Raw genomic sequence first — 219,980 nt, 5'->3', positions numbered from 1 at the left:
TGCTTTGTGATATAAAAGATGGAAAAATCTGCAAGTCAAACAAGTTCTTCAAAGAAAATCCAGGGTGTCTTAAGCTGATTCTGTACCAGGATGCATTTGAAATCGTAAATCCTCTTGGCTCAGCAAAGAAAAAACACAAACTTGTTGCAGTCTACTTTTCTGTTGCTAACTTACCTGTTCATGTAAGGTCCAACACTGATCACATGTCCCTTATCTTACTATGTGGTGAGAATGATTTAAAACACTTTGGACCTGGTAAGATCTTTTCAGAGTTGTTACAGGATTTAAAAGATTTAGAAGGAAATTGGATCACTGTTGGTGGTGAAACAGTCAAAGGGGCTTTGTATTGTGTTGCTGGTGACAATTTGGGATCACACAGTATTGGAGGGTTTACAGAAAACTTCAGTCGATCTCAGTACTTTTGCAGATACTGTGAAATTACTCGACGTGAGTTTCATGATGACCCACATGTTTGCAGTCCACAGCGCAACCCAGACAATTACGAGGCAGCTCTTGGACACCTACAAGCAGAAGGCATCAGAGACGTCAAAGGAATTAAGGTAAATTCCGTTTTCAATAATTTGGAATCCTTTCATGTATGTCAGCCGGGTCTTCCACCTTGCTTGGGCCACGACTTATTTGAGGGTATCGTATCCTATGATGTTGCACTCTTCTTGAAGTATTTCATAAAAACAAAAAATGGTTTACATACTCAATTTTGAATCGGCGAATCAAACAATTTAAATATAAAGGATCTGATGCCCTCACTAAACCATGCAGTGTCAACCCCGTTGCATGCAAACTCTCTGGTCAGGCTGTGCAAAATTGGAATTTTTTGAGGTTGTTGCCTGTGCTGATTGGTGATAAGGTGCAAGATCCAGATGATGATGTGTGGCAGTTAACGCTACAGCTTAAAGATGTTGTGGATTTGGTCTGTGCTCAGAAGATTTCCGTGCCACAGGTTGCTTATCTTGAAATCACAATCCAAGACTATTTGGATTCAAGAAAGGGCTTGTTTCCTGAGAATCACCTAAAGCCAAAACATCATTACTTGCGGCATTATCCCGCACTAATTCTAAAATTTGGCCCACTTATCAGACTATGGACAATGCGGTTTGAAAGCAAGCATGCCTATTTCAAAAGGTGCGCAAGGCATTTGAAAAACTTTAAAAACATCTGTCTTACTTTATCTGAAAGACATCAAATGTTTTAGGCATATCTATTGGCTGGACTAGGATGCAGTCAGTTGTTACATGTGAAAAACAGTTGTACTTTTGTCCCCAGCCTTTACAGTGATGCAATTAAGCATGCTGTTACAGATTTTGGCTTTTCTGAAAATGACACATGTGTCTCCACAGACATCCAGTATAAGGGCACATCATATAAGAAGGGAGATTTCCTCATTACAAAAAATGATGAGTCCATGGAGTTTGGAGAGCTTGTTGTCATTTTAATCCAACATGATGCAACTGTTTATTTTGTGTTGGACATGCACACATCTGAGTATAACAATGAATATCACATGTACTCTGTAACAAAACTGACTGCACAGTTGCTGTGCCTTAACATCACTAATTTGGTAGATTTTTATCCCTTAAAGTCGTACATCATCAATGGGCACCGAGTCATTCCATTAAAGCATAGTATATTGTCACAGTGAATTTCCACACACACTGTACTGTAGATAAAATGTCTATCTACAGCATGCTATCAGACACACTGCGTCAACCAGTAAGCCATGACTTGTTATAGGTATAATGGCCGGTACTTATGTGTATAGTTTATAGGTGAACATTTATATAGTTAATATGCTTGCTAGAAATGTGAGCTAAATGTATGATTGGTTTTTTTTTATTTTCCCTATAATGAAGAAATGGCTTTTCTACACGATTCCATCCGTGAGGTCCTGCCTGACCTATTTGATGTGGCAAAAGACATGTTAGTGGAAACACTGTTAGCACAGGGGGTAGAGACATACTCTGACTTGCAGTATGTAACAGAGGCAGATTTATTGTCAGCGCTAAGACCCATTCAAGCACGGAAAGCTGTGGCTGCATGGAAGGTAAAATGTAAGTATGATGCAGCCAGCCATAAAAGGAAATAACATTGATCTGAAATGTGTATGTCCCTAATAATCTTTTGTGTATTTGTGTGTATTTTAAAGGCCAGGATACTACCCAGGATAGCAACAGTTCATTCAGCATCCAGGAAGGTGCTTCATCTCTTCCCTCAGTCTCACCAGGACCTTCTTCATCCTCTCAGTCTCTCTCACCAATATCAACCTCTTGCAGTGCCTCTCACAGCCCAGATGTTGACTGGGCAGATACTTTTGACATTCCATGGAAGAAGTTTCCAGAAGAATTGATCCAGTCCTTAGAGAGAGGGAAGCGTCCAAGTCCACAGAAGAGGAGGGAGATGGTGAGGATTGTGGTACGGGAAATGATGCAGAAGTCACCAGACATAAGTAAAAGGCACAGCACTATTGTGGCCAAAAAATAGTGGCTACATATCCCAAATCACTGCAGGATGTAATTGAAGGGGACATAATTGGGTCAGGGTACCATTCCCTCGTAAAACAGCTCCAAAATAGAATTGAAAATGCAAAACGCTCCACAACACCAAAAAGAAGAAAAAGAAAACTGCACGCAGAGTCTGACACGGATGAAATGCCTGCTGAAAAAAGAGCTCCAATCCAGGAGACCTATGGTTGCATCAAATGGGAAATGAAGTTCATGCCCCTTGGGGAGACTGCAGAGAGCCAACAGCAGAGCAGAGACAAACTGAAAAGCCTGTCTAAACAAAATGCCCCAAACCAGGATGTGGTTAAACAGCTCACCAGGTCGACATTCTACACCCAACGCAAAGAGGTCAACAACGGGAAAGAAATCAAATACTTATTGGAAGACTGGCCATTTTTGTTTGATGAGATAGGCATGGCTGTTCACTTTGAAGAGCTCACTGGAGTTAGTCTGAAAGAGACATTTGTTAGGAATTTGGACCTAAAGGGGGAACGACTCTTAAATTACTTGGAAACAGTTGCTGTGAACAAGTCAAAGAGGCTAGTCCAATCTTTTACAAACATTCAGCTGATGAGGAGAGAGCACACAGGGCCCTCAGGCGATGTGTTGGAGATGGTGTTGCTCCTGTTGTCTTACTTCGACGAGAAGGAAGACGTGATGTTCACATACGTGGAAGACACATGCCTGGCGGAGGAGGTGCAGATGGACCAAGTTCCCTTGACACCAACCATTGTTGTCTGTGGTAAGTTGACCATGTGTTCTCTCACACAGGCATACACATGCCAAACTGTGTCTTTGAAACTGTTAGAGTGTATCTGTGTATTTTATCATATTATTATCCTCCTATATGTGTACGTGCAACCCTTAACAACTAACCCATGGCCCAGAAAGGGTTGCAGACAAGATGTCCTCACAGGGGCCTACCAGATTGTGACGCAGGAATAAGAGACCTTGAGAAAGGAAACAGATTCTGTCAACATAGCAGGGGGCCCACCTTGAGATATGTAATGCTTTGTATTAACCCTGTTTCACGGAGGCCTCACACAGCATTGACTAGTTAAAGACAAGACCCATGTAACCCCTCCCCTACCCTATAAATAAAGAAGCCAAGGGACTGTCCGGTGTGACACTCAACAGAGGCGCAGATACTGTCTGTTGCACCTGAAGTGGGCACCCTTGCGCAAGTAAAACAGAAAGACGTGTGCTGTCTCGATTATTCCTGGGTCCTATAAGTGGAAGTGTGTGAGTGGTAAGCTGCGGCGCTTCCTCACACAGGAGATTGTAGGAGTGAAAGCTACGGCGCTTTCTCCAACATAACTAGATTGTAGGAGTGAAAGCTACGGCGCTTTCTCCTAACATAAATTGGTCCTTCGAGCCGGATCCGGAGAGAGATACCAGAGGGCGCCGACCAGTCCGCCGACGAACGACACCGAAAGCTGTCGACAGTCTCGCTCATAGGGAGTGAGTGAAAGACCTGCGACGTGAATTCGCCACAGGCCGGTGGTTAGAACCGTTCCCTGACGGCTGGGCTGGCGCCTGACGGGTCCCCGGACAAGAACTAGAACCACTTCGTCATAAAGGAAGGACCAGGTGAGAAGCACGACGCTGCAGCAGGGAAAGCGGGTGTGAGTGAGAGGGCATTAGTGGCCCCATACACCCGACCTAGGTGCAACAACATACTGGTGACCAAGGGAAAAAGGACGGGTTTCATCCCTGAAAACTGACACCGCTGTCTCTTTAGAGGACAGTAGAAGGCCGTGCCAGTGTCCTCCCGAGGTCTCATGCCAGGGACTTGCACTTAGGGGTTATTATTTTTTGTATATACAATAATGGGACAGAGTCAAAGCAAGGTAGAATTGGCGGGTGATGAGAAATTCATGGAAAAATATAAGGAGGGGGCAGGAATAATAAGCAACCAAAAGTGGCGAAAAAAGCATGGGTTTTCAGGAACTCTGAATACAGAGGGTATTCTGAAATTACAAACAGAACTGAAATTAGAAATGATGTCGAGCCGCTGTACGGGCAAAGATAGAGTGCAGAAAAGGCGAGAATATGTCTTATCTAACGCATGGTTAGAACAAAGCAAACTTCGAGATATGGCCAGGAAAAAGAAACAGGAAAAGAAAAAGGAGACGCTGCAAGCGGCCCTTGTTAACGTAGACGAGGAAACACCGCCATCTGCTCCCCCGCAGACACCAGCGGACGGCCCACCAGTACTACAGCAACCCCCACTATATCATAACATGCCAGACCTCCCACTTCCTGCTGTGCGGGGAGCTGAAGGAGGGAGTGCAAGGCCACACCAAACGAGAGCGACAGACCCGCATTTACGAATGCGAATAAATCCCGAGAATAAAAAAAAAACACAATGGCACCGATCGGAATCCGAAGATGAATCCGAATTGCTTGCTCCCATGGTAGAGGTTGCAAATCCCCGTACAGCCCCAGGTGAAGAGGGCCAGGCCCCACCAGCCACAATATTAGTCCACTTCATAAAGACTCACAGAATCTGTTTGGGTTTACGTATAAAGGGAAGAAATACACGTATACCCGGCTACCACAAGGGTTTTCCGAGAGCCCTCATGTATACACTATGGCGCTACGCCATTCTATGCAAACGTGCCCAGTGCCAGCGCACAGTCAGATCCTGCTATACGTGGATGACATTCTGATAGCAGCAGACTCAAAGGAACATTGCAGACAGACGACCTTGGCAGTGCTCCAACATTTGTACAAAACGGGACACAAGGCCTCAAAGGAGAAATTACAATACTGTCAGGAAAGAGTGAAATACGTAGGCCATTATCTTACCGGGGATGGGAAAGCACTTTTAGATACTCGTAAACAAGCCATTAAAACAGCTCCTAAACCAGTAACAAAGAAACAGATGATGTCTTTCCTCGGGTTGTGTAATTATTGTAGGGAATGGCTACCAGACTACGCAGCGTTAGCACAACCCTTACAGGAGTTAATATATGGGAAAGACATGACCCTTAAAAACCATATACAATGGACCCCCGAAGGAGAAGCGGCGTTCAGCAGACTGAAACACATGTTACAGACGGATGTAGTGCTGGCCTTACCAAATTACGACCTACCATTCACACTGTGTGTAGATGCACAAGACGGGTATATGAAAGCCGTGCTTACCCAACCCTTCGGGTCGAAACACAGACCGTTAGCGTTTTACTCCAAACGGTTAGACGTTGTGGCCGCAGGATTCCTAAATTGCTTACAAGCCTGCGCGGTAGCTGCTGAGGCAGTAAAAATATCAGCAGAATTAGTGTTATGCCACCCTTTGACCTTAAAAGTGCCACATGCGGTATCTCACATATTATTGCAAACACCATTACCGTTCTTGACACATACTAGACATTTAACCTTGGTATCACTCCTGCTTTCGCAACCAAATATAACCCTACAGAGATGCGGTCCACTGAACCCCAGTACACTTCTCCCCTTAGAAACAGATGGACAAGCACATTCCTGCAAAACTGAAATACAGGAACAGACAAAACCTCGCGCTGACATTGCACTAACTCCAATTCCAAGCGCCATAACCTTATTTGTCGATGGCTCTGCAGCCAAAGACAGATACGGGAAAAATAAGGTTGGATACGCAGTTGTGACTAAAGACAAAGTAATAGAGGCAGGAGCCTTACCATCCACATGCTCAGCCCAAGCAGCAGAATTATATGCTGTAATCAGAGCCTGTGAAATACATGAAGGACAGGAGATTACAGTATATACGGACAGTCAATACGTGTTTTCTGCAGTACACCACTATGCAGCAGTATGGAAAAATAGAGGATTTAAAAGCTCCCAAGGAACAACCTTGACACACACAGCACTTCTACTTCGATTGTTAGACGTTGTACAAAAACCAAAGACACTCGCGTTATGTAAATGCAAAGCACACCAGACTGATAATTCAGAGGAAACGAAAGGCAATGCGTTTGCTGACCAAGCCGCAAAGGCAGCAGCCCAGCAAACGCCAGAAAAAACAGAGAAGGGGTTATTCCTTATAGAACAAGATGTACTATATGATGCACAACAACAAGCTCCTACGTCAGAGAAAGACAAGTGGATTCCGCGAGGAGCCACACAAGAGAAAGACCTATTCAAGTTAGACGGAAAACCTATCTTACCCCGCAGCCTGTATAAAACCGCCGCGGTTGTGAGTCATGGGGTAACCCATGTCTCAACAGGAGGGATGGTACATATAATACAACAACATTTTTACACTATAAATTTTTCCAATTTTGCAAAAAACTACTGTAGAGCATGCCTTATATGTTGTAAACATAATGCGCAGGGCAATCTAAGACCCAAACGAGGCCAATTCCCTAACCCTACACAACTGTTTCAGGCAATACCTATGGACTTTGTGGAATTAACATGGTCACAGGGAGTGAAATACTGCCTAGTGATAATAGACACTTTTTCAAAGTGGGTGGAGATATACCCAGTAAAACATTGCGATGCAATCACAGTTGCCAAATGCCTGGTGTCCCACTGCTCATTCTGCCCTTACCAGACGCCTCATTCGCGGAGTAACAGTGGAAGTCCGCTACAAAGGCACGAAGAAACAATAGGTTTTCGTTGTCTCAACCCGGTGAAGAAAACAGCTGAACTGTACTCCTTTAGGATGGCTCTGGTAGGGTGTCCATGGTGGGCTAAGGGAATATTGGGAAGTCTTTTCTGTCTTATGGTAATGTTGATTCTATGGCTGGTACCAGACACTGAGGTGCAGGAGAAGAAAAGGTGGACTCCGGACGGAGTGCACCTCACTAGCATAAAAGGAGACGAAACCCATCCATTCCTACGGAACTATTGGTATCGATATGTATATGATGTGGTATCCAATAAGAATTTGACTAACTGCTACAAAGGCAAATGGTGATACAGAATCGCATGGCGCTAGATCTCCTCACTGCAGCGCAAGGAGGAGTGTGCGTGCTGTTGAACCAAACCTGTTGTACATACATTCCTGACAATGTGCATTCACCCAACATGACTAAGACAATGCAAAGGCTGAAGGACTTGCAAATTGCTATGACCACCGACACAAGGACGCAGAACGACTATTGGATGTCCTGGTTCACTACCGGGGCTTGGTGGTCCATATTACTCAAATTGAGTATACCATTTTTTGCATTCTTTGTGATGTTCTTCTGTTGTTGTATCACAGTGATACCTTGTTTTCGTATAATGATTAATTCTGCCCTGAGCTCTGCTTTCCGAGCCCAGGAGAATATGTTTTTGTCCCTCACCCAAAACATGGAAACAGATGCAGATGAAGAGGAGCAGGGGTGGATGCATGACGCACCATGACGGACGGGCCGAAATCCTCACCGGCATGGCCCAGTCCCGAAGTTTAGAGATGCTACACCCTTGTCTCTTTTTATATCACAGCAAATGTATAATTAACATGATAAACAGGAGGGACTGTTAGAGTGTATCTGTGTATTTTATCATATTATTATCCTCCTATATGTGTACGTGCAACCCTTAACAACTAACCCATGGCCCAGAAAGGGTTGCAGACAAGATGTCCTCACAGGGGCCTACCAGATTGTGACGCAGGAATAAGAGACCTTGAGAAAGGAAACAGATTCTGTCAACATAGCAGGGGGCCCACCTTGAGATATGTAATGCTTTGTATTAACCCTGTTTCACGGAGGCCTCACACAGCATTGACTAGTTAAAGACAAGACCCATGTAACCCCTCCCCTACCCTATAAATAAAGAAGCCAAGGGACTGTCCGGTGTGACACTCAACAGAGGCGCAGATACTGTCTGTTGCACCTGAAGTGGGCACCCTTGCGCAAGTAAAACAGAAAGAAGTGTGTGTATATATATATATAGACACACATACACACACACACGCCCGGCTCGTCCGATCCTCGTGTGTGCCACGCCCCCTGATTATGATTCCCTGATCTTGCCCAGCTGTGTCCGATTATATTCGCCCAGTCCTGTCTATTTCAGTCCATGTCTTGCCTTAGTTCATTGTCCGTCATTGATGTTACTGATGTTTGTTGATGTCAGTGCCTGCGTTTTACCCCCTTTGGTCCTGCCCGTCAATAAATCCCCGTTTTTCCCCGTATTCCGCCTGCCTGCCTGCTTCCTGCCCGTGCGATCACCCGCTTCACCCAGCGATCGCAACCACCGATCGTGACATATATATACACACATATACAAACTTTTGTATAATGAACAAAAACGTGTTTATTCGCCAGAATTTTACAACTGACGTTCTACTGTAACAGAGTGGAGGTCGCGTGTTTCCTGTGGAGCTCCACTTTACGTCGTAAAGATTAGCCCCACTTTGCGTTCTTAAAGATCACGTGTTTCCTGTGGAGATGACATATTTCCTGTGGACCTCCACTCTACAGTCATCTGCAGCTGGACCCTCTTATGGGACGTTATGTCACTCAACTCAGAATTTCCGAGTTCCGAGTGAAAAACGAACCCATCAATAGCAGGAAAAGCTAATGGGGTCCTGCAGGTTATAGCCATCCAGACTTTTCCTGAACAAATTAGGCAAAGTCATGGTCCAGCAAAAAATCAGACGGAGCTAACTGAATATGAGGACACACTATTATAAACATTTTTTAAATGGATAATATAATTTAAAGTACTTAGATATTACATTTCATATTCTATTCAATGCTTCAGTTAATTTGACATTAACATTCATCCACTTTGTAGCACTTTTTAATATTTTTTTGGGAAGTTAAACATTGTAATGTCCTGCTGAGGACAGGTCAGATTGCATGTACTTTCTTAGTACAGAACTTGTATTTCAACAAATTGCGATATCTTTTCTAATATATTATATCAATTTCATAAGTATGCACAAGTGTGACAGATTTTACTTTTGCAGTGTTTTTATTATTAATATATATTTTTTCAATTTTAACATAAAGAAGACTTTTTTATGTGAGACATGTTTTGTCCCTTACCTAAGGAATCATATTCCCCCTCGGCTAAAGCGGTATCTCTCGAAAAGAATTTCCTTCAGGAGCAATAAAGGATCTTGCTAATCGCGCAAAACCCTCTCTATATGAAGTTCCCTTATTATTATTTGTGCGCCGATTGCAATTGGTCGTTCATCCATGAGTGGCGAGGCCATGATTGAACGGATTTCCATGCACGGAGACTGATTAAGTGTGTGAGCTAATCCTTGTTTACATAGAACATTTGAGGATTTGAATGTGCTGCTATGACAATACACCCAGCAAGAGTTTCGAAAAACCAACAGATCCAGGATCATGCCAAATCGTCAGCAATTACATCCGGCTAAACGAGTAATCCACGTACGAAAAAATACCCCCCAAAGCAAATTATTGTTTGTTTGTTTTTAAATGTGGTACCAATTTGCATATGTTCTAGTGTTAAATTGTGTTTCTATAGTCCACCTGAAACAATTTATAATTTTGTGTGACTGACGTATTGCGTTCATGACGTGTAGGAACTGTTTTTCAATGTCCGCTGTGAAGTACGGACACATTAAAGTGCGCACAGGAAATTTGTCGCAGTAAAATCGTCCATTACGCTCCCGCTAAATAGTTTTGTTTTTGATTGTCTAAGTTGTTTTAATGTTAAGGTACTGAATAACTGATGTAGAGTTTTTCCACTTTACTTTCCGCAAGTAAGTTGCCGTTATGGATATACTGCAGGTTATGTTTTGGAGCTTTGTGGCTAGCTGTTCAGTTAAATGAAAGGTAGTTATACGTGTTGCTAGCATGTTGTGAGGTACTTTAATTTAAACTCAAATTGAAAATGAAGTTTGTGTAAATAATTGCCAATGGTACTATTTCTATATCATATTTATAGTTTCACAATATTTGCTTTCTTTTAGAAACACTGACGTGCAAATATGGATAAAGGTACCCACGTGAAAACGACATCCGCGCCGTCTGTGTCTCAGATCAACGCAGAGCATGTCACTCAGGTATACACAGGGTTGGGAGGGTTACTTTAGAAATGTATTCCGGAGTTATGTCATTTTTTTTTGCTGCCTTGTCAAAATTTTAGCGTAACAGAAGTTTTCATTTATATCTGTCGGTTTTTGCTACTTTGCGAACAAAAAAAATCTACCCATAGATTTGAATGGACATTACGCTATTAAAATAAGTCCTATACTTTGAATCCTCTTGCAACTCAGCACTGATTTGTATCAGTCTCTTCATTAATGTCATGGCTGTTTATGTTTCCGTGCCTGGGTACAGTTATATGTAAGTACATATTGGATTTTATTATTTCTACCCCACAGAAGACAATCCACAGATATGTACAATGATCCTCAAATATTTCACTATGCATTTTTTTAAATTGTGTTGTGTAAAATATACGCTTATAACTATTGGTGCTGTGTATACCCAGTGGTAGGTAGATTACTTTTCTGAGGTTAACTGGTACAGCTTCCAAATTACAAGACTAGAAATGTAATCTGTTTTTATCCCGTCATGTTTTCCGTTTCATGTTTTCATGCAGCAGCTAGCCAGAAGCAAACAGGTTACCGCATGGCAAAGTAGGGCTATCAAAGTAAATTAATTAATTTTTTTCACGTCATGTATTTCAAAAAAAAAAAAAACTTCAATGAACACTGTAAGTGAAATACCTCTTTATTGTAAGTTGATCGCTAAAACCATCATCACACAAAGCAGTTTCCACAGTATTTAATACATGGGGAAGCCCTAAGTCCAACGTCTTGATCTTGACTTTGCTAACGATGCTGTGTTCTTTGCTGAGTCAATGGAGGCTCTGATCAGGGACCTCAAGAGACTGAGTGAGGAGTCTGAGTGTCATTGATTGTGAGTGTCCCTGACACTTGCAATCCTTGTGTCCCAGGCCTTTAATGACTTCTTGGGCACAGTCATCAGTAGTATGTCTGTCTGCGTGGAGAATGTTGACCTTGTCGAGAGGCTCACTTGCCTCAGCAATGACATTCGTGTCTGTAATGGTGACTCTTCCTATGAAGTCAGCAGACGGATTGTGAGAGCATGGGGGGTCATGAGGTTGCTGGAAAGTGTGTGTATCATTTTATTACAGATAAAATGCAAAAACTACTACAACCAGAGAAGTATGAACCAGATGAAGACACCAAACAGTACAGACAAGTGAGACAGACATGTATGAGTGAGTCCACAATGTGCTACTAAGTCAATTAAATTTTTTTCCTTCTGCAGTTGGCTAATAAATACTGGGCACCCCATGTGACTGAAAAATTACCTTTCGAGCTGAAGGTAGGTTTATTATTTTGTGGCTTCAGTTTAGCAGAACTTCTCTCTGCTCCATCTAAATGCTTTTTTTTTTCCTCAGGTGATAGAAAATATTTATCTGACTGAAATTCTGAAGTCCAAGTGAGTATACAAAAAAGATCAAGTGCATATATATTTCATAGTATGAAAAAAAATAAATTTGTAATATGCAGTTTATAGCGATACTGAAATGTTTAGTACTTTTTAACTTTAGATTTTACTTGTTGCAGAATGGAAATGATTTTTTTTTTATGTATAATTTAGATTTGCAATCAGAAAAATCATGCTACTGGAATTTAGGTAAGTGTGTGGACCTAAATTGAATATTTTCACTTATCTGACAATGGATTACATTTTTAGTTTTGTCATTTGGAATCTGTACGAGTTAACTTCAGAAAAGTAATCTACCCACTACTGGTTATACATAGCACCACTGCTTATACATGCTTATAACTATTGGTGTTGTGTATAACCAGTGGTGGGTATATTGTTTTTCTGAAGTTAAATCGTACAGATTCCAAATTACAAGACTAAAAATGTAATCTGTTGTATGACTTAAAATGTGTACTCTGCTATGATTACATTTTGATTGCATCTCTACATTTAACAGAGCTAATTGTTATTGGTTTTGCAGTGGGGCTGTGTGATATCAACTTAACTAATAAATTGAGAAATATCGATATACTGTCAATTAGGATCATTGCTTGATAGCACACATCATAGAAGCAAAGGCAATTCCAAACAATCATATGGTAGTCTTAAGAACGGACAGTTTATGCCAGAAAATCCCACAACAAGCTTGATTAACTTAGCGGAGCATACCACATGCTACGGTTTTGGATATGAGAATCATTCCCTCAGAGGAAACTTCGTGTCGGTGTATTAAGTGATAGCTTAGCATCTACAATACCTTTTAAATAAGCTATGACCTGCACATAAAATATTCTGTAATCTTTGTTATATCTTTCTATACTTTTAAAAATGTATTTGGTTATCCTTCTACCTTGTTTATTGCACAGTTTGGAGTAACGGAAATTTGATTTCACTGTTGCTCTACTTCTATATTAATGTATGTTGCAAATAAAAATAATGAATCTTAAAGTATATAGTATACTGTGAATGAACACGGTAGAAAAACAGTGGTGTTGTGGTGCTTTGGCAATTTAAAATTCAACATGCAACAGACCTGCTGTGTAATGTAAATTCTTTTGCCAACTAAAACTGCGAAGACTGCAAAATTGTTTAAACATCATCTAGTAGAACCCCCAGCTCCACTTTCAATCTGAAAAAAGATGGCACCAACACCCCCTTGCAGTTCCTTTGGTCTCCATTTATGCTGCAGAAAATTTAGGTCCTAATTCAAATAGTAATAAATACAATACAAATATTTAAACATTAATATGAATAATTGACATTAAAACATACACAAATAAATGCAAGTAATCATCTAATTGATGGGGAAAGATTCTGCAAATTGTCATATACAGCTTTGGAAAAAATTAAGCGACCACAGTTTCATTTCTCAGTTTATGGATGTGTGTCTGTGGGGAGAAAATATATTTTTTTGCAAACTTCATCATTGTTCTTCTCTGTTTTTCATTAATAAAGGGCTTCTTCCTTGCTTTATGGGACTTCAGTCCTGCTTCTAGGAGCCTGATATAAACTGTTCTAGTGGTGCACTTTGCACCTGGACTTAATGTTTCCCATTCTTTTGAAGGTTACCATTTATAAAAAACTGTTAAATAAATTGATGGTCATCTTTTGCATTAGAAAGTTGCTTCTGCCCTCTTCCTGGCTGGTTTTTGGTCATTCCCAATGTTTCCTACTTCAACTTGTTCTTGTGTACTGCTGTCTTAGAAACTTTGAGCCTGGAAGCAATCTACCCCACAGTGTAGCATTCTGCCAGCAAAACCAAGGTTAAACCTAGATTTAATAATGCAGATTTTGGGAAAAAAATATATCGAATGGTCTCCAGAGCTATAAGTGGAATGTGCAGTAAATTTATAAGCATACTTTTGGACGTAAATATCACAACAAGGATTCATGCATTTAACTACTGCATTTCCAGGTGGTCCATTCAGTACTTCAAGAAATTAATTTTTACATGGAGGTTAACGGAAGTTGTGTGTGTGTGTGTGTGGGATGACTACACCTTATGTGGCCTAGACTGTCTGAGGAATACAATGATGATGTTTCCGACAGTACAAAATCTAGTTACTTGGTTTTTGTAATTAAATTACATGTAATCTGTCACTACACAACACTGTGTATAATGTGTTTTGTCTCTGTTTTAGTCAGTACCTGGAAAACTACCTGTGGGTGAATTACAACCCTGATGTATCCAGTAATGCCTATCTCATGTCCATATGCTGCATTGTGAATGAAAAATTCCGGGAAAATGTTCCTGCATGGGAGGTAGGGAATTCTCTTGATGTAACAAGACATTATAACAAAAGTTTTTCTTTCCCATGAGTAACACCTGTGATTTAGAAAGAATGCATACATCTAGCTGTGTATCTGCCAAGGGCATTTTAACATGATGTCCAAAGTCAGATTTTGGCAGGTCTTTTTCTTGAATCCAAGTCAAATTATGCTGGAATTATTGAATTTTGTGCATCGTTTCATATAATCAGATACTACAAATGAACAATTATGAATTTGATTATTTCGCATTTATTTATGTCATAAATAAAATACATTACTCATGAACTAAACCAAAATTATAGACCCCCCCATCCTGTACATTGTCCTCAATCTTACAACACAGCTTCAAAATAAGTACTATTACTTGTGGGCAGTGAAAGTCCTTTCTGTTTCATTGGAGAGGGAATTATGCTTGTAGATTAGCTGTGCAACAAAGAGACAAGGCCTGGTTTCCAAAGCAAGTTATAAAGCTATTTCAGCTGGAATCAAGTGTTGATTGAACAGAAATGTGAGACTCTGATCAATATACTCCTGCTGTTCTGTCATTTCATACAGAATATCTCCACCAATGACACGCTGTGGCTGTATAATGCAAAACATTAGACATTATTTGTGATTGTCATTAGACATTACAGACAAAACATTATTTGTGTCCTTGTAATTACTCCATCATCATGAGTAAATTATGTTCATTTTCTTGAGATACTGACATTGTTTCTATTTATTAAATAATTTAGCAGCATGGCTGCTAGCTTTTATGCAGTTCAGTTTACATTGAAGAAGTAAAGAGATCTTGGGGAAATGTATTCCATTATCATGAGAAAATGGTATTTTATGTTTTTTCTCCACTTTCATAACTTTGTGTTTGTGTGTGTGTGTGCGCGCGCGCTTGCACGGACATGCACACGAGTGCATGTATATAAATCGTCTATCTCTCTGACATGTAAGTCTTTTTATTCCCCCACCCACTGGTTAACCCATCCCCACCACTTGTTTGTCCAGGTTTTTAAGAGGAAACCCCAGCACTTCCCATATTTCTTCAATCGGGTGTTGGAAGTTTTAGTGACTGAAGACAAACCCGGTTTATCCTTACAAGAGCAGACAGTGTTGTTGCTCTTCCTTGACCACTGTTTCAACAGCCTGGTATGTATATCTGCTTTGGGTAGGGATAATGTGATGTCAAAATGCACTTTACAAATAAAATTGAAAATTGAAATGCTTTTAGGGATTGTTTTGGATGCTTCTGGTGGAAATTTAATGTATTATGGTGTTTTATTAGATGTTTTAGAACAGGGGTGCCCAGTACGTCGGTCGCAATCTACTGGTTGATCGCAAAGGTAGAGTGGGTAGATTGCATGGCATAAAAAAATAGATAATGGATTACGCGTTCAACCACGACTGCTGCTGCCAAACTACAGAAAATGACTGAGTCGCCTCCAATGTATTTCTACTAAACTTAAGAAAGGATATAAAAATGAATGGGGGAGCTGGACCAAGTAAGAAGCCAAAAACCTACCACTTCCATATGGAATGGAAGGTGGAGTTTCTTTTTCACAATGTCATATTCGAAGTGCGTTTGCATCATCTGTCAGTCTGCTATTGCTATTCCGAAGAAGGGAAATGTGGAGCTATTCATAAAAACTACGACATTAACATCCCTCTGAAAAGCAAGCCGAGAAAGGTGAAGGAACTAAAATCACAATTCAATTAAATTATTTATCCCAAAGGGAAATTAATAATAATAATAAGAATAATGATATAAAATAATACTAATAAAGAATACTTGGCATATCTATAAATAAGTATATGTTTTGCATTTTTATAGTAGGGAGATCATTTTGACCTGGTCACTTATAAGTGGGTCGCAAACTGAAAAAAATGTGGGCACCCCTGTTTTAGAACATAAGGATGTTACATCATTGGTCATCCCTTGTAAAGCTGAACTTGGGGGTGCCATGTATGTAAAAATGTTTTAATAGTATATTCAATATGCCGGACAGGTCCGATTGAAAATGTATGGTGGAAATAAAAAAAAAAAAATTTATAATAAATTGTTCCATGACAAGTATCCTTCCTGCAAAGATGATCAGTCAGCTGCTATTCAAGAAAGTTGGAACCAGCTTGATGTACAATATTGTTTCAATGCAGAATGCAGGCCAGCATAAAAAAGCCAGAGGAGGAGCAACATTTACTAATTGTGATTGTTTTCAGTTGATGATTCCATAATTTATTTTTCTCAACACTGAGCGATTCCATAATTTTATCTTTATGCATAATATATCACTATATTTTGTCTGTTGTGTTTCCCCCCTTATACTCTGTGTGTGGTGTGCGCACTGTTATATTAATTTGTTAAGGTGTGTGTGTGTGTGTGTGTGTGTACACAGTAACACTGTTTTACCTCAAGTTTTTCTTCTCTTTGCTCTTTCTTTGAGTAGGAAGTAGACCTGATTAGAGAACAAGTACAGAAGCTTGTCTGCCTGCCTATGTGGACCTGCCTGATTCCAGTGAGTAATCTGTCTGATCTATGCTAGAGTGTACAAATGTTCTGTTGGGATTACATGCAACCAGGCACACTGCTTTATATTTACTCCAAGACAACCTTAAGCATGTCTTGATAGCATTTAAAATAAAAACTTATTAAAAACAATTATTTACAGTTGGGAGAAAAAGTGTGTGAACCGTGTGAAATTATCTGGATTTCTGCATAAATGGTTCCAAAAATGTCATCTGATGTTCCTAATAATGGTATAATATAGGCAGTCTTCTTTTACAAATACTTCTAAAATTGAAAAAGCATATGAGCCTCTTGAATATTGACCTTGAAAAGATAATTGGAATCAGATATTGTGATCAGTTTCTTTGAGTTCACCTACATGGCTAGCTTTTAAAAAATGAACCACATGCACATAAATTGTTTGCTCTTCACAAAAGAATTCTGTATGAATGCATTAGATTTAATAAAAAAAAAAAAGAGAGATTTCAGAGGAGCTCAGAAGAGTTATAGATGATCGGGACCATTTCTGGTCTAACAAAAGAATATTTGGTAACACCTTCCTTGGGGTGGGGTGGGGACACAAGTAACTAATGCTAAGTTCACGCTACGTAACTTTCAAAGTTAGATTGTCATACTATTCACACTACACAACTTTTTTGGTTTATACCCAACATGGTTGATCAGAGAGAGGGGGTTACACATTATAAGATATTTCACCATGAGGGATCCTCAAACAGTCTGTCTGGTCTCCAAACTACGCGAGAAGTGATATGGGAAAATGACAATTGTACAATTTAGTGTCAGTCCACAGCAGCTTGTTAAAACAGCCTTAATCAAATGACTGCATATGATCTACATTTACAAATGCGTGACAAATTAACCACTGTATACGCAGAACTTTAAGGAAATGCTTAAATACCATGGGCCGTTAGTGACACATTCACAAACATAACTGTAACGGTAAACTTTTAATGAATACCTCTTCCTTGAACACTAAGAACTGTTACAAAAAATGTATCTTTTTATACCTTTTTAAACACCACCCCCGGTTTTCCTTTCACCCATGTCTTGCGCTCTCCTTGGCTGTAGCTCATTGCCACATTCATTGCCAGTTGCAATACTTCACACTACAGGATTTGGAGTCGCCGATTGGTCCATCCTGCAATGCACCGATTTGCCTCCAGTCTGGGGCTTTGAACTAATTAGCACTTAGTTTCTGTTTGTTTAATGCATCAAGTAAGACTGGACTGCTACTTTATTTGTGCCCTTCAAGTATAGTGTTACCGGATAACTGAAGATTGGTAGAGTGATGGATAAAATACATTTGTGCAGATTATTTACAGATGGTAGAAATTCAATACCAACGCTTTGCTTGAAATGTTGTGGTTTGATTTGAGGCCTGTATCACAAAGCATGTTTTCTTGCTTAGCAAGATAACTTGTCATATCTAAAGTATTCTGGGCTAAATGTAAGAGAACAGAACGTCCATTTAAACTGGGGGTGCCTTAAATCTGACCTGTTGTCTGGCTAAACGAGAAATTATACTTTGTGATACAGGCTTTGAATTGGGCCATTTAAGCAAGACCTCCTAAAAATACATGAACTAAAACAATCATTTATAATGAAATGGGCTGAAGTATTTTATAACCACTGGCATGCAGAAACTTAGTGTCCTCTGCCTCTCTATACTGATGACTATGGGGAAAGTCTCTCTTCACTTACCCCACCTTGCACTCCATGACTGACAAACACACATGTGCAACGGTGCCCACAGAGCTGGAGGGTTAAGGGCCTTACTCAAGGGCCCACAAATGTGACTTATTCTGGCTGGGCTGGAAACTGCAACCTTCCAATTAATTACAGGCACAGAGGCTTATCCGTCTGAGCCACACGCTGCGCCCAGAAACTCTTGGCAACATTCAAAATATTTAACTAAAGTCTATACTCGAACAAATTCATAGACTTTTTGTAACCATGTTTGGTTATTGTAGTAGCCAATGTTTTGAATAACACTGAAATCATGGAACATATCAGTGGTTTAACTTTGTACATTGGCTTATCCTTTCTTTTGCAAATATGATGGAAGCAGCAACATTGCGACACAAAATATATAAATAAAGGCAGTGCAGTTCAGCAGTAAAATATGAATGTATTTTGTGAATAATTTTGTTTTAAGAGGGCACGTTTGCCCCTGTCCTTTTTGTTAAATGTAGTTTCCCCTCTCACCCCTGTGCTGTGCACGCCAATGTTCATAATGCCTAGGGGGGGGGGGTCTGATAACAGATATGAAAAGCATTTGGTTCATGTGATTATGAAAGTATGTGGTTTTTCATTTTCTAATAACTGTAAATGATGATCCTTTTACATGTGGAAGATCTGAGATGTTCTGAATTATATTAAAATTTGCTTGTGAACTTCACAGGCCAGACTGCAGAAAGAACTGAAGGTGCCAAAGCTGAAAAAATTCTGGGCTTTAATAAAGAAGAATTATGATAAAATGGATGACAAAGCCTTTGAAGAGTAAGCAATCCAGTCTTTCTGCGTCATCTTTGCATAATTATTACTGAGCGAATTCCGCCTGATTTTGCTGGTGCTAATTTTACGATTTCTTTTCAGGGCTGATAAACAGCGAACATTTCTTTCCCGACTCATTAAAAAATTCCTTGGGGTTTTGACATCTGTCTCACCATCAGGTAATGGTATTCCCTAGAATTTGGGGAATGCATATGGTTTTGGCACTGGTCTGCATTCACCACCACTGTAGATGGTTTGATATGTAAGCTGATAGCTGAAAAGCCATTTTATTAATCTTTTTCAGACTTTGCTGAGGTATTGTGTGGGTGTAGGACTGGAATTAAATATGAATTAAATTCAATTGAGGCTGATCACCTCATAATTGAAGCAGAGCCACTAGTTTCAGCAAAGGGAAGGGTGAAAGCAAACGATATTTGACCTTGTGAAGTCAAAGTATTTGATGGTTCTTATGCTTTACTAAAACATATGGATGAAGATCTACGTCTGGTTTATCTCAAATGAACAGCTGTAGAAGACACTTGGTTTTTTAACACAATAAATCGAATATAATTATGATTTTAAAAGCATGTCGCAGGTGGTCTTAAACCTTCGAAAGCAGTAGTTAACACACTTTTTTTTTTTTTACACCACACACTGCCTTGGAGTGTTTTTCACTGTGTGAGGATTAGGTTAGGTAGTTGGATTTCCTTTCTCTCTCCCTACTAGTGTTTGCCGCTTGTTGCGTTATGTGGTCATAGGCATCGGTGTGTTGCCACAAGGATGAGTACAAGTACATGAGCACTGTATCAGACCCGGTACTGGTATCAAAATTGTGCATTCCTAATAGAAGCTTATGCTTTGGAAAAATTCTTGTCTTATCTTGACTTTTTTTTCCTTTTTTTTAAGAATAAGGCAAGTGATTTTACCTTGTTTCCACTTTCCATTTCAGGAGAAGTTTCGATGGAGAAAGTTCACTACTGCGAGAGGTTCCTTGAGTTAATGATTGACCTTGAGGTGGGAATGTAACAATAGTATACGTATTAAGGAGTTCACTTTTGTATTGTACAAAACTAAAGTGACAAAAACAAGTTTGATGGCAGTCAGTAGTAGGGGACATTACTTCCCCTTGTCCCTAGTGGTATACCTGCCTTTCAGGGCTGGACTGGAATTAAAAATTGATCCTAGACTTTTGCCTGAACTGACCCACCACAGTGAATTATTTGAACCAATAGATTTCATCTGGCTGTAAATGACATTAGCATGGAATTGTAAATCTTTGTGTGATAGTTGTAAATATAAAGTTATTAATCATTTATTTAATTTACATTTTTGAGAAAAATGCCATGTGCAAAATTATTTATGCCCCTTGAAATTGAACTGTATTTTGAGAAAATGCAAGCTTCTATACCATTCCATGGTCTTGGTAATTACTGCCATTCTCTAGAGCATTCTAATCAAATATAAAAAGAGCACAGCTGATGCAGTAGTTCTCTAGTCAGTTACTAGTCAACTGCAAGTCATGTCTCAAACCAAAAACCTTAGTAAGGTCTTGTGGATGGTCACTAGATGGGGAAAGGCTATAAAGCCATATCCAAGTGTTTTTTAATTCTATTGGCCACAATGCAAAGGATAATGAAAAAGTACAAGGAGTTCAACACAGAAAAATCTTAAAGGGCATAGTAGAAGGCCAGAAATGACCCCTCCATTGTGATGGCAAGGAAGCCTTCCAAACTTCAAAGACCTCAAACTCTTTGCTAAAGAGAAGTAGTCCAAAATCCCAGTTGAGACATGCAGAAGGCTTGTTAGTAATTATAATAACTGTTTGATTTCTGTGATGGCAAATATAGGCTTTGCTATTGATTATTGAGAGAGTATGAATAATTTTGGGCAAGGCGTTTTTCATAAAAAGATTTTTTCATTTATATCTCTAGCACAATGTCTTACCATGTTTTGTCACATGCTTCTGTCACTTCCAGCTAGAAGAAACCTATTAAAAATGAAGATTTACTGTAAATCAATATTTGATATGACTATGAATAATCTTCAGCTTAACTGTATATTTGTGATACATTTTGCCAGTTGGGAGGAGGATGCCTGCTATCCCAGAAGCCCATCTAGCTGTTACCTTTAGAAGTATAGGACATTGCGAGACTAATATATCACTAATCGTAATATAAATAATGCTTTTGGCCAGACTATTCAGAACTGTATCCTATGTTTGAAAATGTTACCTATGTAATGTATGCAGTGCCGTTCTTTAATCCATTTAATTCTAGTAATTTTGATGTTTTGGCTGCCTCCTAGCAGATATTATGCTTAATGGTATGCTTTTATGTGTGATGTGCTGCTAGGCTCAGCTTCCAACCCGCCGATGGTTCAATGCCGTGCTGGATAACTCCCATTTGGTGGTCAGGTGTCAGCTCTCAGGTCTTACCCACAGAGAAAATGAAGGGCATCTTTTCTGCCAGGTGAAGTGATGTTGGCTGCCATGGATTTCACACGATTTTACTAAATTAAATCTTAAATATATCATCTTTGTGCCTAAAAACTGATCTTTTAGCAATTACTCTTTTTATTTAATCTTTAATGGGTCTTATTGCCACTTTCACAAAAATTATTATATGGATGAAAATCTTCACCTTCAAATCTACCCATGAGACAGATTTCCCCCAAATTGAAGTGGCAGTGATAGGCGTACAGATGGCATCTTGTATGTACAATGCATCTGAAAGGAGGATTGATCTATTTATTTGTTTGTTCATTTAAACTTCTCAGAAACATTGTGCATGACAGTAGTTTTCAAACTATGGGACACGATGGTTTTCTTAATTTTCTAAAATTACACACATAGACTACACTCACTGAAATTTGTGGGTGGATTAAATCATCTGACTCTAATCAGCCCTACTCCTAATCAAAATATGAAAAAACAGTCACAGTTATGGTGAACCTGATTACATTCAGACAAATTGTACAATAAAGAGGTAGGGAAGTTGTGTAGAGTAGGCTTGAGCGGTGTTACAGTAATATTTCAGATTTACTCTGATTTTCGTGCTGTAGAATTTATCATGGGTAATGAATTTTTTTTAGATGTGTAAAAAAAATATGACTCGACATGGACATTAGGACATACGTCCAGAAACAGTTAGCTATCTAATTGGTAGGGGGAAACTTGTGGAAATTGGCATGTGAGTGAAATGTGCAGTAAATGAATAGCCGTGGTTCAAAGTTATGTCTCACAACTACAACTCAGAGCATTGGGGTAAAAACACTGACTTTCACGTATCCAGTTGATCCATCTTGTAATTCTAGAAATTGCAGTTGTGGGGGGTGGGGGTGACGGGGCTGTCCAGGGAATACATTGTTGTTAATGCTACAGTATCTTTTCTAGTTGCTTGGTATGTTTTGAGCTGTGTAATGGGAAGCACGTTTTCCCTTGGGTCACATCAGTTTAAAAATGGTCATATTTAACAGCAAGGTATAGAAATAAGCTTTTTGCCGATCCTGACAAATCAGAGATCGAGGCTTATCACTAGCTAGTTGATTTTGAAGAACACGCTTATTTGAAACCAGAACAAAACAGCCTAGTTTTGGTGTTACTGATTCTAGCAGAATATCCAGTCTGATAAAGCTGCAAACAGCAGTAGTCCTTGCTGATAGCTCTGTGTGGGTGATGTGAGTTGTGCTAATGTTTAATGTGAATCTTTGTGTATTCAGCTCTTGGATATGCTGAAATTCTACACCGGATTTGAAATAAATGATCAAACAGGGAATGCTCTCACAGAGAAAGAGATGACAAATCTACACTATGACCAAATCACATCTCTGCAGGTTAGTTATGCTGTGATAATGCTGATTGCTCTTTATTTAGCTGTTTGCATGTTATTGTGAATGAGGGCTGAGAGAGTGAATGCAGGTTTAACACCATGCTTCTTTGTGTTTCAGAGAGCAGCATTTGCACATTTCCCTGAGCTTCAGGACTTTGCTTTATCCAACGTGGCAGCAGTGGATACCCGCGAGTCCCTCATAAAGCACTTTGGTCCTCTCAGGTATTTCTCATAAATAATACCACATGTTATTACTGACATTAATGTGCCATAACATTCTGGGGGAAATCAGGGGCAGCCCTTTTTAAATTCTGGAATCTTTAAGCCTTCATACAAAACAGGAAGATGTATTCAGGCTCCCTATTTTTAATTGATTTACAAAAGCTAAAAATAGAAAGCATTGTGGTAATGCAGTAATGAGTGAGTCAAAATCACTTTTTAAAGCCGACAGCATTGTGTAGCTGTGGAATGTTGCTGATTTTCAAGCCGAGAATATTGTGCAGCTGTGGAATGTCGCTGATTTTTAAGCCCAGAGTATTGTGCAGCTGTGGAATGTGGCTGATTTTTAAGCCCAGAGTATTGTGCAGCTGTGGAATGTGGCTGATTTTTAAGCCCAGAGTATTGTGCAGCTGTGGAATGTGGCTGATTTTTAAGCCCAGAGTATTGTGCAGCTGTGGAATGTGGCTGATTTTTAAGCCCAGAGTATTGTGCAGCTGTGGAATGTGGCTGATTTTTAAGCCCAGAGTGTTGTGCAGCTGTGGAATGTGGCTGATTTTTAAGCCCAGAGTGTTGTGCAGCTGTGGAATGTGGCTGATTTTTTAAGCCGAGAGCATTGTGCAGCTTTTTATGAATTGCAAATGTGGTCAACGGGTATATTGTGTGATTTGAAAAGCTGAAGGTGTGAACCCAGTCTGCCACAGAGTGCAATGCCCCTTGACGTGTGCGTGTGTGTGTTTGTGTGCACGCGCGCAGTTATTTTTTAGTGTATACGATGACATCCTTAAGTAACAAGAGTATCAAAGCCTGCAGGCTTTTGGATCTGGCCACAGTTCTGCCATACATTTGGTTTCAGAATTCTGCTCATGCACATGACGTTAGCATGAACACACTATTTTTAATTGGCTTTTCATTTTGAGAGGTGCCACAGTGGCGCAGCGATTAGCACTTTCCCTAACATCTCTGGGACCAGGGTTTCCAGTGTTGTGGGGTTTTCTCCAGGTTTTCCAATTTTTTCCCACAGTCCAAAAACATGTTATAGTTAATTAGAGTTGCCAAATTCCCCATAGGTATACATGCCCTGTAATAGGTTGGCACCCCATCTTGGGTTATTCATGGCCTTGCGTCCAGGTTCAGGACAGACTCCAGACCCCCGCAACCCTTGATAGGACAAGTGGGTACAATGAATGAATGGATAGATTTTCATTGTAAGAAATGTCAATTTCGGATGTTTTTCCTTCCTGCAGTCCCAATACACTTCATCAGGTGGCAGCCTACCTCTGTCTCTTACCAGAATTGTCAGAAGGACAGAATACTACCAATGAAAGCGAGTTCCTCTTTGAAATGCTGGTGAGTTATGGCTGAAGAGCATCTTTTATAGCACAAAAGCTGGACAAAAGCTGCTCTGTGGGACAGACCCAGGTCAAAGATTACGTACACGTTTATGAAGTTAAGCACGTAAAATGCTCTGGTTCTATTGATTTCAGTATGTATTTTCAAATAGAAGAAATAGATTAAAAATTTAACCAGTCCCAATTTGTGAACCTGGAATTTTTATTGTGTGATAGAAAGCTTAGTCAAAATGATTATACCAGGTCTAGTATTTCTCCCTATTTCTTTCTGTACGTTTGATGTTAAACGTACAAGCGTTTGTACAAGCCTGCAAACTCCACACAGAACTCCACCGAACTCAAGGCCTTTTTGTTCTTAGGCAGCAGCGCTAACCACTGCGCCGATCTTAAGTAGTTGGCTTTAAATGAGTGTATTCCTCAAAGTAAAAATTGTATGATAGTATTGTATGATGTGACCTTTATTATTTCTTTTATGGCTGATGTATTTGTTCTCTAAAAAACACACATGTGCCACCAAGCATTTCACTGACAGGCAATAATCGCTAGTTAGTCAATGTCATATATTGACAATGAGTTACTCATCTGATATTGTCAATTTTTATATTCTGTCACGTTCAAAGCCGGACGGAACGGCGATCGTGCGTGCAGGCGGGCAAGGACAGGCAGACAAGCAGAAATCGGGGCAAAGTACGGGGTTTAATCTGGGACACGGAGCTACGAACATCGGACACTGACTGACATCAATGACAGACAAGGAAAACTGGGGAGACCAGGACTTAAATACACAGGACTGACTGAACGTAAACGGACACAGCTGGGTACGATCCGGGAAACACACGTGGGTAAGCAGGGGGCGTGGCACACATGAGGAGCCAACAAGCAGGTCATGATAGAACCCCCCCCCCCCCCCCCAAAGGCGCACTTCACCGGGCGCGCCAGGGAGGAGGCGACAGACGGGACACGGGAACCGGGTCCCGGAGCAAAAAAAACAGAACCATTAACGAAGGACAGGGAACAAGACAGAAGAACAAAACAGAGCCAGGGACAAGACGAAGGACAAGACCTGACAAAGAACGGGAAAAGCGGAAAGACACACAAGAAAGGGCGGAACAGGCGGAACAAAAGGAGCGGGAGTGACGGGAGGGAACGGCGGGAAACCAGGAGCGGAGCGGGGCAGAACAAAGGGACCAGGAATAGAGGACAGCGGGACAGAGGCAGGAGGAGGAACAAACACAGGCGGGACCGGGGCAGGAAAGAAGGGAGAGAAGGAGGTGGAACAAAGGGGAGCCCGAGGGAGCCCCAGCAGGTGATGCGAGGCGGCTGGAGGGGCCGCAGACGGCCGGGAGGCCGGAGCCGGAGGGGACCTCGGAGGGGCAGAGGAGGCAGGGCGAGGGACCCGCGGAGGGGCCAGGGAGGGAGCAGGAGGGAGCACCGGGGAAGGGGACGAGGGAGCTGAAAGGGGCCTGGGCGAAGGCAAGGCGAGGGGGGGAGCTGCCGCAGGCGGCGACGTCCTCCAACGAGCCGAAGGTGGGGACCCCGCAGGCGACCGAGGAGCCGCCGTCGGGGAGCCCCCCGGCGACTGACCAGGTACCGGAGGGGGGAGCGAGGCAGGGCGACGAGGCCCTGGAGGGGGACCCGCAGGCGACAGCCGATCCGGAGGGCCAGCACTGCGGACGCCAACCGAGCCCCAGCGCAGGCGAGGCAGGGCGAGCCAGGGGGCAGGGCGGGCGGGACCCCAGCCCTGCGTCTGTGCCCCCTCCCCTTGTGGGACACAGACCTGCCGACTCCTGGTCGGGGTCGACGTCGCCGGGGTGAGGACAGAGGAGTCACTAGTGCGGTCCCCGAGGGGTCCCATTCAAGCTCCTCCACCTCCGAAGAGGGAGGAGCCAAGATGGAGTCTTCCGGGACCACCTCGGGGACTAGGGCGAAAGGAACCGGAGCTGCTGCAGGCGGAGGGGGCGCCTCTGGAGCTGCTGCGCGGGGGCGCCTCTGGAGCTGCTGCGCGGGGGCGCCTCTGGAGCTGCTGCGCAGGCGGATGGGGCGCCTCTGGAGCTGCTGCGCAGGCGGATGGGGCGCCTCTGGAGCTGCTGCGCAGGCGGAGGGGGCGGCTGCGCAGGCGGCTGCTCGGGAGCGGGGTCCGCGGGCGGCGGTGGCTTCCCTCGCAGCCGGGACGAGCGCGCACGCTCCCAGGGTTATCGTCGGGGCGACCGCTGGCAACTTCGTCCGTCTTTTCTTCCGCTGAGTTCTAGTGGCGGCGGGAGGCTGCGCCGTCTCCGTTGGGACGGACGACGGGGACACAGCTTCTGTGCCTTGCGGTACAGCTAGCCCAAGTCTCCGTTCCATGAGACGCTGGGCTAGCTGCTGGAGGCAAGCACGTACCTCCTCCAGGAGGTGCTCGCTCTCCGGTGGAGGCCTCTCCATCAGGAGATCAGCGCTGCGACTGGCGAACTCCAATGCCACAGGGTCCTCCTGGACCTCTGGCTGGTTCAACCAGTAATAGGTTTCTTGCAGCAGACCGAGATTTTGCTCCTTGGTCTGCTGCCGTGCCTCCTTGTTTCGGTCTGTCATTCTGTCACGTTCAAAGCCGGACGGAACGGCGATCGTGCGTGCAGGCGGGCAAAGACAGGCAGACGAGCAGAAATCGGGGCAAAGTACGGGATTTAATCTGGGACATGGAGCTACGAACATCGGACACTGACTTACATCAATGACAGACAAGGAAAACTGGGGAGACCAGGACTTAAATACACAGGACTGATTGAACGTAAACGGACACAGCTGGGTACGATCCGGGAAACACACGTGGGTAAGCAGGGGGCGTGGCACACATGAGGAGCCGACGAGCAGGTCATGACATATTCAATAATATTTTTATATCTCCCAGCCCTAATTTGTTCACTCAGTTTTGGTACTTGTTCATAGGTATCTCGTCATGAGAGAAGAATCTCGCAGATTGAGCAGCTGAACCAAATGCCCCTTTATCCAACTGAGAAGATAATTTGGGATGAGAACATTGTCCCTACAGAATATTATTCAGGAGAAGGTACTTTTGAAGACATTTAGAAAGAATATATTTATGTTCCTGCCATATCAAAAATTATTGCAATATTTATATTTCGTTTTACAGGTTTATGTGCTGTAATGTTTGAGAAATTCAAGTTCCAGCAATCAGTAGTGTACGTATTCAATAGCTTGAGTATATTTGTGACTTTCAGGTTGTTTAGCATTGCCAAAACTGAACCTGCAGTTCCTTACTCTACATGACTACCTGCTCAGAAACTTCAATTTGTTTCGGTTGGAGTCTACCTATGAAATCAGGCAAGACATTGAGGATGTGGTGTCTCGGATGAAGCCATGGTGAGCTATGCACATTTTTTTTCAGTGGTCCTTCTGCTTTTCCATGAAAAGCTTGACAAACACAAAATTAAACTGTCCAGCAGCCTTATTTTATTTCATTTATTGTGAAAAAAATGTTAATTCACAGAAAAATATAGGCCTGTACGTATTTATCAAACCTGGTGTTTGTGCATTGCCCCTTGGAAATGTCTGAAATATCTTCTAAATGCATACGTACACAAGCCTGAGATCCTGCCCAGTTTGATTACTAGTGACAATTACAGATATTTTCAGTTCATTGGAAGTGATGGCGATGTAGTATTTGAAGTGGTAAATTCAGTTCTCCAAGGCAAATACTTGGTCTTTGACAAATAAACAAATCAACAGAAATAATAAAATAAATGGAGTCAATAAAATATGTATATCCCAGTTCACATTGTCAGATTTACCACCTTTCTGGCATTTTTTTGTGCATGCGTAATTAACAAGGCCCCATGTGTTCACTACTACTTGATGACATTTTCCTTCTAGGCAATCAGAGTATGGAGGTGTCGTTTTTGGCGGTTGGGCTAGAATGGCACAGACTATTCTGTGCTTCTCTATTGTGGAAGTGGCCAAGCCCAACATTGGGGAGAACTGGCCTGCCCGTGTTCGAGCCGACATCACGATCAACCTCAATGTGCGAAATGAAATCAAAGCAGAATGGGAAGGTACGTTTCTTATATCTGATACATTCCTTTTGTTACTGACTAATGACATCTCTGTGTTCTTTACTGAGCAGATACATCTCTGTATTTTTACAAGTAAAATGTAAAGCTCATATTTTTTTATTAACCCATCATACTTTAATGGGTTTTCTCATGAGTATATCCTTTTCGGCTAATGAGTAATTTGCATGTCTTAAAGTTTTGCATTTCTCTAAATTGCTACTACTGTTCAGGATTGCGGAAACACGACGTTTGCTTCCTCATCACGGTGCGGCCAAACCTCCTGTATGGCACACGTTTTGACCGCCGGCAGTCGTTGGCTGAGCAGGCGGGGCTGGTGTATGTGAGGGGCTGCGAGGTGCAGGGCATGCTGGATGACAAGGGCCGCGTCATCGAGGACGGTGAGCAGAGAATAGAGAAGGCAGCTATTTGTGCTTTTCACATGTTATACTTTAATTTCAGGAATGCTGTCGACTTCACCGTATTGGGATACCTATAGGGCAGAGCGTAACTTTTGGTTAGATTGCTGTTGTATAAAGGAACGTGGTTAAAACGAGTTCCTACTTAAAATTTTGATTCCTTATTGGGGGAGAATGATTAGCTAATACTATGATGCTAATACGTTTTAGCTATAGTGCTAAAATGATGTGCTTTTTCCAATATTGAGGTCCTGAACCAAAACCTAAGCTGAAAGGCGACACCAGGACATTTCGTGTTTGGCTGGACCCAAATCAGTATCAGCAGGACATGACAAACAGCATTCAGACAGGGGCAGAAGACCCCTATGAGACCTTCAACATCATCATGAGAAGGAAGCCGAAGGAAAACAACTTCAAGGTTTGTGGCAGTGATGCTGCTCAGCTGCGTTCCTGAGTTTTTCCTAGCCCAGGGTTCCCCAATTCCAGTCCTGGAGGGTCAGTCTACGGCACAGTTTGCAGATTCCCCTGCTCAAACACACCTACTAAACCTGGTAAAAAGCTGATTAAGATGTGTTTGAGCAAGGATATCTGCAAACTATGTTGCAGACTGGCCCTCCAGGACCAGAATTGGGGAACCCTGCTGTAAGCCATCAGAATGTACAGAAGTAGTATATATACCTTGGTTAAGTATTGTAGTCTGTAGATATTTTTTAGACATCTCTAACTTGTATGATTTCTCTTCGGCATACATTTATTTCACATCCTGAATGAATCAATCCAATTTAAGATCTTCCTCCTGTCCCCATACATTCAGGCTGTCTTGGAAACCATTCGCAACTTGATGAACACTGAGTGTGTTGTCCCAGAATGGTTGCACGACATCATCCTGGGATATGGGAACCCAGACAGCGCCCACTACTCCAGAATGCCCAACCAAATCTCCACACTGGATTTTAATGACACGTTTCTGTCCATCGACCACCTGAAGGATTCCTTTCCGGGTCACAAAGTGAAGGTCACTGTTGATGACCCTGCCCTTCAGATACCCCCTTTCAGGTCAGTTTAAACTGTGTACGTATACATGTTTTTATTTAATATAGGTATCATTGGGTTATTGCTTAACTATAATCCAGTTAATTGGGGGAATCAGAATACCTTTATCCTGGAAGAAACTGGTTGTAGTTATAGACTGTTTGTGTGAAGATACACAAAGGGCAAAAGTAAAAATACACAATGCTGTGTACAACACTTGTATATAAAACTAATTTAAAGTGATTAAGTTACTGTGTGAAAATGGTGCTGAGATAGATTTGCAAAGATAGATATTTATAGAAATTGGCAATATAGCAAGTACTCAAAGTGGTTTACTGTTTGTACAGTCTGATTACTGGTTTTACAATCTGATGACTATCAGAAGGGATTGTACTACCAAACCAGATGGTATTGGAGGTACTGGAGAAGTTAAAAAACATGATCCTCACAATATTTCCTGGCTTGTCCAAGTGAAAGAAGGCATGGTGAAATAGGTATATGATGGTATTGTCCACACATCCACTAACTACCCGAATATAAAAACTCCCTCGGACCTCATGGTTAAAGAGGCCATCACTTCCTCAACAAGATATTTAAAAATAAAAACTAACCCAAGCCAAAAATAAGCAGGTAAAACATAGCAAAGGCAGCAAACTCAGGGCAGCCGTAACAAGCGGCTGTTAGGCTCGTGCCTATGCAAAAAAAAAAAAAATGCAGAGAATTAAGAAGTTAATACTAAACAGTTATGCTACACAAATAATGTTGGCTGTTTAGTATATTACTCATTTCAACAATATATATCAAAAAGTTCTACCACCTAATCACTTAATTACTGTGTAATTTAGTCATTTGGGTAATATTTCAATACATGCAAGGAGTAATTCTTATTTGTGTAAATCTGGTTTAGGGTTGATAGGCTCCGGACCCCCCGCGACCCAATAGGATAAGCGGTTTGGAAAATGGATGGATGGATGGATGGTTTAGGGTTGACATTCAGCCTCTACTCTGTGTGTGAAGATTGCATATGTTTTGCAGGTTTCTTCCTGCAGTTCATAGTTGCTTAGACTGACTAAATTGCTCATATGTGTGATGCATGTGGCTATGTGCGCAGTGCTGGCTATCCTGTCCTATACATGACCTATATTTTTTAGTTGACAAAAATTGTATTTATGTGATATAATTAAGTTTATTGATATGAATATAGGTTTTCATGGTTTCAATTAAGCGGGACGTATGATGTTATTGATGCACTCTATAATTAAGTGAGGTGAATAATGCTGTGACAAACAGGAGACGTGAAGTAAATGTATGTGTCCACTAAAGCTGGGCGGTATGACCAAAAAATTATATCACGATATTTTTCAAAGTTATCGGTTTCATGGTATACAACGGTATTTATTTATTTTTTCTTCAAAGTATAACTGGGTGTTTAGCATGTTTTACAGGATTTTACAGGATACATTTTTGTGTTACGTTTTTGCATTGTTCCCACATTAACCATGTTATTTTATTATTAGCCATTGTGCCTATCTGCTACTTTAATGATAACATACGGCTAACATATTTGTTGGCTAACTACTTATAAACGACTAATGTTAAGGTGTGCACCGGCCAAGTTAACATTTTTGATAAGTGTTCAATAGTTCAGTGTTGCTGGAGCATGAGCTCGAGAAATTTCTCATAAAGACCAGGATGTCGGTCTTTTAAGATGCTTTGCCAAGTTTGTGCAGTGCAATCGTTCCAGTGTAAGTGCACACTGAAGGAATTACTTGACTTTGTAAGCATCAAATGTCGTGGCTACATATGATGATAATTGGTGGCTAGGATATGTTGAAGAAACTATGCCTAGCACTGGAGAATTGAGACTGAGCTTTTTACATCCTTATGGACCACCTCCATCCTATTCATTGCCATGCCATCCTGATAGACTTGTTATGGATCATCAGGATGTGCTTTTAGTAGTTTAACCTGTGACAGCAACAGGGCGGACATACTCAATTTCAAGCAAAGACACAATAGCTGCATCAAAGACTCTGATGGACTATAAATTGAGAGTACAGTCAACTCCAGTTTTTGCAACCCCAGTGTCTCATTTTCAACTTCAGCGTCCGTTTCTGATCTTTCGCTGGGCATTTTTTGCGGTGCAACAGTGGAAAAAGGTACCCCCTTTAACAGTTTCCAGCCGCGCCACTTTCCGAATGTTCTGTAGGCTATTTAAACCGGTATTGCAGTATAAGAAAAACTCATATCATAACAATAATAAAAAACAGTTTTCGGTATGAACCAGTATACCGCCCAGCACTAGTATCCGCAATGTTAATCTGCATAACACAAGCAGAAGACTTGTCCCTTCTCATGCAGAACATTTGAATAATGTTGAAAGTATGTTCCACATAAAGACTGCCTGTACACCACTTAATTCAGAATCAAGTTCCCAGTGAAGGACTTGAAAGGGAGAAAGCGGAAGGCTGAGGAGGAAGGTGTAGAGGAGGCTGGCGATGATGACACACTACTGGTGGAGCCTCACGTCATTCCCAACCGGGGGCCCTACCCCTATAACCAGCCGAGGAGGTGAACAAGTCTCTTCTTTCTGATAGTTACTATTCATGAATTATGGAATGTGTGGCCCTGTAAGGTAAGATACTGTCCTTGTGATTGGAAGGTTGCTGGTTAAAATCCTATGATCGGCATCGTGACGTCACTGTTGGGCCCTTAAGCAGGGCCCTTAACCCCAGTTACTGCAGGATCTGACCCTGCTTTCTCATTTGTTCATTGCTTTGGATAAAAGCATCTGCTAAATAATAAATGTGCTTTACATATCCTCAAAATTTCAGTTCCATGACAGCACCACAGCAACTATGGTGTTTACTTTTTAGGTGTGTGAAGTAACTAAAAACCTCATAGTTCTTTGAGTAAATAATGCTAAAACATCTGCTGACGTCCATGTTACCCTTTTTTTTTGTCAACAGAAACACCATCCGCTTCACACCCACACAGATTGAAGCAGTACGGGCAGGCATGCAGCCTGGCCTCACAATGGTGAGTGCTTCATGATTTGACACATCTTATTGGTCTGTTATACTAACGTGCCTTCAGAGGATTCATCAGCTGAACCTCTTTTCCAGGTTGTGGGCCCTCCAGGTACAGGGAAAACTGATGTGGCTGTGCAGATAATCTCCAACCTTTATCACAACTTCCCTGAGCAGAGAACTCTGATCGTGACACACTCTAATCAGGTACCTACATGAAGATTAAGGAGAAAGCAAATCATTCTGTGATGCATGCACATTAGTCAGACACTGCTGGTGGCACTGTGGGTCATTGTGGCCTCACATTATAGGAATTCTGACTCTGCTCCTTGTCAATGCATTTTTTGTTTTCATTTCATTTGTGCCATTTCCTCCCATAGTCCGTAGCTTGTGAATATGTGAATTGGCCATAGTACGTGTCTCATTTTCATTTACAGCATTTAGCAGATGCTCTTTTCCAGACCGACTTACAACCAGTGACCCAGTGTCTCTCCCCTTGCCTTTCACCCTGTTTTCTCACTTAGGGATGCCAGGTTTCAAACTGTGTTCCTACCATAAGTACTTTATGTTAGTCTTTTTGGATAAAAGTGCCAGTTTAATATAAATGAGTTAAATGCACATTGTGCACACAAAAAAAATAAAAGGGAACAAATTTATGCAAATTTTCTTATAAGTGGAATGTACATAAATTAATACATAAATTAATGCATGTAGTCCTACATTTCTCAACAAAAACACATTTATTAACTTTCACCTTTCCTGGTAATTTATCCAGAACTTCTTGATATTGTACAAGTTGGTGAGTGTTAGACAAGCAAGGCTTAGGTAGCTGGACTAAATGACAGAACTGTCGGTTGAATACAATTCTGCCATTTTGAACAACACCAAAATTAGTTTGGCATTAATTTATGGTTAATTATCATGATTTCTGGTGGATACAAAAATGGCGCCAAATAGTTAAAACCAAAATTTGATCTCTACTGGTTCCATTTTTAAATAAACTTCTATTTTTGTCATTGACGTACGCACTCAGTTCTGTGGGGTAGTTTTGTAGTTTTTATCAGCTGTCATTGTCTGCCGCTGTGGCATCTGTTCATAAGAGATGTTATCATGACTTTTCATCCTTTGGCTGCTGGACTTTTCAGTTCCTGATGGAATGTGGGCATTGTTGGAGTTTCCATTCAGCAAAATGTGCTTCACCTTCATCTTGCTGCTTGAACAAACTGCACTGGGTCTATCAGTCTCTTTCTATGCTGATTCGTACTTCTCCACACAAGTGGAACACTTGCATATTCACACAGCGCATGTGGACACGAAAATGTTCATAGTTCTCTAGTGAAACCTTGTACTTTGCATGTGCACAATTTGTCGTATTTATAATAATAGAATTTAATAATATTATTATTGCTATTCATAATAACATAGATTATAATAATATCATATTATAATTATATGATTATATATTGAATATTTTATATTATTGATTTTAATGATAATGTCATGCAAATAGTCTGTAGTGTTTGCCTGTCAGCTTGATTGTTAGGAGATAATTAACCCTCTGGAATCAAAGTCAAAGTAAACTTTATTGTCATCTCTGCTATATACTGTACAGGTACATTGAGAGACGAGATGACGTGGCTCCAGTTTTTTTTCCAGTGCAGACGAGAGAAAGACACGTAACAAATAGGCACGTGGTAAACAAAGTAAATAAATATAAGGTATACAAAAATATGCTATACTTGGAGATAGAGGTAGAGGAGGTTACAATAGTTGTATATGGAAAATGTGCAAATAAGTGGCAGAAGTGCAAAAATGCATGTAGCAGAGTTTGTGCGGCAGATGTGCAGGAGTCAATTTGTTCGCAGTCTGGGTGTGTGTGGGGGGGTAAGTGTGTTCAGGAGTCTAATGGCTAGTGGGAAAAAGCTATCCCGCAGCCTGGAAGATCGAGTCCTGATGCTGCGATAGTGTCTGCCAGATGGGAGGAGTTTGAAGAGTCCGTGTAAAGGATGAGAGGAGTCAAGCACAATGCAGGAGGCCCTCCTGATGCAGTGCTTGTTGAAGATGTCTTGCAGCGATGGGAGAGACGCACCGGTGTTTCCAGCTGCTTTGACGATCTTTTGAAGGCGTCGGTTATCGGAAACCGTGCTGTTTCCAAACCAGACGGAGATGCAGCTGGTCAGGACGCTCTCATGGCGCCCCTGTAGAACACGATGAGGGTGGGAGGTGGCAGGTTGGCTCACTTAAGCCGTCTCAGGAAGTGGAGACGTTGCTGGGCCTTTTTTGGTGATGGAGGTGGTGTTGGTGGTCCAGGTGAGATCGTCTGAGAAGTGAACTCCCAGGAACTTGGTGTTTTTTACCATCTCAACCGTGGAACCGTGGATGCTGAGTGGCGAGTGGCTGGGGCAAGTTCTCCTGAAGTCGACAACCATTTCCTTGGTTTTGTCCACATTCAGCGACAGGTTGTTCTCACTGCACCACGTGGACAGCTGCTGAACCTCGTCTCTGTACGCCGACTCATCGTTGTTGCTGATGAGCCCCACCACCGTCGTGTCGTCTGCGAATTTGATGATGTGGTTTGAGCTGTGCAGGGCGGTGCAGTCATGGGTCAGTGTGAAAAGAAGTGGACTGAGAACGCAGCCCTGAGGAGCACCTGTGCTCAGTCTGATGGTGCTGGAAACGCTGTTGCCGATTCGGACAGACTGAGGCCTCTCTGAGAGAATCCAGAATCCAGTTGCAGAGTGAGGTGCTCAGTCCCAATCCGCTCAGTTTCACACACAGTCTTTGTGGAATGATGGTGTTGAAGGCTGAATTAAAGTCTATGAACAGTAGTCGCACGTAAGAGTCTTTATTGTCCAGATGAGAGAGGGAAAGGTGAAGTGCGGTGGATATGGCGTCCTCGGTTGACCTATTTGTGCGATAGGCAAACTGTAGCGGGTCCAGTGATCGGAGGAGGTTGCTTTTCACCTGCGACATGACGAGTCTTTCGAAGCACTTCATGGCAATGGGTGTCAGAGCGATGGGACGGTAGTCATTCAGGCAGGAGACTGAAGACTTCTTTGCCACTGGGATGCTGGTGGTGGATTTGAAGCATGCTGGGACGATCATCTGGCTCAGTGATGTGTTGAAGATGTCTGAGAAGACCTCAGCCAGCTGATCAGCGCAGTCTCTGAGCACGCGAGCAGGAATGTTGTCTGGACCAGCAGCCTTCCGTGGGTTGACTTTGGCAAAGGTTCTCCTCACGTCGGATGCAGGCAGAGAGATGATCTTGTCAGTGATGGGAGGCGTGGCTTTCGAAGTGTGTGTTGTTCAGTGCGTCGAATCATGCATAGAACTTGTTCAGCTCCTCAGGAAGTGTGGCATCTCCCTCACAGCTGCTTGGTGCTGGCTTGAATTGAGAGACAGCCTGGATGCCTTGCCATAAACTGCGAGAGTCTTTTGTGTCCCTGAAGTGGTTGTGGATCTTTAGTGTGTGTGCTCGCTTTGCCTGTCGGATGGAGCGAGAGAGGTTTGCTTTCGCTGTTTTAAGAGCAACTTTGTTCCCAGACCTGAAAGCAGCGTCTCTCTCTCTTAGCCGTGCACGCACCTGTGCTGTGAACCAGGGTTTCTCGTTGGCTCTGGTGGTCATGTTCTTAAGGACAGTAACATCCTCTATGCACTTGCTGATGTAGCAGGTCCCAGATTCTGCAAACTCGTCCAAAACCATTGAGCGTCGCTGCCTCATTAAAAACATCCCAGTCCGTGCACTCAAAGCAGTCCTGGATTGCTGAGACAGCTCCACTGGGCCAGACTCTGATGGTTTTTTTGGAAGGTCTTGTGTGTTTTAGCAGAGATGAGTATGTGGGCAGGAGCATCACCGTCGTGTGGTCAGAAGAGCCGATGTGTGGGCGCGCTGCTGCTTTGTAGGCACCACGCATGTTGGTGTAAACTTTGTCCAGGCAGTTCTCCCCCCTCGTAGCAAAGTCTACATGTTGTTGGAATTTGGGGAAAACTAACTTCAGGTGGTTGAAGTCGCCAGCGATGATGAGAAAGCCGTCCGGGTGCACAGTCTGGAGTTTATTAACAGCCTCATACAGTTCGGCTAGCGCCTGGTTAGCATTCACGCTAGGTGGCCGGTACACGGCTATAACTAGCACCACGGAGAATTCTCTCGGCAGGTAGAACGGGTGGCACTTTATCACCAAAAACTCTATCTGTGGTGAGCAGTGGCGAGTCAATTCAGCAGAGTTCGTGCACCAGAGTTTGTTAATGTAGACGCACACACTGCCTCCGCGGCTCTTACTGGACAATGAGGCTTCTCTATCGGCCCGATAGCATGCTAACTCCTTTAGCTGGATAGCGGAGTCCGCGATGCCCGCATTCAGCCACGTTTCCGTGAAAATAAAGACGCAGCAGTTCTTTATCTCACGTTGCAACAACAGCATCGTCGGCAATGCCGTGTATCATTCCCATGTATTTCAGTTCATAACTCGCTGAAATATTGTTGTAGAAACATGAAAAAATGCTGACTAAATCCATAATCTATTTTCTTTTCAAAACAGCAATTGTGGGTAGTATTAAAGTTTTTATAATTAGGTTAAATCGGCAAAAAAGTAAACCATGTCACCTTTCTTTGTTTTACCTGCATCTAGGGCGTGTAGTGCTGCCCTCACCTGAAGATCACTATTCGCATTCTAAATAGTCACATTTCCGCGTATTCAAATCGTATTCGCATGGTAATTAGATGAACAGCGCAGCGGTGAAACGCGATCTAGATATATCCCTATCAGTGCCATAAAAGGGGGGGAGATGTGGCCAGATGTGAATGGCTCATGCATACTCATGAAAGTTGCTACATATTCGATGAAAGGAGCCCAGAAATAATGACATGATTTTAGATTTTTCTCATTTATCATTTAACTGAATGTTGCAACTATACCGTTTAGTCATCTTCATGTAGCCAAGACTTTGGTGATCAGATATCTGGGATTAAAACAAACTGCCAGCATTGCTTACTATGTACTTTTATAATATTTCTGCAAGTATTCCAACTGCATTTTGCAATGTCTATACTTTGATGTCAAATTACAAACTTCACATAAATCTGACACAACAAATATACAAGAAATCATTTCTTTGCCATGAATTAAGTTTATGATATTGAATGAAATGTGTGACCATGCTCCAGTCAGTGAAAGTGTGTTCCCTACCCCTAGACACCAGAGGGTTAAATAACCCCCTACTTAGGTTAATTTAATATTAGTGAGGGGTCACACGCGCTTACTCGTGTATAACTGCTATCTGCTGTCTAAAGGCCCTGAACCAGCTGTTTGAGAAGATCATGGCACTCGATATTGATGAGCGACACCTCCTCCGTCTGGGCCATGGTGAGGAAGAGCTGGAAACAGAGAAAGACTTCAGCAGGTGAGAGAGGAAGAGCCTTTCTCTCATACCCTTTAGCTCTTTCAGTAAATAAAGTTAAAACACCTACCGACATGCATGTTGGTCTTTTAGATTTGTAATGCAATGCAATTTTGTGGGTCTGTCTTTTTAATTTGACAGCTTTTGTTTACAAATCATTTGCAGTTTGTAAAGACTGCACACTTTAAAACAGCTGAAACTAGATTTAGTGCTACGGGAAATAACAGCATTGTATTCCCTAACAGCCCTGTCATTTGGTCCAGCTGTCTAGTCTGTACTTGTCTCACACTCACTAATATTGGTTCAAAACCAGACAGCATTTTGATTTTTGATGTGAAGCGATTGCACAATATATGGGGCAGGAGCCAACTGTAATCCATACACTTAACTGCATGACCACACTGACATGTTTAGTATATTTTTATAGTTCTCTTTACAGTATTAGGATTAGTCAAACTAAAGCAGGATTTTAGTATAGCATCAACAGTGCTCCTGTAGCTCAACCAATGCAGCTCAAAGGCTAACAAAGAACTTGTAGATCTCAGGGAACACACAAATTGTAGCCCGTGCCTCTACTGTAAGTCTTTATTGATAAAAGTACCTTTTAAATGTCAATGATTTCAATGTACATTGTCCTCAAAAAAATCTGTGGCCACTCCAGGGTTCTGTATATATCATTAATGTATCTGTTACAGTTCTTACTATAATATCTTGGAGAATGATGGTCATGCTGCTAATCAGGAATACATAAAATATGAATATTTAGACATATAAAAACTGTGTGTGACATTTTGATATGGACATTAAAACATACATAAAGAAATGCAAATAACCACCTAATTTGGTGGGGAAAGTTTCTGCAAATTGTCATAAGTGGAATGTACATAAATGATTGCATGTAGAGCTATTTCTCTAAACAAAAACACATTTATTAACTTTCACATTTCCTGGTAATCCATCCAGTACTTCTTGAAAGCGTACAAGTTGGTGAGTGTGGGACTAGTAGGGCTTGGATAGCCAGAGTAAATGACAGCTGTCGGTGGAATACCATGCTGCCATTTCCAACAGCACCAAATTTAGTTTGCCATTAATTTGCGATTAATTACTTCAATTTCTGGTGGATGCAAAAATGGTGTCAATAAATAGCTAAAGTTCAGATTTGAGCTCTACTGACTGCATATTTTTATAAACATCTAATAAACGTATGAGGTGACCCTTCTGTACAAAATTTCATATTACTGAATAGTCTACAAGTCACGAACTTGAACATTTAAGTTGTTTGGGCTATTTACAATATAGCAGTTACATGTCTCTTACCAGTTGAAATGGTATTGTTCATGCTGATGATCCTTAAATGGAGCTTGGGATTTAGTGGCTGTAATTTTGACCTATCATGCTGTCTGATTCATGTGCAGATACGGGAGGGTGAATTACGTTCTGTCACGGCGATTGGAGCTGCTCCAGGAAGTGGCCAGGCTGCAGGAAAGTCTGGGTGTGTCAGGGGATGTCTCCTATACCTGTGAGACCGCAGGACACTTTTACCTGTACCAGGTGAGACCTCTGGTTTGCATGCCTAGTGACTGACATTATTATTGCACAGATGTATTTGTAACTGAGGGATTCACATATTCTTGCTTTTGGCATTTTTTACATTACATTTGGTATACATTACCTTAATAGCTATTCAGTATGTGACTGTGAGTTGTTCAGGACTGTACCAAGATTCTGCTTGGTACAAAAATGTCAAACACCTGAGAACAAGTTGCTAATCAAGATTGTTATCATTTGCTAATTAAATTATCATCTGCTAGTGTGTCTCTGAAGTCATATCCTGTGAAAGCTGAAAGGCAATAGACCTAGAGAAGGAGATAGGATGCTACAATCTCACTGGTCAAGCTAGACTAATCCAGAGCAGACTAAAGTATATGGTAAAATATGCAAGCGAGTCAGTGTTAGTTTAGGAATGTCAAGTTAATGTCTTCATCGTAGTTCCCAAGACCAAGCATAGCACACTTCATGCACACTACTTTCCTTGCACAGTAATATGGTCTCTATCTTGAGCTGAAGTACCCTCCTTGTCTGCAGTCTTTGTATTTATTCTCTACATATGTTATATATAGCTTGGGCATGGCTCTGGATCTGCAGGGCAGTGAAATGTGCAGCTTGTCTAAACAGAATGAATGACAGAATTTCAGTGTTATCCACATTTCATGAAATTGCAAGCAATCAAAATCAAACACTGTCCCACATGGGTCAGCTCTTTACTATTCCCAGACTCATATGTGACATCACACTTTCAGGTCACTAACAATGCACATTAATATAAATTATTGTTCAACTACTTGGAAAGCTCTCTTTAGGTTATACAACATGAGCTATTTGCTAATTATATATTTTTTTATACGACTGGTAATTACTTTAGCTGAGTGTGTCCGTTTTCCCAGGTGATTTCTCGCTGGGAGGAGTACATTAGCAAAGTAAGGCCCAAACATGGCCAGCAGGTCCACGTGCAGGAAGTGGCCTCACACTTCCCCTTCCACAAGTACTTCAGCAACGCACCCCAACCAGTGTTCAAGGGTCAGACCTACGAGGAAAACATGGACATTGCAGAGGGCTGCTTTCGACACGTCAAAAAGATCTTTACCCAGCTGGAGGCAAGTCCAAGCATCACATGCTAGTTTAAAACATCACCTGAGGTGATGCAGATGAGAACATGATGGTGTGTTTTTCCTGTCTGGTAGACAGGTATGCATGTAAAGTCAATGGGGGACAGATATTTTATCATATGATGATAAAAGGCAAGAGCAAGCTACTTCAAGCTGCCATGACGCTGCTGATAATACAACTGTTTATTTCATTAATCAAATAGAAAGTGCATGTTTAAACGAAGCACAAATAAATTCACTGCATGTACTTCAAATCAGTAGTTATTAACTTGTGATTGTAATAGTTACTGGTGTTTTGTCCAGGAATTCCGGGCCTTTGAGCTGCTCCGCAGTGGCCTGGACCGATCTAAGTACCTTCTGGTAAAAGAAGCCAAGATCATTGCTATGACCTGTACTCACGCCGCCCTGAAACGCCATGATCTGGTGGAGCTGGGCTTTAAGGTTGGTGCCCCATTTATAAGAACTGGCTCTGTGCCTCCTAAACTGACTGTCACATTCTGACAGTCTGCCTTTGATGGGCACAGGATGGTAACGTGATCATGTGTTCATTTTATCTTTCATTTGAATTGTAGTATGACAACATCTTGATGGAAGAAGCTGCTCAGATCCTTGAAATTGAAACCTTCATCCCTCTCTTGCTGCAGGTAAGTCACACATCAGCTTTCACTGCAGCTTCCTGTAACCTTGAGTGCTGAATGATCTTTTATTGTTATCCCATCACCACTATAAAATGCTGTAAGAGCCGTTTTTCACTGATAGATTAGATTGTTGCTTCAGTTGGAAATGGCTATATAGTGTTAGCGTGTTATGCGTGTTTAGTACAGGCATATAACACAGGAGTGTTACAAAACAGTGTTAATTGAATGTTTTGATTTCTCTTATTGTAATGTATCTAATTGTAGTTGCATAAAACTTGTGATTTAACATTGATTCAAGCTGTGTACTCAATTCATTTGACCAACAAAACTCAAAACAACAAAGTAAATGAGCATAGCTTCCAAAGTTACCTCTAATAGCTTTAGTATTTCTGACTCACTGGTCAGCTTCAGAATCCCACTCTTTTCAAAATATTTTCCCTCATTAGAACCCAGAAGATGGTTTCAGCAGGCTGAAACGTTGGATCATGATTGGGGATCATCACCAGCTTCCCCCAGTAATTAAGAACATGGCCTTTCAGAAGTATTCCAACATGGAGCAGTCACTATTTACCCGCTTTGTGCGTCTCGGTGTCCCCACAGTGGACCTGGATGCACAGGGCAGGGCTCGAGCTAGGTGAGAAGAAATTCTGTGCTATTGTTTTTATTTATACAGCTATCCTTTTTGCTGTGTATTTATATAGTACATTTAACTTCCCCAGTCTGTGTAACCTGTACAACTGGCGTTACAAGAAACTGGGAAACCTGCCCCACGTTCAGCTTCAGCCTGAGTTTTGTGCTCCGAATCCTGGCCTGACCTTCGATTTCCAGCTCATCGATGTGGAGGACTTCAATGGTGTGGGTGAAACGGAACCGAATCCCTACTTCTACCAGGTAAAATGCTCAGCTCTGGGTTCATACAAAGTCACACTGTGTAGTGTGTTTATGGGACCTGAAAGTTCTTCCAGAAAGAGCCTGTGTCTGAAAACTGATATTGTAAGCTGCTTACTGTAATTTCCAAGCCTTTTATAATTGATATAGCACATTCAGAATCAGAATCCAGTTTATCTGCCAAGTCTATTTCCGCATACAGGGAATTTCTCTGGTTTTCAGTGGCTCTCATACGTACAGTTGATACATATGCGATTGACAAGACAAAACAATGGTCAGGCACAATCTGGTTGTTGTACAGTATGGATGTGTTGAGGATAAATATATAAGAAGTACAAAAGTGCATGCCAATACAGTGAGTTATTTACAGGTCCTAGGAAATGGTAGATCCCGAAAATGAAAAAGTTTCCATTAGGGATGGGCCAGTCCACATTTTTTCAGTTCCAATCTCATTCTGATACACATCTGCCAATACAGATTTCTTTACATGAGATCTTTTTACTTTAGTATTTTTATATAATAAATATTAATTATATAAATTATTGTATTATATATATATATATATATATATATATATATATATATATATATATATTTATGCTTTACTCGTTTAAAAAATATTCATATATAAATACAATTTTTAAAATGCTTGCCAAAAAAGCTTTAATTAGGCTAATAGTAACATACATAACATACTGTTCCAACTTGTTTTTAGTTTTTAGGAGGCATTTACAGTTCTATTTGAATTTCTTCCAGGCGAGGATATGCAAGTGGCGAATGCTTAAAATCCCCCACAATTTTTCTCCCACTGGCAACAATGTCACTTACATGAGGGGCTGCAATCGCAATGAAGTGTATCACAAGCTGTAGCGAGTTTGCAAAACAGCCCAAGCTAGCGACTCCTAAATCATCCACTGCTTTTTTCTTATTCCTCGTGTTGTGTTGCATAATTGCATGTAGGATTTTCCACTAAATGCTACTTCCATCTCTCAAAACATTTTTATTTTTGTTTTTACAAAGATTGCAAATTGCTGTGCTACTAGTTGTCGTTTCAAGCATAAAATACTTCCAGATTGTTATCCTCTTATCTGATGTTCTTGTACTCCTCCTGCTGCAAAGGGTATACGTATGATGTCACAGCTGGTGGAAGTCACTGCACTCACACCCACTGAGTGGCAAAAAACAGCGGCAGCATTAGTGTTCAGCCTGAATGCTACAAAAACATATCTAAAATGGGAAAGAGTTGTTGTGCGATTGATTATATAAGTCCATTTAACAAGAAATAGGAACGATCTCTTTAACTGCCAAAAAGTAAATAGGTATTGGACATGGATTGGTCACGTATGGCTGTCTTATCTGGATCAGTGCTGATCAGTACAGTTTTTCAGATAGGATGGTGAGATGCTGTCTGGGCTTGGTCCTTTCCTGATCTTTTGTCTTTGGAAGAGCTGCTGCACATCCACTTCACAGATCTTCAGTGCCGGTTGGGAGGGAAGCAGGGTGGGCGACAGGCAGTTGTTAATTGTGTATTGCAGTGGTTTAGGGGTGTGAACCTCAGCTTATTAAACCTGTAGCAAAACATTCAAGTAGTCAGCCATCTAGTGGTTCTCTGCAGTATAACTCATGTCTTAACACAGAAGTATAAATCAGCCTTAAGTCTATGCTGTGACCTATGCAAATGTCCTACACTGTTGTGAGCATTTATAGGGTACTTGTGTGCAGGCGTGTCTGTCTCTCAGCAATTACACCACCAAAACACTAGGTGTTACATGGTTTTGGAAGTTGTATTTGTCTTCCCACCCTGCAATACATTCAAATGTTGAATCACTCAATTGGAAAAAAAAGACAAAGTATCCATTTGTTCTGTCCTGCTCATATTTGTGCTACTCCAAACTCCCTGTAGACAAATTTGTAATGTCAAGCTGCTACAAAGTAACTTTTTATGCATTTTCTAGTGAGGGACAAAATGACACCTCGTGAACCATTTGCTGTATTTTTTCACCCCACTTGATGGTGCTCTTGGTTTGTTTTGGGGCATGATTTTTTTTTCCAACAGATAGCACCATCTAGTGGGGTCAAATAGCAAATAGCTCATGAAGCATCTTTTTGTCATTAGCATTTTTCTTTCTAAAATTAGTGTCTGTACTGTTTTTTTTTTTTTTTTTTTTTTTTACTTTCTTTAACCTTGTAAAGTACAAAAACTTAATGGAGGTGAGTAAAACTGGTGCTGTCATCCTGATTGTTTAGTAGATTTGCTACGATGCCTAGGATGGGCTATATAAAAATAACACTTCAGTTTCAATCAGCTATACAAGTACACCTGGAATGTGCTTTCTTCACTCCCATAAAAACAAATGCTACTAAGTGGACCAATCACAGTTCTTGTTGTCTCACAATTCTTGTGGACTTGTAGTTACATTTCTGAGGAGGTGCAGGTCAGATTATGGCATAAGCTATGGTGTAGAGTCCATGGCCATGGTACGTATTCACCGCAGAAGTATAAATTAGCGATTACAGGCCTTTCCACACTTCACACTGAAGCAAAGTTATTGGCCTCCCTTTTCCTTGCTTGCCTGAACTAGGCTTTGTTCCCACTTCTTTAGGCCACTTCCATAGTCTGCCGGAGCTGTCTGTGTTTTGCCATAAACCACGGTTTGTCATTGAATTTCAACCTGGTTCTGGTGGGAAAACACAGATCCTTGCAGAACTTGACATAAGATTTTGCTGTTAGTGAGCTTATCCAGGTCAGCAGCTCCTGCTTTACAAACACTCCAATCAGTGCAGTCAAATCAAGCCTGTAGCTTCAGCTTTGCCCCGTTGGTCCATCATCTAACACTGCTAACTACAGGCTTAGAAAATTTAGTTTCTGTCTATTGGTCTGAAAAAGATGAATTAAAGAGTGGTTAGAGAGCCGCAAAGCTACACAGGAATCGGCTTCACCACGCTTTTTCCGATAGCATTGGTATGCAATCTCCTCTGTACCTCCTCCCTGAGCGTAGCTAACTACAATTAGCAATGCTACTAACTTTACTTTTTTCAGTAGCTTATTAGTAGCCCAGCTACTTTTTAAAATGCTCTAGCTTTTCCAATAACTTTTTTTTTAAATAGTGATATAGCATGGCGAAATGCTATATCGGTAAAAATACTACAATATTTTTTAAGTCGTTGTTGACTATGCAACTTATGACTGATCAACTAATACGACTTTTCTGAGACTGCAAATATGTAGCCATGACTGCGTTGCGTCTGGCAGCACGAATATTCCCCCGTGTGACTTTCACAGTTTCCTTCTCAACTGCCAGCAGCGCAAACATCAAAACAAGATGATCATTCTTTCATCTCAAGCTCAAGCTACTGTGTGCAGCATTCACAATATGGTATACAGTCATATCCGTTTGTGTCTTAGGAGCTTAAATGGTGATTAAAAAGGTCTCTCATGCTTCTATCTAAAACCAAACACAAATTACAGCAATATTAATTATTTACATTATAGTAAGCCCTCATCCATGTGTGATTCGTGAATTCAAAGAAAATTTCATTGGAACCGAACTTATTTGCATCTGCGAAGTCCTCGAAAAACCCTACAGCAGTGTTTGTTTAATTTTCGTAGTAATTTATAAGTTTTCATGCTTTTATTTAGTTAATGAAGATTCTACTGTTTTTGGGGAAAGTTCAAGACTTATAAATCAGTAAAAAAAAATCCCTTAAAAAAACGTGGATTCTTATGACTTTTCTGTGGTAACACAAGTTTGTTGCGCATCCTCTGATTTCCAGGCTTTAAGCACGTCTCTGAGCCCCAGCACAATCGTTTCTCTGGTATGATCATCTGGCACATAGCCTGTCTGAAGACAGATGCTTTTCATTTCCCAGTTCTCAATAAAATGGACCGTTAGGCTAATGTACAGTTGCATGGTACGACTAGTCCACAGATCGGATGTGGTGGAAAAGTGTTCTGCGTTCTTAAGCTGATTCAAAATGTTTTCCTTCACCTCGTTATACAGTTTGAGCAGCATTTCTTTTGCAAAGTATTTCCGACTAGGAAGAACATATTTTGGGTCACTCGTCCTCAGTAATTCCTTAAATCCATTTTTTTCGACAGTAGCAACAGTAACCATGTCTTTTGCTATGTGGTATGTTATGGTAGCTGTTATTACCTTCCATTTAAGGTTTGTCTTTTCATACGGTATGCAACGAGAGAATGATGCTGTCAGTGTGGTCTGTTTTGCAGCAGAAGTGGGCTTCGCTGCGTTTTCAGAAGATGCATGGCGAAGTTTAATACATTCTTCATACTTTGTAATGTGATTTGTTTTCAGATGATTGAATAGGTTTGACATGTTGCCACTCTTCCTACTTTCTTGCAAAGTTTGCATAAAACAGTTTTTTGTTCGGTGTCATTCGGTCTGAAGCCAACAAGCCACAAGACGTTACTGTGGTTAAGCTAAGCAGGAGACAGGGTCACAATGAGGCAACGTTTAGGTTGTGCCCATTCCACAGAAATTACGTACTACAAACGGCGTTTGGTGGAACCAATTAAGTTAACATATCACGATAGTTTAGTTTTTAATCGACGCATTAAAAATATCTTTCATATCGTGGCACTCAATATATTGCCCAGCCTATTCTTAAGTCAATTTTTGTTTTTTTTAATGTCCTTGTGATTAATACTACAATAACAATCTGCATAATTTTTCTGTCTTTACAAAGACTTTCACCTACCAGGTGTTTCTGATTGGTGTTTACTTGAATACTCTGGGGATGGATATTAAAGGGATGAAAAATACTTCATGGCAAACAATATTTTAGACACTTCGATTTAGGGCTGCAGCTATAGATTATTTTAATAATCGAGTATTCTGTCGATTTTATTCCATCGATTTAATCGAGTAATCAGATAAAAATACTCTCGTCTTATTAAAGAGCAATAGTAACTATTCAAAAAAGAAAAAATATACATGTCTCTTAAAATGAACAACTCATGGGTTTCCTTTTTAGGAACATTTTTAATGATACAAGAACTGACAAAAGAACTAAACTCTTTTAGTGCATTTATGTACATATTTGTTTTTTTTTGTTTTTTTAAAGAAAACACTTTCTTAAATGCAAAAATAAATAAAATAATGTCAAATAAAATTTCTGAAAAAGAGAGGAAATAATAATTCAATGTCTCACTTTTACTGGCCCAAGGCTGTTGGGGGAAGGGAGGTGGGTAATTTTTATATTATTATATTTATATTTTTATTATTATTATTATTATTATTATTATTATGTAATATTATTCATATTAATCTAAAACTGCAAAATAATATTACTAAAATGACACAATGTTTGACCAAATATTGTGTCAAACTAAGCTAACAGTTTATCTGCATACAAACAGCTTCTATTTTAGCTTGTATAGCTTTACTGTAACCTTGCTGCTGTGGAAGATAAATGGTGGTGGATGGGAGCAACTGAAAACATCGCTTTTCTTTACCTTTCAGCTTGTTGAACAGCTGGTTTGATTAAGTACTCTCTTCAGCTCTTTACCCGTAAAGGTTTAGTAGCAATTACAAGCATTGCTGCTGTTTTCCTTCACTCCACCTGAGTTCACCATCTCTTTAATGGAACCGTCTCTTTGCTCTTTGTGTATAAACAGGCTCCAGCTCCATGATAATTAAACTACGACAGCATCATTTTCACTGCTGTTGTGTTATCGGTGTTTTCGTTGGACAAATAGGGCCTGCTTGGGCTGAATCTTGTTATACTTTTTTTTTATTCACACTTATGCTCATAAATACGTTTCTATCGCAGGTCTATGTTTAGCCGCAGAGGTGAGTGACACGCTCGCGCTCACCTTGTACTGGTTCCGCTCTGTGGACTGGATGCATAGAATAGTCTTTCTGTCGAGATGTTGAATCATTGACGTTGTGCTATGGTGGTAAGCTAATTCGGTTTTATAATGGACATACTGTACGGTATTTTCACTTTTCTTTTATTTGAAATGGTCCCAAACTTTAGACATTTTTCATCTTTTTCTCTGACTTTCCTCGCTATTTTCCCTGTCTTCCTCCATTACGCCATCAAATCAAACCTGCTCCACGTAATGCAGCGTAAGCACACTGTGTGATAGTAATAATCCTCCGAGTGAAACACGGTGATCACTAAGCAGTACATAGTCATGCGGATTACATGAAGCATTGAAGTAAAGAATTTGCATCGAGGGTTTTTTGTAATCGAGTTATTCGATGAATCGTTGCAGCCCTACTTCCATTAAAATGCATAGATACACTTTGGTTCTCGGACAGATTATCAAAATCTGTCTTGTGTTATAACCCTTCTAATTTTCTCTTGGTTTACACCAAAAATACTTTATTGCGATCTGACCTTACATTGTTAAAAAATAGCTTTTGATATTACTTTTAAACATTGTTTCACATTTTTAATTTGCTTTGAGCATCCTACAGCACAAATATTAAGTATTACTGGATGAAATGGCTTTGTTGAAATAGGCTACTTTTTTCTCTGTACCTTGTAGTGTAGCTAAGTACTATATTGAAACAGTAGCTTGGCTGTAGCTTAGCTACTTTAAATTATAAGTAGCATGTAGCTTTTATGCTGTTTAAAAGTAGCTTCCTCAACACTGGAAATCAATGTATGTGGGATGTCTGAGTAAAAGATCATCTTCGTGAATGTTTTCTGTGTAAAGGAGAACGTATTTGTCATGAAGCATAGCACAGGTTTGTGTTACAGATGTTTTTAATGTCATTTTCATGTTTTTATTCAATTATTTAGAATGAAGTAGGTAATGCAGTTGTATTTTAACAGTATAATTCTATATGACAACTATGAGAACCCACACACTAAATGTAGTAAGGAGAAATTAAAAAAGAATTAGGGTGGCTAATTAATAGCACTGCTGTATTGTGGTTAATAGAAAATTTACAAAAGGTTGTTATTAAGGAAAGCAAATTGTTATGCTGAAAGTACCTTTTACATACTTTTGTTGCTCTTTGTTCTCCTGGGATTCAGAATCTAGCTGAGGCGGAGTATGCTGTGGCCCTCTTCATGTATATGCGCCTCCTGGGGTATCCCGCAGAGAAGATCAGCATACTAACCACCTACAATGGGCAGAAGCACCTCATCAGGGATGTGGTGAACCAGCGCTGTGCCAGCAACCCCTTCTTTGGCCATCCCAGTAAAGTATGGGGGCAACCATTTTGTTACTAAATTGTATTATAGGAGTAGGATTAGGATTAGAATTTGGTTAACTTGGATAATCTATACATTTAAACTGGGACAGTGTAAATGCATTGTGGGAAAATGTAGCATTAACACATTAGGCATGAATTTATATCCATATCAGTTTCTAAGTGTACTTAATATTTTCTTTCGGCATCAACCAAGACTCAACATGTGAGATATACAAAAATGCCTACTTATATCAAATAAATGCCAGAACGCTGTGGAAAAAATGTTTTTGCTATACAAGAATGATGATGCGAAAATATATTTTTCTGTGTAGGTGACAACAGTTGACAGATTCCAGGGTCAGCAAAATGATTACATCATCCTCTCACTGGTTCGCACCAAGGCTGTGGGACACTTGAGGTAAGCAGACACCCCTATCTCAAAGGTTACAGAAGTACAACAGAAGAGAGTAATATAAATGTTACATAAATATTACTGTTTTGTCGTCTGCACAAACTCTAAATTCTAACGCAACTAATTTTGCTGAATATCCAATGAACATTTCACTGACTGGCTATTGGGCTACTACAGATATAATTTGATAAATGGGGAGGCTAGCAGACAAAAATCAATATAAGCTTTACTGCAGAATATTCTGAAAATAATCTATCACCCCCGCAGTTTTAGAATTACTGACTTGTACAGTGTTCCTGAGAAAATGAAACTGAATTTCTGAGCTCGAAATAGCAATTTGAGAGTAAAAAAACGGAGAATTGTGCACATTATAGGATTATGTGAGCTCAAATTAGTATTTTGTGAGACAATAAAACATCCTTGCATAGACGTTTAATACATCTTCCGTACCAATTTTTTTAAAGAATCTGTCTGTGCACCTGTTCATGGTTCTGTCCATACCAGGGTTCCCCTAATTCCAGTCCTGGACGACCGGAATCCAACACAGTTTGCAGATTTCCCTGCTCAAACATCTTAATCAGCTAATTATAAGGTTTAGTAGGTGTTTGGAGAAAGATATATGCAAGTTGTGTTGGATTCTGGCCCTCCAGATCCGCAGTTTGGGAACCCTGGTCTATACCATCTGCTACAGTAGTTACTTTTTTGTCACAATTAACCTTGATCATAATGCAAATGGGGGGCGGCATGGTGGTGCAGTGGTTAGCACTGTTGCCTCACACCTCTGGGTCCCAGGTTCGAGTCTCCGCCTGGGTTACATGTGTGTGGAGCTTGCATGTTCCCCCCCCCCCATGTCGTTGTGGGGTTTCCTCCGGGTACTCCGGTTTCCCCCCACAGTCCAAAAACATGCTGAGGCTAATTGGAGTTGCTAAATTGCCCGTGTGTGTTTGTGTGTGTGTGTGTGTGTGTGCCCTGCGATGGGCTGGCCCCCCATCCTAGGTTGTTCCCTGCCTCGTGCCCATTGCTTCCGGGATAGGCTCCGGACCCCCCGCGACCCAGTAGGATAAGGGGTTTGGAAAATGGATGGAAGGATGGATAATGCAAATAAGAAATACACTATAAATATTTAATCATTTAAAAATTAATTATATAAATGATTATTATATTAAGATTTGAACATTAAGACGTTCAGTAAATAAACAGGTGTAGTTTTAGAATTACACAGCTAGTACTCAGCATTTAGGTAGAAATACATTTATTGGATTTCACATTTCCAGTTTATCCAACCAAGTCTTATAGAAATTCACAGGTGAGTGTGAGATGAGTATGGATTGGATGGGTCGAGCAGGTGATGGGGATGTCCTTGTAGTACAATGTTGTTGTTGTTTAGAGATCCCCAATTTGTCTCAAACTCTATATTTCTGTTTATCTCCTCCAGAGATGTTCGGCGCTTGATAGTGGCCATGTCCAGAGCTAGACTTGGCCTTTACATCTTTGCACGAGTGTCCCTATTCCACAACTGCTTTGAACTGACTCCTGTCTTCAGCCAGCTAACTGCTCGCCCTCTGCAGCTTCACATCCGGCCCCAGGAGTACTACACAGAAGTAGTTCAGGTTTGAGACCAACTCTAAACACTCGAGTAAAGCTGACACATCACACCACTTTTATTTGCTTTGGTAAATTTAATTATAGGCTTTTTTGGATACTGTTTTTTCTTGTATGTTTGTTCCTTTGTGTGTTTAAATTTCTCTTTCAAGAAATCTTCATGCATTTTCCATAAAATCCTATAAGCACCCTGATTTTTATAAATCAAATTCACATTTATATTTACCAGCAGCAGACATATGGAAGTAAATTAATGACAAAAGTCGTTGATGAAAAAAAACACGTTGAATTACACTTATCAAATAAAAAAGCATTGCATTAGGCCACTTTAAAAAAAATAATTGGTTCTCATCCCCGCCCGACCCGCCGAAATGCCTCCGACCCGAATTTTTTTAAATTTTTTATTTCATAAAAATCGGATGGAAAATGCCCAAGAATGACGAAATCTGAATTACCCGCGCATTCCACATCGACGATTGATCCACATTGTGTAATCCTAGTCTTGGAATGGTTTCATGAACCTAAATTTGTCTCTACCTGAGATGGGCTGGTGCAAAGATTTAAATCTGGGGAAGTGATGTGGTACATGTTCTTAAGTACTTGTTTGTAGAGTTGCATTTCCTTGTTCAACCATTCAGGTTCCTGTATTTTGTAAATTCCTTATGTTTTAACATGTTTTAATACACTTTCTTTCTAGATATATATTTTTAAATCTTGGTTGTTCATTTAGAATGGGAATGACAAACAGAATATTGGTTTCAAATAGTATTTTTATATTCACGAATGAAACATCAGCATAAAGTATCCAAATCCATAGTTGGGAAGGCATTTATGAGATACACATGGATCAAGGAATTTACATTATTGTATTTTCTTACATTTAATATATTTGAAACGCAACAAACTGGAAGAACTGAGGAGGCGTACTAAGTAGGTCTGCTCTCTTCGGTATGTATTTTCAAATATGTATTTTCTTACATATTTGTAAGTCCAAACAGTCAATCAAAATTTGTAAAAAATAAAAAATAAATAAATCCTTCCCGCCCGACCTACCCCCTCCAAAAAAAAAAGGACGAGAACCAATTTTTTTTTTTTAAGTGGCCTTATAGATGCTTTGAATTTTTGGGGACTGTAATTTAATATGTGTATACATTTAAACATTGAACATTTCAACTGAAAACATTTCAATTGTAATTTCACTGCTTAAATATTCAGTACAAAAATATCCGGCTTCCAAAATTCAGTTCCAAAACATACGCATTTTAAAGTGCATGTTTATAATTCAACCACATGGATTCAGTTAATTTAATTTCGCCTCAAAATAATTTTTGAAAAGAAATTCAGTATTCCATAAATATTCCATGTGTTTTATTCACATCTTTATTATTCAAGCAGTAATATTCAGTCGTCTTATTTGCGCTTTACAATATTCAGTCCCGTTATTTTCGCTGTTTCAAATATGCTGCCAGAATTTCAGTGGTTTAAAATGCGGTCCGAAATTCAACCCTTTACATCCGGGACCAGCAAGATGACTAATAGACTGCAGATTGTTTGTCTAACTGCTGTCCAAAATGGAGCAAGCGGGAAATACAAGTATTGATTGACTTGGCAGCAGATTTTTGTTGATTGTGTTATTTATGTTTCTTGTCGTTTACTAGTTAATCCGATAACTTATTGCGCCCCCAAGTAATAGGTTTTTATGTAAGTAATTCGCTAGCTGCATTAATTATCACCAAACTTATCTTGCTTAACGTAAGATGCCTGCGGGCACCTACAAGGTCCGCTAGCTTGCAAGCTGGCCAGCTACTGTAGGTAGTTGGGATGGGATAGTACTCGACTTGGAGACTAACAGGTCCGCGATGACACCAGAAGGGACCTTAAAAGGACTTTTTGAAAGTATGATATGCTTAATTAATTAAGGAAAATACGGTGAAGATGAAATGGCATCTGACTGGGCTGGGCCGTGAAATACCGCGTCGTGTTTTTATGAACATTCATATCGTCATCAGTGTATAGTTGTCAGGATTCGCGGGTGCGGACGGGTAGGCAGGCAGGGAAGAATTAAATAGGTAGCTGAAAGTCGGGGAAAACTGGGGATTTATTAAGGGGGAGACCAGGACATCGGAACGCTACTAACATCAATGACAGACAAAAGGCAGGGCAAGACGTGGACTGATATAGAACAAAGACAGGGCAAATCAACAGGATACAGTTGGGCATGGTTAGGGAAGCACACGTGGATAATCAGGGGGGCGTGGCACACACGAGGATCGGACGAGCCGGGCATGACAATAATGTCGTGCTAAACATTTGTTTTCTTACGTAATTAATAGTTATAATGCATTATTTATACAAATTCCATCAAGGTATGAATCAGTTGCTGGCGCCCATATCAAACCAGTCACACGCGCCATACCTATTAGTAATAAAATTTGGTCATCAATCAGAAAACCTCGAAACCACCTGTCATATTTTATTGTTTTCTACATATGGATTTCATAATATGGGCATGGTGAAAATCTCTGAAAATATTGTGATATTTTTTATGGCATATGCCCAGCCCTACTCAAACCTATTCACTTGAACTAATAGGGAGGCAGTCAAAGTAAAAACCTAGCAACAAAACATACTGTAATGTTTCCGTTATGGAAATAAGGAGGCAAGTAGCTGAAAACTAACTTTATTTGGCTGATATGGCCACAGCCACACCGTACAAACTTTTATATTTCAAAGAACAAGTCGAAGAACAGTCCTGCCTACACCCATTCCTTGCTTAACCTTCCCCGAACCCCTTCACCTTCCCGTCAGCCCCTCTCCCGCCTCCTCTCATCCCTCCCACACACTCCCCTGGATGGGCGCACGCCCACAGAAAATATCCCTCCCAGCAACATGTGTAACACTATTCCTAAACACACTACAATACTTTCGGTGGTTTTTGTGTTACGCTATATAAAAACAAAATTTATTTTTGTATGATTTAAAATTTTAATTTTGTATGATAGAACCTGAACTAGCATTGCAGTAATGCAAACCTTTTAAAGTTTTATTAGTTTGAAGCTGTGAATAGCCTGTTTCTTTAGCTGTATATAGTAAATGATGGTGATATGATCATACGTGGTTGTCCCATTCGTCCTTGCTCTTGCTGAACAGTCACAGTGGATATCTCCCTGAATGTCAGGTTTCGTTGGATTAGTTGAAGCCTGTGTTATGCGGGGTGGTTACTATGCTGGAAATTGCATTCCTGCGAGCAGACAAAGTCCAAGTACAAACGAACAAATGTATTTTTGTATAGCGCATTATCACAACATTACATCGTCTCAAAGCGGTTTACAGCATCCCCACCCAAAGCCCCCAGTGAGTAAGCCATAGGCGACAGTGGCAAGGAAAAACTCCCTAGAAGGAAGAAACCTTGGGAAGGACCAGACTCAAAGGGGAAGTCCAACCTCCAGGGGCCGGCAGGGAGAGATTGGAGAGATGGCTAAGTGCCGAGTCATACTGTCCAAATCATAAAATTTGAGACACAACCGGGGAGCAGGGGGAAGATGACAAGCCAGTGCCGACACTCCCTCCAATCGCCGGGCAACCAGAAGTAAGGCAGTGGGTCATACATGGAAGATGACACAGGCAGTGTCATCCAGCCCAGTCAGATGCCGTTTCATCTTCACCGTATTTTCCTTAATTAATTAAGCATATCATACTTTCAAAAAGTCCTTTTAAGGTCCCTTCTGGTGTCATCGCAGACATCGTGGACCTGTTAGTCTCCAAGTCGAGTACTATCCCATCCCAACTACCTACAGTAGCTGGCCAGCTTGCAAGCTAGCGGACCTTGTAGGTGCCCGCAGGCATCTTACGTTAAGCAAGATAAGTTTGGTGATAATTAATGCAGCTAGCGAATTACTTACGTAACTTATTGTGCCCCCAAGTAATAGGTTTTTATCGGATTGACTAGTAAACGACAAGAAACATAAATAACACAATCAACAAAAATCTGCTGCCAAGTCAATCAGTACTTTATTACTGTATTTCCCGCTTGCTCCATTTTGGACAGCAGTTAGACAAACTCTATCTGCAGTCTATTAGTCATCCTGCTGGTCCCGGATGTAAAGGGTTGAATTTCGGACCATTTTGTCTATCAGCGCGGTCAAGAGTTTAGGCAAGAATGAGAGGAGGGAGACTAGCTGATAATGAAGAATCAAGAGGTTTTTTTAAGCAAATGTGTTACTTAAGGCTGCTAGGATAAGCAGGGTATGAGCCAATCATAAGGGATGAGTTAATCAAGTGGGCCTGGTGGAGATTGGATGTGATACGTTTCCAGGGCACAAGTGGTGGGCCGACAGCTGAGTAGGTCAGAAACAACATAGCTGTCATCTAGTCAGCTTTGTCTTCTATAAGTTTAATTATTATTTAGATTGAGCTACAGTGAGGGAAGCAGGAAGTGTGTTGCAATGTTTCCTCTGACAGATGTGATAATGAGTAGTCTTTGTTCTCCACAGGACAGGACTCGCTCCCCATACTCGGATCAGGTCATCAAGAATATGCCAGAGATGGCCAGTCTGGTGTACAACATGTACATGAGCATGATTCAGAAAACACAAACCAGACAGGTAAGTCAGGTGGGTTTTGTGCTACCATCTATAGAAAGGTAAACACTGACAAGAAATGGCACCCCCACTCCCCAGCCCGTGTTACAAAATACAGAAAAAGTTACGAAGGGAGGGATTCACAGTAGTTTAAAAAGTGCAAAACACAAGATAGGGCAGGATAAAGGAATGTGGACTCCAGTCTATATGCATAGACCTTGAATGTGTATAACAAATGGTAATAAATACGTAGAGTTTTCGGTTCTCCCATTAGATGTGCACGTCAAAAAAGCTATTAAAAAGTTACATGCATTTGAGTCACACACTTATCACACACTTTATATCAACACAGTCATGCCCACTGCACTTAACCCAAAAAAGAAGGTGCGGCCATGCAAAGTTAAAGCCTCAATGATTTTTGCCAGCAAACAAAATAATATATACATTTCATTTTGCAATATTGTGTTTGGTCATATGGCGCATGACTTAATATAGCCCTCCAGAGCTAATAGCGAAAAATGCTATTAAAAGCACCAAAGTGTGGCAGAATTTGTGTAAAGCCTGATTTATGCATCTGATTTATACTTATGACACTTGATGATCAGCCCTTCTCTTATAAATTTGTAGGATGTATACAATTATAAAATATGGTGCTCTTGGACTACTGTTGTATGCCAGAGTTGGTGTTTTCTTACCAAAACATAAATGCAATTATTTGGGTGGAGTGTCCCTTGAAACTTAAATAGAAATCCCCAAACAATCGGTATTTGTGTCAGTTTTCAAAATCAGCTATTAGTATTGGCCAGAAACTTCATAATTTGAATTGTCAATTTTGTCTCTAGGATAGTTAATCTGTTTTGTTATCATGTAACAAACAAAATTATTTAAACAAATCCAGAGCAGAGTTACAGAGATGAGGGGGAAAAATGACAAAACGAACAATTGAGCAAAAATCGTACACTTTGTTTATTGTGGCTTACATGCAATAATTTTATAAGTAATTTTATCTAAAAATAATCAAATCGGAGAGACTGATATTTTAATATACCTAAAATGTTAAGGTAATTTCAGTTGCTCTTCACAAAAAACAAATATTGTATTTCATTGTAACATTTGTCTTCAAAAGATTAAGGTCAGTGAGAGTGCCGCATATTTCAATATTTTTCTAGTGGATGAATTAAACTTGTGATGTACAGATTATTCATTTACAACAAATACAATACTATTATAAATACATGAACCACATGTACATATTGCAGGTACTGAACAGCCGAATCAATACACTGATCACATGGTCAGAATTAAACAATGTAAAATATTCCTTCTGCCATATTGCTGAGTATTCAAGAAGGACAATTTTAATCAATGCTTTTAAATAATCATTTAATCAAATCTGAATAATCGTGATCACTCTAATATAATCCATAGTGATTATATTAATTACATATACACAAAGAACACTAAAGATACCATTTAAGGCATTTAGTCTTATTTGATTTCAGTAGGGGTTTCTGTTTTAAATAGCTACATTTATAATAGCTACAGTTAGTTTCGGGTCTAAGTCCTGATTCTGTTCTTGATGCCGTATTTGTGCAATGTCACAATATTTTATTTATTTTAGTATTTTATATGTTGCAGTCATCTCCATTTTCCTACAGTCTAATATCAGTGCAAGCTTGAAGTTAGGGTATATAAAATTTAAAATATAAAATTGGTAGGTTAAGTTTTCCTGGTTTCTTTGCTTACTTTGTGTGTGTTAACAAATGATTATGGGACACAACATGCACTGGCTGTCTTCAGCAGGTGGATGACCATCTTTTAGCTGCACCTTTCCAAGCACAACTGACAGCTGATGCAAAGAGCAAGCTGGAGCAGGTGGTGCAAGAGCCCAGTACAGAGGAGGCTGATGTGGAGGACCATATGGAGCAGGAAGAGGCAAAACAAGAACACCCCAAAATGCCTGAGCACCCAGGAAGAGACAGTGACAGTGAAGACAGCGGCGCAGAAGACGATGCATAATGTACCCTAAAGCATCAGCACCATTCCCTAGCGTTATTAGACATTCTAGAGAAATGCTTTTGCCTGGTCATGTATTTGAGTAATATACTCCTTTTGTACTTTGTTTTGCAAAACAACTTTGATAACTGGCATTGAAAAAAACTGTTTACTATGATTAGCTGGGAATTTTTTGGATAGTTTTTTAAATAAGCTTTTTAATGAGTACATGGAATATATATTTAGTAGTATACTGGCACACTGCATACCCTCAGCCTTCTGGATTTATTTTCAATGAATTCATTCACAGCCTATGTCCCACAAGCATCACTCTGTTAGGGATGTTCCTGTTAATACTTATACATACATCACAATGCAGAGACATTATGCAAGTTCTGGTTATTAATAGCAGTTCTGCTCATTACTGTAGACCTGGTATTTAAAGTTAATATTAGCTCAAATTCTTGTCATTGCAAAGCATGGTACACATTAGGGCTACACGCCATCACATCACGATGTAATCATGATTCTTTGGCGCATGTGCAATAGTAATCTGTATAAATTGTGCATATCCTTATGCTTATCAAATTTGGTTAGCGGAGCACGCCACATGCTACTGTTTTGGTAAATTATGGAAGCAATTTATAAGCACTGAAATGGTGAAGAAAGGGACAGCTCAGCAACAACATCTTTTAAAAGAATGAGAAAAGAATGAGATACCATGGATAAACAAGGTAAAAAGGCATCGGGATGTGGAGGTGGTACTTGCAGTCAGACACATTTATTAAATAGAAAGATACACTGAATTTATACAGATTACTAACTGTTGGGCATTATAACCTCTCATTCATGTTCTAGATTTACTACTAATCTGTTTACTGAATTTTGGAATTAAGTTAACGTCTATATAGTATCAAAATGCTGGTGTCTGGACAAATGTTTCAGCCATTACCTAAAGCCCTGGTGATTATTGGATATGCACAATCAAATCACGGTGTGATACCGTGCCCGCCTACTACCCATTATAAGAATGTTCTGCATTCAGCTATATTCAACAAGGGAGATTTTCAGTTCAAAGTGCTAGGAAAAAAACATATTGTGCATTTAATTAGCTTATACTTTTGTTCAAAGCAAAGGGAGAAGGCATTTTGGTCAGAGAGCAAAGCCATCCAATCTTGCAACAGGTGAGGAGAATACATAATTACTCATAGACCTGCTGGGGATATCGACCACACAGTTTCTGAAACAGTATACGTAACTACCTTTGATATAGGAACTGAAAGATGCCCACCTGATTCCAGCTCAAAGGATCCAGAAATCTTCACTGTACATCCAAAGGTTCTCAACATTAATTTTGTATTTGCAGGAAGTCAGAGAGGGCTTTGGCCGACTTACAGTGATTCTATATAGGATTAGCTGTTGAAACAAGGGCAAACAATACTAGGCATGTACTAAAGTCAAACATTTAAAGGTCACCTAAAACAACACCAAAAACTCTTTCATTAACATATGTTGTTCTTCCAGATTTTCTTACTACTTTTTTTTTTTTTTTTTGGGGGGGGGGGGGGGGGTGTTAATATTACTTAATTTATCACTTCATAGGAAGTGAAGTTTGCATCCAAAGATGTTGGTCTTGTTTAGTCTTGAAATTGATCATTGGCGCAGAGATATGGAGAAGTTACAAAGCATATGAAAAAGATGCTGCAAGGGCACATTTAGTTTCTTGAACATATTCACTACACAAAGTATTGGGACACCTGGCTACAGGAACTTTCATGACATTCCATTCTAAATCCATAGGCATGATGAATGGGAATTTTTGCCCAGTCATACAGGACAGCATTTGTGAGGTCAGGCACTGACGTTAGACGTGAAGGCCTGACTTGCAGTCTCCATTTTAGTTCATCCCAAAGGTGATCAGCAGGGTTGAGGTCAAGGCTCTGTGCAGAGTTGTCAGGTTGTTCCACAGCAAACACACCCAACCATGTCTTTATGGACCTTGCTTTGTGCATTGAGACACAGTCATGCTGAAACAGAAAAGTGCTTTCCCCAAACAAAATTGGAAGCATAGAATTGTCCAAATTGTTTTGGTATGATGAAGCATTTAGAGTGTCTTTAACTGGAACTAAGGGACCTAGCCCAAACCCTGAAAAACAACCCCATACCATTATCCCTTCTCCTCCTATCTTTACAGTTGGCACAATGCAATCAGGCAGCATTCTCCTGGCATCTACCAAACCCAGACTTGTCTCTCTGACTGCCTGACAGGGAAGCATGCTTTATACCACTCTATGCAACACTTGGCATTGCATTTAGTGATGTGAGGCTTGCATGGAGTTACGCAGTTATGGAAGCCCACTCCATGAAGCTCCAGGTGCACAGTTTTGTGCTGGGGTTAATGCTACATGAAAAATATGCAACTATGCAGTTATTGAGTCAACAAGGCATTGGCAACTTTTACACCCAATGCACCTCAGCAACCCTGTTACTTTACATGGTCTGCCACTTCATGACTGAGTTTCTCTTGTTCCAAAATGCTTCCGCTTACATATGTGGATATTGTTTTTTATTATGTAAAGCACTTTGTGTTGCATTGTGTTGGTAGGAATATTCAGCACAGGTAGGTGAAACTACCTGCTTGGCATCTCTGTCTGGCGCACCTCCGACAGTGCCCTTCTGCTGGCTGCAGGGTTGGCAGCTGGGAGCCACCCTTGACCGATGTTTCGCTCCTTTAATCCCGGAACATCTCTGGGTGGTATAGCGATAGGGATGTTGCCACCCCCTGCAGCTGGTCCTAAGATCCCTGCTTCCCCCATTGCTTGTCCTTCCTTCGAGGAAGCTCCCCTGCTCTGCCTCCTCGGCAATACCTCTGATGGCTCTCTTCAGAAGGGTACCTCTGATGCCCAGGGACTAGAAGACACGCTGAACTGATGTTCCTATATAGCCTCTGCAACCAATCTCCAGTGAAAATGTGAATGCCCTCCACCCGGCCTGTGAGCATGCAGCTGCCAGCTCTGCAAATTTATCCTTCTTCCTCTCAAAGGCAGCCTCCATTCCCACGGAATGGTCAACTCGACCATGATGACAGGCTATATCAGGTCGTAGAGAGCTTGGGGTGATCTCCTGAGGGAACCTGAGCAGCTGGTTAAAGTCAGCCGTTAAGTTCCACTCAGCTCAGGTGTCGAGAGACCACGCAGTATGAGGATAGGACAGGTCCTGGTCTTTTATAACAAAGTGAATCAATCTCTGAGATGGTACTGGACTGGTCCTGTTTGAGTGCTATATTAATAAAGTCTGATTGATTGATTGATTGATTGATTGATTGACTGATCTGGTAGGGAAGAAATTTCACAAACTGAAACTGGGTATGACCTGAATTCAACGAGGTGAGTCCCAATACTCTTATCCATATGGTGCATGTAATGACAGAATCTCGTATACCCAAATGCGGATAACTGGGGTTTTATTCAGGGAAAGAGCAAACATTAAATCAACATTAGTCTTGGAGTTGGAGTTGCATGCTGGGGGTGTGAATACAGGGATGGACCAAAGAAAATGGGAGAGGCACAGCTGTAACTGGGAAAGAAGGGCAGGTAAGGGCTGGCCATAAGACACAGAAAATAGCACTCAGTAGTAACATGAAATGAGCAATATTGGGCACTTATAAAGAGACCTGCACAGGTGTTACTCATTGAAGCAGCTAATTACACTACACAAGCTTATGGAATGTCACAATATACAATTATACTATGTGTGTGTGTAATGGAGAGCAATTAACCATGTTTAACAATTCATAATATGAGTTCAGTCACGGGGCAAGATAAAGTCAGTTATTCATATACTCAAACTTTAGTGAAAGAGCCAAAAGTTGATAATACTTTGATTTGTATTTACTGTTCTTGTTGGATATATATAGTGTACATACTGTAAATTAGTGAATATTTTGTTCAGGTTTTTTGTTTTTGTGTGTGTGATGTAGTGAAAAATAAAAAGCATAGTCCTGTTTTGAACCAATATGGGATGTGATTTATATTGTATTTTCTGACTGCACAATCCTTAAATATTTCATGAGCATGTTCAACTAAGGTATATTTTACTATTGTGTCAACAGCTCTCCTATAGTTCTAAATCAGATAGCTAAATGGTTCTCAAATTTTTCTGTCATGCCCCCCATAAACCCACCCTACCTGTACAATTTTTTGGATCAGTCAAATATATATATTTCCTTGTTTTACTTAATTTGTTTCACTGTCTGGAAGAAATAAAACCCCCCAAAGACATTGTTTGCTATTGCTTCCACTTGAAAAACATATTTTTTTCTCAATTAAAATTTTTTCAGCTATTTCATTTTTGTAATGAAATTAGCTGCATTTATTAAATTTGCATACATTGATTGGGAGAAAATAATGTGCAAGTGCTGAAGTCTGAAACTCTATAGTTTGAGGTGAGACTCTTTGTTCTATAGAACTTGCCATATCCAATGAGACTGGAAATGCAGGCATTTATTAGGACGTGGTTTGTGTCTGAATGTGCACTTATCGGTGATTCTGATATGTTCATAAACATGCCTGAATTATTGTTTATTCAGTCCTCATATATAAGCTTTTTCACCTGTGGCAAAGGACCAGTGTTCTCAAAATGTTTTATATTACTAGTTACAATGGTAAATGGACTTACATAGTGCTCTTCTACTCCTACAAGTACTCAAAGTGCTTTACATTTCATGCCTCCCATTCACCCATTCATACATTGGTGGTGGAGGCTGCCATGCAAGGCGCCAACCTGCACACCAAGAGCAATTGGGGGTTCAGTGTCTTGCTCAAGGATACAAGTTCCCAGCTCCTGAGATTTTGGATGCCAGGGGCAACTTTTCCAATCCATCACAAAACTTTCAGTTTAATCTACTATTATTATATTATTAATAATTATATTATTATTATTATATTTGACTTATAATTATATTAATAATAAAAATATTACTAGATGAAGCTGAATGTTTTCAACAAACTAGAAAAATTGCCCCTGGTATCCAAAATTGCAAAACCTGGGAACTTGACAGGTGTTTACACCAATCAACCCTTTACACAATTTTTACGCAAAATTCATGAAGTGTGACAATATTGTCATTATGCAGTTTGTAATGTTTAGTTTACAAAATATATCCTTTGGGTGATTACATGTATATGGCTGTGAAGAAGAGAGTCATGTTTATAAATTTTGTCATTCTTCTTTTTTACATCTTTATTTTAAATAATCTTCAGGTATCAACCCCTAAACACATACAAGAAAATTACAATTTCCCTCCATTTTTGGAACTGTCATAGAATAGTTCACAGATTATGGACTATGCTACAAGATTCACATGCAACTTCTGAAAATATGTAGTTAATCCAAAAAAAAAAAAACTGTAGCCATCAGAATAAAAGACAATTTTTCCAGTTAAGACTTGTAATTTCAGAATATGGAATAAAAGAACAAGAAAATGCTGAATAAAATAAAGTACCTGTTAAATAAATCATTAATAAGCCTCACACAAGTGCAATTCTTTTAAGTAACAACAGCATGACAATCTTCACCATGTCCCCCTGTATTTCAATAATAAAAATATATACAACCATTAATATAAATGCTCTGACTCTTCCACATTTTTACGTCGGAGCATCTGAAAATAATGCTTGTACAATTAATTCGGATCCCAGTTACCATCTTCCACAGTCCTCAAGAGAATGAGCTATCTGTTTTTAAATGTCTATGCATTTAAAAGTGTCACTAAATGAATCACTGAATTGATAGACATGTAAGAGTTTTCCTTTAACAGTTTTACTTTTCATCCGAAAGCCATTTTTATGATTTTTTTTTTTAAAAAAGGTTAAAATTGCCATAGCACAAATGTATCCCAAAGTCTCAAGAAACAACAGAGTATACAAAATGGGGCCTGTTCAAATTATCTGGGGGCTGAGCTTAAATGAATATCCAGTGTCAATATCTACTCAAACAGCCCATCTGAAGTGTTTCATGGGGTGTCCATTTGGTAATTTAACGACTGAATCATATCTTGCACTGTTTCTCCATAATTTATATGGGGTCCATTTTGGATCATGAAAAACATGAAAAATATACATAACCGGTACAAATATTTAATTTTAAAAAACTATGACTATGTACTGGCATAATTAAGGAAAATACTGTAAAGTCATTGTATGTAAATTTCCTTGAGGCATTTTGACATTAATACCCAAAAATTTAGAATAAGGCAAAAAATTTGTTGATGTAAAATTTGTTACCTTTATTTCTCCAAGATAATTTCAGATTAATATTAAATATATTCATTAATTCCAAGATATAAATATACTCTAAATAATTACCAATAACCAAAGTGTGATAAACCACATATAGTAACCCAAATTCCTGGTTTTGCCTTTTCCTTCTTACACATGTGTGTCAATGACCGGTCTTCACAGTTCAAGCCGGACAGCAGAGTCTTCAGCTGCTTTCATTCAAAGAAGCGATACTGCATATACGTCTCATCTGAGGCATGATAGCCAAATTTTTTATAAAATGCCACATTATTAGGGGCACACTCCAGTGTTATTTTGTAACAATCCAATTTTTTGCTTAGAAGTGTAAGAGTTGACACTAATCTGCAATCAGAGAGAAAATAATAATGATCATTATACGATTTGTTGTCACATAAAAAATGTTATTTAAAGAAAATTATAATGCCATTAAGTGGACAGCTTGTAGAGGGACTCACAGCTTCCCTAGCTGCTTTCCTCGGCACATGTCACTCACAACCACTTCCTCCACTCTACCTCTCTGTGAAAGGATTACTGATATGAGCACAAAACAAATTCCAAAAGTAGAATATAGCAGCTGAGAAACTTATCGTACCTTGGCACACGAATGAATGAATTTGTGTTCCGTGATGAGTGTTGCTGTTGCAACAATTTGCCCAAGATTTCTGTCCTCCACCACAATGACATAATAATCACCAGTTTTCCTCATGTGGTCAAAATTCTCTAAAGGATGAGGGGGAAAAAAACAACATTTTCAGTCATTTACAACTCACTCAACATGTATTCTATAATAAAGAACTGTTATTTCAGTCTCTAAATATAAGGCATGCCTTAATCACATTAAAAAGTGCCACTTACTGATAAATTGTTCTGGTGTGACATCGCCTGCTAAAGTGAGCTGAGATAAAAGTTTGTAGTATCCTATATAGATATTAAAACAGTAACATGTTCAATTATTGCACAATTAGTTATAATACAACAAAACCGAGCAACACAGAATCACAACTAAACCCATACCTGCCAACACCCTGGTGATCTCCTGTACTTCAAGGCCATCTCCCAGTGGGAGAAACTGCCATAATTTGTATGGCCCTCAAACTGTTATATGAATAATCATCATACATGGATCCATACGTTTTTATGTTTGTGTGACATTACCAAAGTTGCCAGATTGTCCATGAAACACAATTTACACACACAATTCACACTACATACAATTTCAGTTGTATGACCCAATGTCATATAATGTTACATACAATTTCATCTATCATCGCAACCTGGCAACCCACCACATTTAAGAGCTGTGTGCAGCTGCTCTTTGCCCAGGCTGGAAGGACACTTGAATGCTGAATGAATTAACTGGTGTCAAAATGTCAGCGCAGTGTGGCAAAAAAAAGAAAACTGCAAATTTAAACAGAGTTGGAATGAACAGACACCATTCATATCTGGCATTCACATAGATAGTGGCCATGCCTTTTGTATAGTCTGGAGGACTGATTTTAATATAGGGCACAGTGGGAAAATGATGTCAGCCAACATATCAGTTCCCAATAGCACAAACGTGCTGCTGAGGCACAGATGGGCACATTGACAATATTATGCTTCATTATCAAGGGACTCTGGATTACTGTGATGAGTCGAACATCCAGAAAGACAAATATTTTGTGATACTGGAAAAGGCGTACGACAAAAAGTCTTGTGGTTGTCACCAAGTTCGGATGACAATCTGATGTTTTGCAATCACAGTGTTAAACTGCAATGATTCTGATAAGCTGATGTTGATGTTTCGTCATAACATAAACTGAAGTAAAAACAGAAATCTGATTACTTACTTACTTAAACCTTATTTACTTACTTATGAATAAATTTTAAAAAGCAATTCAAAACTCCCATATTTTGAAACTTAAATGTTGGCAGGTATGCCTCAACCAAACATTAAATGAAGATTGGACATATTTAGTCATGCAGCTAAAGTGTGGGAGTTTGCACCTCGGTTGAAGTCTGCAGTGTGAAGAGGACGGAGAATGAGACCCTCTCCAGGCTGGGCTGGGGAAATGGGAGGAGAGAATAGGACAGTGTTGCTACTCCAATCCAGTTCCTGGAGCAGAGTGGGGTCAAAAAGCGGAGTCTCATCCAGTAACATTCCACAGCCCCTGTAGAATATAATCATAGGAAATTTACTTTATTTAGGAACTGTTCTTTAAGTTGTTCTACAAAATTTAAATGGTTACTAAAACCTTTGATAAAAACTGATATCTTTTCAGGGCATTCGTAAATCACGGCAAACTAATTTTTGCCAATTCCATAGAATCTAACAATATACAAATCTATACATTTTTTCAGCTCTGTAATAATAATACTATAAGATAATATGATAAATAGCATAGTTGCAACATTTTGTTTAACAGTACGGGGTTTAAATCGGCGGCCCCAAGATGATTCAATTTGACTGAAGGAATGATTTGATGCATTGGAAATCTTTGATTTCTATCTAAATTAAAACCTTTAACTTCACTGGGGAAAAAAAACAAATTACCAAGGAAACAATTACACTCAATTAATGTTACATACAATTAACTTCAAATTTTATTGGTGGCAATAAAATTCTGTTTGAAGTCCCCCTGACTAAATTTATCATGGGGGGGATTTAATTGAATCACTTTGCGATAGTCACCATTCTTCGCTCTCAACTGTGTGTGTCTATATGTGAAAAGGAGAGCAATTAATTTAACAAGTAGAATGTTTAACAACTCAGAATGTGATTTCAGCCATCAGGCAAGATCAAGTCACTTGTTCACCAATATCCCTTGAAGTTTTGGTGAAGGAATTGGTATAAATTAGGGCTGCAGCTACAGATTACTTGATTATTAAAATAATCTGTCTATTATTCCATCGATGAATCTAGTAATTGGATAAAAATACTCTCGTCTTATTAAAGAGCAATAGTAACTATTCCTGTGATGGGCTGGCCCCCCATCCTGGGTTGTTCCCTGCCTCGTGCCCATTGATTCCGGGATAGGCTCCGAACCCCCCGCGACCCAGTAGGATAAGCGGTTTGGAAAATGTATGGATGGATGGATAGTAACTATTCAAAAAAGAAAAAATATACAGGTCTCTTAAAATGAACAACTCATGGGTTCCCTTTTTAGGAACATTTCTAATGATTGAATTCCACACAAGACCTAACAAAAGAACTAAACCCTTTTAGTCCATTTATGTACATATTTGTTTTTTTAAAGAAAACACTTTCTTAAATGCAAAAATAAATAAAATAATGTCAAAATTTCTGAAAAAGAGAGGAAATAATAATTCAATGTCTCACTTTTACTGGCCCAAGGCTGTTGGGGGAGGGGTGGGGTAATTTTTATATTATTATGTTTATATTATTTATATTATTATTATGTGATATTATTCATATTAATCTAAAACTGCAAAATAATATTACTAAAATGACACAATGTTTGACCAAATACTGTGTCAAACTAAGCTAAACAGTTTATCTGCATACAAACAGCTTCTATTTTAACTTGTATAGCTTTACTGTAACCTTGCTGCTGTGGAAGACAAATGGTGGTGGATGGGAGCAACTGAAAACATCACTTTTCTTTACCTTTCAGCTTGTTGAACAGCTGGTTTGATTAAGTACTCTCTCCAGCTCTTTACCCGTAAAGGTTTAGTAGCGATTACAAGCATTGCTGTTGTTTTCCTTCACTCCACCTGAGTTCACCATCTCTTTAATGGAACCGTCTCTTTGCTCTTTGTGTATAAACAGGCTCCAGCTCCATGATAATTAAACTACGACAGCATCATTTTCACTGCTGTTGTGTTATCGGTGTTTTCGTTGAGGACAAATAGGGTCTGCTTGGGCTGAATCTTGTTATACTTTTTTTTTTATTCACACATATGCCCATAAATATGTTTCCATCATAAACATAGCTCAGGAGACAGCAGTATCAAAGTTGGGGACACCAAGAGACCAAACAAGCTGTACTGAAAGGCAAGCTCTGTGCTGAGGAACGGCATTGATCCCTTGGAGGAAGTGGTGGACAAACAATGAGGAACAAGCTGTTGTCCATAATGAATATGTCTCCAAATTCTTACATGTAACAGTTGTGGCACAGAGGAGCACTTTCAGTGACAGAATACATGCTCTGAAATGCAACAAGGAACACTTTTCCAGATCCTTCATTCATGCTGCCATGAGGGCATACAGCTCTGCTAAGCCAGCAAGCCAGTCAACCACCTGCCTGCAGACTAACATTATTCACATTCCCTTCTGGTCATTCATTCATATATTTGTACTACATATTTTGCACTGCTTGACCTGCATTTACTTGAACTGCAACCACTATAAAGCATTTTTAAAAATAAAGTTTGTAACAGGAATAGATACAAATGCAAAAAGGTATAATGTGCAAAGTAAGAGTATTTCTATTTTATTTTCTAATTTGTTTTAAGCATACCACTGTCTAATTTTTGTCCTTTTCTATTTGCTGCTGTAATACCCAAATTTCTATCCAGTCATTAATAAAATTATCCATCCATCAAGTTTAAGGGAATCTATTTTCCCCACATGGTTGATATCGGTTTTATATAACTTATAATACATTCTCAATTATTTAATTTATATGTTTTACATAGGTTTCCTATGATTAAAGAATAAAAACCATTCAGAGACAAACATCCAAAAATACAGAAAACCAGTATGGGGGCAAATACGTTTTTTCATGACATAATATTTGGAGATATTTCATCAAATTCATTAAAGATCAAATGGATAATGAATCAGTATATAGAAATATATTCATAATCGCAGGGGGGGAAATGGAGTTACAGACACTTCATTTTGTGACTAAGATCTGTACTAAACCTACGGAAAAGACAATAAAACTATACCTACAGCTAAATTAGAAAACAGTTGGACATGGAATATTGGCGTACGTAAACAACAGAAAATAATTCTTGACAGGTAATGCCCACTACTGAAAACTCCAAATCAGATTTATTAACTTATAATTCAAAGGATTGGAAGCATGGCAAATGTATTTATATTTATATCAAATCAATTATCATGTACAATAAACATAGAGCTACGGATTTCCGCAGAAAATATGCGACAGCGTATATATCAACCATCTAAAAGGAAGAGCTGTAGCTCCGGTTTATTTTTACTTTAGACCACATTCAAAAACTTACCCTTCCAAAGACACGTCATCAGACTATCTCAGTACACAAACAAAAGTGGTGACGTCATATTACTGACGGTCGCTTACTTTTAATTTCATTTTAATCCGTATAATAAAACAAAGCTGAGTTGACCACAAGTGATTATTTATTTACAATAGTCACAAACGTTTTCCGATTCAATTTTTTGCCATACGTGATTGAATTAAAACGTACTTGAGGCGTATCGATTACAGTGAAACACTGAATATGCAAATGTTAACAATTTTTGCTACGTACCAAATTAGTTAGAAAAGTTATAAAATCTCTTATTTCCCGCTTTTTATTTCTGACTGGGGTTTGTAGGCTAGCTACATTACTACAGCTATCTAGCTAACTTCACGTTAAACACCACTCTGTACTGCCACTGGCCGACAAGTTAGCTCGTTAGCCACGTAATATATTTATTACATTGAAAAATGTCTTTCACGGATAATTCTGTTTTAGAACTCCAGCAAAAGGGAGATATTTCAGTCACGATAAAGTATATGAACCGTAGTGGGGCTACACAGTACTGGCTCTTGAGTAAAACACGCCACGAACACAGCCAGTAACGACCTTAAACTCAATTTTTTGTAAATACTTACGGTGACATCAAGAAGAAGAAACCTGGACAGCAAGGGACTTATGAGGCTATACACTTTTCAACCTGTATATGATTAACAGGATGCTTCTTGACCACAATCAGCCGGAAACGCCTCCGCCAGCCCCCTCTGTATACGCCGTGATATGACGTGACCAAGGGAGCGGGGCAAAAACGTCACGCGTCGACGTGAATTAAATAAGGAAATATATACCGGGGTTAGAAACACATATATATGAGCGGTTATAAAATGAAGGATTTTGCATATATAATATATATGCCCTGTTTTAATCTTGAGGCAAAAGATATTTTCTAATGAACACCTATAGACTGCTGCAAAGCTGGCGGAACAATTTGAGGGGAATTCCAGGGCACGCACTCAATCTGAGACAGTAATTCGCAGGTGTTGCACCGAAATCCCCCCCCCCCACTAAATTTTAACTACATTTTTAATATGACCGAGTAAATTTTTACTGAAAATAGTGAAAGAATCACTAATTAAATTGCGAAGTATAATCAAATTATTAATAACAATCATGTTAACATTAATCGTTAATTATTTTAACTATATTTTTCCATTCATCCATTCATTTTCCAAACTGCTTATCCTGCTGGGTCGCAGGGGGTCTTGAGCCTATCCTGGAAGCAATGGGCACGAGGCAGGGAACAACCCAGGATGGGGGGCAGCCCATCACAGAGCACATTCACACACCATTCACACACACATGTACTCCTAGGGGCAATTTAGCAATTCTAATCTGCCTCAGCATGTCTTTGGACTGTGGGGGGAAACCAGAGTACATGGAGGAAACCCCACGAGGACATGGGGAGAACATGCAAACTCCACATGTTTGATTTGAACCTGAGTTCCAGAGGTGCGAGGCAGCAGTGCTAACCACTGCACCACCATGCCACCCCTAACTATATATTTAACTGAGGTTGGTTTCCTCTGGGTACTCCGGTTTCCCCCCACAGTCCAAAAACATGCTGAGGCTAATTGGAGTTGCCAAATTGCTCGTAGGTGTGCATGTGTGAGTGAATGGTGTGTGAGTGTGCCCTGCGATGGGCTGGCCCCCCATCTTGGGTTGTTCCCTGCCTCATGCCCATTGCTTCCAGGATAGGCTCCGCAACACAGTAGGATAAGCAGTTTGGACAATGGATGGATATATATTATATACTCACCAGCCACTTTATTAGGCACACCTGTCCAACTGCTCGTTGACGTAAATTACTGATCAGCCAATCACATGGTGCATTTAGGCATGTTGACTTGGTCAAGACGAACCGCTGCAGTTCAAACCGAGCTTCAGAATGGGGAAGAAAGGTGATTTAAGTGACTTTGAACGTGGCAAACTTGTTGGTGCCAGACGGGCTGGTCTGAGTATTGCAGAAACTGCTGAACTTCTGGGATTGTCACGCACTTGTCACGCAATTGGTCCGAAAAAAGGAAAACATCCAGTGAGTGGCAGTTCTGTGGGCGAAAATGCCTTGTTGATGCCAGAGATCAGAGGAGAATGGCCAGAGTGGTTCAAGCTGATAGAAAGGCAACAGTAACTCAAATAACCACTCGTTACAACCAAGGTATGCAGAAGAGCATCTCCAAACGCACAACACGTCGAACCTTGAGGCACATGGGCTACAGCAGCAGAAGACCACACCGGGTGCCACTCCTGTCAGCAAAGAACAAGAAACTGAGGCTACAATTCGCACAGGCTCACCGAAATTGGACAATAGGAGATTGGAAAAATGTTGCCTGGTCTGATGAGTCTCGATTTCTGCTGCGACATTCGGATGGTAGGGTCAGAATTTGGCGTCAACAACATGAAAGCATGGATCCATCCTGCCTTGTATCAACGGTTCAGGCTGGTGGTGGTGGTGTAATGGTGTGGGGGACATTTTCTTGGCATACTTTGGGCTCTTTAGTACTAATTGATCATCGTTGCAACGCCGCAGCCTACCTGAGTATTGTTACTGACCATGTCCATCTCTTTATGACCACAGTGTACCCATCTTCTGATGGCTACTTCCAGCAGGATAATGCACCATGTCATAAAGCTCGAATCATCTCAGACTGGTTTCTTGAACATGACAATGAGTTCACTGTACTCAAATGGCCTCCACAGTCACCAGATCTCAATCCAATAGAGCACCTTTGGAAGATGGTGGAATGGGAGATTCGCATCATGGATGTGCAGCCAACAAATCTGCAGCAACTGCGTGATGCTATCATGTCAATATGGACCAATATCTCTGAGGAATGTTTCCAGTACCTTGTTGAATCTATGCCATGAAGGATTAAGGCATATCTGAAGGCAAAAGGGGGTCCAACCCGGTACTAGCAAGGTGTACCTAATAAAGTGGCCAGTGAGTGTATATATGTGTGTGACGTTTTGTGTGTGTAGATTTCCAGAAGGCCTTTTATGTTGTCAAACAGCTCTTGCTTAAGCTCAAAGCTGCAGGGATTTTATGAACTGTAGCATTTTGGATCGAAAACTGGTTAACTGACAGGAAGCAGCAAGTAGTTATTAGAGGCACAATGTCACAGTGGGCATGCGTTCATAGTCTGGTACCACAGGGTTCAATTTTAGCATCACTATTGTTCCTAATTTACATTAATGATATTGACACCAATACATACAGTAAACTGGTTAAATTTGCAGACGACACCAAGGTGGGTGGTGTAGCAGATACTGATCTTGCAGCGGAGAGGCTACAACAGGATCTGGATTTAATTAGCTACTGGGCTGATACCAGATGAAATTGAACATGGATAAATGTAATCCATTGCAAACCATGCAGGGAGCAGAAATATAAAGTACAGATATTTTATAGGTTCCACTGAAATAAAGGTAGCTGATTACGAGAAAGATCTCAGTGTGTATGTTGATGTTTTCATGCAGAGCCCTGAGTGGGACCATATTTTTTAATCCCGCCCCCTGCTGTCTATCTCTGTCATTCCTGTCCAATCCCGCAGATCCATTGACGGATATACTGTATGATGAAATAAGTTTATATGCATTAAATGCTTTATTCCAATAGAACAAGAACTGAATAAATAAACCAAATTCAACAAAAATCTCTCAACTTTTTATCTCTAATAAATGCTAACTGAGCCCAAAAACTAATTAGATGTGCAAATATCTGCACAGTTATTAAAAAAAACAATGGTTCGCATTGTTGCCTCCCACCTCTGGGACCTGGGTTCGAGTCTCCGCCTGGGTCACATGTGTACGGAGTTTGCATGTTCTCCCCATGTCGTCGTGGGGTTTCCTCTGGGTACTTTGGTTTCCCCCCACAGTCCAAAAACATGCTGAGGCTAATTGGACTTGCTAAATTGCCCATAGGAATGTGTGTGTGAGTGTGCCCTGCGATGGGCTGGCCCCCTATCCTGGGTTGTTTCCTGCCTCGTGCCCATTGCTTCCAGGATAGGCTCTGGAACCCCCGCGACCCAGTAGGATAAGTGGTTTGGAAAACGGATGGATGGATTATTATAAACAAACAAGAGCAGCTTAAAAACAGTTGAGAACCCTGAACCTTATTTCAAAGAAATACATTTAAACTACCTGAACATCACAATCTAATACAATAGCTCAGAACAAACACGAACACAAAATAAATTACATCAGTTACAGACCCGCTGTCTCTTTTCAACCGCCTGCTCCCGCCTGAGGCAACCTTAAAACCGCCCGCTCCTGCGAGAATTCCGTTGGGTCCCAATGCAGGGCTTTACTTCCATGTCCCACTCTCGCCAGTGTGGGGAAGCAATTAAAAAAGGTCTATAGAATGTTGGGTTACATTGCTAGGTGTGTGGCGCTTAAGACAAGGGAAGTGATGCTACGATTATATAATTCCTTGGTAAGACTCCACCTAGAATATTGTGTGCAGGTTTGGTCACCATACCTTAAGAAGGACATTGCTGCCTTGGAAAAGGTGCAACATAGGGCTACGAGAATGATTCCTGGTCTCGAGCAAAGGAGACTAAGGGGGGACATGATCCAGGTATATAAGATTCTAACCGGGCTGGATGCTGTTCAGCCAAATGGCTATTTCAATATTAGTTTAAATATTAGAACTCGTGGCCATAAGTGGAAATTATTTTAAAATGAATTTGAGGAAGCACTCTTTTACACAGCGTGTAGTTAGAGTATGGAATAGTCTTCCTGCTAGTGTAGTGCAAGCTAAATCCAGAACTAGATAAGATTTTAACAACTTTGAGCTATTATAGTTAAGTTCTCCTCAAATGTGCTTGATGAGTCGAATGGCCTCCTCTCATTTGTAAATTTCTTATGTTCTTGTGTATATATATATATATATATATATATATATATATATATGTGTGTGTGTGTGTGTGTGTGTACACACACATATGATGAAAACACTATTACAGATCTAGTTGCCTGAAAGTACACTCAAAGAGAGCGTATGAACCTATGATGTTTTAAGGAGCCATAGAACAGGAGTGTGGATACCGGTGGCCAGGTATTATCCCTCGCTCAACTTTTACTATTGCTGAGGTTTATTTAATTCCCTCTGAAGTTGGTACATTTTACTCTGCAAACTACTAGACAGTTCAGTTGCAACTTCAAGTTAAGCCATTCATCTTCTGTACCCGCTTGTCCCATTCAGGGTCATAGTGGGCCTGGAGACTATCCCAAAGGTTATAGGCACAAGGTCCACGATGAGGTGCCAACCCTTCACAGGCAATACTGACCGATGGGCAATTTGGTAACACCTTAGCATATTTTTGGCCTGTGGCGGGGCACTGGAGTACCCAATGAAAACTCCATTACATCACAGGTAGAACATGCAAACTCCATACACAGAGCCTTGGCATAGATTTCAATCCTAGTGTCAAAGGTGTGAGGTGTGTTGACATTGGCAAGATAATTTGCTGTGAATAAACCGCTGGACAAGAAACCAACTTCAACCTCATAGAAAACGTTAGGTTGCTTGTCACAATACTGTTTTTCAAAGGTACTGTGAGTTACTGCGTCCTGTTTCTCTAATTCGGCTCGTGTGGAAGTTTTTTTTTTACATCGACTGTTTTGGTGTCAAGTACGTTAAGACGTGAGACAACTTCTGGCTTTGAATACAGGAAGTTGAACGTCCAGTTTGCTTAGTGAGCAATGACTGAATCATTAGTTAGCGTACGTGCAATCAGCAACGCCTGTCTCTGACTTTCAGGATCAGTTCACTTCATATACAGAACCTAGACAACTAACAGAAAAGATCGATTTTGGGCACTGTTACATAGGAGACGTCTTCAATAGAGGCTTCCTTTAGTGTTTTGCCAAACCTAACGACTAAAGCAAAACACCGCGACAATGGGCTTTGTTTTTAAAGTGTTTGTTGTGTTAAATTTGCTTCCGTTTCTCAGTTGCGAGTTTCAGGCTGGTAATTCGTGCAAACTCAACGATGTTTGTCGTGTAAGTAACAATTATATTACGCATCAATTAGCTTACAGTGTCTAATATTAACAATTGTTGTTTTTAAAGCATCACTGCTACATTTATTTACGTTATTTAAAATGATGGTAAGTTTTTTTTTTTAAATAAAAGGTCCAAAATTCGGTCCTGAATAGTATGTCTGATTTGTGCAGATGACAGATTACCTGGACGACTGTTTGTGTGACACGAAGACTATAGATTCATTCAACAACGACAAACTTTTTCCTGTACTACATCAGTTACTACAGACTGATTACTTCAGGTTTTATAAGGTAATCTCGCGCTTCTTTGCCTCTTTAACGTCTTTAAATGGAAAAGGTTCCGCTTTTTAAAGAATCATTATTTGGGTCCAGGTGAATCTGAATAAACCTTGCCCGTTTTGGGCAGAGAAGAACCGCTGTGGGATGAGGAACTGTGCCGTGAAACCATGTAAGCCTGTGAGTATTATATCTGAATATATGTTGTAATACACTGCATGTACTCTCATATGCTTAGGCTATATTAATGGATTCTAAGAATATATCTAGTACCTAAATGTTCTGATAGGTGGTGGACATTATGATAGTTTAAGCAAGATATATGCATTATTACTATACTGGCATGTTTTACTTTAAAATGTTACTTTTTTGGAGTAGAAGCAGTTGAGCACATCTTGGTTTGATCATTAAGGAAAAATTATGTAAATATTAAAAATAGTTTTTTCATTATCTAGCTTGGGCAGAACTGGACTGGCCATGTGGCATACTGGGCATTGTCATAGTGGGTCAAAGGGTATTTGGGCCGGCAAAATTCATTGTAGTGGAGCCCTGCCTGGAAAAAAAAATCATTGTGGAGGACCCCAAAATCCTGTTTTTTTTTTTTAATCGTAGTTCTACTCTATGCATGGGTCATACACATATCACCTAAATATTGGTAAAAAAAAAGTGATGAATGCATAGAACATAAATATATGACATACTAAAGACATAAACATCCAGTCATAGGTACAGTATAAGACAAAAAATACAGTTAAGGGCCTGATTAGGTGGGAAAGATTGTGCCAGTGGGTAATGCAATTGAATAAGTATAGATAAAATAGATTTTCACATCAATGTTATGGGTCCAGTGCACATAGAGGGACTGTCAGTCCATTTTACAAGGCTAGGCTGAGGCTGGAAGGAACCAGAGTATTATATCTGAATATATATTGTAATACATTGCACAGTATGTACTCTCATTTGCTATGGATATATTAATGGATTCTAAGAATATATCTAGTACCCACAAGTTCTTATAGATAATGGAATATGTGGTGTTTAGTTTTGGCCTTTTTCAGATTTTGTAGAGGCATTGCATGGAAGATGGAAGTGATTAAATTTGAGACAGATTGCCCCAAAACTGAAGCAGCACCACATAATGATAAGAAAACAAAGAGCAGTTTGGAGACTTCATCTCATTAAGACAGGGCTGCCCAGCCATACCACATCTACCACAACGCAAAGCTTAAGTGCAGCCCTAAGTTAACACACCCAGAATAACTGGCTCTTCAGTAGCATTTCAGTATTACACCCAACTATGCTGAAGCCATTGGAAGATACACATTCTTTACATTTAGGCTTAGGTAACACAGTCCTCTTTGTCCTTAAAATATCTTTTTTAGAACGCTGGAACTGTTTAAATGTAAATTTCAGGATGTCAGTTTTGGCAAATATACACCTATTTCAAAATGCATTGATATTTTGTCATTACCAGCATGTGAGCTTTTCAGTATCAAGAAACCAAAATATGTTGTTACTAGCTAAGATTACAGTGTAATGTAGTTCATCCATCCGTCCGTCCATCCATCCATACCTAGGGATTTAATGGTGTTCTAACTTTTTACAGAATGAAGTGCCAGAATGGATCAGAGAAAACCCACAGGTAACTAGAATTTGTGCTATCAGAAATGACAGCATTGTACTCCCTGGACAGTCGACATTAATCAGCTTGCACAGTTTCTAGAAGTACTGGATGAATTAGCTGAAAAGCCATCCATTTTCCAAACCGCTTATCCTACTGGGTCGCGGGGGGTCCGGAGCCTATCCCGGAAGCAATGGGCATGAAGCAGGGAACAACCCAGGATTGGGGGCCAACCCATCGCAGGGCACACTCACACATGCACACCTATGGGCAATTTAGCAAGTCCAATTAGCCTGTTTTTGGACTGTGGGGGGAAACCGGGGGACCCGGAGGAAACCCCACGCCGACACGAGGAGAACATGCAAACTCCACACACATGTGACCCAGGTGCGATTCGAACATGGGACCCAGAGGTGTGAGGCAGCAGTGCTAACCACTGCACCACCATGCCACCCCCTTAGCTGAAAATGTGAAAAGTTAATTAAAATTTCTAGAAGTAATGGATGAATCACCTGGAAACAAGGACTCATTGAGCATTCGGGTAAAAACATGTTTATTAGCTTCCACATTACCTGGTGAACCATGTAGTGGTTCTAGAAATTGTACAGATTGGTGAGTGTGGGTCGAGTATTGTTTAGATGGGTGGAAAAGGTGACAGTTGCTTTGGGAATTGTTGTTCTGACAGCCCTCCCTTCTAGTTTGTGTATGTTCTAATGTTAAATTGTGTTTGTGTGTTTTCTGAGCAAATATGCACATAGTACCCATAAAAACAGCTTCAAGCATTTTATTTGACTAAAACTTTTGCATAGTAGATGACAAATATTTCTCTATTTTAGCACTCCGATGAAGCAAATGATGGCCTACACAAATGTGAAGATGATGAAAAACTTGGAGATGTGGACAGTTCAATTAGGTATCTTTTAAATGTGACTCAAGTATCATTGTATTTCTCAGACTTCAGGGAATACATGTGGTTCTGGGACGGGTCGTGGCAGATGCTGTAGACACTTTGCTTGTTAAGACAATACGAGTAATTCAAATGGATAGATAGATACTTTATTAATCCTGAAGGAAATTTTGGAAAAGATAACAATTTGAAAGTGGAAAAAAAACATATAGATCAGAAGTAGAGCTTGATAGATATTTTTCAAACGTTTCAGAGACATTGTATGGGTGATGAACTGGAAATAATTAAAATTTGAGACCAATGGCCCCAAAATTGAAACTGCACCAAATAATGAAAAAATGGCAGTTTTGACACTTATCCCATTAAGACTATAACTCAGAAACTATCTGATGCACTATCTGTGTCTGCGGAGCAGCATCTGGCTGGGTGCGGGTTTGGCTAAGTTTGTGGGGGAATTTAATCGTGTCATTTCGCAGTAATCCACTCCAGTCTAGTCAGTGGTGGCACATGCATGAACAGGCACTGCTCTGGTGTACCTAATTATACTAAAACAACTAATACAAAGTTCTCCATGGTCACTGGATAAATAGGCTGATCCTCCAATCAGACGTAAAATTTTATATATTCTTTGTTGCTTTGTGGACAAATTGTACACTCTAAGTGAAGGAGCCAAGAGTTAAAAATACCTTTTTTGTAAATACTGTTCATGCTGATTGTAGATAATCTTGTGTATGTACTGTAAATATCAACGTTCATTTCTTTGTTCAGTTACTTTAACTGTGCAATTAATTGTTTTGGAAAATGTGAGGATTAAGTTTATACCATCGCGCATATTGATCCTCATATTGACACATAAAAGGCTATGCCCCATGTGAAACCAGTAAGGGACATGATTGTGGTATTTTCTGAGGTTGCAATCATGAACTCTGTTTCCTATTTCGTGGACTAACAACACAAAGCTCAGTTAAATGTAAATGAGTGACATGTATATTGTGAACATGAAAAAAATGTCCATGGCCCTTCCAGGTTTCTGTATAAGGGTGGGGGTGGTGTGGGGTGGGGGTGGTGTGCTGATAATCAATTTTTAGTCATTATGGAGAATGATCGATTGACAGGTAAAAACATGTCACAGATTATCTAAAAGGAGTGGTTTGGTCTTACAGTAAGCCCAAGCCAGGTAATGCAATTATAACTGATGTTTACAGTTTAAAAATAATAGCTCTGTGAGTGTGTGTGTGTGTGTGTGTGTGTGTGTATGCATGCATGCGTGAGTGTGTGTGTGGGCATGTATATATTTTACACTGTGGCGACCAAATGTCCACATAATGTAATTAAAATCTGTTATCTGATTTTGGTGACATTTGTGGTGTCACGTTATATCGTCATATCCTTAGGCATACTGTGTTTGTTACAGTTCTTACTATTATGTCATGGAAAATGTTGGCCGTAGTCAAAGGCTTAAATTTACATTTAATTAATTAATTAATCAATCAATGCTATTGCTATATTGTTTGTTGTTGCTTTTCGTTTTTCATTCTTTTAACATGAGCTGATAATTTTGAGGGCTAACAACTAACTTGCATCTCTCCTAAATGTCCGCTCGCCAACACAATAGCAGTGTAAAACCAGTGAAGGTGCATTCCTTTGCTCGCATCCATGCACACATGCAGAAACATCCATAAATTGAAAAGAAGCAGTCGCCTTCAAAATAGTAGCAACACAATTGTATTGCGTGAATGATACATACACTTATGTCTGATTCTTACTTTCCCATTGACCTCACTTGGGTACAACCAAAGGGCCGGATGTGGCCCAGCAGCCGCACAATGCCCAGATCTGGTATTAACGATAGGGACATATCTATATCAATACTGTGGGAGTGCCATGTGTGTTTAGGGGGACATGGGGTCCCTGGCTGATTTAGCCCCTAGTTTTGCCATAGTGCAAATGAGAAAGAAATATCTAAATATCAATATTTAGCCCTAAGTAATATTTAAGACATGGACATTAAGATATACATAATGATTGTGATAATGAGCACCACACCGAAATATCACTTTTTTGTAAAATGGCTTTATTTTGCAGCGAGAAGACTCGCCAGGCTATATTGGAGTGGAAAAGATATGATGACAAGGAAGACTATTTTTGCATGTTGGATGGTGATATGTCATTTCCTTTAAAGAATAAGTAACATAGCCAAGCAGTGTTCTGTAATCACCCATTAGCTGGCATGGTATCCAACTTAAAAACAACAATGAACTGCCTGGATTTAATTAACACAAAGTAACAAATTCAAATGCTAGTTATATTTAAAGTAATTTAAGCAATTCTGTTTTTATCTATCCCTGGTGTTCATAGACGAGGATTTACCTGATTCACAATATGTGGATTTGCTGTTAAACCCTGAACGTTTCACTGGATACAAAGGTGCAAAGGCATGGAAGATCTGGAATAGCATCTATGAGGAAAATTGCTTCAAGTAGGAATGATTTCATTACTGTTGTTTCAATAGTTGGTATCTTAGTTATGTCCTCAAACTCAAGGTCTTGTATAAATTCTTTCAGACCCTATACTGTGAAACGGCCATTAAGTCCAATGACAGCATACGCAAGTAAGTAGTAAAGTGCCTCCTTTTAAATTAGCCTATTGTCTGGAGTTTTGATGAAAGGCCAGTGTTATGATGAGTTACTTTATGCCAAATGGTAATGGAGATACATTAATTGCATAACAAAACTCACAACAATATACTAGTGTAACATTTTAATGCCCTGATATGTTTTAGGATTATTCTAATGTGGAATTATAGTATTGAACACAATGAGCAAAATTTCATATGTATATTTAACTGCATTTTCACGTCTGTTTTAGGAGAAAATGATGGTAAGTGTGATTTTGAAACCGTTTTTACAATTTTGAATTTGAATTGCCTATTTTACTGTTATTAACTGTACATTTTCTGCTTTTCAGGAAAAGAGTTTTATAGGTGGCTTGAAGGTAAAAGGAAACCTGATAAAATCTGCAATGTTAATGACCCGTCACTTGCATGTTTCTCAGATTAGGTTGGATAATGTTTTGTATTAACATTGTATAATTGTATAAAATTGTATAACACTAATTTGATTAATGACTAAGGAATGCCTTAATGTTGTTAAGTGCTTTGAAATTCTGCCCTTGAGTTAAGTACTTCAAAGACAGAATTTTAATGACAATGAAATGTCACAGAAAATAAACATTGCAAAACATTTTCTCTCTGCAGAAGAGGCATCTGCTAATTTACTAAATACTAAATAAATGTATATTTTGCAGGATTGTGTGTGGAGAAGAGAGCATTTTACCGCCTCATCTCAGGCCTTCACACCAGTATCAATGTCCACTTATGTGCCAGATACTTGTTGGCTGGTGAATATAAATATAAACCTTATAAAGAATTTGATTTCTAAATATCTTTTTATGCCCCCTTAATTGTATATTTGCCTTAATTATCTATCTGTCTATCTGTCTTTTAGATAACTGGTTTGAGAAGAAGTGGGGCCACAATCTTTCAGAATTTCAGCAACGATTTGATGAAGATTTAACCAAAGGAGAGGGCCCAAAACGCCTGCGCAATCTCTATTTCATCTATCTAATTGAATTGCGAGCCTTGTCTAAAGTCCTGCCGTTCTTTGAACAGCCTTCTGTCCAGTTGTACACTGGCCAACTTGAACAAGATAAACAAATCAAAAAAATGCTGCTTGAGCTGCTTAGACTTGCTAAGTAAGTATGCAGAAGAGATGCAAGTACATCATTTTACCATTTTACCTAACCTTTTTTGAGCGCTTTTACATTTTGCATAATGTCATTTTGTGTCCCATTTCAGTGTCTCTCCCTAAGTCTGCGGGTTATAAGATTAGGCATTATGTGCAGGCATTAGTGTGAAGAGGATGCTCTGAAAGTGAGAGATGAGAAACAAAACAGATTAAAACCAGCCCTGTAAACCTAGAAAACAAGACCCCAGACCAATCTGAACATTATGCCACTGCAGAACACAAAGGACCTAGGGCCAAGAGACTGCTGGGATTGCTGCATTGCGAGGGAGTGGTGTAGACGCTGTGTGCGCTTGAGTTGTGCGCCTGTTGAAGCGGTTGACTGGAATTATTTGAAAGTATATTTGAGTTTTTGTGATAGTACGGTTACGTGGGTGGTTGTTGTCTCACTTTTTACTTTTATTTTTTTTTCTCGGCCTGCGTGAGAACTTGTCTGTCCTTGTGTTATCCGCCAGTGTTATCAATAGCTGTGGGTGTCGCACGAGCGGCGTTTCTGTTCGCGTACCTTCATTAAAATACCCGCGAGATAAAATTATCTAATGTCAGTAACATTAACTCGGAAAAGGACAGTTGCTCCTGAGTTTGCTCGGTCGCCAGTCGAGGCCGGGAGGACATTTTCCATGTTTTTCCGACTCTGGCAGTAGACTGCTTTTAGAGGGTTTTTTGTGTTTTTTCGGCCTCCCTACAGCAACTTTGCTTTAATTCAGTTAAACGTGGTTCAGTAGGTAGGTAATTTTTTATTTGGTTATTTTAAAAGTTAATTTCTAAGGCTGTTATCTCTGACCCTATAGGATACGTTAAAAAGTTCCGTATTAACGCAAGTCTTTAGTGTTTTATTGTACTTGGCATTTTATTATATTAACTATACGTTAATTAAATCAAGTCAAAGTTAAATACGTTATATAAATATACTGGGCTGAGAGTAAAGGTCATAGTGAGTTAGGTAATTATGGGGCCAGCTCAGTGTTGTGTTTGCAAGATGTTTGCCCTTCTGGATGTTTGCGTCCAGTCGGACTTCATCTGCGAGTGATGTAAGTTAGTGGACTCACTCATGGTCAAGTGTTGAATGATGAACAGGTAGGTTGAGAGCTGGGTGAATGTAGATCATAGATGTAGAACAGGGCGTACATAGTTCACAGAGGCGGCATCACCTGAAGTGACAGTGTCTAACCGCTTTCAGGTGCTTCCAGCTTTAGAGCTGGAAGAGACTGGGGAGGCAGGTGGGCTCTTGGGCACCAAGGAGCCGCCTACCCCCAGGAGAAGGGAGGTTGTGGTGGTAGGGCATTCAATTATTAGAGGTGTAGATAGTTATGTGTGCACCCATGATAGAGGGTCCCGTATGGTGTCTTACCTGCCTGGTGCCCAGGTAGGGGACCTTCCGAATCGTGTGGACAGGCTTTTGGCCCCAGCTGGGGTGGATCCAGTGGTCATGGTGCATGTTGGCACCAGCGACATAGGAAAGGGCAGGAGGGCTGTTCTGCAGGATCGCTTATAAGCGGATAAGTTTAGAAGCAGAACATCCACAGTGGTATTCTCTGGAATGCTTCCTGTGCCACGTGCAAGCCAGGCTAAGTTAACTGAGATAAGGAGATTAAATGCGTGGCTAAAATGGTGGTGTAGGAAATGGGGGTTTCGTAGAGACCGGATAGGCAAGAAGGGAGGTGGTGTTGCCGTATACGTAAAAGAAAATTTGCAGACAAGGGAGCTCACTGATAAAAATAAAAGTACAGAAACTGTATGAATAAAACTAGATACTAAACACGTAAATAGCCTAATTGTCAGGGTTTGTTATAGAGCATCTAATGTAGCTGCAGAGGAAAGGAGAATGTTGTATGACGATATCAGGATTATGAGTAACAAAAATGACGTGGTGGTTATGGGTGATTTTAATTTCCTTGGGATTCAGTGGGACACTGTCTCTGGCTCTTCCGTAAATGAACGTCAGATGGTAGAATTAGTGCGGGATTGTTTTTTCTCGGTTTGTTAATATCCCTACCAGGGGAGTAGCCCTTCTTGGTCTTATTTTCTATAATAACCAGGATAGGATTGGAAAATTAGAAGTTTTAGAACCATTGGACGGTAGTGATCATAGCATGGTTAAATTCAAGGTTAATTTTAGTGTCTGAAGAGGAAAGTCCAAAACAAAAGTGTACATTGTTAGGAAGACTACCTTTAATGGAATGAGATTGAAACTAGAAACTGTAAACTTGAGGGAGTTAAAACGGTTGAAGACGCATGGGAATTTTTTAAAAGCACATTGTTGCAAGTGCAAGAGGACTTCATACAGTATCTCACAAAAGTGAGTACACCCCTCACATTTTTGTAAATATTTTATTATATCTTTTCAAGGGACAACGCTGAAGATATGAAACTCTGATAGAATGTAAAGTAATCAGTGTACAGCTTGTATAATGGTGTAAAGTTGATGTCCCCTCAAAATAACTCAACACACTCAATTAATGTCTGAACTGCTGGCAACAAAAGTGAGTACACCCCTAAATGAAAATGCCCAAATTGTGCCCAGTGTCAATATTTTGTGTGGCCACCATTATTTTCCAGCACTGCCTTAACTCTCTTGGGCATGGAGTTCACTAGAGCTTCACCGGTTGCCACGGGAATCCTCTTCCACTCCTCCTTGATCACGTCACAAAGCTGGTGGATGTTAGACACCTTGCGCTTCTCCACCTTCCGTTTGAGGATGCCCCACAGATGCTCAATAGGGTTTAGGTCTGGAGACATGCTTGGCCAGTCCAGCATCTTTACCCTCAGTTTCTTCAGCAAGGCAGTGGTTGTCTTGGAAGTGTGTTTGGGGTCATTATCATGTTGGAATACTGCTCTATGGCCCAGTTTCCGAAGGCAGGGGATCATGCTCTTCAGTATGACACAGTACATGTTGGCATTCATGGTTCCCTCAATGAACTGTAGTTCCCCAGTGCCGGCAGCACTCATGCAGCCCCAAACCATGACACTCCCACCACCATGCTTGACTGTAGGCAAGACACATCTGTCTTTGTACTCCTCACCTGGTCGCCGCCACACACGCTTGACGCCATCTGAACCAAATAAGTTTATCTTGGTCTCATCAGACCACAGGATGTGGTTCCAGTATTCTATGTCCTTAGTCTGCTTGTCTTCAGCAAACTGTTTGCGGGCTTTCTTGTGCACCATCTTTAGATGAGGCTTTCTTCTGGGACGACAGCCATGCAGACCAATTCGATGCAGTGTGCGGCGTATGGTTTGAGCACTGACAGGCTGGCTCCCCATCCCTTCAACCTCTGCAGCAATGCTGGCAGCACTCACACGTCCATTTTCAAAAGCCAACCTCTGGACATGACGCTGAGCACTTGCACTCAACTTCTTTGGTCTACCATGGCGGGGCCTGTTCTGAGCGGAACCTGTCCTTTTAAACCGCTGTATGGTCTTAGCCACCGTGTTGCAGCTAAGTTTCAGGGTTTTAGCAGTCTTCTTATAGCCTAGGCTATCTTTGTATAGAGCAATAAGTCTTTCTTTCAGATCCTTAGAGAATTCTTTGCCATGAGGTGCCATGTTAAACGTCTAGTGACCAGTGTGAGAGCGATAACACCAAATTTAACACACCTGCTCCCCAAGGACACCTGAGACCTTGTAACACTAACAAGTGACATGACAACGGGAAGGGAAAAGGGCTAATTGGGCACAATTTGGGCATTTTCATTTAGGGGTGTACTCACTTTTGTTGCCAGCAGTTTAGACATTAATGGCTGTGTGTTGAGTTATTTTGAGGGGACATCAACTTTACACCATTATACAAGCTGTACTGATTACTTTACATTCTATCAGAGTTTCATATCTTTAGTGTTGTCCCTTGAAAAGATATAATAAAATATTTACAAAAATGTAAGGGGTGTACTCACTTTTGTGAGATACTGTACCTGTTTCCAGCAAAACTAAATCTAGGAAACTATAACCAAGGTGGTTTACTAAGGAAATTAAGAATAAACTCAGGAGGAAAAGGGCTCTCTTCCACAAATGGAAATGAACTAATGATTTAAAAAACTAAGCAGGAGTATCTAAGTCTACAGGTTGAGTTAAAAAAACAACAACATTAGACTCTAAGAGAAATGTCGAAAGAAAAATAGCATTGGAGGCTAAGGATGACTAAAAGTTTCTTCCAATATTTTAACTCTAAAAACTGAAATCACTGATTTGTAGGATAGTAAGGGCCTTATAATTGAAAATGAAATTGATATAGTAAATGAGTTTAATGATTATTTTACACAGGTGTTCACAGTAGAGAGCATGAGTAACTTACCACCATTTAGTACAAATACAGCGTTGTCTATGACCAGTATATGTATAACTGAGGCTGAGGTGGTACTAAGCCTAGCTAAGCTCAAACTAAATAAATTGCAGGGCTCTGATGGCATCTTACCTATAGTTTTAAAACAGATGAGGGATATTCTTAGCCAGCCTTTAACTTTACTATTCCAGAAATCGTTATCAGTGGGTGTGGAACCTTCTGATTGGAAGCATGCTAATATAATGTCCATATTCAAAAAAGGGGATAGAAGTAACCCAGCAAACTATAGGCCAATCAGTTTAACTAGCATTACTGGAAAAATAATGGAAGGTATAATCCAAGTGAAAATGGTAGATTACCTGGATGCAAATAACATTCTGAGGGATAGCCAACATGGATTTAGGAGAGGTAGATCCTGTTTAACGACTTTACTTGAGTTGTCTGAGGAAGCTACAAGAGAAATTGATCATAAAAAGGCCTACGATGTGATCTACTTAGATTCCTGAAGGCCTTTGATGTTATCTCCCACAAACGGCTGCAGGGATTTTAGGAACTGTAGCAGCTTGGATTGAAAACTGGTTAACTGACAGGAAGCAGCGAGTAGTTATTAGAGGCGCAATGTCACAGTGGGCTTGCGTTCATAGTGGGGTACCACAGGGTTCAATTTTAGGACCACTATTGTTCCTAATTTACATTAATGATATTGACACCAATACATACGGTAAACTGGTTAAATTCGCCAACAACACCAAGGTGGGTGGCAGATAAAATTGAACATAGATAAATGTAAGGTAATCCATGCAGGGAACAGAAATATAAGGTACAGATATTTTATGGGTTCCACTGAAATAAAGGTAGCTGATTACGAAAAAGATCTTGGAGTGTACGTTGATGCTTCCATGTCCCACTCTCGCCAGTGTGGGGAAGCAAGAAAAAAGGCCAATAGAATGTTGGGTTACATCTCTAGGTGTGTGGAGCTTAAGACAAGGGAAGTGATGCTACGATTATATAATGCCTTGGTAAGACCCCACGTAGAATATTGTGTGTAGGCTTGGTCACCATACCTTAAGAAGGACATTGCTGCCTTGGAAAAGGTTCAACGTAGGGCTACGAGAATGATTCCTGGTCTTAGAGAAATGTCTTATGAGGAGAGGTTAGCTGAGCTGAATCTGTTTAGCCTTGAGCAAAGGAGATTAAGGGTGGACATGATTCAGGTATATAAGATTCTAACAGGGCTGGATGCTGTTCAGCCAAATGGCTATTTCAATATTAGTTTAAATACTAGAACTCGTGGCCATAAGTGGAAATTATTTTAAAACAAATTTGAGGAAGCACTCTTTTACACAGCATATAGTTAGAGTATGGAATAGTCTTCTTGTTAGTCTAATGCAAGCTAAAACCCTGGGTTCCTTTAAATCAGAGCTAGATAAGATTTTAGCAACTCTGAGCTATTAAAGTTCTCCCTAAACGAGCTTTATGGGCAGAATGGCCTCCTCTCGTTGGTAAATTTCTTATATTCTTAACAAAACTGAAACAATGAGCACAGCTCACTGCTTAAGGAGAATTCAGTGGCCAATTCACCTAACCAACTTATTACACTGTTAATACAAAGTAGAATCCTCCTCTTTTTGAAACAATGCCACGAGAACATGATTTCAGTTTTTCATTTTGAAAAAGAAGAGGAATTAAAGCACGGGGGGGGGGCTTGAAATGAGGTGTGACAAGAGACACAGGAGTCAGACTATCCAGAATGCTGTATGTCTGGATAAATTCATTGGAGAACCGATGCAAACTGCAGTCTTATGGATTTCTTCGGAACTTTAGTTTTTTAAGAAATCTTCCTAATTTATTAAGTGCAATATCATGTAAGCCAAAGATTCACATACTGAAGGCAGGCTGAAGATAGTAGGCTTGTATCAGACAAACTCATTTTATTTTATTTCTTATATGTAGTTGTGAAACTAAACACAGTGTTAGTCATTTTAAATGATAAAATCTTTATTCAAAAATTATTTTTAAATCTTTTGTACATCACATCCTCTCACTATGTCACTATTGCATGTGTGTTCATTGTAATGTCATGATATAGATCACACCCCACCAGGGCAGATTCAGTTCCCCCCAATGTCAAACTCCTTTTGGTGTCACTGATTGAAGGTGCCCTGTTATACAATTGCAATTCTATAGTCTCATGCCTGGAAATATCTGGTTTGCTGTGTTGATGTTAAATCTTTTAAGGAAGTCATTTAAGTAGTTAATTACGGGGGGTGGCATGTGGTTCACACCTCCAGGGGTGGGGGTCAAATCACACCTTATCCTTGTGACCAGGGCAAGCAGTGAGAAGATGGATGTTGGCACCAATACCAGCAAAACGAATGCAGAATTTTAAAACCAGCAGCTTTGCTATACAGAAAAGCAGTGTTCGATGCAGTTAGGAACACTGACTCTCTAAACTCTGTAGGTCCTTTCCATTGCATTTTGATGAGGGGGCACTATTTACCGGTGATAAGGATGAAGCTGCCCAGCTAAAGGTAAGGGCATGATATTACATTTGGTCAATGCAACATACTTCAATTTTGTGTTGAACTAATCATGTCAAGGCTCATTTTTTTTCTCAGGAAGATTTTAAGAGGAAGTTTCGGAACATAACCAGGATCATGGACTGTGTGGACTGCTTAAAGTGCAGGCTGTGGGGGAAGCTGCAGGTAGTTACCCAGCCCAATGACTCAGCTTAGCTTAGCTAGCCAGAAGTATTCTAAAATTAAAGTTTTTCTACAAATGCATTTCATGTTTCATACATTTTTTGTAACTTTACACAGTGTTAAGCTATTACTGTTCAATGAATAAATGTTTAGATTAAAATATTTTTATTTCATACCTTTCATGCTTTTTTTTAATGATAAATGAAAATTAAAGAAGAGACTGTTGAGAGTACTTATTGCAGTATAATTTAGAGGTCTTGGTTTCTAAATGTGATTTTTCAGCTTAGATCTATTTCTGATTCATATGTACTAAAGACCTGATATTTTATTTATATAGTGGTGTGACAGTGAAATAACTTTTTTTTTCTACAGACACAAGGGCTTGGTACCGCACTAAAGATTCTCTTCTCTGAGCACCAAATAGAGGCTTTGCCAAAACCAGACAGCTCAAAGACAAATTTTCAGCTAACTCGCCATGAAATCATTTCGCTCTTTAATGCTTTTGGAAGGTAAGTTTTCTCTATGTATGGTTGTAAGAAAGAAGGAGAGGGACTATAAGACTAATACTACTAGAATGAAACAATGGAAGTAAATGATTCTCACTACAAAATAATGCAGGGCCTACCAACACCTTCAGTTATACACCAATACAATGAAAGGGTGTGAATATGACACTATTTCCGAAAATTTTGTGTGACAAATCAGGCACAGTTTATCTTATGTTGCAGTTCTGTTTTAACTTGTATAGTTTTGTAGAATATATTTCTAACCACTATTGGCTTCAATAACAATTATACTGAAATTCATGTGAATGCTAGTAAAACAGTAGTATAGGGGTACTTTTCTGTTTTCATTTTTCATTGGAAAATTGATTACGTTTTGCATATTGCATCTTCTCCATAAGAGAGACAAACACACGTATATGCAGGTAAAAGTACGTTTTGGGGTCAGTATGTTGGAAATACAGGGTCAGACAGCATTCAGCAGATGGGGTTAAGGGCTTTGCTATTATGTTAATTCATTGTTTAATGGTTTATTCTGGGTTATTCTTTTTCAGGATCTCTACCAGCATCAGAGAACTTGAGAATTTCAGGTCAATTTTAAGGAACATCTCTTTAAATAAAGCCATCACTTTTTCAACTGAAGGCATAGAATAGAATCTGCAGTCCCCATGAAGAAAGCTTCATATTGTATATGAATACTTTATACTAAACTGGTGCCAGCATCTGAAGAAATACAAAATGATAGACTGAGAAATAAATTTATATGGTATTTAAAGTATTGGTATGAGCTTCTATAATCATGTTGACTTTCCTCATTTTCTCTTCTTGGAGTAGTGGGTAGCATAGTGATCAGTGCCACTATTAATAAAAATATAAAACCTCAAGAATAAAGTAATAACTTTCAAGAATAAAGTTGTAATTTGTGAAAATAAAGTCATAATAATTCAAGAGTAAAGTTACAAGATAGAAATCACAATTTTTTGGAAATAAAGTCAAAGGCGGCATTCCAAAATAAAATCACTGCTTTCGTGTGTCGCTTTCACACCGTACAATAGAACTGGTACCTCTATGCTACATACGCAAGGGAGATGTGAGAAATTGGTAGATTAAACTTCACACGGAATTTGAAATTAATAATAATAATCAATACTTTATTGATCCCCGTAGGGAAATTGTCTTTACGCCTCCCACAACTTGCTCTTTTTCATAGAGTAAGTTGTCTGCGAAGGGCTGCCACCCATAGCGGTGCCCAGGGAGCTGGGGGTTAAGGGCCTCGCTCAAGGACCCAAAGGCTTAGGCTGGGTTTATGTCACCACCCCAAAACAATGGAGGATGAACAAGTGGTTTTGTTAATTATTTGTTCATTATTGGTGGGGGGGTTGGAAATGGGATACAGCCTTTCATTTATATTTTGCTTAAGATTCAAGTTCTAGAGGTTTATATGTCACACGCACAGTTGTACACAAACAACATGTAGAATCTAACCCCTGGTCACTCCGAGCAGCTGTGCATGATAAAATATAGAGGAAAAAATTATATAATAATATATGAAATGTTCAGCTATACATAATCTATACATAAGTGATAGGTAAGAGGTATTTAGCTGTGCAATATAAGTGCAATGTGCAAGAGGCCTGACGTATGTGCCAAAAATTTGGATAGTGTGATGCAGTACCTCGAGGCATTGAGTATTGTCCTGGTTTAGGAGCCTTATGACCTGGGGGGGAAAAGCTCCTCTTTGACCTTTCAGTCCTGGTCATAAGCCTGCGGAAGCGTTTGCCTGAATTCAACAGGCAAAACAGAGTTATTGAGGTGGGAGGGATCTTTAAAGATTTTTGTTGTTCTGGTCCTACAGCGGCTGTCTGGTGCAGTGCTCAGCTGCGGTAACCACCCTCTGCAGGGCTTTCCGGTCCTGGACAGAGCAGTTCCTGAACCACGATGTGATGCTCATGGTCAGGATGCTCTCTATGGCAGCCAAGTAGAAGGCCTTAAGGACAGTAGGAGAGACCTTAAACCTCCTCAGCTGCCTCAGATGGTAGAGCTGCTGCCTCGCCTTGCTGACCAGAGTGTGTGTGTGTGTGGACCACATGAGGTCCTCCTGTAGGTGGAAGCTGAGGTATTTGAAGGTGCTCACCCTCTTCACTGTAGCACCATTGTTGTGGACAGGTGTGTAAGAGCCGATAAAAGATAAGAAGAGTGCACAGCCTGATCGGAGTGATCAGGAAGGCATCTGACCATTTTGAGGACACTCATACAACCCAAGACGTTTATGTCATGCCTGGCTCGTATGCTCCTCGTGTGTGCCATGCCCCCTGATTACCCACGTGTGCTTCCCTGATCGTCCCCAGCTGTCTTCGATTATTTTGATCAGTCTTGTGTATTTAAGTCCTAATCTTGCTTGTAACCCTTGTCCGTCATTGTGGTTCTGATGTTCGTCGATGTCTGATGTCTCCGAGCCCCGTATCACTAATAAATCCCCGGTTTCCCCGATTCCGCCTGCCTTGCTTGCTTCCTGCCTGTTGCCTGCCCGTGCGATCACCCATTCACCGGCACCGATCGTGACAGTTTATATTTCATTTTTAAATATGACTGGCAGCTCAATCTTTCAGTTTCACAGAATTAAGAATGGTGTAACGTATTCCATTAGTAAGCGGTGGCTAATGTCACTGCTGGCACTGGCAATATTAGACAAATACGAATGTCACAGCTACTATTAATATAAATAAAAATATAAAATTTCAAGAAAAAAATAGGAATTTTCAATATTAAAGTTGTAATCTGCGACAACAAAGTCAGAATAAATCAAGAATAACAGGTAAGTTAGGTAATAGTTAGGTAAGATACTTTTTTAGAATAAAGCCAAAGGCCTCATTCGATGACAGAATTAAGCAGGAATATCTAAGTCTACAGGCTGAGTTCATCCATCCATCCATTTTCCAAACCGCTTATCCTATTGGGTCGCGGGGGGTCCGGAGCCTATCCCGGAAGCAATGGACACGAGGCTGGGAACAACCCAGGATGGGGGGCCAGCCCATCGCAGGGCACACTCACACACCATTCACTCTCACATGCATTCCTATGGGCAATTTAGCAAGTCCAATTAGCCTCAGCATGTTTTTGGACTGTGGGGGGAAACCGGAGTACCCGGAGGAAACCCCACGACGACATGGGGAGAACATGCAAACTCCACACACATGTGACCCAGGCGGAGATTCGAACCTGGGTCCCAGAGGTGTGAGGCAACAGTGCTAACCACTGCACCACCATGCCGCCCCCTACAGGCTGAGTTAAAAAATGATATTAGACGAGCTAAAAGAAATGTCGAAAGGATGGTTGCATTGGAAGCTAAGGATGACGTTAAAAGTTTCTTCCAGTATTTTAACTCTAAAAGAGCTCTAAAACCTGAAATTACTAATCTGCAGGATAGTAAGGGTCTTATAATAGTAAACGACATTGATATAGTAAATGAGTTCAATGATAGTTTTGCACGGGTATTCACTGTTGAGGACCTTAGTAATTTACCAGTTATTACCTATCCAGCATTGTCTATAGCTAATAATGATTTATTCTCTAGGTGAGTGGAGGCTTTCCCCGTCTAATGAAGGAAGTAGTCCAAGATGGGGTATGCCAGCATTTTTGACAAGTGATAACAGATAATGTGAGATCTCCATATTTTTATTTGGCTACTCTGAAAAGGGGATTGGTCTTGACAAAAGTCAAAATCACATCAGTATGACATCTGTGTGAGGTGAAGTACATGTGAGATGGATTTGAAGAAAATTGATTCAGCCTAGCTGATGGGGGGCCACCACCCCATCAGCATCGGTGGTGAGAAGGTTGAGGTGGTTCAGAGCTTTCGATCCCTTGGGGTTCAGATCAGCTGTGACCTGTCATGGACCAGAAACACTTCAACCATAACCAAAAAAGGACTTCAGAAGCTCCACTTCCTGTGGAGCCTGAAGAAAGCACAACTTCCACAGTAGCTCCTGGTGAACTTCTACAGGTGCACCATAGAGTCAGTGATCACATGCTGCATCACTGCGTGGTACTCTGGATGCACCTCAGAGAACAGGAAGACCCTGCAGCGCATCATCAGGACAGCCCAGCGGATCACTGGCACCCAGCTTCCATCACTGGAAGAAATCCATCACACCCGGTGCAGCCGCAGAGCTGGAAAAATAATCAAGGACCTTTCCCACCCTGGACACACTCTTTACACCTCTGCTACAAAACCCTCTACGCATGCACAACCCGGCTGAGGAACAGTTTTTACCCCACATACATCACACTTCGGAACTGTCAACACTGATCTTGTACATTCTTAAGCAATACCCCATATGTGCAATTTCCATATTTATGTGCGTTTAGACCACTTGAAAGTTCTACCTCTGTTAACTTACTTACCAGCACCTTATTGTGTGTATATATTTAGTTACATACTTACATATTATCTTGTACACACACACACACACATATACATGTATGTATGTATGTGTGTGTATATATATATATATATATATGAGTGTCTGTACATACTCCCCCATTCTATTTATGCTATTTAATTGTAAATATACAGTGCATCTGCCGGCATGCTCCAAACTAAAGCTCATTGTAGTTGTATATTCTCCAGTAACTTTTCATAGTAAACTATGATGCGCATATGGCTGTACTTTTATTTTGAAAAAGTCTTTTCCGCTAGTTATGGTCGTGCCTCTGGGGGTTTGTCGTGTACTGGGCGTGTCATGTAGTGGTCGCACGACCCAGCTACATCTATTTGTTGCGCCTAGTGCAAGTGTTCACGGGTATCTCGTTCCTCAAATAAACCAAGTGCAGCAAGCTTGACGTGCACTTTATCCACACTTTGGCAAAAGTCGCATGGAAGCTGTCGTTGTCCAAGTGTATAGACCACAATGCACAGCATCAGTGACGACAAACGTTTACATCGAACACGAGGAAGACTGCTGGCTTATCAGAGACCAACATGCCTCTAAAGAAGTGTGAAAGGTTGTATAATGAATGTTTACTTATTCATAGAATACAGTGAAGAACAACCCCAAACACAATCAAAAGATATTACTACGTAGATGTAGCATACCTCTTGTTGATTTTAAGAAATCCCCGCGTACTTTGCGACATACGTCAAAATACGTCACCACAGAGTCTGCAGCGGTACCGGAAGTTAACGTTTTAGGCATGAAAAATGAAGTGTTTAATAACCATGGTTATGAAGGCGTTGTAATATGGTTGTAATTGGGCTAGTACGGAGTCCTTTTTAAATTCCTTGAGCAGTGGTATGTTGAATGGGTAGCTTTAGTGCATAGCTACGGAAATGTTTTACGAAAGGAACTGAATTGATAAGATACATGTTAAACATTTGGCAAGAACTCGAAACCTTCCATTAAAATATTCAGAGGTTAGCAGTCGGCTGTGTATCGGAGAACTTGAGGTGCTGTGCAAATGGGATATCACTGATAAACTATAATACTACAATACTAATCATTTGTAGTATGGCGTGGTACGTGTGTTTGGTTTTATCTTTGGGGCTGCACCTAAAGCCTTGCACTACAGTAAATGCTTCAAAATTGAAAGAGCTCACGAGAGAGAGTTTCCTGCGTATAATGCAATCAGGGAAGACATCCTTCGTTTACTTTGGTAACCATGGTAAGTAATCCAAACCGTTTTAATTTTGATTTTATTGAACTGCATTTTTATGTTCAGTACTGCTGGAGGGGTGAAATTAAGAAATATTAAATTAAAATTATTAAAAGAAATGTATACTTGAATATGTGAACAAAGATATATATATATATATATATATATATATATATATATATGCCTTCTAGTTTTTTTTAATGGCTCTTGATTTGATTTGAATGAAAATAGTTTCAAATTTAATTATTTAGTAAATAATAATTAAATAATCTTATTGGAATATTATCTCTGTTTGTTTTTCCCAGGGGGGGGGGATATATATTCAATTCAATTCATTTTAATTATATATATATTTAATTGAATCTTATTTTTACAATATTACATTGTCTCAAAGTGCTTTTATTGTCCCTGCTCAATGCCCCCAGTGAGCAAGCCAGAGATGACAGTGGCAAGGAAAAACTCCCTAGTAGGACGAAACATTTGGGGGGAACTAGACTGGCTTGGGGGGGGGGGGGGGGACTTTTAGGGCCAGATGAGGAAATCCAGAATATTGGTTTGGAACTAAGTGCCATTATCGCTAAACACATTTTCTCATCAATAAAATAACTCAAAAACTATTTAATCAGTATTTTTCAAACTTTTAGGAGTTTAGGACTTTAAGGAATTGGAAGTGATCAAATTCTGAAACAGCACCACATAGTGATGGACACTTGATCTTCTTAGCCCAGTAACTCAAAAATTAAGCACATTATATCAGTAGAAATTTAGCATGGATGGGGTTTTAATAAATATTTTTTGGAGAGGTTAAGAGAGTGTGTAGGGTAGGCTTGGGCAATATTACAGTAATGTTTATGTGCAACTACAATTATCGTAAAGTTTATCATGACGGAATTCAGTCATGTCATTTAGGCCTTGTCCTAATCAGCATATACAACAACAGGTGCAATGAGTGTGTAGGGTAGGCTTGAGCAGATTTACAGTAATATTATTGGTATACTGTGGGATTTTTTGGTCAAAATCCCCCATGCATGAAGATACAAAGTATTAGATGCAACCCAAGCCTACTGTAGGACTACAGATTGTGGTAGGAGGATCTATGAAGAATACTGATTATATGAGGGAGATGGGGTGAGGGGGCTGCCCGGGGAATGAATAACTGTCATTTTTTTTGTCAACGTCATTGCCTTACAGTAATTATATGTTTATTTCCAAAGCTAAAATGCTAATGCCTTTTTTGCTAGTGTTTAATTTTCAAAGTTGGAATCTGGTACATAGTACCTATTTTATGTATACCCTGCTCTTGTGGAGCAGCTGGTTTGCCAGCTAACTGCAACTTGTGTGTGTGCGTGTAGCGCAAAGGAGAAAGTAAAAAGAATATAAATATTTAGACATATAAAGAATATAAGTAATATGAACTAAGTTTTTAGATATGGACATTAAGACATACAGAAACAAATAGTTATCTGGCTTATTAGTGGGGGGGATTCAATTTATGCTATTTAATTGTAAATATTCTATCTGCTAGCATCATCTATATTATACATATACACACATACATATACTGAACAAAAATATAAACGCAACACTCTTGTTTCTGCTCCCATTTTTCATGAGATGGACTTAAAGACCTACAATTCATTCCAGATACACAATATTACCATTTCTCTCAAACATTTCTCATAAATCAGTCTAAATGTGTGATAGTGAGCACTTCTGCTTTGCTGAGATAATCCATCCCACCTCACAGGTGTGCCACATCAAGATGCTGATCTGACATCATGGGTAGTGCACAGGTGTACCTTATACTGCCCACAATAAAAGGCCACCCTGGAATGTGCAGTTTTTTGCTTTATTGGGGGTCTGGGGACTCAGAACCGGTCAGTATCTGGTGTGACCACCATTTGCCTCATGCAATGCAACACATCTTCTTCGCATAGAGTTTATCAGATTGTCAATTGTGGCCTGTGGAATGTTGGTCCACTCCTCTTCAATGGCTGTGCGAAGTTGTTGGATATTAGTGGGAACTGGTACACGCTGTCGTATACGCCGGTCAAGCACATCCCAAACATGCTCAACGGGTGACATGTCCGGTGAGTATGCTGGCCATGCAAGAACTGGGACATTTTCAGCTTCCAAGAACTGTGTACAGATCCTTGCAACATGGGGCCGTGCATTATCTGTCTGAGTGGCTGGTCTCAGACGATCTTGGAGGTGAACCTGCTGGATGTGGAGGTCCTGGGCTGGTGTGGTTACACGTGGTCTGCGGTTGTGAGGCCGGTTGGATGTACTGCCATATTCTCTGAAACGCCTTTGGAGACGGCTTATGGTTGAGAAATGAACATTCAATGCACGAGCAACAGATCTGGTTGACATTCCTGCTGTCCGCATGCCAATTGCACGCTCCCTCAATGCTTGTGGCATCTGTGGCATTTTGCTGTGAGACAAAACTGCACATTCCAGGGTGGCCTTTTATTGTGGGCAGTATAAGGTACACCTGTGCACTACCCATGATGTCAGATCAGCATCTTGATGTGGCACACCTGTGAGGTGGGATGGATTATCTCAGCAAAGCAGAAGTGCTCACTATCACACATTTAGACTGATTTGTGAGAAATGTTTGAGAGAAATGGTAATATTGTGTATCTGGAATGAATTGTAGATCTTTAAGTCCATCTCATGAAAAATGGGAGCAAAAACAAAAGTGTTGCGTTTATATTTTTGTTCAGTGTACATAAATTTTGCAATGAATAAATCGGCATAGTCTCAGAGACATGACTAAGACTCTGAGCATTTGGGTAAAATTTAGCACTTGGAATCAGTAAAAAAAATTTATCATGATTAATTGCATCTATTATTGAAACTTATAATCATATTTATATGTTGAATCCCCAAATTATTGTAGAATTAATATAAACGGTGATTGTGAGTATGTATATTGGTTATTTTCACAAACTCATTACCATAAAATATAATTTTTATCCAATTTTTAAAATTCTAATTCTTCTAAATTCTAATTCTAAAATTAGTTTGAAGACAGACTAAAGTTATACAGATTCATTGTCTAAACTGTAAATTTTGCCTTTGGGATAGTTACCATTTCTTTCTGTAATAAAAGTATTTAATCAAATCCTGGGCAAGAATTACTGAGATGAGAAAAAAAATGACAAAACTAATTTCAAAACTCAACTAAAATATACATCTTATCATATATGGAAGATTATAAGCACAAAAATTCAAATGGCAATTCATTTTGCAATTGTCAATTCAATATTCAACCAGAGCATGCATTTGTCATTTCAATATTTAATCTGTGCATGTAATTTGAAAATACATTTTGCAATCGGCAATTCAATGTGCAAAGTGCTTATGCAATCCTTAATTCATTTCATAATGTTTTGAATAAAAAATAGAATGACAATTCACTGAATTGCATTTCGTTTTGCCATGGGCTTTTTGCCTCTTTATTCAAATGGCAATTCATTTGGCAATTGTCAATTCAATATTCAATCAGAGCATGCATTTGTCATTTCAATATTTAATCTGTGCATGTAATTTGAAAATACATTTTGCAATCGGCAATTCAATGTGCAAAGTGCTTATGCAATCCTTAATTCATTTCATAATGTTTTGAATAAAAAATAGAATGACAATTCACTGAATTGCATTTCGTTTTGCCATGGGCTTTTTGCCTCTTTATTCAAATGGCAATGGCGTCCCCGGGAATTGCATTGCATGTTGGGGAGAAAACTCAATTTGCAATTCCCAACTGTCAGACCGCTCATCAAGGTGGACCTTCATTAACGACGTCACTTCCTTGTTTAGGGCCTCGCTACCATTCAACGCATTTGTTCGTTTAGTTAGAATGAGTAAACCCCCTTTATCTTCTTTATTATTTTTTTAAATTTTTTTATTATTATTTATTATTTTTATTATTTGTAATAATTATAACTAGTTGCACTTTTCCTTATTTGATTGTAACATGCTGATTATATCATTGCAATAACATGCTTTTACCACAGGAGGTGTGATATATTGTTATGTAGACTTTTATAAGTAACTGTTTTTTTGAGTTTGTAATTGTTTTGCTCTAAATAAAGTTCTTTAAAACGTAAAAAAAAAAAAAGTTAGAATGAGTAATGGCGGCAGAAGAGCTTGCAGTAAATATTTCTGTCTTAGCAGATGACATGGAAATTAATCGGGTATCAGCAGTAGATGCGTTTGATAGGTTGTTTGTGTTGTCACAGAGGGTAGAGGAACTTACAATCTTAACTGGACTTGATACGAGAAGGGTGCAAACTAATGTAGCTCAGGCGTTACATCAAGTCACGCAGTTGGTTACCCTCTGTGACAACACAAACAACCTATCAAACGCATCTACTGCTGATACCCGATTAATTTCCATGTCATCTGCTAAGGCAGAAATATTTGCTGCAAGCTCTTCTGCCGCCATTACTCATTCTAACTAAACGAACAAATCAATGGTAGCGAGGCCCTAAACAAGGAAGTGACGTCGTTAATGAAGGTCCATCTTGATGAGCGATCTGACAGTTGGGAATTGCAAATTGAGTTTTCTCCCCAACATGCAATGCAATTCCCGGGGACGCCATTGCCATTTGAATAAAGAGGCAAAAAGCCCATGGCAAAACGAAATGCAATTCAGTGAATTGTCATTCTATTTTTTATTCAAAACATTATGAAATGAATTAAGGATTGCATAAGCACTTTGCACATTGAATTGCCGATTGCAAAATGTATTTTCAAATTACATGCACAGATTAAATATTGAAATGACAAATGCATGCTCTGGTTGAATATTGAATTGACAATTGCAAAATGAATTGCCATTTGAATTTTTGTGCTTATAATCTTCCATAATCATAAGCATTGATTGTTTATTGTGGGATACATGCAATAAAATTGAAGGATTTAAAAACAGTTTATGCATTTTTGTGTTACTGATTTTTGGTTACCTGTTTGGGGAAAATGATTTAACAAATCATCAAATCAGAGCAACAAATCACAGTATTTTAATATGCGTTAAAACTGGGGGGGGGGGGGGGGGATCGATTCAGTTACAAATTCAGTTCTTCTAGATGACAATTTTTAGGTTGCCATGAGAGAAAAATCTATTTTTAAATATTAGTTTAAGCACAGATTACTGTCATTGTGTTGGTCACATTTGTTACTGCTAATATTTGACCAGTTGCACATGGATTTTAAGGCACTGACATGCATGAGCCTGGCATGGCACTATCATGAAGGAGCAAGTGTTTGCAGAAACTTTACCAGTAATTTATATTTAAAGTTTAAGCAAGATTTGAATTCTGTGAAGTAAATGGACACCTACACATGAGTACCTCTCTCTGCCTGGATGCATGATACAGTGCAATTTTAGTAGATAAGACTAGGTAAGATTTATTGTCATTCTACAAAACACAAGGTAATAAGAACAAAATTGTAATTTCCCTGGAAGCCTTGGACAAGATGAAAGACCTAGGGCTCACCCATAAATAATATCCATCCATCCATCCATCCATCCATCTTCTGCCACTTATCCAGGATCAGGTCATGGGGGCAGCAGTCTAAGCAGAGATGCACAGACTTCCCTCTCACCAGCCACACCCTTCAGCTCCATCGGGGGAATACCGAGGTGTTCCCCAGCCAGCCGAGAGATATAATCTCTCCAGTGTGTCCTGGGTCTGCCCCGGGTCTGCCCCGAGGCTGCATCCCCAGGGAGCTGTCCAGGAGGCATCCTAACTAGATGCCTGAACCACCTCAGCTGGCTCCTTTCAATGTGGAGGAGCAGTGGCTCTACTTTGAGCCCCTCCTGAATGTCTGAGTTTCTCACCCTATCTCTCAGGCTGAGCCCAGTCACCTTGTAGAGGAAACTCATTTCTGCCGCTTGTATCCGCAACCTCATTCGTTTGGTCATTACCCAGAGATCATGACCATAGGTGAAGGTAGGAATATAGATGGACTGGTGAACTGAAAGCTTTGCCTTCTGGCTCAGCTCCATTTTTACCACAACAGAATGGTACAGCGTCTGCATCACTGATGAGGCAGCACCGATCTGTCTGTCAATCTCCCTCTCCTTTCTTCCTTCACTCGTGAAAAAGGCCCTAAGATACTCATGCTCTTCCGGCAGCAACTCACCCCCCCCCACCCAGGAGAGGGCTATCCACCAATTTTGGACAACCAGTGTCATCCCAGCCGCCTAACACACAGCTGTAAACCTCCCCAGTACATGTCACAGCCCAACGACGCCAGCAGGACCATATCATCCACAAAAAGCAAAGATGCGATCCTGAGGCCCCTGAGCTAGACCCCCTCTGCCTCTTGGCTATAAATTCTGTCCTTAAAAGTTATGAACAGAATCAGTGACAAAAGGCAGAGTCGAACACACACCGGGAACGAGTACAATGCAATGCAAAGCAAATGCTCACTCTGTTTGTACAGGGATCTGAGGGCCTGCAACAAGGGCCCTGTACCCCGTAGTCCTGGAGCACTCCCGATAGAACCTCCCAAGGGACAAGGTCATATGTCTTTTCCAAGTCCACAAAACACATGTAGACTGCTTGGGTAAACTCCCATGAACCCTCCAGTGTCCATGCGAGGGTAAAGAGCCAGTCCAGCGTCCCACAACCAGGATGGAATCCACATTGTTCCTCCTGGATTTAAGATTCAACCAACGGGCGGGCCCTGTTCTCCAGTACCCCAGAATAGACCTTCCCAGGGAGGCTAAGGAGTGTGATTCCCCTGAAGCTGGAACACATTCTTTGCGCTCTCGATGAGCTTATCTATGGGAGCAGCACTGTTACACCTAAGCCTTTCGAGGTGAAGGGCATGGAATGAGGTAACAGTGAGAGTATCCTCATCTTCTGGCATCACCAGCTAGTACCGATAACGGTATAATGATGTCAGAAGAGGCGGAAGTTTGCTGCTGAAGGAGCACTGAAGCTAGGAACACGGTTTTTATTATGTTTGTTTGTTTTTCTATTTTAATTTTGCTTCTGCATTTCAAAAAATATAAATAAAACTGCAATATTTTTTCAAAGAAAACACAACTTACAGTTTTTAAGGTGTTTTAAAATGTTCAAATAAAAGTCAATAGGGCTGTTATTTTTCTACATCTCACAATTTAGATTCTTTACCAGGCTACAGATGATTCAGTTCTTCTGTCAGCTGATCCCTCCTTGCCCGTGGAGCTACCAGCATATATTCCTTTGTTGGCACCGGCGCATGCAGTTCAGCATCATACCTTCTAAAGTCATCTAATGTGTCCTCACTTATGTCCAGCAGACATCCATCACGCATGGCAATGTAATGCAACATACAACACGCCACAAAAAATGCTGTGACCTTCTGAGGGCTGTGTTGCAATGTTCCATCTGACTTATCTAAACATCTGAAACTCATTTTCAGCAATCCTAATGTCCTTTCACTTATAGTGCATGCTTAATTCTGGTCATTAATTCAAAATATCTTTTTAATGGTATAGTTTGTTCCTTAATATATATATTGTTTTTCTTTTGGTGTTTGAGTCAGTGTTTCATTAACCAGTATGATTACGTGAAAGGACCAGGTATGCTGTATAATAAAACATATATAATGATCTAAAAAAATATATCATTAGTGCACTTCCTGTGTCCACGAGCATTGTGCACCTGCCTGTTTCTGAAACGTGCCCTTTAAATACCATTTAACAATGCACCACTGACCTTAGACATGGTTTCTGTTTGTCATTTCACTGCCATAAAATAGCAACATGCTGACAATGTGCCCGGCCACGCCTCATTTAAAAAACTTCAATTGTCATATTTTTGATTCATCAAAGTAACCCCCTCTAGCAGTTATAACAGCAGAGAAAATTCAAGGCATTCCTTCTACAAGGGACATAAAATATTGCTCTGTTTCATGGGATAAAAGAGTTAATTAGTGCATTTAAAGTTAAAGGGGAGCCTAGGATTTGACTATGCCATCACCCCTCAACCACTTCATAGGATGTCAGACATGCACTGTTACATACTCTTTCCATGTTATAAAGGCAGCACAACACATTAATAAAAAACATGTAGTTTATTAAATAAATGGAGAAGTGGTGAAAACCTGTGGTGTGCAAAAACTTTTGACTGGTAGTGTATTAAATCAGTTATATATTATTATGTTCTTATTTAATATTTGTTAGTTTTACCCCGCAGTATTAAATAGTGTGGTGGGAGTTTAAAGGCATAAAAAGTCTTAAAAACCCTTCTGAATATTTCATTTACAGAGGGTACGAGATGGATGTTTGTTATACACTGCAAGAGATACTATGCTTAATAACTTTATTAATTTGCCTTTTTTGTTTCAGTTACTCCAACAATTGGGCTTTTCCTGGAGCAGCTGGAAAAATCTGCAGATGCTTTAGATGATTATGGCATTCTAGTCGCTAAGGTAATGAGAAAAACCAGGAGAATACAGGACTGTTTAAGTCATTTAGTCCGGTACCTTTTGGAAATTACCTGTGGAATAATCACTAATTAATTACACTAATTATTTTTTTTAGATTTTTTTATATTATTTGTGACTATCATTTAAAATATTTTATGTAAAACCTTTAGGTGAACTGCAGTGAAATACCTGTCCCGAAGTATTGTACAAAGGAACTCGTTATGAAGAAAGCATATTTGTTTCGGTATGTTTTCTTGTTTCACTTTGAAATATCTTAATTTTAAGTTCAAATATTGTTAAATAGAATGATGGAAATAATGTGTATCTAGTATTATGCAGTGTGACTGACTTGAATTGTTTCTGAAAAATAGATTGTTTCTGGAAACTGGTTTTTGACTTGTATAAAATCTTAAATTCTCTTAAGAGGTATGTATAAAGATTGTGCAGTTCCATATCTGATTAGTCTCAAACATGCACCAGAAATAGCTTTTTTCTGATTGGTTCTTTTCTCTTTTGCTAGGGGCTCTGAGCTTATGAAGAGCTTTGTTACTGACACCGTATTTGATGTCAGTGCCATTGTGGCTCATGTTCTTTTGTGAGTGGCTAATTTAAATCCATCTTAGTTGCAGTATGTATGGTGTGATCCTGCTTATGGTTTTTGAAATTCTTTATGTGTTTGTGTTCCCTCAGTACTGTGCTCTTTAATGAACTGAGGAATGTACAGACACCAGAGGAGCTCTGGAGCATAGAGAAGAATGTCAAAGGGAAGGCTGACATTGTTCTTGCGCAGATTGCGACTCTAGGACTCCCAGGTATGTTATGGTAATCGTGAGAGATGTGGCCACCTAATGGTTTTCCGCTCTGCAACAAACCAGTCTGGTCTTGATCATTTGTTTGTTTGTAGAGCACAGAGCAGTGATGGAGGCTGCATTTGTTTATGGAGCCAGATACCAATTTGTGCTGACAGCAGGAGGCTCAGTGATAAAGTATTTGGGGTCAGTAGAAATGTTAAAGCCCTGAAACATAACTGTGATGTGGAATGTTTGTCATGTTATAGTGTAGTTCTTCAACTTCTGCAGTGTGGAAGACTCATCCCCTCCACAGTCACGCTTGTGGTTTCTGCACTGTAAAGAGGTCTTGCAGCAGAGTGACCCCTGCCCCCACACAGTCATGAGGAGAGCCCTCACTACACTGAATATCTATACCTTCCTACAGTTGATGGAAGCACCATTAGTGGTGAGAGGTCTAAACTGTGTCCCTCAAGGTTATCATGTCTGGCAATATGCTAACTAGGGCTTAAGGACTTTATGATAATATTTGGACGTTTGTTAAATATGAGTATGTTACTGAAAAAAGGTAATGGAACTTGTAATAGTAGTAGTCATATTGTGATTTAAAACAGATAATAATAGTAGTATCAAAGCCTACTTATGACAACTTCTGTAGGTTATGTTTTCTACTTTGGATTGTAGAACTTTCTGTTTGGGTCGCTTAATATGGATTATTGACATGGATTATTTGGTCATCCTAAAGCTGTATTCTAACATGTTGCTTGGAGTCAAATTAAGCAAAATGCAGTATGTTTGTATTTGTATTTATATTTAAATTCCTAATGTAGTCATGGTGCCATTGTGCCCCTCCTATATACCCTGTTATTCTTTCACAGTCTGTATTTTCCAAAATGAGCAAAAAAGTCAATATAAGTTGTGGAAACAAATGTGTTGTGCTGCTTTTAGATGTGTGTTCTGCATGGGAAACGTGTGTTTGACACCAGTGTTGCATCAAACACAGTGAAACTTAAGTGATGGTCTCTGCTTGTATTTTTACATTTGCATGTTTTAGCCGGTGTTTCTCAGACCTTTTTGCTTTCCCCCTACTCCCATGTACCTTTTGTTTTTTGCATACATAGACGGAGGTGTCGGCTGACCCATCAGAGGTGAAACTGCCATACAGCCATCTGCATGCACCTCTGCTCTTTCTCTTCTCTCAAGCCGACACCCTTGCTCTCGACAGAGTGACTGCTGAGACTTTGGCCTGGAGGCTTCGGGGTCAGCTTGTGGTGGTTCTCATCTGCAGGTTTGCACAAGAAACTTAGGTCTGATTTTATAATTATGCTCAAGTCATACAAATTGACACCATTCACTTGTTTTGGGGTGGTACAGGGACAGCCTGGATGTGAAAACATCTATGGAATATAATGCTGCTTACAGGCTTCCTGGAGAGGTAAATAAAATATCTAACTTTTCAAATGGTTTAATATTTAACTTTGTTTTGAAATGATATCTCTGTTTTCTAGGGATCAGAAATAAAATACTTTACCTTAAAAAGCACTGAGGAAGTCGTTGATCTATTCTGGGAGAAGATGGTTCAGAAAGAAGAGGAAGAGGATGACTACAATGATTGGACTGTCCTTGGTATATACATTTTTATGTGTCTTTGACATTTTTTTCCAAATTTTAATAAATAAATGTGGAAATAAAATGCAGTTAGGATTAAATTAATATACATCGACGTCAGCACTTTTACATTCATTGTTGGGTGGGTCCATTGTTATAAGTGTTCTACCTGATGCTTGAGATAAACTAATGTGTAATTTTCCAAACAGGTTAGTGGTGACCCTGATCTTATTTCAGGATGCACTAGTAACTGCCTGGACAGGATGCCAGTCTATTGCAGGGCATGCTCACACTATGGGTAATTTAAAAATGCCAGATCACTTATCACCAGTTTGATTTTGGACTGGAAAAAAATCATAATGCATAATGATTTGGAATAAGGCACAGAAGAGTGTCCTCCCCACCTGACTTTGTCTCACCCTGGGATGCCCAGGAGTGTCCTCCCTACCTGACTTTGTCTCACCCTGGCATATCCAGGAGTGTCCTCCCCATCTGACTGTCTCACCCTGGGATGCCTCGAAGTATCCTCCCCACCTGACTTTGCCCCACCCTGGGATGTCCAGGAGTGTCCTCCCCTCTTGACCTTGCCACACCCTGGGATGTCTAGGAGTGTCTTCCCCACTTGACTTTGTCCCATCATGGGATGTACAGGACATCTGTGATCATGTCATAAACCTTTCTAAGATGTTTCCAGAAAGTGATGCCATTTTGGCTATCCCGGCGCAGTCAGACAACATTCATCTACTAGCGCTGTTAATGGACTTGAGTGAAACTAGAACTATAGCAGTATGGTGGAGAATGGATAGAAACTCGTGAGTTCCTTTAGAGGGCAAAATGATAGATTCCGTTAAGATTAACTATGGATTTGCTCTAGATAGAAGCTTAGAACTCTGTGTCCAGAAGGTAGTGAGTTCAAATACCATGCTTTTACCATGCAGAATTGTCAGTACAGACGCTCCTTTATTTACAAACTTTCAACGCACGAACTTTCAGAGATATGAACGAAGAGGACTGTAAGTCCAAATTGTGTTCCTTGGGCTCCCGTTTCCTGTCCACAACGTCAATTTTTTTTTCTGCGTGTCAATTCCAACTAGTACGACTTCTGGCCACTACTCCCACTGCGCAGCAGCGTAGCATGCGTACTCCCAGCATCCTAGCTCTTTGCGCTTGCGTATATCGTTAAAATGATGCTGAATAACGACTTATGAACATTTCAAGATACGAACGGCTGTTCGGAACATATCTCATTAGTAAGTAGAGGAGCGTCTGTACTTGATTTATTTTGCCTGCCTCTGTACTAATGCTTTTAATAGAGCAGACTGCCTTTTAACACTAATGGATTTCTGTCTATCTGATGCTGTCAGATGTTTTAGATGATGAGGTGGTGGATACCGTATATCAGTACAGGGATGTGGAGTTGGATTTGGGACCAGTATCTGAATTGACAACACATACCTTTGGTGCAGTTGTGAAAGGAACAAATATTATTGTGGTGCTCTTCTTTGTCAGATGTAAGTGGCTTTACACTTTACATTTTCATTCAAGTATAGTATATTATTTATTACATTTAAATCATATTAAATGAAACAAAATGGATACACCAGTTTTGAACTTACAGTGAAGAATAATTAATTACATTCAAACTGCATGGCTATCTTGGAAAAGAATTCTGAAATACTTGTTTTTTGGTTGTTCTTAAGGGGATGCCCTGTCCATGGGTCTTTTGCAGTCTTTTAAAGAAGTTGCTAATACATTAGAAGGTAAGAATATACCTTATGCTTTTCAAATACAAGGAATTTGGTTAGCATGTTGCTGCAGGAAATCATGTTAAGCAGCAGTTTCTGTCACTTTCTTTGTTTTGATGTCCACTTTATCCCATACAAATGCTGAGGCTTGGAGAACAGGCAGACCAGCTCATAAGTTTGAGCTGTTCATTACTGACATTCTTCCCCTGACAGTTGTTTTAAAATTTTAAGGTGTGTTTTGGGTAGTTCTCTTCCCCGAAGAACAAAGGGCTTTCCAGATGGTATAGAATTGACTGTGGTACCAATGTGAGTGTCACATGGTTTTAGTAAAGATCAATAAGTCTCTCACCAGTAAAGTAACCCTAGACCATGCTACTGTCTCCTTTAGGGTTAATATTTGGAACCGAACTTGCAGAATTGTGTGATCACAATGTGTCTGATAAAGGGATCTATGTGTCTGATAAAGGGATATGAAAGGTCCACAAATATGTCTAACTTACAGTTCTCACAGAAAGTCTTGGGAGGCTTGCTTAATTCAGTAAAATATTGCAAATTTATTGGTTTCATAACAAAATCCCACTGATAAGCAATGTTTAATGCATCTGCACATATCTTCCACACATTTTATTTGTTCTTGCCATTTTGCTATTAATTACAGTTGTAGTCATTGGCCCTAAAAAATGGATACGTCACACATTTATTTAGTGTTTTATGTTATTACAAAGGTGTTACTAATTAAAAAGCACCCAAGGAGACTGCTTGTTGATGAACTATTTAACTCAGAACAGTTATTTTAAAACTATAATTTGGTTCAATGTATTACTACTTGAATTGTATGTTTTACTTAAAACTACTGGTTGTAAACAAATAATATTAATTGAATCTTCATTAATCTCCATGGGGAAAATCTCCTTACGCCTCCCCAACTTGTTCTCTGTAGGTGAGAGCAAGCTATGAAGGGCAGCCCCCCATAGCAGTACCCAGGGATCTGGAGGTTAAGGGCTCTGCTCACGGACCTGCGGTTGTGCCAAGGCTGGGCTCAATCCAGTGACCTTCTGATCACAGGTGCAGAAGCTTAGCCCACTGAGCCACACGCTGTCCCCAAAAGTAATGATTTTTGTAATAAAACGGATAAATTAGCAATATTTTTACTGAATTAAGCAAGCATCCCAAAACTTTCTGTGGACATTGTATATACCTATTAATCCATAATTCTGACATGCACTCCTGTGAATATACAAACATACATATTTTATAGTCTAGATAATTATGATTGCATATATAAACAGGTGCACTCAAACTTTGAGTTTGAACTAATCAAATATGAAATGACCTAAAACAGTGTGCTCATGAAAATCCTTCATTCATAAATGTGAATCTGCCTTTTTGCCTCCTAAAACAGGACAGTATAATTTAGGACATGAAAGTATGAGTTGCAGTGGTTCTCTGTACGTACTTTATATGATGCAGGCATGCTTGCAGGGATTCCTAACATGCTGCTTGCCTCAGTGGACTGTGGTGAGTGGGTGGACTTATGTGGCAGCGAGATGGTCTCTTCCTTCCCCACAATAAGGACGTACCGCCGCTGGGAGCCACCGCAAACATACAGAGGCATACTGGGAGCAGAGGCTCTGCACAGCTACATTAGCCGGTAGGTTCTGTCTGTGAGCTTTCTCCGCTTTCTCCAATCATGGTCCATTGAGCTGAACTTCTAAGAAGTAACAAAGAGACATTTATGAAGAAAGACAGTTTTGATGCTGTTTTCCCCATTTATTTCCTATTGAATTAATCTGAAGGGAAGAAGAAAGAAACACTGAGGCATTATACCACTTACTGAAAAATGTGCAAGCAGAGAGATATGTGAGATGCATCTAAATGTATGTCATGCCATCCTCGGAAAAGACACATTTATTTGGCTTGTAATATTCTATTCATTTTTTATGATTGTGAAATTTATTAGGTCCATGACACTGAAAACATCATCCTTATATATACTCAGTGGCATGATTTTATGTGAAAATACTTATGCAAATTGTTATAATCCTAGATATGTGGTTTATTAAGTCAATTTAGGCACTAATGTTCAGCATTTTATAAGTTGTAATTACTGGCACTGAAGGTAAAATGTAATTTTTCCCCTTAGCTCAGATGCAGTGTTTCAGGTGTTGCTCTATGTAGATGTGCTATTGAGCCCTTGATCCCTGCATGCCGTTGTTCTCATATTGGGTAGGTGCCATGTGGCGCTCCCTGTCATCTTGTTCTCTGAGAATGAAGTCTGGTCCTTCCTGAAGGAAGACATCTACCACAGATACACTTCGCTTTCTCCTGGCACAGTTCTAGGCCTTTTGAGTTCAGTTCAGGACCCAGGTATTATCATTTTAAAAATTATTTGTTTTTTTGTTTGTTTGCTTGTTTGCTTGCTTGAAGATGACTTTGCGTAATGTCATCTCATTCTCTAAAGGTTTGAATTTCAATATGATATAGTCCTGTGTTCATAGTCTGCTTGCGGTGGACACTAGACGCCATATACAAAGGTACTGAAAGGAGAAAATGTTAGACAGCATACAAGGTTTATGCAAATACAATTGAATTTTAACTTGAAAGAAGAGCAGCTGGCATCTTAGGAGGGATGAAAGCTGGTGTGCAGATATAAAAACCCACAGTGATACGATGACTCTGCCAGCTATAGAGAGGCTGGGCGGCAGAGCTGCACCCTACTCAGACTAGTGTCTTGCCAGACGCGCTGCTTAAGCGCTACCATTTATTTTGGGTCATTGGAAAAAGGTACAACTGTTACATGTTGTTGAACTCTCTGCAAGACATTTTTCTATACTATCTGAAATGCAATGTTTTACTCAATTTGAAATAAGATAATTTCAAAGATAATTTCTCCCCCCCAGGATTGACAACTTTTTTTGTTTTAGCTAACACAATTTGTGTAATGTTTCAATTCACTCACTCAATTCCATAATGGATGGCATATAATGTTTGAATATTTTGTATTCCTGCCTCTTCCAGGAAGGTTTATGTTTGAAGAAGCCGCAAGAGTTCTGAGGGGTGAAACTACACTTGGACTTTTTGTAGATGACCAGGCAGAGAAATGGTACCTATTGGAAATGACTTGTCTGTTTGCAGTGTGCTTGGTGTCTGGGTTTGTTTCATTTAAGTTGAAAAATACTCTTTGTTTTTCTGTGGAATGTTTATTGATGGCCTTATGAATTAAAGTTTCTTTGATAATACTTCCTTAAGATGCCTGGAGAAATTCTGTGAAATAGGTTTGTTTTGTTTTCTCATGTTGATCTGATAGTTCAGTGGAATAATGCACTTCATGATATATAGTCCACAGTTGGATAATGACATTTTGCCTGCTTTGCATCTTTTTTGTGTGGGATTATTTCATTTGTAACCTTATTGTTTTCAGGGCCAAAAATTATGGTGTTCAGCTCCCAGCCCTGTTTGTCTGCAGAGGTCTTGATGTCCCTATGGAGACTTATTCCCTTCATCTTTCCAATACCCAAGAGTTGGTAGCAGATATCCAGAGAGCTCTACGAGGGAGTTTTGTAAGTCTTTTGATGTGCCAGCCTTACCCAGACCATAATATTTGCTTGTTTTCTTTAACTGGGCAATGTCTGTCATATTGGTGAAATCATTGCTCATGTATTTGTTAAATGGAATCGTAAAGAGACATATATTTGTTGGTTGATTTTTGCAAAATAACACAGAGAAAATTCACCTAAAATCAAAGTAATGATAATCATTTACAATCTGAACTTCTTGCTTGCATAATTAGCTTTAATGGTGTCTGAAAGGATAGGTTTCTATATACTTATACTGAACAAAAATATAAACGCAACACTCTTGTTTCTGCTCCCATTTTTCATGAGATGGACTTAAAGATCTACAATTCATTCCAGATACACAATATTACCATTTCTCTCAAACATTTCTCACAAATCAGTCTAAATGTGTGATAGTGAGCACTTCTGCTTTGCTGAGATAATCCATCCCACCTCACAGGTGTGCCACATCAAGATGCTGATCTGACATCATGGGTAGTGCACAGGTGTACCTTATACTGCCCACAATAAAAGGCCACCCTGGAATGTGCAGTTTTTTGCTTTATTGGGGGTCTGGGGACTCAGAACCGGTCAGTATCTGGTGTGACCACCATTTGCCTCATGCAATGCAACACATCTTCTTCGCATAGAGTTTATCAGATTGTCAATTGTGGCCTGTGGAATGTTGGTCCACTCCTCTTCAATGGCTGTGCGAAGTTGTTGGATATTAGTGGGAACTGGTACACGCTGTCGTATACGCCGGTCAAGCACATCCCAAACATGCTCAACGGGTGACATGTCCGGTGAGTATGCTGGCCATGCAAGAACTGGGACATTTTCAGCTTCCAAGAACTGTGTACAGATCCTTGCAACATGGGGCCGTGCATTATCTGTCTGAGTGGCTGGTCTCAGACGATCTTGGAGGTGAACCTGCTGGATGTGGAGGTCCTGGGCTGGTGTGGTTACACGTGGTCTGCGGTTGTGAGGCCGGTTGGATGTACTGCCATATTCTCTGAAACGCCTTTGGAGACGGCTTATGGTTGAGAAATGAACATTCAATGCACGAGCAACAGATCTGGTTGACATTCCTGCTGTCCGCATGCCAATTGCACGCTCCCTCAATGCTTGTGGCATCTGTGGCATTTTGCTGTGAGACAAAACTGCACATTCCAGGGTGGCCTTTTATTGTGGGCAGTATAAGGTACACCTGTGCACTACCCATGATGTCAGATCAGCATCTTGATGTGGCACACCTGTGAGGTGGGATGGATTATCTCAGCAAAGCAGAAGTGCTCACTATCACACATTTAGACTGATTTGTGAGAAATGTTTGAGAGAAATGGTAATATTGTGTATCTGGAATGAATTGTAGATCTTTAAGTCCATCTCATGAAAAATGGGAGCAAAAACAAAAGTGTTGCGTTTATATTTTTGTTCAGTGTAGATACATAATTACATATATAATACATACATGCTGAACCCTTACAAAATTCTTGAGATAAAATTTTACTTTGATATTAAAGATATATATGCAAAATAATATTATCGTAAATAACAACTGGTTTACCCTTAGGAAAGAGTAGAACATGTTCTTTTTAAGAACTAGCTGCTTATTTGCATTTCACGTTTTCAAATGTTCAAATGCACATGTTCAGTGTGTATTCCAGTGCCCCATTGATAAAATGCAAGTATTTGCTTAGGTGAGCTGGAGTGGGAGTTAACAATCAAAGTTAAGCATTTGAATTAAGAAAGACGTCCTTTGTCAGCATCAAGTCATGACTCGACTGTAAGTTTCCAATAGTGCTGTGCTGGTGCTAGTGTCAATGCTGACAGGGGGCTGGTTTTCTTCTGATTAAAAATATCATGTATAACAGATGAAGAGTACTCACAGGACGACTGGCATGTAACATTTCTGAGTTCATTAAAGAATGTTTTTCACAGAGAATGTTTAGGCTATTTGCTGAATTTTGCTGTGTAGACTTTGCAGTTGTACAGAAGCCGGGCATCAGCCTTGGTTTGGGGATATCCTCGAGCAAGCCGTTTGTGGAACATAGTAGTCTCTGGAACTAATTGGTTGCAGTTCGTTCAAAACTTTAGTTTAACCAAGGAGACCTCAACAGATAGTTTCAACCTGAGTGTTTATTTGTTGAAACAATTTAATTAAATAGGTGAACAGTGTTTGGCGAAGCCCGACTCTTGGTCGTTGGTTCCATCGACTCTGAAGCTGACAGATCTGGCTGGGCAACCAGGCAGATCTACCATCCGCACTATCCTTCTGAACCTGGGGTTGCATTTCCTCATCCTGGGAGGTTGGCTACAGTCCCATAAACCTTATACTTGTTAATAATATTGGCAACTGTCGTCACATAAACATGAAGCTGCTTGGAGATGGTCTTATAGCCTTTACCTTTAACATATAATAATCTACTATAATGATTTTTCTGAGCTTCTCAACTCTCTCCTTTGCTTTCTCTGGTCCATATTCAGTGTGGTACACAGAATGATAACAAACAACACAGTGGCATGTTCTTCTCCTTGAAATAGGCTGAATGGCTGATGAAAATCGTGAAGGCTATAGACCTGTCATACAGGCACATCTTCGTATTGCTCTGGAAAATCAGGCACATTCTGGCATCCTGGGATTGCTGCGAAAGATTGCTGGGATACTGCGAGAGAGTGGTGTTGAGCTGCAGCGATTGTTTTGGGATTGTTTGTGATTGTTTTTGGGGTGTTTGGAACGTATTTTCTGAGTGTTTGTGTGCTTTAATTGTTTAGTGGGTGGCTGTGTTATTTCTATTTATTGTTCTTATTTTGGTCGGCGTGAGTGCTTGTCTGTCCTATCTGTTTATTAACAACGCGATTGTTACGGGCAGTGAGCTGCGTTTTCTGTTCGCGTTTAACTCCGTAAAAAACACCGGCGGGGCGAAATAGCTAATAATATCTAACGTCGGTAACGTTACTCAGCGCCAGAAAAGGACAGTTGCTCCTGAGCTTTGCTCGGTCGCCAGTCGGGGCCGGGAGGACATTTTCCACTTTTTTCCCCGCTCCGGCAGTAGCCTGCTGTGAGGGGGTTTTTGTGGTTTTTCGACCTCCCAAGAGCAACTTCGATTTCGTTTTGTTTTTAGTTCATACTTGGTTCAGGCAGAAGTTCTTTTGGTAAGTAGTAGTAAATTTATCGGATTAAAAAATTTAAATAAAAATAATAATTAAGTTCCGTTTCAACCCAAGTAACTTATTTTAGTGTACTTGGCACTTTATTGCATTTAACGGTACGCTAATTAATCTTTAAAGTTAAATACGCTATATAACTTTACTGGGCTGGGAGTACGGGGTCATAGTGAGTTAGTTAATTATGGGGCCGGCTCAGTGTTGCGTTTGCAACATGTTTGCCCTTCTGGACGTTAGTGTCCAGTCGGACTTCATCTGCGAGCGATGTAAGCTAGTGGACTCGCTCATGGTCAAGGTTCGCGACCTTGAGGAGCAACTGGCTCTCATTCAATGCAACAGTGAGTTAGAGGAGCAAGTTAATACGCCTTTTAGGGAGAAGGTGTGTACGCCACTAGCTGGGAGGGGGGAGAATGAAGAGCAGAGAGGTCGAGAGAGCTGGGTGACCGTAGGTTGTAGACGCAGGAAAGGGCGTACACACGTTGCAGAGGCGGCATCACCTGAGGTGACTGTGTCGAACAGGTTTCAGGTTCTTCCAGCTTTAGAGCCGGAACGGACTGGGGAGGCAGGTGGGCCCTTGGGCACTGAGGAGCCCCCTCCCCCCAGGAAGAGGGAGGTTGTGGTAGTGGGGGATTCCATTATTAGGGGAGTAGACAGTTATGTGTGCACGCGTGATAGAGGGTCCCGTACGGTGTCTTGCCTGCCTGGTGCCCAGGTAGGAGACCTTCCAGATCGTGTGGATAAGCTTTTGGCCCCAGCTGCATGTTGGCACCAACAACATAGGCAAGGGTAGAAGGGCTGTTCTGCAGGATAAATTTATAGAAGTCGCCAATAAGCTTAGAAGCAGAACGTCCACGGTGGTATTCTCCGAAATACTCCCCGTGCCACGTGCATGTCATGCTAAGTTAGCTGAGATAAGGAAATTAAATGCGTGGCTAAAAGGATAGTGTAGGAAAGAGGGGTTTAGGTTTATGGGGCATTGGAGGACCTTCTGGAACAGGTGGGACCTGTTCAAGCCGGATGGGTTGCACCTGAACCAGAGGGGAACCAGTGTGTTGGGGAAGCGTATGTGTAGAGTCGTTGAGGAATGTTTAAACTAGGGACTGGGGGGGCAGGGAGGTTAGTTAACTATGTCAGTGGGGGGAAACGGAAAGCCCCAAATAATCATATTGTAAGTAGGCACCGTAATAGGCCTACCCTTTGTTGTCTGTATTTAAACGCCAGAAGTATTAGGAATAAAATTCATGATTTAGAGGCTTTTATCTCATCTGACTCTTATGATATTATAGGAATAACTGAAACGTGGTTGAGTGAAAAGGATGGACAAGAATATAATATGGATGGTTACACGTTGTTCCGTAAGGATCATATAGGAAAAAAGGGAGGTGGTGTTGCAGTATATGTAAAGGAAAACTTGCAGGCAAGGGAACTTACTGATATAAATAAAACTACGGAAGCAATATGGGTAAAATTAGATGCTAAAAACTCAAATAGCCTAATTGTCGGTGTTTGTTACAGAACACCTAATATAGCTGCTGAGGAAAGCAGATTGTTATACAGTGATATTAGGACTATGAGCAATAAAAATGATGTGGTAGTTATGGGTGATTTTAATCTACCAGGAATGCAGTGGGACATTGTCACTGGCTCTTCAGAAAATGAACTGGAGATGGTGGAATTAGTACAGGATTGTTTTTTTACTCAGTTAACACCCCTACCAGGGGAGATGCCATTCTTGATCTTGTTCTCTCTAATAACCAGGACAGGATTGGTAAATTAGACGTTTTAGAACCACTTGACAGTAGCGATCATAACATGGTCAAATTTGAGGTTAAGTTTAGTGTTCGAAGAGCTAAGTCCAAATCAAAAATATATAATGTTAGGAAGGCTGACTTTAAGTGTATGAGACTAAAACTAGAAACTGTGAACTGGATGGAGTTAAATAACAAAACTGTTGAAGAGGCCTGGGAATTTTTTAAAAGCACATTATTGCAAGTGCAAGAGGACTTCATACCTGTTTCCAGCAAGAATAAATCTAGGAAATTGCAACCTAGGTGGTTTACTAGGGAAATAAAGTATAAAGTAAGGAGGAAAAGGGCTTTGTTCCAGCAATAGAAAATAACTGATGATGACAGAATTAAGCAGGAATATCTAAGTCTACAGGCTGAGTTAAAAAATATTAGACGAGCTAAAAGAAATGTCAAAAGGATGGTTGCATTGGAAGCTAAGGATGACGTTAAAAGTTTCTTCCAGTATTTTAACTCTAAAAGAGCTCTAAAACCTGAAATTACTAATCTGCAGGATAGTAAGGGTCTTATAATAGTAAACGACATTGATATAGTAAATGAGTTCAATGATAGTTTTGCACGGGTATTCACTGTTGAGGACCTTAGTAATTTACCAGTTATTACCTATCCAGCATTGTCTATAGCTAATATATATATATAACTGAAGCAGATGTTTTGCAAAGCCTAGCTAAGCTCAAAATAAATAAATCACAGGGCCCTGATGGCATCTTACCTATAGTGTTAAAAGAGATGAGGGATATTATTTGCTGACCCTTAACATTACTGTTTCAAAAATCCTTATCTGAAGGTGTGGTACCTTCTGATTGGAAGCACGCCTTCATAACGCCTATTTTCAAAAAAGGGGATAGAAGTAATTTGTCTAACTATAGGCCAATCAGTCTAACTTGTATAACTGGTAAAGTTATGGAGGCTATAATCAAAGAGAAAATGGTAGATTACCTGGACTCCAATAACATTTTGCGGGATAGCCAGCATGGATTTAGGAGAGGTAGATCCTGTTTAACAAATCTGTTGGAGTTTTTTGAGGAAGCTACTCAGGAAATTGATGATGATAAGGCCTATGATGTCATCTACTTAGATTTCCAAAAGGCTTTTGATGTTGTCCCCCACAAGAGGCTCCTACTTAAACTCAAAGCGACAGGTATTTTAGGTACCGTAGCGACCTGGATTGATAACTGGTTAACAGATAGGAAACAGCGAGTAGTTATAAGAGGCACAATGTCATTGTGCTTGCGTTCATAGTGGGGTACCGCAGGGTTCGATTTTAGGACCACTATTGTTCCTAATTTACATAAATGATATAGATACCAATATATACAGTAAACTGGTGAAATTTGCAGATGACACCAAGGTGGGTGGTGTAGCAGATACTGAATTAGCGGCTCAGCAGCTACAGCGGGATCTTGATTTAATTAGTGACTGGGCCGATACCTGGCAGATGAAATTTAACGTCGATAAATGTAAGGTACTCCATCTAGGGAGCAGAAATATAAAGTACAGGTATTTCATGGGTGTCACTGAAATAAAGGTAGCTGATCATGAGAAAGACCTTGGTGTGTATGTTCATGCTTCCATGTCCCATTCTCGCCAGTGTGGGGAAGCAATAAAAAAGGCCAATAGGATGTTGGGGTATATCTCCAGGTGTGTGGAGTTTAAGTCAAGGGAGGTAATGCTAAGATTATACAATTCCTTGGTGAGACCTCACCTAGAATATTGTGTGCAGGTTTGGTCACCATATCTTAAAAAGGACATTGTGGCCTTAGAAAAGGTGCAGCGTAGGGCCACAAAAATGATTCCTGGTCTTAGAGGAATGTCATACGAGGAACGGTTACTTGAGCTAAATCTGTTCAGTCTCAAGCAAAGGAGACTGAGGGGGGACATGATCCAGGTATATAAGATTCTAACAGGTTTGGATGCTGTTCAACCAAATAGTTACTTCAGCATTAGTTTAAATACACGAACTCGTGGCCATAGGTGGAAATTAGCGGGAGAACATTTCAAGCTGAATTTAAGGAAGCACTTCTTTACACAGCGTGTAGTCAGAGTATGGAATAGCCTTCCTGATAATGTAGTGCAAGCTGAATCCTTGGGTTCCTTTAAATCAGAGCTAGATAAGATTTTAACGACTCTGAGCTATTAGTTTAGTTCTCCCCAAGCGAGCTTGATGGGCCGAATGGCCTCCTCTCGTTTGTATAGTTCTTATGTTCTTAAGGCACCTGTGATACTAATTAAGGTTAAACATGACTATAATGCAAGGATAAATAGCCTCTTAAGGGGTACCAATAAATCTGCCCATACTATTTTATAACTTTGTAAAATAAACAACAAATCATTTCTTTTCACAATTTGATTGGTTTAGTCTATCACATTATAAAGGCAAGCGGGTATTCATTAGGCAATTGCTTTTAATTGGATCACTTTTCAGAAGAAATTAAGCATCGTTTCAATGAGCTGTAAGGATACCAACAAATTTGTGCATGTGTTTTATGTTAAATTAATGGCCTTTGGACACCATATTTCCATGTCTTGTCTTTGACCCCTGTATATATATATACATACCTATATATAGGATATGATAGATACTTTATTGTCCCCATAGGGAAACTATTTTTCAGTGAATAAATCATGTCAGACGTCATTGGTGTGACAGTATCAGCACGGTAAACACATTTAAACCTTTAACATCACAAACATGTAGCATCAGTCCAAAATACCCCAGTATTGCACAGAGGCCTTCAGTATAAAAAATGTCATTGTTCTGGCATGCGGAACAGACTCAGAAAACAACCAAGACCTGACGTTACCATTCAGGTGTTTATTTCAGAAGCAAATTACTTGTTGTATAAATTACTGTTTTGTCCTATTTCTATAATGGTACCTATGGCCTGAAGGTAGCAACTGAAAGGCAATAAAAAGTGAGTGCCTAGGTTCTGATAGAATTCTCTTCACTTTGTTATGAATCCTGGATCTGTAGATGTCTTCTAGGCTACTCAGATCAATGCCTTGCAATTTGCTGGCAGTAGTTACTACTTTCCTCAGAGTGTGCTTTTGTGCTTCTGTTGCGCTGCCGAACCAATGTGACATTGTGGCATTGTGCAGTCAACATAAAATGAAACCGACATTTTTAGAAAATAAAGCCTTTGTTATATATTCATACACTGATCCCACTTCAACTGGTGATCTAAGACCCCAGATACCTATACTTAGTAACTGACTGTATGGACTGTCCTCTGATGGTTGTCGGATAGGATGTCTATTGATTTTAGGAGAGAGATTAAATCTTTGAAGTGTTCAACAGGAGATAGGACTTATCGCACCGGCTTAAAAATTCATCTAAGACTGGGCCATGTCTCTGCTCATCACCGTGGAGGAGGCTGACTCATGCCATATCATCAGCAAACGTAAATACAATACATTTCCAAAAGTATTGGGACACCTGCCACTTCACACATGTGAACTTTAATGACATCCCATTCTTCATACATAAGCTTTAATATGGAGTTGGCCCACCCTTTGCAACTTTAACAGCTTCAACTCTTATGGGAAGCTGTCCACAAGGTTTAGGAGTGTGTTTATAGGAAATTTTGACCATTCTTCCAGTAGAGCATTTGTGAGGTCAGGCACTGATGTTGAATGAGAAGGCCTGGCTCGCAGTGTCCGCTATAATTCATCCCAAAGATGTTCTATTGGGTTGAGGTCAGAGCTCTGTGCAGGCCAGTCAAGTTCCTCCACACAAGACTCACTCATCCATGTCCTTATGGACCTTGCTTTGTGCACTGGTGTGCAGTCATGTCACTCTGTGATTTTACGTGGCCTACCACTTTGTGGCTGAGTTGCTGTTGTTCCCAGTTGCTTCCACTTTGTTATATTACCACTAATGGTTGACCGTGGAATATTTAGTAGCAAGGAAATTTCACAAATGGACTTATTGCACAGGTGGCATCCTATCATGGTACCACACTTGAATTCACTGAGCTCCTGAGAGCGACCCATTCTTTTGCAAATGTTTGTAGAAGCTTTCAGCACGCCTAGGTTCTTGACTTTATACACATGTGGCTATGGAAGTGATTGGAGCAACTGAATTCAATGATTTTAGGGGTGTTCCAATACTTCTGGCAATATCCAGAAAAAGAAGGGCCCACCTTCAACTGCTGGACTCTTGTCACGCAAGTCAAGCAGCTAGATGATCAGGCCTCCATCCAATGAAAAGTCCTCAACCAGTGTTTGAGCCAAGATGTTTGACTGAATTGTATTAAATACAGACCAGAAATCTAAGAATAATTTTTTTACGTGTTGTGTGAATAGATGTGAATAGACAAGATACAACGGAGTTAAAACAGCATCATCGACCCCCTTGCTGGGCTGATAATTTCAGGGGGTCTAGTAAGTGATGGGTATGAGTGACTTTGTGTTTTTTTATTATTCTTTCAAAGCATTTTATTACCAGTGAAATTAGTTATATATGGCAGTAATGGTTAGGCTCAGTCGGTTTAGGGGTTTTAGGAAGAGGGATAATAGTTGATGTTTTCTATAAAAGTAGCACAATGTGCTGATCCAAAGAGGGCCAAATGATAGAAAAATTGGGATACTGTTGTAAACCACAGTATTTCAGTGCATTACCACAAATGTTATCTGGGCCAGGGTTCCTGTGTGTATTAGTGTTTTGAAACAGTGTGAAAACTGCTGTCTATTCATATTGTGGGTTGCTCTCAGTTTGTTCAACATCCTCTCCATTATCACCTTCAAAAAGAGAAAAGAAAAAATTTAATTGATTAGCCATATCCCGCCCCTCTCCCCCTTCAAGAGCTGTATGGGGCTTCCCTCTGCTTTTGTGAGGGGTGCTGGTCATGACTTCAATGCTTTGCCATGGTTCCCTGAAACCACACACCAAAAACAACAATACGAATGACACGCTGCCATGGAAAACACATTTCCGGTCACCACAGAGCACAGACATCGACATGCAGTACAGGATTCTACTTTATTGCAGTCATAGATGCTATATATACTCATTTATACCCCAACATGTGTTCAGAATAATAGCAGTGTGTATAAAAAAGTGAATAAAGCCCAAAGTCCTTATAATAGCTTTTATTTCTATATTCAATGTAAATTCATTGGGAATACTGTACAGTCTATTCCTAATCAAAACATGAAAAAAATGATCAAATTTGTGTTAATCCTTTATAAAAGTTTAAGAAAAAGGAATATTAGGCTGTTCAGAAAAATAGCAGTGTCTGCATTCTTCTTTACAAACTCAAACATTCACTATGTAAACTGAAAAAAACTTTCAAGACTTAGCTTTCCTTTGAACCACATAACTAATATTTAGTTGCATAACCATGTTTTCTAAGAACTTCTGCACATCTGTGTTGCATGGAGTCAGCCAACTTCTGGCATCTCTGATCAGGTATTCCAGCCCCGGATGATTGGACTACATTCCACAATTGTTCAGCATTTCTTGGTTTTGCCTCAGACACAGCATGTTTGATGTCACCCCACAAGTTTTCTGTTAGGTTAAGGTCCGGGGATTGGGCTAGTCACTCCATAACTTCAATCTTGTTGGTCTGGAACCAAGATGTTGCTCTTTTACTGGTGTTTTTGGGGTCATTGTCTTGCTGAAACACCCATTTCAAGGGCATGTCCTCTTCGGCATATGGCAACATGACCTCTTCAAGTATGTTAATGTGCTCAAATTGATCCATGATCCCTGGTATGCGATAAATAGGCCCAACACCATAGTATGAGAAACATCCCCATATCATGATGCTTGCACCACCATGCTTCACTGTCTTCACAGTGTACTGTTGCTTGACTTCAGTGTTTGAGGGACGTCTGACAAACTGTCTGCAGCCCCTAGACCCAAGAAGAACAATCTTGCTTTCATCAGACCACAAAATGTTGCGCCATTTCTCCTTAGGCCAGTTAATGTGTTCTTTGGCAGATTGTAACCTCTTCAGCACATGTCTCTTTTTCAGCAATGGGACTTTGCGAGGGCTTCTTGCCAGTTGCTTGGCTTCACATAGGTGCCTTCTAATTGTCACGGTACTCACAGATAACTGTAGATCTTCTTTGATCTTCCTGGAGCTGATCATTGGCTGAGTCTTTGCCATCTTGGCTATTCTTCGATCCATTTCATTGGTAGTTTTCCATTTTCTTTCACGGCTTTCAGGTTTTGGTTGCCATTTTAAAGCATTAGAGATCATTTTAGCTGAACAGCCTATCAATTTCTGTACTTCTTTATATGTTTTCCCCTCTCCAATAAACTTTTTAATCAAAGTATGCTGCTCTTCTGAACAATGTCTGGAACAACCCATTTTACTGAGATTTTCTGAGAGAAATGCACTATAACCAGCACGTACAACATTTTCTGCCTTCCTTTCTTAAATAAGGACTGTATTGACACCTGTTTTTTCACAGATTGAATTACCTTACTAATTTAATTTCACACTGCTATTAATTTGAATATGTCCCTTTCAATTAATGGTTCACACAGAACCAGCAGCATGCATGTCATGTCTATTGGTTTTCTATTATTCTACTACACCTACTAGCAGATTATTTTCCTTTTAGAAAAAGGTAGAAAATGAATTTCTACCAAAACCAGTGATGAATCAGGTTAGTGATGTCGGACTGCTATTATTTTGAACACAACTGTACACCGATTACCCATTAAAATCATTGAGGTGAATAATACTGAGTATTCCGTTACAATGGCACCTGCCAAGGGTGCCGTTAAATTCTAGGCAAATGAACAGTCAGTTCTTGAAGCTGATATGTTGGGTGCAGGAAAAATGGGACCAGGCGTAATGATCTGAGACACGTTAACAAGGGGCAAATTGTGATGGCTAGACAACAGGGTCGGAACCTCTCCAAAACAGGTCTTGTGGGGTGTTCCCAGTATGCAGTGGTCAGTACCTACCAAATGTGGTCCAAGTAAGGCCAACCAGTGAACTGGTGACAGAGCCCAAGGCTTACTGATGTGTATGGGGAGCGAAGGCTAGCCCATCTGGTCCTGTCCCACAGGAAAAATAGTGTAGCGCAAATTTCTGAAAAATTTATTGATGCTATGATACTGTAGAAAGGTGTCAGAACACACGGTGCATTGCAGCTTGCTGTGTAGCTGCAGAAAAGTCAGAGTGCTCATGCTGTCCTTTGTCCACTGCTGAAAGCTTGCGTTGTTTGTCTAGGGAAGAGATGGCACCAAGGTTCTTACTCTGTTCTGGGCAATATTCTGCTGGGAAACCCTAGGACTTAGCATGTTATTTTGACAGGTACCACCTACCTAAACTACCTAAACATTGTTGCAGAAAGGTATCCCCGTTCAAGTATACCCTTTTATGGCAAGAGTATTTCCCAATGGCAATGGCCACTTTCAACAGGATTATGAACTGTACACTGTAAAAATTGTCCAGTAATAGTTTGAGGAACATGAAAAAGAGTTTAAGGTGTTGACTTGGCATCCAGATTCCCAGATCTTAATCCAATCAAGCATCTGTGGGATTTGCTGGATAAGTTGTGCTAGGTATAAAGACAATTTCCCCATGGGAATCAATGAAGTTTCAATGATTAAACTGTTCATTTTGAATCTTTTACTAAATTTTGGGACATGAAAAAAAGGTTAATATTGAAGGAACTCCTTGTTGAAGGAGCTGGAGTTGCACTTCAGCACCGTGCAACACGAGGAGGTGGAGCTGGGCTACACCTATATATTTAAACTCTACCCGGTACATCTTGGTGGAGGCAGACTGGCTCCAAAATCATATGTATTCACTGACCGGGGGAAACATAAGTTGAAGTGAACTATTTGTTGTCTTTTGAAGAATTTGGCGACAGATCATTGTTGGCACTGGAGAGTTTTTAGTTGCACTGTGAAATGTATTTGAAGTCTGTGCTGGAGGTCTCTCCTCTATTTGACTTTTACAGCCTGAACTGACTGTGGAGAGCCTACCCCTGTACCTTGATGTCAAGAAACCCCTGTTGTTACTCTTCATGGGAGATGATGAGAAAATAAATAAGGATCAACGAGTGCTGGAAAACAAAGATGTCAGAGCAGACCTGCACAGCCTCATTGGTACAAAACAGTTAGACTCGTACATGCTTTGCTGGATACACTTGTGAGTATGTGGAAAATAAATATACAGTGGCAAAAGTATTCAACCTCTCCATGAAAGTCCTTATAATTTTATTCATGATAAAAGATTTGTACACATATTTGTCCATTCAGTATTTTTATTGTGAACTCGTATGCTGTAATAATACATTTTCAAAGTCAAAATAAACCATTTTCTGTTGATATTTAATTGAATAATAAAAACTCAGAATTTAGTGCTTGAATAAGTATTCAACCCCTACACATTAACATTTTGTCAAGAACTCTTTTGCTGCAACAAGAGGCTTAATTATTTTGGGGTAAGTATATACCAGTTTTGCAAATTGTTCAGAAGTGATTCTTCCTAATTCTTCTTGGCAGTATTTATAGAGATCCTCTAGGTTGGTGGGACAGCACCTCTGAACAGCAGTTTTCAAATAGTGCTGCAAATGGTTAAGATCAGGGCTTTAACTTGGCCATTTCACAACATTCACCTTTCTGTTTTTGAGTTATTTCAGCATTACCTTATGCTTCGTGTCATTGTCATGTTGAAAAATTTATCTTCTCTTAGCTTTACACCACACATGCTTCTTTGAAGTCAGGCAAAAAAATCTATTTTGGTTTCATCTGACCAAAAACACTCCCACATCCTAACTGGGTCTTTCTCATGCTTTGTAGCAAATGCCATACATGGTCTTATGTGGATATTCTTAAGGAATGGCTCCTTGCTACTCTGCCTGTTTTATGGAGAGATCTTGAAATTGTAGACCCATGCACCTTCATTCTAGTTCTGCAGACTGAGTATGATGGCTGGATTTTTAGTAGCGTTCTCTTGTAAGTCGATGTCTTACTTTGAAGCTTAGTTTTGAGGGACGACCTGTTCTAGTGAGGGTCTGGGTGCTGTGATGAACCTTCCACTTTCTCTTGATGGACATTCAAACTCTTCAGTGTTTTTCCTTCCTTTTGCATTTGTCTCTCACGTCAGCAGAATGCTCCTTTTTCTTCATTTTTGCAGTGATTGTCCAGCAAAGACAATGGCCTTTCCAAAGGGCATTTTTTTCATCCAAAGAGAAACATCAAGACTAAGTATCACCTAATTATGTTTAATTATGGTCTAACAATTGTAACCTTTGTGATTAATTTGTCCTATGTGACAACCTGGAGCTTTCAAAGAACAGGGGTTGAATATTTATGCAAACAGCACATATCATGTATTTTTTTAAATCTTTTTTGTTAGTAGACAGTAAACCTATTTTGCTATTTGAAAATATAATGGAACAAAACAGTTTTCAACACAGATTTTGGAGAAAATTGTGAATATATGTTTTATACTCCAGACAATCGTCATGACTTTCAAAGGGGTTGAATACTTTTGCAAGCCACTGTACAAAGTAATTTGTGATGGTCAACTGCATTGTGAGGATTGAGTTTAGTTTTTTTTGCTGATGAGCATAGACTAGTTAGACTATGTTTTCCGCTTCGTAAGATGATTTTTTTGCTGCCTGAGAACTGAATGGAAATGTCTTCTCATACAATATCATCAAAATATTAAATCTAAGTATCTATATCTAAGTATAATATAAGCAATCTATTCATTTTAAATAATGGATATGATAACTTTTATCTGAAAATCTTAATGAAAATAATAAATTGATCTAACTGGACTTAAAGGTATGACCTGACTCTTTTTCTCCCTTGTATTGATTTAAATAGTTTTATAAGTACATCTGAAATATTTCTTGGAATAACTTTCAACTTTGATTGTGTCCTCAGCCTGAAAAACTGCTGTTGTCCAAGTGATGTCGCAGTTTGTTTTTTTATTTTCCATTCCGTTAGTTAAAATGAAAGATAACTAAACATTGATTTACTACTGCTATTTGCTAAGTGTGCGGTTATCGTCATATTCAGTAAAATTTGATTTTGTATATTTTATATGGTAAATTGGAAGTGCACATTTTAAATGTGTACATCCAGAATCCAGATAATGGTAATATACTTTTGTTTCTCTGGTTGGGGGGTGGGGACGGCTGGGAGCGGGGTGGTGATGAAAGTAATGCCTGCTTTTCTGCGCATTCCAGAGGTCGGACTCCAGTAGGGAGAGCTGTGCTGCAGTCATACTTGGGGTATATACCCCAGCTGCCTGCCCTGGTACTGTCCCACCTGGGCTCAGGGATAGAGGTGTTTCTCTATCCTCCTGAGGCACCTCTAATGTCTGACACTGTTCTACAGTGGCTAGACAGAATAGACCGCCAGGAAGAACAGCCAACAGGTACAGTAAGTGCTGCCAGGTTCACTTCTTAGAAGTGCATATACTGCACTCTATGCAATTGAAGGCATATTTCTAATGCTGAGATCATGGCCCAAAAAGGTTCTATTAAGGGTACATAATATATGGGTGTGGTCAGAAGTTTACATACACTCATCAGGGGCATGAATATCATATTAGTTTTGGGCTTATAATGATTTATTTGGACCATATTTTTCCATGGTGGAATGAGTATACAACATACATTTTTAATGATTTAAAAAAACAAGAATTGGGTGCACAAGCTTGAATTTATTTTGGATTTTCTGCAATCCACACATGGTCAAATTATACATACAGGCTCATTATATATACATACATGCACTTAAATCTTTTAATAACTGGTGCTAGAATGTCTTTTAACTTGACAAACCCAGGGCCTATTAACGTCGTTAGTTACTTCATGATGTTCCTGTTAAATTTGTCATTACCCTTGCCTTGCAGGGTTCATTTTGGATAAAAACTGGGGACCCCCAGTGTCTTTCTACAACTTCTTGTCTATTATGGATCAGCAGTTGCCTGGTTACGCTGCTCAGAGAACTCCGGAATCAACAAAGAGGGGGATGGAGGCAGAACACAGAGATAAACAGTCTGGTCAGACTGAACAAGGAGCACGTGATACTAAACACTGGCCACAGGAACCTTCACCTCATCAACACTATGAACTTTGAGACTAAGCTGGCCTGTTTCTGGACTAGAACAGTAGAAGTGTCAGTTTTTAAGTAGCAGTGTTTGCCTGGATTCTGCTGACTGAATTCCCTCAGCTTTGGGAATCTATTATTTTCACTTAGCCTTTCTGCTGCGTGTGCTGTGTGAATTAATTCCAGTTCATTTCACTTTGTATTTTTGCCTATGAAAGCTGCATGTTTTAAATTTGGAGCCGTTTTTCTACATTTATTATATGTTATTACATCACTGGAAAACAAACTATGCTAACCATGTGAAATTGATTGAAATTGCTTCCCCAGCCCCACATCCCATAAACTCTGGATTGGGCCAATGCTCTTGCTGAAAGTAGAGGGCATGTCAGCCATAAACTGCTAACTAGGGATATAGCACCATTCATCAAGCTTGGTCATCAGGTTAGCAGTCCACTGTCACTGGGCAGAGCCACTATTCTGTGTTGTTAAGCCCACCTACACTCCCATGCCTAAATGAAATATGGTTCATACTTCTGGTTGTATCCCAGTATTACCCAACATCAAATATAAATTTAAAAATGATGAATATTGTAATAGGCAAGCTGGTATTAACATAAGATAATGCATTTAAGTTTCTCCTGAAAATTATTTTAAACATTAAAGTCTAAACATATTTTAGTTATTTTATAGAAAGATGTACATTTGGTGTTTGGTACATCAATATTATTGGTTAAGTGATATAACCCCCATATCCAAAAAAATCAGGATGCTATGTAAAATGTAAATAACAGAATGCAATGATTTGCAAATCATACAACCCATATTAAATTGAAAATAAAACAAAGATAACATCAAATGTTATTGTTTTATGACAAATTTGTCCTCATTTTCATTGTCATGGTACATTAAATTGGGCACACAAATTATTTTAATGTTCCCATGAAATACTAAATCAAGCTCACGAAACCACCTGGCTCTGATTCATGAAAGTGAAGTAAGTGATCTGATACGTATCAGTACTGAGAAGGCATGAAGCTAGCAAGTGTTCAACAAAAAAAGTCATGTTTGGCAATCGATGCACATAAGGAAGAAGTATATGTTTTTTGCCCTTTAATTTTAACATATTTGAAAGATTTACAGCAAATTGATGAATTGTAATGTTCTTTCCTTGCATTGTAACAAGCTGAGAGTGAGGCTATCGCATAATAAATTATTTATATGATGTATGCAGTTCCAAGTAAGCATCATATGAGGGCAGCACACACCATACATTTTGCATAATAGAGAGCAGAAAAATAAACTGTAAAAATCTGGTTATATGGCGCGTTAGACACACTCTAAGGAAGTTCAGTGTATACACCATTTATGAAATACTGATTAAGAATGCTACTCTGTAGGTGTACAATGTCATTTACTACTAATCACATGTGTGTGCAGTACGACCTACAAATCAGTATCAAGAAAACACAAAAACACAAATTCTCATCATGAAATAATAAATGTTGGAGATTATGCAGGAACCAGAATGTCAATCATTGCCACATATTCTGGGATTGCTCACTTATAAGAGATTTCTGGTTGAAGACACATAACATTCTGAAAGACATCTCATCGACGAAAATACCATTCTAATTCTCTACTTTCATTTTAAGAAATGCCAGCTCCCTACGAGTACACTTAAATAGATATGTATTTAATATATTGACATCTGTGGAAAAATATTACAAAACACTGGCTACTTCCAGATCCCCCCACAATAACAGAATGGATAGTTTCAATGAAATATATATAATGGAAAATGCTACCTTCTCAATCCATCTACAAACAAAGTTTTTTATTAAATTATGGTCTAATTGGGATCAATATCTAAAACATGTACAGACATCCAACAGAATTAATGATCTGATTTATGACTCCTACAATTTCTCAATAAAGAAAACTATTGTTTAACTATAATCTATATGACAGAAACGTCAACAGCACAAGAATTTTCTCTCTGAACATTCCCAACACCCCCTTTTTTGTTCCATGTATGTCCCTTCATGTAAAATAGTTCAAAATTTCCACAGGATGCAATAGGACAAGCGAAACAGAACAATTTTATTGTATACTGCTTTATGGTGAAAAACCTTGATTATTCATATATAATCATTGGTGTATTGTCCTGTTTAATGAATAAAAAAAATAAATCAACAATAAACAGCACTCTCCCTTATCACTAATTTAATATAACCTGAATATGAAGGAAAAAACATGTTTAAGAGAACAGAGCCCAGACAATTACCCAGCTATAGACTGAGCCAGCAGGAAAGGTGCAGAACCTGAGAATCAGACAAACACTGGACCGGAACCAATGTCACAGCTGAACTTCTTTGATCCAGGCAATTCTTGAATAATTCTGAAAGTCCTATGGGAGCAGGAAACTGATATTACAGATAGCCATATGCAGACAGTATACTAATTTAACCACCATAAGTATATAAGAACATAAGAACTATACAAACGAGAGGAGGCCATTCGGCCCATCAAGCTCGCTTGGGGAGAACTAAACTAATAGCTCAGAGTCGTTAAAATCTTATCTAGCTCTGATTTAAAGGAACCCAAGGATTCAGCTTGCACTACATTATCAGGAAGGCTATTCCATACTCTAACTACACGCTGTGTAAAGAAGTGCTTCCTTAAATCCAGCTTGAAATGTTCTCCCGCTAATTTCCACCTATGGCCACGAGTTCGTGTATTTAAACTAATGCTGAAGTAACTATTTGGTTGAACAGCATCCAAACCTGTTAGAATCTTATATACCTAGATCATGTCCCCCCTCAGTCTCCTTTGCTTGAGACTGAACAGATTTAGCTCAAGTAACCGTTCCTCGTATGACATTCCTCTAAGACCAGGAATCATTTTTGTGGCCCTACGCTGCACCTTTTCTAAGGCCACAATGTCCTTTTTAAGATATGGTGACCAAACCTGCACACAATATTCTAGGTGAGGTCTCACCAAGGAATTGTATAATCTTAGCATTACCTCCCTTGACTTAAACTCCACACACCTGGAGATATACCCCAACATCCTATTGGCCTTTTTTATTGCTTCCCCACACTGGCGAGAATGGGACATGGAAGCATGAACATACACACCAAGGTCTTTCTCATGATCAGCTACCTTTATTTCAGTGACACCCATGAAATATCTGTACTTTATATTTCTGCTCCCTAGATGGAGTACCTTACATTTATCGACGTTAAATTTCATCTGCCAGGTATCGGCCCAGTCGCTAATTAAATCAAGATCCCGCTGTAGCTGCTGAGCCACTAATTCTGTATCTGCAATTATATGCAATTAGCTTGCTATTATTTTGAATATCCCACATCTCTTAGACCTTGAGTTTCATCTTGACTCAAACTAGAGTTGAAATGTACACCAAGAATGTGAAATATGTAATGCACTAAATGTGTAGTTCAATTTGAGTGATCCATATATGCAAAACATTTCCCCCTACAAGGAAAAAAACTACATTCATTAACAAAGAATTATGAAACAATAATGAAACATCAAACAATAATGAAAAATACTGCAGGGATATAATACATAGAATAAATATAAGAAAAAAGGAACTATAGAATCTTGTGAGAGAAGGTTTCAGTAAATGAGGAAGACAGAGATTACCTGCTGCACATATTCTCCCGAGGGTGCTGTCATGTTTATAGAAGGCTCTGCCACATATTGGGGTCAGACTGCACTCCACTTTCTGGAGGACATGGTGGAGAGTTGTACTCAGTTTTTTAAGTATTTCCTGGCCTGTCATGGGAGTAGGGTCAGAATGCATGCTTAGAGACAGGGAGAGAGCAGCATATTGCTGGGTGCTAGACTGCAAGGCTCGGCACTCAATGTAGCCGGCAGGCAGGTCCACCGTTATGCGACAGGAAATCCTTTGCCTTGGCTGGTCAGAAGTGGCAATGACGTGGAACTCAACAGCAGCGTGTCTGGGAAGGCAGGGTACTACAGCTGCCACCAAGAGTGCACTCCACTCTTCCACTGCACCGTATGAGTCCTGCTGGAGCAGGGAAAAAATACTGCAGTGATTTTTGCACTGTCCTTTGGAAGTCACATTATTCTTATATTCATGGTATGTGGAAAAATAACTTTTAGAATTGCTAAAAAGTTTATATATATACACACACACACACACACACACACACACACACACACACACACACACACATACATATATACACACACACATACATTCAAGTGCCTTTTCTCCATGTTTCCCCATAGATTCAGTCTCAAAGTCACAAAGACCGAGAAATGTTCTATTTAGACATTGGTCCTTACAGCAGACATTGGTGAGTGCATGTCTTTTAATAACTGCCAATCTGTATGACAGCAGACACACTCTGCCCGCCATCTTACCTCAGTGTGTGAAACTTCCAGCTTCTTGTCCCAGACATGTTTAACAACTGGGATGTAACTCTTGTGTGTGACATAACAGTGGACCTGAAGCACATGACAAAGACCAAGCCTGCTGTCTATGGCTTCGAGGACCTTCACAACATGATGTAGAGCAAGTGATGCCTGAAGAGATGGTCCACCTTCCACCAGCTGCATTCTGCAGGGAACTAGGGCAATTTGTCCTGCACAGAACACAGCATCATCCACCTAGGAAATGGGAAAGACACTCACAATTCATCCTCACGTTTATCCTTCATCATTTCAATGCTGCATTTTGTTTCGTCAGAGTGTGTGAATCATCACTCTTTTTACTAATATTTACTAAAAATTTCCATTTTTAATTATAAATGGTTGATTACAAAAGGTGTTTTATACCTATGCAGCATTCATGCTGAGTAACTATGTACACATTGGTATAATGCAACTGAGGTGAAATAATGAAATTAGTTTTTTATGAAGTTGATATATTTATTATGGATGCTACAGACAGTGGTCAGGTGAAATAAATTAGCAAAAAACAGCTAGAAAATTTTAGGTAATTTAGGACCTGAAAATCACTTAAAACAATAGCTATCCTTATATGGGTAGAGTTGTTGTTCATAAAGAGAAGCCTTTCTACATAACACTGTTGTGCTGAGCTATTGCTTTTGCACTTGGGGTTACTACTTAGATGTAATACTACTAAAATAAACTAAAAGAAACATAATGTATCCATAAAAAATAAAATCAGGAACCAGAACCTTTTCCAGAATCAGGACTTTTGTCGTGTTCATACTACTAGAACCCGGCTCGATTGTAGTTACTTGGAGGCAGTTCCAGAACCCTTTTTAGCACCCACTCCAGAATAGGTACTTTTCATTGGAACACGAACTACTAGGGAGGTACAGCGATGATTTATGAACGATTGACCACAAGCCCCGGTGCTGACACGAAGTACAGAAAGAGAGGTAGCAGAAGATACAATTATCTCAAGTTATCATTTTTGTACCCCAATTACATGTAATGCATCAATTGCTACATTTTTACCTGTATCTCCATATTTCTGCATTGGAAAATTCGATCACTTACTGTACCAGTATAGTTTTGTGGAATACACGCGGTGCCGGCGGTTAAATTTGCAAATGCTTATGTTAGTGGGATAAAGTTACATCGTTTTGTAGAAAACAAAAGTTATATCTGCTGGCCAGATTTAATAGGAGTCATGTACCCATCGTGGGTCGTATAAATAAAAGGTTGTATCTAGTTTTGATCGCGATCGATCCCTAACAAATAACTAACAAAATGATTTATGGTCCGTTGTTTTGGCTTGCAGGTGTAATTTCGTATGAAATTATACCTTTAGTTTAACCCATGGCCTTTTTGCATCTCGCAAGCTTTTGTAACATAAACATCCCAGTTCTGTTCTACGGTGCGAAATCAACACATGCAAGTGGCCCGGATCCACAAAAGTCCCCGTTCAAAAGCCCAGGACCATGTAACCAGGGGCCTCATGTATAACGACATGCGTAGAATTCACACTAAAACATGGCGAACGGACAAAACTAGGAATGTGCATACGCAAGAAAAAAATCCACATGTGCAAAACTGTACGTAACCACAGACATACACACAATCCCTTTAAAATCCCAATTGGCATGAAATTTTAGGCACGTGAAAGAGCCCACAGTCACGCCTTGACTCCTCCTAAAAGAAAAATTTCAGTGAATGCAAAGTGGAGGTCTTGCTTAGTGAAAATGAGGAAAGATGAAAAATTCTGTTTGGTGGATTAAGTAATGGCATCAGCAACCAAAGAAAATTGATGGAGTGGCACAGCGTGGCGGAGATATTTAAAAATGTAAGTTTGGAAAGTCGCGCTGTGCCAGAAATTAAAAAGAAATGGTCGGATATTAGTCGACGTAAATAAGCGAGTAGCAGCTCACCGTAAGAGTCTCAACACCACTGGAGAAGGTAGTGGAATTCCGGGGCTCATACCTTTTGAGCAGTGAGTTGCTTCTATTATTAGGGACACACTTTTAACAGGAATTTTGCTGGTGGGTGAGGGGAACTCTGACATTAGCGCGGGTGAGTTTTTATTTATTTATTTTTCATACTGTACATGTTTGACTTATTTGCATGGTTAAATCGAACAAGCAGGCAGCAGATGCGTCAGTACTCATGTTTACTCACCAAAACTAACAAATATGATCATATTACCCCAATTTTATCTTCACTACACTGGCTTCCAGTTAGATTTTGTGCTGACTACAAAATACTGCTCTTAACCTATAAGAGCTGTAAATGGTCTTGAATCACAGTATGTGAGTGACCTCATTTGCAACTACATTCTGAATTGTACGCTTAGATCACAAGATGCAGGTCTTCTATCCATAACCAGAATAAAGGATGTATGAGCATTTGCTCATAAAGCACCACAGTTATGGAATAAACATCCTATTAGTGTTCAGAACTCAGACATAATCTCTGCTTTTAAGTCAAGGCTTAAGACATACATCTTTAGCCAGTCTTTTGGATAGTAAAATCCCCTTTTCTAAGGTGAATGGGAAATCTGGAGGTTTGAGATTAAAGGTGAAAGGGAGGATTGAGGCTGTCATCCTGCCACTCTCGTCGATCGTTTAAGCTGTGGACGGTAGGTTGGCTTGATGCCAAAACCCCTGGAAACCCTAATTTCTGTGCTTCCTTCCAGGTATCTCTTTTAGCCAGGCTGCCATAGTTACTTTAGTACTGCCGGAGGTTAAGTTAGGTGTAGGGCAATAACTCTTCTCCATCTTCTCTTTTCCGAGCTGATCCCGAGCCGACACTACACCGTGTGAACCCTCAGCTGGACTCCTGACTAGGTTCCTCTCAAGGTTTCTTCCTGCTAGAGGGAGTTTTTCCTTGCCACTGTTGCCTCAGGCTTGCTTGGTGGGGTTCTGGCCGGTTATATGGGAAGTGCTTTGTGACAATGACTGTTGTTAAAAGCGCTACATATAAATAAATAAATTGGGTGCAAGAAACTAGAAAGGGGGACTGTGGGAATGATGGCATTGTATTCCCCGGACAATTCCATAACTTGCCCCACCCATCCAATCCTTATTCCTCCCACACTCACTAACTTGTACAAATTCTAGAAGTACTGGGTGGGTCACCTGTAAATGCGAAAGTTAATAAATGTGTTTTTATCTGAATGCTTGGAGTCCTTGTTTTGACTCTTACTTCTGAAACTACACATTCATTCAATGCATATTCCACCGAAATAGGTGGTTAACTGCTTTTCTTTGAATGTTGTTTTTTATATTATTCATATTCTTTATATCTAATTAGTACCATGACTATTACTTATCAGTAAGAACTGTGACAAATACACTAATGGTATACATGGAGCCCTGGAAGGGCCATGGGCAGTTTTTTGTGGCCTGTAAAAAAGATATGTAAAACATATTCTGAGTTACTGTGCTAATGGGATCAAAATGTCTGAAACTACCCCTTTTTTCACGTATATCACTACACAGCAGTGCTTTGATTTTGGGGCAATCCGTCTCAAAATTTAATCACCTGTTTGTGACCCATACAATGCGCCTGCAAAGTTTGAAAAAGATCTTCAACAGCTACCATCTCCTTCCTTTGCTGCTCTACAGCACTGCTACACTGTTTTTGGGGCAATACGTCTGAAAATAAAACCTGATGTAGATTTTCATCTATATAATCTTTTTGTGAATCAGTAAAAAGATCCGGCTGGCGGGATCTTGGGTTGTTCCCTGCCTCGTGCCCATTGCTTCCAGGATAGGCTCCGGACCCCCCGCGACCCAATAGGATAAGCGGTTTGGAAAATGGATGGATGGATGGATGGATGGATAAAAAGATCCATCAAATGCCTCTTGACATTCACAATGTCAAATGTCATCTGCTTTCACCCTTCCCTTTGTTGCCACTAAGCAGTATTGCTTCAATTTTGGGGCAATTTGTCTCAAAGTTTTACCAGTGGCAGTTGTAATCTGCAATGTTTGAAAATTATCTGCTGAATTGTTTTTGAGTTATTGGTTCACATACCAAAATATCTGTGGTGGCAGTGACAGACCAGTGCTAAAGCCATATGTATTCCCTGAAGGCCAGGGAATACAATGGATAATATTTATATGACATTCATTTTTTAAGTTCAGATCTGCACCCACAAACCAATCCCCATGAGCGGTTTACCTTGACAGCCTGACTGTAGGGCCCAATGTTTGCGGGTGCCCAGTGGGACAGACTCTGAACATGCAAACAATGCTTGCATTCTGAAGCACCTTCAGGAACCAGCCCAACATAGTGATGCAGCAGGCAGTCCATCTGAATCAGTTGTTTGCCAGGAAGAAGCGTCTCAAGACATACTCTAAAGAAATGGAAAAAAGGCAGTATCACATGATCATATTTCATTTCTTATATTTACCCTTCAAGATCTTATGATAATGATCTTTCCATTAAGGCAATTGCTATATCAGGTAGTTCAGTATAATGTACAGGATGTTACTCAAATGCAGACAATTAAATCTTGACTTAAAAGCATTACAAAGCAAAGGTACCTGGCAGGAGGATCGTGCTCAAAGAAGGCCTGGTACACTGAGTTTACTGCTGCAAAGTCCGCCATCCTCCTCAAGTACAAATGCACTAGGACAATATCTTTAAATACACTTCCATTTTTTTTCAATTGACCTGCGAACAGTTTATCAATGACCAAAGGTAACTGCATAGCAAACCATTAAATGCTAACAATTGTTTCAAAATATATATCTGCATAGTGTGCTGGGTTCTCATCATTTGCGCTAAATAAAATAATTTCTGAAATATGGACAATTTTCCACACACACAACATTTTACCTAGAATTATAGAAATCATGATGATTTGGGTTATTTTAAAAATGCTTAGCTTTAACTAGAAAGGGGGTCTATCAGAACAATGGCATTGTATTACCCGGACAGGTACATTATCCGCTCTGCCCATGTAATCTCTACTCATCAAGCACTCACCAACCTGTACAAAAGTATGGGCTGGATCAATAGGAACCGTGAAAACCAATAAATGTGTTTTTACAGTAACGCTCCAAGTCCTAGTTTTTACATGTGACTCTGAGGCTACATTTACACTGATATGTTTTTGTTTGAAACAAAAACAATCTCCATCCAAACAGGCATTCGCATCACTTACAAAAGTATTTCAATCCACATTGAAACAAGCGAAAGTATATATGATGTAGCTATTAGCCTACATTGGGCATGCGTGCATTGGTGCAAGTACCAGTAAATTAGTTACTTTTTACCCAAGTATGCAGCATGCATACTATGTAGCATTCTATTTGCCAGGCAATGACAGTGCTATTGAAAGCATGTCATCCATACTCACTATACTAGAATGCTGTTCACTTCCTTGTAGGTTAACCAAGTGACCAATCAGACAATGAGAGCTTGTAACTAGCAGGATCAAATGAGGGAATGATCATGTTATGAGTATGGACCAATTAGGGAACATTTAGATTTTGCGTTTTCATAAGTCTCCATTTCACGGATCCATGCTGCAATGCAAAAATGGAGTTTCCAGAATCTGTTTTTGAGCACTGAAAACACGGGTAGTGTGAACGTGGTAGTGGTAGAACAGGGAAAGAACTAAGCTACACAGGGCTCCAGCCCTCCAGGACTGCAGTTTGACACCCCTAATTTAGAGTATACCAATTCCTTTCCCACAAAAGGGGAAAATATGGTTAATCACTCTCCTTTTCAGACATAGACACACAAATAAACAAATACAGACACACACACACAGTTGAGAGTGAAATTTGGGGCCAGAACAAAGCCATTTATCTGTGCCAACCAGATACACCTAAAATTTGCAGAATGGGGAGACTAGTGACCATAAATCAATATAGACTATATTTCAGAATATTCAGAAAATCATCTCATGCAACACCCAGAGGTGTTAACCCTCTGGGGTCGACGGCATCGCCGGCGATGCCGCATATCTTTCTTGTGTATTTCAGTTCATAACTCGCTTAAATCTTATTGTAGAAACATGAAAAAATGCTGACTATATCCGTAACCTGTCTTCTTTTCAAAATGTCAATTGTCGGAAGTATTAAAGTTTTTAAAATTAGGTTAAATCGGCAAAAAGTAAACCATGCCACCTTTCTTTGTTTTGGGCAATCTGTCTCAAAATTTTATCACTTCCAGTTCATGGAAAGTTTGAAAAAGTTCTGTCAAATGGTTTCTGACTTATCTCCTTACATACTAAGGCATAGTCAGTGGCAGCAGAACAATGCTAAAACCATATGTATGGGAATATAATAAATAAGCGTAATTTTACATGTTACAATTAGGACTCAGTATTCAGGTAAAAAAGACATTGGCTTTCACATTTCCAGTTGATCCATCCCATCCTGTACTTCAAGAAACAGTACAGGCTGGTGAGTGTGCAAGGAGTATGGATTAAATGGGTGGAGCAGGTGATGGGGCTGTGCAGGGACTATAGTTTTGTCAGTCTGCAAGTCCTCTTTCCTAGTTTATAAATGTATGGGCAATGATTACTGAGGAATGAATTTTGCAAAATATTGTCTTCTTTATATTATGAGTAGGTAGATTTACTGGATTTTCAGAAAAGTTCATTTAAAGGTTTATATATGCTAAGTCAACATACCTTGTAACAATGAAAATGCTTGCTTTGTTTGGTCATGGATGTTTTGATCTTCAGAACAGGACCCAGCGATGTCACAGATCCACTGATATCCCAGTGTTGTTCTGTTTGAACTTTGAACAATGGTATCTTAAAGAATATTTTCAAAATGTTTTCAGTAATAGTTGTAGCATCTTCATTACAACAATGAATACATATGGATGACAAATGGACAAGTAAAAATACTACAAAGAGAAAAGGAAATACATTGAATGTACATCCAATGTTAATCTTAGTGTATTTATTTTCAAGTTCAAGAAAGTTATTTTAAAACATGAGCCATCCATCTATCCATTCACATACCCTGAACAGAGTCAGGGGTTTAAAACACAACATCCATTCATTTATTCAATCATTCATTAATTGTTGAAAATTAAGTACTTGAACAGAAATTGCTGTCAAATGCTTACACAAAAACCAAGGCTTGTTTTTCATTGAATAAATAATTCGGATATACATAACTTGCTTACTGCAGATTAGCTAAAAGCTTTTAAAATCAGTCTACAAGATCAAATTAGTAAATTTATTCAAAGATTTGAGTTACTTTTAAAAAAATGTTCCTTTAGTTTTCTTAAAGCAGAAAGTGGTTGAAAACTATTTAACTCAACGAAAAGTAAACAAAAAAATCCTACAATCTAATTATTGATTATTTAAGAATATAACAGTGGAAAAACAAACATGTCCAAGATAAATGACAAGCCTAACTATGTAATATATTGCAATCTCACCATATTCCTGCTGAGAATAATTCACCACATCGCTGCTGAAAGATTTTGATGTTAATGTATCCTGGGTATCTTCAGACTTATCAGCATGTTCCATTTCTTCAATGGAATTCTGGCAAGGACAACGCTGGAGATGGCAACACCAACTAGAGGAATCCTGTAGCATTGCACAATGGTAAGGGAAAAGCGTACAAAAGTAGAACAAAATCAACAATTTCCACATATGAATCAAAAAAATATGTTAAGAAGGTTAATAAAAAAGATTTAACTTCCACCTATTTTCCATAAATGTTTATTCAATGGAGAGTTACAGCAGAAACCTATTATAGATTACACATTACAAAGCAGAGCCCGGATGAGGTGCTTGTCCTTTATACAGTATCAGCCATCATTTGATCCTTAGAAGTTTCCTCAGCAGACCCTTCTCTGGCCTGGGACTCTCACTGCCATATCATCAGGTTCCTCTGGACTCCTGCAGCAGTTCCTTGATTCCATCACCGCTCCGGTATGTATTTATACTGCCTCAATAAAGGACCAATTGATGAACCTGATCTCTTCTTGCATGATCCCTCAGAAGTCAGCTTGGAGATCTGGGTTACTATCAACTGTTTTGTCATTGCGATCTGCATTTAAGTTTTGGTTAATTTTTTTTGTGACAATTTTTTCTTAGATTTAAAAAATAGGTTTATCAACAAAAAAATACACGGTTACAAGTTGAAGTTTTACCTAAAGTAAAATAACTTTTATTGGATTGCCACTGCAAAGAGTGAATACTCACGTCATGGTGAAAAAAACTATTTTAAACTGGAAAGGGAAACTGTCAGAATGACAGCATCATATTCCCTGGAGAACACCACCACTTGCTCTGCCCATCTAATCTGTACTCGTCCTACACTCACCAGCCTGCACAATTCCATCCATCCATTTTCCAAACCGCTTATCCTACTGGGTCGTGGGGGGTCCGGAGCTTATCCCGGAAGCAATGAGCACGAGGCAGGGAACAACCCAGGATGGGGGGCACACTTACACAACATTCACTCTCACATGCATTCCTATGGGCAATTTAGCAAGTCCAATTAGCCTCAGCATGTTTTTGGACTGTGGGGGGAAACCGGGGTACCCGGAGGAAACCCCACGACGACATGGGGAGAACATGCAAACTCCGCACACGTGTGACCCAGGCGGAGACTCGAACCCGAGTCCCAGAGGCAACAGTGCTAACCAGTGCACCACCATGCCGCCCCGCCTGCACAATTCCCACGGGTGCTTTTCCACCACACCAGGTAAAGTACTTTTGGTAATTTCCACTTTTCCATTGACCTCTCCATTGACTAGGGTAGCATGCTATTGAAAAATTTTCAAATATAAAAAGCAAGGATGAAAATTATTGTCTCAGAGAATGCATGCAGTGTTCATTCAAAAGCAGCAGAAGTGGATTTCTTTAACATAAAATAGACAATCTTGAAAAGGAATAATCTTTAAATTCCTTGCTAAGTTTCTTTTCCTGACAGAATAAAACTTTCTAGCGAAACCCTCTGCGCTGTATAGTATGAAGGAATAAAAAAACCTGATCTCAATTTAGCTGACTGTGTAAGGATTGCATGTGCATAACATGCAATGTTGGTATTGATACCGTACATTGTTCAGCCCTATAATATACTACAGCCATTTTTCAAATTCAAATTGTGATGTCATTCAGTGACAGTACCAGTTTTATGCCTGTGGGAAACCAACACCTACTTTCTTCACATACCAAAAGTATGGTACCTGGTATAACAAGATCAAATCTTATCTGCTTTCACCCTTCCTTTTGGTGCCACTAAGTGGCAGCGCTTCAGTTTTGGGGAGATCTGGCTCAAAATTTTATTCTTTCCAGTTAGGCACATACAATACCTCTGTAAAGTTTGAACACACATTCATCATACAGTTTTTGAGTTATGATCGTAATGGGATCAAGTGATTTTTTTTTGGTATCATTATGCACCATTACTTCAATTTTGGGTCGATCTGTCACAAGATTTTATCACCTTTACTTCCTCACCCATACTATGCCTGTGCAAAATCTGATAAGATCTATCAAATGGTTTTTGAGTCGTTGACTCACATACTAAAGTATCTGCAGTGGTGGACTGGTGCTAAAACTATATATATTCCACTAAGTGCAAAATTTTTCCACCAAAGACTAACATTTTCAGTGAAAGCAAAACTCACATTAGCTTTCTGTTCTGTATGCATTTTTAAAAAGCGCAGAAAGCCAACTGGAGCGAAAGCATCTGCTGAATGTATCACTGTTTCCATGGAATCTCTGCAGAAAAACCAGAACAGTCGGTTTATAAAGCTGAACATGTTTTTGCTTATGTATTCAAATCCACTGACAGAATAGTTAGATGTACCTTTAGCTTTCATTAAAAGGGTAAATATAAACCAAGCCATAAGTACAGGCAATACATACATAAGAATTTTTTTTTTGAAGAGGGGACAGTCCAGAGTAATGGACTCATACTCTCCTCCTTCACCACAAACATGTACTCCATATTTTTCAGAAAGCTGCGAGAGAACAAAGCATGTTAAATGACGTTAAATATTTTTCTTCATCATTTAGATCAGTGGTTCTCAAACTCGGTCCTTGGGCCCCACTGCCCTGCTTGTTTTCCAGCTATCCCTGCCCCACACACAAGTCCCAGCTGTCTTTCAGCTTCTGATTACCTGGATCAGGTGTGTTCAGTCAATCAGAAGCTGAAAGACAGCTGGGACTTTTGTGGGCAGCAGGGATAGCTGGAAAACAAGCAGGGCAGTGGGTCCCGAGGACCGAGTTTGAGAACCACTGCTTTAGATTAAGACAATCATTTCATTATTTCTATTTTTTTAAAGATTTTAAACATGTGGCAATTTAGCTGGGTCATTCCATTTTAATTCAACAAATGACCATTGCATTACCATTTTTGACTAAATTTGGCATGTGAATAACACATACCTTCCAGAGCTCAGAAATTCAAATTAAATTCTAAGATTGTAGTGCCACCAGAAAGTACACACCCCTTCACTTTGTTACGTTATAGACTTATTCTGAAAAAGATTTGAGTATAGTTGTTCCTCAAAGATCTACACACAATACCCCATAATGACAAGGCAAAAACAACTTTTTACAAAGATGTGCAAATTTTTTTATTGCCAAAACCTTGTTAATCCCGTGTTTCATAAGTATTCACACCCATGGCTAAATATTTTATTGAAGCACCTCTGGCTGCAATCACAGCCTCAAGTCTTCTTGGGTATGCCTCTACAAGTTTGGCACACCTGTTTTTGGAGATTTTCTCCCATTCTTCCCTGCAGATGCTCTCAAGCCCAGTCAGGCTGGATGGGCAGTGCCAGCAGACAGCCATTTTTTAGGTCTTTCCAGAGATGTTTGATTGGATTCAAGTCCGGGCTCTGGCTGGGGCACTTAAGGACATTCACAGACTGCTCCTGAAGCCACTCCTATGTTATCTTGGCTTTGTGCTTCGGGTCATTGATGTCTTGGAAGATGAATTGTCACTCTAATCTCAGTTCCAGAGCACTACAGAAGCAGGTTTTCTTGAAGAATCTCTATATTTGGTTGCTGTCATCTTACCCTCTATACGGATTTGTCGCCCAGTTCCTGCCGCAGAAAAACATCCCCACAGCATGATGCTGCCACCACCATGTTTCACAGCAGGGGTGGTGTTGGCCAGGTGATGAGCTGTGCCTGTTTTAAGGAGGGTCCTGGTTGTTCCAACCTTCTTCCATTTCCGAATAATGGACCATAGTGCTTTTTGGGACCTTTAATGCTGCCTACATTTTTTGTATCCTTCCCAGATTTGTGCCTTGCCACAATCCGGTGGTCTACAGACAATTCCCTGGACTTCATTGCTTGGTTTCTGCTCTGATATACACTGTCAACTTTGAGACCATATATATACACAAGTGTGTGTCATTCCAAATCATGTTCCATCAACTGAATTTACCTCAGGTGGACTACAATCGAGTTGTGGAAGCATTTCAAGGATGATCAGCAGAAATCAGAGGCACCTGAGCTAAATTTTGAGTGTCATAGCCAAGGGTATGAATACTTATGTACCTATTAAGTTTAAATGTTCACATTTTTTATAAATTTTATAAAATGTCTGAAAACTTTTCACTTTGCCATTATGGACAATTTTGTGTAGATTTTGTAAAAGAAAACCACACGCAAATCTATTTCAGAATAAGTCTGTAATGCAATAAAATATGGAAAGAGTGAAGGGGTGTGAATACTTTGTAGTGGACCTGCATAAGTCTAAGTGTCTTTTTTCAAGTGAAAGTTCATCTTGCAAACTGCATATTTTCAAGCTACTTTTGGTTATTAAAAAAACAACGAAAGGCTATTTTTGAGCCTCAAAAAACGACATGTTGGAGGAGGGATCTTTTTTTTTACTTTATAAAGAGGAAAGTACTCTGCTTTCAAAGAAAAAAAATACTGTTACTCAAACGAATGCAGAAATTATGTTTTGCATACAAATATACTTATATATGCAGTTCACTATGAAAAACTGAATTTTTCTACTCCAAGCCCTTAACTGTTTTTATAGCCAAAAGATAAGATGAACCTTGACCTTAAGACACATATTGTAATTTGAAAAAGTACTCTTTCTGAGCTGTCCAATGAAATATAGTTGAGTTAAGTAACAATAAAAAAGTTACAGATCATTAGAAAACACTGAACTGTTTTTTGCTACCCGAGGTGTAGAAAACTAAAATTTGAGCTCTGGAAGGTATGTGAAATTCACATGCCAAATTTCATCAAAATCAAAACTAGTGATGCAAAAACATTTTTTTGGAAATGAGATTCAAAATGGAATGACCCTCCTATTTAATGTTTTGCATTCTGTGTCATTATCTTCATGACATGTTAAGTCATACCTTTCATTTTGATCTTCCCAGCTTTCACTTCTGTATGAAATGTCCACTAAAAGTTAACATACATGTTTTATATTAAGAAAAAATGCAGTGCTTCCCACCTGTTTAAGATATGGCTCAATTTCAACCAAAGATTTTCCTAAATGCTTTTCTGGATCCAATCCTGAAAAACAGCACAACACATAAAAGTCAAAGATGAGAAAGAATACAGTTATGGTACAAAGAAAAGTAACATGACACTAAGAACTATTAACACTTTTACGCATTCTTTTTCTATTTTCACCTCTTTTGAGAATTAGGGTCCACGAAGTAGGGAAAAAACACGCAAAAACAAACATTTATCTTTTGCTAAGGTACTAGAAACTATCCTAGTCTCCCATATTTAATAATTATTGATATTTTTTTGAACCCCATGGAGAAATTCTTTATACTTCCCTCAATTTGCTCTCTGCAAGTAAGAGCAAGCTGGCTGTGAGGGGCAGCCACCCACAGCAGCACCCAGGGACCTGGGGGTATAGGGCCTTGTTCAAAAACCTGCAGATGTGCTGAGGCTGGGCTTGAAGCGACACAGGCATTCTGATCACAGGCATTTGATTACAGGTCAGGTCCGGTCAGGTTGGGGAGCATGCCCTGATGCAGCATGTGCATAATGCTGCGATTCCTCTAAGTGGGACGTGGGTCACTAGACCACAGATGGTGTGTTCCTTGCTCACTGATTTGTCTAAAAAACGCCTCATCATCTGCCCTCAGAGCCCTCACAGCCATTCTTCTCAGTTCCTGGTACAGACTAGAATTGCCAACAAATCGTGTGCTGCAACTCCTCTCGATAATATCCATATGGTTACACTGTAGAACAGGGGTGCCCAAACAGTCGATCGCGATGGACTATTTGATCATGGAGTAATTTTAAACCGATTGCACGCACGTGCGCCCTTTTTTCAGTGTGGAACTAATCGTGTACTGTAAACATTTAGCACGCAAACATATCAGAAGCCAAAAGATCAAAAACGTATCATTTTCATTCAGTGGGAAGAGGATTTTTTTTGTTTACTTCAATTCAAAGTCCATATATCTTATATGCAATGCAGGCGTGGCTTTACCGAAGAAGGGCAATTTGGAGCGGCATTTCAAAACGATGCACAAAAGCTACAAGACTGAGTTCCCTGCTAAAACAGCCATAAGCAGCTGAAAAACGTGAGACCTGAAAAGTCAGTTAGCAGAACAACAGTCAATTTTTGCCTAGCTGCATCTTCCCAGTGCCAGTGGTCCCACTAAGGTAGAGAAATACATTTATTTACACTTTTTCAATTTAGAGAATTACCTGGATTGGTCTGGATTTGCTGTGTGCATGTTAACTATGTAGAAAGGCAATAGCTAGAGTAATAATTCTAGAGTAAAAGAGTAATAGCTATGGCTCCCGATTTGAGCTGGTAGATCTCCGCACACTAGCCACTTGAAAAGTTAAAAAAGGTTAGGCACCCCTGCTGTACAAAAATACTTGATTTCTTCAACAAGGGTGGTGTTCAAATAAATATTTTCAACAAAATTTACTTTCAAAAAATATTTGAGGCAGTTATGAGGATATTGTCTCTTCAACCTGACTGACAGAATTACTGTGAAAACAGATTAAATAGAGCTGTCCAAAAAATGTCTTAGAGGACTGTGATGCTTCCCTTTCAGATTCTTAATTACTACACAGAGAAATGTACCATAGATCTCAAACTCTGGGGCTGAACAGCCCAGCAAAATGCAAACCAGTAAAAATCAGAACCTAGATAAGTATACGGAATATAAGCAATGGTTAAGTGTAGTTAGAAGGCTGTTATTGGTAAAGGCAAATCTCAAATCACATATAAATGCGTCAGAAAGAAGCTGCTGGTTAAAAAATGATCCACATTCAAATTTGGCTTAATTTATTCACAACAAAGATGGCTACCTCTCACCTCTGGGGCTGTGGATTCAACCCCTAACCTTTCTCTGCATGGAGTTGGCATATTCCTTCTGTGCCTAAGTGAAACACTCTCGTCTAAGTGAACCAATGCCTGTAAATTTCGCTGATGTACGAGTGTGTGCCCTGAGACTGGCATCCCATCCATGGAGCCCTGAACCACACGCTGCCTGAGAGAGACACCCCGGCGATCAGTTACTAGATACTTTGGGGATGGTTGGATGGATGTTTAAATGTCAAACCAAGTGAAGTTCCTGCAACCTTTGGTCTAACCTCAATACCATCACACTGTACAATACACATCCAATCACAATTAGGGCAAAATGTAAATTAAATGCTAAGAAATACCATTTGTGTGCTAACTATTGCTTCAATGAAAATGAACCATAATCAGGCACTTTGTTATTGTCAGGAGAAAAGCAACAGTATGGATTTGTGTAAAAGTCTTACGCAATCAATAGAAATGTTTAAAGGTATTTATCTAAGCAGCAAGTGCATATTGCATGATCACCTTCAGTGTTTTCTGGAATAAAACACACAATTTAAATTAAGAACAACAGTAAAAATTTGTATGAATTTCTTCAGTTCTTCAAAAAAGTTACTAATATCCAGTTGGATGGCTAGAAGAACATCACCTCAGTTCCCAGTTCTCTCTTCAGGGGCTCCTGAGTTAATCAACGAATTAGTTAAATTTCAATACCAGCTCACTTAATTTAGTTAGTTAAAATTAAGGAGATATTGATTAGACATAGAAGGTGTGCTAGTGGTAAAAAAATACATGGGTGTATTGAATGGTTGCTGCAAATACTGGGGTATTTTAATATTTTTGAGATGGCTAAGCTAATACACTGACAGACATAATAGCATAGTTTTACACAAACATGATCATTTAAACATGCTGCCCAAGACTTTTGCTCAGAACTGTCCATAACAAAATTCTCAGTTGTAAACCTTATACCTACCGAATGCTGCTACTTTAATAATAATGGCTTCTAGACCACTTGTTATCATCTCACTAAGCAACTCTTCTTGGTCTCTGTGCCACAAGTAAGCCAGAGGCTGCAGATGAAGACGTGCACACCTACAGAACAAACACATGGGAAAGCAGAGCTGGATATAAGCTCACAAAAGTTCAAGGACAATTAGAACTTTCATAACGTTTTGCTGTTGACATGACTATAGGGCACTTTGATTTTGTTCCCAGAAATCATGGTTTCATGTACAAAGATAAAAATATTTCAGAAGGTCTGAAAAATTTCTGATTCCCTTCACAAATCTTTAGATCTCATTCAGTTTAGAGGTTTATATATATTTCTTAGCATCTGTGCACTTTATTTACTTTGCTGCTTTATCCAAATTTATATCTGAACATATATGTTTGAAGCAACTAAGAACTTACTGGAGTAAGATGTAATCTAAGTGTCTTATCTATACCAGGATTACTTTATTGGAATGAGGAAATTCTGCTCACACATTTTCCACTCTGACTCTTTGGTAGTCTGACAAAATGGCCCCCACAGAAACAGCTTCAACTCCTTTGTCCTCCTGTTAGAAAAAGGCCAGGGTTGTTTCTGGGGAGCTCTCAAAATATTATGAGAATACAGAACATAAGAGATGCGTGTCTTTTTATAAAAACAAACTGACTAGATGAATTCAAATGAAAGCTAGGATCCATAACAATTAACTACAAACTGCTTAAATAAGAGAAGACAGGTTAAAGAACGGCATTTTAAATCTTCAGCCAACTGAAACATGAATTTTGTACGAAGGAGAACAGATTTAAAGTGACTGATCCAAAATATAATCTTGCTGCTATATTGTAATGCAACACTGCCCTCTGCCTATTATAGCTGGGAGATATCTTAAAAAAAGGCATGTGATTTTAATTTAAAAATATCCCTTAAAAATTATTTAAATTTTTTATTTCAAAATATCCCGGGATAAATTATAACATCATCCTTATTCATCTAGCACCCCCCACCCCAAATACATAATTATATATGTGTGTGTGCGTGTGTGTATTAGGGGTGTAACAGTACGATCGTCCTACGGTTCTGTGTGTCACAGTTTTCGAACCATGGTAATGGTACAGTATCGGTATCGTTATTTAAGAAGAAAATGAAAACATACAGTACAGGCCAAAAGTTTGGACACACCTCATTCAATGTGTTTTCTTTATTTTCATGACCATTGGTAGATTCTCACTGAAGGCATCAAAACTATGAATGAACACATGTGGAGTTATTTACTTAACAAAAAAAGGTGAAATAACTGAAAACATATTTTATATTCTAGTTTCTTCAAAATAGCCACCCTTTGCTCTGATTACTGCTTTGCACACTCTTGGAATTCTCTCGATGAGCTTGAAGATGTAGTCACCTGAAATGGTTTTCACTTCACAGGTGTGCCTTATCAGGGTTAATTAGTGGAATTTCTTGCTTTATCAATGGGGTTGGGACCATCAGTTGTGTTGTGCAGAGGTCAGGTTACTACACAGCCGACAGCCCTATTGGACAACTGTTAAAATTCATATTATGGCAAGGACCAATCAGCTAACTAAAGAAAAACGAGTGGCCATCATTACTTTAAGAAATGAAGGTCAGTCAGTCTGGAAAATTGCAAAAACTTTAATTGTGTCCCCAAGTGGAGTTGCAAAAACCATCAAGCGCTACAACGAAACTGGCATACATGAGGACCGACCCAGGAAAGGAAGACCAAGAGTAACCTCTGCTTCTGAAGACAAGTTCATCTGAGTCACCAGCCTCAGAAATCGAAAGTTATCAGCAGCTCAGATCAGAGACCAGATAAATGCCACACAGAGTTCTACCAGCAGACCCATCTCTAGAACAACTGTTAAGAAGAGACTGCGCGAATCAGGCCTACATGGTCAAATAGCTGCCAGGAAACCACTGCTAAGGAGAAGCAACAAGCAGAAGAGATTTGTTTGGGCCAAGAAACACAAGGAATGGACATTAGGCCAGTGGAAATCTGTGCTTTGGTCTGATGAGTCCAAATTTGAGATCTTTGGTTCCAACCGCCGTGTCTTTGTGAGACGCAGAAAAGGTGAATGGATGGATTCCACATGCCTGGTTCCCACTGTGAAGCATGGAGGAGGAGGTGTGATGGTGTGGGGGTGTTTTGCTGGTGACATTGTTGGGGATTTATTCAAAATTGAAGGCATACTGAACCAGCATGGCTACCACAGCATCCTGCAGCGACATGCCATCCCATCTGGTTTGCGTTTAGTTGGACGATCATTTATTTTTCAACAGGACAATGACCCCAAACACACCTCCAGGCTGTGTAAGGGCTATTTGACCAAGAAGGAGAGTGATGGAGTGCTGCAGCAGATGACCTGTCCTCCACAGTCACCAGACCTGAACCCAATGGAGATGGTTTGGGGTGAGCTGGACCGCAGAGTGAAGGCAAAGGGGCCAAGTGCTAAACACCTCTGAGAACTCCTTCAAGACTGCTGGAAAACCATTTCAGGTGATTACCAATTGAAGCTCATCGAGAGAATGCCAAGAGTGTGCAAAGCAGTCATCAGAGCAAAGGGTGGCTATTTTGAAGAAACTAGAATATAAAACATGTTTTCAGTTATTTCACCTTTTTTTTAAGTACATAACTCCACATGTGTTCATTCATAGTTTTGATGCCTTCAGTGAGAATCTACCAATGGTCATGAAAATAAAGAAAACACATTGAATGAGAAGGTGTGTCCAAACTTTTGGCCTGTACTGTACATTACACTTAAACAATGAATTCTTTTTTCCCCCATATAACTCCCGTCAAATAAATAAATGAAAATCACAGCATGACTAACTAGGCCTACTTTATTTCTACTGCATAAACTCAAGGACAGAAAACATTAAAAATGCTTCTTCACTCTGATAACCAGTAGGTGGTTTGTGTATTCTCTTTAACAGGATACATAGTATGTACAGTGCCTGTAGAGGCAATATCAAATACATTTTTGGAAGAAAAGATTTGCTATTCTAGAAGTCCCCCATAAAGAAAAATTATTTTAATTTAAAAAATAACTCAAAATTGAAATTGGAAAAATTATTTATTATTTTATAACGACCTTTAAATTCAAGCCCTTGAAAAAACGACAACCGAAGACTGACGTTTTCAGAAAAAAAAAAAAAACATTTTTGCATCAATATGTATAGGAAAATGACAAGCATATCGTAAAAGTGCAGTTTAAGTATGCACAGTGAACTGGAGAGGGCATAATGAACAGTTCAATAATATACCGTTAAACCCTTAATATTTATAGTATATTCCATGCATTTGGCATTACATGTCAAATCATCACACTTTCGGACCTCATTGACATGGCTTTTAATGAAACTTGGCATGCTGATTTGGTCACATGAGTAACTTATGAAACTGAAATTGGGCATGTCTTGCATCAATATTGGGGGAAATTTAAGCAAACAAAAGTGTAACTTTTTTTTTGACTTTGACTGGCTATATTTACCTTAATATAAGCTGCACAGAAATGGTCCTCATATTGTTTTAAAGGTATTGTCCAGCTCTATACATTGAAGAATATGCCATCCCCATATGAATACTTACTATGTAATAGTTGATTAAAATATAAAAAAATCAATAGCAAAAAAACCCTATATTTCACAATTGATAATTTTTTTACTAAAGCTAGCTTATAATGTCATGAACATCTCCAAAAAAACCAAACACCAAATTTTAAGTTAAATATTACCATTTTTAGTGACTACCAAACATCCGAGAATCCTCCTCATTCACGACGGGTTCTGGAACATAACCTTGTAAATGTCCGAAGTCTGACTGTATATCAGTTATGTTCTTACATTCCCACCTTCCCATTAAACAGTACTGCTTGTATGTAACTTATGCATTATTACACCAATGTTAAAATGCTTTCCTTGCCCTAGTAGCATAAAAGCCTGTTTACTTCGCTTATTTTTGTTAGTTTTTCAAGTTTTAGACAAATAAAGGCCCTTTTAAATAATAAACTATTCTGATTTTACCATTAATTCTCTTTTTTCCAGTTACTTTGGCAATATTGTCTTTTTATTCATTTTTTAATAGTAATTAACATTTTTTAATTTAAATTATATTTCCACAGCTAGTTCTGGCAATAGTTGAAGTTGTCATGAAAAATAACCCTGTACCATGGACTGATCACTAACTGCTATTCTGCTACTGCTAACAGCATTGGTTTTGATACACATTTCATATAAGTAATGATATCTCAGCAACAACCCAAAAACCAAAGACTAAATTTCCTGGAGATGTTCATGATATTATGAGCAAGCTTTAGCAAAAATTTATCAATTTTGAAATATAGCCTTTTCTGTTATTGGCTCATAATACTGGCATTTTCCCCTCATCTTTTCTGATGTTTTTTTCACTAGTTTTGCATTTGGCGACGGTCAGTGTCATTACTGGTAACATGAGGCGATACCTGGACTCTACAGAGGTTGCACAGGTAGTCCAACTCCTCCAGGATGGCACATCAATACGTGCCAATGCCAGAAGGTTTACTGTGTCTCCTAGCACAGTCTCAAGGGCATGGAGGAGATTCCAGGAGACAGGCAGATGCTCAAGGAGAGCTGGACAGGACCGTAGAAGGCCCTTAACGCATTAGCAGGATCGGTATCTGCTCCTTTGTGCAAGGAGGAACAGGATGAACACTGCTGGAGCCCTACAAAATGACCTCCAGCAGGCAACTGGTGTGAATGTTTCTGATTGTTTGGTCAGAGACAGACTTCATGAGGGTGGCTTGAGGGCCCAACGACCTCTAGTGGGCACTGTGCTCCCTGCCCAGCACCATGGAGCTTGATTGGCATTTGCCACAGAATACCAGAATTTGCTGGTCTGCCACTGGCACCCTGTGCTTTTCACAGATGAGAACAGGTTCACCCTGAGCACATGTGAAAGGGTCTGGAGAAGCCATGGAGAATGTTGTGCTGCCAGGACACCATCCGTGGTCTCATTAGGACTATGCCCCCACATTGTCAGGCAAACATACAACCACATGGGCGCCATACAAACTACTGAGTATGATTCTGAGTTACTGAAATGAAACTTCGGCAAAATGGACTAGCCTGCCGCATCATTTTTCACTTTGATGTTTGGGGTGTCTTTGAATTCAGGCCTCTGTAGGTTGATAATTTCATTTCCATCAAACGATGTGGCATCCTTTCATTCCTAACACATTATCCAGTCTACATAAGTATAGATATCCAGCATGATTTTTTCCGTATTGATATCTGATGTGTTTTCAAAGTGTTCCTTTAATTTTTTTTGAGCAGTATATTAAGGTAAATATAGTCAAAGTCATAGTCCCCCCCCCCAAAAAAAAAGTTAAAACTTTGTTCGCTTAATTATCCCTCAATATTGATCCAATTTCAGTTTCATGAGTTACTCATGTGACAAAAATCAGCATGCCAAGTTTTGTTAAAATCCGTGACGATGAGGTCCGAAAGTGTGATGATTTGACATGGAACCTTATTGTTTTTCTTAGGATTTTTCTCTTTTATTTTGGGAATGACCCTATATTGTATACACACACAGATGTATGTATGTATGCATCTAAAGTGTGCGTATACGTTTTTATTTACAGTAAAGGCATATTGAATTGTGAAATACGAGCACACACACCTGGCACCAAGAGAAGAACTTAAAATTTTTGTAGCCCAAACGAAACCGTGAAAGCTGGAAAAATATGTGTAATCTGCTAAACAGCCAGCATTAAAACTTCCCAACCGTGGAGTAGGGGGGGGGGTGTTGATCATCATTTTGCTTTTTTAGTTTAGTCTCTGTGGGAGATGATCAACTGGCAAGCCAGATTTAATTATTGTTTTAAATCATGCTGCAGACTAAAACTGTCCGAATCAGTTCTTTTATACTGTGGTGGAAACGTAGGCTAGAACACTAAACTCAAAGTCAAATTATAAATCTTTATCTTTGGGTGTAGCCTGAGTCTACTTCCAAAACACAGGCGATAATTGTCGGTATTCACTGTCAGATATCGAATCCAGGTTACATTGTCGATTACTGATAATACTGTCATATCACACAGTCTTGGTTATCTAAAATAGTCCACCAGCTAATAGACATCCAATCCATGGCAGAGCAGTGCTCAAAAAGGCCCAGTCAGGCTCATGAAAATTCTTAAAGAATATTGACACAAACTGTAAAGAGGAAAATGAGTTCACTGGGACAGTGCATCTTCTCTGGCTTGCTTGTGTTGGGTTCACACACCAATAAAAGGAGGTACATTTCAATATAAGGGAGGCATCCCTTTGGTTCTGTACAGTCAGTGTATAATATGCCTCTGCTTACATCCAGCTGTCTACTAGAATTATTTAATCATATTTATGTTCTCAAACACTGAATTAACAAATTAATCATTAAATTCTCTTTAGCTTATGCGTAAGAATCCATTTCCAGCTTTACCTTGACCTGCTTCAACAGATGATACATGTCCTCCACTTCATCTCCTTCTCTCTGTCTATATCCTCTTCCAATATTCAAACTTGATCCCTCAATAACACGCCTGTACAGTGGAAGGCCCAAGGCCTCTGCATACAGGTTGATAGCCTGATGTCCCACTGTCTGATACATGTAACTGTCTAATTCATCTACAGGGAAAAATAAACTTCAGTTAATCAAGAGTCAAATCTACACTAAAGATAACACATTTGTTTTTCTATGAACACCAGTGAGTAAGTATGGTACTCACCTCTATCTTCAGAGGGTTGCAGGTTTGCAAGAGCCACAATCTCATGTCCTGCAGCTACACACTGCATCATGTTGTAGCAGCTGTCTTTGCCACCACTAAACATGTGGCACAAAAAAAAACGGTAAGACAAAAGTATAACGGAGCAATTAATGTTGACTACTGCACAAACACAACATCAATGCATCAGTAGTAGCTATTAATTTATAGTTTACTTTAAGCTGATTTTAAGGGATTTATCGTACACTTTACCATTGTGTGAATGAAAGAGTAGAACTGCTATAACGCAAACCTAGTGCTCTTACTGCATTGTGCTGAACACGCAGCGTTAGTAAACTGGCTTAAATAAGTGAGCCTTGTAAAGCTTCCCTAAATACCCTGACCCTGCTATCTAACAAACACATCGTTTCGATGAAAAAAAGAGCTTTAACAGCATCAATGCAACTCATTAACAGCACTGCTACCCCAAACTAACGTTTTTAGAACTGCTTCCTAAGTAAACATACAGTCCGTCGCATCATGTAGATACTTAATATAAAAATAACATGGATCACCTTATCATCGCGACTACTTTCATTTTATTATTGCTTTAATATCTTTATTAGCTACACAATATAGCAAAACAAACATTCCACAATCTCCTTCACTCACACCACAGCAGCACACCACCAACAAGCAAACGCAAAAAAAACGCTCATGCGCCCAAGCAAATAGCAAAAAGACCCAATTCATAGGTAACTAAATGCATGCCTGATTGAAAGCTTTCAACGGTAGGTATTTATAATTCTCATTTTGGTAATTAAATAATGTAGTCTTAAACACTAAATAGACCTCTATTTAACTAAACATTTTTAGAGGGTCTTCTGTAATTATTTTCAAGAAGGAATTAACACGGTGCGTTATGGTGTCTCACAACATACGTATATTTCATCTACTCAGAAAATGTTTCATACGCTTTTAAAAACTAAGTTTTAAAAAAGGCTTTTCCATGTTTCCCATTCTGTTACCCCCCCCCCCCCATGGAAATACGATTATATACGATGCAAGCTTTACTTGTTTATTTCGCGCGAGAACGCTCGTTTTAACGATTTATGTCCCGTCATTTTCTAAGGCTTTTAAAAAATTATTAAAGAAATTATATGGCCAGTAACACATGATATACAGTTTCTTAAAAAAACGGAGCACGCAAATTGTAAACATAATTATAACCTTTTTTAAAAAAAAAAAAAAACGTATAAACTAAAATAGCTAAGGAGTCTTCTGATATTTTTTAGTTTTCTTTTCTATAAATTTCATTGATTTGCAGTACTAATGAAGGTTGCGTCTTAATACATTTATATTTATGAATAAGAAATGTCCCGATAATATTCAACAGAAATTCAACTTTCTTATCTTTCATTATGATTCCAAATATAATATAATTTCTGTTAAATTTGGAGAGAGAAAAGATTTGTATAAAAGCAAAAGAAAAATATAACTGCAGCAAGTAACGAACGGGTCCAAAGCGTAGGATGATCGTCATGGTAGGACAAACAGTAGAGGAGAGTTTTCTAACAAGTCAGACAAAACTACAAGTCAGCAGATGTGAACAGGACTGCTTTGGGTCAGCTGGTCTGAGTAGTAGGTAGAAATGAGGATGGAGATTGTTGAGTGTCGGTCTAACAGGTCAGCAAATGTAGGACAGAATCTAGAACCCTGTGGTCGAGTGCCTGACTGAATGCATGGTTTAGGTCTGATGGTCTGACTAGTTGGTAGATTTAGGCACCTTCATTCCTGGTCTAATAAGTCTAGATTTTACAGGGTTGCTTTGTTTATACTGAGAGTGCAAACATAGGATGTGTTGCATATTATTAACAAAGTGCTGAGTTGCGGGACTGCTGCATGTAACAGCAGTAATATCAAGCTGTATCATATTCTAGGCTGTTCATTTAAACAGGAGAAAGGCTGAAATTATTCAATGGCATTTTATAAATGGAGCACTAACTCCACCTGCTGGCCAATTTATTTAAAAATTGCAATTGCTGCAGTGTACACAGCCTGAAGTATAATTGAAGTTTGATAAAATTCTAAAAGTCAAATGGCAGGAAAATGACAGGCAATTAAAAATCTGGAGTCAGATGAAGGAAAAGGTAACAATTCTTTGAAGGTTTTATGAGAAATAAGGACATTTCAGCTAAATTTGCTAAGGTGGGTCTTAGACGTATATGGACAGTGGCCGTAGCGCCCCCGTTTGACGGATTGGCACCAAAGTTGGGTCTGTCTGTGGACCAGTGCTACATTAGTGGGTCAAATTTGGTGAGGATTGGCTGACACATGCCTGAAATTGAGGTGCTTGATTGAAATGAGCATGGAAATGGTGCAGGGTTGGTTGTGGCTGGTGGCCATACTGTACAGGCAGGTCAAGTTATTTTTATGAATCACCCAAAAGGGCAGTGTTCTCATTTAGTTGCCACCGGAATGACCTAGATGGGGTGTACATGGTAGGTGTTATAGGAATATGTCATTTATCGAATTTCTAAACATCACAAGGGAATGCAAATGACTGTCATTAGATAGTACATATATCTTGATTTGGCATGACTCACAGAACTTGCAGTACAAAGGATTTTGACCAGTAATATGTCACTCGAAAAGAAATGAGATGAGATAATATTTTTTTTAAATAATCTTTTATCAGGACTGTCTTCTGATTTGAATAATACCAGATTTACAAAGGTTGGGCAAAAATCCTAAGATGTTAATGAAAAATCCTGTTTTCAGACTCTTACAAAATAGGCAAAAATGAAGAGGTAGAACAAAGTTCTATATGGCATTGAATTTGACACAAATCATTGGATTGGCTTTGTAATAAATCTCAATTGTATTCTTAACAGTTTAGGAGAAATAGGCAGAAATGAAAAACTTGTCGCTGTAGCTCCCCATGTGGCCGATTGGGGTGTACTTAATAGGGAATGCTACTGGTCGGGAGACAAATGTACCAGCCTGTTTTGGTTCAGATTGGCTATTTTTAAGCCTGCCAAAGGCCTGTCAAAATGCTGCTTGATTTTGATTGGCTGATGGTGGCCAGGATTTTATGACTGCCATGATACATGTCTGACCTCAGGCTTCGGAATAAGCTGGATTGGTTAAGGCAGTCGGGAGATATTGGTAGTTTTTGGTTGTAGCACCCCCCTATTGACGGAATGCGGCCAGATTTGTATGTGGTCCCCAGAATGGGGCTGGGAGGTAGGATTTCAAATTTGGTTAAAGTAGGCTAAGGCAGGGTGTGGGGGACCAAGCAGTAAGGCGACAAAACACAGGAACTTAAAGAAATAGGGCTTTATTGACCCCCAAAATACAAACAATAACAAACTCAAAACCTTAATTATTGGGCCCATAAAAGAGGTCAACGAAACATAACATTACAAAGCAAAACAGTAACTGAAGCAAAACTGACCTTCTCAATAAGGAAACACGAGGGAACATATATACCGGTTTGGCCAAACCAATTCACACACAAAAGGGATAAACCAAATGAGCACTACATATAACTAACCAATGCAGAACAGAACTAAACCCCAAATTCCCCCTCTTGCCATGGCAGCACATGGTTCGTGCCAATTCCAGGGGTTGTCCTTTAAGCCACACTTTTATACTAAATAAGACCATCCCCCACAAGCAAAGTAATTACAACCCAAAAGATTAAACAATCACTACACACACAACCCTACAATATCAAAAAATATATATATATATATATAATTCATAGGTCTTAGCTATAATGCAGAAACCATACACAAATACTAACCCCAGGTCTTACTGTGTGGCTGGAGCCATCACACAGGGCCAAGTTATAGCTGTCAGACTAAAACAGGGCAAATTTATGTGGAGTTTGGGTGTGGCTGATGGCTGTATGATACAGAAATGTCAAGCTTTTTATAACTGTTGATCAGCTCAGAAAACTTTAAGGCAGAAGTAGGATTTGCAAATTAGCAAAAAATCTAAGGAGGTGGAGCTTCATAGTCCAAATGGCAAGTTGGTAGGGCAAGACTGTCTGTATCTGCAGAAAAAAGAATTTCGATTGCAGGACTAACAGGACAGGAGATATGACCGAAACGTGTTGGAGGGCGCTACGGTCCCCCCATCTGGCTGACAGGCTTGGCTTGGACAGTCTGAGTAGTGGGTAGGAATTGCTATCATCCTACCAAGTCTGGTCGGTCTAGGTTTAGGCTGGCCATTCAGTTTTAGGGCAGAAAAAAAATAAGAGAAAAATCCTAAGAAAAACAATAAGGTTTCATAGCACTACGTGCTTTGGACCCTTAAATATTAAGAAATTACAGCACAATTTTCTCTTTCACTCATTTCTCAGTTCATGGGTGTGTGTCTGTGAATAATATATCCTATTTATATATATCTCCATCCATTCATTATCGTAACCGCTTAATCCCCACTGGGGTTGCGGGGTGCCCGGAGCCTACCCCGGGGAAAATGGGCGCAGGTGGGAAAAACCGCTGGGCGGGCACCAACACACCACAGGGCGCACACACTCACCCAGCCACACTCATACAACTATGTGGCCAATTTAGACACGCCAATCAGCATACCCTGCACACTTTTGGAGGAAACCGGAGTCCCCGGCGAAAACCCATGCGAACACGGGCAGAGCGTGTGAACTTCAAGCAGAAAGGACCCGGGATTGAACCCAGGACCTTCTTGCTGTGTGTGTGTGTGTATATACACACACACACACATATACACACACACACACACACACACACACACACACACACATATATATATATATATACATACACACACATACATACACTTTCTAAGTAGATCATCTCTGGCAATATAAAGTCACTTTCGCCCTTTACCTGTGTTACGATTGGTGCCGGTGAACGGGCGATCGAGCGTGCAATGAGCAGGTAGGCAGCTGGAATGCGGGGTAAACTGGGGATTTATTAATAAAAGAGCAAGGCAGGACGGGAAACGAGTACTGACGCTCACAAACATCAATTATGGACAGGGCAAACAGGTAAGACCAGGACTTAAATAAGACATGACCAATCAAAATAAGCAGACACGGATGGAGACGATCAGGGAAGAACACGTGGGTAATCAGGGGGCGTGGCACACACGAGGAGCGGACGAGCCGGGCATCACAGAACCCCCCCCCTAAAGGCGTGCTACTCCGGGAGTGCCCAGGAAGGGGCGACGGACGGGACGAGGGAAAACTGGACCTGAAAAAGAAGAACAGAATGATCAACGAAGGACAGGGAACAAGACCGAAGTACAAAACACGACGAGGGACAAGACGTAGGACAAGACCTGACAGAGGACTGGGAAGGCGGAAAGACAGATCAGGAAGGGTGGAACGGAGGGGACGGACGGAACAAACGGACTGGGAGTGCTAGGAGGGAACACCGGGGAACCAGGAGCAGAGATGGGCGGAACGAACGGTCGAGGAGCAGAGAACAGAGGGGCAAAGACAGGAGGAGCAAAACCAGGAGGGACAAAGACAGGAGAGTAGGGAGCAAAGGAGGGGGGACGAAGGGGAGTCCGAGGGAGCCCCAGCGGGCGACGGGAGGTGCCTCGGCGGCTCGGCCTCCGGGGCCGCTGGCAGAGAAGGCGGCGGCTCGGGCTCTGTCGCCGGAGATCTCCGGAGTTGGATGAGCTTCTGTAGACTCTCGGCTATTCCCTCCAGGTCCTCCGGTGTCGAGGTGGGAGAGAATGCGGCGAACTCCCGCCTCAGCTGCTCGGAGAGCTGGTCCTCTTCCGGGGAGCCCTGCACGGCTGGTGCATCCGTCACCCTCCAATACAGCTCCTGGAGGGTGTAGAAACGGTTGACTACGGCCTTGGGCAAAGCCGGAATCTCCACTGAGGACTCAGCGGCCGCAGTAGGTAGAGGCGACGGGAGCACTTCGGACCAGGCGGCCGTAGGCGGCGGGACGGGCAGGTCCTGTGCCAGCGAGACGGGCGTGTCACCCTTTTGGATCCGGGCGATCGAGCGTGCAATGGGCAGGTAGGCAGCCGGAATGCGGGGGAAACAGGGGATTTATTAATAAAAGAGCAGGGCAGGACGGGAAACGAGTACTGACGCTCACAAACATCAATGACGGACAGGGCAAACAGGTAAGACCAGGACTTAAATAAGACATGACCAATCAAAATAAGCAGACACAGATGGAGACGATCAGGGAAGAACATGTGGGTAATCAGGGGGCGTGGCACACACGAGGAGCGGACGAGCCGGGCATCACAACCTGGCTATTTTTTGGTCATTGCCAGTGTTTCCTGCTTCACTTTGTTCATTTGTACTGCTGTCTTAGAAATTTTTAACCTGGAAGCAACCTGCTGCTCAGCATAGTCTTCTTGCCGCAAATCCACAATTAAACCAGGAGTTAAAAATGCAGATTTGGTCAAAAATATAGATTAGTCTCTACACACACACACACACACACACACACAGACACACACATGCACACAAAAAAACACATATGTAAAAAAAAATACAGTACTGTGCAAAAGTCTTAGGCAGTACAAAGAAATGTTTAAAGCTGTTTATCTGGGTAGCAAGTGTACTTTGGCTTAGAACAAAGAACACAATTTAACATTAGAACATGTACAAATTAAGACTAGTAATAAAACTAGTAATAATTTCTTCGGTTTTCAAAAAAATTACTGATATCTATTTGAATGGCTAGATGAACCCCTCTTCAATTCCCAAACTTCTTCTCTGGGGCACCTCAGCCATTCCATGATTTTGTAAAATTTCACCAACAGCTCAATTAAATAATTAAATATATTGGTTTAAAAAGTCAGTGACAGATTGACTAGCTGTATGATGTGTGCTAGTGGCCAAGTCAAAAAATAAATGGCTGCACTGGACGGTCGCTGCAAATACTAGGATGATTTTAGCAGAGGTTCTGAAATGGCTAAGCTGACATGACAGGCATAATATCATAGTTTTACACCAACACGAGGATAATCTAAACATTATTTTCTTTGCCTGCCTAAGACTTTTGCACAGTACTGTATATATATGATTTCTATGCCTGTGATGGTCTGGCCCCCAATCCTGGGTTGTTCCCTGCCTCATGCCCATTGCTTCTGGGATAAGCTCCAGACCCCCCACGACCCAGAAAGATAAGCGGTTTGGAAAATGGATGGATGGATGTACAGTCAGTACATATCAGTAAATAAATTAATGACAAAAGTCGCTGATGCACAAAAGCATGTTGAATTACACTAATCCAATATAAACGCATTGCATTTAATAATACTTGAATAAAAACACATCGCATTTAATAATGCCTGAATAAAAACACATTGCATTTAATAATACTTGAATATTTGGGGGCTGTAATTTAATGTGAATGTCGAATATTAAGTCTAACATAGGCTGACTAAAACTATGAGGAGCTGAATTCCTGATAAGTTGCATAGGATATAAAGTGACAATAAAGAGATCACTTGGGCAGAATCTTGAGAAATGTCCACCAATCATTAGAAAAGGGGGATGCGGGGTATCTGTATGAGGTAGTATGCATTTAGCCATTAAAATAAAAGAAGTTTATATACTTTACTATTGCCCTGGAAATTAAATTTTAAACAGAATTTCTCAAAGAATCAGGTGTTGTCATATTCAACTAAAAATCAAGACCATGTATTCAGCCAAAGTCAATAGCCTGTAAACTACCCTATTCATAATCTTTTGTTTTATTTAAATGAGATTTTCATTTCCAAATGTAGTCACAATTCGCCTTCTTATTGGACTTTACAGCTTGGTTTGACATGGAAAGAACATAAAATATATAAATACCAAAAAAAGGGATAAGTTTAATTGCTATTACAGAGGGGTCTTGAGAAATGAGTCGTTACACGATTTCGTTGTTGTGCATTACAGTGCAACATCGGGGTCTAGTCAAGCTGCTGCATAGCTTACTACACACATAGGCCTAGGTTATAAGGTATAGCCTAAATAATGATTAAAAAGTACATTAAATACATAGACCAGTAACATAGTTATCATTATCAAGAATTACATACTGTACATAATTGTAAGTGCCACACTTTTATATACTTCTGCTTCATGTTTATCATTCTATGTGATAATAAAGAAGGTTCACAGTCACTGTCATCTATGTGTGCAACCAAACAGAACTCATCAGAACCAGCTCTGTAAGTGTTGGTGTGACCTTTCTCCCACTCAGCTGCCAGGTGGCCCCCACTTTTCACACAGCCAGACAGTACTTTGTAACACATGTTTTCAATATATAGTAGCTAACGAGTTTAATAATTGTTTTGCATGGGTATTCAGGGAACAGAAATATAAAGCACGAGTATTTTCCACTGTAATAAACGAAACCTTGGTGTGTATGTTGATGCTTCCGTGTTCCACTCTCACCAGCATGGAGAAGCAATTTAAAAAGCCAATAGGATGTTGGGTTACATCTCTAGGTGTGTGGAGTCAAGGGTGATGCTAAGAGTATAAAATTTCTTGGTAAGACCCCACCTAGAATATTGCGTGCAGGTTTGGTAACCTTAATTTAAAAAGGACATTGCTGCCTTAGAAAGGGTTAAGATGTGACAAGATTTTAACAACTCTGAGCTATTAGTTAAGTTCTCCCCAAACAAGCTTGAAGGGCCGAATGACCTCCTGTTGTTTGTAAATTTCTTATGTTCTTATGATTATAATAGCTGTTGTTGTAGTAATGGTGAGCAGCTATATTAGGAGGGTCAGAGGTACCTTCATATCTAATTTTTCATACTGTCCAGACATTATATCAAGGTGTACGGTATTTTAAAAAGCAACATTATTGTAGTATTTTGAAATCTTGGTGATAGTGGATAGGGGAGTAGTTGGATTGGGTCCCGGATAATTTTGCAGTAAGGATTTCAGAATACTGTGGTATGCCTCATTACCGTAATAGCGCAAAACCTTGACTAATAACTCTAAAACTGTTCATAAAAGTATACCCATTTCACTACACTGCTTTATGTTTGTACATTTGCCCTCTCCTGGTTTGGTGGAATATCACTGCTTGAAGGCTAGTTCATACACATACACAGAGTGGATATGTGAGTGTATGAACCAGCCTATATGCATGCACTGACCACGACCATCTGCATCCGCAGCAAGTATGAACACGACCATCCACAGCTCGAAAGTGCACGAGGAAAAGGCATCCGTCAGCGGAGGCGCACAATGACGTCAAATGCATCATAAATGTTCAAGTGGACATGTCTTGTAGTACGTGTGTGGAGAAGTATGAACCAGCCTTGTCCACACATACAGGGGTATTGGTAAAATGTAGCTTTTTCTATGTATTTTTGCCTTTAGTCCATGTGCAAACAATGTTTTACGTCATTGAAAACTAAGCTTTTGTAAAACCCTGTCCAAGGTGAAGATTTTCAGTGATGATGTATAGACAGGGAAAACGGAGTCCACTTTGTTTGATGTCAGATCGTACACTGTTCGTTGTTTACATTAGGGCTGAATCTCAAATTGACTGTACTTGTGTTCTCGTGTCCCCGTTTAACATCATCTTCCATTGCCGAAGACCAGTTGCAGTACTAAGATTGCAATACTAAGATTACAAAATCAGAGGACGGTAAAAATCCCTGGATGTTGGTCTTGCTCCGCCCCAAATGTCAAGGATGCATAGAGTGTATCTTTGCCAAATAAGAACAATTCCATGATCCTTTGAATGCTGTTACAAAGGTGGAGGAAGAAGGCGCGAACCATACTGTACTAGTCGGAGCTATGTTTCTATCTTTTCTGTCAGATAGGATTTTTCTGCTGATTTTCACGTTTTTGGCTTGTAAGACTGCTGAACTGAAATGGTTCAGCGTAGCGTTTGTATGTACAGAGTTCAAGAAATAAATATGAATATTTTAAATGTAAACATAATTTGTGGGAAATTCATAAGTATCTCATTCATAAGTAGAGGAGCGTCAGTACTTTACATAACCCCATCATAAGTCAAGGAGCACCTGTATGTGTCATTTATTGTATACTACGATAAAAGTTAAAATTACAGCTGGGGTAATCAGCTCGGCATACAGCATAGTGGAGCAGCAAGTACTCAAGTATACTTCTGTCTCAGTCTACTACTGGTGCGTTCTTTGGGCGCTTTTCCACCGCACAAAGTACGGTACCTTCAGTACAGTACTTTCGTTTTTCCACTGACTTCCGGTCGAGTACCAGTACCGAAAGTTCCAGTACTGAAAGTGCCAAACCTGCTGGGGTACTTCTTTGGTACTTCGGTACTTTGGGGTGGGACTGGCAAATGCATTTGCTGTCGATTGGTTATGCAAACAGCCTGCTGCGGAAACACAAAATACAACTGGTATCTTTTGAAACACACAGCAAACAGCGAGAAACAAAATAAAAAGCAGTAGAAACAAAAATATAAAAAAGTAAAATGGAAGGATGGAAAAACACAGGCTTTAATCGCCATATGGTCAGATGAACAGATCCAGCGGGATTTAGATCTCGCGACTCGAAATAAAAAAATATTTGCCGTAATAGCAAGCCACTTGGAAGAAATGGGGCACACGCGAAACACCAAACAATGCCGCTTGAAAATAAAAAAACTTGAGCAGGACTACAGGAAAGTGAAGGATCATAATAATATGTTTAAATTCAGCGAAAAAAATAACGCACTGCGCTTTGTGATGTCAGTCAGGGGCGGTCACTGATGATGTCATTTGGCGCTGGTACCAATTTTTACGCCAGTGGAAAACCGACACAAAAGAAGTACCATACTTTTGGCACTTTATGAAAGTACCAAAAGTACCGAAAGTACAATACCTGGTGCGGTGGAAAAGTACCCTTTGTCCTCATGTTCTTGCGAGACTGTTCTTGGAAGGCAAGCTAGCAAAACTGGTCCTGCCAAGGCCACAAGTGCGATCTTTGCGTTTTTGGTATTGATATGGAGTTATGATAAGATAAGAAGATAAGACAGGACTTTATTGATCCCACAGTGGGGAAATTTGTGTGTTATCACAGCTCCAGACAGATAGCAAGAAAGAGTTACAAGAGTAGAGAATATATAAAAATAAAAGAATAAGAATACAAAAATAAAAACAATATAAAATAAGATATGTACATAAAATATGTACACCCATACACAGTATGAAATATGGATAGTGGGTTGTGGAAAAGTGCAACTAATAATAAATATCAACTATTTAACTACTATAGCTACAATTTACTATTCAGGTAGTGCTGGGTATTGGCATGTACATATATACACTCGTGCAATGCACATACATCCATACATACATACATCCATACATTATATACAGATATGCCTCTACATATACGTAAACTGTAGATGCAGAACCATATACATACACATATACATGCACATGCCCATACCTCTGCAAGGTGCGTTATGTATGAAGTGGTAAGTAATGGTGACCTTAGAGGTAGCATCTGGGTGACTCATGACATCATGATGTGTTATAGAGTCTAACTGCTGTCGGGATGAATGATCTGCGAAAGCGCTCCTTCCTGCAGCGAGGGTGTATCAGTCTCTGACTGAAGGAGCTGCTCAGCGCACTCACAGTCTCATGCAGGGGGTGATGAGGGTTGTTCATGATGGATGTCAGCTTCGCTAACATCCTCCTCTCACCCACCACCTCCACAGTCTCCAGAGGGCATCCCAGCACAGAGCTTGACCTCCGCACCAGTTTGTGAATTCTGCTTCTGTCCCTTTCCGTGCATCCGCTCCCCCAGCAGGCCACTGCATAGAAAAGGGCGGATGCCACCACAGAATCGTAGAATGTCCTTAACAGGGTCCTGCATACTCCGAAGGACCTCAGTCTCCTCAGCAGGTAGAGTCGATTCTGGCCCTTCTTATACAGGACGTCAGTATTTGTAGTCAAATTTATTGTTGAGGTGAACACCCAGATACTTGTAAGAGTCCACTACCTCAATGACTTTTCCCTGGATGCTCACCGATGTTGGAGGGGGTGCCTTCCTCCTAAAATCTATGATCATCTCCTTCGTCTTGCTGGCGTTGATTTGGAGAGCATTAGTTTCACACCAGCCAACAAAGTCACTGATGACCCCCCTGTATTCCTGACCGTTCCTGTCTGATACGCATCCGATGATGGCCGCCTGTTATATCGCCGCCTGTTGGTCTGGCATGCTCTTGACAGTGCATTTTAGTGTTTTCATATGCACAGAGATTACGTTTTAATAAGAGGAGAAAAAACAATGTTTTTAAAAATACCCGTGTCCATGTGGACAAGGCCTCAGACAGTCCCTTCAGAGTGAAATGAAAGCAGCACAACCAGGGATAAAGTAAATTGATCAACAATTTACTTTTAAAACATATTGACTTATGTGGGATCACACCAGATTTGTTGTAATAACAACTGGCATGGCACTGTAACGTTAACATTACAGCATAGAGTAAAGAAACAGCTTGACTTTACCATCCATCCATCCATCATCTTCCGCTTAATCCGGGGTCGGTCACTACCCATAGCTCATGACCATAGGTGAGGGTAGGAACGTAGATTGACTTGTAAATCGAGAGCTTCGCCTTTTGGCTCAGCTCTCTCTTCACCATGACAGACCGATGTAGCGCCCGCATGACTGCTGACGCCGCACCAATCCGCCTGTCGATCTCCTGTTCCATCATTCCCCCACTCGTGAACAAGATCCCGAGATACTTAAACTCCTCCACTTGGGGGAGGACCCCATCCCCAACCCGGAGAGAGCATTCTACCCTTTTCCTGCTGAGAACCATGGTCTCGGATTTGGAGGTGCTGATTCTCATCCCAGCCGCTTCACACTCGGCTGCGAACTGCTCCAGTGAGAGCCAAAGGTCACGGTCTGATGAGGCCAATAGAACCACATCATCTGCAAAAAGCAGAGACCTAATCCTGAGGTCACCGAACCGGACACCCTCAACACCCTGGCTGCGCCTAGAAATTCTGTCCATAAAAGCTATGAACAGAATCAGTGACAATGGGCAGCCCTGGCGGAGTCCAACCCTCACCGGAAACGACTACAAAGTCGGTCATCGAACTGCAGCCTAGGGTGTCCTGGTGCCAAGTGCACATATGGAAACCCTTATGCCTGAACATGGTGTTCATTATGGACAATCCGTGACAAGCACAGAAGTCCAATAACAAAACACCGCTCGGGTTCAGATCGGGGGGGCCGTTCCTCCCAATCACGCCCCTCCAGGTCTCACTGTCATTGCCCACGTGAGCATTGAAGTCCCCCAGCAGAACAAGAGAGTCCCCAGGAGGAGTGCTCTCCAACACCCCTTCCAAGGACTCCATAAAGGGTGGGTATTCTGAACTGCCGTTTGGCGCATAAGCGCAAACAACAGTCAGGACCCGTCCCCCCACCCGAAGGTGAAAGGAGGCTACCCTCTTGTCCACTGCGGTAAACCCCAATGTACAGGCACCCAGCCTGGGGGCAATAAGTATGCCCACGCCCGCTCAGCGCCTCTCCCCGTGGGCAACTCCAGAGTGGAAAAGGGTCCAACCCCCCTCAAGGAGACTGGTTCCAGAGCCCAAGCCATGCATCGAGGTGAGTCCGACTATATCTAGCCGGAACTTCACAACCTCGCGCACCAGCTCAGGCTCCTTCCCCATCAGAGAGGTGACATTCCATGTCCCTAGAGCTAGCTTCTGTAGCCGAGGATCGGACCACCAAGGTCCCTGCCTTTGCCCGCCGCCCAGATCACATCGCACCCGACCCCTATGGCCCCTCCCATGGGTGGTGAGCCCATTGGAGGGGGGACCCACGTGCCTTGTTCGGGCTGTGCCCGACCAGGCCCCATGGGTGTAGGCCTGACCACCAGGTGCTCGCCATCGAGCCCCACCCCCAGGCCTGGCTCCAGGGGGGGGCCCCGGTGACCTGCGTCCGGGCAAGGGAAAACGTGAATCCAAAATCGTTCTCTTCATGAGGGGTCTTCTGAGCCGCACTTCGTCTGGTTCCTCACCCAGGACCTGTTTGCCTTGGGTGACCCTACCAGGGGCATAAAGCCCCAGACAACATAGCTCCTGAGATCACTGGAACACGTAAACCCCTCCACCACGATCAGGTTTTTTTTAGCTGCATAAACACATTATAGCCCCCATTGTCAACATGAAAATAACATTTTAAAACATTTTGTACAATTATTAAATATCAGTTAGTGAAATACCTGGTTTGGCAAAGTGATCAACCCCTTAGACTTTCCCATTCTAAACTGGTTCAGATTCAACCAATCAGCCCTACCAGACATAGTTGAAGGGGTTTTGATTACCTCAGAATAAAACCATCTGTCTTTTAAAGATTTCACTACCAGTAGTGCAAGGTTCTGAAAAAGAAATCAACATTGTTGAGAAAGTGCTTTCAAAAGACACAAGTTGGGAGAAGGCTACAAAAAGATTTCAAAAGCTTTAGCTATCCCTCTGAGTACTGCTCAGAGCATCGTTAAGAAGTGGAAGGTGTATGGCATTACCAAGACTTTGCCTAGATCAGGCAGTCTGTCCACACTTGATGATATAGTTAGAAGGGCATCGATCAGAGAGGCTACCAAGAAGTCAAAGGCAACTTTGAAGGACTTACAAGGCCTCACAGCTGGGGCTGGTCGATCTGTGCATGTCACAACAATATCTCAAGCTTTACACAAAGCTGGCCTCTATGGCAGGGCGACAAAAAAGAAAAATTTCTTCATTTGCTCTATGCAAAAACCCACCTGGGAGATTCTGCTGCCGTGTGGAGAATGGGGCTATGGTCAGATGAGACAAAAATAAACCTTTTTGGATAGAACTCCAAGCGATATGTTTGGTGAAAGGCAAACACAGATCAACATCCAAAAAACACCATACTCGCTGTGAATCATGGTGGTGGCAGCATTATATTGTGGGAGTGTTTCTTTTCAGTAGGGATTGGGCGATTACAGGATTGAAGGGAAAATGGATGCTGCAAAGTACACCCAAATTCTTCAGGAAAAACCTGATTCCCTCTACAAGATAGCTGAAGATGGGTAAATAATTCACCTTTCAACACGACAATGATCCATTTGAACCGGTGACCTTCTGATTACAGGAATACAGGCTTAGCCCACTAAAGCATTAAGTACCTCTGTTTGTTCTCATATTCAAGTTGATCTACCTCAGACACTACTTTACAATCCTGAATTGAATTCAAAATGTCAAAAACTGTCACTGATTTAAAAAGATTACTATAAAAATCTGAACAAAACTAGTTACAAAAAAATAAATATTGTGATGAGGTATTGGTTAGTCAAGCATAGAATGCACATGGTTTAGCAACAAATACATGTGTACATTGAATTATCACTCCAAATACTGGGTGACTCCGCACACCAAAAGTCAGGAAAATGTTGTACTTCGGATTCATTTATTAGTAACACTCCCGGAAGGAGTGAGTTGTTTGAGAACGAGTTAGCGGGCTTATTGTGAAAATCACACCAAGTTGCACCTCTGTAAGATGTAGTTTTGAGTTTTTTCTGGGACTGCATTATACAATGGAATATGATATTCTAGATACGCTGGAACAACTCGGGTAAGCAAAGACGCAAAATTGCCATACTGATCTTGTATAGGGAGTATGGAAAACCTATTTAGCATGGCTAATGATAATTAGTCTTATAGTAAGAAATGAACTATATTTGTAGTAGTCTTCAAATGCATCTTTTTTCGCATTGTTAGTGGGCTGCCGTTTAAAATAGGGTTAGCTGTTTTAGTAAGCAATTTCCATATTGCTCCCTTTCTGTTGTAGCTAACAGTACTTGACTTACACCATTCATAGATACGATGGACCTATAACGGACGAGCATGTGCTCGCAGAAGCCTGCGATTGCGGCTTGTCCTCCCCCGCCTTTGCCGGTCTCAGTGTGTGGATGACCGTGCGACTCGGGCAGCTGCTGGGTCTGGAAGGAAGTGTGTGCATCGATGAAAGTATGTCCGCAAAAGCTTTTCTGACGTATCATCATGGATCAAGCACCAACGGTGCTGGATCCCTGTTGCTTTTGTTTATCTTTGTGTGTCTTTTTCTATAAACCAAATGGTTTGAAAATAAACTGTGCTATTGCACAGATGATGCCGATGGTCTTCAGTCTCACATAAGCAGGGTGCTGAAGGAAGTGCTCTGCCCATATCCAGCACTCTTGGAGAATCTACAAGAGGCGCTACAAAAGAAAGAGAATTGTCTTAATCTTATTTGTAAGTATGAAAACTTCTCTTGCGTTCATTTTGTGTATATATTGTACTGTGAAGTGTTTCTCGTATGTAATAATATTACCCTGTCCTTTGGCACGGAACTACCGACAATGTTGGTGTGTTTATACATACTGCCAAGGTTTTTTCGTCTACTAGGCTCTTTAAAATAAGAACACAAAGCAAAGTCAAAGGTCTAATTTTCCCTTCTAGGCAAGTACATTTTGTGATTTTTTTCTGCTGCCTCTCTCAGTATGTCTGATATATGAAACATTAATGTGTTCAGCATTTATGAAACAGGCTGTTTTTTTCGTAATGATATTTCACTTTATATTGCAAGCTATTTTGTTTTACTATTACAATCAAAGACATTTAGAAGTACTTGCATCAGGCAAAGCCAGCTTTTTTTTTCTTTTTCTCCCTTTTATTTAGATTTAGGATTTTCACTAAAATCAAGTAATGGAAACTAGGCCATAGATTAGACAGTTTGAAATTTCAGCCTGAGAAAGGAATGCATTGTATTTTATAATAACAGGTCTTATACAAAATGAAGAGAAAACAATGCAGATAAATTAAATAAATGCACATGAATAATTAGTGTAGATTCTGTTAACAAAAACAAATGCCTATTTACTAAGTGCAAATGTGAGTAAACATGTCTTTTCACTGTTGTCGAAATTATGTTAACTTTACAAATGTACTTTATGGTTAATGCATCAAACATCAAACTTACTAGTAGATCGACACTGCTGAATATTTCAATAGTTATTTTTCTAACTAAATCAAACAGTGATGTAAACTGATTGGTGGTAGTATAATTATTGTATTTCCATTCTGCGTTGAAACATGTCACTTTGTTCTGACTTTAGTTCCACAGCCTACTTGTTTCATGAAATATTTTTCTGCAACAGCATCTGTTTATTCTAGTTTCAGTACACCTTAGAAACTTAACTTTAATGGTGCAGGATGCTGAACTTTAAAAACATAAATTATTAATAAAATAATAATATCACTAGAACACTTTTTAATAGCTCAGGCAGTATGGTTTTGTGTTAAAATGTTGCTTCTGTGTCTGAATACCTTGTGAGAGATGGGGCTCTATTTTGAAAATCTAATTAAAAGCGCAACTAACATTTAAGGGTGTGTCCAAATCCATTTTGCAATTTTGATGGTGGGAAAAACAGACTTTGCAGCACTGCAAGGCACTCTCTTAATTTTTCTGAGGTGTGTCTTGGGTGTAAAATACAATGAACCAATCAAAATGGCACATCACCTTTAACAGGCAGGGGTGCATGACTTATGGTGGATTACTATTACAGTGGCATATTTGCTGGTTTTTGTGCCTTGTGCTGGTGTAAACTAGAGATACATATTGGATCGGTATCAGTGCCGATCCAAACCTATTTCACGGCTCGAGTATCGGCCATGCGTGACCGATCCACGTCCTATACTTACTTAGTTTTTGGCAATCTGTAAAAAGACAGCTCCTATTTCGTGTTAAATCTATTTGTACAATCAATCACACGACAGCTCTTTCCCATTTTATATGTGTTTTTTGTGGCATTCAAATCGAACGCTAATGCTGCCCCTCAGTCTTTTTTGCTACTCAGTAGGTGTGAGTACAGTGACTTCCACCTGTTGTGGCGTCATGCGCATATCCTTCACGGTACGAGGAGCGTAAGATAACATGTGACGATCTGAGAGTATTTACGCTTTTAACAGAAACCAGTAGCAGAGCGATTTGCAATCTTTGTAAAATAAAGTTTTGAGAGCTGGGAATAGCGTTTAATGGGCACTCCCGCTTAACAAAGCGCGCACAACTGTGCAAGACAAAAAAAATCAATGGATGATTTGAGAGTGGCTGTTTTGCAAACTCGCCGCAGCTTGTGATACAAGAGCTGACGCCAATGGGAGAAAAATTGTGTTAAAATTTTAAGCATTCACCACTTGTATATATTTGCTTTGAAGATATTCATATTTAACTGCAAATACCTCAAAAACACTTAAAACAAGGCATACAAACGAGGTGGAACAGTATGTTATGTATGTTTGTAGTAGCCTAATTAAATATTTCTTGTCATACATTTTTTCCATCTGTATTTACTAGCTAAAAAAAATGAATATATAAAGTATAACAAAGTAAAAAGCTATTGTATCAGTATCGGCAGTTGTGTATCGGAATCAGATTGGAACTGAAAAAATGTGGATCGACCCATCAATAGTGTAAAGTGTAGTTATTTCACCGTCAAAATAGCAAAATGGATTTGGACACACTCATAAATATTACTTGCACCTTGCATTTCACGCTTTGCATTAGATTGTCAAAATAGAGTCCTTTGTGTCGCGCTTTGCAGCGGTGGAAAATAGAGCCCATGCTGTTGGGGAATGTTGTATTGGGAAATGTTCTTGTCCAAAATCTATGTGTTGTGCTCTGCTGGAAGTCTTGCTTTTTTGTTTCTTGCTTCTAGGGCAAAAATGCATTTACTAATGTTGGGCAATTCTATTTTTGATTTTCCACTATATTATATAATTGGATAAACTTGGTAAACATTATTCAAATGTGAAGCATCACAAAATAGCCCTGTCTGAATTGGTCGGATTAGTGATCTTTAGCGATTATTTTAGCCAAGGTTTTTTGAAAGATGGAATCTATGTTTTGGGTAATCTATCATCTGTCAACTATGTTATTAGAATTATCAAATAAGGTAAAAGTAAGTTATTTCTTGTTCTGCTTCCATTTTTTCCCTTTATGAGTAGTAAGTGCTTTTCCTCCAAAGTTTTGGAACCTGGGGTCTCATTTATCAGTTGTGTATGCACAAAAATCATAAACTCCAAAAATGGGCATATCTAATTTTTATGCATAATCCCAGATCTGTCAAACAAAACTTGATGCTGAATTTATGCAGATCACTAACTTTTGGTACGCATTAATGTTTTAGGCACACTACTAAACTGCTTACGAGACTGTGGACATATGTAAACATCCATTTAGTACAGAAAAGTCGGCGTCTGGACAAACGTATCACCCATCATCTAAAGCCCTGGTGATGATTGTGCATTCACCATATAGTCTTGATTGCATCATGATGCGATTGCGACAGCCCCGCTGGCAAACAAACTGGCCTCCCAGTTCATATTTCTGAATCCCATATACTGTCACCTGAGACAGGTAGACTCCTCAAAGGTGTTTCTATCCGGTTCAAATTTATCGCTTACTCAGTAGGGTAGACCATACTACTGGACCCAGCAGGAAGTCCTGAAAATGACTGCAGTGGGAAAGGGCCTATTGAATTTGATTTCTTTACCCAAATATTGGCAACTGCTGACTTGCTTGCTTTTTAATATTCTGAAATGAATGGCCCAAAATGGAGATTTCATTCCCACAACACCATACTTTTTTGTTTTTCCATACATCCATTTCTGTCGCTATTCTGGGGTCAGGTTGCGGGGGCAGCAGTCTATGCAGAGATGACCAGATCTCCCTCATGCCAGCCACCTCTTCCATTTCCATTCCACCAGGGGAATGTCAAGGTGTTTCCAGGCCAGCCAAGAGATATAATCTCTGGGGCCTCCTCCCAGTTGGACATACCTGAAACCCCTCCTGAATGTCCGAGTTCCTCACCCTGTTTCTAAGGTTGAGTCCAGACACCTTGCGGAGGAAACTCATTTCTGCTGCTTGTATCCACAATCTCATTCTTTCGGTCACTACCCAGAACTCATGACCACAGGTGAGGGTAGGAATGTAGATCAACTGATAAATTGAAAGCTTTGCCTTCCAGCTCAGCTCCCTCTTTACCACAACAGAACAGTACAGAGTCCACATTACTGCTGATGCTGCACCAACCCGTCTGTTGATCTTCCCCTCCCTTCTTCCCTCACTTGTAAATAAGACCCCAAGATACTAGAACAACTCCTCTTCCGGCAGCAACTCACCCCTCACCAGAGGAGGACAATCCAACCTTTTCTGTTTGAGAACTTGGAGGTGCTGATCCTCATCCCAGCTGCCTTACTCTCATCTTTAAACTGCCCCAGTGCATGCTGCAGATTACCGGCCGACGATGCCAACAGGACCAAGTCATCCCCAGAAAGACATGATCTTGAGGTCACCAATCCAGACCTTCTCCGCCCCTTGGCTATGCCTAGAAATTTTGTCTATAAATGTTATGAAATGCTGTGCTGGTGCCAGGGCTGCCCAACCCACTGAGAACGAGTCTGATTTATTGCTGGCAATGGGTACCAAGCTCTTCCTGGTGCTCGACAACGCCTGGCCTCATGTGGTGAGAGTATGCAGGCAGTTCCTGGAGGATGAAGGAATTGATGCCATCGACTGCCCCCCATGCTCACCTGACCTAAATCCAATAGAATATCTCTTGGACATTATGTTTCGGTCCATTCCAGTCCATTATCCAGTCTATATCAGTATAGATATCCGGTATGATTTTTTTCCCCATTGAGATATGATGTGTTTTCAAAGTGTTCCTTTAATTAATTTGAGCCAACTAAACTGACTCGTAAGAAGCATAACAGGAATTAAATAGACGTGTTAAGGAATCTAAAGAATGCCAGAATTTGGTTATTCACAAATTGTTTTGTTCTTGTGCTGCTTTGATTTCCTCAGTGTATTTAAGTTCTGAACTGCAAGCTGCACAGATTGTGGAGAGCAAACAAAGCCATGTGGGTGATGTGTGTACAACTATGCAGAATCTCAAGTCTATCTGCCAAACATTGAAGCTCTCTGAACCAAATGGGCAATCAACAAGCAACATCTTCTCCGGCATTGAATCAAAGGTGGATAATAATCACTTCTTAATAGTGGTTTCTTCCTTTCTTTTGCCAACTTAAGTTTTAATGGTAAAAATTTTGTGTGTGTGCTACAAATGTTTATATTCCAGAATCCATGCTTTTGGGTTCAGATTTGTTTTTATTTATGTTGATTTGTTGTCTAGAGCACTGGCTTTTCTTGCAGATAAAAGAAATTTGTGAAGACCTTCCAAAGCAGCACCTTGGCAAGCCTGTCTTGAAGTTGTCCTTCAACAGTGAACAATGGGTGTGTGAATACAATATAATCTGCAGTTGCAGTACCACATTACTCAGACTAGCCGTATATGTTTTTATACAGCACTTCTTTGTTATTAGTAAATGGGTTACCAGTCAGGTTTAACTTTTTTAACTTTGTTTTATGCATCTTTAGGGAAGGTTGGAACAGATTAACTCTGCTCTTTCTGCTGAGTATGAGCATAGGCGCAGGATGCTGATTAAGCGCTTGGATGTCACTGTGCAGTCTTTCAGCTGGTCAGAAAGAGCAAAGGTTGTGTAAAGACTTTATTTTTTTATCGTAATTGTTGAGTATCATCAATGTTTTTATAATGCGGAATAATAATTGACATAATTTATAATTTGTTCATTTTAAAGAATTGTTTAGACAGAATGGCAAAAGTTTACCAACCCTTGAGATATTCGTTGCTGTTCAAGCCATCGATCAATCTTGGTCACCTGCTAGCTGCAAGAGAAGACATTTGCCATGTGATGAAGACAAGCAGTGGGCAAACTCGGGAGAAGTCTGCATGTGCCATAAATAAGGTTGGGATATACATTTTATTTTTGTGGATACTGCTGTTCTTTACTGTTGCCATTGATCATGCTGGAGGTACTGAATGATCCACTTTGTCCTTCACAGATTCTGATGGGCAGTGTTCCTGACAGAGGTGGACGGCCATCAGAAATCAATGCTCCGCCACCTGAAATGCCACCTTGGCAGAAGAGGCAAGACTTTGCAGGAAGAGGTGGCTGGGATTCTAGGGAGAGAGGAAGGGCAAGAACACATAGGAATTTTCATGGAGGAATAGGAGGCAGCTATGGTAGAAGAGCGAGACATTATTTCTATTAAGGCATATTATTGTGCACTGTACATTCAAGTGAAACTAAATAGTTGTAGGCTTCATAGGAACACTGAGGTAGTGCTAAGATAAATCCAGTGCTTTAATACTAAGGATGTGGTTCTTGTGCATACTTATGCTACACTTTCAATTAACTTTGCTTTTTGCATTTTTTAAGTTATTTGCATTCTCAAAATTTTTCTATATTGTGAAATAAAACTGAAAACCAGCTATAAATGCTATATGCTAGGTATAACTTGCTTTAGATCTTTTTTTGTCTTCTCCCATTTACTTTGACAAAACTTGACATAGAACTTTTATTTAGTTATGCAGAGAATGCAAAAAAAAAATCTTCTTTAAACATCATTTTTGCCCTTGATTATATCAAGAAGAATTTGCTGATGTAAAAGATGTTTCTGGTTAAGCACAGAGGATCTGTTGTGAGAACCATGTATAAATAAGACAATGTTGGGTTGGATCCTTTGTCAAAAATTACCTTCTGCGTAGACTGGTTTTATTTCGATTATTTCATTGTTTTTACTTTTTCTTCTTGCTAACAGAATATGCCAAGAAACACAATACTTTACTATTACATTTAATATTTACTAATTAATTGTGGTCTAAAATTTTAGTTAAGACTAAAAAGAACCGGTTATGCAATGAATAGTTAACATACAGTTAATTTGGGTTTTACTGCCACTAGTTAGCACCTAGTTGGATTTTACTGCCATTTAAAGAAGGCAATAGTATGGTGTTTTGGGGGGGCCACGGACATTTATTTTTTATGTGCATAATTTAGTTTCATGTGCCCACAAAATAAAATACTGAATCAAGCTCAGGAAATGTACAATTATTTTTGGGCTTTCAATTTGCTATTTCAAGCTGTCTAAGTTGCGTGCACATTTTGGTTATTTGTGCCTTCAAACCCAGAAGCTGGAGTCTTGGAACTGCTATACTGATACGGACTAATGCTATGGTATTATGTATTCACTCAAATCTTTGTAATAAGACATAATATTTCTCACATTTCAATTAGTGAATGTTCTATATCTGACAGTAGTCATATAAAGTTTCCATGGTGGAAATTAGGGATTACAGTAATTAAAGCTTATGTACTATAATGACAAATACATGTGTATACCACCAAGCCCATATCTTCTATTAATGCACAATATGTCATCCATTCCAACTTATTCTGCTAGATTTTCCACGTGTCCACATAATTCAATGGTAGAAATGAAGGGTTATGGTCATGTAATTCTTAATACTGCACATGATGATAACCAATATGTATGCATCTCTGAGCCTTTATAGTAATTTATAATATCTCCCATTCCATATTTCATCCATCCATCCATCCATTTTCCAAACCGCTTATCCTACTGGGTCGCGGCCATTCCATATTTATTGTTCTGTATTTATAATGGATTAAAAATGACGCTTTGTGGTCTTTTAGTTACCATTTACATATTTATGTATCTTTTTTATTATTATTATTTGGCCTTTAATTCAGTAACAAATTATTTACATTGAGTATTTGTGCACTTCAAACGTGCAGTTGGCTTGACTGCAGTCCCAAACTTTCAGCTCCTGGCTATGTGTGCACAAATAACAATTAATGTGAGAGTGCAAAATAGCAAATGATGAGCACAAAAATAGTAAGTCATGCACACATTTTTGGGTTTTGTGAGCTCAATTCAGTATTTCATGGGCATGTTAAGCTAAATTGTGTGCATGAAAAAATACCTCTTTTGGCCTTTCCAGGGCATCGTACAAGTCAAGTTGTATTTTTTAAATAAACTGCTCACTGTGTGAAATACACTAGTTAGTGTTTCTGTCTGCAATAGTGACTTCTTGATGGTAATAATATTATGATGCTTTACATGGACTGCACATTTATAATGCATACGTAGAACATTCATCCATCCATCCATCCATCCATCCATCCATCATCTCCCACTTCCCGGGTCACGGGGGCAGCAGTCTCAGCAGGGAGACATAGTCCCTCCAGCGTGTCTTGGGTCTTCCCCGGGACCTCCTCCCAGTGGGACATGCCCGGAACACCTCACCAGGGAGGCGTCCAGGAGGCATCCTAATCAGATGCCCGAGCCACCTCATCTGGCTCCTCTTAATGCGGAGGAGCAGCGGCTCTACTCTGAGTCCCTCCTGAATGACTGAGCTCCTCACCCTATCTCTAAGGGAGAGCCCAGCCACCCTGCGGAAGAAACTCATTTCGGCCACTTGCACTTGCGATCTCATTCTTTCGGTCACTACCCACAGCTTGTGACCATAGGTGAGGGTAGGAACGTAGTAGGCTTTGCCTTTTGGTTCAGCTCTCTCTTCACCATGACAGACCGATGCAGTGCCCGCATCACTGCTGATGCCGCAATGATCCGCCTGTTCTCCCGTTGCATCGTTCCCTCACTCGTGAAGAAGACCTCGAGATACTTAAACTCCTCCACTTGTGGGAGGACCCCATCCGCAACGCAGAGAGAGCATTCTACCCTTTTCCAGCTGAGGACCATGGTCTCTGATTTGGAGGTGCTGATTCTCATCCCAGCCGCTTCACACTCGGCTGCGAACTGTCCCAGTGAGAGCCGAAGGTCATAGCCCGATGAAGCCAACAGAATCACATCATCTGCAAAAAGCAGAGACCTAATCCTGAGGTCACCAACCAGACACCCTCAACTCCCTGGCTGCACCTAGAAATTCTGTCCATAATAACTATGAACAGAATCGGTGACAAAGGGCAGCCCTGGCGGAGTCCAACCCTCACCGGGAACAAGTCCGACTTACTGCTGACAATGCGGACCAAGCTCTGGCATCGGTTGTACAAGGACCGAACACCCCTTATAAGGCAGCCCGGCACCCCATACTCCTGGAGCTCCCCCCACAGGACTCCTCGAGGGACACGGTCGAATGCCTTCTCCAAGTCCACAAAACACATGTAGACTGGTTGGGCAAACTCCCATGAACCCTCCAAAACCCTGCTGAGAGTATAGAGCTGGTCCACTGTTCCATGGCCAGGGCGAAAACCAGACTGCTCCTCCTAAATCTGAGGTTTGACAATCCGGCAGACCCTCCTCTCCAGAACCCCCGAATAGACCTTACCAGGGAGGCTGAGGAATATGATCCTCCTATAGTTGGAGCACACCCTCTGGTCTCCCTTAAAGAGGAGGACCACCACCCCGGTCTGCTAGTCCAGAGGCACTGCCCCCGATGTTCATGCGATGCTGCAGATGCGTGTCAACCAGGACAGCCTCACAGCATCCAAAGCCTTAAGGAACTCCGGGCGGATCTCATCCACCCCCAGGGCCCGACCAATGAGGAGATGTTTAACCACCTCAGCCACCTCCGCCCCAGAGATAGGGTCCACCCCCAAGTCCCCACACTCTGCTTCCACATTGGAAGGCGTGTCGGTGGGATTGAGGAGGTCTTCGAAGTATTCCCTCCACCGACCCAAAACGTCCCGAGTTGAGGTCAGCAGCGCACCATCCCCACCATAAACAGTGTTGATGTTGCACTGCTTTCCCACCCTGAGCTGCCGGATGGTGGACCAGAATCTCAAAGCCGTCCAAAAGTCGTTTTCTAAGGCCGCGACAGGCACCAACCACCTTATAGCCATAACTCCGGTCAGCTGCCTCCACAATGGAGGCGCGGAACATGGCCCATTCGGACTCAGTGTCCCTCGCCTCCCCCGGGATATTGGAGAAGTTCTTCCGGAGGTAGGAGTTGAAACTCCGTCTGACAGGGGATTCCGCCAGATGTTCCCAGCAGACCCTCACTAAACGCTTGGACCTGCCAGGCCTGGCTGGCTTCCTCCCTCACCAGCGGAGCCAACCCACCACCAGGTAGTGATCTGTTGAGAGCTCCGCCCCTCTCTTCACCCGAGTGTCCAAGACATGCGGCCGCAAGTCTGATGACACGACTACAAAGTCGATCATCGAACTGCGGCCTAGGGTGTCCTGGTGCCAAGTGCACATATGGACACCCTTATGCCTGAACATAGTGTTCATGATGGACAATCCGTGACGAGCACAGAACTCCAATAACAAAGCACTGTTCAGGTTCAGATCGGGGGGGCCGTTCCAATGACGCCCACTGCAGGTCTCACTGTCATTGCCCACGTGAGCATTGAAATCTCCCAGCAGAACAAGAGAGTTCCCAGGAGGAGCGCTCTCCAACACCCGTTCCAAGGACTCCAGAAAGGGTGGGTATTCTGAACTACCGTTTGGCGCATAAGCACAAACAACAGTCAGGACCCGTCCCCTCACCCAAAGGCAAAGGGAGGCTACCTTCTCGTCCACTGCGGTAAACCCCAATGTACAGGTGCCCAGCAAGGGGGCAATAAGCATGCCCACGCCTCTCCCCGTGGGCAACTCCAGAGTGGAAAAGGGTCCAACCCCCCTCAAGGAGACTGGTTTCAGAGCCCAAGCCGTGTGTCGAGGTGAGCCTGACTATATCTAATCGGAACCTCACAACCTTGCGCACTAGCTCAGGCTCCTTCCCCATCAGAGAGGTGACATTCCATGTCCCTAGAGCTAGCTTCTGCAGCCGAGGATTGGACTGCCAAGGTTAGGGGTCTTCTGAGCCGCACTTCGTCTGGTTCCTCACCCACGACCTGTTTGCCTTGGGTGACCCTACCAGGGGCATAAAGTCCCAGGCAACATAGCTCCTGAGATCATTGGAACACACAAACTCCTCCACCACGATAAGGTGTCGGCTCCAGGAGAGGCGTAGAACATTCAGCAGCATGTTAGTATACCATAACGTCTGAAATCATTGCATTCATAACACTTTCAATGAAGAAGCTAAGACCACTTTAATATACATTAATAAAAACTATCTTGATAAACAATTCTATAATCATGTGTTTGTTATTGATATATATTAAAGCTGTAAAGGTATGTTAGGATGTTAAAGTATACTTACTTGCTTATGAATGTTCTATGAAGGCATTATGAAGGTGCAGTAAATTTATAGTGTTACCATATATTGATGATATGCATGTGTTTGTCCATCTGAGAGTACTCCACTGTGATGCTTTGTTCTCAGAAGAAAAAAACAAATGGAAAAATAGTGATGAAGGAAGAAAAGTGAGTGGCTCAACGGCCTAAGTCTCTGTGTCTGATCAGGTTGCCAGTCTGAGCCCTGGTCTTGGCAGGTGGGCTCTTAAGCAATGCCATTAACCCCCAGCTCCAGGGGCACTGCACTTTAGCTAACCCTGCACTGGGATTCCACCTCTCCAAGCTATTGAGAGCAAGATTGGATCAGCAAAGAAAAGCATTCCAATGTACCTATATTTGTGCAAGTAGCAAATAAAGCATGTTTTTTTAATCTTATTTAACTGATTGAATCTTAGATTTAAAGCTTTGAATGCAGGATAACATTCTCAAACTTAACAGACAAAACTGAAGTCTTACTGGTCGGCCCTAATCATCAGCATCCAAATCCTCCAGATTCTCTGTTAGTATTAAAAAACCTGCCACTGTTAACGGAAAGCTTGGAATGTTATTTGACTCTTCACCCAGCTTTGATCTTCACCTAATATCCCTCTCCAAAGTCTCAATCTTTCACCTCCAAAACATTGCTCGTCTTGCCCATTTTTGTCCAATATTGATGCCTTATCTCTGGTCATTACATTCTGTATTGACTACTTCAATTCCCTTTTCGATGGCCTCCCGGCAAAATCTATACAAAAGCTTCAGTATAGTCAGAATTCAGCAAATCAAGTTCACACTCATATTAAATGCTTCGCTCACATCACAGCCATCCTCTCTCAGCTATACTGGTGACCTGTTCAGCCTGAGATCATATTCAAAATATGCTTCTCACTTTTAACGCTCTGCATAACCTTGCTACCTCAGTGAACTATTGGTTCCCTACTCTCCTTCTCGTTCTCTCAGATCTTCTAATAATCATCTCCTCTTTGCTCCATGCACAAGACTTTCCACCATGGGTGGCAGGTCCTTCAGTGCCATGGCCCCCAAACTATGGAACTCTCTTCCACAATCTCTCTGTGACTGCTCTACCTTCACTTCCTTCAAATCTGAACTAAAGACATTTCTTCCATGAAAATTTCTCTACTGTTTCTTCCTGATTACTGATTTTTTCCCCCTATAAATTTAATTGCTAAAGGGCCTACTGATATGCTGAGATTGGGCTTGAATTGGCCACCTTCTAGTTACAAGCACAGAGGCTTAGCCCACTGAGCTACACTGTGACTAGAACATAAAACGATTTTCAGAGATTTTCAATTGCAGAGAAGTCTGTACACATGCACATGCATTTACATGTATGTAACAGTTGTATTTCGCCATAAATAGCCTGTATGGTTTACAAACTACCCCATCGCTTCTGATGTATTTTAGGTTTATAATGGAATAATATAGATTTGCCGTAAGCAAAAGCATTATTCATACCAGATGCATGACAGTTGGCAACCCTGCTTTCCGTGTATGTCTGTTTCTGACTCTCGGTGCCTAGTGATTCAGTATTACTTACAATTTGCTGTCGCGGAACATAATGAAATCAGCCCACGACCTCCTAATATTTACCCGCAATTGTATTTTCAAAATAGCATAACTGGGCGGGAAAACCTGCGATGGGCTGGCCTCCCATCCTGGGTTGTTCCCTGCCTCGTGCCCATTCATTCCGGGATAGGCTCCGGACCCCCCGCGACCCAGTAGGATAAGCGGTTTGGAAGATGGATGGATGGATGGATAATAATGGGGCGGCATGGTGGTGCAGTGGTTAGCACTGTTGCCTCACACCTCTGGGACCCAGGTTCGAGTCTCCGCCTGGGTTACATGTGTGTAGAGTTTGCATGTCCTCCCCATGTCGTCATGGGGTTTCCTCTGGGTACTCCGGTTTCCCCCCACAGTCCAAAAACATGCTGATGCTGATTGAAGTTGCTAAATTTCCCTTAGGAATGTGTGTAAGTGAATGGTGTGTGAGTGTGCTCTGCGATGGGCTGGCCCCCCATCTTGGGTTATTCCCTGCCTCATGCCCATTGCTTCCAGGATAGGCTCCGGGCCCCCCGCGACCCAGTAGGATAAGCGGTTTGGAAAATGGATGGATGGATAATAATAATGGGGGAATATCTACGTGGGAATATGATGGCAAGTGTGTGTATTAGGATGAATTTGCGAACGATTACGTTGCCCACGTGGCATGGAATTAATCCTTCTACTGTAATATTCTGGGAAGTTGTGATAATAGATTAATTCTGATCGTGTATGGACTAATCATCCTGAAATTCAGATTAATCGTCCATGATTCACCCAGGATGTTATTGAACACAAACGTGTTATTCTTTACCGATCACCTGTAAAATCAATTTCTTTACAAATACCTTGTCTCTCATAAAAAGAAGCCATGATGCTCGTCCATTAGATCGGCATGCAGAATGCTTATCTTGGTTTCGGGAGACGGGAGGGTCATTATACAGCACCTTATTTTGCCTTCAGGGGGGCAGGGAGGCATTGCGCAAGGACGCCTATTTTACTATGTTATCGCAAGCAGCATCAGTCGGACAAAAGGGGGAATTTGAGAACATATTGCCTGAGGGGAATGGGTGAGCCTGGCCAGCTTATCCCCTGCCCGCACGCAATGCTAAATTTAGTAAAAAGGAAGGGGGAGATCCCAGTGTTGATGGGAGCTCAGCCGTGGGATAGAGCGCGCATCGCCTGGCATTTCTCAGTACTCACATGTTGGTCTCCTGCCATGCAGGACTGAAAAGGGCTCCCCAGTCCATGTGTGAAGATGGATGATGAGGGCGTGTTCGAGTGTACAGGTAAATGATGACCTGCTGCAGCCTGATCTTGGGAAAAGCTGGTGGCAGCAGGAAACCAAACGGTAATGGAGTTTGACACAATACTGTCTGTAATGGCTGAATAAAAGTTCATTAAGATGCATTGTGACATGTTGATTGTCCTGAGCTGGTGCAGGAAGAAGTCTCCGCTGAGCTTTTTTTGTGATGGATGTGATACACTTCAGTATGTTCGAGATGGTGAACACTAGAAATTTTAATGACTCAACCACTAACACAGCCTGACCCTTAATATTCCAAGGGGATGAGTGTGCAGGGTTGTTGGCAGAAGTTGATCCTCTTCTCTACAGTCTTAGCAACATTGGGCTCTAGGTTATTCTGAGTACATCAAACCACAAGATAGTCCATTTGTTCACAGTAGCTGGTCTCGTTGTTAGAGATGAAGCCCACTATAGTTGCATCATCTGCAATTTTCAGAATTTTGGTGGAGCTGTCCTTGGATGTGTAGTCATTTGTCTATAGTGAAAACAGGAGAGCTAAGAGGACACAGCCATGAGGGGAACCTTTGGACATTGGATCAGAGAGGTGAGGGCCCAGCCTCACATACTGTTTTCTATCTGTCAGGAAGTTGGTAATCCATTGACAGATGCTGTGAATGCTTTTACAGCATGTGATGTAATACACAGATGGATACATTTCCCCACCATCCATCCATCCATCATCTTCCGCTTAATCCGGGGTCAGGTCGCGGGGGCAGCAGTCTCAGCAGGGAAGCCCAGACTTCCCTCTCCCCGGCCACTTCATCCAGCTCCTCTGGGGGGATCCCGAGGCGTTCCCAGGCCAGCCGGGAGACATAGTCTCTCCAGCGTGTCCTGGGTCTTCCCTGGGGTCTCCTCCCAGTAGGACATGCCCGGAACACCTCCCCAGGGAGGCGTCCCGGAGGCATCCTAATCAGATGCCCGAGCCACCTCATCTGGCTCCTCTCGATGCGGAGGAGCAGCGGCTCCCAAATGACTGAGCTCCTCACCCTATCTCTAAGGGAGAGCCCAGCCACCCTGCGGAGGAAACTCATTTCGGCCGCTTGGACCTGCGATCTCGTTGTTTCGGTCACTACCCATAGCTCATGACCATAGGTGAGGTTAGGAACGTAGATCGATTGGTAAATCGAGAGCTTTGCCTTTTGGCTCAGCTCTCTCTTCACCATGACAGACCGATGCAGCGCCCGCATGACTGCTGGCACCGCACCGATCCGCCTGTCGACCTCCCGTTCCATCGTTCCCCTACTCGTGAACAAGATCCCGAGATACTTAAACTCCTCCACTTGGGGGAGGACCCCATCCCCAACCCGGAGAGAGCATTCTACCCTTTTCCGGCTGAGAATCATGGTCTCGGATTTGGAGGTGCTGATTCTCATTCCAGCTGCTTCACACTCGGCTGCGAACTGCTCCAGTGAGAGCTGAAGGTCACGGTCCGATGAGGCCAACAGAACCACATCATCTGCAAAAAGCAGAGACCTAATCCTGAGGTCACCGAACCAGACACCCTCAACGCCCTGGCTGCGCCTAGAAATTCTGTCCATTAAAGCTATGAACAGAATCGGTGACAAAGGGCAGCCCTGACGGAAGCCAACCCTCACCGGAAACAAGTCCGAATTATTGCTGCCCATGCGGACCAGGCTCTGGGACCGGTCATACAGGGACCGAACTGCCCTAAAAAGGAAGCCCGGTACCCCATACTCCCGGAGCACTCCCCACAGGACTCCCTGAGGGACACGGTCGAATGCCTTCTCCAAGTCCACAAAACACATGTAGACTGGTCAGGCAAATTCCCATGAACCCTCCAAAACCCTGCTGAGAGTATAGAGCTGGTCCACTGTTCCACGGCCAGGGCGAAAACCACACTGCTCCTCCTGAATCCGAGGTTTGACAATCCGGTGGACCCTCCTCTCCAGGACCCCCGAATAGACCTTACCAGGGAGGCTGAGGAGTGTGATCCCCCTGTAGTTGGAGCACACCCTCCGGTCCCCCTTCTTAAAAAGGGGGACCACCACCCCGGTCTGCCAGTCCAGAGGCACTGCCCCCGATGTCCACACGATGCCGCAGATGCGTGTCAGCCAGGACAGCCCCACAGCATCCAGAGCCTTGAGGAACTCCAGGTGAATCTCATCCACCCCCGGGGCCCGGCCACCGAGGAGCTGTTTGAACACCTCAGTGACCTCCGCCCCAGAAATAGGCGAGTCCACCCCCAAGTCCCCACACTCTGCTTCCACATTGGAAGGCGTGTCGGTGGGATTGAGGAGGTCTTCGAAGTATTCCTTCCACCGACCCAAAACGTCCCGAGTTGAGGTCAGCAGCGCACCATCCCCACTATAAATAGTGTTGATGCTGCACCGCTTTCCCGCCTGGAGCCGCCGGATGGTGGACCAGAATCTCCTCGAAGCCATTTGCCCACCATTCAACATGAAATAATGTTTAAACAGACTGTTTGCAAATTGCTGGTTTTCCCAGAGTAGTTGATGTCATTGATTGAAGTTCATTGCCCTAGGTGTGGTTGAGCATGCATATACATTTTAAGTGGTATTGTAGTATTAATACAAGTATTAATACATAGATGGTCATGGATGCTAACCTTGCAATACTTGATATTGTAGTGAAGTGGCCCAGCTCAACACATGATTCCAGGGTATAGTACTGTAAAATCATGTCTATCCTGGATGTCATCTTCTTGGGGGTTAGGTATGCCCAAAGAAGAGATGGCTGATGACTTCTTTTCCAAACCGGCACTCAGTTTCATAACAGGTGAGGTTTAAGTACCTCAAAGAGTGATTTAAATATTTCATTATCATATTGTGCACCTATGTAAGTAATACTCAAATTGATTCATTGTAATATAGCCTTTGAGTTAATTGCTGAGGTATTCGATGACCTAACAGATTTAATGGTCTAATGTATCTCTATCTGCGATGGGCTGGCCCCCCATCCTGGGTTGTTCCCTGCTTCATGCCCATTGCTTCCAGAATAGGCACCGGACCCCCTGTGACCCAGTAGCATAAGCGGTTTGGAAAATGGATGGATGGATCTCTATACTAACTAGACTTTTGGAGCACACAAGATGATAAGGAGCATGACCAAACAGGACAATAGAAAAGATTTAATGTCCTTCACAGTGGAGCGTGGCACAGTCCACATAGGGCATAAACCATCATCACAGCAATGCGCAGAATTGCACAACATATACAAATCATGCCAAATTCCCTTGCCTCTCAAAGGTGAAGACCCGGAAGCTGATAATGGCGATGATGATGATGACAGCAACAACATGCACACAATACTGGTGAAAGTGGAGGGGGGTAGAGATTCCATGAGCACTTTGCCAGCCTTCACTTTAGGTGAGAAAGATTATTAAAAACATAATGATCCCCACTTGGCGATGACAGTTCTTCCCTCATTAACATTAACAAATAGCTTGAGGCCATTTTATTTTTATTTGGGGTGGCATGGTGGTGCAGTGGTTAGCACTGTTGCCTCACACCTCTGGGGTCCAGGTTCGAGTCTCCGCCTGGGTTACATGGGTGCGGAGTTTGCATGTTCTCCCCATGTCGTCGTGGGTTTCCTTCAGTTTCCCTTCACAGTCCAAAAACATGCTGAGGCTAACTGGATTTGCTAAATTGCCCGTAGGAGTGCATGTGAGTGTGCCCTGTGATGGCCTGGCCCCCCATCCTGGGTTGTTCCCTGCCTCATGTCCATTGCTTCCGGGATGGACTCCCCGTGACCCAGTAGGATAACCGGTTTGGAAAATGGATAGATTTTCTTTGTTTTCACTGTGCAATATTCTTCTTGTAATTCCAAGACTTTTAGCTGGATTTTAATTTTTTTCTCTTTAGTTGATCTAAGGTCATTGTGTCTGGATTAACAGTGGAACTGGAGGGCATACTGGGTGCTCACCCCAGTGTCTGAACACTCAATAGTGTTCATTCCTTTTATGAAAACATAAAGGTACTGTATTGCTGTGCTGTGCAACATTTCTGTTTATTAAACACATTCTAAAGCTTTGTAGTTGCATCATATCATGTCATTATGTCTCAGATGTGCAAATGAAGCCTTAATGTTCCTCTAGTTCCTCCAGTAGCAGAAGAGCTGTGTCATTTCTCTGCACTCCAAAGATGGTGATTTTGGTGGGACCTAAAAACTCAGGCAACCCACTCTGCCACCACACAGGAGGTTTGGGTGCAGGGCCATCTCCTGGTCAAACAGATTTTCATTCACAATAAATGTCTGGAAGATGCGTTTACTGGGAAGGTAGCCTACCTGATTGATCTGTTACTTTGTTGTAGAGTTCTCGCTAGCTTTTCAGAAGTATTAGCCACTGTAGCTAACTGAAATGGAGTTTCCTTAGCCACACATGCAAATGTATTAGACACAAAATCATTCTCATGCTAAAAGCATAACTGCTTCTACAGATGCAAAAAGGTCAAATTTAAGCCTCTAGACAAGTAGCCTGGCATTGTCTACCAATATTTCCATTGGCAGAATGCATTTTGTGCAAGTTTTTTTATTTCCCACATATGAATTTTTGCCGCATCCGATGCACCTGTTTGTTCTTGATTAACCTAGAGGTGCCACATTTAGCATGAGAGGCTATGAAATCTAGTATGTATTGATTGGAATTTTATATTATGGCCCCTTTGTCTCCTAAGCACCCTCTGTAGCTTGCTAACCTGCACTGTAGCAGCTGCATGTTGAGTGCTATCTGTGCTTATTAGTATGTGTCATCAGTTAGGCTACCTCACCCAGGAGGACCTGGGGGTCTGGGTTACAAAGACAACATATATCGGTAATATAATTAGGTATGCATCAAAAACTAGAATTAGTTTAACATATAATTTCCCAACGGGGATCAATAAAGTATCTATGGTAAAAAACACAATTGTATATAGGAATAATGGACACCTACTCAATACATTTGTCCTCTGAAATCCCTGTCCAAGATAAATGAATGATATTCACAACCTGAAACGAAATGGTTAATAAATGCTTACATTCTCCATATAACTAATTATAATTATGCAGTAATTATGTTTAATATGATAAAAGGGCATTTAACAGTAACACTATTACCAATAAAAACTTCTGAAAAAAATGTGATTTTTTTTTTTATTACAGACTTTACATATACTGATCAGCCAGAATATTAAAACCACCTGCCTAATATTGCATAGGACCCAAAATATTTGTCACGTTTCATTTTCCATACAATACACAAAATATTTCGCGTGTAGTGTAATTATTACTAGTAGTAATGAATAATAAGTAGTACTGTAGCCTTACAGTTGTGGCCAAAAGTTTTCAGAATGACACAAAAATTAATTTTCACAGTCTGCTGCCTCAGTTTTTATGATGACAATTTGCATATACATACGCTCCTCTACTTACGACTGAGATACGTTCCAAATGGCCATTTGTAACTTGAAATGTTCCTAAGTCGTTATTCAACATCATTTTAAGGGTATACGCAAGTACAAAGAACTAGGATGCTGGGAGTATGCATGCTACGCTACTGCACAGCGGGAGTAGCCACCAAAAATCGTACTACCAGAAATTGGTGCGCAGAAAAAAAAATTGATGTTGTGGACAGGAAACGGGAGCCCAAGGAACACAATTTGGACTTACAGTCCTCTTCATTCATATGTCTGAAAGTTCGTAAGTTAAAAGGAGCATAGTAGAGGAGCATTTGTACTCCAGAATGTTATGAAGAGTGATCAGATGCATTGCAATTAATTGCAAAGTGCCTCCTTACCATGAAAATGAACTTAATCCCAAAAAACCCATTTCCACTGCCACAAAAGGACCTGCTGACATCATTTCAGTGATTCTCTCGGTAACACAGGTGAGAGTGTTGAAAAGGACAAGGCTGGAGATCACTCTGTCATGTGGATTGAGTTAGAATAGCAGACCGGATGCTTTAAATGAAGGGTGGTGCTTGAAATCATTGTTCTTCCTCTGTTAACCATGGTTACTTGCAAGGAATTGCGTGCATTCATCATCACTTTGCAAAAAAAGGGCTTCACAGGCAAGGATATTGCTGTTAGTAAGATTGCATCTAAATTTATTGGATCATCAGGAACTTTAAGGAAAGAGGTTCAATTGTTCTGAAGAAGGCTTCAGGGTGCCCAAGAAAGTCAAGCAAGCTCCAGGACTGTTTCCTAAGATTCAGCTGTGGGATCGGGGCACCACCGGTGCAGAGCTTGCTCAGGAATGGCAGCAGGCAGGTGTGAGTGCTTCTACACACACAGTGAGGCAAACACTTTTTGAGGATGGCCTGGTGTCAAGAAGGGCGGCAAAGAGGCCACTTCTCTCCAAGAAAAAGCTCAGCGACAGACTGATATTCTGCAAATGGTACAGGGATTGGACTGTTGAGGACTGGAGTTCAATGCTGAAAAAGGCATTGTTCCTCACAAAACTGTTTGGTGCAAAACATCTCCCAACCACCCAAGAACAGTTTTGTGAGGAACAATGCCTTTTTCAGCATGATGGAGCACCGTACCATCAGGCAAAAATGATTACTAAGTGGCTTGGGGACCAAAACATCGACATTTTGGGTCCATGGCCAGGAAACTTCCCAAACCTTAATCCCATTGAGACGTTGTAGTCAATCCTCAAAAGGCATGTGGACAAACAAAAACCTATAAATTCTGAAAAACTCCAAGCATTGATTATGCAAGAATGGCCTGCCATGAGTCAGGATTTGACCCAGAGGTTGATTGACAGCATGCCAGGATGAATTGCACAGGTCTTGAAAAAGAAGGCCCGATACAGCAAATATTCACTCTTCGCATAAACTTACAGCAACTGTCAATAAAAGTCTTTGACACTTATGAAGTACCATACCATAGACACATCCGACAAAGATCTACAAACACTGATTGCAGTAAACTTCGTGAAAACCAATACTTGTGTCATTCTCCAAACTTTTGACCACGGCTTTAGATTTAATGCATCAATGTTGTTCTTTCACTTTCTCTGTATGCTGATACTTCAGAAAACTACAAAATGTCATCATCCAACTCTGAGATAGGACAAATTCTTATCTTAGACAAACTTTTAGCATGATTCCTAGGAATTATTCTAAGACACTAGTTAAATATAGGCATAAACACCAAAATCAAAATTCCATATTTTTCCATACTGTGTAGATGTGCAGCTGAAATATATAATCTCTCCAACATATCCTGGTTCTGCCCAGGGGACTCCTCCCGGTTGGACATGCCCAAACCTTGTACAACTGCCAATGCCGCAGCTCTTCTGGCCTGTCAATACTTTTCAACTCTCTATAAATACTCATGTCACTGTCCTGAAGGCCTCCTTCAGCCCAACAGCTTCACTATAAGCCCCACTACAAACTCCATCACTTTACACATTTTGATAAATATTAACCTGATCTGGATCACAGCAGATGAAAAGGGGAAACTGAGTCCAATGATATGGCACTTTCACAACATTATTGAATGTTGCATGTTACTTATGAAAGCAAATTAGAGTAACCTCACTTAATTTATTGTACAACGCATCCATCCAGCCAATCCATTTTCTACTGCTTATACAGGGTCAGGTTCTGTGGGTAGCAGTCTAAGCAGGGATGCCCAGACCTCCCTCTCACCAGCCACCACCTCCAGCTCCACCGGGGAAATATCAAGGCATTCTCAGGCCAGCTGAGATATATAATCTCTCCAGCATGTCCTGGTTCTTTCCCAGGGCCTCCTCCTGGTTGGACATGCCAAAAACATCTACCGAGGGAGCTGTCCAGGAGGCATCCTAGATAGATGCCCGAACCACCTCAACTGGCTCCTTTTGATGCAGAGGAGCTGCCGCTCTACTTTGAGTCCCTCCTGAATGCCCAGACTCCTCACCCTCTCTCTAAGGCTGAGCCCAGACACCTATTGGAGGAAACTCATTTTTGCCGCTTGTATTCAGAATCTCATTTTTTCAGTCACTACCCAATGCTCATTACCATAGGTGAGGGCAGGAATGAAGCTCGACCGGTAAACTGAAAGCTTTGCCTTCCAGTTCAGCTCCCTCTTTCCCCAAAAGAACAGAACAGTGCCAGCCTTATTGACAACGCTGCACCAATCCATCTATCGATCTCCCACTCCCTTCTTCCCTCACTCCTGAACAAAAGATAAAATCTTGCACAATTGTTCTGTTTATTTTGTCATTTTCATTAAAGGGGCATGAAAGTTGAAGCGTTGACCTGCTAATGTTAAAGCCTCCAACTATTAACACAAGAAATGTACCCCATAAAAATACTTACAATGCAACTATAAAATGTCAGTTATCAAGAGAAACAGGTCAGTCTGATAATTATATTTTTGAGTAGATGTGTATTAAGCAGAAACAAAGTATGTGCTTCCATATTAAAAATGCTGGCCTAACCCTGGGACAGACCAGAAAAGGTACTGGCTACTACTTCATCAAAGGAAAGGGAAACCTTGCAGACGCCTTTCCTCTGCACTCAGGCCTCAGCCAGTCCTGTAGCTCAAAGTCACAATGTCAGAGGGGAAGCCGTCCTTCAGCATGATGCCTCTGTCTCGATGGCAGTCTAGCTCTTCAATAAAGCCATGCCAGTAGATAACCAATCCTGGACCAAATCTGAGGAAGACAGAGTAAAATCAAATACTACTTTCTAGGAACTAGTATTAGACATTAATTTGGAAGTTGGTAGTTGTGGACACTGTTACAAATCAAACCAACACAAAAATTTTTAATATAAGTCAGGCTACACCTATGTGGGAGCATCATAAGAACGAAAGGTCATCATACTAGATTTGGGTACAAACTGTTATGGTATCATGTCTGGATGGTATGACATTGTATTTTTTTTTTTTTTTTTTTTTTTTTTACAATGTATCTTAAAATGCAGCAGGCAGTATTAAATGCCTGACAGAACAAACTAGTCAGCAGACCAAATGCAAAGTCACACACTGATAAACCATATTAAAACAATTTCATATATTGGCTTTGTGATTTCTCTCACAATTTGATCAGTCCAAGTTATTTATCCATGTCTGCAAAGTTTGAAAAAGATCCATCAAATACTTTTTGAGTAGTTGTGCTAACAAATGTCGGTGGTGGATCGCACACCCTGAGTAGCTGCAAACTGTTTCCAATGAAAAACATAGGCGTGGAACTGTTATGCCTTAATTAAAAGCCAGATAACCAATGATTACATTTTTAGAAACAATTCATTGTGAAAGTATTTCAAGGAGAAAGGCACCATAGAAGTCAAACATCTGTCATATTTGTGGAGTGATACACTACTGGAATAATGAGTATTATTATGTAATAAAACTGGACCACAATAGTTCCTCTAACTGTCTTCATTTTGATGACATCGTACCTGTTCCAATAACTCCAGAACTGCTCATTCAGGTAGTTCTGGTGGCTGTGATCATCCCCAAAAGAAGCTTTGCTCTCAATCCAGTGAACTATCCGACCCTCAACAGCTGCAAGTTCAGAAACAGTCAAAGCACCTGTTAGACACATTTCAAACAAACTTCCATTTTAAACAAGTAAAATGCACTAAATTGACTGTTGTCTTATAACTGAGCTCAGAAGCTCAGAGCCCAGTGTGTTCTCCATGGGACTATCAAAGTGAAAGCTCAGGAGCTACTGTGGATTCCTGCAAGAAGCCAAGTGCTTTGGTACCTTGTAGCGTTTTGGTCCAACTTTTCCCTGGCTGAATTATACCACATATGTTTTCCTACTTATATCACTCACTTGTTATTACTTAAAATTCATAATATTTGCAGTTTTGGTCAGTTGGGACATATGAGCAGATTTGCAGAGAAAATATACCGAGGTTCTTGATCGAGAACCCACGCGGTCAGCCCTGGCCAGGGCCTACCGAGAAGGGAAAAATGCTTTTCTGAAACAGGCGACTCGTTTCTTGTATGTCTAAATACTGGTGAGAAGACAGACAGTGTGTATGATGTATCTCGCATATGCCATTTCTTTTGTGTGATCTTGTTTGGTTTTTTGCGTCCTGAAATTTTGTTTCAGCGTGCCACATGCTTAGAGGCCGGTTATGACACATATCCAGAGAATTTTGCCTTCCTTCTTTTATATCAGTGTATATATCAGGCAAACATGCAAACAGAGAATCTGTATCACTTTACAAACTACAACATGATGATGGCCACTAAACTCCTCAGTCTAGGCCTAAACAAAAACATATGCAACTAGAAGACAGAGTTCCCGAACAACCACCTGTCAGGGAAGAAAAGCACTCCCACTCCATTCTGACCCTGAGTGCAGGGGCACCATAGAGATGCATGCTCAGCCCCCTCCTCTATGGCCCCCACCATCATCAACTTTGGGGAAGACACCACAGCTATTGACCTGATCACAATGGTGATACAGCCTACAGGGAGGTACAAAATCTGGTGCAGTAAAATTAACATCAAATAAAACATCAAAAAGACAATTTAATTAATCAGAATTCAGAAAGATTTCTAAAAGAGAACACACAACGTAACTGATCAGAGTAGATCCAGTGGAAAAAGTGGACAGCTTTAAAATTTGTGGCTGCAAACCAATGTTACAATAATTGTTTTTTTGTTTTCTTTTTTAGTGTAATTCACTCTTAATATTCATTTAAAATCCAGTTTAGTTTTAGTTCGTTTTCAGCATGGTTTTATTTTATATTACTTTATTTTTGTCACGGGAGACGGCAGCGATCGCGGGCAGAGCGGCGATCGTGCGAGGCGAACGGGCAGGAAGCAGGTGGACAGGCGGAATTCGGGGTAAACTGGGGGTTTATTCAACAAACTGGGAGCAGAAGACATGAAACGCCGACTAACATCAATGACAGACAACGGGTTAGTACAAATCAGGAACATAAATACATGGAACAAGGCAGCAGGAAACAAGACACGACTGGGCACGATCAGGAAATCACACGTGGGTAATTAGGGGACGTGGCACACACGAGGAGCGGACGGGCCGGGCGTCACAATTTTAATGACATATTTATATTTAGTTTTGGCTGCCCTTTGTCACTGATTCTGTTCATAATTTTTATGGATCAAATCAAGGGGTAGAGGGTGTCCAGGATCGATTCTTTGCTTATTGCAGATGATGTGGTCCTGATGGCTTCATTGAGCTGTGACATCCAGTGAGATCTGGATGGTTTGTAGCTGAATGCAAAGCAGCTGGGATAAGGATTCCAACAGATGTCCTGCAGTATTTGCAGCATTTGGTATGCAGTTCAATGGATGATTCGTCAGAAAAATCAACCTTCTGCCACTTTGCCACTGTCCATCCTTGCTGCAAGCTGTGGGCCTTGGGAAATTCAACATGTTTTTTTGTTGTGTTCTCATTAATGCTGGTTTCTGAGCATTAATTCAGCCATGGAGACCACTGTGTGTGAGAATTCGAGAAACTGTTCAGTTGAAAAAGGGTTGGCCCTGGACTGTCGAAGCAACAAACGGTCCTTTTGGGCTTGTCATGAACATCACCAGTTTCTTCATATCTTTTTTTTTTTATCCTCTCCACTTCATGTCTGGATACATTAATGATATCTGCCACCTCAGCAGCAGATTTGGTGAACCTCAAATCTGTGATTGGTTGAATCATTAAAAGACATGACAAGACTTTTGTCCTTGCAAAAACAGGCGTTATGGACTTTAACAAACTGTGAACATCAGGACACTTTTTGACGGTTTCATTTTGCACCCAGTTATTGATGTGAAAGCCCTTGGCATTAAATTGATCCATTTGTTGTAACAATTGATTGACATAAAGTTATATGCCTTTTTAAGTTACTATGCCCTTACGTTACAAGACTTTTCTCAATGACTACATGTGTGCAGTTGTGTGTGTGTGCATACATATATGTATACACATACATACAAACATCCATTCTATTTTTCAGTCAGGAGAAGTATGTATTAATGCCTTCAGCAGGGTATTCAAACATTGACGACCTACCTATAGGGACCTCCAAAATGATATCAGGTGTCTTGTCATAGCCTTTGGCTCGAAGCTGGTTTTCATCTGAGGGAAAACATTTTTGGAAACTCAGCGAGGACAAAAATTTTTAATATGGTACATTTGCTCTTCCCAGTTCTGCTAACATACAGTTTACTGTAGCTAAATTGATAAGAGCAGTAGCACAGCAGGCATGATCTTGACCATGTTCATACTCAAACACCTATCCTCCACTCATAACACAAATTCCATTTCTGACCTTTAGCTAAAATTTCAACCATGTTCAACTAACAATGTGCGAAACATGGTTTAGCAAAGGAAAACACTAGCTGTAGTTCTGCTCGGCTATAACGGACATGCAGGCTCTGCCTACAAGGAGCGTGGCATGCCGGTGATATCCAGCGCAGATTCGTAGTCAGGATTATTAACAGTCACGCATCCGTCAGGTAAAGTTGGATTACTTCATGTACAATATAATAATCTATGCCACAAGTGTGTCTGCTGGGGTGTGGCATGAGTAAATGGTGTCCTGTAGTTGTGGGCATACAGCAACTCTGGATATAACAGACTTTGAATATAACGGACTGTTTTGCCAGGTCCATTGAAGTGCATTATAATGGAATTTTACTGTAGTTAAATATTGCGCACCTCATTATCTTTGTTATATGTCTCCGCTCCCTCAACCCGGCTCATAAGAGGGAAACAAGCTCAGGGCTCCCACTAATTCAGTGGGATGGTGAGTTGTATTTTTACGCACTTTGTTTTTAGTTGTTTCCATACCGGTCTGTGAAAATATTATTTACCATTAAATTGGTTCATGGCGCAAAAAAGGTTGGGGACCGTTACACGTCTCTGCACATCTAACACGCCCTCCTCTCCCCCCTGATATGTGGAAATGTTAATGAAATAAAACCGGTCCGTGGTGGCAAAAAGGTTGGGGAACACTGTTCTAAATAATAGAAATAGCCATTTAACATGCCTTTTTTGCATTTAATAAAAAATTAAAAATAAATTTACTCTTTCAAGTTCTGGCTTACCCAAAAAGGACAGGTTTTTCTCTCTCAGCTTATCATGAAGCAGCATCTCATGTTCGTGGCCAATGGCACTACAGGTACACATTAAGGAAAGCTCCACAGCAGTGGTTGCCAACACGTTGCCCGTGAGCCAACACACTTGTACAATTTGATATCAAATACAAAGTCCCACTGATTTTTTTCTTTGTAAAAGTAGCTCTCACTGTAGGTAAGTTTGGAAACTTCTATAATACACTACATTAACAAAGGGGCTGCCATTTGTACTATGAAATAGGAAGTTACTCTAACAGATTAAGGGGACTTTTACATTAATCAGAAGATGAATGAAGTCCAGTAATAAACATTCTCCTTTTTAAAGAAAATAAGCAAATAAATTCAAGTAATTCCAAGATGAACTGTCAGAAGAAAATTTACTAAATGCAAGTTGATAGTGAAAAGGAAAGGGTAATAAGAAGAACATAATAAATCATAAAGCGTAGATAAAGCAAATTAGCGTAGACAGACACTTAATGCCATCTATTCATGCAGATAAAGGAGGGCACAGGAAGAAAGGTCTTTAGTCATCTTTACCCTCTTTACACCAAAAAGCCAAATCATCACAAGCACCTGCTGGTCCTCCGTGTGCCGGAAAAACAGCGGTAAACTACCTAGGCTTAGATGTCAAGGCACCAAGATGTCAGCATCAGATCCTTTAAATCTTTAAGTTAACAGGTGGAACTGGCACATCCCAGAGATACTGGATAGTATTTGGATCTGAGGAATTTGGCAGCAACCTTGAGATCTTTATTACGTACCACAAACCATTCCTAAACAGTATGTGCAGTGTCGCAGGGGTAATGGGAGGGGTATGTTTATTTGGTCAGTGACTATACAGCCCCATATGCAACAGGGTGCAATGTATATTGTGTTGTGATACAGTCATTCCATGCATAGCATTAAAATTTTCTGTCAGTTGTGCCACAGTAGTCTTGCTGCTTCATACCAGACAGGACTGCCTCCATTGCCCCCAAAGAATCAATAAGCCGTGGGTGCCCAACAGTCATGGTTTTTTCCTCCACTGATTACTATCAGTAGGTACTCACCATCACTGAGCAGCACCCCACAAGATTTGCCAGTTCAGAGATATACTCCAAATCTTGATTAGTGCAGCTGTTCTAAGAAAATCATCATTATTCATAATATTGCAAATGTGGGTGGTCATGTTTTAGCTCTTTGGAATATACTTCAATACAAGTTACACAATATCAGGTGACCTGATGGTGAATACATAAATAATAGACATATGCATGTCCATCACTGAGGCTAATGCGATACACATCTGATACATTAAAAATACATATGAAGCAACTGCAAATGAGAAATGTTATGTTACCGCAGTTGCTATTCAGAATTGGACTTCAGTGCTAACCACAGTCTGATCCTAACACCATGTTCGACCACAAGGGTACACCTGGCACCAGAGCATGCTAGGTCGCAGATCGATGATTGATTTTATAATTGTATTTTCAGATTTGCGTCCGCATGTTTTGGACACCCGGGTGAAAGAAGACCTAAGCTGTCAACTCACTGCCAACTAGCGAGTTGGATCGGATCCGATGGTGGGGGAAGATGCCTGAAAGACCAGGGAGACCCAAACGCATAGTGAGGGTGTGCTGGGAGCATCTGACAGAGGTCCCTCCCGGTGATTTTCAACTCACACCTCCGGCAGAACTTCTCTTGTGCCTGGAGGGAATCAGGGGATATCGAGCCTGAATGAGCCATATTTTGAGATTGCATTGTTGAAGCAGCTGAGTGGAGCTGTGGCCATATGGTTGTTGGTGCCTGTCATGGTGGCAATCCCTGAACCCGATGGTGAACACCAGCGGAAAAAGGCAGATGTCAGGCTGAAGGAGGCGGCCTTCAGAGCTTGGTTAGCATGTAGGACTCCTGACGCAGTGGACAGGTACCGGCCAGCCATGTGGAAAGTGGTTTAAGCAGTTACTGAAGCAGAAACTCTGGTATGGGAGGAATTTGGTGAGGCGAAGGAAAACGACTTTTGATCAGCCTCAAAAAGATTCTGACAAACTGTCAGGCAACTCATAAGGGGGAAGCAGGGTTTTACCCATGCTGTTTACAGCAGGGGTGGTGAACTGTTGACCTCAACTGAGGATACAGTAAGGCGGTGGAAGAAGTATTTCAAGGACCTCCTGAATTCCACTGATAGGGCCTTCCTTGGAGGAAGCAGAGCTGGAAGATTCAGAAAAGGATTCAGCTATCTCTAGTGCTGAGATCACTGTAGTAGTCAAAAAACTCTTTGTGGTAAGGTTCTGGGGTGGATGAAGTCCACCCTGAGTTCATGAAAGCTCTTGATGCTGCTGGGGTGTCTTGGCTGATACTCCTATTCAGCATTCCATGTAGGTTAGGGACAGTCCTTTTGGATTAGCAGACTAGGATGCTGGTCCCAATCTTTAAGAAACGGGCCCAGTTCTAACTTTTCAGGGAGACCACACTATGTCTTGCACTGGAGAGCCCGCCCATTAGTCAACCCTCGATTCTAGGAGGAAAAACATGGATTTCATCCTAGTCACGGAACGTTGGACCAGCTCTTCACCCTTACAAGGATACTGGAGGGTTCATGACAGTTTGCCCAATCAGTCTACATGTGCTTTGTGGACTAAGCATACAATCGTGCCTCATGGGAGTCCTGTGGTGGTGCTTTGGGAGTGTGGGGTCCGGTGTTACAGGCTATCTGGTCCCTGTATAACCAGAGCAAGAGTTTGGTTTGCATTGCTAGCAGTAAGTCAGATTCGTTGCGGGGTGTGGGGGGACTTAGCCAGGGCTGCCCTTTGTCACTGATTCTACTGAGAACTTTCTAAGTGTAGGGGTGGAAGGTATCCTGTTCAATGACCTCAGGAACGCATCCTTGCGTTTTCAGATGATGTGATATCCATGACAGAGAACATTGTATCATTCCCTGTCATGGTAAAGAAAGAGCAGTGCTAGAAGACAAAGCTATCCACTTACTGGTCAATCTACATTCCTACTCTTATGTATGGAATCAGATCACAGATACAAGTGGCAGAAATGAGTTTCCTTTGCATTGTGTCTGGGCCTTAGAGATAAGGTAAGGAGCTCAGACATTCCAGATAATCTCAAAGTGGAATCTCTGCTCCTCCACATTGAAAGGAGTCAGTTGAGGTGGTTTGGGCATCTATCAAAGATGCCTCCTGGATGTCTGCCTGATGGAGGCGTTTCCACCTTGGTGCAGACCTAGTGTATGCCAGAGAGAGAATAAATTTCTTAGCTGGCCTGGGAACACCTTGATATATCCCTGTTGGACCTGGAGGAGGTCTCTGGTGAGAGGGAGGTTTGTGCATCCCTGCTTGACCCAATGTCAGATAAGTGGCAGATAATGGATGGATATATGGATGGATGAATATGATTCATCCCTATTGAAATGACGGGGCATTTCATGCAATACGATGCATTACCAGATGTCTCCAACTTGTACAAAGTTTAGATGAGAAACTTGATGAGAATTGGCCACTGACAGCAATTGCATCACGACCATTAATTCCAGTACACCGATGCTAATTTGTATTTGTAATAAATAATATCCTAGTACATAAAATATTTCCCACTTAAACCTAGTGTATGGTGCAGTGCATTAAGCCTCTGTGCTTGTGATCAAACCCTGGACTCAGCAGAATAGTCACATGTCTGTTGGACAATTCAGTAAGGTCCCTAGCCCTCAGCTCCAGGTGCCCTGGTGCTGGCTTATCCAGAAGCTTGCTCTCACCTGTATGTGTCTCATGGAGGGCAAGATGGGGTAGACAAAAAGAAAAATAAGCAAGACTTAAATCAAATGAAGTAAGCTGCATCTCAATTCATTACTCATCCATTCATGGTGTTAAAGGATACTGTTTGATAGAGTCCACCCATGGGCCATAACAGCAGTCATTTATAGTGCACTGAAATGGAAACATTTCACAAGGGAATATCACAATTACATCATCTTCATTTCTGTGCCAACAGGAAAAACAAAATATAAATGCAAGTATACTCAGATGTATAATTATCCAAGTGAGTATTCTGACCTTATTTCTATGCACTCTAAACTATATTAACTTGAATGTTTTTGGAATTAATAAATTACAAGTGGTATGCATTTATTTAATAAGGGAGAGTATGGCCTAAAGTGTTTAATACCTTTTATTAAAATGTGCATAATTATTAGGCAGCTTCATTACCTCAGGTAAAATGGGTCAAAAAAAGGGATTAGACACTGACAAAAATTGTAAAATGCCTTCTAGAAAGATGCAACACCTTTGAAATTGAGAAGAATTAAACATTTAGGTACCAATGGCCCATGATCCTCCAGTGCCACCATACTGCAAAACTGCAACCTACCTAGAGTGTCCAGACTGGGGGTGAAGTACTCAGGGACATGGTCAAGGCAAACAGGGCTGAAACATGACCCCCACTGAATATGATTCACAAGCTGAACTGTCAAGACTAGACCAAGAAATACTTGACGACAGATTTTCCAAAGGTTTTATGGATAGCTGAAATAGTAGTGACTCTTGATGAACCACATGGATGGACCCGTGACTGTATCATTAATGGACATGAGACAAGTTCGAGGTTGTCAGCAAGATGGAGGAGGGGTACTGCTATGAGCTGTTATCATTAAGGATAAGCTGGACCCCCCTTTGGAGTTGAAGATGGACTGAAAATTAGCTCCCAAACCTAATGCAAATTTCTGGAAGATTGGTCGCTGAATATTTTTGAAATGCCAACAATGTACATTTTTTGTTACACTTATACTAAAAACTAAGAATAAACAAGCGAGTTATATTTATAATTCAGTCTAATAATTCTGCACAATAATACAAGCCTAATAATTCCACACACAGAAAAAACAAAACGTATTTATCCTTTGTCACACATTCAGGTTTGAGATCACTATTTGTATTTTTTCAACAACAAAAAAATCCTGAGGAATACAATTTGCTTAATAATTGTGCACACAATTATATATATATTCTAGATATATAACACACATGCCATTCATAAATAAAGTACCATTGGGTGGTATTAAGAATTAGGCTAAATGACAGGTAGAATAAATGCCATAAGTAAATTAATACCTGGTAAACATTATCAGCAAGACTGTGGTCTGGAATCGAAGATGGATCCCGCAGCATACTGTTTAAAACCTGTTTAGAAACTGATAATGTACAGAAAGTAAGTTTTTTTTTTTTTACCGTGTATATATTATTTGTAAATGCATTGCAATGATAAACTATTACAAATAACAATACAAAGAAATGCAAGCCTGACAGTATTGATTTAACAAACTATCATCCACTACATTTGTTTAGTAAAGTGTGTGCCAATGAACTGCAGCAAACCAGGGTTCCCACTCATTGTCCAGGACATTTCCAGGAGCTTTTTCTGGAAATTCATGACAGGATCTGGTCATTCTGTCATACACTTCAGTCGCAGGCTTAACACCATTTTAATTTCTCTTTGATTATGCAGGGACTTAGTGTCACCGATATGCTAAATTACATAAAAGCAACACCAATTAATGCATTGATGTATAATGGGCTTGTTTGACCTCTTTTTGTTACACACTGTTTTAAACTGCAAAACTCTTTTAAAGAAATAAATGCCTCTTGGATTGTGGAAAACTATCCATCCATCCATCAATTTTCCATACTGCTTATCCTACTGGGTTGGGGGGGGGGGGGTCCGAAGCCTATCCCGGAAGCAATGGGCACAAGGCAGGGAACAACCCAGGATGGGGGGCCAGCCCATCGCAGGGCACACTCACACACCAGTCACTCACACATGCACACCTATGGGCAATTTAACAACTCCAATTAGCCTCAGCATGTCTTTGGACTGTAGGGGGAAACCAGAGTACCCGGAAGAAACCCCACGACAACATGGGAAGAACATGCAAACTCCGCACACATGTGACCCAGGCGGAGACTTGAACCTGGGACCCAGAGGTGTGAGGCAACAGTGCTAACCACTGCATTACCATGCCGCCCGAAAACTATCCAAACACTGGCAAATACTGAGCAATTCCATAATGTGTAGTATAGAGCTGTTGATGACACCATGAAACAGGCTATGATAGTGACCTAATTTCAGTAAAAGTTACTTGCATATAACATTTTATCTCATTGTTTGTATGAAATAAATTTATGTACAATGTTTGTATTAAACAAAACTGTATAAAGCCAATTTATTGCCTACATCATTTGTATGATGCTTATAACAGTAATATATGCAACAATTGGCACGTGACGAAACAGAAAGTCAGTTAACTTTCAACTGGTAGCTTTACTGGGAATACAGCAGCTGTAGAATTTGCATAAATCAATGACAAATAATATAATAAAGAACTTATCTTTGTGGGAAAAGAAGCTAAACACATCCATTTTAAAAACTCAAATATAATGGGTCGTATTAAGCTGACGCCATTGTCCAAGGTACGCATAAATGAAAACGAGACGACGGCCATTTTACCAGGGTGCGAGTGACAACAGCAGCAAGAAAACCGGAGTCTAAGTTTCTTCTGTAAACCTTCGGATCATGCAAATAAAGGCAAAGAGACCGAAGAGCTGCCAGAAAGGCTACAGAAAACTTGGCTAAGATCCATCGATTGAAAAAACTTGAACGATGATACTGTCAAGAAGTGGCACATTCTGTGTTCTGAGAATAGGCAGTACTTCAGTTAAATGCATTAAAATGCGTATTCGTTTCCACAGATTGTATTCTGTGTATTTTAAATACCATTTTAAAAACGTTCATCGCTAGGCTTACAGACTTTTAAATACAGCCTATTGCCACCCTTCGCATTATTCCAAGGAAAGCTGCTGCTTTGGTGATCGGCGCAAATTGCCTATTAGTATGCAGTAAAATAGACAGATATTGCTGACTGAATGTCAGTATAGGACGATTAGCAAATAGCAGTAATGTGCTCTTGAACTTGCAAATTAACTCGCTAGCCTCCTAAGGCTAGTGGCATTCTAAATTAAGTTCATTTAAAAAGACATGCTCAGGCAGTGGTATCTTGTAGTTTTTATGGAAACCTTCATTAGCAATAAATCCGACTAGCTTGTTTCCATCATCTAATCGTGGGAGTTTTTATAGGCACTGAGCTCATGCAAAAAGGGAGAACCGACTGGTGAACTTGACATTGCATATCATCTGCGTTGCAGTCGCTGGTCCCATTTGTATTTTTTTAGTGTATATCTAAATAACAGTTTCTTTGAGTTTATGTTCGGCACCCTACTGTAAGACAAAGCTAGCAATTCATGCATTAGGATCATTTAAAAAAGCGTTATGGTGCCTCATTGTACCTGCATTTACACCTTATGGTTAACTGTGTTACTTCCTTCAAATGATACGAAGAAATGCCTCAGTCCCATTTGCCTGAACAAAATACAGCTTTTCATGGTCCTGAGCACTTGCTATACATTTTGTTTATATGAAACTGTAACAATGAAAAGAAATACAAAACTTAATGCATCTGTGTGACGGACATCTCCGACATTCCCTGGTAAAATGGCCGCTACACACAAATTGTGACATATTACGCATGTAACTTAATACAACCCATTGCCTATACATGTCTCAGTAGGTGGAGACATTGCGCAGCAGAGGCCACAACCTAGCTCAGCTGTCATCATATCTAGACTTATGAACAGCGAGCTGTTTCAAACAGAAAAATTAAAAAGCGAAAACAGAAATAAAATTCCAGGACAAGAAAGATTAATTCCAGGACCTTTGGCCATTTCAATCAGTTTCCAGGTCATTTCAATGACTGGAAACATTCCAGTTCAGTGGAAACACCCTCCAAATTTTCAGGTTTTCCAGGATGCGTGGGAACCCTGCCAACTAACCCAGCATAAAAACAATATTATACTAATTTTTAAGGGCAAAGAAAATGTAATTCATGAATTGCTGAAGCAAATACAATTTTCATATTGTATTCTTATATTGTTGAAATGATGACAATGTATTCTCCAGATAGCCTTGTCACACCCCTCTCCCCCATCTAATCCTTATTCCTTCGACACCCTCCAACCTCAAAAATTTCTTGAAAGACTGGATAGATCACCTGGAAATGTGAAAGTCAATAAATGTGTTTTTACTCAAAAGCTGATAGTCCTAGTTGTGGCATATAAGTATGAAACAACATCAATTAGTTTATTGCGCTTTCCATTTACATGCCAATTTGCATGTAAGTGGAATGTGCAGTTAGGTGGTTACCTACAATTCTCTGTGCAGGTCTTAATGTCAATATCTTAAATGTCATTTATATTATTTTAATATAATTTTTAATACTTTTTTCTCATTTAAAATATGAACAACATTTCATATGAACAACACACCAATCGATATCAAGACCTGGAGTTTTTTTTGAACCTCACAATGTAACCTACTATTGTCCCCAAACCAAATGTTCCAGGGAATACAATAAAATAAAATATATGATTATTTGGCAAAAGTCTCCTTTTCATGACTTCCAGAAGATGCTTGCTTCAAGTTGCTTTCATATCTTTCTTAAATGAAAGGTATAATTTTATAGATTGTATGCTATAGCATAAATCTAAATGGTAAAGATAAAATAAGAAAACAACTTACATGGGGTGTCGTCTTGTTCTTGAAGGAATCTTTCCAGAATTATGCGTGCCATGAGTGATGGGGATAAATCCACCTGTATCAAAATGAAAACATTTGATGCAGTAATTCCTAGAATGTTATATAAAATGTTAAAGCAACCCTTCAACAAGTACACAGTAAGACATCCGCAGGAGACCCCTTATGTAGCTAAATAAAGTAAATGGGATGATGTTTGTCAAAAAACGCTCTCCTTACAATACAGTGCATCATATATAAAATACATATTCATCAGTTGTAAGCAAGTAAGGTTTATTTATCCAGATAGCCTTGTCACACCCCTCTTAATGTTTATATGAAACTTTCGCAGACATGTCGTCACAATGTGCTGTACAACAGAATAAATTAAGGAGTAAACAAGAAACATTGACACATTAAAATAATTGATAACACAGATATAATATAATTTATATAATAATATAGTTAGTATCAATACAAATCTAAACAAAAGACTGATTTAACAAGGAAGTTAAAATTTTTTTAAACGTATCCATGGAGTTTGCCAAATGTAGTTGTAGTGGGAGGTTATTCCAAAGCCACAGAACTACAGATTGAAAGGCTGTATCTCCCCTAATCTTGTGTTGGGAACAACTAACAAATTATAAGCCTGAGATCGAAGAGCACAAGAAACAGTATGTTTGAGAAGAAGCCTATATAAATAGACTGGAGCTTGATCATTTAGTGCTCTACATCTAACTACCAGAATTTTAGAATGAATCCTAAAATCCATGAGAGTCAGTATCAAGAATATAAAATTAAGGTAATATGAGCGTGCTTATGTCATGTCCCTCCGTCCAACCCTGTCATCTGCCACGCCCACATGCCAACGTACCAGCTGTCCTGTGTGCATTCTGATGATATGTCCTGTATTTAAGTCCGCGTTTAAGTCTGTCTTGTTAGATCTGTCATTGACGGTGTCGACCATGTGCTCCCTTGTCTGTCTGCTTGCCCGAATAAAGCCCTTTTGTTTTGGATTTCGGTCTGCCGTATCCTGATTCCCCGACCGATCACAACAGCTTACTAGAACACGTTTAACCTGGCCACTCCATTTTTGTACTGGTCATAAACGTAAAACAAATGATTTATCTAAGCCAGTAAACAAGGCATTTCAATAATCTAAACACAATGAAACAAATACATGAACAATTTTTGCCTGTTCAGCCAATGAAACAATAGGCCGCAATTAGGAAATGTAACTTAAATTACAGCAACAAGAACATGAGACTTTAAACACTGGACTTGGCAGTTGTACAAAACGAGGCAATCACTTGACTAATTTTTGGGTAAAATTCAAAAGAAGCTATAATCGTGGTTTCAGTTTAACTGGATTTTAAATAGAGGTAATAATTAGAGAGCCCCTCTTTTATCCGTGATAAGCAGTCAACTAGGGTGGACAAGCTTTCAAGCTGGTGTGGTATGAAAAACAAACATAACAACGTCATCAGCATACAAGTGATAAGAAAACTAAGTTGTGATACATATCAGACTGAAAACAAGCTACAAAAATAATTAATGGCGAAAATTCTGCTGGTGGCTTAACCTAAACAATAGATTTATTTAAATATTTGTAACTTCATAATATATTAAATGTGCTTATACTACAACACTGTTGAGTCTCAAATTTGAAGGATGTTGACTTTCCTATAACCCAACAAATAGTGCCAGCCAGGTGAATCAATGTGCAGCAAATGAATGTGCAATCATCATCTTTATTTCTGACATTACCAAAGAAAGTACTACACATATTACCTGTTTAACCTAAGTCTGGTTCACCCATATTGCAGCAGAACACATTGAAGTATATAAAGCCAAATTAATAAAACTATTCCTGAATTCCAAGTCAATACATATTTTGCTTACAACTTTGTAAAGACTAGCCTCTGGGAATAACAGCAGACAATTTCCAAACTACGACTAACTTGTTATAAGCAACATACTACGTTTGAATTAATGACAGTGGCTTGCGTTGTATAAAAGCAAAATGTTTCATAATAGTAAGCTTGGGCAGCATCTAATTTTTAAACTGTCTTGACATTACACCACGATATATGGTATTCTGAAATCTTGTTAAATTGAGCATGTATGGGGGTGAGATTCAGTTTCAGAGAAAGAAAATACTGCGGTATGCCTCAGTACCTTAATCCCACCCAAACCAAAACAACAGTCTTAATAATAAATGTGTTTTCAGTTCATAAATGTGAAAATAATATCTTCTAATATAAACATGTAAATAATATGTGTGGTAACTGTGGCATAAGTGGATTAATGCCTTAAATTACTAGGCAGAAGTTTATTTTCAGGGAATTTATGTAGAGGCTGGAAGATGCTTTGAAACATCGAACTCCAAAATTTGCTGCCAATATGTGAAAACAGAAAAATTACCTTATTAGCCAAACTGAACAGGACTTGGGATGAACGACACATCTTCATTTGGTGCATGTAACTTAAAAAAAAAAAAACAAAACAACATCAATTTAATAACTGTGTATTAAGACAATACAAAAAGCTAGCGGAACATTAACCTGGCAAAACTTATAGGATGTGGAGCTGACAAATGATAGATATTTTAAACCAGAAATGCTGTTTTAATTGTAGCTTTTCGTCCAAAATTAAACAGTTGCTCAAACCTTTCATTTTACTAGGCATCACTGGCATCACCTCACACAGTTCCCAAAAAGTAAAAAACTAGTTAAATCCTTTAATGTAAAACTACTTTTCCATCCTTTTAAAATTACAACTACAAAAATTATAGGTTAAAATATACATATTGTCTTATTAGCAAATAATAATACCAGAATATTAGTAGGTGGAAGATAGCATGTAAATTGATAAATACCATCAACTTGCCAATGAAAACAGAAAATGAATACCTTTGATAGTAGTCCTCAAAAGCCTCTGGGGTGTGGTGTTTTGAAATGGTTCTTTTAATTCTCTTCTAAAACAAGAAACCATTTACCTTAATGACTTTGTTTTTTTTATACACAAATTATAAGTAACAACATTAATATGCAAGCCTAATGCTAACATGGTCATTAACAATAATAAAAAATAAACGTAGTATACATACTAGCCCACCAATCACAGACATTATTAAATTTATAGAAAGGGGGGGCTTTTCCTACTTTGCATGGTCAAGTATCTCAAATACTCAGAGATGCATCGCAACTTTCAGAAGATCTTCAAATTAGTGTTGCATAACAGAACAAATCAGGAGAGGGTAAGAAAAGGCTATAAAAATACTACATTATATGTACATTCATATACTACAACATTCATAAAACAATGTCCATATGACTATATGACATATGGTAAAAAGATTGAATACTCCACTCATACCAGGACTCTCCAGGAAAATGCAGACAAGAAAACTTCTCAAAGAAGTTCACAACGAGGTTTTCTCACATTTAATGCAAAACATTTAAAGTTGAACTTTTTGGCTTCAATGTAAAATGTTCTGTCTTGGAAAAAAAAGGAACATGGTACATCATGATACACGCCAAATGTTTCAGGGTGTAACAGTTTCATCAGGTACTGAAGTAGCTGTAAAAAAAGAAAGGCAACTGGAGGGTTCCAAACAAAGAGATAGATTCTTATATCAGCCGCGCACTGCCAGAAAATGAAATTTAGGAAAATGACCCAGTCTGAACACTAAAACATTCCAACAGCTGTATAGTAGTCCTTCAGAGGTCCCCCCCCAAAAAAATCTCTGAGGCTGAATGGAACTGAAGCAAGAATTGCCAGTGAGGGTGCTTAGTGGAATGTGCTTTTTTAACCATCATCTCTGCCAATCAAGCACCTGCGATATTGAGATATATCGAAGTATTTAAAATCAACACATGGCCGTACTAAAACACTATTACCAAGATGGTTTAGCATAATTGGGTGGCACAGTGATTCACACTGTTGCCTCACCTCTGGCACCTGGGCACAAGTCTCCACCAGGGTTCTGTGTGTGTGGATGTTCTCCCTGTGTTATCGTGGGATTTCCTCTCGGCGCTCTGGTTTCCCCTCAGAGTCCAAAAACACACTAAGGTTAATTGGAGTTATCAAATTGCCTGTAGATATGCATGTATGTGTGACTGGAGTGTGTGTGTGTGTGTGTGTGTGTGTGTGTGTGTGTGTGTGTGTGTGTGTGTGTGTGTGTGTGTGTGTGTGTGTGTGTGTGTGTGTGTGCGCGTGTCCTGCAATGAGTTGCAGCCCCATCCTAGATTGTTCCCTGCTTTGTGCCTGTAGCCTCTGGGATAGGCCCCCCCACCCCCGTGACCCTGAAGAGGCCAAGCGGTTACAGAATATGGATGGACGGATAGGCTTAGTATAATAAGTTTTAGGTAAATCTAAAGGAAGACAATACCTCACAGAAATCTAGCATTAATTGTGATCCTAGTCTAAGATGGGGGTGGCATGGTGGTGTAGGGGTTAGCACTGTTGCCTCACACCTCTGGGACCCGGGTTCGAGTCTCCGCCTGGGTTACATATGTGTGGAGTTTGCATGTTCTCCCCATGTCGTCGTGGAGTTTCCTCCGGGTACTTCAGTTTTCCCCCACAGTCCAAAAACATGCTGAGGCTGATTGGACTTGCTAAAATCCTGTAGGAATGCATGTGTGACTGAATGGTGTGTGTGTGCCCTGCGATGGGCTGACCCCCCCCTCCCTGGGTTGTTCCCTGCCTTGTGCCCATTGCTTCCGGGATAGGCTCCGGACTCCCCACGACCCAGTAGGATAAGCGGTTTGGAAAATGGATGGATTGATAGTCTGAGATGGTGGAAAAATACTCCTTATGAATCAAAATCACCAGTTCAATTACAAATTCATCAAGACATTTATCTTTAAATACGGTCCTGGACATGACAAAATTACTGACCTGGTACTCCAGAGAGAAGATGCTCAGCAGGGTGGAGGGCAAATAACTGAGGGGTGAATAGGTGATATTACTAGAATGTAATACAGAGAAACAAATCCTGCAAGGTACTTCGAAAAAAAGCGAGCGACTGACCGACTTGGGGTTTCCAACGCTTATTTTAGGCTAGAACATTAACATCGCGGTTATAATGCAATTTCAAGCCATTAACTTGCACAGTAGAGTTGAAAATATATTTACAAAATAGTTAATTGTATGTACACATTTTCAAACTATGCTGTTTCGTAAATACAGAAGTAGAACATTTTACCAACAGCTGACGATTCATGATGATAATATTAAAATACCCATATAGTTAATCTGGGCCAGCAATAATGGGCCAGTATTTAAATAAATAAAATAAAAGCTTTAATTTAAAAGAGAACTTGCAAGGTACCCGGGGAATCTTTCCTGAAGCATTTTCATACACTGACGCGTAGGTTTAAGTTGGTCTGTATATTTTGCTATTACACGATACTCTGCCCGGGAGAGTTTCATTGTGTGAAATCAGCGTCTCTAAAAGGGAAACAAACGATTTTAAACATAAAACACGAGCAAAACCATTTCTCAGCAGTTCAAAAGTTGACAACTATTCTCGCGCATGCGTTTTCTAGATCGTGATTGGAAATTGAGCAGTAACAGTTCTCGCGCGAACTAGACGAGTTCTCGCGCTTGCGTTTCCCAGTTATGGCCACACCAGACGGAGAGGAGCGTTGCGTCAACGGAAGTTGAAAATGTTTGATCATCACGTGGTTCATATAGACCTCAGATTGGTCCTGGACGTGCTTGGCAGGCCGTTTGAATGTATTAAATACAGATAGATAATTAAAATGCATTGATTACAATATTTATTCAGTACACTACTTGTGTATGTGGTTATAACAATGTTTATTTTAAAATTAAATTAGGTATTATTAGCGGCTATGGTTACCTGCCTCGTTGACATATTTTAAAAACACTTTTATAAGGAGTATTGCTCCAACAGTTTCTGTTTATCGAAGAAAAAAAATCCCTCAATGTTTTTTCCTCCAGTCTGATCGGAACGCAGCAACTTTGTGATTTACAAAGACCCACATACAAAATTCTTTTACCGCTCTGACTTATGTGTAAATTTGTAAGATTTTTCTCCGTTATGCTGTTTTTGTGGTAGTGAAGAGGAGTATCTCTATATTAAGTGTGCCTTTACGTCAATGTGGATGGAGATTTCATTGGAAATTTTTGCTTCTTGTGGTATATTGATACAGCAGAGAAAAGGGTCACGTTTCTGTCTTGTTCAACTGGTGACATAGCTGATAATACAGTTAGATTGCTTTGTCTTTTGGGCAAGTTTCACATTAAGTCGGAGTGACAATTTTACCTTGTTCCGAGTTGACATTTTTTGGAAACTTCCTCGTCAATTTAAAGATTGACGGAACATCAGACGTTTTAGTTAAAGTTAAACGTTCAGTTAGAATTAGAGAAAATTATTACAGGTGATTTGTGTTTGTTATCTCTATTTACTTAGATTTTGTTCATCGTGTCACCTTTTCCTGTTGATCCCTCGTATATATTTGTTAAGTTGGATTTTGCAATTAAAAAGACATGTTTTAGGCGTACCTTGGTTAAAGCACGTGCTGCTGCTGTTTATTGGTTTGAATTATGTTTTTTATTATTATTATGTTATTAAATTTGTATGATAGTCGAGCAGTCGAATCGTAGTGTCTATTGATATATTTAGAGGGAGGGCAAGAGAAGAAACATTTCAAAATTAAATGTTCTAGCATTTCATTAATTTATGGTGGTTTCAGTAATCCCGCACTGAGGACCTAAATAATCTTAATGACTTAATCACTAATAAACTCAGACATGAATAGCATGCCACTTTCCTCAAAGCTGTCCTTGCATATAGTGCCCACTATGGTTTGCTTTGCTGCATGAAGTTGCTTTAATCCCTCAGAATAAGGATAACAAATGCATGGTTTTCCTAGTGACATGAGGAGGAGAAAAAAAAGGTTGAAGTTAACTTCAACTCTGAAGTCAACAGGAGAACTCTTACTGTAACTAAGGAAGGCAAAAAATGTGACGTAATCATATTCAAACACTGCATTTACATATTTTCACAAAGAACACAATTGGAAAGCTTAATGTTTGGTTTATTAACAATAAGGAACAGGGAAAAGCTTGTAGAATCAAGAGAGTTGAGATTACATGCTCTGATATTACAGTATACAGTATTTAACTCCTGCCACCCTGCAAAAATAAAATCCTCTAATTCCACAATGTTGGATGAAATAACATGGAGAGAATGGAATTTACAATTAATAAGCTGTTCGTAGTTTGTGTTATATGTTGCTAACTTTACCCAGTATTTTAGCCTTATCTGGTAACGTTCCCTAAATCCAGTAATTTAGTGTTTAATATCTCAAGCAATTTATATCTGGGCCAGCATATTCAATGTATTGTAACTCGTGGAGTATCTGTCTTTCAGTCTAACTTCTGGAAAATTTCTCTCTCTACCTAACTCTGGGTTGCACTACCTTTCCTCCAGAAACCCACCCCACCCCTGTAGAAATTGAGTGGTTTATGGCTACCCATACTTCCAATGCAATATTTCCAAGTAGTATGGAGTATTATTTAGCACTTCATAACGCATAGAGAATGTAATCATTGGACTCTTTTAAGAAGCTGATGTAAACCGTGTAGAGAGTGACCTTGTAATCTTTAGAGAATGCAGACCAATTACTGCTGTGCACAATGTGACGAAAAACAAGTGTGAATTAACACCTTGTGTGGGTTTAGAAGTTTCTGTAACTGTATGATGTATGAGTATGTACTTTATTAGTGCTGCAGCTTATCACTATGTTGAAGGACAAATATATTATTAACCCTCTAGCCAGACAATGTGCAACAAGCAGAAACTGCCAAGGTTTGCTACAGAAGGAAGGCACTCTGAGTTCACCAAAAATTCACGGCTGGGTATTGAAAAAAACTGAGTAGAGATGGTCACGCCACCATTATGTTCAGCCGAGGCACCAACCAGTAAAAGAGATGATTGACATACTTATCATCTAGGGGTGTGGATCAAGGGACAAAACAACAATGGTGAATGGTTGAGGTAATTATGATGCTTAAGTGACGAGATATTGTTACACAATAAGAAAATGTATAAAAATTGGTGTAAAACAGTATTGGACACACTTTAAGTGTCCAGCCTTGGTTGTAACTTCGTTGTTGCAATAAAGACTGACTCCTGATTGGCGTGGAAGGAAAAACCACAACAGCAGCCAGTGGGTGTATGTCACTAAGAAATGCGAAATTAAGTTCTTTAGCTTTGGGTGAAATTGGGAAGTTGATTAATAATGTTACTTGTCTATCCATCATTTAATTTCAGGATGAAATCAGATGATATGGAGGTTGGGACTGATGCTGAAATGTGTAAAGTTAACTCTGAAGGTAACTTTTAAACGTGCATGTTTTAACAGGTATTTCTTCCCAGTGCAGTTTAAAATGTGCACTGCAGATATCATCCAGCGATGAGAGCGGGGAGTCTGAGGCATCTCATTCTCCTTCTCCTCCTCCATCACTCGTCTCTGAGCAGGCAGAGGGGCCGACAACGAAGGTATGCACATTGCCCCTTGGGGATGAACAAGGCAATTTGAATTGTATTTCCACACTGGCCTTGTGCCAAGGGATGCTGACCTGTATAAAAGCATTGATAGTGGGGCTTGTAGCTATAGTCATCAGCAGGCATCTGCAGAAACACTGCTACGGTTGTGAGGTCAATCACCTGAGTCAATGACATTGATAAACTGGAACAGGTGGTGATTCAGCACAACTCTGTACTTAAACCGATTGTGGAAAACTTTCTGGCTTGTTGGGAGTTAGACAACTAAAACCAGCTCGCAATGGGAAATGCTATTAGTAACGACTTTCGTGAGTTCATGTTAATTTTTTTTTTTTATAAAAAGTTAGTCCTCTGTTGATGCATGCTTTGATGAAAAAGTCTGCGCTGAAAAAAAAAGAATTTCGGGATATTTTGAGGGGTGGTTAAGCATGTTGTTAATTTCATAGATTGTTATTTGACATCACTGGAGTCGGTGATTGTTATCACCGCAGAAAAGGATTACTTACCCAAGTGTTGGGGACAGAAGAAACTCCGGAGAGTCTCATATGTCTGTGTCTGTCTTATATTATAAAGTGAACAGTAGCGGGCCCAGCACTGATCCCTGTGGGACACTATATTTGACTTTAGTGAGCTTAGAAGATTCATTGTTCACATGAACAAACTGATAACAATCAGTTAAATAGGAGCAAAACCAAGAGAGAGCTATCCATTTAATGTTTCCCATTCCTTTTGAAGGTCACTTAATGTCATCCTACGATTCATGAGAAACTGGAATAAGTTAACGGTCATCTCTGGCATTAGACTCTTGCTTCTGCCCTCTACCTGACTGGTTTCTGGTTATTCCCAGTGTCTCCTGCTTCACTTTGTTCTTGTGTACTGCTGCCTTAGAAATTTTGGCTTTCTGGGGCCGGAGGTCAGACTGAGTGTACCACCGGAGGCTCGGCAGAACCTATTCTCCCAAAATCATCAGGTACATCAGCCAACCAGGGAGGAAATACCTGTTTTGTTCATTCATGGCGCCTGAATTCTACTATCTGATCAAACCAGTTGTTTCTGGACCTCTCCCTCTACACTGACCCATTCAGTTTCCCCAATTTTTAGTCAATCAGTTCTGTCAGTGCACTGCTGAACGCATGGCCCTAGGCCTTTCCAATCTATCTGACCCTTTTGATACATTAGGGAATGTTCCTCATTTGTATCACTCCTGTTGGCCAGGGAACAGGAACACAGACACAGCTGACTCTAGAAGCAAAATCATCAGAAACATAAAGAGCAGCAAGTTTAATAGATTCACATGACCCCCAAGTGTCTTCAAACTGCCATGCCCAATCTCCTCCTCCTTCGAAGCATGCTATACAGTGCAGTTGATCAGAGTGTTCTTGTTATTCCGGAATACCATGTAGCATATGCTTCTTTCAAACACCATAAGCCCAGAGTGTCACTGAAAATCCATCTTCCCCTACTTCCACCTTCATTCCCGGTTTTCCCATCACGTTCATTCCCAAAAGGTAAAAGGAGCAGTTCACCCCAAAACTATAAAAAGAAAAAAACGTTTTAGAGGGTCATTAGTGCTATCTATTCATCTAGATTGCTCAAATGGAAGTTACCTAGTTTTGGAGATATCAGCCATAGAATTGTCAGGCTTCTCTCAAATATAATGGGAGTGAATGGCATTGTTTTTGTGGTGATTAAAGCACCAAAAATATTTGAAAAATTCAACAGCAACCTCTCTTACCAGAAATCATGACCTGGTTACTCAAGATAATCGCAGACTTTGTAGTAAGCAGTTTAATGTAGGAATTACTTTGTCCTACCGACTCCACACACCAATCGTATCACTGCAAAGAAGATACAAGCACCCCGGCAATATCTTCTGGCCAGTGTTATGACTAGTGTGGGGAATTTGACCCTCTTTGCTGTCCATCCCCACTGATTCCTGTTGCGAATTTAGAGGGCTACTCGGGACTGCAACTCCTCCCTGTTGATCTGTGTCCTTCTTGGTGACAGAGAAAAAACATTACGGATCCAGGCCCCATCCAGCCTGTACTTGGACTCTTCTAGGTCTTTGCTGTCCTCATTGTGGACAATCACATCTCTAGTATGCTGGAATTTTATGTGAATAATTATACACTATATGGACAAAAATATTGGGACTCCTGGCCATTACACCTACAAGAACTTTTATGAAATCTCCCTTGGTCCCTCTATTGCAGCTATAACAGCTGCCATGCTTCTGGGAAGACTTTTTGTAAGGTCTTAGAGTGTGTCTGTAGGAATTTTTGCCCATTCAGGATTAAATGTCTGAAACTACCCTTTTTTGTTATTACTATGCAACTTCAGTTTTGGGGTGATTTGTCTGAATATTTAATCAGTTCTAGTTCATCACGCATACAATGCAAAGATCCATAAAATGGTTTTTGAGTTATCATCTTAAAAAGTGGACCAGTGGCAGAACCATACAGTATGTATTCCCAAGATTACATTTAATATCACAATTAATCAAAATCCTACAAACAGCAAGGTTTTCTGTATTTGCTCAGTTTAGCACCTATTACCAGCAATTTAAACCGCTTTAATTAAAAAAAAAATAAACACTATCAAAAAGACATATTTTTGACTATGTATTTACAAAAATGATTTGTTTAACACAAAACATTCATAGCAAGACTGTCAGGCTCCTGGCCTGCCATTTCTCTGCCTGGTCAGCAGTTGTTGCTGGTCATCTATTTCCTAATGTTTGAGTTTTTGAGATTTGTGAAATGACCCACACCTATTTTTTGTTGTTCCTAATCTTTAGTTGGTTCAACTGTAATTGACCCACACCTGTCCCTCATCTTAACTGTGTCATCTGTCTATATATGTACCTGCTTTGTTTTGACCACTTGTGGTTCATTTTGTTTCTTGTTTTTTTTTTTAGTTACAATAAAGTCCCTTGATTGTTTAAGCTGCTATGTGGATTGTCCCTTTGTCCTTCACCATGTAACAGACATTAAAACAACAGTGGAACTGTCAAACTATAAAGTAGTGGGTGACATCGTGATTCAAATCAGTGCACATCAGGAGATCATGGGGAAACTGAATTTCTGAGATGTACACCACGGATACCATGGTGTATGTCTTCTCTTGCTGGCCATTGTCACATAACTTATACCTTATTTGCTTTATCTCTGCTGTCGCACAAACACAGGAGACAAGCAATCCAAGCAGAAACCACAGCACCTTGATATCGCCACACACATCTCAGTTTTAATCATTGTATTTGATCCTCTGTGGGAAAGTTTTAATGTTCTTAATGTATATTTCAGGTGTCATAACAAAATATATATATAAAAAAATGTCAAATTAGTACAAAAACGTACCTTTACTAGAACCAAGATTTCAAAATTTCTGTTTTAAAATAAACATCCACAAATCAACATAATCCATACCTTTGACATAATAATTTACATTAGTCTTCTCTTGGAACCAAACCTTCAAACAAAATTAAACCTTGATCTGAGAACATCACCAGGGGTGGCATGGTGGTGCAGTGGTTAGCACTGTTGCCTCACACCTCTGGGACCCGGGTTCGAGTCTCCACCTGGGTCACATGTGTGCGGAGTTTGCATGTTCTCCCCATGTCGTCGTGGGGTTTCCTCCGGGTACTCCAGTTTCCCCCCACAGTCCAAAAACATGCTGAGGCTAATTGGAGTTGCTAAATTGCCCATAGGTGTGCATGGTGTGTGAGTGTGCCCTGCGATGGGCTGGCCCCCCATCCTGGGTTGTTCCCTGCCTCGTGCCCATTGCTTCCGGGATAGGCTCCGGACCCCCTGCAACCCAGTAGGATAAGCAGTTTGGAAAATGGATGGATGGATGAGAACATCACCGCTAGGGAGCAGTACCTGTTAGCAATTTTCAAAAATGTCCAACATACAACGATATTTGAATTTTCATTTATTTGTAGACACATGGCTTGCACATTCCCTGACATTCTGGTGATGGGGGTTCAAATCTTGCCACTGCCCGGTGTGTGGGGAGTTTGCATGATCTCTCTATGTTGGGTAGGTTTCCTCCTGTAGTTCATAGACATGTTGTTAAGAACATAAGAACTATACAAACGAGAGGAGGCCATTCGGCCCATCAAGCTCACTTGGGGAGAACTAAACTAATAGCTCAGAGTCGTTAAAATCTTATCTAGCTCTGATTTAAAGGAACCCAAGGATTCAGCTTGCACTACATTATCAGGAAGGCTATTCCATACTCTGACTACGCGCTGTGTAAAGAAGTGCTTCCTTAAATCCAGCTTGAAATGTTCTCCCGCTAATTTCCACCTATGGCCATGAGTTCGTGTATTTAAACTAATGCTGAAGTAACTATTTGGTTGAACAGCATCCAAACCTGTTAGAATCTTATATACCCGGATCATGTCCCCCCTCAGTCTCCTTTGCTTGAGACTGAACAGATTTAGCTCAAGTAACCGTTCCTCATATGACATTCCTCTAAGACCAGGAATCATTTTTGTGGCCCTACGCTGCACCTTTTCTAAGGCCACAATGTCCTTTTTAAGATATGGTGACCAAACCTGCACACAATATTCTAGGTGAGGCCTCACCAAGGAATTGTATAATCTTAGCATTACCTCCCTTGACTTAAACTCCACACACCTGCAGATATACCCCAACATCCTATTGGCCTTTTTTATTGCTTCCCCACACTGGCGAGAATGGGACATGGAAGCATCAACATACACACCAAGGTCTTTCTCATGATCAGCTACCTTTATTTCAGTGACACCCATGAAATACCTGTACTTTATATTTCTGCTCCCTAGATTAAAGACGTTAAATTTCATCTGCCAGGTATCGGCCCAGTCACTAATTAAATCAAGATCCTGCTGTAGCTGCTGAGCCGCTAATTAGGTTAGGTGATTTTGTTTCCTAAAACTGTGCATAGTGTGTGTGTGTGTGTCTTGCAATGCACTGGCATCCCATCCAGGATGAACCTCAGCCTTGTGTCCAGTTTCCTGGAGTACTATTTGACCCACATTTCAGTTATCATTGTGATTGATGTTGGTTTTTGATTTCCTCTGGAAAATCATTTGTAAAGAACTTTGCAATGAGCAGTTGATTTCAAAAGTATTACAGTCAAACCTCGGATTGCAAGTAACTTGGTTTGTGAGTGTTTTGCAAGACGTGCCAAATTTGCCAAATTTTAACTTGATAAATGAGCGAGGTCTTGCAATACGAGTATTACGTATATGCTTTGTCTGCCTAGCATCACGTAATCATAACTCTTCTCTCTCTCGCTGTGGGATTGTAGGTAATCCTCTCCCATGCTCGGTCTCAGTCAGCGTGCCTCACTCGTATAGTCAAAACTTAGTAGAAATGCACCACCCGAATAAGGGTGTAACAGTGCGAGTGATGAACCTGTTTAACGACAATACAATGTCCACATTTCTGCGAAATCCAAAAGGAGGCAAAATTGGCTGTCAGTGGATAGGTTCCTTGTTTAAGTCGCACAAAAAGGAAAAAATTCCAATGAGCCAATAAACAGTAGTGATTCCGTTAGTCATAGTGAAAGTCATCCTACAAAATAACCCTCCTCTTCTCCTCTCTCATCTCC

General features: G+C 40.3%; 7 protein-coding genes and 1 long non-coding RNA gene across 22 annotated transcripts; 5 read left to right on the top strand and 3 right to left on the bottom strand.

The window, feature by feature from the left end:
• The first annotated feature begins 483 nt into the window (after nt 1-483).
• Nucleotides 484-4,477, top strand: LOC125707213 (uncharacterized). The gene is made up of 3 exons (XR_007382248.1): nt 484-560; nt 1,872-2,069; nt 2,165-4,477. It is a non-coding gene; the product is annotated as an uncharacterized LOC125707213 (long non-coding RNA).
• Nucleotides 4,478-10,032: 5,555 nt separating this feature from the next.
• Nucleotides 10,033-59,194, top strand: aqr (aquarius intron-binding spliceosomal factor). 3 transcript variants are annotated; one of them, XM_048974111.1, is made up of 36 exons: nt 10,033-10,176; nt 10,387-10,479; nt 11,717-11,773; nt 11,850-11,890; nt 12,053-12,088; nt 14,083-14,203; nt 15,215-15,355; nt 16,651-16,719; nt 19,132-19,229; nt 19,326-19,402; nt 20,173-20,237; nt 21,575-21,691; nt 22,941-23,054; nt 23,169-23,272; nt 24,514-24,616; nt 27,541-27,661; nt 27,834-27,975; nt 28,486-28,664; nt 28,895-29,062; nt 29,329-29,498; nt 29,895-30,136; nt 32,537-32,683; nt 33,082-33,151; nt 33,238-33,348; nt 38,432-38,541; nt 39,954-40,089; nt 40,983-41,192; nt 41,508-41,645; nt 41,777-41,848; nt 42,289-42,476; nt 42,562-42,733; nt 49,739-49,909; nt 50,232-50,317; nt 51,747-51,921; nt 56,407-56,517; nt 58,297-59,194. In XM_048974111.1, exons 2-36 carry the CDS (start codon nt 10,405-10,407, stop codon nt 58,510-58,512), a joined length of 4,353 nt encoding a protein of 1,450 aa, XP_048830068.1. In that variant the 5' UTR covers nt 10,033-10,176; nt 10,387-10,404; the 3' UTR covers nt 58,513-59,194. The 3 variants fall into 3 exon arrangements, with proteins under 3 accessions (XP_048830068.1, XP_048830066.1, XP_048830067.1); XM_048974109.1 differs by having other exon boundaries at nt 58,294-59,194; XM_048974110.1 differs by having other exon boundaries at nt 10,033-10,249; nt 58,294-59,194.
• Nucleotides 59,195-63,703: 4,509 nt separating this feature from the next.
• Nucleotides 63,704-70,748, bottom strand: gnpnat1 (glucosamine-phosphate N-acetyltransferase 1). The gene is made up of 6 exons (XM_048974193.1): nt 70,595-70,748; nt 66,774-66,937; nt 65,643-65,705; nt 65,380-65,507; nt 65,243-65,304; nt 63,704-65,129 (listed from the first exon to the last, which is right to left on the bottom strand). The coding sequence occupies exons 1-6, from the start codon at nt 70,600-70,602 to the stop codon at nt 64,982-64,984; spliced, it is 573 nt and encodes a 190-aa protein (XP_048830150.1). The 5' UTR covers nt 70,603-70,748; the 3' UTR covers nt 63,704-64,981.
• A 4,669-nt stretch (nt 70,749-75,417) lies between these two features.
• Nucleotides 75,418-90,884, top strand: ero1a (endoplasmic reticulum oxidoreductase 1 alpha). 2 transcript variants are annotated; one of them, XM_048974165.1, is made up of 17 exons: nt 75,418-75,564; nt 75,968-76,016; nt 76,190-76,309; nt 76,391-76,474; nt 77,901-77,936; nt 78,752-78,828; nt 80,908-80,981; nt 81,181-81,301; nt 81,387-81,433; nt 81,691-81,702; nt 81,790-81,816; nt 82,129-82,221; nt 82,329-82,575; nt 89,366-89,435; nt 89,523-89,609; nt 89,979-90,115; nt 90,664-90,884. In XM_048974165.1, the coding sequence occupies exons 3-17, from the start codon at nt 76,190-76,192 to the stop codon at nt 90,761-90,763; spliced, it is 1,332 nt and encodes a 443-aa protein (XP_048830122.1). In that variant the 5' UTR covers nt 75,418-75,564; nt 75,968-76,016; the 3' UTR covers nt 90,764-90,884. The 2 variants fall into 2 exon arrangements, with proteins under 2 accessions (XP_048830122.1, XP_048830121.1); XM_048974164.1 differs by lacking the exon at nt 75,418-75,564 and having other exon boundaries at nt 75,684-76,016.
• Nucleotides 90,885-94,872: 3,988 nt separating this feature from the next.
• On the top strand, nt 94,873-128,756 carry txndc16 (thioredoxin domain containing 16). Of its 5 annotated transcripts, none has more exons than XM_048974134.1 (19): nt 94,873-95,113; nt 104,112-104,194; nt 104,362-104,435; nt 104,712-104,786; nt 104,882-105,003; nt 105,096-105,186; nt 105,271-105,427; nt 106,101-106,267; nt 106,354-106,414; nt 106,488-106,605; nt 107,952-108,098; nt 108,288-108,347; nt 109,803-109,983; nt 110,563-110,699; nt 111,351-111,435; nt 111,754-111,892; nt 124,789-124,979; nt 127,033-127,223; nt 127,704-128,756. In XM_048974134.1, exons 3-19 carry the CDS (start codon nt 104,413-104,415, stop codon nt 127,928-127,930), a joined length of 2,172 nt encoding a protein of 723 aa, XP_048830091.1. In that variant the 5' UTR covers nt 94,873-95,113; nt 104,112-104,194; nt 104,362-104,412; the 3' UTR covers nt 127,931-128,756. The 5 variants fall into 5 exon arrangements, with proteins under 5 accessions (XP_048830091.1, XP_048830092.1, XP_048830088.1 ...); XM_048974131.1 differs by lacking the exon at nt 94,873-95,113 and adding an exon at nt 95,128-95,770; XM_048974132.1 differs by lacking the exon at nt 94,873-95,113 and adding an exon at nt 95,129-95,770 and having other exon boundaries at nt 109,815-109,983.
• Nucleotides 127,492-155,942, bottom strand: dph6 (diphthamine biosynthesis 6). Of its 8 annotated transcripts, XM_048974140.1 has the most exons (15): nt 154,902-155,935; nt 154,351-154,445; nt 154,065-154,249; nt 148,087-148,160; nt 147,578-147,696; nt 144,769-144,830; nt 142,206-142,300; nt 141,965-142,058; nt 139,757-139,910; nt 138,993-139,118; nt 136,891-137,020; nt 136,526-136,700; nt 132,314-132,559; nt 131,567-131,954; nt 127,492-130,307 (listed from the first exon to the last, which is right to left on the bottom strand). In XM_048974140.1, exons 1-15 carry the CDS (start codon nt 154,922-154,924, stop codon nt 130,189-130,191), a joined length of 2,085 nt encoding a protein of 694 aa, XP_048830097.1. In that variant the 5' UTR covers nt 154,925-155,935; the 3' UTR covers nt 127,492-130,188. The 8 variants fall into 8 exon arrangements, 7 of the variants coding, with proteins under 7 accessions (XP_048830097.1, XP_048830095.1, XP_048830096.1 ...); XM_048974138.1 differs by having other exon boundaries at nt 127,492-131,954; nt 154,902-155,941; XM_048974139.1 differs by having other exon boundaries at nt 127,492-131,951; nt 154,902-155,938.
• Nucleotides 155,943-169,656: 13,714 nt separating this feature from the next.
• Nucleotides 169,657-178,225, top strand: fam98b (family with sequence similarity 98 member B). Its single transcript, XM_048974173.1, has 8 exons — nt 169,657-169,879; nt 170,126-170,274; nt 170,413-170,538; nt 175,151-175,320; nt 175,499-175,579; nt 175,724-175,840; nt 175,945-176,112; nt 176,210-178,225. The coding sequence occupies exons 1-8, from the start codon at nt 169,842-169,844 to the stop codon at nt 176,417-176,419; spliced, it is 1,059 nt and encodes a 352-aa protein (XP_048830130.1). The 5' UTR covers nt 169,657-169,841; the 3' UTR covers nt 176,420-178,225.
• A 14,137-nt stretch (nt 178,226-192,362) lies between these two features.
• On the bottom strand, nt 192,363-211,479 carry cdin1 (CDAN1 interacting nuclease 1). The gene is made up of 11 exons (XM_048974183.1): nt 211,173-211,479; nt 210,740-210,785; nt 208,750-208,814; nt 208,262-208,322; nt 205,844-205,916; nt 202,327-202,406; nt 201,098-201,147; nt 197,201-197,268; nt 196,164-196,229; nt 193,573-193,678; nt 192,363-192,824 (listed from the first exon to the last, which is right to left on the bottom strand). Exons 1-11 carry the CDS (start codon nt 211,271-211,273, stop codon nt 192,695-192,697), a joined length of 846 nt encoding a protein of 281 aa, XP_048830140.1. The 5' UTR covers nt 211,274-211,479; the 3' UTR covers nt 192,363-192,694.
• Nucleotides 211,480-219,980: the final 8,501 nt, after the last annotated feature.

Source organism: Brienomyrus brachyistius, chromosome 14, assembly GCF_023856365.1.
Source record: "Brienomyrus brachyistius isolate T26 chromosome 14, BBRACH_0.4, whole genome shotgun sequence".
Taxonomy (NCBI): domain Eukaryota; kingdom Metazoa; phylum Chordata; class Actinopteri; order Osteoglossiformes; family Mormyridae; genus Brienomyrus; species Brienomyrus brachyistius.
This window is presented reverse-complemented; position numbering and strand designations above follow the sequence as displayed.

Bases quoted from the DNA above. Each gene is read 5' to 3' on its own strand.
- gnpnat1 (XM_048974193.1), bottom strand. The intron at 65,706-66,773 runs GTGCAAACTCCC...ATATCTATATAG, and splicing joins CACTGCAGACTTCAACCGAG to GATACTACAAACTTTTATCT. The intron at 65,508-65,642 runs GTAAGTGGCACT...CTCATCCTTTAG, and splicing joins CACACCAGAACAATTTATCA to AGAATTTTGACCACATGAGG.
- txndc16 (XM_048974131.1), top strand. From the start codon at position 95,617: ATGGCGTGGTACGTGTGTTTGGTTTTATCTTTGGGGCTGCACCTAAAG. The intron at 104,436-104,711 runs GTATGTTTTCTT...CTCTTTTGCTAG, and splicing joins AAGAAAGCATATTTGTTTCG to GGGCTCTGAGCTTATGAAGA. The intron at 111,893-124,788 runs GTAAGTCTTTTG...TGACTTTTACAG, and splicing joins GAGCTCTACGAGGGAGTTTT to CCTGAACTGACTGTGGAGAG.
- dph6 (XM_048974138.1), bottom strand. From the start codon at position 154,924: ATGAAAGTAGTCGCGATGATAAG. The intron at 148,161-154,064 runs GTAAAGCTGGAA...TTTTTCTAACAG, and splicing joins ATCTGTTGAAGCAGGTCAAG to GAGGACAAAGGAGTTGAAGC. The intron at 147,697-148,086 runs GTGAGCAGAATT...TTTGTTCTGTAG, and splicing joins AGAGTCAGAGTGGAAAATGT to GTGTGCACGTCTTCATCTGC.
- cdin1 (XM_048974183.1), bottom strand. From the start codon at position 211,273: ATGAAACTCTCCCGGGCAGAGTATCGTGTAATAGCAAAATATACAGAC. The intron at 202,407-205,843 runs GTAAGTTGTTTT...GTACATTATCAG, and splicing joins AGAACAAGACGACACCCCAT to TTTCTAAACAGGTTTTAAAC. The intron at 197,269-201,097 runs GTATCCTTTAAC...GTGTACCTGTAG, and splicing joins TGGGTGGACTCTATCAAACA to TGCCATTGGCCACGAACATG.
- fam98b (XM_048974173.1), top strand. From the start codon at position 169,842: ATGGAATATGATATTCTAGATACGCTGGAACAACTCGG. The intron at 169,880-170,125 runs GTAAGCAAAGAC...CACCATTCATAG, and splicing joins GATACGCTGGAACAACTCGG to ATACGATGGACCTATAACGG. The intron at 170,275-170,412 runs GTATGTCCGCAA...GCTATTGCACAG, and splicing joins AAGTGTGTGCATCGATGAAA to ATGATGCCGATGGTCTTCAG.
- aqr (XM_048974109.1), top strand. From the start codon at position 10,405: ATGGATAAAGGTACCCACGTGAAAACGACATCCGCGCCGTCTGTGTCT. The intron at 10,480-11,716 runs GTATACACAGGG...TTCCTTCTGCAG, and splicing joins ACGCAGAGCATGTCACTCAG to TTGGCTAATAAATACTGGGC. The intron at 24,617-27,540 runs GTGAGTTATGGC...ACTTGTTCATAG, and splicing joins AGTTCCTCTTTGAAATGCTG to GTATCTCGTCATGAGAGAAG.
- ero1a (XM_048974164.1), top strand. From the start codon at position 75,915: ATGGGCTTTGTTTTTAAAGTGTTTGTTGTGTTAAATTTGCTTCCGTTT. The intron at 76,310-76,390 runs GTAATCTCGCGC...ATTTGGGTCCAG, and splicing joins ATTACTTCAGGTTTTATAAG to GTGAATCTGAATAAACCTTG. The intron at 89,610-89,978 runs GTAGTTACCCAG...TTTTTTCTACAG, and splicing joins GGCTGTGGGGGAAGCTGCAG to ACACAAGGGCTTGGTACCGC.